At 39.1% G+C, this 288358-nt stretch overlaps 1 protein-coding gene and 1 pseudogene across 3 annotated transcripts; one reads left to right on the top strand and one right to left on the bottom strand.

Moving 5' to 3' along the window:
• Positions 1-57504: 57504 nt before the first annotated feature.
• On the bottom strand, positions 57505-256498 carry FAT4 (FAT atypical cadherin 4). Of its 3 annotated transcripts, none has more exons than XM_070415161.1 (17): positions 251149-256498; positions 184226-184357; positions 171462-171723; positions 169666-170016; positions 162748-163670; positions 161682-161856; positions 143795-143975; positions 141105-141355; positions 134835-139184; positions 129105-129209; positions 124506-124813; positions 122005-122090; positions 120954-121133; positions 118200-118324; positions 116148-116365; positions 110581-110842; positions 57505-57532 (listed from the first exon to the last, which is right to left on the bottom strand). In XM_070415161.1, exons 1-17 carry the CDS (start codon positions 256321-256323, stop codon positions 57519-57521), a joined length of 13098 nt encoding a protein of 4365 aa, XP_070271262.1. In that variant the 5' UTR covers positions 256324-256498; the 3' UTR covers positions 57505-57518. The 3 variants fall into 3 exon arrangements, with proteins under 3 accessions (XP_070271262.1, XP_070271260.1, XP_070271261.1); XM_070415159.1 differs by lacking the exon at positions 57505-57532 and adding an exon at positions 105460-108459; XM_070415160.1 differs by lacking the exon at positions 57505-57532 and adding an exon at positions 108487-108783.
• LOC139011344 (protein FAM200C-like) lies at positions 256380-268281 on the top strand (annotated as a pseudogene).
• The last annotated feature ends 20077 nt before the right edge of the window (positions 268282-288358 follow it).

Here is a 288358-nt window from a genome sequence, read left to right as displayed (position 1 = left end):
TGATCTAATATTTTATTTTTATTTACAACAAAAAGATAAGTTCCTCTGAGAAGCAATTACATTTTGAATAACACTGACTAATAATAGCATACAGTTTAATAAAATTAAGTTTAACATAGTGCGGAATCATTAATAACAACTTACAATAATTAACATTATAAATATGCCAGCTAAAATAGAATATTAAATCTGATAACTTTTTGTGACTACTTTACCTTTTTAAGTAGAATCATATCAATTTAAAATCTTACTTTGATTTTTATCTACACTAAGTTTGGTATCTCTTTTGTTTTTATTATTATACTAGCTGACACCTTAAGTACTATGTTGGATGAAATTGCAGGTGGTGGGCACACATATTTCTGATCTTATAGACAAAGCTTTTGATGTTTTGTCATGAAGTATTATATTTGCTTCAGGTTTTCAGTAATTATCCTTGTATAAGTTCAAGACATATCCCTTTTGTTTGTAGTTTTATATCAACTTTCTATGATAAATGGGTGTTGAAATTTATTTGTGCTTTTGCTGAGTCCATTGAAATAAGCATATTATTGTTTTCTCTTTAATATACTGACATGGAAATTGTATTAGTAATTAAAGAACTTGGTTGGTGTTAGGGTTTTACCAACTTGTTTAACAAATTTGAAAAGTATATAATTTCTTTCAGTTTCTTTTCTACCTCTTAATATTAGGCAGACTTCAAAATATTCTTAATATTTTAAAAGACTCAGACAGGCTATTTTATGTTTTCTTTTTGTTTTTCCTCCCATGGAAGAATTTTAAATGAATGGTTCAATCAATCTTTTTCCAGGTATATAAACAGCCAGGAAATCAATTTCTTCTTGTTTCAATTTCTAAGAATATATGTCTTATAAATTTTCAAATTTAATATTATAAATTTATTTGTGTCTTTTCTTATCTTTTCAAACTCTTCTATATTAAACCATGGGCATTTTTATTTTATGAGTTTTCTTCGCTTAGTTTTTCACTAAGGAGAAGCTGAGGCAAAATGTTTAGTCAGGTAGTTTATTTGAGATTTAAGCTCAAACAGCAGGAATGAAGACTCGGGGAGCCTGATACAGGGATGGCAGGAGTGTGCATGTAAGTGGAAATCACCCACATCACCATGTGGCTGTAGGGGCGAAACTGCAAAATATCCTGAGAACTATACTTACAATAAGAAAAGCCTAGAGGAAAGCTTGGGCAGGGGAGCCCCAAGCCACTTACTGCAAGTAAGGGACAGGTACAGAGATTCAGGAAGCGGTTTGGCATTTTATCATCTCACATCAGCATAAGAGGAAGGGGGAATGCAGTAAGATATTTTGAGAGAGAGAGAGAGAGACCATAGACACATAACTTTTATTATAGTATATTGTTATAATTATTCTATTATTAGTTATTGTTATTAATCTCTTACTGTGCCTAATTTATAAATTAAACTTTATCTAAGTGTGTACATATAGAAAAATCATAGTATATGCAGGGTATTATCTGTGGTTTCAGCCATCCATGGGGGTCTTGGAATGTATCCTCCAAGGATAAGGGGGGGGGGGGGGGGCGGGACTCACTACTGTATTGTTTTTATTATATCTGGAATCAATTTTTATTGAAAAATTTTCTGCCATTATTTTTGAAAATATTGTCCTCTCTTTCCTCCCCCGCCCCCCGCTTTCTCTCCTCTCCTCTCTGCTCTCTTTCCACCAGCCAAAGATATGTAGATAAAAGAAACCTATTTCTTCTACTCACAGCACTTCTGACACCAAATGTGTGGGACTTTCCCCCACACCAACCAATTCCCCAATTCTCTGCAGATCCCAATGGGGTATCCTACAATTTGATTCACATCTGACATTAACTTACAGGGAGTTAGAACAGACCCCGTAAGTTAGGGGCTCAGTCCCACAAGACTGCCTGCCCCCCACTGCAGAAGCCAGTTGGAAGTGATGGGTCCCAGGGTGCTCATACTTCTGTCCAACTTGGCTACAAAGCTGGAAGTTCACACAACCACTCCACCCGGTTGGATACTTTGCTGGAATGATTCACAAAATTCAGGAAAACAGGAACGTACATTTACTAGACTTTATAAAGGATGCAGATGAAGAGGTCCACAGGGTGAGATCTGAGAGGGTCCCAAGTCCAGGGGCTTCTTTTTCCCTGGAGTTGGGGTGCTCTGCCATCCAAGCAGGTGGATGTGTTTATCCACCAGAAGGCTCTCCCAGCCCCACAGTTTAGGGTCTCTATGGAGGTTTCATCTGTTGTAATGTACCCCTCGAATCACAGAAGGGCGCCTCAAGAAGTCGAATTAAGGAGTCATATTTATTGCAAATCCAGGACTATGAGGGGACATTTCGACCCTCCCAAATCTCATAGTAATAAGATGGTCGCAAAACCAGACTTATATAAGCAAAGATCACAAAGGTATTGATTACATCACAAGGTTTGGAATGAGGAACCTGGTTTGCAAAAAAGCAGTTTACAGAAGCAGAAGCAGCATGTTATCTAAATTACAGTTTGGGGTCTCTGGATCACTGAATCAACAGGGACACGTTAACTGGAGCCCTCTGACCTTGGGATAACTGTGCTGTCCTTCCCAGGTAAAGGAAAATGTGCTTTCTAAGACCAGTATGACCACAACCAATAGGATATTCACAGTACAATCAATAGGGTATTCAATCGAATGGGGTGATTTATGTAATTCAGAAAATCAAAATAACTTTTCTATGGTTAAACAAAGCAAATAAGTACAGAAGCCAAACAGCAGGGTTAAAGTTAAACTATAGTTTCTACCTGAGATGATTGCTACCATACTTCAATCACTGAGCCGTGATTGCCTAAGCCAGTGGTTCTCAACCTTCCTAGTGCCGTGACCTTTTAATACAGTTCCTCATGTTGTGGTGACCCCCAACCATAAAATTATTTTCGTTGCTACTTCATAACTGTAATTTTGCTACTGTTATGAATCATAATGTAAATATCTGATATGCACATGTATTTTCATTGTTACAAATTGAACATAATTAAAGCATAGTGATTAATCACGAAAACAATATTTAATTATGTATGGTTTTCCGGTGGTCTTAGGAGACCCCTGTGAAAGGGTCGTTCAATCCACAAAGGGGTCGCGACCCACAGGTTGAGAACCTCTGGCCTAAGCCATTACCTACTGGTGATTAACACAATCTACTGCCCCCTCCCTGCCTTGGAGGTCAGGGGTATGGAGGAAAGTTCCCATCTCTAATCACACGGTTGGCCTTTCTGGTGACTAGTCCCCTTCCTGAAGCTATCTAGGTGCCCCCAGCCACCAGTCATCTCATTTGCATTAAAAAAAACAGATATAACTCAAAGACTCCAAGGGTCTTAGAAGCCCTTTTGTCAGGAACCATAGATAAAAGCAAATGTTGTAACAAAAGATCTTCCTATCACTCAGAAAATTACAAAGGTTTTAGGAGCTCTATGCCAGGAACCAGGGATGAAGACTAAATAATATAGTTTTAATACATAACAATTATCACAGCAGACATGTCATTCTATATTCCATGTCTCAACATGTCTTTTATGGTTCATGTTTCTTTACCTTTCTGGACTATAATTTCCAGGTTGTTGATGCTCTCTTCAGCTGCATATCATCTGTCCTTTCTCCCATTCTTTGCAGGATATTTTTTTTTTTCAAAGAAGTTCTCTGACCAATTTTCCTTTGCTGGTCACTTTGGTTTTCCCTTTACCATGACATTGACTTTATCTTTTATCTCTTTAAACTGCTTTATATAGATCCACATTATATCCTGTATCTGATAATTCTATTTTCCCCCAAGGATGTTTAAGTGGATTTCTTCTTTTTTCTATTGATTTTCTCTCGTGATGACCTATTATTTTTTTTCCTTTATATAGTTTTTTGTTGTTTTTCATATGTAATTAAGGTAAATATTAACCACAAGTTAAGGAGAACTTAACTTGTGACAATCTCAAGGGGACACAGTTGAGCATGCGTTTCCTCAGGAATGTTTTCATTTGTTTCTTCCTAGCATCAAGGGGCATTGCTAACCTAGAAACAGTTCAGTATCATTTCTTCATCTGGGCTTCCCCAAGGGGTGATGGTGGTGGTGGTGGGTTGGATGAGTAACATAAATTAGATTTCCTGGTCCCTCTAAGAGAATGCCTATGGCAACAAGCTTTGGAGCATGGTGGTAAATGATGATGATGGTGGTGATAACAAAGTTCTCCACTCAGGGCACAACAGAGAAAGACAGGGCTTTCTTTTTGGTCTCACTTTGGCAACAGGTAGATATTTTCTAGCTCCCCTTTTACTGAGGGGTCACATTTTCAAGGATCCTAGCTTTACACCATTAGTTACTGATCAGCTTCTCTTTCCCCCACAAATTTAAGCCCTGGAATTCCAACATGCATTTAACTATTATTTTCTGGTCATAGTCCAATGTCCTTCATCATTTTCATACTCATTACATGTGAACATTACTACTTGTTTCTTAACTGGGCATCACCTGTAGCATCTCCTTTATCTACTTTGTCATTCATATGCTTTATATTTAACAAAAATAAATTGTTGCTGTGTGGTTAAAAACAGGAAAAATGTATTTTCAAATTGTCTACTACATTACTCTTTTAAAACAGAATTAAAAAGATAAAATTTTTTACCCAGCCATTGTGGCTCAGTGGTTGAGCGTTGATCTGGAGGTCATGGTTCAATTCTGGGTCAGGACACATGCCCAGGTTTTGGGTTTGATCCCCAACAGGGCACATACAGGAGGCAGCCGATTAATTATTCTCTATCATCACTGATGTTTCTATCTCCTTCTCTCTTCCTTTCTGAAAGCAATTTAAAAAATTTTTTTTAAGAAAAGAGAAAATTTTCAAAACATTAACAAGGATTAACTGATCTTCAAAAACCAACTGCCTATATAAAGAAGATTTTATATTTTCTGATACTTGCAAGAGACTCTTTCTATGTGGTTAGAAATATTACTAACATTCTTTTCAAGGAATAATTTTATTATGAAATATATTAACAAGCTTTACCAACACAAATCATTTTGAAAATAGTGCAAGCAAATTTCAAATATAATCTTTTTAGAAATGGTATTTGTCTTCAATAAAATATTTTTCCTCTTTTTAAAATAGTCCTCTGTTCTTTCATGACTATGTACTTCAGTACCTTTAAACAATTAATGAATTACCTCCCTTCCAAGGTAATTTTTTTAGAGGCATGATGTATGTGAATATAACTTTATCTGAAAAATTGCTTTTCTTGTCATCTTAAAAATAGTCTTAAAGTCTAAAGGCTTCCCATCATAATTTGTCTGTATATAATGATATAAGCAATAGTGACCTAGTCTTACAATAGTTTCTTCTAATGTTCTTTATATTAATCCTCTCCAATTTTTCTGTGAAGGAAAACCAGTGAAATTATATTCTTCGATGAATCACTTAGACACTACAAAATGAATTGTTATACGTAGGGATTAACTTGTCTCTATAAAAGTTTTTGTTTGCTTTACATTCTTAGAAGCAATGATTGTTATATGTTAGGTCACTATTAACTTCCTTGGGAAAACGTAATAGATTATTATTAGTTCCTTAAAATTAATCTATGTAAACTTGGATTGAAATATGTAGGGAGCTTTTTCATTCTTCTCTTTTTACTCCATCTATTTCTTTCTCTATTTGTTTCTCTTGATTTTTGAGGTCTTCAGGGGGGGGAAAAAGTAATTTCTTCTGCAGTATTTTGTGTTGACACTGAAAATTTGGCCAGAAACAATTCTGCTTTAAACATTGAAGAGTGTGTGTCTGTTTTCAATATGAACTGAAACGTTAGGGAAAACATTTTAGACTTGCACAGCCTTAAATGGGTGCCTGCCAGGAACTCCAAGCAGCTGCAGAACTCACTAATGAAAACTGGGACTGCTCTTTACAGAAACGGCTATCAAATATCTTTACACAGCAAATGGAGGTGCGCATAATTAACAAGCTAATGTACGTTTCTGTGACTTTCTCTCATTCTTTCCATCGACGCTGACAAAGAGAAAGTGAGTTAATTTTGCAGCCTTCAAAATGATGGGTGGCAGAGATTAGTCACCTCTCACTCATGTCACTCACGCGCAAACCGATTCCAGTTTCGATCTGGCAAGAGACTGGGGAGATTTTAGTCTGGATATCCAAAGCTGAGAAAGCAATTTTTTTCTTGGGATTACACAGAACTGATCAAAGAAGTGGGAAATTACACCACACTGCAGCGCTGTGCATTGAGGCTACAAAAGGGTTGGAGGTGAACATTTATTTGGCCTCCCACCCATATGTAGCTCTACTTCTGTGACTAGAAAAATGTGCTAACAAAGGACAATAATAATATTTCATCTTTCGGGGGAATTGTGTATCTGCATCAGAGTGGAGGCTGCAGGGCTGAGGTCACAATGAATGTAATAAAAATATAAAGGGGATGATATCCCATAATTCTCCCAGTTAGTGCCTTTCCACAGTGATCTAGTTCTTCAACTGCCTCACAGAATTGTTGGAGGCTAACCATGAGTTTGAGACCACGCTTACCTGATTTTGAATGTTTTTCGCAATGTTTATCTCATAGTACTTCAGCATAATATACTGTAGAGATGCTTGAAAGACAATTTGTGTTTTTCCAACCCCAAATATGAAAAAGTAAAAGCCAAATAATACAGGAAACATTTTCCGAGTTGGATAGTATGGTAAAATGGAGAAAGCAGATAAGACTTAAGCCAGAGTTAAATGACTTATCTCTAAGAAATGACTTGTTTCCAGCAATTTTGTCTAAAATCCACTTATCTAATCAATTTTTTTTTAAAAAGTATCCAACCAGATTTCTTCTTGCTGCTACCTCTATGGTGTGTCCCATGGCTTCCCACACTTGTTACTTCATATCACGAGAGGATCTTGTTAAAACTCAAATTCTGGTTCAGTCTCTCAGAGTCGGGCCCTGAGATTCTGCCTTCATGATAAATAAGCTCCCAGATGACCCTGAACTGCTGGCATTGCTAGATTCCGGATGAGAAAATCTTCAAATCCTTGAGTGACTTCATGTGGGATTGACAAGGAAAATATTAGGTAGATAGCAGACTTTGTGTTTATTTGTAAGATCAAATATGGATTTGTTTACATTCAAGGAAATAACTTATTTTGACTTTTCATAAAACAAATTAATGCATGTTTTTATATCTTTTGCATTAGGAGAAAAATGCCTCCTCCCAGCAGATAAAAATATGCAGTTGTATTTGTCATCTGGGTGTCTGTGTTGGAAGGAGCTATAAATATTTGCATCTCTATTGTGAATGGGTTCTCTGTTAGAACATTTACATGGCACTGGATCTGAGGATGTTTCTGAAGAAGGATTGGTTATATTATCTTCCTAAAACCAAGAACCCACAAAAGGCATTTCTTGGCTATTAAATGACAATTTTTAAAGTAGATAATCTTCCATAGTGACAGTCTGGGACTGTCCTGAAATATTATTAAAATAGAAACACAGTATTTTGTTAATTTTTGGCTGCTTATTTAGAATTTTGTTCCATGGAAACATTTTTTTTTTCTTACCATGGAAACAGTGCCACCAGCAACATTTTATAGATTCTGTTGCCATCTTTTTAAATAAAAATAAAGCTGCGGTTGTAATATTTACCTAAGACGATGGTGTTCCTTCCTTTCTCCAGGTCTCCCATCCAATACAAATTCAGCCCCTTTGGGAGCAGGCTTTCATCCCCTCCCATCTCCTGCTCAGCTGTAGTCATGTGCCCTCCTGTGCCCATGAAGGGCTATAACTGGGCAACAGACAGAGCGCCATTTCCAAACTTACCTGCACTAAAGGAGCAAGACTTATAGATATTCAATTTTCTATTTTTTATTTATAACTTTTAGACATTTAAGCAGTGTAAAGACTTATTTGTTTTGCCAAGAGGAAGGTAATAAGTTGAATTTTAGACCTATTATTGATGGCCATTTTCAAAATGAAAATGCCCACTGGTTAATTGAACACATCGGATAGCATCCCAAGGGTGGGATTAAAGCTAGAGACGTTAAACTGTGTATCAGAGCTGTGGGAACAGGTAGAGTGGCTGAGGTTGCTGATCAAGGGGCAGGGATTGAGATTAAGACTCCCAGTGAGAAGACCCTAGAGAGGGCAGAGATGAGGAAAACAAGAAACCTGCTCATACATTCATGTCTCTATTTCCCAAGTCCTGTTTCACTTAAAGTTATAAACTGTTCATCTTTGGATCAAGTGATATATTCCAAATGCTTGTGTCACATATTAGAATTTTTAAAAACATGCATCTAAAATATAATTTCAATTTTGGCAAGTACTACCTGAAAGTTAAAAACCTTATTTATTTGCAATTACTATTTAGAATGAAGTAATTGCTGATATTTTCCTAATGTCCTAAGCATTATATTTAATTAATATTTAAGTCTAATCATTTGTTTTAAGAATAGAGATTTAAAATATTGCTAATATTTATTAAACTTTTATAGATGCCCTATATTTAATGATAAAAAACACATTTCTAAGTAATTAATTTTTTTATTCTGATTGCTATAAAATATCCAAAACTAATTCTGTATAATTATCCAAAGTCTAATCAGTTAATTTACACAGCAAATGTTCCTCCAAAACTTTGCATTTTAATCAAAATCAACTATTAGTAAATGAGCATAGCAAGATTAAACTATTAAAATGATAACATATTGTGTAAGTTGTAAGAAATATCTAGTGTATGTATTAAAAACATAAATGATACCAGAATATAGAATTCTGCAGTTTTCTAAAATCATTTATTATTTTGTTTTTCCCCTTTTCTTTCCTTTTGCATCCATTCCTAAAATTCTGTTTGGCATTTTTTTTACCTCTGTGCAGGCACAAATACATCATTTTAGAAGAGAGGGGAACAATCATATACTTAGTTCAGCTTGAGCACGAATGGTCTAGTTGTCACCAAGGCTCTGATGTTTGATGACAAGGAAAATGATTTTCTGGTATCCATCTCAGGATAGAAAATGTGCTGTATCCATGTAAAACTAAACTGTTGGTAAATATAAGGTTGTTGATAGGATTGTCATGCAATCCAATATGGTCTTTTCTTCTTATGTTATCATTTCTAATGGTATCTATAGTCACCCAAGGCTAATTTATTAATAATTCAAATATCTCAAATCAGGTCTTTTCTTATTCTACCTTTATTCTGGATTTCAAGATCCACTTTAGCTAAAATAATATTTGGAAAAAGAGCAATATAGTTAATACAGAAATATTAGCAAATAAATAATATCTTCCATAAATTCATTTGGAGAAAATTCAGAAACCTAGCATTTTACCTTTGTAAATTCTGTGCCTTGTAAATTATGCCTTCAAAGATATGTCTATTTGCAAATATCATCTCCCATCTGGTTGGCTGCCTCTGTTTTGTTGTCAGTTTCTTTTGCTGTGCAGAAGTTTTTAGTTTGATACAATACCATTCATTTATTTTTGGCTTTACTTCCCTTGCATTTGGGGTCAAGTTCATAAAATGTTCTCTATAACCAAGATCCATAAGTTTGGTACATATATTTTCTTCTACATAACTTACTGTTTCTGGTCTTATATTTAGGTTTTTGATCTATTTTTAATTAATTTTTGTACATGGGGACAAACTGTAATCCAGTTTCATTCATTTGTGTGTGGCTTTTCAGCTTTCCCAGCACCATTTATTGAGGAGACTATAGTTACTTTGTGTGTTTCTGGCTCCTTTGTCAAAAATTATCTGTCCATATACATGTGGTTTTATAGCTGGGCTCTCTATTCTGTTCCATTGATCCCTGTGTCTGTATGTCATCCAATGTCTTGTTGTTTTGATTATCGTAGCACTGTAGTATAATTTGAAGCCAGGTAGCATGATACCTCTAGCTTTATTCATCTGACAAAGGCTTAATTTCCAAAATATATAAAGAACTCATAAAACTCAACACCAATAAAACAAACAACCCAATCAAAAAGTGGGCAGAGAACCCAAAAATACACCTCTCCCAAGAAGACATATGAACAGCCGATAAATATATGAAAAGATGTTCAATCTCACTGGCAATTAGGGAAATGCAAATCAAAACTACAGTGAGATACCACCTCACACCTGTTAGAATAACCATTATCAACACGACAAGTAATAATAAGTGTTGGAGAGGTGGAAAAAGGGAACCCTCATTCACTGCTGGTGGGAATGTAGACTGATACTATAAAAAGTAGTCTGGCAGTTCCTCAAAAAATTGAGAATAGAGCTGCCATGCAGCCCAGCAATCCTTCTTCTGGGTATAAAAATCATGTATTCACAAAGATATATGCTCATTGCAGCATTATTCACGGTGGCCAAGTCATGAAAACAACCAAAGCATCCTGGGATAGAGGACTAGATAAAGAAGATGTGGTACATATACACAATGGAATACTACTCGGCCATAAGAAAGGATAAAATAGTGCCATTTGCAACAACATGGATGGACCTTGAGAATATGCTAAATGAAATAAGTCAGTCAGAACAAGCTAAGAACCATATGATTTCACTCATCTATATATCTACACTAATAAAAGAGAAACATGGTAATTAGCGTATGACCGCTACCCTTCCCATTGGCTAATCAGCATATCCTTATGCAAATTAACTGTCAGCCAAGATGGCGGCCGGCAGCCATGCACTGAAGCGAACAGGGAGGCTTGCTTGCTTCAGTGATGGCGAACTCCAACGTTCCCCGCCTAACTTGCCAGCCTCTCAGCTGCAATTCTAAGCAACTGTGTTGCAAATATAGAAGCTAAACAAAACCCCAGAAACTGGCTTTCAGTCAGCCGGGCTTCAGCCAGCCTGACCGCAACATTGTATCAAAGTTTTCAGCAGCCGAGGCCTCAGAGCTAAAGCTGGCCCAGAATAAAAAAAAAGAAAAGAAAAGAAAAAAAAGAGCGGTTGGGAGCTTTAGTCACCCACCAGCCGGAAAACGGCCCTCAGCCCCTCAGCCAGCCTGGCCAGGCACCCCAGTGGGGACCCCCACCCTGATCCAGGACACCCTTCAGGGCAAACCAGCCAGCTCCCACCCGTGCACCAGGCTCCTATTCTATATAGTAAAAGGGTAATATGCCTCCCGGCACCAGGATAAGCGTGACAGGGGGCAGCGCCCAAACCCCCTGATCATCCTGCGGCTCTGTGTGTGACAGGGGAAGGCGCCCCAACCCCCTGATCAGCCCTGCAGCTCTGTGTGTGACAGGGGGCGGGGCCACAACCTCCCTGATCAGCCCTGCTCTGTGTGTGACAGGGTGCGGCACCCCAAGCCCCTGATCAGCCCTGCTCTGTGCCTGATAGGGGAGAGCTCCCCAATCCCCTGATCGCCCTGCGGCTCTGTGTTTGACAGGGTGCGACGCCCCAAGCCGCCCCCCCCCCCCCGGGCCCTACTCTGTGAGTGACGGGGGGAGCTCCTCAACCCCCTGATCGGCCCTGCTCTGTGCATGACAAGGGGGAGCTCCCCAACCCCCTGATGGGCCCTGCTCTGTGCATGACAGGGGGGAGCTCCTCAACCCCCTGATGGGCCCTGCTCTGTGCGTGACAGGGGGGAGCTCCTCAACCCCCTGATGGGCCCTGCTCTGTACGTGACAGGGGGGAGCTCCCCAACCCCCTGATTGGCCCTGCTCTGTGAGTGACAGAGTGCAGTGCCCCAACCTCCCAATCCGCCCTGCTCTGTGCATGACAGGGGGTGGCGCCCCAACTCCCCAATCGGCCCTGCTCTGAGCCTGACCAGGGGCTGCACCTAGGGATTGGGCCTGCCCTCTGCCACCCGGGAGCAGGCCTAAGCCAGCAGGTTGTTATCTCCCGAGGGGTCCCAGACTGTGAGAGAGCACAGGCCGGGCTGGGGGGGACCCCTCTCCCCCCCCCCGAGTGCACACATTTTTGTGCACCAGGCCTCTAGTATATATATAAAAGCCAAGTGACCAGAATGACAGGACTACTGGAATGACTAGAATGACTGGTCACTATGACACGCAGTGCAGTGGCTAACCAGCTGATTGGGACCCTGATTCCCCCCCCCCCCTGCCCCGCAACCTCCCACGTCCCCTCCCCCCAGCTGGCCCAGCCCCGATCGGCCCCCACCCATGCCCAAATTCGTGCACTGGGCCTCTAGTGTGGAATATAAAACTGAAACTCATGAACACAAACAGCAGTGTGCTGGTTGCCAGAGGGGCTTTGGGTGGTGAGATTTGGCTTTGGGTGGTGAGCACATGGTACAATATACAGATCTTGTAACATATAAACCCACACCTGAAACTGATATATTCATGGTGACCAATGTCACCCCAATAAATTTAATTAAAAAAATATGTCTCTAGTTTTCTTGTCTAATTTGAAGAAATGACTCAAATGTTAGGAATTTCAAGCTAATTTAAGGGAAAGTTAATCACATAAAGGAATAATGGAGAAAGAATTTTGTGGGAATGGCTGGTTTTAATTACCTCAGAATACAATATGATTGTCATTGCTGTTTTTAGACTAAAGTTTAGTATAATGATCAAGAACCTCAAAATTTCTGCTCCAAATGATAATTACACCTTTCACCTTTTCAAGTCTCGGAGAACGACTCTGCCACTGAATTTAAACTTGAGTAAACTCTATCTCTAATGATCAAAGTTGTCCTTAAGATAGATTCAGATTCTTTTTATCAGTTTCTTCCATTTTATTTTAAATTAGCAACTAGTATTCAAGTTCTGACATATTTAATTTCTCAATATCCTTTTCAGCAATCTCATTGTATTATTCTTTATGATGATTTTTTTCTCTTTCTGATAAAACATTCTTGAATGATCATCTATTTTCTTCCTGTCATATCATCTTACATTTTCTATTTCTCATCTCCACTTAAACTACTTTCACTGAAGTTACCAGTGTTCCTCTTTTACTCAAATCCAAAGGCTTCTTTTTAAATATTTTTCAGTTACTTTCCTGTCTTTTAGGCTCTTTATCATATTCTTTTTAGTGAAATTTTTGCCTGGTATTTATCTTATGATTCTTTGGACAAATGACTCATATATTTGTCTTAACTTTTAAAACTCATCTTCATTCTTCCTGAACTATGTGTTTCAAGATTTGCTATAACTTACTTTGGGTACTTTAATGGATGCAAAGCCATATTAAATATGGATCCTGTTTCCAGGACATTACAGTTTAGTTAGGAAAGTGCAAAACCATGTATACAAATATAAATATTAATACAAGACAGCAAATAAAGCCTCAGTGAGTGGGCCAGTTTTGTGGTACCAACATGTTTTTCTCCATTTTTTTTTAAATTAAAGAATTCTTTAGATGCAGTTTGCTGGCTTTATCCAATTTAAAAAAAAAAAAAAGTTCATTCTTTACATTTTTTTTTTTCTATCCTTAAATCTTTCCAGGGAGTCTTGTAAAAAAATAAATAAAAAGGCCTAACTGAAAATCCAGGTAAATTCAGCCTCAGAACAGCACTCACCCTGAAATTATGGAAGGATCAGCATGGTTCCTGGGACTGTGGGCACTCACCACCAAATACTGTGATCGAGGCATCTGCATGTGAGAGCTGAAACCATAAAGTCCCCAAAGTGTTACTCCAGCTCCCTGAATGCCATAGCACCAGCTTTCTTGCTGCTTTTCAAAAAATATTTCCCAGGGTGATCTAAGGCAGGACACACCCACAATTACTTGAGTGATAAATTGAGCTGCAGTAGCATATTTTTTATCCTATAAGGGAAAAGGTCTGCCAATTCTTCCTTAGAAATATTATTCCAAGAGGACACTCTCCTCCGGCACCACTCTGCTCCATAGGGTTTTAGAACTGGAACTCTCCAGAAAGATACTCCAATTGAAATACTATATACCGATAGCAAACTAAAAATAAGGAAATAAAACAGGGTATCTGAAAATATGACTGTGAAATATATCAGAGAAAAGACCGTTCTATAGAACAGACCTTGGGTGGTCACAGGCTGAGCTGTGGATGAGGAGAGGCGAAGGTCAGGCAGAAAATGGCAACCTAGAGAAGCCAGGTTTTGAACCAAGCACATGAATCAGATGGTGAGTGTGAGGCAGCGCTGCCAGTGTTCCGAGCACTTGACTTAGATGATGATGAGAGGAGCCCAAAAGTGAGTGAGTGTGAGTGTGTGTGTGTGTGTGTGTGTGTGTGTGTGTGTGTGTGTTCGCGCGCGGGGGGGAGGTGGGGAGGGTAGCCAAATAATTCTGGAATTTCTGGGTTAAAAAAATTGAACTGTGTTTCCTATCAGGACTTCTCAGAAACTTTAATGCTTGCTTGAAAATGTAAAGAAAAAATATATACCGTGTTGGTGATCATCACTCTTTTTTTTTTTTAAGCTGAATTAAAAACCTATTGCAGGGCAAAACACAGCTACAGAGAGGTTTTATTCATGACAGAATACAGGGTTTTTGGAAACATAGATACATTTTCCTTGGTGCCTCTCACATAGCCCTGCAAGCTGGTGGTCCCAAATGCCCTCTTCTCTCTGACTCCATAGTTCTCTGCCTCTATCCCAGGGCTGCTGCTGGCTTTATTTTTTCCTACTCTTCTCATCTTTTTCAATCATTTCTTGGGGCAAGCTCTGTCTTCTACAACCAAATTAATCAAATAGTCCATAGATGTTTTCAATGCTTTCTCTCAATCCCATTATTTCAAGATTCAGCAATTTTTAAAAAAGGCGGGCCATTTTTTCAGCTGATTAGGAAAAGACAAGAATTTAATTCATTTATTTACAAAGATAACCTATCTAGCTATCACCTATCTATCTATATCTGTCTATGTATCTATATATCTTCTATATACATAAAACATATATTTCAGAGCCTTGGGATTGCTAAAATCAATAAATAACAACTGCTGCTATTACTAATGAGAGATGCACAGCATGAAGGGTGGAGAGACTGTGCCAACCCATTTTGGGAAAAAGCCCAGAAGTTAATATTCTGTGTATGGAAATCTGAACTAAGCAATCCCTTAAAAACAAACATTTATTATTGAAAATGTATATAGACATAAGTAGAGAGAAAAATATAATCAATCCAATGTGCTCAGCATCCAGATTCAACAGTTATCAAATATGACTTATGTTGTTTGAGCTACACCAACACCCAATGGCTTATTTTAAAAGGATCTCAGGCTTTATATTTTTTTCATCAGTAAGTAATTCATTATGTATTTCTACGAGATATAGATATTTTATATAAAACTATGCTCTTCTTATATCTAGATGGTCATTTATTATTCATTAATACCATTAAATATCCTATGTGTATTTCAATTTCCCCCATTTCATAAATGTTTTTGGTAGATTTCATTTTATTATTATTACTTTGTAATTGAATACAGCAACAGCCATACAAATTTTAAAACAGAATCGAATTATTAGTACTCTCAGAGATCATTTTGATAATAATTCATACCCTGTCAACTGATCTGGCCTGATTAAAATGGGATTTAACATTTGTTTCTGGGTATGTGGAGAAGTTTTGGTTCACATAAAAAGTGTGCCATTTTTTCAATTATTTGATTTGGTTGAGTGGTTCCTTAAAAGCGATAAAGAAAAGAAAAATATTTTCAACGTGACACTCTTCTGTTCAAAAAACACCAGACCACCTCAACTGAACAAAACAATATGGTCCTCCAAATGATTCCCTACTACTTCCTAAAGGAACAAAAATAATGAATCATCTGCAATAACCTGGTCTTTTGAGGGCGACCTCTTTGTATTTCAACAGATTTTTTTCTTTTAAAATGAAAACTAAAAATTCCAAATCTACCGAGAAATTGTCAACACAGAACCCCGGGTCACTCACCTGGTGATGCCATATATTGCTTTCTCCGTACAATCATGGGCCACTGTAATGAAACTGCAATCTACAAACTGATACTGAAATCTACAAACCAAACAAAAAGAGCCTTGAAGACATATCATCTGCGTAGAATTTCAGTCCAGAAAACTGTGGACACTGAATTCCACAATTATATTTATCTGAAAGAAAACATTCCAAAGTCATTTGTCCTACTTGTTTTTATTACTATTTACTTGTTTTCGTTTGCTGTTTTAACTTGATTTCCAAGTTATAATTTTCAACTTCCCTTCATGCATTTAGAATCTGATGCTTATCTTTAGCTTTTTTTTTTTTTTTTTGCTGTTGTTAATCCTCACCCCAGGATATTTTTTTTTTTCCCATTGAGAGACAGAGAGAGAAACACAGATGTGAAAGAGACACGTGGATTGGTTGCCTCCCCATGTGGCCCAGGGGACAGAGAGAAAGCCTGAAACCGAGGTACCTGCCCTTGACTAGAATTGAACCTGAGACCCTTCACTCGCCGGCTAATGCTCTATCCACTGAGCCAAACCATCTAGGGCTTTAGCTTTATCGTAAAAAAAGTAAAATAAAATAAATAAAAAATTGTATCACCTGAGAGGGAACAATTAGATTAATTAAGTCTATCACATCAGGCCTTGGGAGGAAAACTTAATTGTGTTTTCCAAATAAGAATGAGTGAGATACAGTTTCCTTTTTCCTCTTGAAAGAGGGTGGGCAGGGCTTAGCTCCAGGAGGTCTGAGGATTTTGGACGGGGCGGGGGGTGGCGAGGGAGAGTTCAGTCAAGCTCATGGTGTCCAAGACACAGGCTCCTGATAAAGAGCTGGATTCTTGGGAGAGCTGCGTGGCCTGTTTGCAGAGGCCGCTGGAGTGCGGTGGCCACAGAACAGCCACCTCCCCGCGGTCCCCTGGATGGGAGGGAATGGCATGTGTGGTTGAGGTTCAGCTCTAGGAGCATTTGAGAGAAGCCACAGGTTTCAGTTGCGAAGACACCAGCAGCAGGACCCCACAAGCTGAGGGAGACCAGCATTGGTCTGTGGCAAAATCAGCCCTGAGATTCAAGACCAACTTCCTCCTATCCTTCCAGGAAAACCCCCGGGCGTCTTATCTGCTAAGGCGATGGAAGGGGCCACTTCCCAAGACCCACCAGAGAAGTACTTCCTCACCAACCCTGGCAGGTCAGGCTTAACTTGAAGAAGTATTTGAATCTGATGGAGCAAACTCAGATTTGCATAAATTATCCTTCAGCCAGGTGGGCAGTTTTTCAAGAACTGCTGAAATGTTCTGGTCTCTTATCTGTTCTTTCCATCTGGAAAAAAAAAAAAAAAAAAGCTGACATTTCAGCCTAGTATATATTTCCAAGTTTTCTTTCCTTGCTAAGAGGTCAGGTTTTATTTGCATCAATAATTAAGAAATTCTTTTTGGCTACTTCATTCCTTTGTGCTCTGCCTCCAATTTCTTGTGTTGCTTAAGTTTTATTTTGGAAATAGCTGTCATTCACCGAACATTTCTGAAGCTGTCTTTTTTCTTCATGTGTACTTTGGATAACATTCTAATTTGTTCTTCTGAATTTATTCTACTTGTTTTCTTGTGAAATCTCTTCCGAAGTATGTTGACATTAGTGATTCTAATCCTTGCTTGTGATTTATGGTTAGAAGTTAAAGGGCATATTTAAGTGTTCATGCATTCACATTCAAATACACAAAAGCAAGATGAGCTGATAATATGTTTTTCTGTCTCTAGATTATGACAGTCTCAAAGATAGGAACCCTCTCTTGGCCACCATGGTGTCCTTAATTACTAGCCCTTGACCTGGCAGATAACAAACACTGTGTGTAGAAACCTCCATTACATTGAGTGAGTGAATGAATGCATGAATGAATGAATGAAAAAGTGTACTTCAGCAAGTTCCAACTATTTATGAAGAAACCACCTTTGTGTAAGAAGATTCACTGAAAAACAAATTATTTAGACTTTGTTTCACATAATTTAATAAGCCAGAAAATTATTTTAATGTGTGTACTCATGCTAATTAGCCCAGGCAATAGATATAGGAAAACAAAAAGAAGCAGAATTGCCTTTATAAACATTAGGAAAACACTCCTTATAAATATTAAACAAAAATTATTTTCTAACAGCTTTAACTTTTTTTCCTTTTAACTCCATGTCTAAGAAACTACCACACCCCTTTCTTTTCTAAGTCTCTGTCAGAATATTCAATCTTTGGAAAGTATACAAGTGGACTAGTGGTTCACTCAATGCATTATACCACTCATGCCCTTTTCTAATTAGCAGATACTTAAACCAGAAGTTTTGCATCTTATTCCTCTGCAGGGTATAACCTATGAAATATTAGTTATGAGTTCATGGGCAATTTTTGGAAGGCTTCTCAATATATGTGAACCATCTGGACACATGGTAACAATGCTGTTTTTAAAAATGGCTTAAAAACTATTTCTTTGGCTATTGTAAAACCAAACTACCATGAAGTCACTTATGTCAGGGACAAAATGGAGAAGGTCAACACAGGCCCATTAAGGAAACTGAGCCTTGTAGGAATTTATTTATAGCTCTTCTCAGAAATCGGCAGAAGCTATCTGCCAATTCCCAAAGGCCAAGTCTGTTTACACCATCTCTGAACTTGTTCCCCTGACTCAACTCTCCTGATCCAAATAAGGAAGAGAACACTGGACAACCAACCAGCTGAAAAAGCCAAAGGACTTCTGCACTTACCCCATAAAACAAGCATTTTGAAGAATGTAAAAGCATTATTTATTCTTCATCATCATTTAGATTCATTTGTTCCTTCTGGTTTTTAAATATGTACATAAATACAGAAGTTCCCTTTATCTATTGTTATGCTTTCCATGGTTTCAGTTACCCACGGTCAGCCAATGTCTGAAAATATTAAATGAAAATTCCAGAAATAAATAATTCATAAGTTTTATATTGTGCATAGTTTTGAGTAGCATGATGAAATCCCATGGGTCCTGCTGCATCCCACCCAGGATGTGAATCATCCCTTTGTCCAGAGTCTCCATGTTGTACACGGTTCCCACCTGTTGATAACTCAGTAAGTCTCGATGATCAGATGGACTGTCGTCGTATCGCAGTGCTTGTGTTCAAGTGATCCTTATTTTACTTAGTACTGCCACGTCCACATTGTTTTTATTGTAGTATAGTGTTTTATAATTGTTCTATTTTGTTATTAGTCATTGTTGCTAATCTCTTACTCTGCCTAATTTGACAATAAATATATCATAGGCACATATTTATAAAAAACAACAACAACACAGTGAATATAGGGTTCAGTACTATCTGCTGTTTCAGGCACCCACAAGGAAACTGAAACATATTCCCAGTGTATAAGGGGCGAGGACTGTATTTTAATGTATAAATCTAATAAGTGATAGTATTGCATATACATATATGCACCTAGGCATCTATATATTAGCAGGTTCAAACCAAACCCTATATAATACCACACATTGTTCTATTATTTACACTTCTCTGCCATATTCTAAATGATTCTTTAAATATTATTTTGTTCCTCAATAAGAGGCCCCATTTGATGGAAATTGACTCTACTTATAATTTACTCAGAGTTTAGACATCTTGCACCTTGTTCCAGAGTTAAAACTCATAAAACCTTTTCCAACTCAAAACTCAAATCCATGGAGATTACGTACCTAATCAAAGAAATTACCAATGAATTTCATAAATATGCATTCTTCATCCCCATTTTGATAAAGGCACAATAACATTGAACCTTTTGATCAAAACACAGTCTCTTTGGTATGTAAGTCAGACCATGATCTAAAAGGTATCTTGGCCAAAAATGGGTAGACAAAGAAACCCCAAAGGAAAGAAAAGGATAAATCCCCAGAAAAGCAGCTAAGTGAAACAGAGGCATGCAATATGTCAGAAAAAGAATTCAGAATAAGGGTCCTAGAGTTCATAAACTGGATGGAGGAAAAAAATCAACAACTTATGTAAGAATCAAGAAGAAATGAAGAGGAGAGACCAAGATGGCGGCGTAGGTAAACACCGGAGACCGCTGCCGCAAACAACCATTTCAAAAATACAACTAAAAGACGGAACGGACATCACCCAGAACCACAGGAAAGCTGGCTGAAGAGAGACTCTACAACTAGAAGGAAAGAGAACAGCAAACCGAAGCTCAGAGGCGGCGCAGTGTGGAAAATACAAAGGTACCGAGGTGCGCGCGCAAAGCGGGCTGGTGGCTGAGGGCGCGGTTGTCGTTTTCGGTCGGGAGTGAGCCTCAGACTCTGGGCTCCAGATCCGGGCGAGTCTCTAGGGACCCAGACTCAAACGGGAGAAGCGGGATTATCCGGCATCAGTTGGAACCTGAGGGCAGCTTTCTCTCCGAGGTTTGCAGCGGCTGCCGGGGTTCTGAGAAGCAGAGCCTCTGGGAACAGGACTGAGAGCGGCCATAACTGCTCCCTCCGCCCGCCCTGTGGATCCCGTCCCGCCCAAACCCTGCGCACAGCCATTTGCCGATCGCCTCAGGCAAAGGCTGGATTAGCGCCTCCCCAGAAGGCAGACGTTTTCCACACAGCTGTTTACTGCAGCCAGTCGGCCTGGTGGTCAAAACCCTCTAGTGTTAACTACAACAATTAAGGCTTGGCTAGAACAAGACTGCGCACAAAGACCACAAGGGGGTGCACCAAGAAAGCATAAAAGATGCGGAGACAAAAAAACATGACAGAAATGGAGGATATGGAGCTAAGAATTGCAATTTTGAGGGCTTGCCATAAATTTGTGCAGAGCCTCACGAAAACTAATGAGACCCTCGATGCTACGATAAAGAAATTAGAAAGTAAGCATACACGGACTGAAATAAAGAATATTATACCCAATAGCAGACCAGAGGAGCACAAGAATCAAACCAAAGATTTGACAAAAAACACCCAACTGGAAAAGCAAAATGAAAAAAGAATCCGAAAGTGTGAAGATAGTGTAAGGAGCCTCTGGGACAGTTTCAAGCGTACCAACATCAGAATAATAGGGGTGACAGAAGATGAAAGACAGCAAGATATTGAAAACCTATTTCAAGAAATAATGACAGAAAACTTCCCCCACCTGGTGAAAGAAATAGACTTACAGGTCCAGGAAGCACAGAGAACCCCAAACAAAAGGAATCCAAAGAGGACCACACCAAGACACATCATCATTAAAATGCCAAGAGCAAAAGACAAAGAGAGAATCTTAAAAGCAGCAAGAGAAAGAGGCTCAATTACCTACAAGGGAATACCCATACGACTGTCAGCTGATTTCTCAACAGAAACTTTGCAGGCCAGAAGGGAATGGCAAGAAATATTCAAAGTGCTGAATACCAAGAACCTACAACCAAGATTACTTTATCCAGCAAAGCTATCATTCAGAACTGAAGGTCAGATAAAGAGCTTCACAGACAAGGAAAAGCTAAAGGAGTTCATCACCACTAAACCAGTATTATACGAAATACTGAAAGGTATCCTTTAAGAAAAGGAAGAAGAAGAAAAAGGTAAAGATACAAATTATGAACAACAAACATGCATCTATCAACAAGTGAATCTAAGAATCAAGTGAATAAATAACCTGATGTACAGAATGAACTGGTGATTATAATGAATCAGGGAATGGACTGACCATTTTTGGGGGGGTAAGGGGAATGGGAGATTCGGTAAGAGACTAGACAAAAATCGTGCACCTATGGATGAGGACAGTGGGTGGGGAGTGAGGGCGGAGGGTGGGGCGGGAACTGGAAGGAGGGGAGTTATGGGGGGGGGGGGAAGAGGAACAAATGTAATCTGAACAATAAAAATTTAATTAAAAAAAAAAAAAGAAATGAAGAGTGATATAGCTGCAATAAAAAACACCATGGAAAGTTTCAACAGTAGACTAGGAGAAGTGGAGGACTGAATTAGTGAATTAGAAGACAGGGAAGCAAAACACACCCAGACTGAACTGCAATTGGAGAAAAAAATTAAAAGACAGGAGGAGAGCCTAAGGGAGCTATGGGACAACATGAAACGAAGCAACATACGAATAATAGGGGTGCCAGAAAAACAGGAAGAGGAACAAGGCTTAGAAGACCTATTTGAAGAAATAATGTCAGAAAACTTCCCTGAGGTGGGGAAGAAAAAAGTCACATAAGCGCAGAGAGTCCCAAACAAGATGAACCTGAAAAGACCCACACCAAGACACATCATAATTACCATGGCAAATGTTCAGGACAAAGAGAGAATCTTAAAGGCTGCAAGAGAGAGACAGAAAGTTACATACAAGGGATCGCCCATTGGATTATCAAATGATTTCTCAACAGAAACACATCAGGCCAGAAAAGAATGGATGAAAATTATATCCCAAGAAACTAGAAACATCAATTAGAAAGGATATTGCACCCTTATGTTTATAGCAGCACAATTCACCATAACTAAGATTTTGAAACAGCCTAAGTGCCCATCAATAGATGAGTGGATTAAAAAACTGGTACATCTACACAATGGAATACTACACTGTGGTAAAAAAGAAGGAGTTCTTACCATTTGCAACAGCATAGATGGAACTAAAGAGCATTATGCTAAGTGAAATAAGTCAGTCAGAGAAAGATAAATATCACATGATCTCACTCATTTGAGGAATATAATGAACAACATAAACTGATGAACAAAAACAGATCCAGAGACAGAAAAGCATAAATCAGACCGTCAAACCTCAGAGGGAAGGTAGGGGAGGGTGGGGGTAAGGGGGAGAGATCAACCAAAGGACTTATATGCTAGCATATAGGCCTAACCAATGGACACAGACAACAGGGGTGAGAGCATGAGTGGGGGGGATGGGGGGTAATGTGGGGATAAGGACACATATGTAATAACTTAATAAAAAAAATTTTTTTAAATCAATAAAATGAAAAGACAAAAAAAAAAAAAAGAAACAATGACTAAGAATTTTCCTGAATTGTTTCTAAAACTTAACCTAGAGTGTGTTTCTTCAGCTCTCCTAATGAGTACGCAAACCATTTAAAACTCTGTAATTAATACTTCCTGGCAAAACTAACTAAAGAGGATTTTATTCTTTGTAACTGAATCCTGGCTAACATATTAATTCCCAGTAGAATGCAAAATAATACGTAGCTTTAAAATCAGCAGAAGAAAAGTTAATCTATCCGATAGGAGGCAGAAAGGTATAAAATAAATAAAAAAGAGAGAACACAGAATTAGGTGGGAGAAATGCAAAAAAAAAAATAATAATAATAAAATAAAAGGTATCTTGGTGTGTGCACACTGAAAATGTATATGTAGGCCTATCTCTTTCCAAAAGTAATGGCTGGGAGAGTGCACAAAGTTGTGCACACAATAGTTTAAAAGTGAAGAAAAGGGAGAAGAGATTTATCATTCAAATTCCTTCTGTTTCCTTATATTTGGGGAATCAGTGCACACAAACCATGCACACACACACACACACACCATGCACACACACACAATCACTTAACTTTAAAATGTAGACTTATACATTCAACAGAAACTGCACAAAGGCAGTAAGACCATCCTAAAGGGTTAGCATATTAGAGAACATACAGGCAGCAGCCCTTGGAAAATACAGGACAGGTTAGAATACGGAAGGTCCAAACAAAGCTGAAAACAAAGCATGCCGGCCAAATCCTCAACTCTGCCGTTTGAAAACCACTGGCCTTGATGTTGAAATTTATTCTTCTTCCTTCTCTTTATAGAACTTTTGTTATCGTCTACCTCCCTCTCTCTCTCTCTCTCTCTCTGTTTCTCTCTCTCTTTCTCTCTCTCTCTCCCCCTAGTACCATGTGTTAAAAAACATGAAAGGGAACAACTGTTCAGTTTGACCTCTGGAGTATGCTTCCAGAGCCCACATTCTTAGCCCCGCTGTATAACTACCTCGTGACTTTCACTTCTTTCCACCTATGGCTTCAAAGAGATAGAGCGTGGTTGTTTTTTATTTTCATGTTACATAGTGCTTTTAATTTCAACAAATGTGTGTGTACATTTTTTAATTTAAACACGTGTGTGTGTGTGTAATAGAACTTTATTCTTTATTAATTGTTGATTCCCTTAAAAGGAAATCTTAAAAATCCAATTTAAAATCTCTGTATTGCAATTTTGGGGAATCATGATCCTGTGCAATTTGCTGACTGTCCTTGGAGTGGATTGTGTCCACAGCAGCCACCACCCCAGGCTGCCCAGAGCTTCCCTGCTCAAGTTTCACCAGGTACCAGGCCGCCTCTTCCAGGAAGGTGGTGAGGAGAACAACACCCTGACCACTGGATTCCATGTACTGGAGGAGCCAGAAACCATTTCAACAGGCACAATCAAACAGTATGCCCGCTGGCAATAACTGTTATGAAGGTTACATAGTTCAGGCCAGAGGAAGAAAGTATTACCTAAAAGGAATATTATGTTATTTTCTAACCAGTCTCAAATTTATGTTAACTCCTTGGCTTAGAGATTTCCACCACATACAGATAATGTTAATTCAGATTTCATACTGCATGTGGTTCAGTAACACTGGAATTTTCATAGAAAATATTTACATTAAAATGTGTGTATCTATGCATATATGTTTCATTGTATGTATGCATTATAAGTACATATAATGCATATATACTTATAGATTCTACATATATAGACAGTCTATGTTTTTTCCCCTCCTAGGAATTGACTACTTTTTTCCATTCTCCTGGGATGGTGGCAGCCCCACCTTGTGCAGTAACCTCAGTTATGACTTTTAGAACCACGTGTCCTGTTCCAGAAGGGCACTACCATCTCAGGCCCTGGCGCTGAGGTCCCACCTGCTCTGATACCTCTATAGCCACCACTGTGTCACTTTAAGAGCACAATGCAAGCTGGTTGCAAGTTTATTGCTCTAATTTTTAAGTTTCCACTTCATCTTTGGCTTCTGGAGAATTCTGCGAATTGGTTTGTTAAAAATGCAAACTTTCTAGGTGTTTGTCCCGGAGACCAGCATTATATCAGCTCAGTCCATTACGCTGTTGGCTGCTGTGCTGTTAAAAGTCCCCAGAATTTCCTCAGTCATTTAATGCCGCTACCCATGGGTTCCTCCAAATTTCAGGGTTGTTTTTTTTGTTTTTTGTTTTTTTAATGATTGTAATGTTTTTCAGAATCCAATACTGAGGAGAGAATGTCTTTGTGGGCAGGCCACTAGCCCTTCTACACTTGGAGCAGAAACATTTAGTAAGGATGGAAAAATTACGGCCCCAATAATGCAGTGTGGTATGTATGCTATGGCTGTTACATTAAGGAAGGGTTGTTTTTTTTTCCCCTCTGGTATTTCTTTTCCCTGATCTTCTCTCCTCTTACACATTTAAAGGCTCGGCCATTTAGCACTCTTATTTAAAGAGGAGAGTAACACTAGCAAGGGGGCAGGAGGCTCTCTCCCCAACTCTGGAATCTAAAAGGTAAAGCTGTGAAGGGGAGACAGGGTCCTCGTGACCTGGACGGAGATTTGAAAGAAAGCCTCACGAATCTGAGCAAGGCCTCCCTGCCCCACCCTGCAAGGACAGACGCCCCACGGTGGGCTTGGTGGAGAAGCCCCAGTTGGAAGAGACATTTCGGTTATGTGGATAAAGGTGCCTCCCAAGGAGGGAGAGACCCTGCACTGAGGGCTTCAGTGAAGCCCTTGGGAAAGAGCCAAATGCACAGAGAGGTGTGGGGGGCCCAAGAAGAAGAGGGGATACTGAGGCGTTCTCACAGAAAGGTGTGCAAACAATGTATCTAGACAGAGACAACCTTGGTGGATAGTACACAGCGTTATGGAGAAACAGTCACTTCTGTGTTCCCACAAGGCCAGGAAAATAGTGGGTAGGACTGGGTAGACTCAGAAGCCATACAAGTGACAATGGGGACCTTGCTGACGCTTGGATCTAAGCAGATGCCAAGTAGGACAGATGCCGCTGGAGGGCTGTCTTATTACTTGATGCCTCTCGAATAGTAGATGTCTCTTGAGAAAGAGAGTTGATCCTACATTAATTGAGAAGTATTTCCAAAACCACAAAGACATGGAGGGCAGGGAAGGAAATTAAGTTTGGGCATAGAAACAACAAACTGGTTGGGTTACTTACACGATCTGAATTCAGACCTGTACCAGAAATAATGTTTTTCTCCATCCAAACTTCCCTTTCAAGTCTGTTTATTTATTTGATTAGAAATATTTCACCCTAAAACACCCAATGTTTTTCTTTTAATATCAAAAACATGTAATACGCCCTAGTCGGTTTGGCTCAGTAGATAGAACGTTGGCCCCGTGGACTGAAAAGCCCTTGGTTCAATTCCGGTCAAGGGCATGTATGTTGGTTGCAAGCTTGATCCTCAGCCCCAGTCAAGGCGGCATGCAGGAGGCAACCAATCAGAATATCTCTCTCACATTGATGTTTCTCTCTGTGTGTCTCTCCCCTCCCTTCTACTCTCTCTAAAAATCAATGGAAAAAAATATTCTCAGGTGAGAATTATCAAAAAAACACCAACCCAAAAACATGTACTACTTAGTATACATATTTTCTAAAGCACTGACAGCAAACATATCCAAAGCCAAACTCAAACACTTTCTCTTGTTCATCGCACAATGGGATGCTGGGGCCTGCTCAGACTTGCTCCCAAGAACCAATTGTACATATTTCCTCCCAGCCCCATGTTTGCTGATGTCTTTTTGCCATGTAGCTCAAAGTTGGTCATAACGGTAGTATTTACACCATAGGAAGCAGCAAATGCTATACATCAGGGCTTGCCTCCCCACTGAGAGCCATTGTTCAGTGTTTACCAACATACACTGATTCCATATTTTTAGCTCCAGAGAGACATTTTTAAATTCCACATTTCTGCTACAACTGAATTTATTTTTGGTTTTTGAGCAGCAAATACCAGTCACATATGACATTTTTTATGAATCCTAGGACTTCCAGGTTCCTGCTTTGGTCAAAGTTTCATGCTTTACAAAGCTTGAGAGACTGGATTTATGGAATGACTGCTATGGTGGGATCCAGTTGCGTGCTCCCAACCCCATAGTGCCAACCAGAATCCACAGAGATGGCACGTGGAGAGAGCCACAGCCGCAGCCTCAGAAGCATCAGTGACCCAAGGGTAGGCTTTATATTAGTCCTTTCCTGGAAAATAGTAGTAAGAACTCCCGCCGTGTGGATGTTCTGTGGGTAGATGCACTATCATAATGTTGTTTTTATTCTTTTTTTGAGTACTGACCAATGTCAGACTTGTAAAGAAATGAATGATGAGGAAATTAAAGGAAGGAAGTGAAATGTACAGAGACAGTATACTTAGTTTATCTAACCTTAGGGAATTCAGAGATAAAGGATGAAAGACTTGTTCCAGAAGCAAAGGGTGGGAGTTTCTTTTATCTATGAAATGAGTATAAGTGAATTAAAAGATCACTCGGAAATGATTTTGTTTATTATCCAGATCTCTTGTGTTTTATCTTTTATAGAAAATAATAATTTGTGAATGCTCTGCACAATGCCCCCATAGGACAAGGGGAGAAGCCATGGTGTGGGGAGTGAGGCTAAAGACGGCAAAACATAAAGTGAAGGCAAAATAGCCTGAGGGGTTGCCTGGAGGGGAGGAAAAGGGAGGAGAGCTAAGGCTTACAGAAAAGTGAGCACCTTCCAGACCCCACACACACTTCCTTCTACAATAGGGAAAAAGCCTCAGGATTTCATGAACCCAAAGATTTAGACAACATGATGTAGAAAAATGACTGCTGGCTCAGACACCACGCCAGTTCTCTGGCCTCTATAGTTTATAACAGTTATTACATTAGCCCCCGATGCCAAAAAAATTATGAACACTGGACATTTCCCTAAATCACAATCCATTTTCATTTGCAAAGTTTCTACCTTATAATATTTTCCTCTCAGACCTATATTTTTATACAGTGCTCAAAGCTACCCTCCAACAGTGTTAGATCAGTCCAGTAATACAAGAACCTTACACAAACATAAGTGAATGTTCAAAATAAAGTTAAAACTTTATCATTTTTATATATTCTATAACTTACTAAGTAATCTCTATGATTCTAGAAACCGCCTTTGCTGGACTTAAAATATATATATACAATTGATATGTACTGGCTGGAAATCTTTTAGTTGAAATATGTTAACTTTTTTTTAAAGAAAAATATGGAAAGCAATATTGTAGAAACATGCGCAAGAGTAAATTGTAGCAGTGCATGGGAAGTTGAGATTTGAGACCCTTCCCTTCAAGAATGAATAAAATAACTCAAATGTAACTTTATTAAGGAGAAATTCATATTAATAGTAATTCAAATTAAGAACAAATGCTATGAGCAGAGAATGAGGATTTGAAGGCAACAATATAATGGGGGGGTGGGGGTGGGAGGGAGAGTCCCAGGTGGTGAAGTCTCTTCCTTATACCCAGTTAAATGTGATAATTATTTCCAATTGAGGATTTTTTTTTTTCTACTTTCCACATCTATACCCCCTTCCTCCAAGTCCCTAAACCCCCACCACCAGCTCTTCACTACCCTATTATCTATGTCCATGGGCTATGCTTATTATTATTATTTTTTAATATTTTAATAATTTTTATTTCTTAAAGTATTACATAGAGTATTACATATGTCTCCTTTTTTCCCCCCCTTGACATTCCCCCCGCCCCTACCCCCCGCCCCCCCCCCCCCCGCCCCGTGTCTTGTGTCCATTGGTTAATCTTATATGCATGCATATAAGTCCTTCAGTTGGTCTCTTAATCCCCCCCCCCAACCCTCCCCAGGCTTCCCACTGTAGTTTAACATTCTGTTCAATGTAGCTCTGCTTCTGTATCTACCCCTGTTCATCAGTCCATACTGGTCCCCTTTATTTGTCCCAACCTCACTGGAGTAGTCTCAACCTCACCAGGGCCGTCTGAGCCTCACCAGGGCCGTTTCAACCTCACCGGGGTCGTCCCTACCTCTCGGGGGCTGTTTCAACCTCACCGGGGTCGTCCCGACCTCACCGGGGCCGTTTCAACCTGACCGGGGTTGTCCCTCCAATTGAGGATTTTATTCATTCATTCAACAAATATTCCTTGGGGCCTATGTGTCAAGCAGTCGGGGATACAGGAGGGAAAAACACACCAAAAAAAAAAAAAAGATGATATTAGACTATTTTCCTCAGTGTCTGACCTCCTAGGGAGAAGCTAAGGCCCCACAGAAAGCGGAGGTCCCCAACAGAAAGCAGAGGTCCCCAACTGTGTTGACAAAGTGCTGCCTTAACCTGTGGCTTGGCTCTCTTCTCTGTCCTTGCTGACAGTGTGGTTGAGAAAGGCCTGCTTCTGTATTCTCCCTGGATGCGCAGAGCAAAACCTTTTAAAAGCCCACAGTATGTTGTTAGGGGTGTCTTTCCTCTCTCCCTAAACCCATGAAGTTAGCTAATGGCTTCACATTTGCCTGTAAAGAAGTGTCATCAAAACTCTTAAGAGGAGGAAGTTGGGAAATTGCTTCCACTCTCTTTCATAAAGTTCCTTTTGAAGAATTCTACTTCTATCATCTTCCTTCAAAATTAGCTTAATCTTCCCACGTGGGCTAGGTACAAGCTCAGTGCATTAATTCTTGCATGCTTACCCATTTCTAATTGAGACTTGGGATATTGTCAACTCTTGAATTCTCCTGTGATTGCCTTAGAACAGCGGTTCTCAACCTGTGGGTCGCGACCCCTTTGGCGGTTGAACAACCTTTTCACAGGGGTTGCCTAAGATCATCCTGCATATCAGATATTTACATTACGATTCATAACTGTAGCAACATTACAGTTATGAAGTAGCAACGAAAATAATTTTATGGTGAGGTCACAACATGAGGAACTGTATTAAAAGGGCCAGAAGGTTGAGAACCACTGCCTTAGAATGTATCTAGTAGTTTATTTTAAGGGTTTTTAAAGCTTTTTTATTTTATCGGATTGAAATGAGACAAGACTAAGGCAGGAATTGTATGTTCTCTCCAGACTGGAGAGACTGGCTTCAACTCTGCTCGGGGCACCATGAAATGCCAACTGAAATGTATGTCCTGATTTTTTTAATGATCAAATCTGTTGCATTTGGAACTTTATAATAAAATCTATTTTCAGAGCTTTAGCCATCCTGGTCTCCCATTTTTGTCCCTCAATTATGTTTCTCTCAATCTTGCTACAAAGCCGTCCCGGTGCCCAGAGCATGTCTCCTCAACCCCAGCCTGCCTTTCCACCTAGTTAACTCCAATTCATCACGTTTTCTGTGAGCGTCACCATTCCCTTCAGCTTAGATTAGATTTGTTTTGTCATATATTCGAAGGGAAGCATGTGACTTTCCTGTCTAGCATTTAACAACATACAATTTTTAACGTTTTAATATAGAAACTTGTAGAGAGAATAATATGAATTCCCAGGTACCCATCACTTTCAGCTTCAACAACAACCGATGAACAATTTTTTTTTCTTAAAAATTTAGTCAGTTATAATATACATTTAATAATACTTAGTGATTTTGAATTTAAAAGTTGATTAATTTTGCCTAATGCATATAGTTTTGTAATCGTCACCGCATCATGATATGAATATACCCATCACCATACAATGTTCCTCTAGCCTGTTTAATGTCAATGTGATACCATCTTTCTGCCAAGTTGCTTTATGTCTTATTATTAACTTGTAAAAATCCTTTATACATCCTGGATTTAACTCCTTAGTCAGATTTATTTTACAGATATTATTTTCCCCAGACTGTGGCTTACTTCTTGCTTTTAAAACAGTAATTTTGGAAGGGCAAAAGGTTTTAATATTTATGAAGTCCAATTTATTAATTTTTTTCAAAATTTCTGATTTCTGTGTGCTGTCCAAAAAATCTATTGAGACAAAGATAAGGTCACAACAATTTTTTTCCAATAATTTCTTATAGAAGCTTTCTAATTTTAGGTATAATCTTTAGGTCTGTGATCAGTTTTCAGTTAATCTTTAGGTATAACATAAAGTAAGGGTCAAAGTTAATTCTGTATGAGGCTTTTCAATTGTTCCAGCATCATTGATGAAGAGAATTCTTTCCTTAGTCAAATATCTCCATCTTTGTGAAAAACCAGTTTACCAGATATATGTGGGTCTCTTTCTAGATGTGTTATTTTTTTCCTGTGATGCACAAATCTGTCTTTAACTCAATGTCACTCATGTTGGCTCAATTACTATAACTTTAGGAAGTTATATCCATTTCAATTACTATAGTAAGTCTTAGGTAGTATGTATTTTTCAACTTGAACCTTCCTTTTCAACACAATTTTCAAAATAGTTTTTGGCATTTTTATTTGAATATTAAAATTAGCTTCTTGATTTCTACCAAAAACGACAGCAACAAAAATTCCACTGAAATTTTGGGGTTGCCTTAAATCTTTTCAAATAAATTTTTATGAAATTGATATTTTAACAATACTGAATCTTCTAATCCATGGACATATATCTCTCTCCATTTACTTCGATTGTTTTTCATTTATCTCAGAAATGTTTCACAATTTTTGGTGTGTGGATCTTTCACATAGTTTCTTAAATTTATCATCCAGTGAACATTCACCATATGTCAGAACCTGTGGTAAGAATAAGGCTTTTATACAGCTCATCTCCCTTTGGTATTCATGTCACATCTATGAGGCAGTTACTGTGGTCATTATTTTACATGTGAAGTAGTTATTTGAAAGCCTGGGGAAAAGATCAATGACAATGAGTTAGTAAATGGATCAATGAAAATCAGATCTGGGCCACAGAGTGCCAGAAGCCATGCTCTTAATCATGATGCTGGCCTGACTTTCCCCTGGCCATCTACTGAGATGTGAATAAAAGGCCAAGTACAATCTTCCTCCTATATATATCTCTGCCCTGACAACCACAGGGTAGCATCCTCTTCACTAGACAATATACAGTCTTCCCAGGTCCTGAAACAGCAGGCTCTGCCCAACCTCAGGGTCTCCACACTTACTCTTTCCTTGGCCTGGGATACATTTCCCCTTGATCTCTCTGAAATGCAATTCTATTGGAATTTTCTGTTTTGCTCACTGATATTTCTCTGGTGTTTGGAAAAATGGTATGTACCTAGTAGATGCTACATAAATATGTGTCCAATAAACGAATGAGTATTTAGCTAGAAAATGACAGCTAGGATGCAAGATGGATTTTCTCACCCAGTGCTCCAGGTAATATTGTAGTTAGTTCTGTTTAGTATTGATAATATCACAAGTAAAATCATACTTTCATATTTATTTTATATAAAAGAAAAATATAGAATGTACTCTGGAGGTAGGCCCAAGTCTTTACAGATAGCTCAGTAACTTGAAATCTCACAACCTTAGGCAAGTTATAAATGTCTCAGTCAACTTCCTTGTATATAAAAATTGGAAAGATTATGGTCTGTCTACCATGCACAACTTTTTTCCTGTCTCACATCTTTTCTGTTATATAAATCTTAATTTTCCTTGATTCAATGCAGAAGACTAAGGAGTTGCAGAAAGATAGAAAAGCAAAAAGATGAATATTTTAAGATTTAATCTCATTGTGCATGTTTGTGTGCATGTGTGTGTGCGTGTGTGCACAACAAGTATGTTCTATGTTTATAAAAGGAGATTAGGGATCACTTGCAGTAAGTAGGCATTTAAAATGTCTATTAACCTTATTCACATTCACTTTCCTGGAAAGCTTTAAAATTATCCCTCTTCCAGAATTCCAGGGCCAAACCCCAGCAGGTTTTCAATTACATATATATGTTACACAATTCTCCCTAGTCAGTCACTGTCATTTAAGAATGCTCAGTGATTGAAGAAGGTTTAAGCAAAAATTATTTTTCTTAGTCCCTTTCTTATTGTATTACCATTTCTTTCTACCAACATATATTCTCACACATTTCCCAGTTTTCCCCTTGAACTGAAGTAAACCGTCATCCAAACCACAACAAAACAAATAAACAAAACACACACACAAAAGTAAATCTTCTTTGTTCTTTTCACTAGAAGTTGTTCATCTTCTAATCCCACCCCTACCCTTGCTAGCACTCATTTTCTCCAAAAGAACAGGGACTTCCAATATTTTTTTTTGTTGCTTATTATTTTTTTTTTATCACATTGACAGGACAGAGTAAGTAGAAAAGAAAGTTAATTACTATATATATATATATATATAAAATAGAGGCCCGGTGCATGAAATTCATGCACTTGTGGGGGGTCCCTCAGGCTGGCCTGCCCTCTCACAGTTCAGGAGCCCTTGGAGAATGTCCGACTGATAGCTTAGCCCAGTGATGGCGAACCTATGACACGCGTGTCAGAGGTGACATGCGAACTCATTTTTTTGGTTGATTTTTCTTTGTTAAATGGCATTTAAATATATAAAATAAATATCAAAAATATAAGTCTTTGTTTTACTATGGTTGCAAATATCAAAAAATTTCTGTATGTGACATGGCACCAGAGTTAAGTTAGGGTTTTTCAAAATGTTGACACGCCAAGCTCAAAAGGTTCGCCATCACTGGCTTAGCCACTCCTGCAGAGGCAAGAGAGGCTCCAGCCACAGCTGCTGCGCTTGCCAGCTGTGAGCCCTGCTTCTGACTGAGCAGCGCTGCCCCTGTGGGAGTGCACTGACCACCAGGGGGCAGCTCCTGCATTAAGCGTCTGCCTCCTGGTGGTCAGTGTGCATCATAGCGACTGGTCATTCCACCGTTCAGTCGATTCACATATTAGCCTTTTATTATATAGGATATGTGTGTGTGTGTGTGTGTGTGTGTGTGTACACATACTAGTATATATTGACTTCAGAGAGGAAGGGAGAGGGAGAGAGAGATGGAAACATCAATGATAAGAAAGAATCATCGACCAGCTGCCTCCTGCACGCCCCCACTGGGGATCAAGCCCACAACCTGAGCATATGCCTGAACTATGACCTCTTGGTTCCTTGGTTGATGCTCAACCACCGAGCTATGCTGGCTAGGCAGGAAGCTAATTACTTTTAAGGAAGTTTAAGACATATAACCTAGACATTTAAATAAGAACAGTCTAGCTTTTTAATTAAATATTAAATAGATGCTCCTCAGTTGTTAATAATTTACTTCAGTGTTTTCCTAAAATGTAACAATATAAAGTTTAGAATATCAATTGGTATAGCCAATTATTTCTCATTTTATTCAGGTATATCTTTTGTCAATAAGACTGGACAACCATTCAAGCTCCCATAAATTATTTGCTAATGAGTGATTACAAAACATTTTTTAAAACTATCAAGGTAGACCCTACAATCTGAGGTTCTCAATGCATTTGCAAGGATAGCTATCTTACAGTTTCTTCTGATCAAATTTCCATGTACTAGTAGACACATCTCAGTTGTGTAACTCAGAAATTTCATTGGATATCACTTGTGGGTCACTCATATCTTGCTACTAAAGTTATATGGCATGTGGCTGGATTAAAAAGTGGGATAAACACCTTGAACATGAGATCATTTGTTTTCGGTAAAACTAGGATTTTTGTAAACAAAGCCAAGGAAAAGGTTAGCTAAAAAAGACCTCTTAAATCTCTTTCTGACTCATGCCAGAGAAGGATTTTTTAGGCACTATGTTTTACAATATATATAAGGGTCAAAGACAGTGCAGACATTCATTTTTTGGAACTTGAGGTTATATGTTTTCAAGGTTGCCTTATTTCTAATAACATCAAGACCAGGAAACTCACCGGGACTGAGCAGTTTAGTTTCAAAGTTCCTAGTTGTTGGAAGATTGGGAGGAGGGTGAGACAAGGAGGACTTTCTTTCTAATTATTTATCAATATACTTTAATTCCCCATTATAGGAATAAGTGATCCCCAACAGAATATTTAGAATATCCAAAAAATGAAAAGAAAAATTACAAATAGATTTCTACACAGACATGTACTCTTGGTATTTGGGGCATTTCTTCCTGTGTTAAGTGTGGTTGTGTTTAAATAAAATAAGCAAAATAAATACTGATTTAAACTTCATATAAATGTAATTTGCTGGCATAATCATATTATTAAGTGCTAATTTACAAATATAACATATTTTATATTATTTTAACTTAGCTTTTGTAGATATAATTTATATCTACATCTATATCTTTATATAATTTTTTTTTCTGATTGAAGAAATAATACAAGATCTTTAATGGTCCAAAACTTCTAATTCTTCTTGAAATATAGCAAATTTTCTAGAAAGAATTTTTTAAAGGTATATAAGTAATATTTTCTTAGTTTCTTTGCATAACTAAGAATATGTGTATTTGCCAGCCATGAGCCTAGCTTCTGGCTGAGCAGTGCACCCCCTGTGGGAGCGCACTGACATTAAATAATTGATATGAAATACTTGATATGAAATTTTGCATATATTAAATACTTGATATGAAATTTTCAACACACTTTTTTTCTCATAACAATTTCTAGATGATAGTATATTGTATTCTGTTTTTATGATTTCTTTGTTCAAGTATGGAGTCCTGCAACGGAGTCTGGGCCTGTTATTCTCCTGGGAAGAAACCTTTATTTTTGCCAGGTTAATAAAAGCAGTAATTTTGAGTATGAAGCTTTCAAGTCTCCCTGGTGGCCTGAAAATGGACTGGCTAGGGTCAGAGGGCAACCTGAGTGTCCTGAAGGGCCTCTGAACTTCTCAGAGTGTGGTTTTCTTGAACCTTTGACCGTATTCAAAGAAGGAAATACGTTGTACCCGGTACATACACATATGTAAACTGAAATAAAAATATCCTAAAACCTTATTTAATTTTACCACAGGATGTACTTTTTTTTTAACACTTGATTCTATTGCATCAAATTATATCATTCACAAGCCATTAAATTGAGTATATTACCTCTAAGTAGCTGTGCCATCAATTACAAAAAGAAATAAAAATATCATTAGATTAGAGCTTGAGGTTCTCAGGACTTGCCCCACCCCATACTGACTTTTTAAAATCCCATTTGAAAATAATCAAAGGTGAGGCATGTATAAATGATATATAGGAGATTAAATCAGATTTCATAATACATAAACAGAAAATTGATCAATTGTAAAACATCTTTTTCCTCTACCAGTTCCTTCTACACCATTAAGCCTTCCAGAAAAAAAGCAAAATGTTGTCAATAAGAATAGAAAATGGCTTGACATGTTTCTTACTAAGAGAAACAAAGAAAAATTATTAAAAAGTAAGTAAGCCTTAATCAAAATATTTGGAAATTTTACTTGTATTTACTCTACACAGATTTATTTTCTACAACTGGTCCCATGAACTAGAATCTGAAAAGAAAGTTTGACCAAAACAAGGTTAGATTTATTCACTGACAGACCTTCTAGAGGCCTCTGAATTAGTGAACTCATGACAATGAAGTTTTTCCAAGTATTTATTCTTTCTACTTTTAATCTAAGAATAAATAATCATCTGCCATTAAATTACTGGTAACAGATAAAAGTAAAGGCAAAGAATAGTCAGACACTGAACATATCTGTTATTCCTGCTCTTGTTTTCTTTTATAGGCAAGCAAATTTTTATAGCTGAAAAATGGTATTTTCCTCTGTGCCATTACATGTCAGACTGATTTAAGATTTATATAAAGTCCTAAATTCAACTTTTGTTGCATGAAAAACAATGTAAGGCTTACTTTTTTTCCTTAATTTTATGAGCCAAATAATAGACATGTGTATTATTCTAGCTGCCTGTTATTTTCACCAGGATTTACCGTACCTGCCTAATGAGACAGCTAAAAGTACCATAAAGGAATGCTAAAGTGTCTCTAAGAAGTTTATTTAGCAAGCCTTTACTAGTTATTTAGCTTTGGGAAGTCTGCTGATATAAGGGTAGGGTATCATTTTTCAGGTTTAACATGGGCTCCTGGTCAAAAAAAGAGAGAGAGAGATTATTTCTTTGTCAAATTAAGTCATTTTTCAAGGATCCCAGGGGGAGAATACACTTACTGGCTTCATATAACAGAATTTGGTAAGGAGGTAAGGTCAAAAACATTGTTCTGAAAGTGAAGTGAGAACCAACAGCTGAGAAATGTATATTTAAAATGCAGGTTCACATGAAGTAGCAAAAGTTCAAAGTCTGTCTTTGTTTCCATTTCTATGTGTTCCGTATCTATTGCACTGAGAGGCAGTAGTTGAGTGTTTGGAGTAATTTGTACGCTCCATGTCAGGAAGGGTGGTGATTAAGAGAGCCTCTCTCCAGATACCGCCATGAAGTTGGCAATTATTTGCAACTTAATCGCTCGTTTTGCTCCTCTTGGCCGATCTATCTGCTTCTACACAAGCACATCCAGTCAAATGCATTTTACAGTTGAGTCTCATATGCTCTATGCTACAGGCAAACACTGTAGGATTTTTTATTTTATTTTAAATTTTATGTACATTTATGTTCCTTTTGGTCCAGGTAATTTCCTTCTATACCAGGGGTGGGGAACCTTTTTTCTGCCAAGGACCACTTGGATATCTATAACATCATTCGTGGGTCATACAAAATTATCAACTTAAAAATTAGCCTGCTGTATTTGATCAAACACTTAATTAACTCACCCCTAATTCCTTGGCAGGTCCAGACCAAATGATTGCAAGGGCCTTATATAGCCAGACACTCCCCACCCCTGTTCTATACTATAAAATTTGACAAGACCATTTGAGACATTTTTTTAGGGTTTTTTTCTGAGTAACTCAATCACACCGAATTTGACTATTTCTAGAATAAGAAAAATGCATACTTCAATACTATCAACATATTCTTAAAGAAATTGAAAATTAACCTGCATGAATATCTTTGAGGGAATAGAATTGAATTATTTTGGATTTTTCCTTCTATCTTAAAGGGGAGAAATGAGCATTATAGAAAAATAATTATTTGTCTTCATCTACTTTCCCCCTTTTGGGGGGTCAGCTAAACAATAATTTTTAAAAAATAAAACACTTTAGAATTACATTTTAAAAGAAAATGAAGAAAAAAATTTTTATGAATTATCACACATATCAGGTACTCTATTTTATTTTTTCATTTCTTCAGCCTCACTATTTCTTCAGCCTCACTATTCATTTTCTAATGTAATTTTTTAAGTCTATGTAGCAAGTCTTAGTGCTTCCTCAATATTTGTTCTCCCCTTTTCCACAGTAATAAAAGTTTTAACTGGGGACACGGTTGCCAAGCCAAAGGCGCTATCTCCAGCATCCTTTCTGATGAGTTACGGCCACTCAAATGCTGTGTGTCTCATGTTCTCATCTTTCAAGTCTTACAAAGTCTTAAACTCTACCGGGTACATGATAAGCACTATTTACATTTTAGGAAGAGGGAGAACATGCATGTGAAGGAAAACTCTACTTCTAGATCTTGCTATAAAACAAGCAGGCAACATTTCCCAAGGTTCTTACCCTTTTTTTCACTAACTTGGAGAGGCCAGAACTGAAGCAGCCATGTGAGCCCCATGTTAGCCATGGAAAGAGATTGGCAGAGCCACTTCCAGGTCCCTGGATGCCTGCCTACCATTGAACTGTTATATGAAGCAGAAATAAATCCCATCATGCATAACCCACTGAAATTTGGAATATCCAGGTAATATGGATTACTAGTAATTCTTCTTTTAGATATTTTTCTTAGAAAAATAAAACTAGATATTATTTTTAAAATTGAACTTACAGAGTTTTTTGGCAAAATTATTAAACACAACTTTGCAAACTAAGAAGCATTTTATATATATATATTCTATTTTAACAGACTAAAAAAAGTACCAAGACATTATATGTTAGTCAAATCTGAGTAGTTATGATTATGCTAACACATAAGAAAGATTCTCAACTTCAAATTCATTACTTCACAGGGAAATGTCAACAGTGTGGTGTTTATCTTATCCTTACAATTTCTGTTAGACACGCATTATGCAGCTGTTATGTAAAGCACTAACCAAAGCCAAAATAAAAAAGGACCCAGTAATTCATATACTTTGTGTGTGCACATGTGTATGAGTGTGTATTCAGAATAGCCTTCCAACAAAGCCTCCTGTCTTCAAATTCTTTCTTTTCCATACAAAATAATATTAAATGGGAACTATAATTGAAAAATTAAATTTGAAGTTTCAAAAAGAAATTCTTCCTTTTCCTATTCATGCCCCACAAAGTCACCAGAAATTGTAACCTTTATCCTTATTTTTCAAGGTAATTTGCTGTAATTCAGAACTCTAAGACTTCCCTGTATTGATTAAATTCTAATTTTGGGATGCATATTTGGAACTTTTCAAAATCAAGTGTCAACCCACTTTTCTGTCCTCTTGCCCTATCTTTCCCTATCTCATACTTTAGCCAAATAGACAGAATTAGTCATGAGTTTCCTTTTGTTTCCATAGCACAACTGATTTACATAATAGAACACTAATCACATTGTTTTGTGGTTACTTGCTTATCTGCCTCCTTAATTATACTATCAGTTTGTCACAGACCTGGGCCTCATATAATTTGCATATTATACTTTCCAGAATTTATTCCAACCATTTAGTATTGCCTTTTAATTTCAAAGTTGTTTCTTCTAAATATTGCCTGAAACCTTTAGAGGTAGGACTAGAGTCCTTTAGAAACCTAAAAAGAAAAGTTTCTTATATTATCCATTATGTATATTTGTGTATGTGTGCTTTTACATCAGATGTTTAGCCAATAAGCTACATCAAAAACAGATAACTTTTTAAAAAACATTATGCAAAACATTCACATATACAAAAATACACATAATACTACAATGACCATCTGTGTAGCCATCAGTTGGCTTCAACAATTATCAGTTCACTTCCAACCTGTTTCATTTCTACTCGCTCAATTCTCCCTGTATGAACTATTTGAAGCCAATCCCAGAAGTTATATCTTTTCAGCTGTAAATAATTTAATTTTGATTTCTAAAAGATGAGACCTCTTTTAAAAAATATAAACACCATGCCATTGCCACAAATAAAAACAGCAATGTTTAAGGTCATCAAATATTCAGTAGTGTTCAAATTTCCAATTTAAAAATAAATAAGGACACATATGCAATACCTTGATCAATAAAGAAAATTACTTAAAAAATAAATGAAGAAAATGTTTTCAACTTATAATGTATACCTTACCTATGATTGTCTTTTTATTTTTCTATTTGTCCTTTAGAGTTTGTCACTCTCTGTGACAATAATATAGCTGTAATAATATAGCATTTCTTCTCCCTATATTACCTTTATATTGGTATTTGGGTCTATCAGCTGGATCAGAATTGGGTGTTTTGTTAGTTTTCTTCCTCATAAGACTACTTTAGGATGATGTCACATTCTTCAATCTGGAGGCACAGCATAGCATTAAATGTGTCAGTCCAGCCTTGGAATATTGTACTTAAAAGTAATTCTTAGCTATTTGGATTCTGTTCTTACCAATAGGAATCTTTTGCCATAATTTAGGAACATAACATTCAAGCTTTAAAATAAGAGACCCAGCTGGGCCAGCGTGGTTCAGTGGCTGAGCGTGGACCTATGAACCAGGAGGTCACGGTTTGATTCCCGCCCGGTCAGGGCATATACCTGGGTTGCGGGCTTGATCCCAAGTAGGGGGTGTGTGCAGGAGGCAGCTGATCAATGTCTTCTCTCTCTTCTCTTCTCTTCTCTTCTCTTCTCTTCTCTTCTCTTCTCTTCTCTTCTCTTCTCTTCTCTTCCCTTCTTCTCCTTCTCCTTCTCCTTCTCCTTCTCCTTCTCCTTCTCCTTCTCCTTCTCCTTCTCCTTCTCCTTCTCCTTCTCCTTCTCCTTCTCCTTCTCCTTCTCCTTCTCCTTCTCCTTCTCCTTCTCCTTCTCCTTCTCCTTCTCTCTCTCTCTCTCTCTCTCTCTCTCTCTCTCTCTCTCTCTCTCTCTCTCATCTCTCCCTCTCCCTTCCTCTCTGAAATCAAAAAAATATAAAATTTTTTAAAAAGTCAGAGACCCAGCTCAACTTATGGTTTTTTTGTGTTTTGTTTTAAAGCTAAATGAGTCCATTTTGTCAGGAAAAAGACATTAAGTCAAATTTGGAAGAAATAAAAACTATAGCTAAAAAACATATATTTATTTGCAAGGTATTGTAAAAGGAGATTGAACCACAAGATTAAATGGTTAAACGAATCAAAGATGTCATAAAGAGAAATAGCATGTTAACTCACATATATATGGAATCTAAAGAACAAAATAAATTGATGAATAAAATAGGACCAGAGGCATGGATAGATGAAATAGACTAGCAGATCTCAGAGCAGAGGAGGGTGGGAAGGATAGAAGGGATCGACTAAAGAATATATATATATATATGCATATATGCATAACTCATGGACACAGACAATAACGTGGTGAAGGCCTAGGGGGAATGTGGGGGCATGAGAGAAGGAGGCAATGGTGGGGAAAATGGGGGACATCTGTAATAAAGTCAACAATAAAAACACAGAAAAGAGAAAAAGAAATAAAGTAAGGTTTACAATACATGTTCAAGCAAGTCTGTAAAGAGAGGTTATATATGGTTGGGATAACTTTTATGTAGAGTAAATATGTTTAGCTAAACATGTAGGACTTTGAGAAAATTTAAAAACAATCAAATATGATGATGAACAGTTTGGAGACTGTCATGCTTAGTTTGAAGAAGGCATGTCAGTATGTGTGTGTGTGTGTGTGTGTGTGTGTGTAGTGGGGAGGTCAGGGGGGTAGATTAAAAGTTATGGTAATCAATTTTAGGTGTGATAAAAAGAAAGTTTAAAATAGTTGAAAGGATATAATTTGGACTCATTATGACTAACACTAGAAGAGAGACCTAGAACTGGTGAATAGAGGCTGTAAGTAGATAGATTTGGCCTCAATAATATAAAGAAATTTCATCTATACTAAATTGAAATGAGTTAAATTTTGGCAGCTTCTTGATAACCTCTTTAGGATTGTTGTATATGTCATCTCTGCTTTATATCAAAAACCACAAGATCCTTTTAGGATGCTCTGGAGTGAAATCTAAAGCAATAAATTCTAAGTGAAATAGAAGCCACATCCTGGTTGAAACCTTCAGAAAGTAAACTTATTCCCATAGTATATTACTTAGCTAACATATTTCCTAAAACTTGTCCTGCCAAATCTTGTCACTAAGGATGTAATACATGGAGTGAGAAGTTGTATAAACAGTTTTATCTTCGAATAGCCTTCCAATACTAAGATTTTGTCGAGTTTGTTCTTTTAGTATTTGTCAACATCATCATCAATAACATTCTTCTATTAGCCTAAATCTTGGTGATCACAATTCAGCTAAAGTAGAGAGTATCAGGTTTCATGTTTTCAGGTCCCCAACATTATTGGAAGACAAGAATTTAGGACAGTTGAGAGGAATGTCTGACTTCCAGGTCCATTTGGGATTCTAGAGTATTTCTAGAGCTGGCTAGGAAGTGGAGGTAAAAAAAAAGTATAGAGGCAGACAGAGTAGATTTCTGGGACACACTAGCAAAAATCCCCTTATTATTTACTCCTAAGAACCTGGGCGTGCTGTTTGGTCCAGGCTACCAGTTTTGGGCTTGTTTTCTTTCTTTTTCTTTTTTTAATATATTTTTATGATTTCAGAGAGAAAAGGAGAGGAAGAGAGAGATAGAAACATCAATGATGAGAGAGAATCATAGATTAGCTGCCTTCTGCATGTCCCACACTGGGAATCAAGCCTGCAGCCATGACCTCCTGGTCCACAGATTGATGCTCAACCACTGAGCCAGGCAGGCTGGGCTTGGCTTGTGTTTTCAACAGGAACGTCTAAATCCTTTTGTCCTTGATTTTTCCATCTTATCCTTGGCTGTTTCTGGATGCCTCTACTAGTTGCCTGATGGCAGGATACCACCCTCCACCTGCCCGTCTTGAACTCAATGCACATGTAACCTATGCAGTACCACCTCCTCCCTTCCAGGTGCCCACATCTCCAGAGCATTTGGCCTCCTCTCCACTCACACTCCCATCCTTTTTTGCCTTTTCTCCGTTCATTCGGAATTTCCAGAATCCATCAAGGTCTACTTGTTTCAAACCCAATAGATCTAGACACAAGATTGATTATTCAGAAATTATAGTCACTATACTCCTTCCAGGATGTATACATGTGCATGGGAAAAGCAGGGGAGCATCTGTTATATCCAATGAATGATCCTAACCCTTTCCCAGTCCTCAGTGACCCTGGGATATGGCACCCTCCTCCCTCTCCTTGGTCATCCCATGGCTACTCCTGCATCTCTGCTCAGGCCATCACTCCATCAGCCCCCAGAAGCAATTAATACCCCTTTATACTACTTCACCATGCTGCATACTTGCCTATATGTTAAAAGTATATGTAAATAGTTTTAAAATTATTAAAACTAAATATAAGTTAAAGATGCTATGGGGAAAAATAAAACTACAGCATTAATTACCTGCCATATCTAGGCTTTTCATATTGCACAAACAAAAAACACACAGGTATGTGTGAACTGATTATTTTGCACAAAATACTTATTCACAAAAATATTCACACTATGGCAGTTATTTATTTCACTATTAATCTATTATTTGAATAAAAATTAAATAGGTCTGTTTTAAGAAGATAACATTTGAAATATTGGGAAAATGATTTTATATCTGCTCAAATTCAATTATTTTTATTCTATGGAAATATATTTTTAAATTACATATCTTCCTGTGAAAATCATTAAAATTGTATATTCCCTGACTGGAGTAATAAGTAATTGTATTTTTATTTAATGTACAGTCCCAGAAAGTCAACAATTGAAAATGGGGGACAAAAAGTATATATATGTATATACACACACACATACATGTATTTTATATGTATGTACACACACAAACATGTGCACATATATACATACCCACTCGTGAAGAGAGATAGACTGAGACAAGACAGAGGGGTAAAAGAGGGAGAGAATATGAACACTTACTAAGGCATCATGTAATAATCATTAGGGCTCAATATCAAAAGCAATTTTTTAAACTTGGAAAATTGTTGGATGATTTCTTATGAGAGTAAGTTGTTCATGCTAAGCTTTAGACAATTAACTCATTTTTAGTTAATCATTAAGTTAAAAAGTACCCTGAACAAACAATTGAGGATTTCTTTTAGTGTGTTTTATATAGACATAAAAAGTTGTCTAACACTGCTCATCAGTCTTTTTTTTTAAGAGCTTTAAAATACTCTAAATTCTTAGTAAGTTTTTTTTCCATGTCCTCTACTCCTTTCATTTAATCTGTCTAAACAGTGTAAATTTTAGTGATTGGAAATGTATTAGGATACACAAATGCTGACCCATAGGTAGGTGCATGATGAAATAGAAGTAGATACATTTACATGTCATGGCTCATGAGCTTGAAAACTCATTACTCTCTTTCTTCATACATTTTTATCTACTAATATTTAACATACTATTTATATTCTACAAATGGAAAGAAGAAAGCTTTTGGTTTTCTTTAAGTAGTTTACATTAAAATCATAATAGTGATTTCTATGCACAAGTGTGCAAAACATTCTGATTCGATAACCTGATATTTTAACAGGTAGTGATCACAGGAGAAAACAAATGAAGGACAGTCTTATTAATCTTTTATTTCCTTACTGGGATTTCAAGGGCCAACCCAGGTGAACCCCACCCCTAAACCCTCACTCCCCTACTCTACACCCCCACACATACTGCTCTAAATCACCAAGCAGGTCATTGCGTAATCCCACTATGAATCTCTGACCTCTATCTGTCTGACCTTTTCAAATCAGCTTTTACTCACCTACTAATTCACTCAGGACTGTCACCACAGTATGGGCCCATCACAGCCTAACATGTGGAGTCCAGCAGGTATCTGTCACTCATTAGCCTTCACTTCAGAATCAGGTCATTTGTGCTGCTGCTGCTGCTGCTGCTGTGATTGGGGCACAAATCATCCACGAAGTCCCGTGTTTTGAGGCTCGGACCCAGCCCATACTATTTAGATTTAGTGAAGGGTTCCTGCCCTTGAAGCCATGGATTGTGGTCATGACAACACGAAGAGAAGAGCAATAATCATTCCCACTCCCCAACGTCCCAAATTCTGTCTCAAGACAAATTCGGGGAGCTGTCTCATAAGAGCAGTAAAAGAAACAGAGTACATCTTGCCATGTTTTACAGAGATACTGCACTTGAGTTCAGAGAATATAGGGATGCTGGAGATCATGAATATAAGGAAAGTAATGAGTCAGAACGTGAGAGTGAGTGAATTCTAAGAGAACAAGAAAAATTATTATAGGAGAAAGTCTAAATTAAGTCAAAGGACTTGTGAAAATTACATATGTGGAGTATATATTGCTTGCATCTGTGTAGCAAGTAGTATTTGCCTACAAACAACCTGTGCTGGGCAGGGTTCCTCTCTGCCACGAGCAACTCTGGCAGCCACCACATATGCCCTGCAAACACCATTGTCATTGCCAGGTAGGCCATGGAGAGAAAGAGATGGTGAGAGCACATGTGTCATTGCAAACACCTCTAGTTCACTTCGTTATCAATATGGCAACACCATGGTTTTGTCCAATGGGCATTCCCCTTTCCACTAACTGAATTTTCCAAGCAATATATTATTTGCAAATGAGAAATTAAAAAACAAGACTTTGTAATACGTTATATGAAGTATCTTTGTGCCCTCCAAAGCCCAGAGGCATGCATTATATTGCTACCAATAAATTTCAGATTTTCATTATTATGAAACGACAGAGCACAACTATCTAATTTATGAGGCTGGAACTTTTATGTCCCAGTTCCATCACGTTTTAAGATTTCTTCCGATTAAAGCATGTGGCGTTACTAAGAGGAAGGGCACTTTTCAAGAACTTCACAGTTACTACTGCAACATGTTAAGCAGGATTTAATTAATCTAGAATAGACTGTCTCCAAAGCAATTGAACCAGCTACGTCATACCCAATATATCTCTCTGTCATATTCCATAGGATGGCAAATTTGTTTCACAAAGATATGTAGTAAGTTAAGTAGATGCAGAAGTTACATATCAAAGGAATCTGGTTCTCTTAGGTAAAATTGAAAACTTGTGAAAGATGTGAACCCTTTGATAAATCACTTGAAATTATGTTTACTGTCAATTTTTAAAAAAAGGATAAGCACTGTATTTGTCTCATTAAGGGAAAAAATAAACAAATGCTGTGAACTGATCCACCAATACCATAATATGTTTGGCACCAGAGCTGAGTGCAATCCAAGAGATGCAGTAAAACCAGAAGTTGACATTGTAACAAAGGAAGAAGAAATGCTATATTGCTTTATAGGGAAAAGTCTGTTCTTTTGAAATGAAATAAAAGCACCTGTTACCGTAAGAGAATATAAATGCCAAAGGGAATAGTTCTGCTCATAAAATTTTCTACTTAGAACTGCAAAATTCAACTCAGTAAATCAAAATTGTATGCAATAAAAGAAAAGCCAAGGCCTAGTTTTATTGTGAAAATGGTGTTTTAAAGGCTCACTAGACCATCAATTCTGTCACAATATTGAAAAAAGAAAACTACAGTTCACTATCCAATTGGCCCCTTCTTCCAGAACAAATTTTAAATTGGATTCAAACATCATTTATGTATAATATCCAACTGATGTTGACATCTGGCATATAAACTTTCTGCTTGCTCCTCAGAAGTTCATTGTATGCCTTGAGTCTCCATTTGTTCCTTTTTCTCTAACCCCTTTCTTTCTATTAAACATATATTGAACACCAACTATGTGTGTGATACTCCAATAGGTCTGGGGGGGGGGGGGGAATAAATGAAGCCTGGGCCAGGGTAAGAGCAGCGGGGACCCCAGTGTTCTCGATGCACCAGGCCCAAGCTGGAGCCCCCATTTCATGAGTAGGGTTTGGACAAAAGAAGGGTGCCATCCTCTCTCAACCACTTGCCAGGGCTGAGCCTGAGCAGCAGCAGCTGGGGAAGGAGGAGAAATGCTGAAGTCATGCTCTTCCCAGGACCAGAGCCCTTTGACTGGGGCTTCAGTGGCAGGAAGCTGGTGTCCCTGGCCGCAGCCCTCTGAGATGAAGCTCACCTTGCGGAGCTGGGGCTGGGGAAGTAGAGTGGTCTTAGTTCAAATATCACAGGTTCTTGTCTTTCTCGCCAAATTTTCGTAGATTTTCTTGGCTAGATTTTTCTTTATTTGCTGTTTGCTCTTAAGACTGTTTCCACGTGCTGTAAGTAACTGGGTTTTTCAGCTAAGTTTCACTGTTTTCTCTGGTGAGTGGGTCAGTGGAGGGTCCCAGGTTGCCTTCTGGAAGTCAGTCTCCGCCCTCATCATTCTAAATTGAACAGTTGTCGTCAGTACTTGAAATAGAGAACTTTCTGAGCAGCCGTCCATATCCTTTGTTTTTCAGATAGGTTATTAACCTTTCTCTAATGACTTGTTAGAGTCCTGAAATGAAAGGAAGTTGCTATTTTATTTTGAATTTTACTTCTTTCCATTTTCCTTTTATCCTTGCTTCATTGTAATTTTTCATATGTTTGCCTCACTTGATTCTAAATGATGCCTAATCGATAATCCTTTTTCGTTTATTGATTCTGAATATCAAAATAGTGTCTCTTTTAGTTTATTATTTATTTCACTATGAATGTTTATCAAACCCCTGCATTTTCTGTTATAACTCTGTCAACATGTTTGTCATGATGCTCTCTACAAATCAGTGCTCTGCTTAACTACTGAGCTCAAAACCACTATGGTTGGTTTCACCGGTGACAGCAACCTTTTTGGTAAGCCAGTATTTCCAGCTAATCAATCATGGAGAGAATGACCTCTGAAAAGTCACACTTCTGTGGGCCACAGATGTTACTTTATTCCACAGCTCCCTCTGTTAGGGTGGCACCAATGTGTGCAGCATTACTCGATGTCCCCTCCTGCTCCTAGCCTGCCTCTGAGAGCAAGGACTCTCTTTCAACCCCATCTCCCCTCCATGTAAATCTTCTCAGGATGAGGGTGACAGTCATGGGCTCTTCTCTTTGGTTTAAACATCTCATTCTTGGTATCTGATGACTTCAAATTGCCAGCACAATTCTTCCCACCTGACCTCTAGCTGTCATACAAATGACATCCTTCTTGCCAGTCTTCCTATTTTATGGTTCCCAAAGAACCCTTGCTGTAAATGTACTGACTTCAAACAATCTTTGCTTCATTTTGTAGTCACTCGATGTTTTTCAGAAAAATAAACAGAAGAAGAAGGAGAGAGAGAGAGAGAGAGAGAGAGGAGGGAAGGGAAACATAAAACTTACTGAACAATAAATTAGAGTGTACAGGTACTTTTGCTATGCACACTAAGCTATATCTTGGGTAAATTAATGTATAATATATATTTTATATAGTTTTGTCATATATTAAAAATGATGTACATTAATTATTTATTTTACTTAAATATTCTGAACTCTGTGCCTCCTGAAAGTTGCTATGACCCAAGAGCCTAATATCCTGTGTGATATTTAAGTTGATGTCCCCAGTAGTTACCAGGCACCCAATACATGCTTAATGAATATTTTTTAATATATTTTTAAATGAATGAATAACTTCATTATGGCTACCACATACTTTGAGCAAATTTTGTTGGCTTGGTACTACTTACACTAAATAACAAAATCTAGGCGCAAAATTGAGGAAGTAAACTTTTAGGAAAAAAAAAATTTAATCTCAGAAGTGTTCGGTTAATGCTAATTAACAGCTATCAATGTAATTGAACTCTTTTCTACAATTTGCTATTATTGGTCACCATCTGGTCTAATTAATAATAGCTCTTCTTCACTAGTTCTGATCATCAGCCAAATTTCATTTTCCCCAATCTGGCTTGATTAAAAAATATTGTGACTCCATCTGTAATAGCCTTACTTTTCTAATAAGCCAGAAACATGGCTGCTGATTGTATCAATAAAGCTAGGTTCTCGCATATCTAGTCAGGCCCCATCTTGCCATTCATTCAGAAGGTATGTAAGAGGCTGAAACTCCTTGAAAGGACCCTTTCAGAAACAAGATCTCAATATAACATAAACATTATTTTAGAGGAGTGATGGCGAACCTTTTGAGCTCAGCGTGTCAGCATTTTGAAAAACTCTAACTTAACTCTGGTGCCATGTCACATATATAAATTTTTTTATATTTGCAACCATAGTAAAACAAAGACTTATATTTTTGATATTTATTGTATATATTTAAATGCCATTTAACAAAGAAAAATCAACCAAAAAAATGAGTTCGCGCGTCACTTCTGACACGTGTGTCAGAGGTTCGCCATCACTGTTTTAGAGGTTTAGAATTGAAGTGTGTACTTCGGAAGTCAGTGATACTGTGCAAACATGCATCAATTAAGCATAGAAATTATAAATAATCAATAGTCACAATACTATCAAGTAAATTATGTATTTTAGGTTTTAGAGGCTAGGGCATCCTTTTTATAAGGACAAATAACTTTTATTTTATACATATATTCACAAGAATGAGAACAAATAACCCTTATTTTATACGTGTATTCTTGTAAAGAATTTCCAATAATACAGGGTGTTTTTTTTTTCAGAATCAGAAAGATTTATATTATAGTAATTTAATGCCTGATACAAAATATAGGTGGTATTCAGCTATAGATATTTTTCTATTATCTATTCAGTCTGAACTTATACTTATAGCTAGGTTGACTATTTGTGGATTGCATAACCATCCTAGCCCTTGCCTGTTGTCCCCCAATATTAGTGCCTTCTTTGAGTACCAAGAATCAGTTATGACAATAAATTATATAATCACCTTACCTATAGCAATTATTATGTTGGCATGTATCCCCCATAGATAAGGAAGGACTACTGTATTTCTTTTTTTACATTTTTTAGTTGTTAACCTAGAGTTCACAATATACATTTACAACTAGTCCAAGTTTATGTTCAAACTAGCGGCCCAGTGCATGAAATTCATGCACATGGGGCCTACACCCTCTCCAATCTGGGACCCCTTGGGGGATGTCCTAAACTGGCAGTCAGACATCTCTCTCACAATCCGGGACTGCTGGCTCCTAACTGCTCACATGCCTGTCTGCCTGATTGCCCCTAACCACTCTGCCTGCCAGCCTGCTCACCCCCACTGCCCCCCCACTGGCCTGATCACCCCCAACTGCCCCCCTGCCAGCCTGCTTGTCCCCAACTGCCCCCCCCCCCCGCTGGCCTGATCACCCCCAACTGCATCCCCCTGCTGGCCTGATTGCCCCCAACTGCCCACCCCTGCTAGCCAGCTCACCACCTACTGACCCCCCGCCAGCCTGCTTGTCCTCATCTGGCCCCCCCTGCTGACCTGCTTGCCCCCAACTTCCCTCCCCTCCTGGCCTGATCACCCCTAACTGCCTCTGCCTCAGCCCTGTCACTATCACTTTGTCTGGGTGGCAGCCACGGAGCCAGCTGGGGTGACCAAGGAAGTCAACCCTCCGTCTCCCGCCTGCTCTCCGGCCGGCTTGGCTTCCTTGGTTGCTGGGGCCAAGCCTCCTGCCTGCTCCGGCCAGCTCCGTGGCTCCGGCCGACACTGCCATCTTTGTCACATCAATTTGCATATTCCCTCCTTACTGGCTGTGGGTGCCTCCATCTTTATCGTGAAGTGATGGTTAATTTGCAAATTACTCTTTTATTAGATAGGAAGGATAACACTAGTAACACTTCACTAATAGTGTGAGTACCTTTTAATAATAAAATAATATTTATTCTCTCTCCCATCCCTTGCATCATGGTCATCCATTCCATCTATAATAATAAAAGCTTAATATGCTAATTAGACCAGACATCCTTCCAGATGACCTTCCGGACAAAGCCAGGGCTGCAAGGGCTGAGGCAAGCCACAGCAGCTGTGAGGGCCGAGCCCCTTGCACAAATTTCATGCATCAGGCCTCTAGTAGACATATAAATAAGTCACTCCATCATGGCTACTGCATACTTGTTTTAGAGCTGAATGGTGACTTTAAATTTCTTTATGTGCAGAACCAAACCAGAAGTCATGATTTTGAGGACATGTATTTCTTATGACTTAATGCTTTGAAAGACAGTAAAAGTTATGGCAAACAAATTTCTTCACTTTTTTATACCTATGATCTATCTATATCTATCATTTATCTATCTACTAGAAACCCATTGCAGGAGGATTCCTGCAAGAATAGGGCTTCCACGGGCCGATCACACCAAGCCCCTCCATCCAGAGCCGCAGACGGGGGTCCCACCCACCCAGGGCTGCACATGGGGGTCCCGGCTGGGGGCGGGGCTTAGGCAGCACATGGGGGTTCAGATGGTGGCTTGCACTGGCCTGCCCTGCCTGCAGTATGCAAATTAGCCGCCATCTTTGTTGGCGGTTAATTTGCATATCACACTGATTAGCCAATGGGAGGCGTAGCAAAGGTATGGTCAATTACCATGTTTGTCTATTATTAGATTAGATAATAGAAATAAAGTCATAATAATATGGCTTTTTTTCATGTTTTATGCCTCTTCACAAATGCCATTACCAAAAAATAGCCTTTGCTAATCATCTTACCTGAAAAAATACATCCCCTTGCCGAAACCGGTTTGGCTCAGTGGATAGAGCGTCAGCCTGCGGACTGAAAGGTCCCAGGTTCGATTCCGGTCAAGGGCATGTACCTGGGTTGCGGGCACATCCCCAGTAGGAGATGTGCAGGAGGCAGCTGATCGATGTTTCTCTCTCATCGATGTTTCTAACTCTCTATCTCTCTCCCTTCCTCTCTGTAAAAAATCAATAAAATATATTTAAAAAAAAAAAATACATCCCTTGCCTTGCAGTTTCTCTCTACCCCTCACTGAACTCTATTCTCCTAGCAAATATAACTGACATTATAATTCTTTATTTACCTACTTATTTATTTACTTATTATCTGTCTAGTTACTTATTATCTGTCTCACTGACAATATATACAGTAACATAAAAGCAGGAAATTTCTCTGTCTTATTCATCACCATATCCTAACATCTGAATAGACCATTCTCAATAATTATCAATCAATAAATATTTTTACATAAATGAAAGATGAAACTAATATATTCCAAGAAAACAGCTATCTTATTTAACTTGTCTGGTCCTCTTTTTCTTGTATTACTTCTTGTCTTTCATGTTATTATTATTGATGTAAGTTTATGCACCAGCAACAGGACCTTATTATTATGTTGATTAGCTGGCTTTATCAGCATTTTATATTTTTTAACTAATCAAAATAAAAATACTGGCATTTACTATGTAGCTCAATCAAGTTTTTGACATAATGTGGTTAAAATAACTTAGGAACGTTTGGTAATTAGGGAGAAATTTTGTTTTTACCCACTACCCATTGGATAGGAGTGCAAAACAAAGATGACATTTGTTATCCTATATAATAAAAGCCCAGTGACCATAACGGCATCATGACCGCTTGACCAATCACCATACGGTGCACTAACCATCTCTTGGTTCCTTTCCCCAGCCAGCAGGCTCCAATCACCAATGGCGAATGGGGAACGGGGGTGGGTGGTGGTAAGGGTTGGGACTGACAAGCGGGAGGAACAGCCAACCTCTTGGTCCCTCCCCCCCGGCCTGCAGGCTCCGATTGCCGATGGCAAATGGGAACCAAAATGGATGGCAGGGATGTGGGAGGCACCAGGCCAAGGCCCCTCCCCACCGGTCACCCCACACACAGAAGGTGACCTGCGGCAGGGGTGGGGCCAGCAAGCAGGCAGCAACAGCTGACCTCTCAGTCCCTCCCCCGACCATCAGGCTCCCATCACCAGATGGCAAACGGGGAACCGGCGGGGGATGGTGGTGGTGGGGGGGTGGGTAGCAAGATGGCCCTGATCACAGGCTAGGCCTAGGGACCATACTGCACATGATTTCATGTGCTGGGCCTCTAGTGGGAAATAAGGAAGCTAAATTTTCTTTTGCACACCAGAATGAAATATTTTACTTCAAGTTCCTACAGAGATACCAAAGATAAACTCAGACTACTCCAATAAGTTATTTAGATCCTTAAATGGTTTCTTTTTTTGGTAAATATTCAGTCTTTTAAATCTTCTCTCCTCTTTTGTGCTCCTCTGGATTGAGTACACATGTCTACTTCACCTTATCTATCTAGGAAGAATTAGGTCCTCAGATCTGTTTATATATATATATATATATATAGAGAGAGAGAGAGAGAGAGAGAGAGAGAGACTGGATCCTTTGAACTTCATGGAAAGATCTCTTACATACCTATTAGCTTTGTCTCTTATTGGCATCAAAGGATATGTAGTTACTAATAACAAAGGGGAAACATACATTGGGACCCTTACTTTCCTACTCAACCCAAACTCTCCCAGAAGCATGTTCCTGTCAACAGTCTTGCCCAGGTGCTTGTGCCAAAAACGTTGGAGTCATATTAATGTCTATCTTTCTCTCACATATCCCATCCCATCTGTCAGCAAATTCTATTGGATTCACTATTAAATTTTATCAAATCTCTGACAGCTGCCCACCAACTCTCCCCCTACAAATGTGGTCCAAACCACCATCATCTTTATCCTCATAATTGCAACATGACCACTCTCTCTTATGTCCAGTGTCACCACAGTTATTCACACAGAACACTCCTGGCAGTTGTTTTACAGTGAGTATCAAACTCTGCCATCTGCTGACTTGAATCACACAAAAGCTTTCCATCTTACCCACAGTATAAGCCACACAGTCTGGCCCCTTCTATGTCCTTCAATTCAATTCTTGTTTTTTGTTTGTTTTGTTGTTGTTGTTGTTGTTTTTTGTTGTTGCTCACCTGCAATCAACCATGCTGAACATCTGGGACCCCTGTAATCCACCACCATGAACACCTGGGGACTCCCCTGTAATCTAACATGCTGAACATCTTGGGCCAACCTTGTAATCCACCACACAGAACACCTGGGACCTCCCCTATAATCCACCATGCTGATTAGATGGACCTATGCTCTAATTCAGCATCCTGAACACCTGGGGCCCCCCTGTGATCCACTATGTTAAATACCTGAGACCTCCCCTCTAATCCACCATGCTGAACACCTGGCCCCACCATGTAATTCCCCAACCCTGATCACCCTGGGCCCCCCTGTAATCTACCACACTGAACACCTGGGGCCCCCCTGTAATCCACTAGGCTGAACACCTGGTGCCCCAATGTAATCCACCACCCTGACCACCTAAGGCCCACTTGTAATCAAGTATGCTGAACACTTGGGGACCCTCTCTCTTTTACCAACCCTGAATACCTGGGGGCTCCCCTGGAATCCAATACCCTTGTCTTAGATTCTTACTACTAATTTTCACTTGCCCCCTCTCATCTCTTAACATAGTCCTCAAACAGGACAGGGCCTCTTTTTCTTAAGAGATTTATTTTTTTCCTCTACTTGGAAAAATAATTGTGGCTTTCTTACCTCCTACAAGCCTACTTTCAAATGAACTATTATTGCAGAAATTGAAAGCTCCACTCCTATCTTGACTTAAAAAAATTACTATCACTTCATACAGACAAAAAAAATAGTATTATAAAATTATGTTTTCAACCACTGAAATGGAAGTTCCATGGTTTGGGAAGCCTGATTTGTTTACTGCTATGTCAATCATTTTTAGAACTATGAGTGTTCTATGGTAGGTAACCAATGGATAATTACTGAATGAATTTATCTTCATGGTCAGATCAGTTGGAATTCGGTAGTTTAAATTCCAATCCTTTGCAAACTTGAAAATAAACTAATATTTATTTAGTGCATCTTTTATTTCAGTAAATTTTAGACATGGTATACAATGCCTAATGAAATGTTCTCATGATAGAATGGGATCCTTCAGACTTTGATATTGTTTTGATTCTTCTTGCTGCATTACTAAGCAACTTCTAAATCCAATCATTTTTGTTTCTATCTCTTAACCACTGACCTACTCATACTCCCTAGGTGAACTTCATCAGAGGAGGAAGCATTTACAATTCCCTAATATTTTCTTCCTTCCCCCACCTTCTGAAACTTGCTGTCTTTATTCATCTTCTTCATTTTTAGTCAAAGGAAGAAATGTCCTTCTTTCTCGAGTTAATCCTTGCAGTGGAGCTCTGGGTCCATCTCTCATCTCTTCTAGCATGGTCCCCTCTCTTTTCTCCTCTCTCTTTACTCTCTCTTTTCTGACATTGTACACCCATCTTTGACTGGACTATTTAGCCGTGACCTTATTCCCATCACTCTCCACTTGAGTGGACTACATCTTCATGACATTATTCCTTCTTTCTCTGAATTTTCACTGACCTCCACATCAAAAGATCTCAACGATCCCTGATTGTCTACAGCTGAACCATCCACTGGCTTCTTAGACTCATGCTGATGCTTCTGCTCCATTTATTTACAGACTCAGCGCTGGTGCACTGGTCCTTCAGCGCTGTGTAACAAAACCACGTGCAGAACTAATGAAGGCCAGCCTCTTCCAACAGCTCAGGGCCAGGGCTTCAGTATTGGTGTAAGTCCCCCAGATGACTCGAAGACACATCAAGAGTTTGAGAAACATTGCTCTAATGATTTTTAAGATCACTTCTTAGTCTCCAAAAGTATGTGTTTTTTTTTTCCATTCCACCTCTCAGAACTGTCTTTCTCCTTGTTTCTATAACAGAGGGCCCCCCCGGACCTGACTCCACTTGATCAGTCTTCCCCCCAGTAGACTCTCAGGAAATGTTTGTTGAAGGGAACTGTGTAAACAGAGTCTTTATGAAAAGTCAGGCCTTTAGTCTGCTTTGCTTTAACTCAAGTTTAATTTCCTTTAGAAATTAGCCTACGGTTATTACATTTTCAGAATAACAACACAGGCTTTGCTCTACAGTTCTATGGGCAATTCATTTACGATAAAACTCCAGATACTAATACTACACTTCTTTTCCTTACTAGGCCATGTTCATATTGGATTTAGAGACAGCAACCTCAACAATGACAAATTTGCCTAAGGGAAAATAGATTTTATATAATTTTGTAATGCTTTATTGCTACTTTGCTAGTGAATTGATGGAGAAGACAGCATGTGGCTCTGATTCACAAATTATGTTTCTAATTCAGGGGCATATTCAACCAATGAAATACAGTTTTTAGTTTAAATTTCAGAACATATTGAAATATTTGATAGAAAATTGAGTTTTGGGGGCCTATGGCTCTGTTCCCCTCAGAGGATCCTAATTGAAGCCAAATTCTAATGAAGCTAATAAAAATTTAGTAGATTGACATTTGATTGCAGGAATGCATTTGTTGCCAACTTACTAAAATTAATCTACTCCATATGTAAAAACAGCTTAGGAGGCTATTCTTCTTCTCTTCGACTCATGTTATTTTAGCTTTAATACCTGCCTCAGGATCCAAGCACCCTTACAGGACTATCTTCCCTGCAATTGCTGGTGATAATCCACACATGATTTCCATGGCTGTGCGGTGCTGCGTGTGCATATTACGCCTCCTGTATATGTGAGCACAAGCCTATGTATTCACACACAATTCCTAGTAACAGATCACATGCATGTAAGTAACAAAATTTTATCAGTGTTAAGCCCACATAAATCAAGACATTCAGAAGTTGGGTTCTCACAGCAACTTGAAGCTAGCAGTGGTGTTCTGTGCTGTGACAGGGTTTTTCCATTACACAATCAGATAACCCTGTAACATGACATAAATATTTGGCAGATCTTCACTTTGCAAACATACATTTACTGTGTCATGTTGTATAAAAAGCTTCTGCAATGTGGATGATACAGAGAAAGAAAGTTCTTGGTTCTATACATTATATGTAAATATTTTGCTTATGGGACACGCATTAATTTTGAAAGCATAACACTAGAGAGGATTGCTCTCTAGCAGACAGAATTTTGTTTAACAATGTATATTTAATGTCAACAGAAAGAACAAATGTTGGAAGATTAATTAATAATCAGAAATGGTAAATGAGGGATATTTGCTAAACATAAGACAGACAATATCCCTTTGCTCATAAAAAGAGTTTGTTTTTAGTTTATAATCTTACAGAAAGTTAGGTACTTGGGAATACAATAAGCCTACGGAAAAGATTTTAAGTGTGGGGAATGAAAATGAATGTGAAGTCTTAAACATAAACTATTAAGATCCTTATTCTTTACATGTCATAATGCATATTTGAAATGAATGGCAGACATGTTTTATTGTTGTTTCATAGATATTTTATAGTGAAAAATATAAATATTTACCAAAAATAAGAAATACTGATTGAGTGCAACTTCTTAAATGTCTTCTAGATCGTCATCAGATTGCATAAGAAAAAAGTAGCACTGAAATGCAGTTATTTGCATTTTGGATTGTTTGCAGTCTTAACAAGACTAAGTCAAAACATAGAAAATTACTCTTAAATTTCTACCCCTTAATTTAAATTAATTTAATTCAATATAATACCAATTACATATCAAACAATATACAATACTGGCTCCAGAGTCCCAGCAGGGAAAAGGTAGCTCTGTATTAATCATGCAGTCTCCTCATGCTCTGACCTGTTTGGACTTTAAACCATTCATTGACTTAGTTGATGGCGCTTTGAGTTCTCTGTGCCAAGCACTGTGCCAGCCCAGGGATCCGGGGATGACTTGCATAGACATGGGCACTTCTCTCTCAGCATTTTTCATCTGCAAGGAAGACAGACATTCAGAATATCTCTTTACAGAACTGTCCCCACCTGGAATAGTCACTAAGGTATATAAAATACAATTTTTACATGAAGAACAATAATTATGTTTTCTAAATGTGAATGTTTAAATTTGTTTTCTATAAGAACTGAAAACTAATTTTTTGTACTAATACTAATAGTACATGATCATCAACCTTCAGATTCATCTTAGTTGATTTAAGTTCAAAAATAATAAACTATAAGGAAATATTTATTTCTGAGGTATTAACTGTTATAAAATATTACACAAGAAAATCATTTAAAAATTTAATTCCCCACAACAGATTTCCTTCATATGGGTCAACTACTCTTGATTATTCAACTCTATGTTTCACTGCAAAAATAATATAAATTATTATAACATGAAAAATTACAGACTTCTATTTTTTTCTGTTGCCTGCATACCATGTAAATGAAAGTGCAAAGTATAAATCAATATTTTTTAAAGATTTTAAATTGATTTTTAGAGAGAGAGAGGGAGAGGGAGAGAGAGAAAGAACATTGATGTGAGAGGGAAACAAGAGGCTGCCTCCTGCATGCCCCCTACCAGGGATCAAGCCTGCAGCTGGGCTGACTGGGACTTGAACCAGCAACCTTTTGGTGCATGGCCAACCAACTGAGCCACACAGGCCAGGGCTATAAATCGATATTTTTATTCTTGAAAGGCTTTGGTCAAAAATAAAGAAGGATAATACCTAAAGGGTTTTGTACACCTGTTGTATAACCAAGTTAATATAAAACCGTGAGTAGAAAGATCTTTTACATGGATGGACAATTATCTACAATATGTGAAATAAAAAATAAACTTAAATAAGAACTTGTCTTGATATATACTCCTCAAATATCTTCCACACTTGTATACTAGAACTTGTTTTATTTAAGATTTTTATAAGTAATCTGGAAGAAAGAGCCATCCAGAAAATCTCCATATCTGTAGACAGTGCCTTTCCAGGTAGTTAAATACATGCCAACGTAAAGAAATGTGATGAAAATATGACAATAGATTTAATATTTATTCAATATTATTGGTAACAATTATTAAATAATATTTATCAACTCTTTATTATGTGCAACATATTATTCTACATTATGTTAAGATAAGAAATTACAAAACATTAAGACACAGTCTTTACCTTGAAGGAGTATATGGCCTAAGTAGAGAATATTATGCTAGTAGAGAATGGGCCATCATGTTAAAATGAATAGTGTTACAACTTTAAAACTTCAGAGGAAATGCCTTGGGGGCTGATGTGAAAGAGAAGATACTATAAGGAAACTATCCCTACTTCAACCCAAATAATCCAGTAGTTAAATGAAAAACAATGTAATACTTTGAAGTTTAACTCAAAACTGGAAGGAGGTTTTGAATCCTACAGTTGTGTTGTTAGAATTCTAATCTATAATAAAAGGGGGTTTTGTGAGAATACTACGATGACTGCTACCACTAGTACTAAAACTACCACCACACTACTACAGTCAGCCCTCAGTATCCCAGGTTTTTCCCATCCATCCAACTTCACATCCAAAACAGTATTGTTGACCCAAGGATGCAGAAGGCCACCAGTCCACATTGTTCCATGCCATTTTATGTAAGGAACTTCGGCATCTGGGGCTTTTGGTATGCGCAGGGGGTCCTGAAACTGGTCCCCAAGGATTACAAGAGATGACTGTACTACTATATGATACTACTACTACTACTAATAATAATAAAAGTGTAACCAAATGCTCCAGTAGTCCTGACTCTATTACAACAGGAAAATAAGTAGGAGCTTCTTGAATGTCAGGGTTTGTGCTTAAATCAATTGACTTGGCCACTTAAGAAAAGATTAAGCTAAAAGATTTGAGTAACAAATAAAAATTGGGGGGAAAGGGAGACGGACTAGATAGGCATGTCTTGCAATGAATAATCATATACTAGTATATCTGACATTGTGGACAGTCACAATAAGGCAGATGTAATATACATGAGAAACACTGGAATTAACATCTGTACCATCTGACAGTGAATTCTATGTGGGAATCAGAAAGCAAAGTTAGGCCAGACCGGTTTGGCTCAGTGGATAGAGCGTCAGCCTGCCGACTGAGGGGTCCCAGGTTCGATTCCGGTCAAGGGCATGTGCCTTGGTTGCGGGCATATCCCCAGAAGGACGTGTGCAGGAGGCAGCTGGTCGATGTTTCTCTCTCATCGATGTTTCTAACTCTCTATCCCTCTCCCTTCCTCTCTGTAAAAAATCAATAAAATATATTAAAAAAAAAAAAAAAAAAGAAAGCAAAGTTAGGATTCCTTGGTTACTCTGAGTTTTCTTGCTGGAGAAGTAGATGAGATGGAGTCAGGATAGGGCTGATTCTGGTGGGAACATGCTTCCTTTAGATTTGCTTTGGGAAACTAAAACCTCAGTAGTGCCTGAAGCCATCTCAGCAGAGGGTTCCACGCAGGGGATAATTTAGATAGGGAACGCGAGGGAGGAGGAAAATTTGACCAATGCCCAGCTTCATGGTCTAAGAGAGAAATGAAAGCCAAGTGCTGTGGAGAGCAGATGAGTGTTCTGAATTGAGCCAAGAAAGTTTCTGACTTTTCAAAGAGCAACTTCATTTGCCAGAGGGAAAAGTCATTATAAGGCAGTAGAAATAATGATATACTTTCCCCAAGCAGTCAGGAATGCCTGTATTCTGTGCAGCCCAAACTGCTTGAATATTTTAGGACTTCATTATCTGGACTTAAAAATACACATCTGTACTTATCTCCAATTAGTCTCAAGTATTACACAAGCACAACTGCTTTAAATTCCTAAAACTCTCTTTCAATAACCTACCAGTGAAATATCTTTGCTCGACATCTTGTCATGTCTTTAAAAGCTCACTTATACAACCCCCAAATAGTCTCTATTTTATCTTTTTTCCCCCCTATTTAACTTTCTTCTAATTACACCATTAATAAATGAATAGTGTTATCATATCATTTCAATCATAAATATATATTTAATGGATATAATATTTTAAAGATTATCTCAACCACCAAAATTTAAAATAGTCTTTTAATATCATTGTATAGCTATTCTGTTATTTTTCCACAATTGTCTCAAAAATACTTTTTTACAGTAATATTTTTGCATTGCCATCTCAATAAGTTCTATTTTGCAATTGATGGGTGTATATCTATTTTAAGGTTTTTTGGTTTGGGGTTTTGTGGGGGTTTTTTTTATAATTGTGTCATTTGTTCTGGAAAATTTTGATATTCTGCATTTTTATTTGGCTGAATATGTCCCCATGGTGTCATTTAATATATTTTCCCATCACCTGTATTTCCTGCACATTGGTAGTTAACTCTAAAATCATGACCATTTTTAAGTCTTTCTTTCTTTCTTTCTCTCTTTCTTTCTCTCTCTCTTTCTTTCTTTCTTTCTTTCTTTCTTTCTTTCTCCCTTCCTTCCTTCCTTTATTTATTTATTTATTTATTTATTTATTTATTTATTTTTGGCAAGACTATTCCAAAGGCAGTGCTGTGTATTTCCTATAGTATTTCTATAAGGAAAAATATTGTCTGTTTGAGTCACTTCAACTCACCTTTTGAGGCCAACTCTTCATATTGCTCCCCAGAATACTTTTCTGAATTCTCATACTGCTCCTCTGAACACACGTGGCCCTTGTCAATAGTACTTTCTACCAAAAACTAAAACTGTTTTTGTGTGTGCTTATTCTGATGTTCTTGATTGTAAATTTATCCATTTAGGGACCATGTGTTCCCCAGCTTTGTATCTTCCATATCTAATGTTGCACATGATGTACCACAGGGCCCGACTTATTTGGGGTGAAAAAATTGTGTTATATCCATATAATGCTTCACACAACTATGCAGTCAACCAGTGCTTAACAATTGCATGCCGATTGCATTATACGTGCTATGCAAGTTGTTTACTATGCACCATCCACCTTTCCAATATGGTTCAGGCTACAGCTCTTTGCCCAAAAAGGAATCTTTGTCACTAAGGAATCTCTTGTCACATTGGAAAAGGCAGTGGGGTTAGCTGCTCCTTTGTATTAGCCCTTAGCCCGCTGCAGAGCCGCTTCCTGTGTGGCTCCAGCAGCACAGCTCCTTCTCAAACAGCTGCCCGTCTCCCTGGCAGTGGGAGGTTCAGTAGCTGGAAGCCAAGCCCACTGTGCTCTCCCTCAAGCACTCTATTCTGAGCTGCACTGTTTATAATGACTAAGTCTTTACCAGGTATTTTTCCTTCTTTATCTTATCTGTTTGTTTTTATCTATATTACTATCAAAAGTTCAACTCTAACTCTTCTTTCTCCCTTATTTTTACTACTAGTGGCCCGGTGCATGAAATTCGTGCACATTAAAAGGGAATTAATTAGAGGAAATATTTTAATATTGCTATTTACCCTTTCTCTATAATAGAAGTGTCAGAGATGAAAGAAAATTAGTAAAATGTATGAAAATCTTCTTCCTGTCAGAGTCTGGGGGGGGCGCCGTAGGACCCAGAGTCAAGTCCCCGCCAACCCGTGCAGACCCAGACCCGGCCGGCCCTACCACCATTGGGCGAGATCCAGACCTGGCTGGCTCCACCCCCATCAAGCCCCACTAGGCGGGGGGTGAGGGGGGGGGCGCAGCCTCAGGTCCCCCAGCCTGGCGCCAGGGCTGGGTGCATGGTCTGAGGTCCTCCGGCCTGGCCCGGGGCAGGGGGCACACCTTGAGGTCCCCGTCAAGCCCTGCTGGGTGGGGGGCGCGGCCTGAGGTCCCCTATCTAGCCCCGCATGTCAGGGCACACAGCCTCAGGTCCCCCAGCCTGATGCCGAGGCGGGGAGCCCAGCCTGATGTCCCCCAGCCTGCGCTGGGGTGGGGGTGTGCCTTGAGGTACCCTGTCAAGCCCCGTGGGCAGGTGGCATGGCCTGAGGTCCCCCATCAAGTCTTGCAGGTGGGGGGCATGACCTGAGGTCCCCTGTCAAGCCGGGCATGGTGGGGGTGTGGCCTCAGGTCCCCCGGCCTGGCACCAGGGCAGGGGGCATGGCCTGAGGTCCCCCGTTAAGCCCTGCCAAGCTGGTGATGCAGCCTGAGGTCCCCTGTCAAGCCCCGCCAGGTGGGGGGTGCAGCCTAAGGTCCCCTACCCCGGCCCAGCACCACGCAGCCTCAGGTCCCTGCTGAATGCTTGTTAAGGCTCGTTACGGGGAACTTGGCCTCCACTGTGGGCGTGGCCATCTTGTTATGGCATGATAGTCAATTTGCATATTCCCTCTTTATTAGATAGGATTCCTTTTCCCTACTCCCTATCCTCTTCCAGAAGTGAGGAGTCATTTTCTCTGACTGTCTCCCTGGCCTCCATTCCCTGCCTCTAGTGGGAGTGAGTCGTCAGGTGCTCCAAAAGAATGAAAGTGATCCTGGGAGCAGAGAAATAGCAAGACCAGGGCTGGGATTTTGCAGATGTGGTGCTTTTCACAAATGCATACATAGCTCTCTTTCAACATCAGAGGTCTCCTTGGTTTCCTTAAGAAGAAATATACACATATCAAATGGAACATGCATATTCTTAATTATGTGATAATAGTTCTTATAAAATTAGCACAATATATCCATTTGTTGATTTCAAATGAGATCTCCTTATGGGTTGGGTATTTAAGGGGGAAATATAAGAAAAGCCACATGCTATTTAAAGATTTCCTGGTCATTCAATTATAGTGACTTTGATTGAAGCTAAAATGAAAGCAATTAACCTCAGTGATGAGAGTTTTGGAGAATTAACCACAAAGACCTAACCCTCCCATATGTTCCTTACCTCTCAGCTCACAGAAGCCATAAAGGTAACTTAAATTTTGATGAAGACCATTCTTCCGAGTACAAAATGGTAAAATAATGAATTAATATTTCATGTTAGCTCTACGCTTTAGCCGACTCATGTAAGTAGTAAAACACCTATGTTCCCAGGTTTGTGCTACATCTATAAACTGTATGTAAGCCAGTTTATATATTAACATATATTCACATAGAGATGATGAATCATTCAAATTAAGATGGAAAATTCTGGAATGGAGAAAGAGAATCTTTGTTTAAAATTTAAGCATCATTTACACCTTCCTTAGGCAGCAGTAAAGTATGTGTACACATTAGGTCTGTACAAAGCTCTAGGCACTTTACAAATGGATTACAATTATATAATTGCTTTATCAACAAAACACTTCCATGAAATAGATCTTATAATTAGCACCATTTTTTAAAGAAGAAAACCGAGGCACAGAAAAGCTAAATAACTTGCCCAACTTTATAAATCCAGAATACAGTAGCCTGAGATATTAAATATAGAGAATTTGACCCCAAAGACTAAAACGAACCATGATGTTCTGCATATGTTCTCCAGGCTGTATGTGCCATTCACCCCCCCACACACATGAACATTTACACACACTCACATACACATACACACTCACACACACACACACATTTTTAATAATGTTTGCCACTGTACTCACTAGTATACCTTGTATATGCATTGCATTTTTATTTTCCAGTAACATTGTAAAATAGGTATTATTTATTCTTTTAAATATGTCTTTATTGTTGAAAGCATTACAGACGTCCCCCTTGTATCCTCATTGACCCCCTCCACCTCACCCCTGCAATAGGTATTATTTTTATTCTTACTTTATAATTGAGAAAACTAAGATGTAGAGGGATTAATTAATTCTTCTAAGATCACTGAGTAAATACACAGTCAGGATTTGAATCCAGCCCTTTTTCCTGGATATCACAGCCTGATTCCTGAACAGACCCGGATATGTCTCTCGATATTTTTTAAATGAAAATCTATGCAGGACTCCACTAAGGATTTCAAAAACTGGTATGCCAAAGTATAATTCGATAATTCTAACCCATTCTATTATAGTTGTACTAGAGGCTTGGTTCATGAAAATTGTGCACTCAGCAGGGGGGTCCCCCAGCCTGGCCTGTGTCCTCTCACAGTGTGGGAGCCCTGCCATCGATTGCCCCAAAGAGGTAGGCCAGAGCCATGGGCCCTGCCTCCGCACCATGCAGAGCCGTGGGACCCCCAGGCCTCACCGCACAGAGCTGCTGGGCCCCACCTCTTCTGCGCTGTGCACGCAGCGTCAAGTCCCCGCCCACCCGCACGCGCCTGCTGTGCACGCAGCCTCCTGGTGATGGATTGTGATATTGTGAGGGCATCATGGCATGTAGGCATGACAACCACCTAGGCTTTTATTAATATAGATAATTCATACCAGTCTCTAGAGGCTGATATAATAAGTTGCCATAAACATTGTATCTTAAAACAACAGAAATTTATCCTCTCATAGTTTTGGGGATCCCGGGGCCAAAATCCCGGTGTTGGCCGGGCTTCACTCCCCACAGAGGCTCTGGAGAAACTTTTCCTTGACATTTCCAGCTTCTGGTGATTGTCAGCATTCCTTGGCTTGTAGCCTCATCTCTCCAATTGTCAAGATCACTCTCTTCACATCTCTATTCTGTCTTTACATTGCCTGCTCCTCTGTATAGAGTAAAATCTCCTTCTGGCTCCAGTTTGGATGGATCATGTGCAGGCCCACTTGTATAATCCAGGTAATCTCCTTAAGCTCACTTCGAAATCCTTAATTTAACCACAGCTGCCAAGACTCTGTTTTGTCATATGAAGTAACATTCACAGAATCCAGAGATTAGGAAATGGATAAATTTTTCAACCTATAAAGTACTCCAAATTGATTAATATTTTAGTCATAATTATCACATTCTTTTGGACCCCAGGAAAAGAGCAAGCTTATTTCTTTGCCAAATGAATCCTAGCGCCTTGTACTAGAGATCCCATTCCCGCTGGTTTCATGCCAGGACTTTATCCCATAAAGTTATCCCCTTACTCTTATTTCTTCATCTCCCATATAGGCACCTTCACTAACACCTCAAAGCAAGTATAATTCTGTCTTGCCATTAAAAACAAACAAAAAGTAAAAGCTGTCCACCTTCATTCATATTTACCTTTCCATCAAGATTCTGCTCCATTTCTCTTTCTTTTCACCATCAAATTTCTTAATTACATCAGCATTTCTAATTCTTGGACAATAAGATATCTGATACTCCTCCATAGCTTTCAGGATTAAAGTTCAAGTTCTTTTTCATGACATTCAAGATTGCTGTAATTCTGATTTCCACTGCTGTCCTAATCTCATCTCCTACTCACTATATACTCCTATGACCTCATTTTCCAAATGTGCATATGATGGATTAAATAGGAGTGCTAAATAAATCCTTTACAAATACTCCTCCAGCCCCAACCCCCCCTGCCCCCCCCCCCCCCACACACACATCTTTAATCTGGATAGGCCTCGTGCCTATTTCCATCATTGAAAAATGATGAGATGACACTGTCTCCAGGCTCAGGCCATAGCAGATTGGCAGCTTCCGTATCAGCCTCCTGGAACTTTCTTCTCCAGCAACCCAACCATCCTGACAACCATCCTGGAAGGCCGGGCGTTGTCACTATGATTAATAAACAGTCTAAGCTGAGTCTCCCTCCCCTGCCACCTTTGACAAGGCATCAGGCACATGAGTGAAGCTGCTCTGGTCCCTCTAGACTAGCCCATCCACCAGCTGGAGACTATTGAGGGGCCTCAATCAATTCCACATGGAGCACAAGATTTGGACTGCTTGAATTTCTGACTCACAAAATCATGAGATAAAATAAAACCCGTATGGCTTTAAACCTCTCATTTTAGAGGTAATTTGTCGTGCAATAAGATGGAATTTGGAATCCGGAATCATCACTGACTTTTGGACCATGTGGCAAGCAAAGTTGGATGAGCCTAGAGGAGATTCTGGAAGGTTCTCGATGAGATTATTGGTGAGAGCTGCAAGGACAGAGAGGAATTTGTAGTTGGTGGTTAGAGAAAATGATATCCCTGTAATGTGTGGCAGAAAACTTGGCAATACTGTAGAAAATAGAAAGGATACCTAATTAACCTGTGGGTCTGGCTCTGAAGATTTCCAAGCAGAAGGTAGAAAGTGCCAACTCATTTCTCTTCAATGCCTACAGGGGGAAAAAAAAAAAAAAAGGAAAGGCAGCTATGAACTTAAACAGGAACGACTCAGCTTTTGAGTACAATATACAGACACTATAAATGAGCAAGGTCTCCTTGGGTTGGAAAATCAACCTGCTTCTCTCCATATTCTCTACCAGCAAAAGATTCTCAAAGTAGGAAATGGCTTTAGGATAGATGCGAAATCCAGACTAGAGCTGAAACCGCTGTTAAGACCTCAGGAAGATCTGCGGCAATGCCACACTTACTGTTTGAGTGAGCCCAAAGCCAAAGGGATTGCTGTCCTCATCTATATTATAAAAAGCCAGTGGCCCCAACGCCTAAGGACCAAACGACTGGTCACCATGCATGCATGGAGTACCTCTCAGTCTCTCCCCCGCGACCCACTGGCTCCGATTGGAGCAAGGCTGGTTGCCAGCAGGCGCAGCGAGGTGGGTGTGGCGAGGCGCGCACGGGTGGGTGAAGCTGAGCGATTTTGCACGCTGGGCCTCTAGTCTTCCATAACAGTGCTCCATTGCCTCAAGAAGCCTCACAAAGCAGCGCCTTTCACAAGGTAGAGACGAGTCTATCTAATTGAGTGATCTAAAAATACTCCTTCAAAACCCATAACACTTTTTGGAGAATGATATTCTCAGAAACAATAACAACTTGGGCTAAAATGGACAGAGATAGTACAAAATGAAAAGACCTCCCACCCCCATTGTCTTCCAATCAGGCATAGAAGGCCATGTGGTTGCAAACATGGGCCAAGAAGGATAGTGCAGAGGACAGAACTGAGGGCCCAGGAGACAGAGCTGAGAGCCAGAGAAAGTATTCACAGGACACAGGGCTCAGCCCTAATCAGGGACTGGTGACATCTTCCAGGCTGAGCTGCAGGGTTGCTATGAAACAGTGACTTCCATACGCCTCAGAATTTCCTTCTCTTTGATTAGAAATGTCTGTTGTGGTTATCCCACCTCAGTTTTATCATTCTGCCGTGGTTTTGGGGTGGGGAGGAGGGGTACAGCAAACTAAATTAGTTCACACACTTAGCATGAGAAGCCCCATCCTTAAGAAATGACCCTAACACCTGCATCTGACTGACGTGATAAGATCCAGAACTTTGAGCTAATGCTGTTATTGGGATGAAATTCTAAAGGCCTTGGAATGTAGTGAATGTGTTTTTTTTCGGGGCAGAAGACCAGCATATAAATAATATGTGACCAGAGGGAGAACTACGGTATACTAAAGATGATCAAATATTCTTTAAAACTTTTCCCATCAAGAGGTGGGGCCTGCTTTCTCTCCCTCAACTATGGGAGGACTCTCACTCCTTTGACCAGCAGAATAAGACTGAAGGGAGACTGCTAGATTTTTGTCTCCGTCCTTAGGACAATGGCAGTACATCTGTCCTATCCTTTGAAAGACTCGCTTTTAGACTCCAGTTGCCATGTTGTGAGAAGCGAAAGCCACAGAAAAGTGCCACATGCAGGCACTCAAGGAGACGGCCCTGAGTTCCCAAAGGGCAGCCAGGATCAGCCGCCAGCCCCCTGAGGGCGTCCTTGTGGATATTTAGCCCCGTTGAATTTTCGGATGACTTCATCCCCACCCCCTAATGGACTGTAACCATGAAAGATTCCAAGTAAGAAGGACCCATCTGCTCCTAGATCAACCTCAGTACCATGGGAGATAATTGCAAATTCTAGTTTTAAGCCACTATGTCTGGTGGGAGAATATTACACAATAAGCAAATGGAAAAATGAACTACCTGATTTTGTTGCCATCGAACAATTTCCATAGTGTCTCCAAAATTGCATGTAATTTTTGCTCGGAGTAGTTGGGCAGCCATGGGCTATCTTTTGCAGACCTTCTTATATGCAGGGGTGTCCATGAGATGATTTTAACCAATTGAAAGTGAACAGAAATGAATTGCCTTACCTAGTCCACCATGTCTCTGCACCAAATTTAATTCCTGCTTGGAATAGTTCTTTTTTTTTAATCTAGAAACTCATTCAGTATTTTTTTTTAGGTCAATTGAAATCTCACTTTCTTCTACACAACTGCTTGTCACATTTCTGCCACATTGGAATAGTACCTCTCTCTCCGTTCTCCCAGCCCAATTTAGTATCGTTATTTTTGTGTACTTCATTATAAGTAGTTGAATAAATCTCCCCATTATTGTTTCAGTCTGTTGGGGCTGCTGCAACCAAATGCAATGATTGGGTGGCTTATACATAATAGAAATTCATTCCTCACAGTTCTGGAGGCTGGAAGTCCAAGATCAGGGTGCCAATATGCTCAGATGACAGCTCCAATTTGTATGCTCAGATCGCCAAATGGGATAAGGAGCTTTATGAGCTCTCTTTCATAAAAACGCTAATCCATGAGTGAGGGTGGAGCCTCCAAAAGGCCCCACCTACTAATTCCATTGCCTTTGAGGGTTAGGTTTTCAACATGTTTGGAGAGGGTGGGAGAGATAAACTTTCATACTATAGCAAATATGTTCACATCTTGACATCCAGGAATCAAATTTTAATTACTACTTACTACTCCAAGGCCAGATACATAGTACATATTTTAACCATGTTGAATAGAAGATGAGCACATTAATTAGTTACAGTCTTTCAATTCTTTAGATATATTGAGTTAAATTTTAAAAGCCAAATTTTAGATATCACATTTTATATCCTTTATAGACCAAACTAGAGGCCTGGTGCATGAAATTCATGCAAGAGTAGGCCTTCCTTCCCCCAGCTGCCGGCACCGGCTTCCCTCTGTCACCCGGGACCTGGCTTCCCTCCAGCTTCCAGCAGGCACCTGGAACCTGGGCTTTCCTTGCAGTCTCGGCTTTGTCTGGAAGGTCATCTGGAAGGATGTCTGGTCTAATTAGCATATTACGCTTTTATTATTATAGATAGGTAATACTTTTTTAAGAGATTCCTTGATGGCTTCTTCTGTAAAATGAGATCTGAAACAAATTTTTACATCATTTTTTTGGTAACTACAAGTGAAGGGATGAAGAAACATATTGAGAAATTTACTTAAAAATAAATTCACTTCAATTATCTTCCTCCAAAAAAGACTTTCACCGAAGTTGGAAAACATTTGAAATTGTACCAAGTAAACTGATAAATTATTACATTTGAACATATATTGTTAAATCAACCATGCTGCTGTAAGTTTTAGGATGTAGAAGCTATTAAGATTATAACACTAACTCTTAGCAAAGAGTATCTCCCTCTTTCTATAGGAACTTCCGGCTGAATAATCTTCACTTCTTTAGAGCGAGTTAGAGTATTCTCTTTCAGATACTTTGAGAATGCCAGTACAATTTTAGAGAGAAAACAGAGAAAGAAAATTCCAAGCTTGAAGTAGATTATTTATTTTATATTTATCATAGAGTAACATTTATCAGTTCAATCTGTACTGGCATGTGTCCTTAAAACTTTCCTAACAGAAAACATACCCTAATTCAAAATGCTGTTTCTTCCTTAAATCCATGCATGCAGAGCATATGTTTGGAAAAAATTCAGTGTTGTTAAGATAACTTCCGATGAGAGACAAAATGTGTTGTCTCTTTGGTGCCTTATGATGCTAACTATGTCACTGCACCATGGAATGCTGATCCAGATTATCTTTCTTTTGCAGGGAAGTGGACTGCTGGAGTCTCAGACCTTTCCATTTGAGTGGTAACCCTGTGTCATTTCAAGCCAACACTTGGGACCAAGGCAAGGAAGGAAGATCTTGTCAGCACTGTGAACTTGCCGTTAGATGAGGGAAAACAGTCTCAACACACTCTTTTTGCATTTTTCCTTTCCAAAGTTTCTTTGCATTTCAACATTTTTATGTTTGGGGAAAACAATATGCTCTGTGACCTATAAAGTATAAAATATCACTCCTTTGACTACCAACAGAGCAATGGTTTTTAAAACATAATGTTAAAAGAAGCCTGTGGTATTATTCTCAAGCATGAAGTGCATGTGAGCATATACCTAATAATTTTTCTGCTAGAACGTGTAAGATGCATAGGTATATGAAGGGATTACATACTAATGTGCTGAGAGCTAGAATTGATACTTTTGTACTTCTAATTTTCTGACATTCCTGGTAGATATGACTAATTCTATTTATTGGAAATTCTACTTTTCTTAAGACTGTCTAGTTTGGCACTTTACTTGTCTACAAAGGTAAATAATCTAAACCCACTTTCTTGCACTTTATCCCAATGGAACATATTTTTTTTAATTTTCTTTTTTCTCATCAAGTCTTAACTTGTTATTAATGTGTGATTCTATTCTTGTTATTTTTATACATGCACACATATACATTCATTTCTTTGAAAGTAAAGGAGAAATATTTTCAGTTTAAGAAATCTTTCCCTACTTAGAATTCATGAAAATATTCTTGTCCCTTTTTAATTTTTAGGATCTGATTGTTACACCATCTGTGTTTATCTCTGTAATCCAGTAAACATGGTTTTGAGTACAGTGTCAAAGACGTGACCAAATTTTATTTATTTTTATAACTATACCCTTCATTCTGGGAGTATTTATGAAAATATAATCCTTCTCACTGCTTTACAGTACAAGTGTTGTAAAAATCAAGTATTCAAATATGAATGGGTCAGTTTTTTTACTCTACTGTGATCTATGAATCTATCATCATGTCAATGCCACAGTCATCATTCATGTTGCTTTATGAAAAGATGTACACCATACAGGAAGTGCTCCTACTTCGCATCTCATAAAAAGCCTTTTCCAATTTGACCCTCTGACTTTCTATATGCAACTTAGAATTAATTAATCTTACGAGTAGTTTGAGAACTACTCTTAAACTTCACTAATTGGAAAGAGTAGTTTCCACACTGAGCCAGACTCTACAAGGAAGAATTGGTGTTTCTTCAAAAATACTCTTACATTTTCTTTCTACTAATAAAGACAAGGAAGCCTATGAACAATGACTGCTGTATTTATACACCATGTGCTAGGTACCCATTGCTACAAAAGAAAAGGATATTTCCATGACATTTTATAATTGTTTTTTTTTTTAAATGTGCTTTGAGTAGAAAGATAATACATTCAAATGTAGATCATTTCTACATCTCCGGTTTCAAAGAAAAAGGATAATATGCATACAGTTGTTACTTTGGAAACATATCAAGTTTTACATTCTTGCTAATTCTGTGTAGAACTGTGGAACAGTGCCCAGAACCTCAAGTAAAAACAAAATAAAACAAAAAACTAATTTAATTATAAAGATAGTTCTTAAATACTGATATTGTTTTAGGGTTTAACAGTAGTTTGATAAATTATCTATGATGCTTTTTGCTGAAAAAAAAAGATTCAAGTTGTATAAAATTTTTAAATATAAATTGAATACAGGATGTTTATTAGTCTCCTAAGCAAATGATTAGGGTTTAGTATTTTTAAACATTAAGTGGAATAATCTTTACCTAGTTGAAAGGTTCAGTTGAAAAAATGTCAGGTTTTATCCAACTTTAAAATCCAAGTGTTCTTTATTATATACTGAGAGATAATCTAGTTTGAAACAATTATTCCCCACAGTGTAATGTTGAATCATCAGGCCTTGATTACTTACACAGTAGGATGCTTTTGAATTGGGTAAATCAAATAACTGTCATGTTGGACAATTCATGGAGGACTAATGAAGTGGATGGAAACTGGGAAAAAGCCAAAATAGACTTTTGAAAAGGAAAAACAATGACCATGAAAATTATATATCATTCAGTAGGTGGGGCCTTGGCAAAGTGCATATTCCAGCGGTTCTCAACCTGTGGGTTGCTACCCCTTTGGGGATCGAACGACCCTTTCACAGGGGTCACCTAAGACCATCGGAAAACACATATATAATTACATATTGTTTTTGTGATTAATCGCTATGCTTTAATTATGTTCAATTTCTAACAATGAAATTGGGGGTCACCACAACATGAGGAACTGTATTAAAGGGTCGCAACATTAGGAAGGTTGAGAACCAGTGCTCTAATCAATTTAAGACATTATTTAGGTTCCAGTGAGAAAAGAATTGTTGAGGAAGATCTTCAAAAATAAGGAGGAAACCAGCAATTGAGAGCAAATTTCAATAATGACCAAGAGGAGGAATGAGGGCCAGAACAAAGAGAATGGAAGTAGAAACAAAGGGAGGAAACCATTGTAGAGACATACATCAGCCTTGGCTACTGGCTGAAGATGAGAAGCAGCAAAGGGAAGAATTTCCTGAGAAATTGCAATTAATGTCCATTCTTGAGAGTATGACTGGACAATAATGGAAATATTAATAAATAGATTATACTTATGCCCTGGTATGAACACAGAGAGAGAACTAGAGATACAGATAGAAATTGAGAAAACCTACATTTTCTTTGTAAACTCTTGAACTTGAACTTAAGCTTGAAGTCATAAGAATAGAACTTCTCTAAAATAAATAAATAAATAATAAAAAGAATAGAACTTCTCAACCAGAAATACCATATAGACTGGATTTGAAACTAAAGGAATGATACCAGTACTGTAGAAAGACGTTCCAATTATTGATAAGACCCACAAAGGCGTGCAATGTGGGTCTTATCAATAATCAAGTTTCTTTATAGTATAAGTAGAAAGAGAACACAAAAAGAGTAAAATGATTCTTCTTGGAGGCAATTGTGTTTAATTAGCTCTTTACAAGTGGTGTAATAATTGGCAGCATTCAAATTGCTGACAGCTTCTCTTTCTCACTTCTTTCTTTTACTCCCTCCTTTTTTCTCCTAGTTTCTTTTAAAAGAAAATCAAAGCTGTATAGCTGAGTGAATGCTAATGGTGCATACATTTATTTGAAACGCTCTAAGCCCTTGAAAATCTGTACGTAAGATTTTTTTATTCCCAAATGTCTGCCTGTAAGTGTATTTGATACTTTGAGAGGAATTATCTCTACTTTTTTCCCCCTGTCCTTTTCAAGAAACAAACAAAAAAGAAAACAATACAAGTCTACTTTAACACTTTGAGAAAGTTGTTTAAAATGAGAGTTCCAGAACCTTTTTTGACTCCCTACAATAGAGATACTTTGAACCACACACTTGCCATGGAGTTAATGAGTCTCTTCCTCATGCACATGAACTTGCTGCTACATTGTATGCAGGGTGGGAGGGGCCTGTGAGCTTGGGAAAATGATTAAACCTCTTGTTGGCGTATATATAACTCTGACAGGTGGGAGGTATTGCTGTTGCAGCTTGTAAAGAAAGAATGGAATATTTCAATTGAACAAAAACTTTGCCCGGATTCTTGAAAGAACAAAATGCCTTTCCACTCTTCTCAAAATAATAAGAGCTACCCATGGCAACTTTGCAATACTGGCCCGGAGTTCTTTGGGAAAATGAGAGCTGAGAAATACTAGTGCTGATAGGATGGTTTGCAGCGGTTCTCAACCTTCCTAATGCCACAACCCTTTAATACAGTTCCTCATGTTGTGGTGACCCCCAATTTCATTGTTAGAAATTGAACATAATTAAAGCATAGCGATTAATCACAAAAACAATATGTAATTATATATGTGTTTTCCGATGGTCTTAGGTGACCCCTGTGAAAGGGTCGTTTGATCCCCAAAGGGGTCTCGACCCACAGGTTGAGAACCGCTGGTTTAGAGGAATTAATTTTCTGAAGCATTGGCTGAAATTTGTAGTGTTTGATTTTGGGGTTTCACTCTCTGGATATACAATGTAATGGAACATTTGGTGTTGTTGAGTGCTGTGCTTGGCCAAATTTCAGGGTGTACTATGTGTACCTGGACAGTTTGAGACAGAGAAAGCCTTACTTTACTAGTTGTTTTTGTTACTTTTGTTAAGAAAGGAGGAAGAGGGGGAAGGAAAGAGGGGGAGGAAATAGAAGATTTAAAATACTACAACATTCAGTGACCTGAAGAAGCTGTATTCATTTTCCTGGTAGCATCTCCCATTTTCTGGTAACATTACAGTCAAGAATGGCTGCTTTGTGTTAAAATGACACTCTACTAATTAGAAAACACAAACAGGAGTGAGTATGACTGACCTGAACACTCCAGAATTTCAAAAACGCGGGGAGGGAAACCAGTATCTGGAGTTGGTGCGAAGAAGATGGCCCTCCAACACGCCCATTTATACGGTGGAGTACCGGAAGGGAACACTTTCAGCGAAGACTCCCGCAGGTCACACACCAGCAGCTTCCAAATTCCCAAATGAGGTTAGTAACAGCCTGTGCAGGGCACACCGAGGCAGGCGCACCTCCTTTTTGTCTCTGGCTCTTAATGCCTTCCCCTTAGAGCAGCGGTTCTCAACCTGTGGGTCACGACCCTTTTGGTGGTCGAACAACCCTTTCACAGGGGTTGCCTAAGACCATCCTGCATATCAGATATTTACATTACGATTCATAACAGTAGCAACATTACAGTTATGAAGTAGCAACGAAAATAATTTTATGGTTGGGTCACAACATGAGGAACTGTATTTAAAGGGCCGGAAAGTTGAGAACCACTGCCTTAGAGTATTACAGAGGGTAGAGCAGAGGGGCCTGAGTGGAGGGAACTGGAGTATTTCTTTACAGTAAGATTGTCGTTCACCTTAGACACCCACTGATCCACCACCAAAGGCAGCAGAGACCAGGAGAGATTCCTTTTAAAGGGGGTGCAGAATTTTCACAATTTTACAGCACTAAACATGTTAACATAATAAAAGTATATTATAAATTGAAATCCAGGAAAAAATATCTCAATTGTATTTAAAAAAGATGGGCCAGAATTATCCCAGAGTGGCTCAGCTGGTATGGCTCAGTGGTTGAATGTTGACCTGTGAACCAGGAGGTCACGATTCGATTCCCAGTCAGGGTACATGCCGAGTTGTGGGCTCAATCCCCGGTAGGGGGCGTGCAAGAGGCAGCTGATCAATGATTCTCTCTCATCATTGATGTTTCTAGCTCCCTCTCCCTTCCTCTTTGAAATCAATAAAAATTAAAAAAAGGTAATTATCCCAGAGAAAATGGCTATTGTAGGAGCAATCATTAGAGAAGAAAGCATCTAAGCATCTTTTCTGATTATCCCCAGTGAGTCCTACTTAGTCAATGTACCGATTATACTCTATTTGAAGGGCCAATGTTTGCTTCATAGCTAAACTTGCAGAACCCTTCAGATGTTCATATCTCCTTCGTGACCATTTTCTGGCAAAATTAAATCCAATTCAGGAATTTAAACAGGGGTGTCTCGTCCTCACTTCTGTCCTTGTTAGCCCCGTTTGTTATTTAATACGCGGCTATCTCTATGGGTCTCTATGGTAACAAAGAAGTGTTTTGGCAGTGACTGGAGGGGTTCGGATGATTGAAAGGGTGATAAGAATTATTATTTCTAAAAATTCCAGGCCTCCTGCCAGTATTTTAGAAACCTGCCCCTCTCCAGGCTTATGAAATTATTTAACTGAACGTTTTTACAAAGGAAGAGCTTCCTCAGAGGAAAAGGCTGCTTCGTTGGGAGGGCCATTCTGAAGCTCTTTGTAATGTGCTGGCGAACAAAGAATGCTAAGGTGTTTATTCTCTTGTTAAGCCCAGATTGAGAACTGATTGTAAAAAGTAGAATAACGAATTCTTAGTAAGTACTCTGAGCTTTTTACGTGAATTACTTCATTGAACCCTCGGAGCTATGATGAACAGTAGGTTCCATTATCATTAACACCCTCTTTACTTAATTGAGGGAACTAGAGGGTAAGAAGTACAAAAAATTCCTCAAGGTCAGACAGAATTAAGATTGTATGTAATCTGACTGGAAGCCCCATGTTCTTAATCAGTTTGCTGTCCTATGGATCTCGCTCTTCTATGTCCCAAACAGAGCTCGGTTGGCGCGTCTGGGAATTCTAATAAAATAAGCGTGTACTTGTTCTGTGAATTCGTGCATGTGTGGTATGTGTTTGTGTTTTTCATAAATGCTACAGTAATCTATGTATCTAACCTAGTCCTTCCTGTCAAGACCATATAGGGTCAATTTTCTTCATGTGTTTATCCAAAGCAAAAGTACCAACTCAAACACCGATTTTTAAAAATATATATGTTTTTATTGATTTCAAAGAGAGGAAGGGAGAGGGAGAGAGAGATAGAAACATCAATGATGAAGGAGAATCATGGATTGGCCCCCTCCTGCACACCCCACACTGGGGATCAAGCCGGCAACCCTGGGCATGTGCCCTGACAGGGAATCAAACCGTGACTTCCCCATTCTTAGGTCGACGCTCAACCACTGAACCACACTGGCTGGGCCCTCAAACACCGATCTCTTAAACATGAACTTTATTACTTTTATGTAGCAGGATAATAATCACAGAGGTATATATATATATAAAAGCCTAAGTGTCCAAACAACCATTGGACCATTGGATCATTGGACCATTCCACCGATAGCTATGACGTGCGATGACCAACAGGGGGCAGACACTCAATGCAGGAGTGGAAACCACAGGCATAGAAACATGGAAAAGACTGATGAATCTCAGAGGGAAGGGGACAGGGGGAGCGTGGGAAGAGATTAACCAAAGATCTTATATGCATACTAGAGGCCCGGTGCATGGATTTGTGCACCAGTGGGGTCCCTCGGCCTGGCCTGTGGGGATCAGACTGAATCCATGCATCAGGCCTCCAACATCCTCCAAGGGGTCCCAGATTGTGAGAGGGTGCAGGCCCGGCCAAGGGACCCCACCAGTGCACAAATCCATGCACCAGGCCTCCAGCTTCCATATAATAAGATCAAGTCCCAGCTTGCACTGTCACGGAAGATGGGGAGTTGTTTGATCTCATTTCTTTTCTGCTGTGGCTTCACTGTCTCCCATCCTCCTCTGGCCTCTGGAGTCCAGTCAAGCACATCTGCTGACGGACGTGATACCCAGGTCTGGGTGCTCAAGGCCAGGCTGGGTCTGCTGTTTGCTCCGAGGCTCCTCCTCTCACTCAGAGGCACAGCATGTAGGGTGGGGCAAGGGCACCTTCTCCTGGCTAACCCAATGACCTGATTGATGACACAAGGCTTTCCTTTCTTCCAGGTCTGCCACCGTCCTGTGCAGCACCTTTGTATGCATTAGAAAAGGGTCCTCCTCACTCCTGCATTGGGGAACGCAGGTCAGATTTCATCGCCAGGTAGGTGTCCTTGTGCAGCAAACACCCTGCACCAACATATGCAGCAGCTACGTGTGCAGACTAAAAACTGTGCAGCTCCGAAAAAATGGGCCCTCCTGCCTCAGGTGCTTTATATTTCTGGTTAACAACAATACTCAACAGTAGTATCTCATAGTTAGAAGAACCGTAAGTGGAAGATATGAAGCCTGGCTGATTGATTTAAATATTTGGGAAAACAGAGAATTTGCTTCCTCTTATTCCTCCTGCTCGTTTTGAGCAAGGGCATTCCACTCTTAGAAGTTTTTTGTTTAATATGCTTTTATTGATTTAAGGCGAGAGGAAGGGAGAGGGATACCCTGCACTGGAGATTAAGCCCCCAGCCCAGGCATGTGCCCTGACCAGGAATCGACCCTTGACCTTCTGGTTCATAGGTCGACGCTTGACCACCAAGCCATGCCAGTCCGGCCACTGTTGGGGTTTTTATTCTTCCTCTGGCTTAATGGTTCTCAGTTCTGGCTGGATATTAGGATCACCTGGAGAACTTGGAAAACAATTCCCCCTCAGGTGCAACTTCAAACCAGTTAGATCGGTGATTCCAATGGGCAAAGTTGAGAATCAGAGCTATGTATAGTATAATGATAAAACTATGCATAAGGATAAAACTTTGCAATTGGTTCCCTTCCTCAGACCATTTAATGAGTCTCTGTGACTTACCTTACTTATAACAGAAAAGATCCATTTTATTATTTCAAAATTCTTAAGTATAGAATTCAACTCAAGTCAATTAATGATCTTTCTTCAACAAGATTATCGAAATGGCTACCTCCACGATGTTGCCAATAAATTAAACAATGTATTGTAGGCACTAATAATTTTCTTTCTAGAAAGTTCTAGTGGATTAGCAGCAAATGAACATTATCTGGGTATAAAGATGCAGTTTCTGCAACATAAATAATCCTGAAGGAATTATTTATACTAGAATAGTCTTTCTTTAACTTTTAACTATAAGAATTACCAAAAAAAAGTTTAGCACCAAACAGATAGTTCCCTTTAAGAATAACTGTTTAAATAATCCAGAAGATATAACAGTATCAATAACAGCACCATCACTAGTCCTGGTGCTATCGTAGCATGTCGCACACCACAGTTAACAGAACAAATATTTTTGGCTGTGGAGAGGTAGCTCTCCAAACACAAATTAATCTCCTTAATGGATTTTCCTTACCTTCATGAAAAATGCATTATGGTCTCTTAAGTCACACTCAACACATTGTTAGGGTTTTATATGATGTGGGGTTGGCACAAAGATGGTTTTTCTTTCACACTGTGGGTAAGAAAAACAATGAGCTGGGTGGGTCGGAGCCAGGCCATTTAATCACTAGGTAAAGACTGGTTACCAAGAGGAGCGGCTTTATTCCTCAGATCCCTCTTCCTGCAAGAGCCTCTTCCAGTTTGTGGAGAGGTGAAAAGGAATTGCATTAATGGGCCTAACACTTGTTGAATTTTGAAAGCATCAAAAAATGTGTCCCAGTCGACCTTTTTATGAATTGTTCTGATTTTCTTAAAAGCTGACTAAAGGAAAATGGTCCTGTCCTAACTACAGTCGCTTCTGTCATGCCCAGCCTTTCTTTTATAAGTATGACTATTCCTAGGTTACCATTTCCTAGGCATGTGTTTCCCGACATAGATGTATATGCAGAGGGACATCCATTCAGGGCTGATGGAGCCACATGAACCAGGTCCCAGGCATTAAGTAACCAAGTGTATGCTGCCTCGGATGGCCCAACGTGGGCAACAGGGCTTCGTTGCCACGATCCTAAGAGTGTTTGACCAGAGGCGCAGCCAGCCGTGGCCTTTGGTAAGAACTATGAGAGGACAGAGGAGCGGCACTCGTGGGCTTCGGGACACACTTGAGTTTTATGGCAGAACTTGCCTTGTCTTTCCTGCAGCTTTCTCTGTTTCAATTGTGTAAAACTGTGTTTAAACCACTGAGTTTTCTTTTAAGAAGAGACCGACAATCAGCCTTCACGTGGTTCAAATTAGTCAACATAGTTCAAAGGTCAGTTGTGGCCATAGCTTGTGCTGGGAGAAAGCACCTGCGGCAGAGCCACAAGGTGAGAGAACCATGACAGCTGGGGAGCCTTCCTCCTTCAAAGGACAGGACCACATCTGGTTGGCAATACAGTGTCTCTCCGTAGCTGCTACTGCCGCCCGCCCTTAGAGGATCTGGATTTGAGAATTGGCCAGAACAATGTCGAGGATTCATAGCAACCCTGAGTTTCAGGCACAGTGTTTTCCAAACACATCCCACACATAAATCAGTGACCTAGATACTTGGCTTTGTCAACCTGAGAACCATATTTCATCACAAACCAAATGAGGAATTGTTCGTAGGGCATTACAACATTTTATGAGTGTGGACGAAGTAATGGAGCTGGAGCCATCGCATTTAAATCCTGGTGAGAGCTATCGCTGTGATTATTGTGTCTTAGATTAATTGTTCTCCGTTACATAATGCTGGAACTATTTTTTTTCCAATTAACCATGTGCAGCAAACCATACATTTTCTGAGAGTTTACTGCTGACCTCTAAACTCATGTAAAATCGAATGTGTTGTATGACTTTAATTTCCCAAATTTTACAGTTAATGACTTTTCTCACATAGAGGCTAAAAATCAATGCTTCTTGCTAGAGTGAACTAAGCTAGTAAAAGAAAGAATTTTATCTCACAAACACCAGCCCAATTGTTAATTTTATTTTCCAAAGGAACATATGAAAATATAGAAAACAAGTCTTTATTTTTACTCTCACTCGACTCCAACCATTGTTCACAGGACAGGTGAGATAAAGTAGGTCATGTAATTTTCTTGCTTGGAAAAAAAAATCCACTTCACAGATTCTTTTTGGTGTGAATAATAAATTCAAACTGAGTAAAGGAGCATAAACAACTTGGAAAAACTGATCCCAGCCTCACTCGTCGACCTCTGCTTGTACTACTGTTTGCCCCTCAATCTCAGATCATTGGTCACTGCAGGAGGTTCAGTAGTGGTTCCCCAAAATGTCCACATCCTAATTCCTGTATGTTACCTGACATGTAAAAGTAACTGAGAATGTGATCAAGTTAAGGATCTTGAAATAGAAGATTATCCCGAATGATCCAGTTGGGTCCAATATAATCACATATGTCCTTCGACCAGTAGGCAGGAGGATTAGAGGCAGGGAGAGAAGTAAAAATGGAAGCAGAAATCAAAGAAGAGAGAGTTTGTGATGCTGCCTGGGAACATGAAGGAAGAGGCCACAAGCCAAGGAACGCAGGAGCCCTCCAGAAGCTGGAAAAAGTGAGGAATTCTCCCTCAGATTCTCTAGAGTCTAGAAGGAAGCCGACATCCTGATCTTTATTGTAGCCTGTTAGGTAGGAAACTGGACTTGAGCGGCTGGGGTGGGGCCTGCCCTGAGGCCCTGATAGGGCAGGACCAATATTGCCTTCAGACAGCCTCTCTCTGGACTGCCCGGCAGTCAGCAGTTCCTGAATCAGACCACCAGGGGGCAGGTTCTGAGCTAGCCATTTCTTGGTGAAAGCTCCTAGGAAAATGACATGACCTCAGTGTGACCTTACTAGGGCCCCTCATCTATAATAATAAAAGAGTAATATGCTACTTAGACCGAGAGACCTTCTGGGAGACCTTCCAGACGTCCTTCCAGACAAAGCCATGGTGGTGGGGCTGAGGCAGAGGTGGTTAGGGGTGATCAGGCTGGTGGAAGGGGGAGTTGGGGGCGTGCAGGCTGGCAGGGGGGCAGTTGGGGGCGAACAGGCTGGCAGGGGGGGCAGTTGGGGGTGATCAGGCCGCTTTGCAGAGTGATTAGGGGTGATCAGGCAGGCAGGCAGGTGAGCAGTTAGGAGCCAGTGGTCCCGGATTGTGAACGGGATGTCCGACTGCCGGTTTAGGCCTGATCGAGGGGTCCCAGATTGGAGAGGGTGCAGGCCTAGCTGAGGGACACCCTCCCTCCCTGCACAAATTCCATGCACCGGGTCACTAGTTAATTATAATAAAATTTGCATTGTGGTTTTGACCACCCCCACCATGGGGTTTTCTGTATGCATTATGGGTAAGCGCATGTGCTGAAGAAATACAGTTATATAACCCTTTTCTGTAAATCATTCCTGAATGCAAAAGAAAGTCACCCAGAAAATCCCTCATTTAAACCAAATAACCCATGGAGTTCAGGGCCATTGTCTCTCTTGACTGGCCGGCTCCTCACTTAGAGTGAATTTTTGGTAAATCCCACTTTGCTTTACTTTTGTTTTCCATGGCCTTAAAGTCTTTTCTGCACCAACGAGAAGAATCAAGGTCCTGGCTGGTAACCCCAGTCAGTCACAAGCCCACTCAAACTGGCTTTGGATTTCTGACCTCCAGAAATGTGTGATGATTAACTGATGGTGCTTTGAGCCCCTGCAGTCGTGTCACTTGCTAGAGCAGCAGTAGGAAACCAGTGCAGCCGCATGGTAGCCTTTCCTTTTCTAACATACACGGAACTCTTCCCCCACTCAGAGGCGGGCAGGTCTCCAGACTCCAGGGTGGATGAAGGAGAGTCCCTACCTCTTCTTCCTCCTTGGCTCCTTCCTAGGGAGGCGCTGAATAGAAATTTGTTAAGTGAGTGCTTGATTGGATAAGCACACCTAAAAGTAAATGCGTTTACCTGGGAACTACCTCAGGGGAGTGATTTTCCTTGTTCCAACAGGATCATTAGAAAAGTGTAAACAGGAAACTACAAGTACCAGGTGTATCTGATTCTCTGGACAGTTTCTCATCCCTCATTCTCCCAGCTCTATTTCCACACAGGATGCCCTTTAGGTAAGGCCCTAGAAAGGAACCCATGAGAGCAATGGGATATGAATCACTCATCTTCCTTCGAAAGTGCTAACCGAGTCCCTGATTACTGCAAACACACGCTATCACTCATACTGTGAACTATGATATCACCAGGTGCTGTGTTCTCCGACGGAGAGTGGTTGTTTTCCAACAGACACACCTTCCATCGGGAAAATATTGTAAAGAGCTATTACTTAGTGATTTCAGAAATGCTGCTAATTGATTGGTTGTATGACCTGCTGATCAACTTGTGTCAAAAGTCTTCTTCTGTACCAACTCCTACAATCTATATATATAAAACCCTAATATGTAAATAGACAGAATGGCAGAACAACCTAACAACCAGTCACTGATGTGCACTGACCACCCTGGGAGCATGTGCGGAACATGGCGTCCATTGGCAGCAGGTGGCAGAGTGCAGAACATGGTGGGCATCGGCTGTGGTGGGATGGTGGAGCAGGTGAGAGGGGGCGCCAGACCAAGGCGGGGCACGGTCACTGTCATCGGGGTGAGCCTCTGGTGGTTACTGAAAATTCTTTGCTCCCACATGCCACAGTCCTGCCTGGCGCTTGCACCTGCTGCCGGTGCCTGTCCCGATCGCTTGGTGCTGTCAGTGGGTGCGAGCGGCAGCTGCTGTCCCCAGTAGCCCCTGAGGGCTTCTTCACCTCCCTCTGCTCTTGAGGGGTGATCAGGGCATCAGCCACCGCTCGCACCCACTGATAGCGCCTGCCCCACTTGCACCCACTGCTGGCACCGGCTCCAATCGCTCTGAGCTGTCAGCTTGTGGGAACAGTGGGAGCGGGTCTGCCGGCAGACAGGGGACCGGGGGCCGTGGTAGGAGGGGCCAGGCAGGGGCGAGGAGGATGGCCTGAGAGCTGCCCTGTGCCCACTGCAGTCTCGTGGCCCACATTTCCTTTCAAAGTGCATGAATTCATGCTCTGGGCCCCTAGTCTTATTATATCTGACCTAATAGCTTTCTATTGTTCAATTGGTTCCAGCAGAAAAAAACATTTGCCTTCTTTATTAATTTTTAATACATTTTAATGTCTGTAGAGACATTCTAACATATACTATCATTGACAGAAGGTGATGGATTTGAGCTTGTTTTACAAACCATATTTTAACGTATCCAAGTATTAGCATCCATGCTATTAGGAAAAGCCAAATTTTGGGATCTTGAGTATTTGTTATTAAATATCTTGACATGTAATTTATATTTGCTGTTGGTTTTTAAAACTGTGATTTTAAAGACTCTAATGGTTTTTTAAAAAATGTGAACCACACTTTATATGTGCAAAGAAACAATTTTAATCTCTCTCTCTCTCTCTCTCTCTATATATATATATATATATATATATATATATTGAGTAATGTGTGAATATAGTGAAATCACATTATTTTATTTGATTAGTAATACTTACGCCAGGTTTGAAAGTGTAGGATTGTTTCTCTTTCACATTGATTTATGAAACTATGTACTCTTTAGAAAGGAATGCTTATATTAAATTTTTACCAAAAAAATACTTTTATCTGACGTTCAAATCTTTTATATTTATTAAAGTCATATAGTATTTCTTACTAATGAACTAAAAGCTAGGAATCATTTTCTTCTGGATCATTTATGGAAACTGTTGTGAAATCAGTATGAAACTCTAGAACCTCTTTTTGTTAGATCTGGGTTTACAAAAATACAGTTTACAGAAATTTCCTACCTAAAATTAAGGTAGCATAATCTGTTAAATATATTCTATTAATAGTTCAGGGGAACTTATATTGACTTTTTTTTCTTAAAATTTTATTTATTGATTTTAGAGAGATAAGAGAAGAAAGAAAAACAATGATTTGTTGTTCCACTTATTTATGCACTCTTTGTTGATTCTTATGTATGTCCCCTGACCAGGATAGAATCCAAAAACTTGGGTATCAGGGCTGGTCATGAGATTTAGACCCCATGACCTTTCCTCCATAGAGATAACATCTAGGGCAGTGGTTCTCAACCTTGGCTGCACATTAGAATCACCTGGGAATCTTTTTAAAATCCTGATTTCTGGGCCTCATCCTCTGGAAATTCTGTTTCTTTGTTATGGGGTGGGGCCCCAGAAACCAGGATTTTAAAAAGATTCCCAGGTGATTCTAATGTGCAGCCAAGGTTGAGAACCACTGATCTAGGGGCCCAGAGAAGCCTCGGTTACCTTAAGCTGGTTACCTTAAGACCAGCTGCATTGGATAATAACCCCCTGCCCTGGCAAACCAATCAATCCATGTAGACCTACACCCAGAAAGGACACACCTGGAAAGCTGCTGAATATTCTATTGAGATCTTCCCCTGTAACCACCCCTAAAAACTCCTCCCTTAAAACCCTTAGGGCCAGGGACCCAGTGTGCTCTCCCTCCCAGGAGCACGCCGCCTTTCCCCTCCTCTTCCTTCCCCCCTCCCCCCAGGCGCCTCACTTAATCTTCCTCACTTCTCCATTTCCTAAGCCCATTTCTTGAATAACTTCTACCTCTGGGATTTTGTAAATAAATGTCCTCTTATGGTTTGAGTCTTGGCTCTGAATTCTTTCCTCACCAGAACTAAGTACCAAGGTTCCTAAACCCAGGTCAGTCTGACCTCACTGGCCTTACCCCACCACCGCCAACAGGGCTTCTTGATAAGGGAAAATGACTATAAAGCAAAAAACAAATATAATAAACACACACAAACACACACACACACAACAACAACAAAAACTTCAGATCCAAACTTTTCTACCTGGGGAGGGTAATGATAAAGCAGCGGTTTTCAACCTGTGGGTTGCGACCCCTTTGGGGGTCGAACGACCCTTTCACAGGGGTCGCCTAAGACCATCGGAAAACACATATATAATTACATATTGTTTTTGTGATTAATCACTATGCTTTAATTATGTTCAATTTGTAAAAATGAAAATACATCCTGCATATCAGATATTTACATTACAGTTCATAACAGTAGCAAAATTACAGTTATGAAGTAGCAACAAAAATAATTTTATGGTTGGGGGTCACCACAACATGAGGAACTGTATTAAAGGGTCACGGCATTAGGAAGGTTGAGAACCACTGTGATAAAAGATGAACAAGTGCTTTCTTTGAATAGCTTAATGAGGAACACAGAGAACCATATTACTGTTAAAACAAAATAGTCATCCCCAAAAAACTGTAATGGAAAAACTTCTGCTGAGCATCTAAGACTAGCGATGGTTGTCCCCTGGGAAACAGAACATTTAATGATTTTCAGTTCTGTCCTAATCTTATTTTCTGTGCTTCATCAGTGTTAAGCAAAAGGTCAGGTTTTTTTTGTTGTTTTTTTATTTTTTATTTTTTTAGCTTTCTTTTCTTTTTCCTTAGAAACTCTTGGACTTTGTAAATTGTTTAAAGAAAGAAAAGATTACATCTTTCTACAAGAAGTCCACTTTAGTTAAAGAGACTAGAATCCAAAACCTGCAAAGATTATATCAAATGTACAACTATGCATTAAAAAATTATCTGCTTTGCTACCAAGCTACACAACTTCAGCTGATTCAAATTATGTCCATGCCTTGGAAATAAGATAGTCAGGAGATTAATTTGCCACTGGAGGGGAAAAAAGATCAGCTGGCACCAGGATTAAACTTCCCTTATGTTCCAAGTACTCCCTTTTTTTAAAAGTTAGGCCAGACACTAGTAAATCAAAAATCTTGAAGTAATTCTTTTGGGAAGTTTTCTTTTGTGCCTTTTAATTTTGATATCTTAGTGTCCCAGACTTTTTAAATAACAAAATTAATTAGCAATTTCATTTTATCTTTAAAGTTTGTTTTTGTTAATCCTCAACCCAGGATATTTTTTAAATTGATTTTTAGAGAAAGTGGAAGAGAGGAAGAGTGGGGAGAGAGAGAGAAATATCAGTGTAAGAGAGTACCATCGATTGCCTCCCACATGCACCCTGACTGGGGCCAGAGATAGAACCTGCAACCCAGGTACGTGCCCTTGACCAGGAATCAAACCTGAGACCCTTCCATGCACAGGCGGATGCTCTAACCACTGAACTCACTGGCCAGGGCAATTAGTAACTTTAAGTTCCATTCTGGAGCCTTGCTGATTGCTCTGCCCTTCAGTGAGCGCCACTGGGGATATTTATATCGCAACACATGAAAATTCTGGAGTTTTGATTGTTATTGATTAGAACCATGGTCGGCAAACAGCGGCTCGAGAGCCACAAGAGGCTCTTTGGCCCCTTGAGTGTGGCTCTTCCTAAGCCTTAGGAGTACCCTAATTAAGTTAATAACAATGTACCTACCTATATCATTTAAGTTTAAAAAATTTGGCTCTCAGAAATTTCAATCGTTGTACTGTTGATATTAGGCTCTGTTGACTAATGAGTTTGCCGACCACTGGATTAGAAGACTGGGCAGCATGGGAGCTGGGAGAAAAGAGAAGTGAGGGACTGGAAGCCACTGGGCTTGTCGGATTTAACTGTTAACATCAGACAGCCCGCTTGTTTTGCTCCAGCCCAAGTTTACTTACGAAACTTAGAAGTGGTTTCAAGCATTATTACTTACATTTACAACATAGACAGCTAATTGCCCTCTGTTGAATATTTTAATGCATTCCTCTGTAATACCATTTTTAATGATAGAGAATAAATTAAACTTCTATGGCAGGAAGAAGGAGAATCTACAAGCTGGTGCCTCTTAATTGTTACCAAAGGAAAAGTAACGAGGACACAGGGCTGCGGGGAGGGTGTTAATAATTCAATCAGCAGATGGCTAAGTGTACCTTCGCAAAACACAGACAAATTAATTCCCATTTGCTCTCAACAGTTGGAGGATGAAAGTAGAATTATGACTCTCTATCTTAATATAGTTGCATTATTTATATGTCAAGATATTTCCGGGAAATAATCTGCTGTGAGTAAGAAAAGACTCTGAAGGGTTATTCTGTGAGTTCCACACCACGTATCTTCATTGCAATTTAGTTCTAAGAACATCTTCTATGATTAAACTTGAAGCTCAGAGCTATTGAAGTCTTAGTTTCATGGGCTTTTGATGGGCTCTGCCACAGTAACAAATCCCCCATCTTTCCCTGGCTGACAAGAAAGATTTCTTTCTCCCTGGCAGTCAAGTTCCTTGGCGCCCAGGCTTCCAGTTCCCTGCTGGGAGCCGCAGCCTCTGCCTCCTGTAGGCTGTTCTCCTGGCAGAGGGAAAAGAGCGAGTGTGTACCGAGAGGATGCTTTCAAACTGTGAAGCACTGTCCCACATAAGACTTATTAGACATGACAGAAAAGTGAGGAGATAATACAACTCACTATAAAATATGTTGCCACATATTTGCAAGTTTCCTAGATTGGCTGAAAGTCAGAAGAACCTGCTCTGATGATCACTCAAATATCTTCCGAAGGAGGACAGAGACTTTTGTTAATTAAACTATCATTCTGCTTGTAGGTCTGGCCAAAGACTTACATGGCCATATCGAAAGCCCTTAATTAGAATCAGTTCACTTCCTATTCTGAGTTTTTAATCAGTAGCATGCACACATAACTAATACATTGATGTATCATGTATTACTGGGGTGAAAATTTTTAGAAATAGGAAGTCATACGGATGCCCTGTTGTTGCAAATAGAGAGATGGTGATAAGAAATCTCTCTATTAAACCCATATTTTAATCCTAGGAGTAGGCTCCTTTATAATCATTGGCAATATTTTAAGAACAGCTCACAGTTTACTAAATACCAGAGCAATGTCAGAGCAGAAAGATGCTTCTCCAACTATGAAGTCATCCGCAGAGCCTACAAATTCATCACCCGGAGCAATCAAGTTGAGCTCCGAGCCAGAGAAATGGGGCTGGCAGCGAACTTGCTGAAGGCAGGATGCGGCCCCAGGAGCTCACTCCCGTTGCCTGAGAGAAGTGTCTCGTCTTTAAACTCACAAGAAGAATAAGATTTATTAGTGTTTTAATTGATATCACATCATGAACCTCAAAGATATTTTAATACCCCAGTAAATCTTGGTCTCCATACTATATATCTCCATCTGCTTTATTTCTTGTCTGAGAACCCTAATCATATATGTTCCTTAGCCAAAAACAGAAAGGAAAAAATATGTAACTATACCTCCAAATGTCTTCTTATTCTTGTATTTAGGGATCAGATAGTATGTAACTTGAAAGTATAATTCACTCAGAATTATATCAAACATTTTCTATGTTAACCTTCATTCTCCACATACACACAAATCCAAAATAGAAAAATATAGCTTACAACTTTGAAGCCAATTCTAATTAGGTGTCTTAAATTATTCTCTTTTCCGCTGAGACATGATTTATCCAGTCTTCAGAAAGTCTTAGAAGAAGGCTTCACTGGTACAAGAATAGGGCGCTTCATGCACATTTTCAATATATTTGCATTTTGCATTGCAGTCTACATTTGTTTTCATATTGTTGTAGATAAGCTGCCAGGCAGTGCGGGAGAATTAATCAGCCGGGCACTCAAGACGATATTTTCAGAAAAGTAGCCTTTATTGCAGATTGCACTAGTGCCATGACTCAGGGGAATCAGTCTCCAAATCCTGAGTGATGAATATGAACGAAGCTTTCCCTTTATACTCTTAGTTCCTTTGTTCCCCAAATATGGGTCAACCCTTTGCAGCCTCTGCCCCCATGAGTTGGGATGGGGGAAGTGAGACCACACCCAGGGGCCTGCCAGCACTGGCACCAGCCCCTCCAAGGATTGTATATGGTTCATGGTTTATGGTCTCCATAAGATGGGAGTATTCCTGGAAACAGGTTCTGCAAGGCAGGACAGGCATCACAGATAAGAAGGGAGTTTGATAAGAATGGAGTTTATCAGCGAGCAAGGGTGTACGTCAGAAGGCAGGTTACCGGCACAGATTCAGATAGCTAGCCCCCCAAATGTCTTATTTTCCCCCTTCAATATCTTCTACTTAATTGAGCCTCTTGATCATTGGGAGCAACTTGACAATTGAGCAACTCGATCAGCGCACTTCAAGTTGAGGGTGTGCTCACAGCCCCACCCCTAGGAGGTTGTGTTCAATAGGCCCAGTCAGGGGAGCACCCTCAGCCTCCTACTACAGGGGACATCCAGGCCTCAGTAGGAGGGGCTCTGGCATTCTTTGTTAATGTGTTTTATCTATTATGCTTCAAATAGTGCTTTCCTCTTTCTTCCCCACGGGTGGGCTTTTCAGGTGTAGGTGTAATCATTGTGAAGCATCATTTCACTAAACTACGCTCAGGAGGAAATTAGAACAAAATAAATCAACACAGTGAGTATACGTGTAATTAAATAAAGGGAGAGAGAATCTGGAACAACATTTTAATAGAATTATAAGAATTCAAAGATAAGTGATGCTTTGTATTTGAAAACTTCAGTTTCCAGTAATGTTATATAGTTACATTTTTTAATATGTTTTTATGGATTTTAGAGAGATAGGAAGGGAGAGGGGGAGAGAGAGAGAGGGAGAGAGAGAGAGAGAGAGAAGAGAGAGAGAGAGAAACATGGCCAGCTGCCTCCCACATGCCCTCTACTGGGAATCAAGCCTACAAACGCAGGCATGTGCCCTGACCAGGAATTGAACCTAAGACTGCTCGGTGCATGGGACAGCTGATCCACATTTGTTGGGGCATATGGTGACATTTTTAATTCATAAATATTGGGCATAAGAAAACTCAGGATTTTATAACAGTAGTTTCCTAAATAAGTATGTCCTATAATAAATGAAGCTCTTTCTATTTGTATCTAGGCCACAGTTATTTTCACTATGACGTCCTATGACCCTTAAGAGAAAGTAAATCATGTCCAGCCCCTGTGGCTCAGTGGTTGAGTGTCAAACCAGAAGGTCACCGCTTGGATTCCTAGTCAGGGCACATGCCCAGGTTGCAGGCTCCATCTCCAGTAGGGGGCATGCAGCAGGCAGCTAATCAATGTTTCTCTCTCATCGATATTTCTATCTCTCTTTCCCTCTCTGCCGCAGTCTTTTCGCAGCAAGGGTTCAGGAATGGAGAAGGGCTACACATAAATGAAGAGAGACTAGACAAGAAATATAAATTTTTGAAGGCATGGGGGAAAGCCAGGTGGACACCAGCTCTCTAGTGGAGTGGCTCCCCAAATATCCAGACCCATGGCTTTTTATTCAAACATTCTGCCCTTTAGTAGAGCAGATATACATGTCAAAGGTAAGGTTTGGTAAACAATAAAGGATTATCAGGTTGGGGGAATTGCCCTCAGCTGTGTGGCAGCAGGTAATACCATGCAGGTCTTCAGCCCTGCTGACATGTCCATCAGTATTCTGAGGAACTTCTCCCATTTATTATGCTAACTACTGTTCTTAGCCTCAAGCATATCCCCCTTTTTTGATTTAATAAATTTAAGAAGAATGTATGCCATTTGCAGAGCTCGGGTCCTTTTAAGATTTTTAAATTCAATGGAAAGGATTGAGTTCTCTCATGTCCTTTTAAATTGCTGCCAGGCATTGAAGGGATTGGTCTGCAGTAAGCTCCTTTCTGGGCCGACAGTTCCCAATCACTGTCCGACAGTTTTTTATGGGTTCCCTTCCCAATCACTGTCCGACAGTTTTTTATGGGCTCCCTTCCCAATCACTGTCCGACAGTTTTTTATGGGTTCCCTTCCCAATCACTGTCCGACAGTTTTTTATGGGTTCCCTTCCCAATCACTGTCCGACAGTTTTTTATGGGCTCCCTTCCCAATCACTGTCCGACAGTTTTTTATGGGCTCCCTTCCCAATCACTGTCCGACAGTTTTTTATGGGTTCCCTTCCCAATCACTGTCCGACAGTTTTTTATGGGTTCCCTTCCCAATCACTGTTTCCTGTGACATGAGAGCAATGATATTCTGGTTCAGGATGGTGAGCAATGGCAATGCAGGTCTGACCTTCTTTGGCTTGGTCCCAGGCAACCTGCGCCGATGCACAGCTGATGCCTGCTAGCATGGCAAGGTGTTTTTACCATCCCCCATCTCTGGACTGCTTTTCCTTTGTCTTGTCAGCATGTTGCTTGGGGCCACCGCCATCTGTGGCTGGAGTAGTCTGGTTAGCTCCCTTCTTGGATCCATTGTGGCAGGAATCCACATGGGCTTGGAGGAGTTTTCTGGAAATATATAAGCATATCCTCGACCAAAGGTTAATAAAGGAATCCTTTCTATAAACTAGACTCAGGATCTTTTCATTTTTCCAAACCATTTTCCTTTGGCTTATTCTGATACCATGTGTGTCTTGCCATCATAATTAAAAGTGAAAAAATTTCGAAGTGAAAAAATTTAAAGTAATTAAGGCTTGATGTAATTTATTTACAGGAGATTATTCTACTATCCCCCCATTTATTTTGTTTGTTTTAAATTGCAAGGAGGACATTTTTTGCTTGCTGTACAATATTTTGGCTTTTGAAAATCCAGCAATGTAGCCTTGATAGCTTTTAATTCAATTTTAGTACAGAAGTATGACTGCTCTGAATTCATTGTATGGTAAACAGCTTTACTATGAGATGAACCATCAGTAAAAAATTAGTTAATGCTCCAGGAATAGGTTTCTGCCTAGTACAACTAAGTTCCCCTGAATATTTACTTATTTCAATTTGCCAATTTAAACCAGTGAAATAAGGCTTATTTTCTAACTTTATTTGTCCTTGGGTGTGGACAGTAAATGACATTACATATCCCCCCAAGCACATCAATTTCACCTTCCTCAATTCTAAGCTCCAAGGGCCCTTTTTAAAAAAAAAAAAAAAATAAATCTTTATTGTTCAGATTATTACAGTTGTTCCCCCCTTTTTCCCCCCATAGCTCCCCTCCACCCAGTTCCCACCCCACCCTCTGCCCTTCCCTCCCCCCCCCCACTGTCCTCATCCATAGGTGTACGCTTTTTGTCGCCGGGTCAAAGGTCATACACATGGAAAATGTAGCTATTTTCATCCGCAACGTGTCCCTGTGCTCAGAAAGGTCTCTCACGACTTGTTCACCCTCTACGCAGAAAGGGTACGTTGCCACGTAACGGCTTTTTAAAATAATGTGTCCTCTTATGTTTAAAATAAGGATTTCGCTACCAAAAGTGAGGAGAAAGCAACACTACAGCTGCTCTCACCCCTCTTGCCCTTCGGGTGATAGTTGTGTGTGGGGCTGCAAGCTGGTACGCAGGCCATCAACGGAGCCGTCTGGGTGGCTCGCGCGGTTCCACAGGCTTCCCAGGGGCCTTCGCTGCCTCGCAGGGGCCGTCACAGCCTCACGCAGCCTCACAGGGGCTGTTGCAGCCTTGCAGGGGCCATCGCAGCCTCGCAGGGGGCGCCACATCCCACGTTGGGGGTGAAGGTGTGAGACAGAAGCTCCTCTCGCTGTCTCTCCTGCTGCTCCCTTGCGTATTGCCGATGCTGTAAGTTTCTGAGAGCAGTCTGCAGGTGCTGGCCATCATACTTTAACTTGTCAACATGAAGTTTGGCATTCTGTCTTTTGTTGGGAGGCTCCTTGCTGGACAAAATCTCCAGGTGTTCTAGCTAGCTGAATATCTGGTATGCTTGCTTGGATTTCGTTTTCTACTAAGTGCACAGACTGCTTGTCTGCTGTCTCCCGGCGTCCCATGTGAGACTGGATCTGGTGGACCTGCCTGTGCGTTTGCTGGTACAGCAGTTCCATGTTGCTGGCCCAGCTGGGTCCGGCTCCGGCTTCCTCCGAACCCGATTCTGCTTCTTGAGTGTGTCCCTTATGGATGCGAGGAGTTGAAATCTGCAGTTTGTTGGGTTGGGCTGTGAAAGCGCAGGTGGTTCCTTTTGTGCCACTGGCACAGCTTGGGTGAGGATGTAAATTGAGCAGGGCAGGGTCCCAGGGAATCACCAGGGTGGAGCAAACAGCAATGGTGTCTCCGTGACTCCTCGCCTCCCTGCGACTCCACGTCTCCGCGTCCTGAGTGCTGGCGAGCAGCTCCATGAGAAAGCCACCCTCACTCTCCGACCCGCTGCAAGGCCATCCCACCTCTCCCCGTAGGGGTCTGGGACTTCAGAATCCCGCCCCAAACAAGCTCAGTGGATTGGAGAGCTTGTATCCCCTTCCGATTGAAAAAAACCTCGCACCCAGTTGCAGCCTGCCTGGCGCGCGACTCCGTACCTCTGTTCTTGGTGCCTCTGCACCTCCTACTCAGTCTCAATGCGCTTCTTTCTTTCCTTCCAGTTGTAGAACTTCCACTGGGCCAGCTTTCCCATGGTTCTGAATGATAGCTGTTTGCCTTATAGTTGGTAGTTTCAATGCTGTTGTGGGAGGCAGCACACACAGGTCTATACCTCATGCCGCCATCTTGGTTCTCCTCCAAGGGCCCTTTCTTTACCTCGATAACTTGTTTCCAGAGTCCATTTCTTTTGAAAATTACTTCTACCTCAATGATTTTCCAAATAAATGTTCTCTTATAGTTTGAGGCTTGGCTCTGAATATTTTCTTAGCCAGGCTTAAGTACCAAAGTTGCTGAACCCAGGTCAGTCTGACCCCACGGGACTAACACCTGGTGCCCTTCTCGCTGCCCCCAACACCTTCTCTTTGTTCAGCACATTTCTATTCTTTAGAACTTATTTGTCAAATACAAAATGTTGAATGAAGAAAACCATTTTTGAAAATTAAAATGACCTTTTCTCGGGCATTGTTACTTAAGAATTGTAAAGAACTTCAGGGGTACTTTCTTGCCTGGAGAGTGCCATTACCTTGTTGTTACAACGTTTCATAAATCAGAACTCTTTGGTTTTAAAGGTTAAATTAACAGCTACATTTTTGAGAGATGACCAGGGTCTACATAAATTACTTGAAGGAAAAGATGAATTATTTATACATTTATGATTAGTTTATTCTTTAATAATTTTTATCTAGGAAAGGCTTATAAACCATTTGAGGCTTTTTATTTCAGCAAAGATTCATTTGTAGGTTTTCCAGTATCATGTCATTTCTTTTTTCTCCAGTATTACCGAGATATAATTGACACATAACATTGTATTTGTTTAAGGTGCACAAACGTAATGATTTGATATATGTATGTATTGCAAAATGACTACCACAATGTTTAGTTAGCATCCGTCTCCTCAGATAGTTACAGATATTTTTTTTTTCTTGTGAGGTGACCTTTCAAGATCTCTCCTAGCAAATTTCAAATAAGTACAGCATCGTTAGCTACAGTCAGCATGCTGCATATTACATCTCCATTACATGCTGGCAGCTACCAATCTGTTCTCGGTTTCTATGAGTTTGTGTGTGTGTTTTTATTCGATGATAAGTGCAATCATACAGTATTTGTCTTACTCTGACATTTCACTTAAAGCTTCTTTTTGAGTACTCTATTATTTCACAATAAAAATTGATGAGCAATATTATTAAACACGCAGTTTCCCTTCACAAGAGCACTGATTTTCCCTGAGACCACATGACGATTTGTAATGCTGGTACTGGAGAAAGATGCTGAACTGGCTGCTCTCAAAATCCTTACTTAACTGAACCAGCTTCCATTTCTGCCTGGGCTGCAAACTTCTCTGGCTGAGAACTGCAAGGGAAAACAATTTCATCTCAACAGAGGAGAAACCTTAACTTTGGGAGCATAAACCAATGCAGGAAAAAAAAAATGGCTTTCTGAAAAGAATATACTTTTGACAAGAAATATATAAAAATCTGAACTCATGACCTCAAATTTAATAAAGCATACTGACTTCAAGATACATCACAGTCACTCACTTCTAGTCTAGATACAAACCTCTAAGCTCGTCAACTGAGAACCTTAATAGCAAATGCTTTAGAACAGTGGTTCTCAACCTTCCTAATACAGTTCCTCATGTTGTGGTGACCCCAACCATAAAATTATTTTCGTTGCTACTTCATAACTGTAATTTTGCTACTGTAAACAATATGTAATTATATATGTGTTTTCCAATGGTCTTAGGCGACCCCTGTGAAAGTGTCGTTCGACCCCCAAAGGGGTCACGACCCACAGGTTGAGAACCGCTGCTTTAGAGGGTTGAAATAATATCAGAAAGATCTTCCAAATTTGTTTTCCTTCTCTGTGGAGTACAAAGCACATATTTTAAAACCTGGAATATTAGAAGACTCGTTTAGTATCTTTCTGTTCCTTTGGCTAGAGGCGAGATCAGATTCTACTGGTCTGATGACAGCAAGCCCCGCCTCAGGATTAAATCTCTGAAAAGGAGCTTCATCCTTCTCATGGCCAATGAGTGCTGATTACCTGTGAGGCACTCACGGTCTGCACACTTGGCCTTAATTAATCCACTTAATCCTCACACCGCCGTCACGTGAGTGGGTATTGTTATCACTCTCATTACGCACAGAGAGGAACAGCAAAGAGGAAGTAATGGAAGAAGCACAGTGGAGCAGGGGCGGCCTGTTACATAAAAAGAAAACAGGGGAATGAGCCAGCTGTGTAAGCCATGCTGTGGGAAACCATGTAAGGACACAGCATGCGAGGAACTGTGGGCAAAAGCCAGGGCATGGTGACCAGCAGAGAACCTTGACTAACTCTAAAGTTACTGCGATTCTTAGTAATAAAGTTGACTTTGAACTCAGAAAGACCTGGGTTTACATCCCAGTTTTACCCTTAGTTCAGTTATATAACTTTGAACAAGGCCCTAATCCTCAATTTCTTCATATGCAAGTCAGAGAATAAAATTACTACTGCTTTTTAATTTTAATTGTATTTTTCAATTACTGTTTACATTCAATATTGTTTTGTATTAGTTTCAGGTGTATAGTATAGTGGTTAGGCAATTCCATACTAAGTGTTCCCTCCCCCTTATATTTCCAGTACCCACCTGGCACCTTACATAATTATTACAATATTACTGGCTATATTCCCTATGCTATACTTTATATACCAGTGATTATTTTGTAACTACCAATCTGTACTTCTCAATCCCTTCACCCCTTTCACCACCACCCCCCCATCCCCTCCCCTCTGGCAACCATGAGACTGTGTTCTGTATCTGTGAGTCTGTTTCAATGTTGTTTGTTTGTTTATTTTGTTCTTCATATTCCATCTATAAGTGAAATCATATGGTATTTGTCTTTGTCTGACTTATTTCACTGGGCATAATACCCTCTAGGTCAGTGGTTCTCAACCTTGGCTGCACATTAGAATCACCTGGGAATCTTTCTAAAATCCTGATTTCTGGGCCTCATCCTCCGGAAATTCTGTTTCTTTGTTACTAATGTTGTGGCCCCACCCCATAACAAAGAAATTTTGTCTGTTAAATCCGAATTCCATTAAATCGAGGTCTGCAAAATCGAGGGTTTACTGTACTTTGAAACTGTGGTCGATTACCAAGACTGAAGAAGTTATTGATGATATATTGTCCAGATACTGCATATGGCCACACATGACTACAAATATAATTTTCTTTGGAAATAGTGGGGTAATTCTCTGAAAACAGAGCTGTGCAAATTTTGTATTTTGGAGAAGAATTCTAGTCGCTAAAAATTGCAAGCTCCACCCTGGCCAGTGTGGCTCAGTTGGTTGGGCATTATCCTGGGCACCAAGGAGTTACAGGGTCCAATTCCCAGTCAGGGCAGGTGTCTGGGTTTCCGGCTCAATCAATCCAGGAGGCAGGGGATCATGTATCCTTTTCAGATCGATGTTTCTCTCTCTCTGTCCTTCTCCCTTCCTCTCTCTTTAAAAATCAATAACATCTTTTAAAATTGCAAGCTCCTTGAAGGCAAGATTCAGCTTTGTGCACCTGATTTGCCCCAGTGCCAGGCACACTGTGTGGAACAAATTAAAACATGAGTGAAGGCATCACCAAGACCCCCTTACAGGCCGACTTGTAGGGAATAGTTATGCTCTAATTTGATGTCCCACAAACATGTTTAAAAGTGGCCGTTCAAATGCAGAGTGGCCAGGAATTGTGCTTTAATTTGGATAGTAAGCTCTCTATAAATTAGAGATAATTGACTTTGCCACTTTAAATTCCATTGAGCATTTCTTGGACTCCTTCTGTTCCTGACATGAAGCTGTGTAAATTAAGACCATTTCAAATGCAAATGCCCTTCTTTTCTATCTCACAGGGCTGGCGGCCCAAACTGTCCTCTTTCAGGGAACACTATCCTATGCTCACTGTCCATAAAGCTTAACAGAAACAGAAATGCTGGTTTTGATTTGCTTCCCAGATCCATGTATGTGTGTGCAGCACATGCTACCTTCAGCTCTGTGCCTGGGTTAGAAGAAATATTTTTTAGACATGAGTGGTTTCCTGTTAAATAGGAGATGATTGCCAACTCGAGTTTCTCGATGACAGTTCCGCCAACGTGAAAGAGGGCAGCCCTCTTTCCATTTTCTATTTATCTGAAGCCCTTCCCCAAATTTACGTTCCCCGTCGAGCCCATCTCCTCCTCGGGATGTCCCACTCGCATGACCCCAGATTCAGCACAGGGTAGCTTTCTCCTCCCTCAGACTCGCAGCTGTAAAAGAATCAACATATTGTTGGAGTCGGTTATGCTGCACTCAGTTGTCTTAACCTGGCTGTTTCTCTAAAGGAACATTTCTCTGGAATTCTAGAACGTTTCACTTCTTGACTTCGCAGTCAAGTATCAGTAACTGTTTTCAGCAGCCTGCAGGCCCGAGGCTGTGCACAGGGTCAGAAATGGATGACTTGAGTGAGGAGACTGCTCTGGCAAAATGGAATCTGATTTTGATCAGCATCTGGACGGCAGACAGTGTGGTTTTAATCTGAAATGGGGAACGCAGTGACATTGCCAGAGAACTTTGTCCATTGTTAGTTATTTTATTTGGGCTAGCATGGTACCCAGATTGCGGTTTCAACTTTTTGCCAGAAAACCCTGAGGACTACACTTTGTACTTAGCAACCTGGTTTGGGAGTTTGGCAAATTGATCCATAAATTAACGAAATTGGAAGTATCCAAATGGGTCCTCTGGAAGTTATCTGCCTTTAAGTAGCATGCGTTAAATGCTCTGTGGGTCTTTCCATTTTAATAATATATCTTCAGATATGGAGACTCACTCACAAATGGTTTCAGTATAGCTCCCTTGAATATATCACAGGTTACATAAGAATTTGATGAGTCTGTCATTCCTCAGCATATTCCTTTAATAAGTTCAAAGGATTCTTAGGTTACCTGTGTGATGTCAATTACACATTTTTCCAAATTGTCTATGTGAATTCTAACATAATTATGAGCCTGACATATGCACATTATCTATAATAATAAAAGCATAATATGCTAATTAGACCAGACAGCTGAACGACCTTCCGGACATCATACTGGACATCCCTCTGGATGAAGCCAAAGCGGCAGGGGCCAAGGCAGAGGCAGTTTGGGGCAATCAGGCAGGCAGGCGAGCAGTTAGGGGTGATCAGGCAGAGGGGTTAGGGCAGTGGTTCTCAACCTTCCTAATGCTGTGACCCTTTAATACAGTTCCTCATGTTGTGGTGACCCCCAACCATAAAATTATTTTCGTTGCTACTTCATAACTGTAATTTTGCTACTGTTATGAATCATAATGTAAATATATGATATGCAGGATATATTTTATTGTTACAAATTGAACATAATTAAAGCATAGTGATTAATCACAAAAACAATATGTAATTATATGTGTTTTCTGATGGTCTTAGGCAACCCCTGTGAAAGGGTCATTCGACCCCCAAAGGGGTCACAACCCACAGGTTGAGAACTGCTGGGTTAGGGGCAATCAGGCAGGCAGGCAGAGGGGTTAGGGGCAATCAGGCAGACAGGCAGAGGTGTTAGGGGCAATCAGGCAGGCAGGCAGGTAAGTGGTTAGGAGCCAGCAGTCCTGGGTTGTGAGAGGGATGTCCAACTTCTGGTTTAGGTCTGATCCCACAGGGATTTCTGAGGGATTGGGCCTAAACCGGCAGTCAGAAATCCCCCAAGCGATCCTGGATTGTGAGAGGATGCAAGCTGGGCTGAGGGACCTCCCCCCATGCACGAATTTCATGCACCAGGCCTCTAGTCTACATATATAAAAGCCCAGCGACTGGAACAGCAGAACGACCAGAATGACCAGAGCAACCTGTGGCTATGACACACACTGTGGCAGCCAACTAGCCTGATCTGGTCCCCAACACCCCAATTGGGAAACCTCCCATGACCCCCGCCCCCTCTGGCTTGGCCCAATGGGCCCCCATTGGGGCGGGCCGGCCGGATTCCACCAGTGCACAAATTCATGCACCAGGCCTCCAGTATAGTACATAAAAGACTTCCTCAGGAGTTTTCATGGTAAATGCCAGAAGTATGTCTGTAGCTTAATGCTTAATTCATGACACCGGACTTGAATCCTTGCTGAAATTTGAATACACTTTGACCAAGGCTTATTAGTGATGCAAAAATGAAAGTTAACTACATTCATTATGAACAAACCAACAAAAACTCATTAAAATTTATTTGGACAGGTGTTAGTTGCCTTGAATTCAGGCATAGATATATCCTTGTTTCTTACAGATGCATTTGCCATAATTTCCTCCCACCAATATAAATCTATCTCCTTCCATTCAAAAATTTTTCCTTTATTTTTAATAAGTCAAATTTTTAAAATGAAAATTTCTATAATCACCTAATCAGGAGATATCTCATACTTTGGATGTATAAATGTCTCAGCAATAAGGAAATAGACTGTCTTCTGGTCATCTATCTTTCTATTAATATGCCTACAGGTTTGGCTTGGTCCTTGGGAACAGGATGACTCTACTGGTGTTAGCACAGACATTCATCTCCATTACACACGCCTCTATGTTCATCTCCTGGACTGTAGACATTAGTGCATGGTGAGTGTATATCTACATTCTCAGGAGTTACTGTGCATTTGGAAATGCTTTTATTTTGCAAGATAATACACATAAATAAAGATTTGCTTCAACAATAATTCTGTTTCTGCATCTGCTCTGAATTATCATTCTTACTCTATCTTCACATTCATTCATCCCCAAGGTTTTTGTGGTGCAGTATTTGCTGATGTATTGGCAATGATCCGGCTTATTGACTCTCTTGCTCTTCCTCTAACATGGAGTGTTTTCCCACTCCATGCCTCCCCATGCGTCCCCATGCCACTGCCCTTTGCCTGCCCCCGTGTCACCCATGTGTGTCCATGGCTCCCTCTCTTGCCTTATTCAGCATTCGGCTCAAATGTCATCTCTTCAGAGAGGTCTGCCCAAATCACCATCTCTCCCTTACTCTGCTTCAGTTGTCTCCACGAGATACTATGGTACACAATTATTGCTGTATTTATTGGCTGATTGCCTATCTCCTCTATTGCATTGTAAGTTTCATGGAGGAAGGTACTTTGTTTTCTTCAGTATTTTATCCCTTGATCTAGATGAGTGAGTGGCATGGAAAATGTACAAATTATTGTTTGTGATTAAGTGGATTTACCCAGGACACTGAACTTCTTTATATCAGTTTATTTCTCTGTTGAAGGATATTATTGTACTTCATGGTCATTAGTCAAGAATATATTTGTTTGCAATGATATCACAGATGCACAGGTTATGTGAGGATTTACTCATTAATATTTACATGTATGCACCAAAATTTACAGGAACTGTGTGCCTTTCCCCTTAATAATAATAAATGAAACTATTGGATTCCTTATAACACTGACCTATAACTCCTTGACTGATAAACCATGAGTACTACCAGCTGGCTAAGTAGTGGTAACCATGTAAATTATTAATCATGTGGCATTTCACTCAAAATATCTTTAAGAAATATACAAAGTAAGAGGTATCACAATACCGAATAACAAATTATACCTCAAAGCCATTGTAATCAAAACAGCCTGATGCTGGCACAAGAACAGGTATATAGATCAATGGAACGGAACAGAGAACCCAGAAATCAACCCAAGCCATTACACTCAATTAATATTTGACAAAGCAGTCAAGAGCATACAATGGAGTCCAGACAGCCTCTTCAATAAGTAGTGTTGGGAAAATTGGACAGGTACATGCAAAAAAATGAAGCTAGACCACTAACTTACATCATACACAAGAATAAACTCGAAATGGATAAAAGACTTAAATGTAAATCATGGAGCCATAAACATCCTAGAAGAAACCATAGGCAGCAAAATCTCAGACATCACTCTTAGAAATATGTTTGCCAATACATCTCCTAGGGCAGTGGTCGGCAAACTGTGGCTCGTGAACCACATGTGGCTCTTTGGCCCCTTGAGTGTGGCTCTTCCACAAAATACCAGGTGTGGGCACGCATGTACAGTGCAATTGAAACTTCGTGGCCCATGAGCAGAAGTCGGTATTTTGTGGAAGAGCCACACTCAAGGGGCCAAAGAGCCGCATGTGGCTCGCGAGCTGCAGTTTGCCGACCACTGTCCCAGGGCAAAGAAAACTGAGGGAAAAATAAACGGAACTACATCAAAATAAAAAGCTTCTGCACAGCAAAAGAAACCATCAACAAAATGAAAAGGGATTTAACTGTATGGGAAAACACATTTGCCAATGATCCATCTGATATATAAATTTCCAAAATATATAAAAAAACTCATACAACTTAACAAAAGGAAGATAAACAATCCAATTTAAAAATGGGCAGAAGACTTAAATAGACACTTCTCTAAAGAGGACGTAGAGATGGCCAAGAGACACATGAAAAAAATGTTCGAAGTCACTAATCATCAGAGAGATGAAAATTAAAACGACTAAGAGGTATCACCTCACACCTGTCAGAATAGCTACCATCAACAAATGACAAGTACCGGTGAGGATGTGGAGAAAAGGGAACCCTAGTACACTGCTGGTGGGAATGCAGACTAGCACAGCCACTACGGAAAACAGTATGGAGTTTCCTCAAAAAATTAAAAGTGGAACTCCTATTTGACCCAGTGATCCCACTTCTAGGAATATATCCTAAGACAAAACACCAATCAGAAAGAATATATGTACCCCTACGTTCATAGTAGCACTATTTACAATAGCTAAGAATTGGAAACAGCCCAAGTGCCCATCAGTAGATGAGTGGATAAAAATGCTGTGGTACATTTACACAATGGAATACAATGCAACTATAAAAAAGAAGGATTTCTTACCCTTTGAGACAACATGGAAGGACCTGGAGAATATTACGCTAAGTGAAATAAGTCCATCAGAAAAAGACAAGTATCATATGATCTTACTTATACGTGGAATATAATGAACAAAGTAAACTTCCAAACAAAATAGATCCAGAGACATGGAAGCATGAAACAGACTGACCAATCTCAGAGGGAAGGGGAGCAGAGGAAGAGATTAACCAAAGAACTTAAATGCATATGTGCATAACCCATGGACATAGACAGTAGTGCAGTGAAGGCCTAGGAGTGGGGGGTGAGGGTGGGCACTGGATGGGGGGAGTCAAGGGGGCGGGGCAAAGAGGGACATCAGTAATAGTTTCAACAATAAAGATAATTTTTTAAAAAGTGAATAAAACTTCCAGCACAGAGAGATTAAAATAAAACATACTAGATTTATCATATACTTTGATATTTTATTTCACACTAAAAGCTCTAATAGTGTATACTGTAACACATTATATTTTAGGCTTATTTTTTCTAGGGAATGCAAATTTAATCATCTAGAAATGTTAGTCCTTTAAAATTAGATCTATAACATAAATTGGGAAAAGAAAAAGCACATTGCTGAATTATTGATTTAAAATTTAAGAATTATTTCCACCTTTTACAGACTAATTTTACCAGGATGTTGAATTTAAGTAAGTAAAAATGCATTTTCATGAAAACAGTGACTTGTTCTTAGATGGAGTGTCTGGAAGTAATAAAATCACATGGTTATATATTTGATTTTCCTTCATAAAAAATGTTTATAAAGGACATAGCTTTCAATAGTTTGTCAGTTACATTTCTCATCAACCGTGGTGTTGGTAAACATTTTCATAGCAACATGTAAGGGAGAAGCATTCCAAGCCCTTCTGATGGTTCCATATCTTAAAATAATTTTAATTGATCTGAATAAGATATCGATGAAATCAGCTAATTTAGAAAATTCCAGAAACAATCTTGAAAGCAGCAGCAATGTGCTCCTTAAGAAGTGAGTGAGCGAGTCCTGTGCCAGGTCACCAGTCCAGGCCTAGAGATCTGAGGCCGAGTACCTGCCTCTCCTGGCCACATGGCCACTGAGGTGTTTGCAGTGTGTGCCTGAAAGAAAAGAACATTTTCACAATCCAGGCACAGAAGCCCCAAAGAATGACTGCATTCCAGGTGGCCCAGTAAACCATTACAAGGGCTGGATTAAAATTCCGAGGTCATGATTTTGGGTGTGAACATATAGGCCACTATTAGCCATATATTTGAGGGAATTGCTATCTTGTCGATTTGACCATAATCTCCGGTAACCATAATACATGCTGCATCACTTCCCTATTTCAGTAAGTGAAGTATTAATCTCCACTGTAAGTGAGACTTTTGTCCCATACATTTCTGATTTGTTTTGCTCTAAGTATGGTTTTTGCTTCAGTGAAAAAGATTTCCAAGAAAAACCAGACAAGAAATTGTCCTAGAAAATCCTGATTCCTAAACTGGGATTGATTAATGAAGGAAACGGCAATTCTCTATCTCACAAAGAATTTGAAGAACTGGAACACAGTCTTGGCGTCAGGTTCTTTCCCCTTAACCCTTCCTGTAATTGTGTTTATCAATTTACTTTTGCTCTGTTCTCAATTATGGAGTTTATATCCTTGAAGACATTGAGATGCTTCAGCGTTTCTGGAGAAAAAACTGTATTCTGTTTTGAGTTATACCACGCAATCAACATGTTCCCACATTTGGCTCACAAATTCATAATACCAGCATTCATAGGGAAATACTACAACATGTTTGCTCCTCACAGGTGACGAAAAAATTTAGTGTCTTACACTCAGGCTAAACCACATTATAGGACTGTTCTAATTTAGATGAAACCCACATTTGATTTTCTCTTCTGAAACCGAAAATGCAGTCCCAACGTTATTAAATGACCAAATAATTCTGGCCTAAATTTCAGTTTGTTGGTACTGATTTAAAACTATTTTATTTACTAAAAACTTATACATATTGTTCAAACCCTATTCAGTGTAGGCCAGTCAGTGGTGCAGTTGGAAAATAATGTTCTCAGCAAATGTTAGGTCTGGGGCAGATGTTTAATAACAAGTTCTGAGACTGTGTGGTGACATGCAGAAGTCCTGTTTTTCAGATGTGACTATTTATGCACAGATGGATCCTGTCCTGGGCTGGGCTCCTTTCCTGAATTGTTTCCCTCCTGGGTAACTACCTGCAGATAGAAGTTTGTCTTGGCTAAGGTCGGCAGGATTTGTTTCGAGTTTATGCAGCGGAGTGATCAAGGACTCAGACGGGCATGAGGAGGTGAGCTTTCACTGCCATTCTTTCTGTACCACTGGACTTAAAGGAAAATTTGGGAGAAAATGAAACCCAGACATTTTCCCATAATTAGCTTTAATTCATTGCTGCTCCTATAACTATAAGCCTGGTCCAAAGCTGGCCTTCGGTGAACATACTCTACTGGGAAGTTCCGAACATTTATTGCCAGAATGCTTACACCAAGTTCACAACCAAGTTAGTCCCCTAAGACCCAGGCTAGTCGAGACTCATTATGCTCTTGGGAAGTGCAAGAACTCTGACAGGTAGGAATGCACTAACTCAACCTTAAAATATCTGTCCTGGCAATTATCCACACTCAGGTTTTTTTGAAAGAAAATGAGGTTACCCATGTATATGGTTCAACTTGCCACGCCCTACTGACAAGGAGAAACTATTTTCCATCAGGGGAAGAAAATAATGTTGAGAGATGAAAATGTAACATCACGCTCTGAATGCAACATATTTTAAATAAATATTTTAATTCTATTGTTGGCATTTACAAGTAGAAAGCATACAGTATGTTACAAATATCAAAATGTGAAAAATATGAACGTTACATAAGTAACAAATGTAAAAAAAGTATTTTCTTACCTTCCCGGAAAGTAAGAAAACTATTCAGCATAAGAAAATATCAGTATCAAAAACACAGCTTAGGTGTAAAAACAAAACCCAAAACACGTTTTCGCAAGGTATTAAAAAAATGATCTACAAAATGACAGAAAGTAAGCAGTGATGAAATTTGACTTTATATAAATTATAAAAGCTGGGTACTTAGGGTACATGCTGAATGGTTGGGAGTATGTCCAATCATAGGCTTTGCTTAGGTCAATTCTTTAAAAATTTAAAAGCGTAGAACATTTTTCAATAAATAACTTTCAACAGTGTCTCTGAGAGGCCGGCTGGGCCTTCCCCCACGGCAGCAGGCGGCAGTGTTCTGGGACAAGATGCAATCACTCTGTTCCTTAGTGGGAAGCCTGATGCAAATGAGACCATCGCTGTTTACACAGAAAAGAGTCAGAAGTCTTAACACAATTTCGTAAGAAAGTTCTAAAGTGCTGAACACAATGACTTAACTTCAGTACCCAAGGTCATGTACAAGGCATTCAAACCTTCAGACATTTCCGATAAACACCGAATATGGAGGCTACGATTCTGAGAAGCGTTAATACTTAGTCTTTCGTTCAAGGGCAGGAGGGCTCTTTTCTACACTTTACAAGGGATTGGATAAACCCTCAAGGGTCTTGCAAAGCAAAACGTTAACAATAGTAACACAACGGCAACAATACACAGCCCCGCCGTGACAGCCACAAGTTCATTTCTGCAACGGCGATGCTATTCCTGCTCAAAGTCACCACGCGGGCCTTGGCCAAGTAAGAAAAACCTTTCTGAACGCTGCGCCCAGGTCACCGGTCGCACCGTAGGAAGCATGCAGGACAACAAAGGCAACGGAGCGCTTTCAAATGACAGAGCTGTTCTGCGCCGGTTTCAGCAGCATCGTGGCTATTATTTTTGAGTTTCCCTCCAGCACCAGCCCTGACTGGCCGGTTTTGCAAACACGACCCGCCCTGGTGGGTGGCCTGCGGGCCGCGGGGGCGTCCCTTGTGTTCCTGTCTCCGTCGCGCCAGCACACGGTGCTCACACATACTGTTCGGCTTCCCCCTCTTTGGGGACCGGCTGACTGGTCCCACTTTTGCCATCTTCGTTGGCTGCTGCTTTTTCTGGGAGAGATGCCAAATCCTTAAAAACATCCACATAGTGGCCAAAGCCGGGGCCCCAGTTCAAGAGGTTGTCCCAGTTGAAATTCCCCGCTTGCTGCCCGAGCTTCAGGGGCAGCGTGCTGTCGGCCACGCCGGGCACCTGCGAGCCCCCGGGCGCCCCCTCCGCCCTGCGGCCGTGGTATCTTCGGGGCTTCAGTCTGGCGCCGTAATTATCTTCGTCGTCTGCATCCGATTCGTTCACTTGCGAGAGCTTGGGCATCCTGGAAGTGTAAACCATGGGCTTCTCCCGGTCGTACTCCATTTCCGAGCAGGTGAAAGACTCGTGCGAGTCGCTGTCGGAAGAAGATTCGGGAGCGGGGATGCCGTCGGCGGGGTTCCTGGTCCTGGACAGCGGCCGCCGGCAGTCCTCCTCCGAGGAAGACCGGCCGTGGTCCGCGCTGCAGATGCTCGGGTTCCTCGGGCGAGGGGTGTTGAGCCTCTCCACCTCTTCGATGGACAGTCCCACGGGCGGCGAGGATTCCAGAGGGATCTGCCCCATGGGCTGCTTCAAGCGGCTCCCGGGTCGAGAGCCGTGCGGGGCCAGGGCCTGGGGGCTCTTGCTCCTCCTGCCCAGCCTCGTGGGGTAGTTGAAGATGCCCGGCTGGCAGGCGTCCCCGTGCATGTCCGCCACGTTGCCGTCCCGCACCGGGAGGTGCAGCTCCCGCGCCGGGCTGTTCCGGTAGAAGGTGGAGGCCTTGGAGAATGGCGCGGGGCTGTGCCGGGACAGGGGGTTGGGCGTCGGGCAAGCGGAGTGGCTCAGGGAGCTGGTTCGCAGGCCCTGGCCGTAGGAAGGCTGGTAGGTCAGGCTGCTGGCCCCCAGGGGCATGGGGGACTGGCGCGCGAAGCCCAGGGGGCTGTGCCGCTGGATGGAGAACTTGGGGGTGTGGCTGCGGAACTGCTTGTAGTGCTGGATGATATCTGCGTCCGAAGGGGCGATGCTGCTAGCGTTGTCGATGTCGTAGTGCTCGATCTCCTGCTCCGGGGAGGCCAGGGGGGCGCTGGGGATGGTCTCCGAGTTGTGGGGGATATCGGTCTCGTCGTAGATGAGGTAGGGGTTCTCCCTCTCAATGATATCTGGCTTGGGGTTCCCCTCAGGCTGCTTCCGCACCGTCATGTCGTCCCCGTAGGGGGGGATGTTGTCTGGGTCATCGAAGGCCACGTTCTCACTCCCCTTTTTCTTCTTCTCCTTCGGTTTCTTCTCCTCCTTGGGGTTTTTGGTCTTCTTGCCCCGGCACTGGTTGCAAAGAATCAGGCTGAGGACCAGAAGGGCCAGGACTGTGGCGCAGCTACCCACGATGGCGGGCACGGCCCACAGAGGCAGGGAGATCTCTTCGGGGCCCTGACTCAGAACACAGACATGCCCTCCGGGGCTTCCGGCTTTGCACACCCTCCCCTGAGGACAGACGACACCGAGGCAGGCCACCACCGTCTCACAGGTGCTCCCTGTGTGCGACTCCGGGCAGCTACAGGTGAAGCCGGAGTGCAGGCCTGGCTCGCAGCTGCCCCCGTTCTGGCAGGGATGGGAGGCGCAGTCCCCAGGGGGCACGCACTTGTAGGCGTACCACTGGTTGATGCACAGTAAGTCGCCCCAGCAGGGGTTGCTGGCACAAATGTTGGGCCCACGACAGCCGATCTTCACGGAGGGATCCGTCTTGGAGATGGAGGCCAAGCTGTGCTTCCCGCTGAAAGGCAGGCTTTCTCCACCGTACAGCATCGAGGCGATGCAGCCATCGAACCCTGCGGGGAGAAGGAGCCGTGGGGCGATTTAGAGAAAACCAGAGGCTGTGATGGAATCTGGTCAAGAGAAGCTTCACAATCATGTCACAGGCGCTTAGAGACAACCGTCTAGGAGCCATCATCCAGCTCCAGGGCAATAGATCTGTGCATCTGACACGCTAACTTCTTAGCAAGACTTCCACAAGGAAATTGGGGAGGATCGCTCAGATCCCACTCTTCCCGAACATTTATGGATGACCCAGATGGGCTGGATTTGCTTTTTCTACTTCTTTTTATTTATTTGGTCATCTATTTGTTTCATTTTTGTAGTCTCTATACCAAGAACTGCATACGTAGAAATAAAATTTATTTTAACAAATACTTATAAAGAACACAAAATAGGCCAATGGATTCCATCATTAGATCGTACATTCTCAATGGAGGTGATATTGCTCCCAAGGAGTTGAGCAAAAAAAAGGAAGCAAGAGAAATGCCTTAGCTATTATAGTGGTTTGTGGATCTTAAAAGGGCAGATTTAGAGTATAACTCTATATCTCATGAGGTGGGGATATTGGGAGTTAGAAAAAAGATCTACAATGGCTCCTTAGAAGGTAAAAATTATTTTTTAAAGAAGTTGAGAAAACGTTGCTAGACTAGAGTGTGCTAATCTTGCTAATGTTCCTATTAGCCCAAGACTCTATTTTGTCACTAACAAAATGCCTGATTTACATTGATTTGTTTTTCTAAAGCACCCCAAAGGATGAACATTCCTATTCTCAAATAAGCTAAGTATAAATGACTTATGGCCTGGACTTGGACGTTGATGCCCTAACTCCATTACTCTCTCATGCATTTTTCAATTTTCCTCTTACTGAGGCAACATTCCATCCCAGTGACCTTTCCGTCCCTCATCCATTCTTTTTCCATGAACTGAGACATCTCCTGCATTTGCTCCTACTCTCTCCATTTTCCTTTTAGGCTCCTTTCTTTCTCATTCAATCATATCCATGCTCAGTACTCAATTACCTGCTTGACACGGATAACTCCTAATGGATTTTCAGGGGAAGTCCACTCCTCATTCTAGCCCATCTACCAAAATGTGCCCTACCAAATCTTGATATTTCCCGTAGACCTGCTTCTTTTTGTACTCTTCTGCACTTGCCTTTCTCAGCGGAACTAGCCTTCTTCTAGTGGAAAAGTCAGAAACTTCCTTGAATTTTACCAAAATCACCAAGTTTGGTTGACTTAAATTTTTAAAAATACTTTTTCCCTATCCATTTCTTTACAACTCCTCTCTACCACACTGGTCAAAGCTCACATCACTGCAATGTTTTCCCAGGTAATTTATGCAAGTTCACTGGTGTTCTCCTCCAACGCATTCTCCATGGCGGAGCCTGAAAGATCTTTAACATCATGGGACACTTTTAAGACTAACTTTTTAGTAACTTCCCACTGTTCTGAGAATAAGACCAAAACTATATCATGTTTTAGAAGGACCTACTTCATCCTTTACCTGTGACATCAGCCCCCAAGGTGCTGAATTACTCTTGAATTACTCTACTTTTTTTTTTTTTAGTTCCTATTAAAATAATTCAATCTTTCATATTCTCCCATTTTTAACCTCCTTAATTCAGATTTAAGTACAAATGCCAATTTTCCAGGAAAGCTTCCCTTTTCCCTCTTTTGGGAAATCTCTTATAATTCTATATTCTCCCTTCACATCATTTGTTATAGCTTAAAATAATATATTTACTTGTATAATGATTTGATTAATGTTTGTCTCCCTTATTGGGCCTTGTGTTCTATGAGGAAAGTGGCTATTTATTAAGTCCACCATTGCACTCCCAGTAGCCAGCATAGGGTTCAGAATTATCTGTTGTGTGAATGAACAAATGAATGAATAAAATGTATAAATAAATGCTTGGTGGACAAAGAAACATCAAAACACCATGGGCTGAACTATGACTTGGTAGAACAAATGCAAATGTCTAAGGTAAGTGATGGCCTATAATTCATTATAAACTTTCCAAGGATAGTGATGACATTCTTAGAATACTCATAATGGTATTACCAGAAATCCGATTACTTTTAGAGAAACAGCTTTACCTTTCCTTTGTGATTGTACTCAGCATGAGCATTTACCTGTTTGAGTATCTCGATGAGCTTGATTGGGTGGAATTCCTCCAAGGGATATAGTGAGCACGTCGAGGCCACCAAAATTCTGAGTAGGGTGGGCGATATCTCTGTTGTATATCCTGTCGATGGACAGTACTGTGGCTGTTCCATTTTTTCCGATTAGAAAGGTATGCCAGTGGCCATCAGCAACATACACCTCAGGAATATTTCTCTCCACTTTCCCAGCAATTCCTGCATCTGATGTAAAATGTACTTTGCCATTCTTAATCTATAAACATATTAAAGACAATGTACAATTAAACTCTAACATACTTGAATAAAAACAAAGTAAAACCTTAAAATATTGGTCAGTTCAAAGCAGCTAGAATAGATGAAGAGACTGAATATATTAGAGTATACTTACCTATCAAGCTCTATGATTTTAGTTAGCATATACCTTCACATTCAATAGTTTCAATTGTTTTCAAGGTATTATTATATTTGTACTTAATTATTCAAGATGCAGGGAATTATCTTCCAGAGCACAATTGAGATAGTAATGAGATGAATGGCCCTTTTAAGATAAGTAAATTAATTTTTTAATGATTTCCTATAATTTTTCAAAAAATATGTTTTTATTGATTTTAGAGAGAGAAAGCGAAAGGGAGAGAGAGGAAGAGAAACATCAATGTGGGGGAGAAATATCAATCGGTTGCCTCCTGCACATGCCCTGACCAGGGATTGAACCAGAAACCCGAGTATGTGCCTAACAGGGTGACCTTCTTGTGCTTGGACGATGCTCAATCAATTGAGCCATACTGGCAGAGCATGCTTTCCTATAATTTAATGGCAATGGTGAGTGTAAATAAAATAGGTCAGTTTAGTACATGGCCAATAATGATAAAAATATTAAAACTACTTGCAAAATAAGTCAATTCTTAGATAAAAATGAAGAATAGTTGGAAAAATAAAGACAAAAATAAATTGTTTCACCTGTCATATATGACACACTGAAATCTTAGAAAGAGATCATGTCTAGTATTTACATCAGTTATTGAGATTAAAAAGAACTATGATGAATAAATGTTGAGTTCTTAATAATGAGGTGTCTGGGCAAGTCTTCACTTTGGCTCTCTTCCAATTTATCTAAGGGATATTCGGTTTCTGTTACTTCGCCCAGTAGAACATTGGGTAACAGAATGCTCCTACTCCCATTTCCAACCAAGTTTCCAGTATTCCGCGTAGACACTTTAGGAAATAAAATAATTTATGAGGCAGATGAACATTTGGTTCAGAGAGCATCATCCCATCAAACTCCCAGACAGAGCTGGTGCCGGCAGGAGGATGAAGTGACACCATGTCTCAAATGACAGGCATGAAAGGATGGATCAGTTTATGTTGTCACTCAGATCAAATGCCATTTCTCCATGCAACAAACACATCTGGTAGAACTAAAAGTCAGTACATCTGTACTGTGGAAAATACGCCTAACACATTTACATATGTTATTCATATTGTAATATTTTATTAAAGCAGTCTCTCTAGATAATAATATATTTCAGTACCAAACTCAGATAGAAAAAAAAGAGAGTTGTGGTTAAATGACAATAACATTTCATCAAATGGGCAACGTCTCATGACATGCGGTAAAAACAGCAACTCGTCTTTGGTTGTAGCCAGAGTCCTTTTTGGAAACAGGCCTTGGGAAGAGCCTTCTCGCAGCTCTGTGTTTCTCGCCTGATGGATCACAACTCATCCTCTTATCTGAAGAGGGGTCTTTGGGATATACCACAGAGTGGATTCAATAAGAACATGACAACATTCTTCATGTTTTCTTTTTCCCTAATAATACTCTACCAAACTTCTGTATTCTTTTTAACTTTCCAAACATCCTGCTAATGTTTTGCTTTGTTCATTTATTTATTTTTTAATCAACAGACCTCTGAATCCCTCATCCCAAGTCTGTACAATATACCTAGCCTCACTTAGAAACAAAACAAACCAGAAAGCTCTGCACCAAACCACAGAATTGATTTGGAGTAGTAAGTCCATCATCTGTTATTACAGAACTCCAACATGGAGAGACACAATACGCCACGACAGACGGGAGGTTTGGGGAACACTTTATAGTGTCAACACACTATACACAAGCGGACTTTGCCTTTGCTTTTCTGGCTGAGATGTCCTTACCCTCATTTCTTTTTTATCCGGACAGATTCTATTGATATATTCGCATCTCTTCTCGCATTGCTATTGCTACTCACCACTGACCCTCTCTTCCACAACCGTTTATAACCCCGTCCTTTTTCATTTTCACAGAATGTGTGTGTAAGTGTGTGTTTGCAGTGTGTGTGTGTGTGTGTGTGTGTGTGTGTGTGAGAGAGAGAGAGAGAGAGAGAGAGAGAGAGAGAAGCTGATTTATAGTATGCAAAAAGGAAGAAAGAAACTGTCAGAAAGAGAGTCAAAGGAAAGAAAGAAGAAAACCAGGGGCTGTGGCCACTGATAAGCTGGCTGATAAGTAAGTCATTTGAACTGGCTCCCAGGCTGCACAAGCACATCGTATTCCTGTCATCCAAATGGCGTGCCTGCTCCCAACAGTCACCCTCTTCCTGTCTACTGACTTCTCCTGATTCACTGGTTTTGGTTGTTGTTGTTTTTAATCTACTTACTTCACCTGCCAAGCCCCTTTCATCTCTGAAAAGATGCTTTTCAAAATTTCATACAAAAGAAATGTGCCTGTTGGTCTCTTTAGTCATTATTTTTATTCGTTTGCACTGACTTTGCCCTTCTCTCTGAAAGCACTTGCTACCCAGGGCACACAATCTGGAGAAGCAGCCTGCTGCCGGGCTGCGGGAAATGCAAGATTTTATGGTGACAAAAATGGATCCTGACATTCAGCCTCTTCCTCAAGGAAGAGGAAAGTCTGCCCCTGGTGTCTCCAACCACATTGCATTTTGCATGTCTTGGCTTAAGGAGATGCTGTACAGAAAGTTTTCACATGTCATTTCAATGGAACAAGGACTTGGAAGCAGCTTAACGGATAATGCGCAGACCTCCATGTCAGCGCCTCTGAACGCATATAGAACATTTCCTATAGACATGCAGGTCTACTTCTCTCTCTGCTTCTTTGTTTTCTAGGCTTTTAATACACTTTCCAATGAAAATGATAAACACCAACTAATAACATTATACGATGACTCGCATGCTTTGTTTTGTAGTTGCTCCGTTAATTCGGGAACTGGCTCTTTGTTTCCGTAGTGGAGGTAGAGTTACAGGCTGAAGACGTTCCTTAGGCCTGGGTTAGGGCAGTCTCTTACTCTGGCACCAATGACATTTTGAATTGAATGATTCTTTTTTTGTGGATTGCTGTGTTGTGCACTGTAGGATGTTTAGAGATATACCATCCCCCCAAACCAGGACAATAAAAATTGTCTCCAGACATCGCCAAGTGTCCATCCAAAGTAACATCACCCCCAGATGGGAATGACTAGACTAGGGGATTATAATATGACTAGAGGCCCAGTGTATAAAAATTCATGCACTGGAGGGGGGTCCCTCAGCCCGGCCTGCCCCCTCTCACAGTCCGGTAGCCCTCAGGGGAAGGAGGCGAGCCAGTGATCAGGGGAAAGCGATGCCCCCAGCACACCTCTGCTGCTGCCACTGTCGGCAGCACAAGCCTCAGCTGGCCCTGGTCACCTGAGCCTCAGATGGTCCTAGGCGTCTGGGCAGCCGCCATCCAAGGCTTGCCTGCACCTCAGGCATTGGCTGGGCAGCTGACATCCGAGGCTTGCCCACATCTCGGGCAGGCCCTAGGCGGCTGGGGGACTGAGGGCAGGTCCGGCCGCACCACCCGCCTACTGCCCACCCCTGGCTGGGCTGAAAGGACTGTGGGATTCCCGGCAGGCACAAGGAGTGACCGAACCCGCCTGGCCGCACCACGTGCCTGCCACCTCCCCAGCGGGCTGGAAGGACTGGGGGAATCCGGTGGGGCTGAGGGGACTGGGCACTGCCATCTTGTGGCTATGGGTGCCGCCATCTTTGTGACAGAGTGATGGTCAATTTGTATATTCCTTCTTTATTAGGTAGGATAATTTTTAAAAGATTGGTATTTTCTACTTCTTATTAAAGATGTGTACATGAAACATACCAACCAGAGTTGGCTTGGATAAAGAGAAATTTTGAGAATAAAGAGGCTGAAGTTTAAAGGTGAACATGTTTTTATTTTTAGTATTATATGTGAATTAAACCTAGCACTTTACTATGCATTTTGCTTTTGGCTTTATTAGCTAAGCTTCTAGTAATTTTCAAAATATTGCTTTATAGGTGGAAAAAATTCAGGAAATTTGGGTTTGTTTTCTTAAAGAATTTACCAAAACTCATATAAAATTATGAGTAGAATTATAATATACAAAGTAATGTAGAAAGCAATCAATATAACTAAACTGAAGAAAATGATTATCTAAGAGATGTCTTTTTTGTGGGATAGAAAGCAGAATGATCGTTTTAGGAATAAAGAATTCTGAGTTGATGGAAAATGCATGTCTAATGAAATTATTCACCAGTGCAGTGCCTCATTTACAGTCAAGAAAAAAATAAGAAATGATGTAAAAGCTTAATGATAAATCAATCCACTGTTTTCATGAAATATGATGTTTAAAAATATTTATTTAGAGATTTGGAGAATTTAGCTATAATTTTACTTATAATAATTCTAAAGATACTTAATTTCACAAGGTTTACCAGGAGGTAAGTTGAAAATATGCTCCAGAGTAAAGCCAGATAGTTTCAAATGTTTGCCCTTATTGCAGTCCTGCCCTTAAATGTACAGGGTGGGGCAAACATAGGTTTAGAGTTGTGAGTACATGAAACAGAGTATATTCTTTTTTTTTTTTAAAATATATTTTATTGATTTTCTACAGAGAGGAAGGGAGAGAGACAGAGAGTTAGAAACATCGATGAGGGAGAAACATCGATCAGCTGCCTCTTGCACATCTCCCACTGGGGATGTGCCCGCAACCCAGGCACATGCCCCTGACCGGAATCGAACCTGGGACCCTTCAGTCCACAGGCTGACGCTCTATCCACTGAGCCAAACTGGTCTTGGCCAGAGTTTATTCTTAAATTATTACTTATTAATCATTGTATTATTTTCCATAAGAACAACTGTAAACCTACTTTTGCCTCACCCTGTACATATACCATTGTTTGAAATAATTCTTGGAGAAAAGTATTTTTCCTTTTCAAAGACACATTATCCTTTTGTTTTACTTTGTTTAAAAGTAGGGGGAAAAGCAATATAAATTTTTATCAGACAACATAGATCACAACAAATTCTTTCCCTGCTGGCCTACCTAGCAGTGCTCTCTACTCTAAACCAAGACAAAAGTGTTTAGAAACCAAAGCATGCAGATCTTTGTTACTCTGGCCAATGCCTTGGAAATAGCTAAGATAGACGATATTGGACTAGTGCCCAGCATCAGTCGGAACTCTAATGGGCTGTAAGAGCAGAGGACAGAAATTGTGGGAGAAGTGATTTAAACCATGACACAGCAGGCGGTCTAATCAAATGAAGTCACCATTAGCTTTTATCTTACCTTCACAGTAGTATAATTGCTGCTTTCTTGGATATGGATTAAAATGCCATTCTCGCTTCTTGTCCTGAACTTTACTTCCAGACTGTTCACACCAAAAGGCTCCATCGTGGCCCCCCGTATGCTCTGTCTTAACAGATATTCCCGCTTCTCATTCTGACTCATGTGGTAGTCCAAGCGCCCTTTGCCTTCCAATGACAAGGCAGTGTCAGGAGTAATAGCTGCAAGCCAACAAAGAAAGGGACAAATAAATGCACCCATTATTTCCTAAAGAGTGTCAATAAGTGACAAAACATTATAAAAAGGGACAATAAAAATATTGTGTTTAGAATTAATGTCTCCCAATTCTCCTATTGAAAAAAGAATTGCCACATGTGAATTATTGTAGGAGTTGATTTCAAATGCTTAAATCCATTTCAGAACCATGAAATGTAAAACATTTTATGACACACATTAATCATTTGGGAAATATTCAATAAATACTTGACACTTGATATAAATTATGAATATCTGAAGAGATTGCCACCTGTTAAAATTTGGGGGAAACACAGTGAATCATTATTTATTTATAATGGTTTACTGTGTTTCCAAAATTCATAAATGAATATATATTTTCATAGTTAAAGTGATTTGCAATCTTTAAAGTCTCTAGCAATTAGAAACTTGAAGAAAAAATAATCACATATTTATATTTGTAACTGACTTTATGATTAGTAATAATCATACAGAATTTAATTTATCATTATTTATAATTATGACTTATCATAATTTGATAATGTTTTCACACTACTAAAGTGTGGCAGTTTGTTATAGCACCATAACTAAAGAAAAAGCATCAAATTAGCATAAAAGGGCTTCAACATTCAATGGTACATGTCAAAAAGGTAAATTTTATAGTATGTAAATTACATTTTTTTCAAAGCAAGATATTTCTAAAGCCAATGACACATTTCATATTCAGATATAATTTGGCTCCTACTTATTAAATACTCATTACTTTAAAAAATATGTGTCAAAGTCCTTTTGCTATGTTGTGATTTTAACCTAAATAATTAAACACAATTATACCTCTTCTACTAACATATTTTTTATTATAGTGTCCTTAATTTAATCATGAATTTCTATTTATTCTCATATTATAATAGAACCAAATGACTCTTTTAAAAAGTAGTCAGTTAAATGCAGTGATTTCAGTACTAACCTCTTATTAGAAAATGAAGCAATTTTTATAAAAGAGAGCTCATTAGGGTTGGATAGTTAGTGGATGTACAGCTTGAAATTAGAAAAAGCCACGGTCTAATGATGGCTTGAACATCATTAATACCTTATTAACATTAGGGTTTAGAAACAAATCACTAATAAAAGGATTTAAAACCAATTTTAATAATTGAAAGTTAAAATTCAAGTATCATTTTAATTGTAATAGATTATAATGCATTGTATGATGTTTTGAGTCCTGTGTTCGGTGATTTATCATTTACATTTTTCTACCAAATATAAAATATTCACCAGAGAAATATTGCCAAAAGGCAGATAATATGAAGCCCCTGGCCTTGTAGATTGCCTAGCTTTCCTAAAGGTAAACCAAACATAAGTGATATAATTTTAAAATGGAGCCCTAGCAGGTTTTGCTCAGTGGATAGAGCGTCGACCTGCAGACTGATGGGTCCCAGGTTCGATTCTGGTCAGGGCATATGCCCAGGTTGTGGGCTCAGTTCCCAGTGTGGGGCTTACTGGAGGCAGCCCATTAATGATTCTCTCTCATCATTGATGTTTCTATCTCTCTCTCCCTCTCCCTTCCTCTCTGAAATCAATGAAAAAAAATATATATATATATTAAAAAGGAAACGAATGATGTATTTAGTAAATAATTTTAAATGGCTGTCACTCTTCCTCAAGTTAAAAATATAAAATGTCACTATATTCACCGATGATTGCCCATTTAATATTTTCAATATTTAGAATGAAAACATAATTTAATCCCTTATTTAGGAGCATATATCTATATTGTCATAGTTACTATAATTTCCAGTGAAAGGTGAGACGCTTGCATACATTTTTCACAGTATTTGCCAGTCAGCCCCTCTTTGCAGTGACACTGCTGCCATGACCAGTAATCCGTGCACGTGCCGCCGTGCTGGCAGGGGCTGCGAGTACACGCGCCTTCCAGTCTGGGGCATCTGAAAGCAAGTCACAACAAAGACTCAGAAAACACAAGACCAGGTGGGAGAAATGTGTTAAAATTAAACACAAATGTTTATTAACCTGCTCTGTTTCGTGCATTCAATTCTTTGAAGCTCAAGTGACAACATTTATAGCATCTAATCAAACTGACAAATGACCTGCCTCATTCATAAAGGCGAAGATTAAACAGAGTAACACCTTACACAGTAAAGAAAAAGAGGTGATAATTTTTTTGTTTAAATTAATTTTAAATAGAGCAAGTCATCTTGGCCCAATAACCACTGTAGTTAATGTGATCTCTGGGCTACATATTTATTTGAAGGCACATCTCCTCCACCAGACAACTCATGCAACTAATGTTTATCAAATGTCTTCTGTATAGCAAGCACTATGCCAAGCATGGAGATAACGTGATGAAAAAACCCCATGTGTTCATGGAATATTTGTTTTTCCTCTGGGGGAAATGGGCAAAAAACAAATTTAGACAAATGTTCAAAGATGGAAGTTCTATGGAAATGGTGAGACAGAGAATGGGTATTGGGGGTTTTAGGGGTTGCTGGGTCTCTAGATCAGGCAGTGAAGGAAGGACCCATCACTGTTATAAAGACCTAAACAAAGTAAATCTGGTAGAAGATGGTTCTGGGCAGAGGAAACAGTCAGTGAGAAAGCCCTGTCATGTGTGAGGAACACCAAGGGACCCAACATGGTTAGAGCACAGAGACAAGAAGAAGTGTAAGAGTGTAAGTCGATGTAGTGAGGAGTTAAGGGGGAGGCCTGACCATGAAGGACTGGTACGTCAGGGTAGGAACTATGTTGTTTTTAAAATATCATTCTGGTTGCTGGTAGATTAGATGTGACATGTGTCAGAAAGAGAGGGGCCAAAGGTAAGTCAAAGTTTTGGCTGAGCCGGTGGGTAGATTGAGCTATTACTACCTGAGAGAGGAAATCTATGGAAGGAGGAGGTTGGGAGGAGTCAGGAAGGAGGGCCCAAAGTTCAGTTTTAAACTTAAGTTTGTGATATTTGTTAGAAAATCACACATGGAAAGTTGAGTAGGGTGTTGGATATGAAGTTCAGAGGACAGGCCAAGTTGATGAGAACTATTTAAGGGTCACTGGCTTTAGAGATAGTAGTTAAATCCAAGGACTATATAAAAAGTAACTTCAAGAATGAAAATAGATACAAACTAGAGGAGATTAAGGAGAAAGGAAGAATTACAGTAGGAAACCAGGAGTATGCCATGTGCACAAACTGATCAATTACTTTTAGGGAGAGAGAGTGATGGACTGTTCCTAATATTGCTGACATTCAAATATGGTGAGAATTGACCACTGATTTTAGCAAAAGAAGTGAATAATCACTTTGATAAAGATAGAACAATTTTTCAAAGACAGAGAATTAAGGTGGTAGAAAAAAGGAGAATGGGATTAATAAAGGTGTTTGTTTTTTTTAAATAAAATGGGTGAAATAACAGCATGAAGTGAGATGAGAAAAAAAACAGTTGAGTGCTGGAGCACTGTTTTTAGAAGGTTTGTGGGATGCAGGCTATTGCTTGGTCTTTGTGGGAGTAGGAAGAGTTCATTCATAACAGGTTACAAGGTATGCTATAGGACACATGGGCAGACGTGGAGGAATGAGCTTTGGGGAGTTTTCATTCAACTGTAAAATTTTCTGAACTTTGGAAGCAAATTCGTTAGCTGAGAAAAAGAGGCAGGGGATGTTTGAGGTCTGTGGAAAGAGGAGGCATGATCTAGTCATGAAGAGAGTGTGAAAATTATTAAGCTAGGGGAATACAATAAACTGCCAGGCAATATTATGTCCACACTAGAGGTTAGTAAACGTGAATTTAAACAGACTACAAACTCCTCAGGAGCTCCAGGCCAGGTGCCCACCTCATGATTTAACTCACTAGCTGGTTGACTTGGGGCAAGATTTTACAAGTCTAAGTAGCTCAGTTACTTCATCTGTGAAATGAAAGTATATCTACCTCACAAAATGATTGTCAAGGTTAAAAGAACTGATAGTGTAAAATGCTAAGAATACTGCTGGTGCATATAAGATATCAATAAATGTTGATCTTTGTAGACACCAGATAAATCTGAAATTTAAAAAATAAAAGTGAATTCTCAAATTTGGGAGCTTTGACATAATTAGTCTTTAAGTCTCTTTATTCAAACATATTAAAAGAGAATGACATCCATCATATCAAAATAAGATATGTTTAGAAATAAAACTCAACTTATTAAATGTAAAATAAAATAATATTTCCAGTGAAGCTCCAGTCTTAAATTTTAGAAACTTTCATAACAGAGTGATGAAAATTAGACAAAAATTCTCATTGAAAGAGAATTCAATTTCAATTGACAAATTTTTTGAAGAGTCATAAAATATATAATTCACATGAAGCACGATTTGAGGGAAAGTCACTATTAGACTATTCCTTATAAAAATACATATATCAAGGCAACAAATTACGTACATATACTACCACTCTAACCTTTGATCATGCAGATACAGAAGAATGCATACTTTTAGGGCTTTGGACACAGCAATTTCATAATTTGATGGTCAATTATCATACACTTTTTGCATTTTCTTTAAAAGGGTAAGAAATAAAATTGCCATACTGGTCTAGGATGCCTTGAGCAGCCAGAGCTTGGCTGGGTTCCAAAGGCCTTCCATTCACTGCAAACTCCATGATGCACCCGATGAAATCATGGCTTTCCACGTGTCCTCTCCTCTGAAGAACTGGGTCTAGCGATCTGATACCTCCAACTGTGACTCGATTTGGCTGAACGTCAAGAGTCCTTCATAAGAAAGAAAAGTATGTTAGTATCGACATGATAGATTTTAGCAGGTTTCATTTAAAAAAAGTGTGAAGATAACTTTTCCTGGCAGGTGTTATAGGATGGTAAATTTGAGTGGAAGACATTACCGATGTGTAGGTAATGTCCACCAGACAGATACCTACAGGGTTATTTAAGGTCTGAATAATAATAAAACTTATAGAAATGGTATTTGCAGATAGTCAAGTGGGATGTATATAACTATGTTGAATTAGCAAGGAGCACACTATCAGAAAGAGTATAAAATGCATTAGGAGTAGGGACAACTCTAATGTTAATGTCAGATTACGCTTTCCCTTCACTACAGAGATGATAAGGAATGTCAATAAATTGATTACCGCAATGGATTATGTGACACTGTTTATTTTTCTGTTTGTTACTATTTCTACTAAAGTTACTTATGTTTTAGATAGGGTCATGATGTGTTCCACTTTGAAGTGCTATTGATAAATATCTGTCAGTACTTGTCACATACAACGTTCAGAGACTGTGAGAGATTGTGTCTAAAAGGGGTGGAGCCCTTATCCTAGCCTTGCAGGACCCAAGTCACATGCAACTATTTCACCAGGATCCTTAGAGTCTAGGCTATGTGCATCTTTCCTTTCTGCAGCTGTATTCTCATCCTGGCCACTTCATTTCACACCTTCTTTTTAAAAACAAATTTTGTACACTACTTATTAACTTTTTATTTTGCAGCACAACAATCTCTTTGGAGAGGATGAAATACCTTAAATTTTGATGTAATACTTTGCATAATAAAATTACTTTCAATTGTGTAATTTCCTTTTTAATGTCAAGTAATGGTAAAGATCAAACTAACAGTTGTACGTACCAATCATCTGAGATGGCCACGTTACTGACAGTGCAGTATCCTGGTTCTTGGTTCTCAGAACAAGAGTCCACAGTTAAGGAAGCTGCCTGTACAGCAAGAGAAGGAAGCGTTCAGCCGGGTGCTACTGCCCCCAGTGTCCTTTCCAGCCAACACTGCCCGGGGCCGGTTTCGATGTGGACATGATTTTAAAATTGTGATAACATATTGTTTCAGCATAATAAATACAATACAATAGTAAGTTATAGACACATATTTCTTTGATATGCCTAAAACTAAATTGTGAAGGAATTAATATAAGGGGTGGGAAGGTGCTTTAAAAAACCTTCTCCAGGCTCCTTTTTTATAGATGAAAGAATCAAAATGCCATAAACATCTCTTAGATATTGTACAGTGGGTCTGAGACAGCTTCCTGGAGTTACAATAGTGATAAGCCTGTTTATTCTACTAGCCAACTAGTCTAGCAAATGAGAAACACACACATTATATTTCTGACTTTTTAAAGTCTTCTTCCAATAATATTTCATGCATATGTACAAAAAGATTTTGAAAGTACAATGTACATACTATTATAGCAACCTAAGAATATTGTAATACATGCATTAAAGTTAAATTTTTGAGATAATGTAAAGAAATAAATTAGATGCTTTTTTCAATTATAAGAATCATTATTTATAAAGAGTATGAGGTTGAAAATCTGCATATAACTGTTGACTTCCTAAAACTTAAGTTGTCCCTCTTTAACTGTTAATTCAGGACCCCCTGTGGATACCAAGATAGGTGTATGCTCCCTAGAAAAAGTGGCAAAGACCAATGAGTGCTGTCAGCCCTCTACCTCCTGATCCTGGATCAAACAGTACAGGTATTTACTGCAAGAAATCCACATATAAGTGGATGCACACAATTCAAACCCATGTTGTTCAAGGTTCAACTGTCTATGCAAATATTAATTTATAAGAATGGTTATCATTTGAGTTTAATTTTAACAGCAGAGCAAGTGTAAGAAGCAACACATGGAGGTCCAGCAAGTTGACCAACATTGCTCTTACATGCAAAAGTATCTATCTGGTTTTCAGTCTTCCCGAATCAAGTCACTTTCATTATGTATAGAAATTATTCATTTCCTTAATATCCCATTTTTATTAATATTACATATGATTTTGAGGAATTGTCCATAAAATGTGTACTTAGATGAGAGACTTGTAAAGGCATATCTTAAATACCTTACATTTCAGAAACAATGAATGGGGTCAATGTATAGTTTATTGTGCATCAAATATCACTAAAGTATTTTAAATTATTTCTATCAGTTAATTGTTGTAACTTATTATAAGCTCCATACAATGAACTCTCACAAGCCATGTAAGTTTTTTTCTTGCCACTTTTTCAAGGAAATCATAATAAATACTAACATTATAGGAAACATTTACACTTCCAATTCTATGTCAAGACTTTTTTTTAATGTCCCATTTAGCTAACTCTTTCAATAATTAATAATTTTCCAATGTTCTATAAAATTGAGTGATATTAATCTCAAAGGCAGTATTAGGTTTTCATGATACAATTTATGTTGCTTATGTAGACTATTTCATTTATTTCTAAAAAACAAAAACAAACAAGAAAAACAAAAAACACAACAAAACATTAACACATCTCTCTCTGCATATACAATGCAAAGTATCCAACAATTCCAGAGATCCCTAAAGCAATAATAAATTCAGGGGTATCACTGGATATTTATGAATGCCTCAACTAAAAAAAAACAACTTAGATAATTAATGGTATCATATTTTAGTCAGAGTTAATATTTAATATATTTTTTTTTATTTTCTAAAAGTTTGGTGATACAACTCTAAGAGAAAATACCTGAGGGAAAGTTTTATTTGAATAGTAGCTCATGCGATTTAATCTTCATAGTTAATGCACCTTCTTTATTACTGAATTTTTCTACCAGTACTGCTATAAATTGAGAAGTTTCTGTCCTGTCAATGAAATGATTCAAGCTGAGAAGTTAATGATTTTGCCAGTTTCCAACAGAGTCCTTCTAAACTGTAGAAAACAGATACAAAATCCAGCAGGGGCCTTATTTTGGATGTTTTCTGAAATAGGGAGACATTTTTCCGCTGACCGGAGTCACAATGACGAGTGTCTTTTCTCCACATTTAGTATTATTCAAACCCTGATGACTATGGCTACATATTACAAACAGACTGAAAGAATCCTTTTGCTCTCCCTTCCCTTTGGGCATACCTCATAGTACCTTTTTCCTTTTTTTTTTCTCTCTCTCTTGCTCCCAAGCCCTTGTGTGATACAATCAAAGTTCATGAAGTTTAAAGGGACCTTGGAGGTCAAGAGGCAAAATCATCCATTCCACATAAGAGTCCATTTGACAACACCTTAGCTACAGAGTTATCGTACCTATGTCCTGAGAATTGGGATGAGGGTGCTACCTACTATCCCCTATTAGAGTGACTGTTCATATCAGGAAATCACCAGCGCCTTACCATTCCTGCTCTCCTGGCAATCACAGTGTGAAAATGTCCGTCTGACACCTTCTTCATGGTGGTGAGTTTATATGTACCGCTGCCTAAATTGTAAGAGAATCTTAGTCTCTCTTCAGCAATTTCGAGGGCCAAAAATTCAGCCCGGTCCCCCGTCTGGTTGTCATAGTTGTAAAGCAATAGAGCATGACTTTTAATCGTTGCAAATTTGACATAAATATAGTTGTTATTGGGGTCCAAGCTGGGAAATTCCATGTAAGATAACTCCTCAAATCCATAACTATTCAACTCGCAGTGTTTTCCAAAGACACCTGTAGACAGAAAAAAAATTGAAAAATCGACACATCAAATTCCAGTGAATTTTATTAAAAAGCTTTGATTAAAATACAAAAATTAGTCATACTTACAACATTTTTTCTTATTCTCCAAAGAATACTATCTAAACTAAATTGAAATAGAATGAATCCATGATCTTTAAAACATATAATAGATGATAAAGTGGTTTAAATGCTTTTCTTTGGCCAATTAGGGAACATTTAAGTATGCACATTTCTAAGAATTAGGATTAGTGGGATGAAGTATGTCTGAAAAGATTCTTTCCTGGAAAGCTTTCAAAATTAGTTGGTCAATCTTTTGAAAGTTTCATATGCTGCAATTTTCAAACAAGTTACTTTCTTCATAATATATAATTCTTTCTTTCTCCTATCTCATAAATTCTTAAAAACAATTTTAATTCAATTGAGCATGGTAAATTTTGTTTTGACTAAAAAAAAAATCAGTCCCTGTACCTGTGGTATTTTTAAGGGTCACAAATTACAGAAGAGAACCACTGCTTTTAGGAAAATAACTGTCTTAGTTTTTATTTCTTTCTTGTTTCATACCCACTCTGGGCATGATTTATACCAGGCTCCTTGGAAATAGTTTTCTGTTTTTTCCAAAATCAAGCATTCCCATTTGTTTGTGCTGGTTCTTTTTCAAACTTGAAAAATGAGTTTTATTGATGTTACAAAGCTATGCCAAAATTCTTTTCCCACAAATATTAGTAGACTGTAGCAAATGATTGGAAAATTAACCCATGCCAATACACCATGACTCTTATTAACTTGCAGAGGTTTCATTCCTTCATTTTGGCTGCACATCTCTTATAAATGTGTTACATTGAGAGTCAGGGAATTGTTCAACCAGAAGGAACCAATGCCATCATTTTACAGAATATTTAAAAATTGCCCAAGGCCACAGAACCATGGGAGTCAGAGCCAACACTGAAGGCCAGATCTCCTGATTGTCTAGTTGTTTAGCTGTACCTCATTTTTTATCCAAATGTTCTTTAAATCAAAACAGCCTAGTAGCTGCTATAAAAGCAAGTGTCTACTATCTTTTCTTTTTCTGTAATCACATTCATTGTAAATGAGTAGAAATAGAAACAATTTATTTTTATTGTTAACTGAAGTTTAAAAAAAGGAAAGAAATATTTGAGTTGCGTATTATAAATCACATATTATATATGGTATACATTTATTTATATTATAATTATATCATTCTATCATATAGTATTTATATTTTATGTTGTATCTATAATTTATACTCACATACAATAAGATTTTACAATTTATTTATATTAAACATTTATTATATTACATATACCTTAAAATGCAGAAGGAGTAGCCAAAGTTAAAGAAAGAGTAAAGATAAAGCATACAAATTAAATAGATTATTGCAGAAATCTTCACTATGTATTTATTTCCTCAGGGCTCTTCTGATTAAATTTTAATAAATCTATGAAAATGTGCTTAAATTGTATATTCACATTTGTAGAAAGTATACAGATCCCAGAAACATGTTCTACATTTTAACTGAAATCAATACTGTATATTCAAATATAAAAATATTTCTTCATGGAATATATTTTTTTCTTTTTAAGGAGTTTTGATATAGTTTCTAGAAAAAAGTAAATTTCTATTTTGAAAATATAAACGCTGAAAAGTTGAGGATTTAAAAATTGCCTTCGATCTGAAATGCCACAAAATAAACACATAAAAGTCAAGAGTATTAAAATTACTCTAATATGGGATTTTTTGTGTGTGTGTATGAAGTTATACATATACAATTATACAGGCTCTCTTTATAAAAGTCTTAAGCATTTTTTAAAAATATATTTCTTTATTTACTTCAGAGAGGAAGGGAGAGGGAGAGAGAGATAGAAACATCAATGATAAGGGAGAATCACTGATTGCCTGCCTCCTGCATGCTCCACACTGGGGATCGAGCTTGCAACCTGGGCATATGCCCTTGGCCAGAACCGAGCCTGGGACCCTTCAGTCCGCGGGCCGATGCTCTATCTACTGAGCCAAACTGGCTAGGGCAAATCTTAAGCATTTTATGTTTTTTTTTCCTAAAATCTAAATCTAAAATAATCTAAATTTAAAAAAAAATGAAATCCAAACAAATCTTTCACTGTTGAGAAGGTAAACAGTGCAGATTTTTTTCCAACTTCGAAATTATGGTCAAGATATTGTTTTATAGGATGCATGTGCAATGATCTCCAGCTATTTGTTTGAGGCATTCCATCTGCCATTTTTATTTGTATGTTTCACCCACATTCAATTTGAAAAGGGAAATACTTTTCCTTTCAATTCTCTCGGTCTGTAATCATGTATTACTGCTTCAAGGTTTTGTTGTTTTGTTTTGTAAGTGCTTCTGTTGTTGTCTGGCGATATTTAAGTTTAAATAATTTTTTGTTTTGTTTGCCACTGTTAGGAACAGGGAGAGAAATTTGTACTGCCAGCCACATATGATCCGTCTCTATTTTAACTTAGCGGTTGTACTAGTCCCCTTTCCCTGGGTGAGGGCCCCAAAATCCTTCCACCCAATAGGCAGTGACTGTTGTATCAGCTACACTGCAGCAACAGTTTATTCCCATTTAGTATCAATTACCTTAAATCCTCATATTTGTGATTGGAATGCAAAGGATTCTCTAAAAATGTAAACAACCTTTGTTCAGTCATTTGAAATCATTTTTCGACTTTCCTCTCCAATCCCCTTATCTTTTATTCCAAAACTTAAGTTAAACCATGAAACCTGAATGCGGTTATGAGCAGAAGCAACACCCTCTAAGGATAATAAAACATCACTGAAAGAAATAAGTTGTAGATCTGAAGTTGTGGTTATTTTGACCTTGATCTACCATTCCGTGTACCATGAACATTGTTTGTGAGAATCTCACATACATTTTAAAAAGGAGGGATACTGTGAATGTCATGCCGGATTGAAAATAAAATTTTCTAGTCTCCATATCATTTTGGAGTAATTTTGTTTTGATTTTGTTTTTTGACCTTAGACAAAACCCTCAATGTCTGGGACTCAGAACCGTTGCTAAAATGCATGGCTCACAATAAGGTATTTTTATATCTTGTTTTTCTTTGTCATTCTATTGATGTGCTGTATAAAAACTAGATGGAGTCGTGGACTTATTTGAAAACCAATTAGCAGTATATTTCACTGGCTACTAGAAACCTCGGTTTATTTTTAAGTTCTATTCTGTACTATACATTAGAATTCACTTTTTAGGTCCACAGTAATATGTTCAAGGAAAACCAGAAAATATCCTTCTCCTCTTTTGCTTATGGAGGGTCTCTAACTACTGCAGGACATCTGGAGATGAATACTATAGTGTGAGTTAAGTCAGCCTTTAAACTGATGGAATGGCCCAGCTGGTGTGGCTCAGTGGTTGAGCGTCGACCCATAAACCAAGAGGTCACTGGTTTGATTCCTGGTCAGGACACATGCCCGGGTTGCAGACTTGATCCCCAGTAGGGGGCGTGCAGGAAGCAGCTGATCAATGTTTCTTTCTCATCGGTGTTTCTATCTCTCTATCCCTTTCCCTTCCCATCTCTCTAAAAATCAATAATTTTTTTTTTAAATGGATGTAATGATCACAAACCAAGCTCAAATGAAAGCTTCCTCCAAAGCTTTTCTCATAGTCCTTGGCTGTCTCAGTGCCTGGCAACATTTGAGTGACACCTGGAAGGAATCTTTTCATTCATGTCACTGTGGTGAATATACAGGTACGTGTACAAAAAAAACTGTAACAACTTTCTTCCTCAAAAGAACACATTAGCCTGAATTTTTATTAGTTATGTTGATACTATCTACAAAATGCCTATAAATCCTTCTCATACAACTGTTTGAATTAATGTAAATATCAAAAGCAAAACAAAACAAAAATCATTTTGAAGGATTATTTTTAAAGATTTGAAATAGAGAATGATGTCAAATAGTGCCTGAAAGATTTTTTACATGATAGGTTCTAGGCTGAAAAGAAGACAGCTATAAGTATTGAGGGGAAATGTCCTGAGAACACAACATCAAATTCAATTATCTTCAGTTGATTATTTTTCTAGTAATGATCAAAGCAATATATTCAATGGGATTTCCATAATTAACTTTTAAGAATATTAAACCTTTGAGATTTTATTTTGCCAAAATCTCCTGTGTAAAACATTTCATATCGTCTTAATCACTCAGGGCCACAATAAAACAAAATTGCTAAACTGTGAGCCAAAATAGATTGACATTTTATATGGCCAGCAGAGCTATACTCACCAAATGGACAGTGGCAATAGTAGGACTCCACACCACTTTGGCAGGAACCACCATTAAAGCAGGGGTTGCATTCACAGTAGTTGACTGAAGATTCACACATTTTCCCTGAAAAACATCAAGCTCATTTAAAAAATCTTACGCATAAATATATTAACACCACCACTGCATAACCATATATAGAAATCTCTCCTGAGAGATTATATCTTAAAGAAAAGAAATATGAGACCATTCTACTTGACTTGGGGAAATTGAAATATTATCTGAGAGTTCAAAATCTTATTTAATCATCCTATTGTAAAGATATGCATTATAATATTTAGGAAATAATTACACATACATCTTGAAATAAATAGTGTTTTTTAGGTATTTAGGAAATCATAAATGGTGAAGAAATTTAGATGTTTCCCCTAATTTTTTTTTTCCAATGTTGCTACATTTTTCGCATTTTATAACTGAAGAGGTGAAACTTTTACAGGATAAGTTTCACTGTGGAGATGTCCTTGGCTCAGATTTGTTCAAAGTAATCAATCCCATTTAGCTTCTTTATTGAGCTACCATCTGTTCACTCTCAAGAAATATCCCTTAACTTTATGCACGCCTACCTGATGTACAGCAGAATGAGACCTAAGAAAACACACCAAATACAATTTCAAATACTTATCAATATTTATTCTGGACCATGGATTATGAATACTTTGACTTTTTTCAAAACCAATAATATCTAACCGGCACATTTTTCAGTCTACAGAGACTATTCTCATTTATCATCTTGTCAAGCTGAATCCACTAATTTTGACTGAGTGCCTATTATGAACCAGACATGCCAGAGGATGCAGGTATTGCAGTCAAGAAAACAGACAAGGGTCTTAACACAGTGTTTCTATTTTAATGGGGGAGATGATGCACTCAACAGCAAACATTGACATTCACAGGTGAAGGAGAAGAGTTCTTTGGAGGCTAATATCCACCAAAGAAATGATAAAACTACAGCCCAGACCAGTGTAGGTCAGCTCTCAGATCCAGGCTTCACAAGTTATAATTGAATAGTTGATCACTTTATCGGCAAAATTTAGGGTACAAGCCCTGTCCCACTTGTTTTTGTTGTGGTATTCTTTTCCTATGTAAACTTAAATGTGTTTTAATACCACCAACTTACACTCTGATCAATTACATGTTATTAATAGATGTATTTCATGTATAATAGAAGAGTTTCTAGTTTTCTGGTTCTAAGAAACAATGTGATGTTATCAATTTCTTAATTTCCATTCATTGACAGGAAGGTTTCACTATTTATCTAATTAAATAGAGTTTGTTTCTGTAAAGCATGACTGCACTAATGCTTTTATTAACTGTCTCATGGAGACATGTAAGTTTTATGTGCACAATTACACTTAATGTTGAGCACCGATAATCCACTTCATCATAATAACTGCTTAAAACACAGTCAAAGTTTCTGTTTAATTTACTTATGTTTTTGTGGCTTGGGTATGTAGCCACAATCGGCCTGGTTTGAAATGACAAGTGTGAGTCAGACCTCATGACACTGCTAACAGAAATGTTCCCCTACTTCATGGGGTCATAAACACAACATTTTTGCTTTTATAAATAACATTGGGAACCTCCTTACAAGGCAAAACACTCACAATTTCAGGATACCTTCCTATTCTAAGGGGAAGTAATGAGCATAAACAAGTTGCCAACATAGAAGCACAGAAATTATGCTTTAAGTATTGTAGTAACATGTTACAGGCAGGACATTGTTACCCAAGCCTGTCCAAACATCACACCAGAGACATGCTGTGTCACAGAGAACTCTCTCCTATGGTGTTTTCCAGCTGGATGTGAGACAGATTATTCTAAATAAGGGGATTCTTTTTCTTAATGAAGCATCAGTATTGCCCCATAGAGAATAAATAAGACTTACTGGCTAGCCTTTTGATTATTTATTTGCCATGAGGAAAGTCACAACTTCTACCACTTTTCCCCACTATAAGAGCATCTGTAACTGTCCCATGTGTTGCTGGACTCAGTAAGGTTTCATGTCCTTTTTTTGAAAATCCTTTTAGAGTTGCATTACAAGTAGCATGTATTGAATACGTAGATTAATATATTTTATAGATGTGGTCAGTACCACCTTTATTTTGTGAAAACATGCGTGGCTTACAAAATTACAGACTTCCCTTTGTGAAGACTGGAAATGTGGGGACAAAGGGGAACCAAAAGAGTGGTTTGAGAATGAAGTTAAAATAAATTCTCAACAGAATCTGACTTTATTTTTGCAGATATAACAATATAAATAGACATTATAAGAGAAAAAAGTTCAACTTTTAACTTAAAAGTGTTTTATTTTCTTATTTTTCCTTGGTAGATAATTATAAAAAATGTGAGAAATGACTTTGGGAGGAGTCCAATAAATGAATTAATAGTTAAGTTTGGGGAAAAATAGTCTTATTTGTAGAGTGTCAGAGTATGTAAATTATTTACCATTCAAAAATTTCATTTGAGTACTCCATTTAATCTGCAAACTGTTTTACAAATTGCTATACAATTAGTAAATTTGAAAGTGATTGCCATACTAGAAATGGAGATTTGAAAATACAATTTGAAAACTCCACTTAAATTATTCAAAATAGCCTTTTTTTTTTAAATGTGAGGGAAAGATGTTATAATTTTACTTCAAATCAAAAGAAATCTCATAAATGCCTACGTCTCAGGTTTGGAAGATTCATGCATGCTTACTCACCCAACTAAAGTCAGCAGTACAATCCGTATTATTTTGCATCTACTTCAGTTCTAGTGTTAATGGCATGGTGATTATCAGGGAATGCAGCAGTTTGAATTACACTAACACATTTCTGGCAAAAATAACTTGATGTGTTGAAGCACCATGAAACACAATCTTGGATCATTAACTTAATTACTGCTGCAAGCCAGTTAACAATATTTGTCAGTGCCTTGAGGCTTGGAAGAGACTGACGAGCTTGCACAAAGAAAGACATCCATGTCTTTGGAACTCAAGGAGCTTTTCCTATTCACATTCATTAACTGTCATATGTTAACTGTTAGCTGCTTAGAAGAATAAACTGATCTCACTGCTTGGATGTCCATCAGTTAACTGTGTTGATATACATTATTTCTCACAGGTAGAAGGAATAGTGCTTCTGGAAGTGTAAGCTCTAAGCACCTGAGAATGGGAATTGTGGACGATGGAAATGAATGCATAACAACAGGCTAGGGAGGGCATGCACGGAATTTCCAAGGTTACAGTGAGCTTACTGAAGAAATTTAGCAAATGTGTTCATGTCAGAGGTAGGTGTGATGAACTGCTAAACTCAAATTGAATCTATGGTGGTCACCTATGGTCTTTACAACAGGATGCATATTGGAGTTTCACTTGTGCTGATAGTACATTTGAATGTTAGATTATGTAGAGCTGAGCTACATTTATTCTCACCTGTTGAATTCGGCCAACCTATGAGGGTAGGATGATTCTTGATATCCTATAGCTCATGTATGCTTTAATATCATATACACATATATGAAATACATGTATATATTAGATCACCACAAGAATTTTTGCATTTCATATTTACAGAGAAGGGAGATTATGTGCAACTATCAAAGCCTATTTATGTCTAAATTAATTTTGTTAAAAATATAATTCCATAATACATATATGCTATTTATTCTGAATATTTATGCTTATAAGCTTTTAATTATTTTAGCAGAAAGTAGCTGTTTTTTGCACACTATGTAAATGTTTCCTCTTAGTGTAAAATGCACTAGGAAGACAATTAATCTAAATATTCTGATCAAGCAGCAGTATGTCTTTTATATCAAAACAATGCAAAAACATCATGTATAATAAGGGCTGCTACTGAGAAAAGCAAAGAGGAAAAAAACTGTTTGCCTTTATATACATATTTTTATTTTTATTGATTTCAGAGAGGAAGGGAGAGAGAAATGGAAGCATCAATGATGAGAAAGAATCATTGATTGGCTGCCTCCTGCATGCCCTATACTGGGGATTGGGCCTGCAACCCAGCATGTGCTCTGACCAGGAATCGAACTGTGAATGAACTCCTGGTTCATAGGTCCATGCTCAACTGCTGAGCCACACCGGCTGGGCTGCCTTTGTATTTTAAAGCACATACAAAGACAATCTCAGTGAGGCTGCAGGCGATCGTGTATAATGACATACGTAATCTCCATGAGAAGCTTACACATACATGCTTATTTTCTGCAGAAATAAGAAGCATTTAAGCTACTAGAAACCTGTTTTTAACACTGTAATAGGGTAATGTATCACTTAAGGTAAACTGTCTAATTCCCCTCTGGGAAATAAAATCAAAATAAGAATCGAGGCTTTTACCTTCTCTTGTTCATATGAACCACTTACTCCTCAGTATCTCAGAAAATTTCACTCATATCACAGTGGTTTCCTGGTCTCGTGGTCACTGACAACTTAATATACGACTGCTGTGATTTTAAGAGAGTGACTCTTAGTTATCACCCCCATTGTCATGAATGCAAACGTTTGCCAAGTTTCATAATAAAATGACTGTGCACAAGCAGTATCTCACTTTATAGATCTGGAAAAATATCCTATTTAGACTGTCAAATAACATAAGAGTGATGAATGGACAATCTCCTCCTCCCTGAAATGTCAGGGCTGGCTTACACCACAGCTAAAATGCCTCCAGATGTGTGAAAGCGAGCGGGAAAGGTTAAAGGGGCTATGAACTAATTCTGTTTACCTGCTGAGTTTTATAACACCATCCCTCCCTGTGAAGCAACCTAGAGAGAAGCAATGGGAAAGGGCTAGCTCCACGACCAATCACGAAGTCAGCCCCATTTATGCTGAAATCCGCATATGGTGCCCTGGCTCACGCCCATGGGACTTTCCCTGATCCCTGTCACCTATCAAATGCATTCACACTTTCTCCATGTTCAGGCTATGTGTAAACTCACTCTAAATCTAAGTGTGAAGGAGTCTGTTACACTAAAATGGGAAGTAACAATCTTTATTGTTAAATTCCCAGTAGAAGAAGCAACTTTTGTGAGATGGGGTGAGGGGGGAGATTAGAGGGGTGAGGGTAAAGGAGGAGTGGAGGAGTGTAGTTTTTTTTTTTTTTTCTTTAGAAATCCTGAACTCATAACATGTATATAGCCCTATTATTCATGGTCCTAAGACTACAACTCTGGTAAGACTCACACTTACCTTGTGCCACTGAGGTTTCTTGTCTTCTTAGTGATTCTGTGGCTCACCTCTCTTACCACCACTATTACACTAACACCTCTACGAATACTATTTATTGTCATTGCTACTTACTGAGTGGATCCGGGGCTAGGTGTTTTACAAACATTATTTTAGCTTATTACAACAACCCTAAGAGATAAGTAAGCATGATTATTCCCATTTTACAGATGGGGAAATTGAAGGTCAGCTGAAAGTCTGGAAAGACTTAGCTTCTCTCTACTTCAGTCTTCTCGTCCATAAAAAAATAATTATCCCTACTGCATAGGTTTCTTATCAGAAGTAAATAAAATAAGTACAGATCAAAGGCTTAGAACAGTATCTGGCCAATGGGAAATGCTGAAAGCATTTTCAATGCTTATACCCATTGTTAGGTAAAAAAATCACTTAAAAATGAAAAACATTCATTACTTTCTATCATATCTTACCTGATATGGCTAACGTCTTAGTGCAAAGAGCCAAACATTACATACCTGTGTATCCAGTTTTGCAGAGACAGTGGAAGCTTCCTGGGAAGTTCTGGCAGACGGCACCGTTCTTACAAGGACTGGGCAGGCACTCATTGATATCCCGCTCACAGGCCCTCCCTGTGAAGCCGTCTGGGCAGCTGCATGAAAATCCTCCCACCAAATTGTGGCAGGTCCCGCCATTGTGGCAAGGAGAGGGAAGACACTCATCTATGTCGACTTCACACCAGCTCCCAGCATAACCCGGCAGGCACTGGCACAGGAACGGCTGCAACGGCTCGTTGGCCACGATGATCACTGGAAGGCTCTCGTGGCTCTTGACCGCGGGGCTCACCGCCAGTCTTCGGAGGCAGCTCCCTCCGTTCTGGCACGGCCCGTGGGCACACGAGTCGTGATCCACAGATTCCACCTTCACCCCGCTCTGCCGGAGAAGGATCTCTTTGATGCTTTCGAAGAAGGTGGCCACACCGCTGGGATTCACGTACTGATTATGGCCCCGCTTCACGGCTGCGAAGAGAAATGTCCTGTTGTTCTCTTCATAGGCCCCATAGAGCTGCACTGCGGTGCCCAGGCCCGTGAGCTGAGAACCGGCGATGCGCAGGAAGTGAAGGTAGTGGTTGGTCAAGAAGTCCTTCACGGTTGGGACACTGAGCCGCAGGAGGATGCTGCTGTCTATCGTAGCGTTGGAAAAGCCAGCGAAGAAAACACGGATGTTGCTGGTGACTGTGCTGTGAACCCCGTCGCTGCTGAGGACGGTCAGATCGAACGTGCCATCGGTGGACCGTGGCTGGGAATGCAGATCACAAGTGCCCCTGGGAACACTGAAGAGGCTCGTCACCCCTGAGGTCAGGGAGCAGTGGAAGGTGTCCAGCACGTCCGGATCCTGTGGCTTCACGGAGCCCAACAGCCCACCAGGAAACACGTTGCCATAATAATTAACAAATATCTCCACCGTCCGAGACTGGGAAGGATTGTCATTTTGGTCTAGCACCGTGATGTGCACAGTCCCTGTGGAAGACATCTGAGGCACACCAGAATCCCGAGTGACCACTGACAGATAGAAGTCTGCAATCTGCTCTCGGTCGATCTCTCTGGTGGTGCTCAGCACTCCAGCGGTGTTCAGACTGAAATAGTTGGTGGCAGGACCCGTGCTCAGCAAGTAATAGGTAAAGGGGCCTTGATTGGGAGGGAGGTCAGGATCGGTGGACTGAAGGGTCATCACCAGAGTGCCTGGGCGTTTGTTTTCCATAACTTCTCCTTCGCTGATGGTCAGCATTGGCCCGTTGTCGTTTATGTCTTCCAGGGTGACTAACAGAGAGGCACTTCCTGTAGCGGAGGGTGTCCCCGAATCAACAGCCAACACGGTCAGATTATAGATGGGGAGGGTTTCTCGATCCAATTCTGCAGTTACAGTGATCTGTCCTGTCTGCGGGTTGATGGAAAAGGCACCATTTTCATTCCCTGACCCGATAAAGTAAGAAAACCTGCTCCAGCTGGGGACCGAGTCTGAGTCAAAAGCACTGACAAAGGTCACATGAGTTCCTGTCGGGACCCCTTCGCTGATCTGAACACTATAGATGTTTAGACTGAAAATGGGTGGGTCATTGGCATCGAGCACAGTGATATTTACAGTGACCTCATCTATGTCTGCACCCCTAATGCTGCCAAAATTCTTGGCCAATACCTTCAAAGATACCCTTTCTTCTTTTTCTCTGTCAAGAGGACCAGAAACATAAATCTGTCCAGTCTTCTTATTGATCTGGAAACCCTTCTTCCTACTGTTTCCAAAAATCAAATAATGTACCTCCCCATCCACGCCCAAATCCCGGTCACTGGCAAACACCTCTCCAACAATCGTACCTCTAGGAGCTGCTTCTGAGATTTCAAAATAGTAGAGTTTGGAAACAAAACGAGGCACATATTCATTTGTCCCTTTCAATTGTACATTAACTGTGGCAAAACTGCACCTTTCTTCATCGGGGACATTGAAAGCTTTCACAGTAAGGTGGTAGCTCTGCTTGGTTTCAAAATCCAAGAAGCCTTGAGTGGTGAGGATGCCTGTGTTGGGGTCAATGACAAAGAGGTCGCTGTCAGATGACTGTACAGTGTATGCAATCACAGCGTTGGTGCCAGAGTCCGCATCGGTTGCATTTAGGTGGATAACGGTGGTCCCGCTTGGGGCATTTTCCAAAACAGTGGGGAAATATTCCTCAGGGAGGAACACTGGAGAATTGTCATTCACATCGAGCACATTGACAGTCACACTGCAGTATCCCGTCCTTGCAACCCACCCACCATCAGTAGCACTAATAGTCATTTCATGTTTCTGGCATAGCTCGTAATCAAGAGCTTTGGCGAGTGTCAATACACCGGTGGAAGAATTGATGGCAAAAATGCCCTCTTCATTTCCAGAAGAAATGCTGTACCTAATCAGGCCATTCATCGCTGCGTCTCTGTCTCTTGCAGAAACCGTTCTGACAACAGCCCCGACACTGTGGCTTTCCGGGATGGTGGCGCTCATGTGGCTTTGAGAGAATTCCGGAGTGTGGTAGTTTTCCTCAGTGACAATGATTTGAACCGTGGCTTGGGATGAAAGTGGAGGGTTTCCTTTATCCTTTGCAGTGACAGTGATCAAAAAGTTTTGATTCAAGTCAGAGATGAGGGAAGATGCTACTGAAATCCACCCTGTATTGTTGTCCAACTTAAATTTCCCCAAGTGATTTTCACTGGAAACGAAATACTCCACTTCAGAATTCAATCCGAAATCTTTATCGTCTACTGCAGTAACTTTGATTAACTTTGTACCAACTTTCACGTTTTTGGTGACCGGAGTAAAATATTTACTTTTAAGAAATTGGGGTGCATTGTCATTACTGTCCACTATGTTGATGGTAACGGTTGTCTCACTGAGTAGGGAAGGATTGCCTCGATCTGAAGATGTCACTATAAAACTGTGTCTGTTGATGTTCACGTTACTGAAGCCACTGATGTTTTGGTATTTTAAGATCTGTTTATTGAAAATCTCTCCTGTGGTGGCATTAATCCTGAAGTACTCTGACTGAGATTTTATAAAATAAACCACTTGTCCATTTGAACCCTCGTCAGGATCGGTTGCAGACACCTGAGTCACTTTGGAGCCGATTTCAGCAAGTTCGGGGCAATCTAAATAATAGGAGGGCCTGCTGAATCTCGGAGCATTGTCATTGACATCTGTCACAAATATCGTGACGTCTGTACTTACAGTCCACCCGGAATCATGTGCAGAAACGCGGATTCTGTAACGGTCTGTATCTTCTCTATTTAAAGGTCTACTGATGACAATATCCCCTGTGCTGGGATTAATGGTAAATGGAAGGCTTGTGTCCATGATAGAATATCTACTGATTGCATTGACACCAGTGTCTTCATCAGAAGTCGTGACACGTGTAACCGTGTACCCTAAGGGGGAGTTTTCAGAAACATGGGCACTAAAGATCTGAGAAAACCTCGGGGCATTATCATTTTCATCTAAAATGTGAATGATGACTTTTACTGAGCTGCTCTGAGAAGGGGAGCCTTTGTCTGAGGACTTTATGGTGAGCACATACTGAGATACCTTTTCCCTGTCTAGAGGCCGAATGCTTCTAATTTCGCCAGTGGCATGATCGATGCTGAAACTGTGTTCTTTGTTGCCATTAACAATATCATAATCTAACTGTCCATTGGGTCCACTGTCCTTGTCCGTTGCTGAGACAGTAAGTATTTTTCGAGGAGAAAGATTTTCCAATATCTCAGATACAAATGGATCTTCCTTAAAAATCGGGGCATTGTCGTTGACATCTAATACAGCTATGTCGAGTTTCTCATAAGAGGAGAACGGAGGGAACCCTCCATCTCTGGCCTCTATCCACACAACATATTTTTGCATCTTTTCAAAATCCAGCGGCCGACTAATGGACACCTGCCCGGTTAACTGATCAATCTGGAATGTGCTGCCAAGATTCCCACTTGCGATATAATAGGACAAAGGTTCCCCTCTCAGGGAGGATCCCGTAACAGTGGTGACCTGAGTGCCAACTGGCTGGTTCTCAGGAAACATGAAAGTTTGTTCTTTGGCTCTGACTTTGGGGAAATCGGCCTTGTTCACGAACCTAACAGTCACTGTTGTAGAATCTGTCTTTGGAAACGAGCCACCGTCTTTCACATGGACAGAGAATGTCACTTCTGAAGCTCCATTCAATGGCCCGGCTGCCATGATAGCTCCCCGCAGCGGGTCAATGTGAAATTTCTCAGAGTTTCTACCCGACAGAGAGTAATTCAGTTCAGAATTGGGTCCAATATCAGCATCTGTGACTGTGACCGCAAAGACGAAGGCACCTATGAATGAGGGAGCGTGCAGTTAGAATCCCAGGGAACCCAAACAGAACATTCGGTAGTAGGTTAATGCATATAAAATACTATATTTCTATCTGATGTAATTTTATTTCTCACAATTACTAGGGGAGGATGATACCTCCTCTATTGTCCCAGAAGTTGCAAAATCAAATCTACTTAACAATAGTCTTCAGGGACTGACCTGCCATTTCCTAAGGCCTATGTGGCCTAAAGGATTTAATATTCTGCAGTATGCCTTTGAGAGGAGCATAGAGAAGAGCAATGGCTAATCATTCCGAATTATAGTTCGTGGGAGATAAATCTGCACATCATACAACTTCCAGCCCACATGATTGTAACATGCACTGTGCTAACAGTTGTGCTGCTACCCCATGTAAAAGATAATTGCTCTTTTATGTCTTAAAACATTCCTCAATTACCATATATGTAATGATATCCACAAAAATAATATGCTTAAAAAAATCACTGTTGATTCCTTATACCTACTGTTTCACAGTAAAATTCTTTTACCTGTGAGCTATTATGCCATGGAGACAAAACATAAGCATAAATATACATATAAATCTGTAAGTCAACTCAAACAATTATAAAGGAGTAAGAAATAAGAACTGATAAAGAATGGATGCAATGTGGATTCCAAAAGTCAGTGCTTGGGATGAGTGCCAACAAAACAGATTGTAGGAGAAATATGCAGGGGAGCTGCCAGAAGGACATGTTTTTGATATTCTCATTCAGAAACCTTTCCCAAAACTGCACTCCCAGCCCTACCAAAGAGTTTGTGACAAAACTGAAAAGTCTTTTATAAAAAAAAAAAAGGCCAGTGATCCTGATTAATTATGTCTAATGAGGAAAAGATGCTGGCGTGTCCCTCTCTTCGCGTAGGAGATGCAACGTTGCATCACCGAATACTGGATGTGATTAGAGTCATGTCTGCCAGCATCATTTCAGCTAAAGGCTTTCAGCAGGGACCTATGACTTTGATATCAACGTTTCCCTTTGATAGAAAGTTGGCAAAATTTTATGGATATTATATCTTCAATTGCTATTAATTAGATATTCTTGAGTGCATAGAAGATCAAAGATCCCTGAGAGGATGAATCCTGGGTCCATTTATTTATTTTCCTCTAATTAAAAATATTTTAAAGCAAGGAAGATTAAGTGAATCGTGGTCTTTAGTTGTGTTTATTCCCGTTTTAAAACTCATCTCAGAAACTGCAGATGGCAGATGATTTGTGCGGTTCTGAAGAGAGTGTGCCGTTCTTTGCAAAAAAAGCAAAGGCAACCAAACTAAATTTGAAAGAGATGCAGAATAATAAATGCATGCTGTCAGCATGAAAGTGGCTCATTAATGGCTCCATAAACTTACTAACAAATAAACCTGCACCCCTCAAAACTGGAATAAAATGATATTAATGATAAGAATTAATTAGAATTATTCATTCATTAAACATATTTTTAAAAATCTACCTATGAAACATTGAAGTAAAATATTCATTTTCTAACCATGAATATAGCTGAATTTCTATCAATTCCAAATACTGTTTCAGGCACTGGGATATGGCATGAAGAAAAGAGAGATCTGTCCCTCCTCTCAAGGAACTTATAAATTACATCTCCAGGCAGAACCCTACCTGACTGCAAGTCCTATTTATTTTAATCACCTAACAATATTCAAGTCATATTAAGAAACAGTACTAGGAAAGATGTGGCAATTATAAAATCTCAAACACAATTGGTTGATGAAGAAAGAATTAATTTGTGAGATTCAATGTTCCTTTAGTTTTGTTAGGCAAAACAAGTCGAATTTCAGAGGATTTGCAAGCACAGGCCATATCAAAGCTATACATGTAAAAATGAAAGAAGTGTGTTTTATAGAACATGTCCAATGCATCATGTGATTACCTGGAGGAGTAGGCGATGGGATGTGTGTGACATATGGGTGATGTTGAAATCTTGGTGGATTGTCGTTGACATCAGTCACGGTGACCAGCACGCTGGCAGAACTGGAAAGAGGCCCTGGGGACCCAGCATCACTGGAAACCACCACTAATGTGTAATTTTCTCTTGTCTCCCTGTCCAGCAGCGCACTGGTGATGATCTGTCCTGTGGAGGGGTTGATGGTGAACTGAGAGTTTCCACCGATGATCCTGTAGCTAAAGCAGAGAGCAGAGATGGCAGGTTTCTTCTAGGTACAATATTGTAGCACCTGTTTACTGTAATTTAAAAACTGAGGCAGAAATGTAACCCAAGACATTACAAGTCAGATCACACAGCAATGAAAAAAATACAGCTGGAAGACAAATCTTTCAAATGTTATGTGAATATCACACTGACATTCTTTATTGTGAGATGTCCAATGACCTCAAGCAGGTCGTTGCAAGCTTTGTGGGCTTCTTAAATCACGCAAGACCCCAAAATGTACCCAGAAGACCAGTGTGTTTTAAATAGACGAGCCAGAAAGCATAAATCAGGGCATTGCTCTAATAGTGTGGTTAATGGCCAGGACCACAGACGAACATCTGTTAAATGAATCTAAACATTATTTTTCTGCTGTGTGCCATAATGTCCCAGGGAAGAGCAGTTGAAGGCTGCTCTTTCAAGACGAAAACACTGTATTTGATACACATTGACTACCCAGAACAACTAGAGAACTGATTATTTACACAGAGACATTCCTAGCTACTAATTCTCTCATTTTTCATTCCTCACATGGCCATGCTGCTCTGCTCGCTTGTTGTCAGGAGAGGTGGGCCATCTCCATGGATATTTTGATGCTAACCAGATTGGTTAACAGACAGGATTTTCCACTGAGAATAGCTTCTCTCTTCTTTCTGGAGAGGAAAGCTATCTGCATATATTCCTGAGAGATCCGCTAGGGAAGAAGTTCCTAAGCTTGAAGGTTCAGAAATTGGCTGGGGTCCATCCTTTCTAAGGTTGGAGGTAGCAAAGAAATAGATGTCTTTAAAAGCTTTCTCTTTTTGACCAACGAAGAAATGCCCTTGCTGGAATTAGGCACGTGTTTCTGTAGTTTGGTTTGCGTTCATAAAAACATAGCAACAGCATGTGTCTCACAGAAAACAGCAGGAAAAACCCACACTGCAGCCAGCAGAGTGCACTCAGAGAAAGTCACTTATGATGCTTTTGGTAAATTTCAAGAGGTGCTCTTGGTAAATTTCAGTAGAATCTTCAGATAACATCTTTTTTTGGTAAAGCAATGGAGAAAAATCAGATTGAAAGATTTTCAGGAAAATATGGCTGAAAAAAATGTGAGGTTGTGATCTACCCTCTCAAAAACATCAGGGAACAGACATTCAAACCTCAGGAAGGCAGGGGAGGGTGGAAAGTGGGGGTAAGAGATCAACCAAAGGACTTGTATGCATGCACATAAGCACAGACAGTAAGGGGGTGAGGGCATGTGCTGGGGGGTGGGACCGGATGGGGAGAGGTCAATGGGGGGAAAAGAAGACATGTAATACTTTAAACAATAAAGAATTTAAATTTTAAAAAACATGGGAAAAATTGAGTAGAAGCAGAAGTTCTAAAAAAATATTAGAATCATTCTTCAATTCATTTCAGTGCCATTCACTATTACGTTGCAGACATTGTGCAAAGAAGACGATATTAAGAATGAAATAGCCCTGTCTGGTGTGGCTCGGTTGAGTGTCCTCCCATGTACTAGAAGGTCCCATGCACTGGAAGGTTGCCAGCTGGTTCCAGGTTCCATTCCTTGTCAAGGCACATACCCAGGTATGGGCTAGATCCCCATTTTGTTGGAATCCCTATGTTACTTAGCACCTAAATGGTCTCACTGGTTTCTCTCTAAATCTTCTTTCTGCAATCCTACCTCCTCCAATCCAATCCAAATACAAATCAGTGTATGTTGCTCCCTAATTAGAATCCATCAATAGTTTCCCACTTAAAAATACAATTTAAAATCCCAATTCTTTACCATGACCTAAAGGTCCTTTTGTAGTCTACATGATGTGGCCCCTGCCTCCCTCCCTGACCCTTTCCTCACTCTGGTCCAGACTTACAAACCTCCCTAAACACACCAGGCTGACTTCTAGCCAACAGCCCCGGATGTCCAGGCCTTCCACAATACTCACACCTTAAAGTCCCTTGTCACTCTCCGGTGCATCATCCCGTTTTATTTTTAAGGCTGTCCTCCCTATATGAAGTAATCTTACCTATTTTACATTTACTTGTACATCTGTCTAAAACAATGCAGGCTCAAAGAAAATGGAAACTTTGTCTTGTTCATCACTGTTATTCATACTAGCGACTCAATGTTTGTTTAATAAAAAATACATTGAGGCCTCCTAGCTAACTCAGTCATCTCTGTCAGGGGGAACAGACTAATTACTGCCAGTTTCCCAAAGTGAGTTTTTAAATAGGAAATTAATAACAAACAAAATAAACCATTAACCGAATCATCGCTAGGCACAGATGGCTATTCAACAACAGATAACCACAATTGGGTACGTGTTAATATGATGACATTTTTGGCAAAATTGAGCACCATATTCATTTAATGCAAAGACTAATGTTTAATGAGAAAAATAACCAAAATTTACAGAGGAAAAGGTGCTGACCTAATGACGGCGTTGGTTGAAGTGTCCGCGTCTGAGGCATTGACCAATAGGACATCTGTTCCCGTCGGTGCATCTTCGGGAATCGTAGTGAAATACAATTTACTGGCAAAAGTGGGGACATTGTCATTGACATCATCTACTATGACATTGATTGTTCCAGTTCCAGTCAGGGCAGGGGACCCTAGAGGGGGGAAAAACAAAGTCTCAGATGTTTATAAATAACATTAATAATAGTGACTTTAATACCTAGCTGTAGACAACACTACTAGAGAGAATTTAGAAACAGCTCCATGTTAAATTTCTGAACAGAGATAAGTATTCATTTTAAATTTTGTGACAAAAAATATGTTAATTTATGATCTGGTATTTCAGTTCTTGCCTAGTGATACTGTAGAAACAGAGTTTCAACTTCTTCTATTTTGAAGGTGCTGATTCAACAGTATAGAACACAACAATATCATTAAAACACCACAAAAGAGGCATGGCGGGCTTCTCTGAAATCACATTAAAATAAGCCAAACCAGATTTGGAGAACACCCTTGGGCACGGAATCGCTGGCCCTCTTAGTGTAAATAAAGGCAGCGTTAAGAACTGTAGTCCTAGCTGTAACTATCAATGTTAATGTTAAAATTTTCAACTGGGTGCCCGAGGCCTTTCAATCCCCGTTACTGTACTAACTGATATTTGTTTATGGGGAGGGGAGAAGGCTTCCGGTTATATTTCAAAACTGTAATCTCTCACTTTCTGGAAATAACATTATGTCAGTGAGCTGACTTGGAATCATTTTTATGCATTTACTTAATATTTAACATAAATGTGAAGCAATTCACGTTTATTTCCTGTTTCAGCTCTGATATCAACACATAGTGAAACCCCGACATTGACCAGAACCTTGGATACGCTGTCCGTATTACACACAGTTGGCAGACTCTTATGGTGAAGGTCAGATGTCCTGTTTGGTGAGATTCTGTTATTTGTCCCCCAACTCAAAGGCAAATCATCTGCCGTTAGTTATGTTTTTAAGATAATTTTCAAACTTTCATCTGTGCTGGGCTCTGGACAACGGGAACCCAGAGCACAGCACCCGGCACATGCTGCAGGAACTGCAGGCACCCAGCTATTTGCAGTTGGAAGTTTGTGGGTCAACTGAAGACAATACTCTTGTCACAGATTTTGAATTTCTAACAAGGGACATGTTAAAGCTAAAATAAACATCTTCAGGGGTATTATTGATGGCCAGTGTTTGGCCTAAATCTCTTAAATGTGTGTTTAATTATATACAACATGGCAAAATGGAAATTAATGATCTGAATAATGTCAGTGTTTCTCCCACTGATTGAATTAGAAAAAAAAGTTAACCAAAGGATACCTGTGCATTTGTGTGGGCAAAAGGGAATGTCATGGGAAGGATAATTACACACGGTGAACTGAGAGAGGGGATAACTAAATCAAGGCCCCAAGGTGAGGGATGGGAGGAGATGTAGAGCTCTTTTAACTCTTTTACTGACACTGTGTTCTACTCACTGAATCTCAGTCTCCTCATCTGCAAAATAGGAATAATGAGAATAGAACCTACCCCAGAGAAGTACTAAGGGAATGTTACATGCTTAGGATAATGTCGACACAGAGTTAAAATATATTATATGTTACTCGTTGTTCTTGTAGTTGTTGTAAAAACAATAAAAATGAAAAATTGCCATATCAAAGGTCCATTTTTAATCTAACAAATGTCTGTGTCATAGTTCTCAGGATGTTTGCTGCCCACGAAACTTTTGACTTGATGCTTTAATACTATTATTCAAGAAAACATTTTGAATAATCCCTTGCTCCTAATGATTGTGTTGTAGTGTAAACACATGAATATTTAGCTCTCGAAAATTTCACAGTTTTGTGCATTTTATAAAGTGCACAATTTTTAAATTTACACAGGGAGTTTAAAGAAGACTTGAATATTTCTGATATGCACACTGCTCTCTAATTGACGATGCTTTAACTTGTTAGGAAATAACCTAGTAACTGCTAAGCAGAGGTTTTCTCTTGGTACACTAAAGTGTCTGATGACACATATATGGAAAACCACATAAAATGGTGACTAACTCCTTTGGTTAGGAACATGTGATTTCTTTCTTTGTCTATAAACTATATAAATATTGTTGGTGATGTGTTTTCTGAATTAGTAAGCAGTAAGAAAATTGTTTACCCAGGAAAATATTCAGCAAATTCAATCTCACTGTCTTCATACCAGAGGATATCACATTTTTCCGAAAGGTTTTAAAAGCACACTAGTGACAGCAGATGATTCTGGCTGGAGAAGCTGCCCGACAGGTGATCCCCTATCCACATGGGGCCTCCTCTCAAGCACAGAACAACCCCCAGAGTCCCCTTCCTCCCCTTATTAGCTGCCACAACCCACTCCAAAAGCTCATGGGTTCTTCACTTCCTGTTCTCCTCCCACTTCAAGAATGGATAACTCTAGAGGTGCAATCTTGCCCACGGCCTCACTTCCTTGTCACCCGAGGAGATGTGCATGATGCTCTTTTTTCTCTTTTTTCACTTTTGTAAGAAAAACCTTACAAAGACATTGTTCTAAATTTCTGTCTTTTACTAAGATTTACCTAATCTCTCATTTGAATTCTGCCTGCAAGATTTTTCAATTTTATTAATGGGGACAGAGCCAACCCGCCCTTACCCCACCCCAACCCCAGCCTCCTACTTGTCTACTGACAGCATGAGCTTGAAGGCACTGCCTCTCAGCTTGAGTCAGGAAGACGAGGCTAAGGGAGAAAACGGGGAGGCCCCCGCTTCCTAGCGAGTAAGTCTCATTTCTGCAGCACTGTTCCCAGATGAAGGGCTGCCTCTTCTCTGAGGTTGAGTGATGAAAACGTCCATTGTGGTTTTTGTTTGTTTGCCTCTTTTTGAACCTTTCCTCTTCACTGTGTGAAGAAATGGTCTAAGACGCTTATGTTCCTGGTTCCCAACATATTTTTGGTTATATTCCATTTGAAATGCTGCATCATATTTACTATTACTCTATCTGCACTCCAGTACTTTCCGCTGGCTCAAAACTGATATATCCAAGTGACTATTTGTTGTCTCCTCTCGCAAGTTACCAAAGGGCCCAGCATTTGTATGCTAAAAACTGAAATCACAATGTTCATAATTAAACTTAGTCCATCCTATCTAATAAAAGAGAAACATGGTAATTAGCATACAACCGCTACCCTTCCCATTGGCTAATCAGGGCAATATGCAAATTAACTGCCAGCCAAGATGGCGGCCCACAGCCAGGAAGCTGGAAGCGAACATGAGGCTTGCTTGCTTCAGTGACAGAGGACTCCAACGTTCCCCACCTGCCGCTGCCTGCCTCTGAGCTGGCAGTTTGAAACATTGTAACAAATATAGAAGCTAAACAAAACCCCAGAAACCAGCTTTCAGCCAGCCGGGATCTCAGAGCTGGAGTTATACATTGTTTCGATTATGGAACCCAAACAAACCAGATACCTGCTTTCAGCAGCGGAAGCCTCAGAACTAGAGCCAGAGCTAAAGCTGACCCAGAATAAAAAATAAAAAAAAAAAGAAGAAAAGGAGCGGTTGGGAGCTTCAGTCAACTGCCAGCATGAAAGCAGCCCTCAGCCCCTCACCCAGACTGGCCAGGCACCCCAGTGGGGACCCCCACCCTGAAGGGTTTGTGACCAGCTGCAAACAGCCATCATCCCCTCATCCAGGCTGGCCAGGCACCCCAGTGGGGACCCCCACCCTGATCCAGGACACCCTTCAGGACAAACCAGCCGGCCCCCAGGCCTCTATCCTATATAGTAAAAGGGTAATATGCCTCCCAGCACCGGGATCAGCGGAGCCGCATGGCCTCCTGGCACCGGATCAGCGTGACAAGGGGCAGCACCCAAACCCCCTGATGGCCCTTCGGCTCTGTGTGTGACAGGGTGCGGCATCCCAACCCCCTGATTGGCCCTGCTCTATGTATGACAGGGTGCGGCACCCCAACCCCCTGATCCGCCCTGCTCTGTGTGTGACAGGGGGCGGTGCCCCAACTCCCCTAACGGCCCTACTCTGTGCGTGACAGGGGGGAGCTCCTCAACCCCCGATTGGCCCTGCTCTGTGCATGACAGGGGGGAGCTCCCCAACCCCCTGATGGGCCCTGCTCTGTGCGTGACAGGAGGGAGCTCCTGAACCCCCTGATTGGCCCTGCTCTGTGTGTGACAGGGTACAGAGCCCCAACCCCCCTGATGGGCCCTGCTCTGTGAGTGACAGGAGGCAGCGCCCCAACCCCCTTATTGGCTCTGCTCTATGCATGACAGGGGGTGGCGCCGCAACCTCCCCATAGACCCTGCCTTGAGTGTGACAGGGGGCGGTGCCCCAACCCCCCAATCGCCCTACCCTGAGCGTGACTGAGGGTGGCATCGCAACCTCCCAATCCGCCCTGCTCTGTGCATGACAGGAGGCAGTGCCCCAACTCCCCAATCAGCCCTGCTAGGTGCACTCCCACAGGAGGAGCTCTGCTCAGCCACAGCCAGGTTGACAGCTGCCAGCACAGCAGTGGTGGCGGGAGCCTCTCCCGCCTCCTCAGCAGCGCTGAGGATGTCCGACTGCAGCTTAGGCCTGTTCCCCACTGGCAAGTGGACATCCCCCGAGGGCTCCTGGGCTGCCAGAGGGATGTCTGACTGCCAGCTTAGGCCTGATTCCCTGAGGAGCAGGCCTAAGCCAGCAGGTGTATATCCCCCGACTGGTCTCAGACTGCGAGAGGGCACAGGCCGGGCTGAGGGACACCCCCTCCCCCTTAGTGCACAAATTTTTGTGCACCGGGCCTCTAATTATATATATTTGAACACTTATATGATATCATGTGTATTTTTATATAGGTGTTACTCATTTAATATGCACAGCCTATGAAGTAGGTATTATTATTTAATTTTTAAAATGAAGAACTGAGACAACGAATTTAATAAATTTATTTGCATTCAGACAGAGTGGACAGTGAGAGAGCCAATTCTGAACTGAAAAAAAATACATTCTCTGTTCATTAGACCCCAATAACACTATGCCACTCATTGCAGGTGTTTTACTTATTATTATTACTATTATTATTATTATTATTATTCCAATGTAATTCTGCTATAGTCCCTATTAGGTTATAAGTTTATTGAGAGCAGGGATAATTCTGTTTAATTCATCTCTCTATAAACCCACAATGCATTCCATTAGGCCCTGTCCTTTATCTATATTAACTTTTCTTTGATTCTATATATATGGGAATCTGGTCTTATAACTACATGGCTCAAAGTTCAAAGAGCTGAACACTTCTGGAAATACACATCTGGGAATATAGCCCTTAGCCTAAGCCTAAAGTCAAAGAACAAAACTGGAGACAAAGGTCAACATTTTGGAGATAGTTGACTACTTATAAACAGAGGGTCCCAATTAATCCTGAATCCCATGAGAAGAATCTGAATGCTAGGGGCCAATGTTGAGCTTGGATAGAGCTGATAATGATGAATTATATAGGTAGTGGCGTAACAGGGAGAGATTGTTCAGTTTCATCTGGGACTATTTATGAGAACCAGATGCAGTCAGAAAAAAAGAGGCAGGATGCAAACACAGACTCCTGGTAGAGGATAGTGAGCCAATAAAAAGAGTAGGATATACAAATGAAATAACAGATCAAGGTCTCAGAACTGTAGATATGTATGCAGTGGACATTCAAAATACAATTAAAGTTAGAAGATAAAATACATTTAAAATTTCAATTTATAAAATTATATGTATTGTATGTATACATATACTTATGTGTGTAATATATACATATACTATATATAAATATAAAATAAACATGGGTAAAAAGGAACCTTCAGAAATTTTTAGAGCAAATAGAAAAGAATAAGTATGATTCTAAAGAGCATTTTCTTAAGTGTTCAAAAACAAATCGAGCCCGCAATCTGGGCATGTACCCTGACTGGGAATTGAACCATGACTTCCTGGTTCATGAGTCTATACTCAACTACTGAGCCACACCAGCCGGGCTCCAATTTCGTTCTTGACATGAAACATTTGGCAAATAGGTCCCCTCGCTGGTTGTGTTTGCTGTAATAAAATATTACCTTCTTGCCCCCCCAGGTGTGGCTAAGTTGGTTGGGTGTCGTCCTATGCACCTAAAGGTTGCTGGTTTGATACCTGGTCAGGGCACAAGCCCAGGTTGCAGGCTAGATCCCCTGTTGGGGCATTCAGGAGACAGCTGATTGATGCTTTTCTCTCTCTCTCTCTCTTTCTCTCTCTCTCTCTCTCGCCCCCCTTCCTCTCTCTCAAAAAAATCAATAAAAAATATATTTTTAAAAGTATTAATTTCTTTTTTTCCCCATGAAGTAAACATGTTTTTTTCACAGTAAGTATTTAAATTTAGCCACTTTATATTAATATTAAAGATTATGTGATTATATTTTAATTTGAAACCAGAAAATGTACAAAGCAAACAAGTATGAAATATTTTCAATATAACGCAACAGCTTTGTATTTTAAAAATTATACTTTATAATATAGTAGTTTATTACTATTAATTAGTTCTGTAAATATCTTTATATGAATTAGATATATACACATTTAAGTAACACTTGATTGTTTATTTCTAAAAGAATCTTAAAAAAAAACACTGTATGTCCTTAATATAAATCCTTAAGTAAAATAGAGGTGATAAGGGAAACTACAGAAACTATTTAGTGATGTTATGAAAGCGATACTGAAAAGTTGTACAACAATGTGAACTGGACACTTAAAATGGTTAAAATGGTACATTTTATGTTATGTATATTTTACCACAATTTTTAAAAGTTTATAAAGCAAAACATAATGTTAACTAAATATTTTATTCCCACAAAAAAGTCACAAGGAATTACCCTGTAGAGGACATTAAAAAATAAAAACACCTTGAAACTCTGAAACCCGAGAGGCACATTCTAAACACAACCTGCCTCCTGCCTGTTTAGTGGAAATATCAAATTATATATGTATGGAATCTTTATCAAAATAGGCTACAAAAATAACAAAGTTTTAACAGGATAAAATTATAGGACTTTATGAGGTCAAGTTATTTTCTATAATATTTAATGTTTATCTTTTAGGTAATATAAATTTCTTTTAAACTGCAAATTGGTTATTTGCATTTCAAAGTTGGATTTCCTTGGTGTACTCAGATTTATAGCTTATATGAAGGACATGAAAAGTAAAATGAAATTATTTTGTCAACTTTTAATTCTATGAAACAATGATAATTCTAGCTCTTATTTAGTAAAATTTTGGAAAGTAAATCTTTTATTGTATTTTTATCTGAATATATAAATAAAATGTTATGTAGAAAAATGTATCTTACTGTAGAGTAGCTGATTAAAGACTATATATATATATATATATATATATATATATATACTTAAATTATCTTTATTGTTGAAAGAATTACAGACATCCCCTTTTTCCCCCCATTGTCTCCTTCCTCCTCACTCTTGCCCCCTCCCCATGCCTTCACTGCTCTATTGTCTGTGTCTATGGATTATGCATATATGCATAAAAATTCTTTGGTTAACCTCCCCCGGCCCCCACCCTAGTCTGAGAATCCTCAGTCTGTTGCATGCGTCCATGTCTCTAGATCTAAAAACAATCATTAGGACCTAATATGAGGTGACAGGAGATTTGACTTTGGGTGATGGGCATATGGTCCTATATACAGATTTTATAAATTAGTAATCCACACATGTAACCTATATGTTCATGTAGACTAATGTCACCCCAATAAAATTTAAAATAATAAAAAATAAATAAATAAGAAAAACAATCTCTAAATAAATGATTTATAATACTTATATCACTAATAGATATGGTACAAATTCTTACTGGAAATAAGAGAAAGTAAAAAATCACCAGTTATCAACCTTGGAAACACAATTTTCATCTAAGACAAAATTCTCTATTAAACTAACCAGATTAGGGCCATCATGGAGTTGCTCAGGCAGAGCCCCATGTCAGAAAACCAGAACCTAACAAATCTATCCTCAGTTCTCCCAGGAAAGGAAGCCCAGGTCTTGCAATGGACACTTGCTTCCTCAGCACAAGTTACCTGACCTGCTCCAGCCTTCCCTTTGCTGCACATAGGAAAGTGGCCCTGCTTTCATCGATTAGCAAGTGCCCAATATCACTTCCTGTTCCTGCTCACTTTGGTCTATAAGAATCTCTTGCCTGTACAGCTCTTCAAAACTCCTTTTTATCGGCTAGATTGGATGCTGCCTGAATCATGAATCACTGAATAAAAAGCCTACTGCATCAGTAAATTGTGGGGAAAAGTGTTTATAACTTATTTCCACTGGAAACAAGCAAAACTTCCTCAGACACAAATACAGAAGCAAGTTAAATGCATTTAACTTTCAGCAATTGAAGATAACCCTAACAGTATTTGACTTATGGAATCATTGGTGCCTATGAAAAGTTTTCAAGCAATATTTCTTAATAAATATGTCAATCAAAATAGACAAGGCAAACTCTTAGGTAATATTTTCCCACAAATAATAGTGACAAATGCAATCTTAGTGACAAAAAACAACTGTCTTCAGATGCAAAATGTCATATTCCACACTCCTTTTGACCTCTCTTTTGATTATAGAACTATTTATAGTGCAATGACTTTCTTGGCTAAGCGATGTGACAGATAGCATTCATTCAACATGTCATCATATACTCACCAAAAAATAAAGCATGATGGTTCACCCTTTTAGCTTTTAGACTTAACTTTTGCAAAAGCATCATGTTTCCCCTCCATTAAAAAGTAATTTCCAATCCCTGCATAAGAATGAAGTTTATTCTGTCTTTCAGTCAGATGATGAATACCTTTAATTAGAAATGCTAATAACTGAGCTTTTCCCCTCAAACCAATTAATTATGCTGACACATAGACACTTCATAACTAAACCTTTTGGCAAAATCTATAGTCAGAATATCTCTATATTCCTTTAGCATATTAGATTGAGAACAGATAAAGAATAATGTGTTTAATATGTGCACAAATGAATCTCCCATCCCCAAATTAAATGCAAACACACACACACACACAGCTCAACTGACTCACTGTATGTGCATGTGTCAGTATATTATTCATATTGATTGCACATTTTAGTATAATATTTAACATTTGCTTTGTACTCTATGCTTTCTAAATCCCTTGGATATGCATTTTCATTTCCTGACCCAATGAGGAGAGCAATCCTTTGCTTTCAAATTTATGCATATTCTTCTTTTATGAGCTATTTTAATGGTAGCAAAGTCCAAGGTGTTTGTTTTGCTTCACAAATCAGTGCTCTTTTTAAAATAAAAATAATATTTAATCCAAAGAGAAGAAAGTGTTATAAATGTGGTCTATAAAAACCACAGCCTGGTGGACTAGCTCATAGGTGGGAAGCAGGGAGCAGCGGTTGACTGGCTTCACATCCCGTTTTCACTGATAAACAGCTGCCTGCCTGTCAGGTTGCTTACTTTGCCTAACACTCGGTTTTGGTTTTGGTTTTCTTATACTCTATACAATTAGAATAATAGTATCTATCTCATTTACAGGGTTGCTGTGAGATTAAGTATGATAACATAGAACACATTCTGGCACATACAAGCACTCCGTGTTCACAGAATAAATATAATCTAGAGGTTATGACTTTCCAAGTTGTATGTCTACTCCACATGTCTTCCCTGGAAACTAAACTTTCATATCTAACTGTCCCCCTGACAGCTCCTCTGAATGTCTCATGTCTAAAATATAACAGAGCCAAAAGGTAATTATTGATAACCTGCCCTAAAAAATTTTCTCTTGCCATCTCCAAATTTCTCAGGCTGAAAACCTAAGACTCATGCTGATTCATCTCATTTCCTAACTTCCCCTTCCTCCAGTGCTACCATCAAGTCCAATGGGCTCAGCCTTCAAATGGACAAAATGTGTAACTACTCCACACCCCTCCTCCTGATTTCACACTAGCATCTCTCAAGGACTGCTGGAGCAGCCTTCCAATTCTCAACTCTGTGTCTACCCTTGTTCTCCTCAACTGCCCCAAACAGATCTGTCCAAAATCTCCTGTCACTCCCCTGTTCAAAGCCCCCACAAGGCTTCTCCTCACTCTCAGATAAAATTAAAGCTCCTGACCGTGGCTTTGAAGGCCACTGGTCTAGCCTCCATCTGCCTCTCTTCCTGCCTCCTCCTCTCGCTTACTCTCATCCTCCTTGCTGGTCTCTGGATGTGACAAACTCGTTCCTACCACAGGCCATTTCATGTGCAATACTCTACCCTGAGCTTCACTGTTCACTTTCTTAACTCTAGTGCTATCGAAACTAACACCCCCACTCCCCACTCTCTAGGGGAATACCCAGAAGGGACTGCTCTGTAAATATCCTCAATACATAACTTGTTATGTATTAATACAGCCCATAGAGGCACAGGGTCTGACAGACTATAAGAAACTTCATATATAGGGTCTATTCAATTGGCATCATAATATGATTTTAATAAATGCAGAATGACACCTGGCAGTGACAACTGCCACTACTACCATCTTCCACCTGTAAAGCCTAATGGATTTTCAATGTCTCTCCCTACTTAGCATTCCAGCTGAACAATGGCTAAACTTAAGCTGATGTACAAAAGGTCAACACTGAAATTACTGACTCCAATTAATTTGGTGTTCCTTAAAAATATTTTGAAACGTTTATTTATTCATTTGAGGAAAGAAAAATAACTTGAATGTTTTATTCATTAAAGCACAAGAAAAAGGGTCTCTTGAAACTGTGCTTTTAGAAATGTGCTCTATGCAGACAGTCAGCAGACCCCGGCGTATAACACAGCACAGGGAAGTGAGAACAGCCGGGAGGCAGAACTCCTGGACACCGTTCTGCCTCTGCCGCTCTCCAGGTCTGCGAACTCTGGCTAACGGCCTAATTGTTCCAGGCCTCCATTCCCTTATCTGCAAAATAAAGGAAATGAACTGGCTTAACGCCAAGAAGTCTTCTGGTTATAAAATCATCATTTTAAGTCAGATTTCTCTAACTTGTAATTTTTTTCATATGTACTTCTCTTTAAAAATGGCTCCATGTTACGCCCTGGATTATAACTGTAACATCCTCCATTGTCCTATCAGCTTGCTTACTGCTTTCTGCCATAGTCGTTCAGTTCCCTGAAGGAACAGTGGCAGATATTAATGGCTCACAGATTTTGAATTTACTGGTGAGGGCATAATAATCTTAAGTTAAAAACAAAACAAAACAAAAAAACAACAACATCTTTTTCCCAAGAGACCAAGAAGAATTACTTGTATAGATGTCTATGTATTGAAATAGTTTCTTAGATGCCAAATTTGCATAACAAAAATCAAAACAAGTAAAACTTTTCATATTGTGCTTATGTAAAGAGTCTTGGGCCCTATCTGTAAGCTATGTGAAGCCAAAAGCACAGAGAGGGCATATTTTGGATAGCTAAATGGGGCTTGGGTATTTGGTAGATGTGGGAGGGAAGCAGCACAACACAGAATGGAGACAAGATTTACCTAGAAATGTCTAGTAGAGAATAGAATTGAGTAAGAGCCAAAGGTGCAGGGGAGAGTCATGAGAATATAGCCCAAACAGTACTTGAAGCACTTGAAACGGAATTAAAGCCATAAAACGCTTCAATGGGTCCTTACATATGACTGCAATTTATCACATCGTACTAACCACCGCAGAGCCTTAAACACTTGAGCTGCTTTTCAAAGCAGAGGTCAGTTTGGATGACCACAACCAATGTAGCAAAAACTTGTGGTATTTGGGCAGCGAATTTAAAAGGATTGGCATTTTTCCTTTTGGTAGGTCCTGTCCTTTGAAAAATCTGCCAGCGATGACTATATAACCATAAACTAAATATAAGTATGGTAAATGAATATGAAATAAAAGTTGCCTGTAGAAATAACAGGATGATGATTAATTGATAAATAATTATCATAATTTTGCACGCATTGAACCATTCACTCATTCAGCAAATGTTTATTAAGCACCTGCTATAGTGCAGGTTCTCTTTTGGGTGTTTCTGGAAATTCAGTTTTGAACAAGACAGGAGGTTCACATTCTATCGGAAGGTTGCTAAATATTGGTGGGGTAAACAAATTATACATATACTATATCCTATTGTATATAAGCATACATCTTAGGTAGCAATTAGTGTTAGGAGGAAATCACAAGGTAAAGTGATGGAAAGAGACACTAGAGAGAGAGGGACCATTAGAGTGATAGTAGATAAGTCCTCTCTGAGGAGAAGATATTTTACTTCGCTATAATGACAAATAACCAAGTCATGAAAGTCTCCCCTTAAAATAACAAGACAGCTGGCCATAGAGTAAAGCACACAACTACAGGTGCAAAGGGCCACAGGCAGGAAAGGTTGGCATTTCTAAAGAGGCCAGAGGAGTGCACAGAAGCCAGGTCATTTAGTGCCCTGTGGTCACTGGCAAGAAATTTAGATTTTATTCTTGGAAACCACCTAAGGGTTTTTAAGCAAGTCATGGGGGATGATAATCTAATTTATAGTTTCAAAGCTCTGGAACTGCTTGCTGGTGAAGGTATGGGGGTGGGTGCAGTTCGGAGGTTATCACATTAGCCCTGGCTTAGACTCCAGTGGTGGTGGTAGAAAGGAAAAGCAGATACGCTCAGGAATCCTTTTATATGCTTGGAAGCACAGTCTACTTGTAAAAGGACTTGCTGAATGTAGGGTACAGAGAAAGAGGAATGAATATGATAACAAGGTTTGCCTTTAGCAACTGTGAAATCGTAGACAGAGGTTATTTGTGGAGGTTAGGGAGGTGGATAGAAGTCCAAAAGTTTTACTTGGCTTTAATAAGTTTCACTCAGCCAGCAGACATATTGACTAATATTAATAACTGCAAGTAGGAATTGGTATTTCCATTCTATAGATATGAACATGAAGGGAACTTGTCCAAGGTCACGTAGCTAGAAATGGCAGAGGTAGGATTTGAAACCTATTTTTTTTAAAACTATAATCCTATGTATTTACTTCTAGAATACTCTTCCATTTTGTAAATTAATTCTCTAAAGTAAACGGCTCTGGGTTCCCTGATTATTCCTTGCAACTTACTCTATTAGAAACACTATCTTACTTATTGCACATATGAGAACATGATGAGAAACAGCCTTGTGAAGAGGCTTCTTGGGAACAGAATGCCAAACCACTAGTGATTAGTACCAGCTTCCCTGACAAGGACCCGAGAGCTGGGTCATCTGCAGTACCTGCCTTAGTGTACCAGGTTGAAGCTTTAGCCTCCTAGGAATTTCTACTTGGTACCATCCATATTTCTAGAAGAAATACAGTAAGTCATATAGAATAATGGCAGACTATCTATACTTTAAACTATAGTTAAACAAAATAGCTTTAATTGAGCTGTAGTCTCAACTCATTAAGTTGCTGCTTAGTAATTTAATCCTACATGGAAAAAAATGGTAGAATTATGCTCCATTCTGGCTTGGTTATTTAGCAAGACAACATTCAGTGCCACACACATAGGATAGTGTGGTCGTAGCTCATTGGAAGCTGTAGTCAGGAGTAGCTAGAGAGTTTCCAGATGTGCTACTCTGGAGCCACGGAGTCAGTAAATAATAATATGATGATAGTGCAACGCTAATATTTTCTCTAAAAAATATTCAAAGATTTAGAGGTTTGCTGATAAAAAATAAAAGAAGCTCCTGCTTCAGTTTCTGCCGTATCAGCAAAGCTGAGCCATCTCTGGCCTGACACCAGGCAAGAATTTGAAAAGAGCAAAGGAAAAGTGATTTGTGAGCTAAGGAATAAAACTGCCAAACATTTTTGTTTAGAGCACTTTGATATGTGCCTGGTTCTTAGAACACTGCAAATTTGAGAATAATGTGGCATCTGGAATCTAAAAGCTGCTATATTTTGTCTGAATTTTCTCATGTCATCTGCCAATTTGACTTTTAAATCATAGCAGTGAATATGTATTTTACATCCTGTGTCAGAGACTTCGTTTCTGGAATATAAGATGAAACTGCAGATTCTGAAGCCTGATATCTGAAACTCTCACGGCATCCCATAAAGTGGTTATTTATGCTACCAAAGGTATGCAACGGAATTGAACATAAGACCATGGTCACATAGGAGTTTTCAGGACTTTAAGATCATCTAGTCCAACTCCCCTCATAATTTCTGGTTGCTTTCTACATGATCCATATTCAATGATCTTCAGATATTTAATTAAATATTTCACCCTAGTGGCCTCAGAAACACCAGTCCATTTCAGGGCAACTTGGAATAAAAGAAAAAAAAAGAAGCACTAATAAAAATCTGTGCTTTGAGACAAAGTTCAACAATGCTCTAGTATCCAGGACTGCCAAAATACTGTGACCTAACCAGTGCCACAGACTCTCGCTCATGCTCCTTGGCACCATATCTAAGTGTGACAAACATTTAATACCTTCGTTTTGTTATCATCTGAATTGTCACTATCCATAACTCATAACTCTCCTATCTCAATACTGGGCAGAATCTGTACACACTTGGTCTTCACATTAATGGCGATGGTCCTTCACAGAAGTTAGAGCTGTACTCCCATTACTTGTCCTTCTATTAAAACGTCCCCGGTTTTCCTCAGGACCAAGGCTGATGCGATGGCCGCAGGAAGCTCGTTTGCTCCCCGGAGCAGGACTGGGCTCTCGCACAGTCTGCACGTTTAGACCGATGCTTTGTGGACTCTCCTTGTGAACTTTCTCCTAACAGACTGACCCAGCCCTGTCTATCACAAGAGAATACTTCTGGCTCTAGGACTTCCAGTTTTCTTCCTTTTGTCTTCCTTTTCCTAATGAAATGTCCCTTTTGTGTTGTCATTTTGATGGAGAAACAGAATTATAAGTGCTGGTTAAGTGTACTGCTAGCCGGCAAAATCCTCCTTACCCATAATTGGGCTGACCTACAATTTTCAAAATCTACCGTACCAAGTGTTTTTAAATAATAACACTTACTATGCAATATGTTCTTTGGAAATGTGAAAAGAAATATCTGACACATAAAAGAAATTCCTAATATCGTAACATATAAGATGAAACTTAAACTGCAATTTTTAAACATGTTTTTTAAACCAATCGGTAATCTTTGAACAAGAATACTTATGTAGTAAGGAACAGGGCAAATATTTCTAAGACTTTTTAAATAGTTCAAGTGCATCAGTCACAATTCTTACTAAAATCATTGTATGTACTATGAGAGAGGCATATTTAACCTTATAATAACCTGCTTTGTAATTACTGTTATCCCCACATTACCGGAGGAAGACACTGAAGTTGACAGAGATGGTACCTCTGGTCTGAATCACAAAGACAATTATGACAGAACCAGAATTCAAATCAAGGGTAATTCAAATTCAAATCTTTCATCATATTATACAGCCTATTATTGTGTTTGCTTTCCAAATAAAATAATTTTGGAAATAAGCATTTTTTTCAAATTTTACTTTACCTACACACTAAAACGTCCCGTATTCCCTGAACTTGGAGTCTGGCATGCTAGGGTCTGAAGCCTACTCTGTCGCTTATTAGCTGTGTGATCCTGGGCAAAGGACTTGACTGCTCTGAGCTTGGGTTTACTGCAAGTGAAGTGGAACTAAAAATACCTAAGTCTTTGAGATGATGAAGAAATGTAACGCGTAGAAGTGGGTTAGTTAGTGCCTGTAAAACCTGGCGCACTGCATGACACAGATGGCCGTATAGCAGAAAAACAACCAATCCCATGTATTTCACAATATCCCCCTTTGGCTGCATGGGCACACAAAAGATTTTTAAAATCTCAGAATTATTTTGTTGAAAACAGGCACTCTTGTCTACGTGGTTACATCCTTTCTCCGTCATGGCCTTGACTTAGAATGTCCTAGAGGACAAGGCCTAGGACGGAGAACTTCTGTGGGCTGTGCCCTGCCCATCCTGGTCACGCCACTCTGCACCCCTGTCTTCCAAAATCACATCCTGCTGCCACCCTGGGATGACCTCACGTGACACACCCTCTGGGCAGCAAGTTTTATCCTTGCTGATGCCTTAGTGAACTCGATTCCTGGTCCTGGTTTCTCCTCCCCCACCTCACCTCCACAAAGCTTCTGGTATTGACCACGCGTTTCCAGTTGTAACTGGAGAGCAAAGCTGAGATTGAGAAGCTTTAGAAATAAAACCTGGATTTTAACGATCTGAATCTCTACCACTTTCTACTCATTTTCATCCCCTGTTCTCCCCAGGTGACTGTTGAAACACTGGATTGATGTGAGCCATGTGGCAGTGACTGCATTTTTCATGAGAAGGCTGGCCCTTTGTGCCTACCAACCGGGAGGCACATGCTGACTACACACATAGTGAACCACCTTTCAGGTCAACGTGGTTTAGGTTTCATGTGGTTACCAGACTACATTCTGTTCATCATTCTTCAGCATTTTATTGTTTGCCTAAACTGCAGTGTGGTCATTCACATACATTACAAAATATACAGAGAATATTGCTTTCTTTCATAAACCAATAATCTCAGAAAATCAAACTCCCAAAAGTAAATGCAAATGATAGAGACAGCTGCCTCAGTTAATGATCAGTGGCACTATCATTTGAACGCTTAACATAAATCTATCATTACTCATAATCTCAAAATCTCCTCCTCTTTTATGAGAAGTGGTGAAATTAAACAATATTATATTCTGAAATTGATCACATATAACAAAAATATTAATTCATTATATTTATAAAAACATTGCAACAACAGTAAAAACATCCCATTTGAAAATTCAAAATTATTGTCCTATATTGGCATCCACACATCAACCTGAGCATGGAACTATACATATATATATCTAGATATATATCTAGATATGTAATTTAATTATATGATATAATTATATATATATGATTTCAGTCATTTGACATTCCAACAAATTTGCCATGTCTTAAAAACAATTTAAACACAATTTAAAAAAATATGTCAATATTATTAAATTTTTAAATATTAAGTTGTGACCATTTTATAAATAAATGTTACATAAGAATAATATTCCATAATGTATTAATATTTTGGAAATCAATGATTCATTCATTTAATTATTCATTTATTCAACAAATATTTAAGCAATACTTACTTTCTTTAAGGCATAAAAATTCTTTGAAACGTTTTAATTGTTTCAGTTTTGATTTAGAAGTGAGTGATATTTATGAACAGAATCAATATATGCAACACAAAATGGTAAACAATAATATTACTTTTTAAGAATAGATTATGTTTTATGCTACTTGCTCTACAACTTTATGTAATCCCTACTTCCCACACGAAAGCTAACATACCACTTTACTCTGCTGACTTTACGAGAACCTGGGCTCTCACTGATACTCTTTGGAGCTCTGTGGGGCTTCATCACATGCCTATTTCAGCTACTTGGAGTTGTGTGAACCTAAGGACCAATTAAGTAGAACTCTGCACCCACTGTCTTATCTCCATAACCAGTTAGAACCATGTGGATGCTTTCAAAGCTCAAGTACTTGAAATGCCTCATGGCTCAAATGGCAGAGTATCCGGGCACCCCCAGCGGCACTCGGGTGGCTGACTGAGCAAGAACACATTTTGTCTTTCAGGAACAGAGCTTTGTTTGTGATATGCTTAAGCCCTTGCTACTTACATTTAATTTCAAAAAGTGATAAATGTGCTATAGATTGTATAGCTGCAATTGGAGTTCCAAGCATTTGTAAATTTCAACAAATATGTAACATAATGCTAGACACAAATACTTTCTTTTACTCATATTATGAAAAAATTCTTTACACCCGATCAAGGTCAAAACAGACTTACCTGAATCTGTAGCTGTGACAATCAACACAAAGTGCTCCTTGGTCTCACGGTCCAAACTCTGTGTCACTCGAAGTTCCCCACTATCTGAGAGAGTGAAAGCACTGTCTTCATTTCCACCAAACAGGACGTAGGAGAGTTTGCTGTTAGAACCTTGGTCATCATCTCTTGCCACCACCTGGAGGAGAGCATAACACATGCCATGAATGTCAGTAAATCTAACACAATGCACACCACCAAATAAAATGTAGCATTGAAAATAATGAGACAGAATCATAGTTACTAGCAACTTTTAACCTTTTTCATCTCATGGCACACATAAACCAATTACTAAAATTCTGTGGCACACCAAAAAATAGTTTTTTGTTGATCTGACAAAAAAACATAGGTATAATTTATATTCATTCACATCGGATGGCTATTGCTGTGTTGGCTGTTGTCATTTTTTTTTTATTTGACAATCTAAGGGAAATGAGGTCGGTGCCCCTGACTAAATAGTCAGGTACTTCATGTTTTAAAAATTCTTGCCACGGCACACCGGTTGAAAATGGCTGACACATACCAATAATAAAAGGTTTCAAAGATAAAGTTTTAAGTTTCAAGTAAAAAATTCAAATGATACAGAGTAGTATGTATTATTGGTGTAAAAACAGGCACAAAATCAATTCATAGCATTTTTGGAAGGCTTTTCAAAAAATTTTAACAGCAGCTTCATCTCGGTAGTTGGATTTGTAAAGAGGAAAGGGAGAACCATGTTTGCAACCAAGTTTTCAAACTTTCACATCATTGCATTTTCTTACTATGTGCAGATATTCCTGTTATAGTGAAAATTCAAAGATGTACAAATACCCAAATGTGTACAACATGAATAGAAGAATGGGATTGAAATGTAATATTCAATCTACAAGGTCAATAGGTATAATTTTCATAAACCTTTCAACCTTTCAAGATTTGCTATATCTGCAATTAAGCACTTATGGGTGAGAACGAGGAAGAGGGAGGGGTTGTATGAATGTTATAATGAAATTAGATGTCTTATAGAGAAGAGTATTTGTTTAAATATACTGACCTGAAGGATTGTTCTGGGTAGTGCCCCTAAATTCTCAGGGACATGCACGGAATATGGAGATAGCTCAAATATGGGGACAAAATCATTACTATCCAACAGCACAATGCTGACCGTGGAGGTGTCAGTTCTGGGGGTACTGCCCCGATCTGTTGCCTGAACAGTTAAAGAGTAAGTAGGGGTCTTTTCTCTATCCAGTGGCTTAGCCACAGTGATGGCACCTGTGACAGAGTCAATCCGAAATTCCTGATTGGCATTCCCATCAACGATGCCATAGCGAACCTGTCCGTTTGTGCCTTCATCTCCATCTGCTGCGTACACTTGTATTATATCTGTTCCTGTGAGCGTGTTTTCATTCATCTCCACTTGATACAAAGCCTGGGCAAAAACAGGGTTGTTATCATTGATGTCAAGCACCATCACCATGACCTCTGTAGACGAGGAGAGAGACGGGTGACCCTTGTCTGTGGCCACCACGGTTAGAGTATAATTAGACACTTCTTCTCTGTCCAGTTCTCCAGTGAGCCTCACTTCCCCATCGATGGTCCCAATGCTGAACTTGTTTCCCAAGGGGTTCAGCAGGGTGTACTCAATATAGCTGTTTGGGCCGCTGTCCGGGTCCGTTGCTTGAGCTTTGAAAACAATGGTATCAATGGGCGTGTTTTCTGGAATGTATGTCAGTTTAGGGGAAAGAAATGCTGGTGGGTTGTCATTCACATCCAGCAAAATAATGGAGACTTGAGCAGTGCTGGTGAACCTGGAGGCCGGAAGCGGTGGCAGGTCATGCACCTGAACAACCAGGTTGTAAAAGGACTGACTTTCCCGATCCAGAGCTTTTAGGACGGTCAGCACACCATTCTTGTCAACTGTAAACTGCCCGAGGCTGTCACCTGAAGCAATGCTATAAGCCAACTGGGAGTTGATGCCTGAAATGAAAGGGGAAAAAAAGAAATTTTCTTCCATGTGTGCTGATTGCCAACTGAGCTGCCGCAAATTTTTTACACTATGAAATTGCATATTTGATATATGATGCCTCCAACCACACCTTATGGATGATTTAGCTGCAGTTAATTTTCTCTGTCAGTAACACATATTGCATAATTCTTTTCCTGTTAACATTTGATCTAAAAAGATGTTTACAACCTGGCGAACAAATGATATATATACTGTTTGCTATTTACTACGGTGTTGAAATGTTAAATTACACAAGTAAAGAGGAAAAAATATTCCAGAGAGTGTATATTTTTTCTACACATTTCCTTATTTCTGTCACATAATTCCTGAAGGTTGAACATTAATGGTGCCACACTCTATATTATTAGCCCAAAATTTATAACTTCAGTAATTTATGGAGGCCGACACCAATTTTCAGAGGAGGGTAATAAAATTTTCTAATGTATGGCATTAGTCATGGATGCTTTGAGTCTACTTTTACATTTCTTGTCAGACCAATAAATACTTTTTAATTCCTATTAGGCACCTGGCTAATGGCCTTTGTGAAAATAATTCTCTTTCAAATTTTATTATGTACAATTAATGTGTTTTAAAAATATTATTTAAAGGAAATGTCAGCAGTAAAATTATACATGAAAGGCTACACATATAAATGCTCACACTATTATTGGGCTGTATTTACATAGTATTTTATCTATTTTTCCTAGAAACACATGTTACTTTTTAATTAAAAAATGATAAATACTTTTAACAATAAAGATAAATTTTAAAAAATTGATATATAAATCCTCATTTCAGAAACTGATTGTAGACATTCTTCTCAAAAAGATGATGTGGAGAATGGACCAAGCTCTTGTTTTAGTAAGTCATTTACAGGAAAATAACAGGTAAGCAGTGAAAACAAAGAAATACAAGATTTCCTGACCCACAGTAGTGTTTTCTTCACTGACCCAGCATGCCTTTTACATTTTCATATTTTATCATAAAGATATTGGGATATTATAGGGTATTAAAAGACTTGCTAAGAAATATATGGTGTAGCTAGATAACCCATCCTTAATAAAGATTTTATATTCTGGGATTTTAAACCAGGGAAATTTTATTGAGTTAATAAATTGCTTACAAATAGCTCCTATATTTCTGAAATTAATTTCAAATATTCAGGTGTCAGAAATGATATTCACTGTTTGCCAAGAGTCTTCTAGAACAATTTGATCATCCTTTTTCTCTCCTTTGAAAAATACTTTCTCAGGATTCTATGAATACTTGAGTGACCTTTTTGCCTTTTCTTAAAACTCATCAAGTTCCTCACAAAGGCAAGTTTAGTTGAATAGTATTTTTTTTTTCTACCCGGGAGGGCCTGCCTGTTCTTTGGTAAAAAATGCTAAAATTACTCTTTTCCGGTGATTTCATGGTCTCTACCTAATGTGCTTTGTCTATATATTGATGCAGAGAACAAATATTTATGAAGAAACTTTCAGGCACTGGCTTATTCACAAAAATGTCTAAGATAAACAAGGGTTGAGTAGATCTTTGAAAAGGTAGGTTTTCCTCCTCACTGTGAGTTGTGGCTTTTAATCTTTATAGTTTATGACTACTCACAAGTGAACAAAGCAGAGGTTATAAAGTTCAAAACACTTAAAACTCTGAGGACCAGGAAAAATATGAATAAATAAAGCTAATGGAGGCCAGTCAATTCAACAGCAGGAGATAAAGAAAATTTTAAGATCTGAGTAGAACAAGGTCAATAGCTACTTCAACTCCTCGACTTAGAATTCCACAGGTGTGGGGGGAGAAAAGCACCATGATAGAGAGTCCTGCAGGAAGCCACCGCTTTCCAATACTGTCAGGAGAGTGCAACAATGAATGCAGAAAGCCCATGGACCTTGGGCATTAGCAGGGCTGACACTAAGCATTGAGTGTTGAGATAGTGGTGGCTCAAGGCAATTCCCTAACCTGATAATCCTTTTACTGTTTACCAAACTTTACCTTTGATATGTCTGTATGCATTTATTTACTTGTATATTCAAGTAAATACAATGTGGACTGGACCAGAGGTCAGTGTGCTCTTCACAAAAGAGACACTCCCTGACCCCTAATGCCTTCTAAATTCATATTTCTTGTATAGCATTTTCATTTGTGCATCAGCCCCTCCTTCAGATCCTGAACCCTGCCATGCAGATCACAGCAGGGTCCCCCCAAATTACTTTCTAAGGAGATATATATATATATATATATATATATATATATATATTTAAAATTAATTTGCTTTAATATTAATATATATGTATATATTTAATATATATTTTAAATCCAATTACTCTCTAAGGAATTTTTTTCCATTTTCTATAGCTAAATCTATCAGTGAATACTGAATTCTTATTCTTTGAGGCACAATTATATCAAGAGAAAGTTGTGAAAACATCTGGATAAAAATAATACCAACAAGCAGAGTTATAAAATTTAGTTCTATGCAAGCCTATAAAATCTTTCATGCCCAAGGTCAAAATGAAAAATACCAACAAAATGACACATGGCCACCAAGTGATGGTCTAGCATGTCTACATGAAATAAATCAACTGGAATGTCCATGTGTATGCTGCTTCCTTGAGTAAACAACTAAATCACAGGGGCAACCAGAGAACCTGATACTGAGATTATATAGCCAAGCAGCAAACAGCAGAACAACCTCTTTTTTAGGGAAAGAGTTTGGTGGGGGAGGTTGATGGAGTAAGTTTAACTTTAAATAGAATTATGAAAAAGAAAAATTTGATTACATAGTGAAATTCATCATGACAAATACATTAGGCAATACTATTAAAAATAAACTGAGGATCATTATCTTTGAGAAAATAAACAGAACAATATAACTACTGCTGCACAGATATGGCAGCACCATCTAAGAAGCAGGTCTCAGCTCCGGGACTGGACCCTCACTGCCTCCATCAGGCCAGGGAAGCCTCTACATTGACTTTGCTGAAAAGAAAAGGCCTTTCCACTCCTGACAAGTCTAAGTGATGCTGGGCATGTGCTCTCCATCCACAAAATTCACGTGGACATATGGAAACTCAAAACTCTCCCTGAACATTTGTAGCATCCGAAAAAGAGCTCAGGCCATTTCTCTCTCTCTGCTCTTTGCATCAAATATTAGAATCATGAAACAGTAAATACATTATTTTAAATTCTATAATTTATCCAAAGCACTGAGACTTGAATCTAGTGGGCTTTCACAGCCCACCAGATCCTCAAATTTAAAACAGTCCAAATTCCTAACATTTGTGTTCAATATTCTGAAAATGGTTTGGTTACATGATTCTTTCTGGCAGTTTTATTGTGTATGTGTGGTTGTATTGCGTTTTGGGGGATTTTTATTTTTTATTTCAGTCTCACGAATAACTTAGTTCCAGAAAACGTAGCACGTAACTACAGATATATAGTTCTGTTATAAAATGTGTACACTTATTCACAATATGAAAACCATTCACAGGTCAAATGACCTCCGCTGTGCAGCATACATATAGATGTGAATTTATGAGGCAATAATTACAATCATTTTATTCTCAAAATAGCCTATGACTCCCCAAGATTTTGAAGACTATAAGGTTTATTCCTAAAGTAATAAATAATTATCAAAGCCATCATATTTCCATAAAGCTTCAATTTATAATAGTTTAACTCAAAATAGTACTTTTTAAACTGTGTGCATGGAAGCCTTGAGATCAGTACATAATCTACTTACCTTGTGAAAACAATAAAATATTTGCTTTATTTTTATTAAATGATCATGTAACCTAAAATCTTAAGTTAACCTCTTGGAGAATTTAGATAATGATAACAAAATATTTTATATTTATGATCATATAAAACGTATTCATCTAAGAAGATGACAATATTACCTCCTCAGGAACATTTTGACAGGGAGTAAAATGAATGTATTAATTTTAGAAAGTCTACACAATACTGTTTGCAAAATACTTTGAGAACTATTTAATGTAACTGAGTTGGCAATTTTACGCAAACAAGGTTACCCGTGTACAGTCTTATCATTATCTTTGAAATTCAGAGAGAATAGGAACTGTGTCCTATATTTTAGGTCAAGGTACAGGAAATTACACTGATAAAAGTATTCAAAACTAAAACAATGGGGAAATGTAGCTTGATTTTTTTTTAATCCAACACAATTAAAGGGGGAGGTGGGGGGAATCTATGAAAAGCAACTTGAAGTCAATGGTTAATGGATGTCTATGTGTACATGTGCATGGCCTATCCCAGCATATTTTCACAAAGAAAGTTTCTTATTTGTTATTTTCCCAGTTTCCTACATTTTTAGGCATGAGGATAAATGAACTGTATCTCAGAAGAGCACCACAATCCTATGAAACAATGGGCCCTCCCTAACCCGTAAGAAATAAATCACAAAGAAACCTGGCACAAAATTCTTCATTACAGAACAGAATGGACCAATCAGTCACAAGGACAAATAAGAAAATATTCCTATCCAGGGAGCAGGTAAACTAATTAAGGCTATAATAGAGAGATCAACTTCTAAAATAGAGACTAACCTCACTTGTTTATAAATGTCTATTTGGAGCCGATCCACAGAGTGGGGCTGATGTACATACAGGAAAGAAGCAGTCTGCAGCGTTCCTAGGCCAGGACCGTGCCAACTTAACACTGCACTCGACGAACGTTGGTTAATGTTCGTATGACTAGTAATAGCAGTGGTACTAGTATTACAGCCACTTCTATCATTTCTTTTTCCTTTTTTTTTTTTTTTTTACTTTCTATTTTTTGTTTTCTATCTTAGATGTAATCATGAGTCCAATATTAATTGTGCTTGAATAAGAGGAGAAAACTTTAAAAAGGACTTCAAACAAATTTTAAAGAAATCATTTCCAATTTTGTGGATTGAAACATATAAAATACTGATACTTTTTGCCCCCCGCCCTCCATCTCTGTAAAGGACATTTCTAGACACTCCTGACAGGGAACTAAGTATAGAGCAGAAGGTTGAAACACAGTGATATTCTGCAATTACATAAATCAAGTTAGGGAGAGTCAGGAAATTCTAAATTAAGATTGATATGCCTGTGTCACTAGGCATATCCTCGGGCTAGGGACCTATTTCCTCTTCAAAGGACTGTCCCTTGTTTTCCCTACTGACTGGACATTTAGCTGCATCCAATGCAGGGAAAACAAGGTAACGACTTTCCCAACAGTTTAGTTAATGACTGATAACCTGCACAATGTTATCACTAACAATAAGTTATCGGACATATGTCCTTACAAAGCAGGTTTTAGAAGGAAGGCCAGGGGAGTCATATTTTGTTTTGTTTTGTTTTGTTTTGTTTTTTAAAAAAAGCTTATCAAATGCTTTTGTAATGAATAAAAATCAAATACATGGAAAGTCTAGATTTAGCGAAAAATCTCAATTTGATTTTATAGCCTAAGAGCTCTGAGACTGTCCTTCGAGTCAAAGCCTGAAAGCTTGCCAAAATATTATTAGCAGGTTTCAGGTAGAAATACAAAACTAAACATACATTCCTAAGTATTTTTTGAAGACTTTGGTTTTACTTTTGCTTCCAAATTTTATTCTTTTTACATTAACATAATATATGTAAGTAACTATTTTTATTTACCTGACAAAAACCTACCAAAATGTTGTTTTATGATTTCTATGTTACAAAACTGCAATACTGCCACACTTCTTTGGGGGGCGGGGAAGATAAAGATGATAAAGTTTATAAAACAATAACAATGCATGCTGCCTGTCATAAATAAGAATTTAACTGAAAAATTATTTAACTTGTTTCACCCTCTATAGCTAAACTATAGATCTATTTCTTAACTTTGAACCTATATTCACAAAATGCAATTTTGTGACAGCTGAACAATGTAAATAAATATAACATAAACCCAATAATATTTTTAGTAAAGTTTTTTAAGTATATAAAACAAAGTACATACCGTCATCTGCATCGGTAACATTAAACACAAGAACAGTAGATCCTAGAGGTAGATTCTCCATTAAAGATGTGCTATATGAACTCGAGCTGAAAATAGGTGGGTTGTCATTTACATCTAGTATATTGAAATAAACCCTGATGGTAGTAAATTGTCCCCCACCGTCTTCAGCTCGAACAGTGAGGATATAATATTGCTGTACTTCATAATCTAATATTCGAGTCAAATTAAAGACTCCAGTAACTGGATTCAGGAAAAATATGCCATCTTCGTCATCTTCATTCACACTATATGTAATTTCTCCATTCACACCAGAGTCATCATCTGTAGCTAAAATAGCTGCTACCAAAGAACCTATCAAAAAGAATAAATCAACAGTCCACATTAATGGGGCATGGATATTACTAAGAAAATACACACACAAAACCAAAAAATTATTTGTACAATGGAATATTTTAACTAGAGAATCACTATGAAAATATAATGAACACAACACTCAGCTGATTTCTATGTTAACACTGATACCAACATTCCCAAATATTAACATATAGCATAGTCAATATCCAGTAGATCTTACGTTGCAGTGTAAATATTCTGGGTATGCATGGACACAGACAGTAGTGTACTGAAGGCCTGGAAAGGGCGGGTGTAGGATGGAGGGAGTCAATGGGAAAAAACAAACAAAGCTGGCATCTGTAATACTTTCAATAAAAAGATAAATTTAAAAAATATTCTGGTACTAATACCACTTCTGACATTATTTTGCTATCTGGCACTACCAATTCATGACCACATATTGATGAATTTAGGGGACATGAAGGAGGGTCATTGCTAGTGTCAGGATTGGGCATTCCAAGAAATAGTACAGACGTATGCCAAGGAGGTACCACTTGACAGCTCAGATGGCCACTGCTATAATTAAGCAAGGGAATAAATGTGATGGGAGTTTCATGAAGAACAGGCTCACCTTGGCGAGTGAGGGGAAAACTGCCGTGAGGAAGTGAAGAGTCTTCTATAAATGCTTCTTTCCTTGTCAAATGAGTTTCCAAAAATATGCCTTACTAGGCAAACACACTCCAAATGTGACTCAGAATAAAATTTCAATTTTAGGTAAGAATTTCCAATAATGGGGATGAAGCGAACACATAGATACTGCATACTCAAACTCAATAATCACAGCATCATATGTTCCAAGAGGCAAGACAATAATTCAGGATTCTTATCTACTCTCTTTATTGAGCACCTGCTCCTTTTCAAGCCCCACTTTAGTGAACTCAAATACACATTCTAAATGAACCTTCACCCTAAATCTAATGGGAGTTACTGTTTCCATTTTACAGCAGGAGGAATGGAAGCTTAGAGAAATGAATTAACTTGTCCTTAGTCACATAACTAGTGAGGGTTAGAACCACCTTTCACAGGTTTCCTTATGCTTTTTCTTTGCTCTTTCTATACACAGCAGCATAATCACAATTGACATTTCTAAAGTGGAAAAACAAAATCGAAAGTGCGGCTGCCCAAAAAATTAACAACCCATGTCACAAGTACTTTTAGAAACAGAAATATCAGTAACTAGTAATCAGATGAAGGACTAACCTCATTTGCTCTGAAAAGTCTAGCAATTTGCTTAGGAATTATAGCAAAGATAGCTAATAAAAAACTTGAAAATCCAGCATATATATTTTTATACCTAGTAGCAGATGATAAAAACTAGTCACTAATGAAGGGCAGTTAAAACATAGTCCATAACTGGAGTCAAATGTGATCCTTGCAAAATACACCTAAGGGCGCGCCCCTACCTGGGGTTGTGTCTTCTGGGATGTCGAAAGAGTACACAGGCCTGGAGAACTTGGGCGAGTGGTCATTCACATCACTGACAGTGATGTTGATTCTCATATCAGAGGACTGGAGACCGTCATCTGCGCGGACCAGCAAGGAGTATTTGGAACGGCGTTCTCTGTCCAACCTCTTGGTCGCTATCAGATCTCCGGATTCAGGGTCAATGCGGAAACTATCATCAGCTCCACTAATGATGGTGTATGTGACGAGAGCATTTGCACCCTAAGAAAGAAAGACCAGCATCTGAACTGTCAGAAGTGGAACAGTTAGGGCACCGCTCCTTAGGCTGAGTATGTGGTTGACAGTGAGAGGCTCTGGACTTAATTTCATACGATGCTATAAGGTTTCAAAAGGTACAGGCTAGTGTAGTAGGTTACCTAGCCAGTCTTTCACCATTCACTCATTAAATAATATAGAAAATCTCAATCTTCAGGATTAGTTATATTTTTTAATTTATAAAATATACATATGGAAAGGAGTAAAGCTGTCACTGCAGATGGTGTGCTAAAGGCTTGCCCTTTGCCAGGCCCTGTTACAACACTATGAGATATGAGTTCTCAAAGGAAGACGCGGGGTTCTGAGACACTAGCTAACTTACACATTGTCACACATAAGTGCCAGTGAGGATTTCAAACCCAAGTCTTCCTGACTGAGCTCTGTGTTCCTTCTCATTCAGCAGGAAAAGGTACCTAAACGGGGCAAGGGCTAAATGGAAGAGGTTCGCAAAAAAGCACCGTAAGAACCAAGGAGAAGAGAGATTATTTTGAGTTGATTTATTAGGAAAGATATAATGGAGAATGTGCAGAGTTGGACTGGATTTTGAAGAATTTTTTTTAAAGCAAAGAACATGAGAAAATGTTTGAGTATGAGCAAAAGTGAAAGGGAAGAATGACATGCTTGGCTTACTCACCGTTGAGCAGGTTAGTTGTATGGAAAACATTAAACAAAAGAAGAAAGTCAAGCTAAAATACGAGGTTATGGGTCTATGTTGGAGAATCACAATCATAGCACACATTAGCTTGAATTCTATGGCCAAGAAACCACTGAACTTGTTTGAGTTGGAAACAGTCTTTTAAGGCTATTGATAGAGCAGAATGGACAAGAGTTGGGGGAGGACAAGAAGAGAGATGGTGAGGAGTTTGAGCCCTAAAGACTGGAGCTTCATTTCCTCAAGGCAAAATGTTTGCACTCTGTATTCTTTGCAGGTTCCAAGTCCCCTTTCTATAAAATGAAAGCAGAGATGATTTCTTGGGTTCTCCCAAGTTTTTGAACCATGGCCCTCAGAAACTTTAAAGTATGAACTAGGAAGTTGGCAGAAGGAATGGAAAGTTGAGAAAAAGAGCACATTCATTAAGTGTTTATTACGTGCTAAGCACTGCTCTGAGCATATCACTTCATGGGCACTAAATGACTTAATCCTTAAAGGCAATCCCCTTAGATACGAACTACTACTATCCCCATTTTGATGATAAAGAGTCTGAGACAGGAATTGAAACCCTGGCCTCTTTCTCCAGAACTTAGTCTCTAAATCATCACGTGGCATAATACACAGGACAAATCAGTGATATCTGATAGGTTATTGGATATAGAAATAACAGTAACAATACTCTCATTTGTTCAGCATTCCCATAGTCTCATGTCCTTCTTTTAACAAGATCATGTGACGGGTAAAAGTGAAAGAAAAGAAAAATAATTAATTTCAAATTACTTTAGCTAGGAATTAAAATACTACTCTTGCTAAGGATAAGATCTGTTTTGGTGCAGGAGAAACTATGCAGTGATATATGGCATGTTAAGAGACTGAAAAATAAAATCATAGAAATGTGGCAATCAAAGAGTTGAGAAAAGGTTTGCAAAAATATCTGCAGGTCAATATGCATACATGACAGTGAAAATCACAGATCTGTTGAGAATTTAATTAGATTAGATAAAGGAACAGCAGTGTAAGGACTAAATATAAACAGCTGTGTAAGGTCGTTTTAAGAGTGGAAAGAAGGAACAGACATATATGTATATAAAACACATAGACACAGAAAACAGTGTGGTGATAACCAGAGGGAAAGAGGGAGGGGAGGAGAAGGAGGGCAAAGGGGGGATAAGTGGGGACAGGAAGAGATTTTACTTTGGGCGATGGGCAGCCAATGCAGAGTTCAGATGTTTTGTTGAGTTGTACACTTGAACCTGTATAACAGGTTAACCTGTTTAACCTATTAAACAATGTCATCCCAATAAACTCAATTAGAAAACAAAACAAAAAAAAGTGGGAAGGAGAAGCAGCAAGGTTGAGGAAGGAGGGAGGGACCTAGGAGGAAACCCAGAGGAACAGCCTGCCACAGAGGTTAAAGGAAGGTTTCAAGAAAGAGTAGGTTTTAACAAAGTCAAAATAAAGAAATTAAGGAGGATTGAAGTTAAAGCACCCACCTAGATTTGATGATAGAAGATGCTAACTCCACAGCATTTTAAAATCTGTTTTAAACTTATCTGTATTTTGTTGAAATTATAAACAGGTTGACTTAGATCTTTTAAATCATGGGTGATGTAATTGAAACACTGAGTTAAATAGCCTACAGTGTACTGGTTGAGATGTGATGCTCTGGAGCTGGTTTTCGGGTGCAATCTCTGCTCCACTACGTACCAGTTGTGTGTCATTGGGCCATGACTTAACCTCTATGAGCCCATTTCTTTGCCTGAACTATCGGGATGATAATATTCCTCACCACACCCCATAGGGCTGTTGTGAGGACTGAGTTAATACATGTGAAGAACAGAGCATAATCTCTGAGAAACAGCTAAGAATATGACAATGTTAATTATATTTATTCCTATTTTTAATATTTTCTTTTAAGTAAATATAGTGTGTCAAGTATATTTGATGACTAAAATGTCTGCAAATGAGTAAATCAAACTACATTTAGGGTTGCTATATATCCCAAGGAAAACGTGTTTCCTGATTTTCTATTCTACATAAATATTAAGTCTTGACATTGAGGTATAAGTAATGTTAAAACTGTTGACTTCAAAAATTACACTTTGATTTAAATATACTCACCTGAGACAAATATATCCTTTACTGTTGTTAACCTCTAGAAATTTAGTTATTATATAGGCAGCTAAAAACTCTTGAGAAAGATGTTAGGAAGAACACACATTCAGGGTGTGTAGGAATAGAGAGGGCTGATGTGACAAGAAATGACAACAATCACAGTTCCTATACATTTGTTCCATCAGAATTAAATATGTTTTATCCTTCCCAGTCAGCAGATACACAAGACGACAATGTCTAACAGTTGCGGGCAAAAAACACTCTTCCAAAATGTATGTTTAGTGGCATTTGCTATATTTAGTACTGCATTCCCCAAGCCAACCTTAACATTTTGTAAATTGAATGCCTAAAAGCACATTTTAATTTAGAAACTGCTGAGTTTAACATATTGCCTACATTTATCTTGTGTATTCAGGTGTACATGGAGTACCTAACGTATTTATTGTAATTGTACCGTCTAACAGAAACATTCTATAAGAATTTGAGTCTTCTAATCTGACCACATCCGGTTCTATATTTCACAAGGAGTTCCGTTATTCTCAGACAGCAATCCAGGTAGGAAAAGAGCTATTTTCAGTTCTCACTTCTTGAGATGGTATTTGGAAATTAAGGGAAAGCAAAGAGACAAAAATACATTAAAAGCTATTACACACATGGTCTAAAATTTAGAAATGTTCTGTCTCCTAAAGTATGATAATTCTTCTGAACTGAAGCAAAGGTATCAGGCTCTATTGATGAAACAAACTTTTTTTCCTACTCAAAATCAGATGATGTGGTGAATTAATCGTTCAAGTGAGTATCTGAAAATGTCTGGCCAAGAGGCATGATTTAATTAGGTCTTTTGAAAAGCCTATTTATTTACTTAATATCCCAAATATGCGGTATCGGCAATACCACAAGAAACAAATATCGTATTTCAGCTACAGCATAGTGGAAATAATGCTGTTTAAAAATATTTTACTCTCCTGAGGAACCTCAGAGACAAAAGCACGTGAAAGGAATTCTGAAAGTAAATAGCTATAAATTGCAAATGCATTTCACATCCTCAAGTAGTTTCAAAAACAAGTATGGCACCATGAAACAAAGCTTGAGTATCCTGGCCCATTACAGGCAATAATAATTCTGTTTATGGAAAGAAACAGGAGACTCAAAAAGTCACGTGCTTCTGAAAGATGTATATCTTGAGCCAGCACATGTTTCAGATGATATTTAAATTAAGTTTAACATGTACATGTTGCTTTCTAAAACTGAATCCCTGGCCCAAGCATTATTCTCCAGTGCCCGACTAGAGTGTCTCTAACATACTAATACAGTACTTTTCTGTTTGGTTTCATTATTAAGAAAAAATGTACAAATAATAAAAAAAAATATATCAACACAATTTGCTGATGACCTACATAATCTTAGCGTTTTAAAGAATTCCATTAATCTCTCAAAATCAATCCACCATCTGGGTAGCTGTGTAACAATTTAATGCTGATGTGAAAAAGGCTATAAATGGAGCCATTTCTAAAGGGTGTCGGAGCTGCCATCCCGGAAAAACTGCCTTTCGGGTCTTAAACTGGGAATATTTGGGATGTTTGAACCGGGCAAAGTAACCTGTGGATGGGCCAAACCAACTCTGTCTTACAAACTGTTACAAAGTGACCGGGATAGCAGCCCGCCTTGCCCACAAGGACCGATGTTCTGGATGTTCTTTACACTCCATCACCAGCCATGCATAGCTAATGGGTAACCTAGCCTGTTAACAACAACAGAAATTCCTCTCTTCTATTCAGGTAATTATTTCCTTTTCTTTTCTCATTAAAACTCCTTGCCTTCACACCATGATCAGAACATCGTTTGGGTTTCTGCCCGCATCTGTGCTCCCGGATTGCTTTTTTTTTTTTTTTTTTTTTTTAATCTCAAAGGCTTGTAGCATCTCACTTTGGCTTTTAATTTTCAGGTTAACACTGACCCCAGACTCCAACCCCCACTAATACTCCTGCAGATATACAATTCATGGGGAGCTTTTACTTGCAAGTCCTTACAGAAATGGGAAGGTTTAACTGGAAGTGGTATCAACTAACGATGTCTAAAATGGAGCTCTTTTGACACCTAAATTAAATTTTTTTTTTGCATGCACCATAGAGGAAATAAATGCTAGCTCTAAAATCAAACCAAATGAATGAGAGGCTTACCTCAATTGGTAAGTAGAAGCCCTTGAAATGGAGCACAGAGAGACTTTCTTCTGCCCAGAAGTTAGTAAGCACATTTTAGAGACTGTCTCTGAACCTAAGTAGGTTTCTGAAGCTCAATGTCCATACCCCATTTTTACCTCTTTCTCCAACGGCCTGCGGCACCCTTTACTTCCTTGTCCAGACTAATTCTCCTTTCTTCCTCCTTCTCTCTCTCTCTCTCTCTCTCTCTCTCTCGCTCTCTTTCTCTCTCTCTCTTTCCTACACCATAGCTCCTTACTGACCTACGGGACGCTCAGAATAGAAAACCAGACCAAGATAGACTAAGAAAAACAAACACAGATTCTGGCAGCTGCCTTTGGGGAAAAGCCAGTCTTAGGCAAAGGGGAGCCAGCGAATGTGTCCGTCCCTTGGACTAGAACAGAATTAAGGAATCTACCTACAGATTTCCTTGACCCTCTCTCCAGCATCCTGATGGGTTTGCAAAGGAATTTAACTATTGGAGGACATATGATCCTGGCTATTCCAACCTATTCCAGTGAATACACCTACTGGTTTCTGAGGGGTTTCTAAGGTTCACTGGGAAACTCCTACAGAGAACTTTTTAAAACAGAGAGAGAAAGACCAGGAAAATGCAGGGAATTAGCCCATAAGCTTTACCAAGTCATACCTGAGATTTTTCCCCGGAAAATGGACTGGACCAAGATCCATCAATTTATGTTTCTTTAAATGTTTCAAAAAACCTTTCAAACCTCACCCAGTCTGTCTCCAGATAGTTTTAAGGATCATCTAAAAGATCCCTTATGAAATTTGGCATTTTGGGAAGGATTAAACGAAGAGCTTATAACTCTGATTAAACAACATAAATTAAACTGGCCGACCATGTGTACTATGAACTGGCGATTCTGGCTAATCAACTAAAATTATTCAAAAAAGAGAAAAAGACGAAGCTGCCAAATCATGAACTTACAGCTCAGCATAAGCAATGAGGTCAGACCTCCCCAAGGTCTCTTAGACAAGGGAAGAGAGAAGTCTGTTCTCACTTTAAAAAGTCAAGTCACCTTAAGAAGGAGATTTGAGAGACTGAAATGGGATTTAGAAAAAGAAAAGAAACAGAAGCAAGCACAGGGCTGCTCCAAGGACAATGAGAGGGAATTTCCCCTTCTCCTTATTAATACTTTAAGAGAAACTAAAGTTACCATAAAAGGGGGAATCACTAAGGCCCTGGCACATACTGGAGCTACTTCATCTATTCTTAACCACACCCCACTAAGTTGGCCTCTCCCTCAGAGTAAAGCTCTGTACAAATGGTAGAGATATCTAATCTACCAATGTCTGTTTTGTTGTTGTTGTTTTAATCCTCACCCGAGGAAAAGATCGATTTTTAGAGAGAGTGGAAGAGAGAGGCTAAAGACAGAAAGAAATATCGATGTGAGGAAAACACATCGATTGGTTGCCTCCTGCATGAGCCTGACCTGGGCCCAGGCCAGGGAGGAGCCCTGCAATTGAGGAATCAAACCGGGACCCTTTGGTGCACAGGCCAATGCTCTATCCACTGAGCAAACTGGCTAGGGCAACCAATGTCGGTTTTTTAATCGGAACCTGTTTTCTGCTAACTAGGGAATGATATGGGCATATGGGCAACATATATTTTTACTAGTTCAATCTTCCCCAATTCACTAGATAGGATGAGACTTTCTTGAAACCACTGATGCTCACATATCCTTCTCCCTGAAGGGTGAAATGTATTTAGAGTTAAATGAATCAGATTCTAAAGCAGTTTGGAAAATAATAATTTTCAAAGGAACCTCCACAAGAGAAAACTAATCTTGAGACTGACTGAATGTTTGTTGCAGGATGTTACAATCCAACTTGGGACCTTTTCCGGTACAGATATTGGCAAAACTAATTCAGTCACTACAGTATTTCGCTTCTACCTAATATTCACCAATATCCTTTAAGACCTAATGCACAAGCTGGAACTAAGCCCATTCGATAAGGTTACTTTAAAGGGGGGGCTTATAATTCCATACAGGAGCACCTAGAATTCTCTTGTCCTCCCCGTAAAGAAACCCAATAGGAAATGATGGAGATTTGCACAGAATCTCAGAGCTATAAATAAAACAGTTATTCAGAGAAACCCCATGGCTCCAAATCCACTGTACCCTATTATCAGCTATCCCGTAGACTGCTAATATTTTTCAGTGATAGATTTATGTAGTGCCTTTTTCAGTATTCCTGGTTTTTTATTTATTTTTTATTTTTATTTTTTTAAAAAAGGCAGTAACTACCTCTTTGTTTTCACCTGGGAAGAAGGGAGTTTACTGGGACAGTTATGCCGAGGGATATATGAGATTCCCACTTATTTCTCTTAGATATTAAAGGTTGATTTGGATGATATTGAATTTCCCAGAAATTCCACTCTAACACAATATGTGGATGATTTACTTTTATTCCCTAGGACATATTAGACTCCCAAGAGGATGAAATTTACCTTTTACAACAGCTAGCCATAAAAGGAATATAGGGTCTCAAAGGACAAACTTCGATTCTGTTTACCTCAAGTAAATACCTTGGTTATCTAATATCTAAAAATGGGCTACAAATTAACCCTGAGAAACTCAGAGTAATATCCTTTCCTCTTCTAAAAACAAACAAACAAACAAAAAACAGCTTATTCTGTATTAGACTAGACAGTGTCACAATTAGATTCCAAATTTTTCATTAATAGCTCAACCTCTATATGTCTGATTAAAACCAGATTGACCTGATCCATCCAAGTAAAAGCTCCAAAGAAAGAATTATTTAAAGATCCTGCTCTGGGATACCATATTTATAATACCTCTTAATACATGAAAATAAAGGAAATGCTTTGGCAGTTTTAACTCAAAAACAGAGATCATCTGTCAGAGGAGAGGGGGGTTGCATGAAAAAGGTGAAGGGATTAAGCAAGAAAACCCAAAAACCTTATAGACACAGACATCAGTATGGTGATTACCAGAGGGAAAGGAGGTGAGAGGAGGTAGAAGAAGACAGAGGGGGTATAAATGACGATGGAAGGAGACTTGACTTGGGGTGGTGAACACAGAATACAATATACAGATGATGTGTTATAGAACTGTAGCCCTGAGACTTATATAATTTTATTAACCAATGTCACCCCGATAAATTCAATAAAAAATGAAAAAGGACCTATAAGATATTAGAGTCAGTAGCCAAGGGGTTCCCACCCTGCATGGGGCTACCTCTGCTACTGACGTGTTATGCAAACAGAGGCGATAGTTATGGACTCTCCTTTATTTATATTCCTCATTCTGCTGCATCTGCACTGAACACTCATCACACTCCACATTCCTGTCAGTGGACTGGGTTCCTATGAAGTACTCTTGCTTTCTGTGCCTAACGTTACCTTAATTCGATATAGCAGCCTTAACCCAGCAACATTTCTACCTTCTCTGCGGGTTGAAGGCATCCACGATTGTGTTTTACTAACTGAGCACCTTCTTGTTCCCAGGAATGATTTATTGGAAACTCCTATTGATCATGCTGACTTAATTTGGTTTACAGATGGAACTTATCTGAAAGATGAACAGGGACATTACCGAGCTGGATATGCAATAACATTCATGGTGGACATAATTGAAGGTTCTTATTTACTTGCATAAGATCTTCCCAGTGAGCTGAATTAATTGCTCTAACTTGAGCTTGTCAATTGGCCAAAGATCAAATAGCCAATATTGACACTGATGGTAGCTATGTTTTGGGTGCAGCTCATGACTTTGGAATGTTGTGGAAGCAGCAAGGCTTCTTAACCTCTTCAGGGCAGCCCATAAAGCAGAGGTGGGGAACATTTGGCCCGTGGGCCATATAAGGCCCGAGATATCATTTGCTCTGACCCCGCCAAGGCATTAGGGGTGAGTTAATTAAATGTTTGACCTAATATAGCAGGCTAAGTTTTAAATTGATAATTTTGTATGGCCCTCGAATGATGTTATAAATATCCTAATGGCCCTTGGCAGAAAAAAGGTTCCCCACCCCTGCCAAAAAGAATGGAAAACAAGTTGCAGAATTATTAGATGAGTTATAGTAACTGAAACAATTGGCAATCATCAAAATTCCAGGACATTCTAATGCTGCCACCATGGAAACAAAAGGAAATCATTTAGCTTTTGCTTAAGCAATCATTTACCCCGACCTGGGAATACTCCTTGCTCCCTATGAAGTCAATAAAAGACTCTCTTTCACAGTTCCAATGGACAGTGACAGAAGAAGAGAAGAGGATATGGCAATAGAAAGTGGGACCCTTTGACCCAGACAAACTGATATATTTTGGACCCAATCAAAAGCAATCTTACTTATAGGGACTCAATGACCTATACTTCAACATGTACATGAGCTAACATGTTTATGATTTCATGGAGCAAACAACATTACTGGAAACCTTCTCCTACTGTAGCTCAGAGTGTATAGCAAATGTTCTATCTGTCCAAAATGTAACCCTGGAAAATCACTCCGTGGCTCCCACGGTCATGTCTCACTTCCGTTAGGTTCATTTGAGATCGGTAATTGGATTGTATCTAAATATCACCATCTCAAGGATATATATATATATATATATATATATATATATATATATATATTAGTTACTATTTGTAAGTTTTCTCACAAGGGATTACAGGAAAGCAACTGTCTTGTTGATAAATGGTTATTGGAAAAAAAATTCCTGATTGGGGAATTCCAGTTACATAGCGACCAAGGTAAGATAGGCAGTTATATAGACATGAGCAGAGCAAAGACAATGGGTCATCAGGGTGGAAAGCCCTGGCACCAAGCAAAGGACAATTGTAGGGTGGGACCTCACCCTGAGAGATCGTTCCTTCCTTAGCATATCACTGGTCCTGTGGTTTGGACCCCCGGACCTTTCCTTCTTAGAGGTAACATCTAGGCCTCATTTGTATTTCAGTTCCAGGCCCAAAAAAGCAGCAAAACCAGAAAAGCAACACCAAGGCTGATGTCAGGACCAGCTTCACTGAATAATGACCCCCTGCCCTGGCGCCCACCAATTAATCCATGGAGATCTAGACCCTGAAAGGACACACCTGGAAAGCTGCTGAATATTCTATTGAGATCTTCTCCTCGGACCTCTCCTAAGCTTCCCACCCTTAAAACCCTTAGGACCAAGGACCCAGCACGCTCTCCCTGCCAGGAGCACGCCTGAACCTTTCTCTTCCCTTACCCTTTCCCTTCCAGGTTCATTACTATTAGCTTCTTCAATCCCAAACTCCAAGGGCCCTTCCTTTACCTCTATAACTTGTTTCCTAAGCCCATTTCTTCTAGGAATTAATTTTTCTACCTCTGTGATTTACCAAATAAATGTTCTCTTATATTTTGGGTCTTGGCTCTGAATTCTTTCCTAGCTAGAACTCAAGTACTGAGGTTGCTGAACCGAAGTCCAGTCTGACCCCACTGGTCTAACACATGAAGCCATTCCTGCTACAACACGGGGACTCATTTCACTGGGCAAATGGTGCAATCCATCTGTAACGTTTGGCCTATTCTACAGCATTTTCACTGTGCTTGTCACCCTAGTCCTCTGGATTGTACAAACTCAAATAGGTAAACTTTTAGAAGCTTTGAATCACCCTTGGTCACAAGCTCTCTCTTTAGTGTTCCTCACCTGAGAACTGCACCTTTTGGTAAACACAGCCTTTCTCCTCATCAAATAGTCACTGGTCACTCTATGTATCAATATTCTATTGATCCTCCACAAGACCTCCCCTAATGCCCAGCCTTTAAACCCCCTGAAAACAAAGGTTCCCAGCATCTTCTCTCTCCAGGGAGCATGCCCATGCCATTCCCCCCTCCCACCATCTCCTTCTCCATCCCCCATAGGCACACTTCTCCTAAGTCCAAGGGACCACACAAGACTTGCAACCAAGGGAATAATGGGCAGCTTCGGATCCCCCCCCCCATGGGCAGCTGCGGCTCCCCCCCCCCCGCCGCCCCCCCCGAGCTAACCTGTCTCCAGGCCCCATTTTCTCTGACTTCCAGTGAGCCAAAGCAGCCCAGCCTAGGTTCCCCTGGTGCTTCTTCTATGCCCTTCCTTGTTTCACTATCCTAAGTGTATTTTTGCTTCAGTCAATAAATTCTTCAGTTGATAAAATCAAGTTTTCCAATACTTCTGAAGTTTAGCTTAAGGTAAGAAGGTTACATTCTCGGATGTGTGTTGGGCTTAGTTTAAGGAGAAAGGGGATGTTAGTGTCTGGACAGGTGATTCCTCTTTCTCAAACACCATAACATGAATTAACCCTTTTACCTAGCAAGGAGGAGAAAACAGGCCATGGACTTCCTTCATGGGGAAAAATATAAATTACAAATTATATAAGTTTCTATGACATTTGGAGCATGATGATTACATAGCTAAACTTAAGATATAAATATAGAAGATATTAATCTAAGTTATGCCCCCACATTTCACATTCACCACTAGGCAAGAAGTTTCTGTTTATTAACAAAATTGAAAAAGTCATTAGATTGACTAGATAATTTCCTTAATATATAAGGCTATTACTGAATTATATATTTTGTTTTACAAATATGTACATTAAATAAAAATTATAAAATAACCTTAACATTTTTAAATTTGAAATAATTTGCTTTGTTTTAAATCCTCATCCAAGGACATGTTTTTATTGATTCTGGGTATCTAATCTGAAACCTAGATATGTGCCCTGACCAGGAATGGAATCTGCAACCTTTTGGTGTATAAGACAACACTCCAACTAACTGAACCACCTGGCCATTTTTTTATCTATAATAATAAAAGCATAATATGCAAATCAACTGAACCACGGAACAGCAGAACGACTGTCCAGATGACCATCCAGAAGACCATGCTATGACACACACTGGTGCCAGGCCTACCAAGGCGGGTGTGATGTAGTTGGTTGGAGGGGCTCCGCCATCACCCCACCATCACCCCTGCAGAGAGAGGCCCAGGCCACCTGGCCAGTGGTGCTGCAGTGGGTGGGTGGGGCCTCCCTCTGCAAGAGCAATTGATTGCGAGGCTCCCAGACTGCGAGAAGGCACAGGCCAGGCTGAGGGACTCCTACCCCCGGACCCCCGAGTGCACAAATTTTGTGCACTGGGTCTCTAGTATTACAAATAAAAACCAATCCTTAGCTGCTATAAGATAGCAAATCTAAATAATAAAAGCATAACATGGGGATATTTTTATTACTAAGAATTAAAATAATTTGGCTAAGAAATCTAAAATGCAACTAGAAATGAAGTTGTGAATTGCTGATCCAAGGAAAATTACCTCTCCATAATCTCTAGATTCACATTCTTACAACACATTTCAACAATTAATGTCCTCTTTGAAAAAGAACACACACTGCTTAGCCTTAGTTATTGGGTAATAAAAGTTGTTAACATGTAGCTGAAATTGGATAGATCAGTGGAATACTAGGTTTCAAAAATTCAGACACAGGCTCCGAGGTACCTCGTCAGCATCCATGGCTGTGAGCTGCATAATCTTAGAGCCATCTCCGATGTTCTCCTCCACCGTGAGATCCAGCATGTCCGTTGGAAACACGGGTGGATTGTCATTGATATCCTGAAGTGTTATTTCTACCTACAAGGAGAGAAAGGAACAATGTGTGAATGATCTACATGTCTGCAAGATACAAATGCAAATGTAGACGAGAGACAATCAGGCCTTCCAGAAAGGAACCAGGACCTTCATAAACAACGTCCAAACAACAGAAAATAGCCCAGAGGCAGTGTGAACTCTTTACAGAGTAAATAATAAATCCAAGTAAAAATTATTTGACTTGTTGATAGTAACTGATTGTAAATGGTCGCCTTGGTGTTTATACAAAAAAGGTTCACTGATCAACTGTCATTTTAATCCCCAGATTTGTGCACCAGTGTGTCTGTCACCCAACCAGTAAATGTCACTTGTCACACAGATGAAGTGGTGTACAATTTCCTCTTCAAATGTTTACAGATTGGCAACTGATGTCTGGGGGAAATAAAGAAGTTCCCATTTCGTTTTAAGAAACACTCAGCATTTTGCCTTTTAAAGTCATCCTTCAACCTGTAGGGGAAGGAAAAATACAAGCATCTTCTTTTCTATTTTCACTCCTATCAGCACTTCTTAATGTGATGAAAGCTAAGCAAGCATTCCTTTCAGGTGTCCTGTTTATATAGATTGCAAATATTACAGCTCTCTTTGAAAGATCTTAGGCAGTCATTTGTTTGTTTCCCTACCTAAGAAAAATTGTTTGGAAGGATTTGTGAAGTCCATATAATAACTTCAAACCATGTGTTTCCTCTTCTGAGCTATGTGCTAAAAGCTGAATATCTGATAAGAAAAGAGAAGACAGCTGCTAATAAAAGTGAAAGTTTTCCCAGTTGGGTCACAAAATTAAGCCATGATGAAAAATCCACCCATCCATTTAGCTGGGATATAACCAAGACATTTTTCTCAAAGGATGAAATGTCATCTTTTATAGTTATATTGTAAAAACTCCACCAGGTCCAAGAATGATGAGGATGAATTTGAGCAAAGAGGAAAGAGCAAAAGGATTCTGATTTCTCCTTTCCCCAGAGGAGGGTAGGGCCAGGGATGGGGGGATGGGGGGATGAAGGAAGAAGCAACAGCTAAGATTCTCATTATTTTGTGTCAAGGAATGAGTGGGAAATACAGGAGAGCAAGACATGTAAATGGATGAGCAACTGAAAAAAAAACACACCCAGAAAACAGTATACAAAGTTAAGTACTAAATAATTATTATAACTTTAGATCCACCTTTAAATAGGAGGGTTTGGATCATAACCAACGACTCAGATTAGTCTAGGGCAGTGATGGCAAACCTTTTGAGCTCGGCGTGTCAGCATTTTGAAAAACCCTAACTTAACTCTGGTACCGTGTCACATATAGAAATTTTTTATCTTTGCAACCATGGTAAGACAAAGACTTATATTTTTGATGTTTATTTTATATATTTAAATGCCATTTAACAAAGAAAAATCAACCAAAAAAATGAGTTCGCCTGTCACCTCTGACACACGTGTCATAGGTTCGCCATCACTGCTCTAGGGGATGATTACACAGGAAGTCTCAGCAGTTAGGCACCTGTCTGTCTGGTTTTGGCTAGCACCATCTTCTACCACTTCCTTTAAGGAAAGGTCCAGGATGGCCACCACTAAAGCTTATAAGGAGAGTGTCCAGCTTCTTTGCACGGTTGTAAATATATTTAGCAGGAGGTTTTGCTGGTTCTGCGACTTACAGTATTAGCTGGGTAAACTTGAGCACTTAATTTCTTTCTTTTTTTAAAAATACGTTTTTATTTATTTCAGAGAGAGGAAGGGAGAGGGAGAAAGCAATAGAAACATAAATGAGAGAGAAGCATTGATTGGCTGCCTCTTGTGTGCCCCCTGCTGGGAATTGAGCCCACAATCCAGGCATGTAACCTGACTGGGAATTGAACTGTGACCTCCTGCTTCATAGTACGATGCTCAACCACTGAGTCACACTGGCCAGGGGAGCACTTAATTTCTTAACCTCATTCTCTTCTTAATATTGGGGTAATAAGAGCACTTTATGAAGACTAGATTTTGGTGATGTCAGAAAAATGCTTATCACAGAGGGAAGTGTTTGAGGATTTTCTATGCATATATGGGTCCCCCACACATTGGCTAATCTTTGAACTGCCTTACATCTTGCCCTTGGCAATTACCAGCCTGATAATTCTAGGTCTTAACATGTGCTTGGCCCACTCTTAGGTCTATCCATTACAGTGCTCTCTTTGAACTAAGACTGGTATGATTTATTTTGAAATGTTATCATATAAAACACAGGAATCAAACGCTGTAAGTTTAAAGAAGGTATATAGAAACAAAAATTAAGACATCATTTTTAAAAACTCCTTTCTTTCTGTACAAATGAGATCACCTTAAATAATATAGACACTGGCTATTATTGATTTATTTTAAAATGCCAAAATTTTAGGGGGCTCTTTCCCCCTCCCCACATGGGATTCTGTGCTCATTTCTCAATAAATTTCCACCTTTTGCTATAAAAATAAATAAATAAATAAACAAATAAAGCCAAAATTTTAAACTATTCTAAAATATTATTCCTACACACTATATATATATATATATATATATAGAAAAATACACTCCATTCTTTTAAAATACAAACCAAAAATCATTGCTTAGCTTTCAATGCTAGCATTGCTCCTTTAGTGTGTAATATTTATCTTTACATTTGTTTAGACCTGAAATAAGTAAAATAATTGCATTTAAATTTTCATTTTGGAAAAAAAAATCACATATTGAATTCAGAAGCTCCCCTTCACAAATGGTTGTATTTAAGTAAAACAAATAAAAGCTGCCAACGGCTTCCATAATTTAAGTGCAGAGGGAATTTTCAAAGTATCAATTCTGAAAGTTTGTGAAAATTGACCCTCCAAACTGGAAGAAACCTTATACCAGGAAGATAAGGCGCGTGCATATTTCATGCCTGCCTATCAAACGCTGACCTTGTGCCCTTCAGGAGGAACATATGTGGTTTCACCAGCTACAATTACACTGGCAGTTGGTAGCTTTGTGGTTGACTTATTCATAACAAAAACATCAATTGTAGCTAACGGTTGAGCCACAGGCATTGCCCATGGCCATCACCTCTGTCACCATTTAGGGACCTTCAGAATAATGTCTTTCTTGGCTGAGACAACTGATCTCTAGGAAATGAAACCCTGGTGAATGAAGAATCATATTTAGGGACACAAATATGGTTGAAATTAAGGGGACTAATGAGCAATTAATTTAAAAATTGTCTATGAGGAAGAACCAAAATGGTGGCATAGGCAAATGCCTGTACTTGCTGCCTCCCACAACCACATCAAAATTACAACTAAAATACAGAACAACCATCATCTAGAACTACCAGAAAGCTGGCTGAATGGAAGTACTGCAACTAGAGAAGTAAAGAAGGCAGCATACTGAGACTGGTAGGAGGTAGGAGGGGAGCAATGGGCAGGTCCAGCACCTGAGTGTGCCGCTTTCTTAATCAGGGGGGAGATCGTCTCTGTGGAGGCCGCCCAGAGGAGCAAGGGTCCCAACCCCACACCAGACGCCCAGCCCAGGGTCCCAGAGCTAGAAAAAGAAGTCATTTCCTACAGTAAGAATTATGGGCTGTAAAAACCACTGGGGATTGGAGTTCAGGGACACAGAGGCTACTGGAGACCCAGCTGTTCCTCTTACAAGGCCGGCACAAAAACTGAACTTACAAGTTCCCACTGCCTCTGAGCTCCAATGCCGGGCAAGGCTATGAGGGACTCAGACACATATGAGGAGAAACTGGACTGTTTGGCATGAAGCAGAAACTCGAGGGCAGCTTTCTTCCAGATGAAGGTGCTCTCAGAGATCTTTGTTCCTATGCTGGGACCTCCTCGGTTACAGGGCTGACTGGCAGCCATTTCTGTTTGCTCAGGTGATTCCCTGAGACCCCACCCATCCAATTTACAACCCCACCCAAAGCTGTGAGCAGCAGCTTTTGCATATGAATGACCTGTCCTTATTCAGGTGGAAACCTGTCAAACGAGCTGCAGCTGGGTCAAGAAGCCCCAAACCTATCAATAAAAGGCCCCAGACCCAGCACCAACATCAGCCTGCCTTGCTTCACAGCTGGGCCTCATCTGGGAACTTCCAAACCCAATACAAAGAGGAGGAATCTGCAGATCTCTCTGTAGCTCCTGCTGTGTTGCTCCAGACAGTGGCTGACTTTGCACCTCCCTGGAGACCCAAAAGCCGGTGTACCCAGTGGTCAGTATCAGACCATACTAGATTACAACTCTTCACATCCATAAGTGACACACTCAAGGGGCAGACTCAGTGAGCACCAAAGCCCCACTGAAGCAAGTCCTGCCCCATATGGGTTTGTCCTGCACAGCAGCTCTCCCACTGTAGTCGCAGCTGGTCCTCACAGTCAATTGGCCTGCAGGTCAATTCCTCCCAGTGACACCAACAGCAATCAAGGCTCAACTACAGCAAGACTGTGCACACAGCCCACAAAGGGGTACATGTAGAGTGTCCACCTCAGGTGATTAGGGAAGCTGAGCCACTGGGCTCTATAGAACATCTACTACACAATGCCAACTTAAGGAAACTTAGCAGCTTTACCAAATACATAGAAACAAACACAGGGAAGCAGCCAAAATGTGGAGACAAAGAAACATGTCATAAATGAAAGAAATGTAAGAAAGCAAACTACTGGATATAGAGCTCAAAACCACAGTTATAAGGTTACTCAAGAACCTTCTAGAAACCTCCAAGGGGACTTAGTGAGACTTTCAAGGATCTTAGTGAGAATGCCAAAAAAATGGAAGAGGACCAGTCAGAAATTAAGCATACACTGACTGAAATAAAGAATAATATACAGAGATTCAACAGCAGACTAGACTGCAGTGGTCACCAACCTTTCAGACCTCATGGACCACCGGTTGGCCACTGCTGGACTAGAGGATACCGAGAATCAAATCAACAGTTTGAAATATGAGGAAACAAAAAACACCCAACCACAAGAGCAAAAAGAAAAAAAACAAGAATCCAAAAATATGGAGATAGTGTAAGGAGCCTCTGGGAAGACTTCAAGTGTACCAACATCCAAATTATGGGTGCCAGAAAAAGAGAGAGAGCAAGATATTAAATACCTATTTGAAGAAATAATGACAGAAAACTTCCCCTATCTGGTGAAAGAAATAGACTTACAAGTTCAGGAAGCACAGAGGACCCCAAACAAGAGGAACCCAAAGAGGACTACACCAAGATACATCATAATTAAAATGCCAAGGGCAAAAGACAAAGAGAGAATCTTAAAAGCAAAAAGAAAAAAGTAGTTAGTTACCTACAAGAGAATGCCTATATGATTGTCAGCTGATTTCTCAACAGTAATTATTCAGGCCAGAAGGGAGTGGCAAGAAATATTCAAAGTTATGAATAGCAAGGCCCTAGAACTAAGATTACTCCATCCAGCAAAGCTATTTAGAATTGAAGGTCAGATAAAGAGCTTCACAGACAAGAAAAAGCTAAAGGAGTTCATCACCATCAAACCAGTATTATATGAAATGCTGAAGGGTATTCATTAAGAAGAGGAAGAAGAAGAAAAAGGTAAAGATAAAAATTATGAACAACAAAGTGGCAACAAATATATATCTATCAACAATTGAATCTAAAAATCAAACAAATAAAAATCAGATGAACAGAATAAACTGGTGAATGGAATAGAATCAGGGGCATGGAAATGGAACAGACTGATGATTCTCAGAGGATAGGGGGTGTGGGGGGTTGGAAGAGAGTAGACAAAGATCTTATATGCATGTATGCATTACCTATGGACACAGACAGCAGGGTGGCGAGGGCCTGGGGCGGGGCAGTAACCGGGTGGGGGGAAATGGAGGGACATCTGTAATAATCTCAACAATAAAGATTGAAAAGAGAGAGAGAGATTAAAAATAAAAATAATAAAAATTGTCTTTTGGTAATTTAAAAAAGGTGAAAGTTAAATTGAAAATATGGCTTTAAATATTGTCCCCAAATTTCTTTATTCTGAAGGAAGAGAGTCCTTGATATTCACCTGGCTGAATAGTTACACAGGTGTTTAAAACCCCAAAATCTTATTGTGCAAATAGTTGCTATGAAAAGAGTACAATGCTTTCCTCTTTTAAATATCACTCCTAGCCAAGGCCGGTTTGGCTCAGTGGATAGAGCGTCGGCCTGCGGACTGAAAGGTCCCAGGTTCGATTCCGGTCAAGGGCATGTACCTTGGTTGCGGGCATATCCCCAGTAGGAGATGTGCAGGAGGCAGCTGATCGATGTTTCTCTCTCATCGATGTTTCTAACTCTCTATCTCTCTCCCTTCCTCTCTGTAAAAAATCAATAAAATATATTTAAAAAAAAAAAATATATCACTCCTAATATACAAACTATATTTTTATCCTGCACTGCATCAAGAATGGTATCACATCTTAGAGATTTAATTTGAATTTTTTAACTAAATAAATCAGAATACAACTACATAATCAATGAGCAATTGTAAATTAAAAACAGCAATTATCAAATCATTATATACATGTAGATATAACTATAAAACCAATTTAAATTGATATTATGAAAGTAACTAGAGACCCGGTACACAAAATTTGTGCACTGGGCGGGGGTCGGGGGGGTGTTGTCCCTCAGCGCAGCCTGAACCCTCTCCAATCTTGGACCCCTCAGGGGATGTCCAACTACTGGTTTAGGCCTGATTGAACATCCCTCTCACAATCCGGGACTGCTGGCTCCCAAATGCTCACCTGCCAGCCTGATTGCTCCTAACCCCTTCTGCCTGCCAACCTGATCACCCCCTAACTACTCCCCTCCAGCCTGATTGACACCTAACTGCTCCCCTGCCGGCCTATCGCCCCCAACTGCCCTCCCCTGCTGGCCTGGTCACCCCCAACTGCCCTCTTCTGCCTGCCTGTTTGCCCCTAAATGCCCTCCCCTGCTGGACTGTTCATCCCTAGCTGCCCTCCCCTGCAGGCCTGGTTGCCCCCAACTATCCTCCCCTGCAGGCCTGGTCCCCTCTAACTGCCCTCCCCTGCCAACCTGGTTGCCCCTAACTGCCCTCCCTTGCAGGCCTGGTCCCCCCCAACTGCCCTCCCCTGCCAGCCTGGTCACCCCTAACTGCCCTCCCCTGCCAACCTGGTCTTCCCCAACTGCCCTCCCCTGTTGGTCATCTTGTGGTGGCCATATTGTGACCACATGGGGGCAGCCATCTTGTAACCACATGGTGGCGGCTATCTTGCGCCAGGGTGTTATGGTCAATTTGCATATTACTTCTTTATTATATAGGATATGTTACAGTCAAACTAAGGAATTGACTAAAATAGAAAAGTCCAGCCTGGCTGGTGTGGATCAGTGGTTGAACATCGACCCATGGGATCAGGATTCAATTTCTAGTTAGGGCACATACTGAGATTGTGGGTTCAATCCCCAGCAGGGCATGTGCAAGAAGCAGCCAATCATTGATCAATGATTCTCATCATTGATGTTTCTATCCCTCTCTCCCTCTCCCTTCTTCTCTCTAAATTTTTTTAAAAAAGGGGGAGGGAGAGAAAAGTCCATTATAAGCCTGCTCTTAAGTTAATAAACTGGTAATTGCATTGTGGTCACTATCTCAACCACAATTAAAAACATACTCTTAAACTCATAACCTCTCTACAACCTAAGTGGTTCTTAGTGAATCAGAATGAAAAAAAAAAAATCTAAACATACTTTTAAGTCATTACTTTCCTGAAACCTACATAAAGGTTCTAATAAATAAGAATGAAAAACAATCTACTTTTTTTTTTCCTTTTGGGAAATTGCAGAATTCATATACACCAAAAGTTTATAAATCCATTTATTTTAAAGTAGATGTATTAAAATTTTTAGAAGGAATTTTAAATATCATCAAGTCCAGCTCCTTTATGATATAGAGCAGTGATGGCGAACCTATGACACGCGTGTCAGAGGTGACATGTGAACTCATTTTTTTGGTTGATTTTTTTTTTGCTAAATGGCATTTAAACATATAAAATAAATATCAAAAATATAAGTCTTTGTTTTACTATGGTTGCAAATATAAAAATATTTCTATATATGACATGGCACCAGAGTTAAGTTAGGGTTTTTTCAAAATGCTGACATGCCGAGCTCAAAAGGTTTGCCATCACTGTTATAGAGAATCAAAAGCAAGGCATCAAAATGTCAAGTGATTTATTTAAGAAAAATAACACTTGACTGCCTAGTGCACTGTTTGTGGGAATATAAACTGGTATTGCCATTGTGGGAAACAGTAGGGAGATTCCTTGAAAAAATAAAAATACAACTACCACAGGTCCCAACAATGCCACTTCTGGGCACTTTTCTGAAGAAAACAAAAACAGTAATATGAATAGACTTATGCACCCCTATGTTCTTTGCAGAATTACAGTGTTTACAACAGTCAAGATATGGAAGCAACCTAAGTAGATCCTTTCTAATAATAGATTAACATGGTAATTGACCATACCTTTGCTACGCCTCCCATGGGCTAATCAGTGTGATATGCAAATTAACTGCCAACAAAGATGGTGGCTAATTTGCATACTGCAGGCAGGGGGGGCCAGCGTGAGCCGCCATCCGGGCCCCTGTGTGCCACCTAAGCCCTGCCCCCAGCCGGGACCCCCGTGTGCAGCTCTGGGCTGGCGGGACCCCCGTCTGCGGCCCTGGGGCAGCGGGACTTGGCGGAGTGAATGCTCGGCCTAAGCCCCGCCCCCAGCCGGGACCCCTGTGTGCAGCCCTGGGCGGAGGGGCTTGGCGGCGCGATTGGCCCGAGGCAGCCCTATTCTTGCAGGAATACCCCTGCAACAGGCTTCTAGTTGATAGATAAATGGATAAAGAAGACATAATATACCATATATCATGAAATATTAGCTACATAAAAGAGTGAAATCTTGCCATTTATGACAACATGGATGGACCTGGAGGGTATTATGCTAAGTGAAAGTAGTCATAGAAAAACAAATACTGTATAATTTTGCTTCTATGTGAAATCTAAAAAACAAACAACACAAAACAGAAACAGACTAAGTGGGAAAAATAGGTCAAGATTATTAAGGCTACACACTTCCAGTTTAGAATGAGTCACAAATAGCATAGATACTATAAACTGCAGTAACTTTGTATGGTGGCAGAAAGTAACTAGACAGTGTGGTGATCACTCATAACGTATATAAATATAGAATCACCATGTTGTACACCGGCAATGAAATGAAACTACCATAACACTGTAAGTCTACTATATGCCAATGAAAAAAAATTTCAATACAATAAAATGAAGATGAGAACTCCTCTCTCAAGTTGGTTGCAAAGCAAAAAATGAATGAGAAGAATGTTTCTAACAGATACAGTTTTCTACTTAAAAAGTAGTAAGTAAATCAAATTTCCCATTAAAAAAACTGTAAAATACAAACCTTTGTTTAAAAGAAACTATGGGAAGTGCAAATAAATCACGGGTAAAAATGAGTAGGAAAAAAAAAGAAAGCCGGGTTATTTGTACATGTTTATTTTTATTTTTTTATAAGAACATTCACTTATAAAATCAAAGAGGTAGAAGTAATTTGTAGAAAAAGTATGCTTAGGAAACAAGTTATAGAGGTGTAGGAAGGGCCGTTGGAGCTTGGGAGTGAGGAAGCTAAATGGTAACATGCCTGGGGTGGTGAGGGGAAAGGAAGGGGAAAGAAAAGGGAAGTGCTAGATTCACATGTTTAGCAAATAAAATAGATACTGGTCTATAACAAATGCATTACTCAAAGTTGTCCTATATTATAATGACATTTAGAAACAAGTCAGTCCTACTGATTTCCTAGTTCATGTGTGCCCATCATGCCATCATGTAATAATTTTGTGATGTGAAATCATAGTTGGTGATCATTCAATAACTTTATACTCCGAATGATGACTTCAAATAAAGGGCTTCAGAAAAAACCTCTCACTTTGGAGACTGGAACAGAAGAGTCAAAGTAATGCCCATCACTGCTTCAGAAGCAGTTACACTGAACACCAGGAGAGTCACGCACACGAGGAAACCTGGAAAAATAACTGAGCTTGTTCAAATGGGCATTGCCCTTCTCGGGTCATTATGATGCCACTCCAATAGCGCTTTGCTAAATGATGCCCCAGTTTATATTGCGTAGGTGCTCCTGAAATTCGGTGAGAAAAAACATCTAATCTTACACTCAAAACAATTTTTATTCCATCAGAGTGAAACGAGATGCTGAGACTGACCCTTACATTTCTGTATGGAGGCTCAAGTGAGGAGTTGAAACGGAAAGGAAATGAACCCAATTGAAATCCGCACCAGGATCTGTGCAGCCACTGCGCCCCCGTGGGTCACTTCCTTTGACCCTGGAAAGGAAAACTCCACCTTTCCTGCCGGGTGGGGGGGGGTCTGTGTGGAGCTGGCTGAGCCCATGGCTGGCAGAGGCGGCTGGTGCTGAGGGACACCTGGAAACCCGTCTCAGAGTGGAGCGCGCAGGGGACGCTCTGTGACTTGACATTAAACGTGGGAATCAAGAGCAACATTGACTAAACGAAGACAGCAGGATAGAAATATTAAAACCATGGCTCAAGGAAACAATCACATTTGTACTTAAAATGTTTGGCGATAGCTTTGCATGCTCTCTTCAAATGAAGCCAGATACTACAGGATTCGGTTAATTCAATTGGGATTGACACATTTTACATACTTTTAGGCTTCCAATCACAAGTCTTTATTTAGTAAATTTATGTCAAAGTCGGTATATACTGAGATTCCATAGCAGCAGGTCCAACTAAATGATAAATTTCAGCAGAAAGTTTGATATTCTACATTAGGTGTGTGTGTGTGTGTGTGTGTGTGTGTGTGTAGAACTAACCATATAATTTCACTTGGTAGAATACATGACTGATGCCTTTTTAAAATTTAAAGTTTCAGGTTAAATTTAGCCATCAGGAAAAAGAAAATTCAATGGCTACTTGTACTGTCAGTTATGGGTTTACACTCTAAGCACTTGCATTTCTAACCACAGGAGTAAGGAGCCCTATTGCCACGAAAGGAGGGTGCCAGGGATTGCATAGCTCCTTTAACTTTCCTCTTCATTTCTTTCCCTATTTGGGGTGACCACTGGGGATACTCCGCTGCCATGAGTCTGGGTGAAATGTTTCACTCCATCCAGAACACTTCATCATGCTGGACAGCCAGAATCTATTATGGTTTACAAGTGACTCATATTTTAGTTATGGGAAGGCCCTAGCAAAGAGCAGTCTACATTTAAAAGTCCTAAATGTCAGGAATGCAATATTTGGATTACATAGGCGTGCGAGGTCTGATCGTATGCATTGAACAATGCTTTTAGGTATTTGTTTATGATGTACAGCCGACTGAATGCAAAAGAGTCTGTGGTGGCTATCCCATGTTGATGGTATTTCTGAACTTTGAAACTGAAATCTTAAAGAAAATGAGAGACACCAAACTTGGGAGAAAAGGCCTGTAATACCATACTAGGAAAGCCTGGCAGGGGCTAGGTGTGACCTATTAGGAAAAACCAACAGCCACCGTGGCACGAAAGAGGGAACCAGGAATGCTTGGGCACACTGGTCTGTTATAGGACTAAACCCTACTAAGTCCAGGGTTCATTACAAAGCAAGTCTATGCATTTAGCTAAAGTTTTGGACTTTTTTTTTTTTTTTAGAATGACAAAATTTTTGAAAAATCATTGCATTTTACTAGAAGATGAGCAATTAAATATCTTCTATATGAAAAAACACTTAGTAAAAGGAACATGATGCAATGATAATATTTGAGGAAGCAACATTTAACTTTGAGATAGGAATATTCTTCTTGGAGTTCTAGGCTAATCAGTATTTTGGCATTTCAAACTTTATATCTTAAATTTAAAGTATGTAATGTGTAAATTTAGATATCTGTGCATGTATCTCACACAAATTTGTACCGTTTTTATTCCAAGTATTCTGGAATATGAGGAAAGAAGAAAACATACACATTTTAGACTCTTCTTAATTTTTAAAAGCAAAGTAAATATAAACATAATGAGTTTTAAAACAGAACATATTTCCATATAAACTACATGTATGCAATTGCGACCAATTATATTTCTCAAACAGAAGCAATTACATGCATCTCTCACAGCTGAAATTCTCCTAGCAGTCAGCAGAGCATGTTCCTAGGTTTTCGATGCATTATTCTTACTCGGAAACAAACATGCATGAGTAACAGGCAGGCTTGGAAAGCAGCCAGAAATGGCTGGAAGTGTGGACAAGACATAGTTAACTCCATTCTTGAAACAAAATGCTTTCCATAACTCACTAAATGTGTGGTGACATAATAAAAAGCTAGTTTTGTTGTGCTTTCAATATTGTTCAAATTAGAACCAAATAAGGATTTCTTTTAAGGCAAAGGCAATCATGTGTAACCACTTCAACTTTTCCTGAAATCAATACTGCATAATTTCTGCATTTTAACAGATTCTTAAGGACTCCCAAAAGTAAATGCAGAAGAAAAGATCAAGTTAAAATATGTGTGGTTGCATATGAAACTTAGGGGAATTTTTATACTATTCTTCAAAACAAACACTGCAAAGGCAGCCTGTGGTATACTTTTCAGTAGATGTGAATCTGGACATGGTAGACACACTCAATAGGGAAGTGTAATATAAAACAAACAAAAATAGCCTACCATTTTTTATCCACTTTTTCTTTTGCCCAATAGATACTGAATTTTATAAAATACATAAGGCTTCTATTAAGACTGATTAAAAAATAGAAAAGTAGTTTGATTCACATTAAGGATACAAGCAGTGGTGGATTGAATCACTGACCCCAATTCTTTACTCCCTGCCTCAAGCAAACTCACAGTCCCTTCTATTAAAGATGGAGTTTCTTTCTCTGCCTTTTGAGTTTGGGCTCATCTGTGATAATTATTTTGGTCAGTGGGATATTTACAAATATAACACAAGTAAAGACTTGAAATGTATTTGCTATGTCTCTTGTACCTCTGTCATAGTCAGTAGAACAACATTCTTGCTAGTCCATTAGCACCAGAAGGAAGATAACAGGTATTGAGGAGGTAGTCCCAGCTGACTCAGAGACTGGTTGAGCCCAGCCTAGATCAGTCCAACTCTAACCTGCCCACGGATATATGAGTGTATCATTCTAAGTATATGAGATTTTGTGGCTATTTCTCTGCAACAACATTGTTAACAGATACACAAGTTAAGACAATGGATTCATCAGTTGAATATTTTACTTAATTTTCATGTTCTAAATAATGGATTACTGTTCTGTTTAAAATAAGAGGCAAAAACAAAAAGAAGAAAGCTTATGTATACTGCTATCTGTGATATACACTGTGCTGTGAGATAAGTTTTTTTAAAAAAACATGTGTATTGATTTATTTTTTAGATGGAAGGAGAGAGAGAGAGAGAGAGAGAGAAGAGCCAAACATCGATCCACCACCCAGGACATGGGCCCTAAGAATTGAAACTACAACCTTTCAATGCATGAGAGATGATGTCCAACCAACTGAGCCACACTGGCCAGGGAGGGACAAGTTTTATTACTATGAACCTATTAATAAATTTTCCTATCCTGTATAACTTCCCATTCTCACTTAACATGCCAGACCCCTATTTTTTTATAAGGGCAACTTAAAATAAGACATAACTTCAAGTTCCCCTTGTCCCTCCCACAAACCAAAGATTAGGGAAAGGGGGTAGGAGCACCTGAACCAAGAGGAGAAACTCATCCTGGGTTGAGTCAATCAGATTGTCTTAAGAGTAGAAAATTATGGAAAACTGGTATGCTACAAGAGAATAATAATGTCACACCATAAGAGAGGATGCAGCCCCTGAATATGTAGTCAACTCTTCTGTAGCTTGTTAGTACCCATATGAGGCTTGGCTAGACTTCTTTATGGAATTACTACAATGCCAAAGTAATCCCTCAGCCCCATCTCACCTCTGCACATTAGTCTTCACCTTGGAAGAAATTTCTATTACTTGATACAAAAATCCAAGTTTTGACTTATAGCTATTCTATTTTATTTTAGTTGTTTATTAGTATAATACTTATATTTCCATATATATTTTAAACAACAACCCTTACCTGTAAGGTCAAAGTCCCATTTTAGGGTTTTGTGGATTTTTCTAAAGAGAAAACCATGTTTCATTCATAGCATTTTGGCTATCTGTGCTGCTCAGTGCCACACATAATTTTTTTTTAACCTCAAAACTATAACAATTCTCATTTCTATAAAACAGAATTGGCTCATTAATAAATAAAAATATAGTTTTGATCTGATGTTAAATGTAAAATATTTCTTCTGAAAGTCTTGATCTCTCAAAATAAAATACTTCATAGTGCACTGTACTTTAATACTTATTTAATCATTATTTAGACATCCTATTTCAATGAACTCAGAAAGACTGCCTCTCTTCTAAGCATCAGTGGAACATTTAGTGTCTACCATACAGGAGGCAATTTATATATATTTATTCAATGACTTAAAAACCAACATGCTCATTGTAGGAGCACATTTTGTTACATACACTCAAATGAAGAGAATGGTGTTTTATATGCAAAATTAAGAGCACAGGACACAATTAGTGAACCATCAACTATTATAATAACATCGAGTAAGAAGGTCCTAATAGTGATGCCTTGATGATAATCAAAGTATAACTAATTAATTGGAGAAAGAAATTTTAAATGTCAAACAATAAAGAAATAAATGACAAAACAAATTTTTTTTAAAAAGATGTTTTAGTGTGGAAGGCTGTTCGACTACTCTTTCTCATCATCAAAGCCAAAGTACCAAAGTTTTTGAGTGAAATAACAGTATCAAAAGAAACAACCAATTAAAAAATATAACTCAATATATATCTGAACTGCTACATAAAGGTATTTTCCCAGCCCAGCCAGTGTGGCTCAGTGGTTGAGCATCAACTTATGAACTAGGATGTCACGGTTTGATTCCTGGTCAGGGCACATACCGGGTTGCAGGCTTCATCCCCAGTGTGGGGCCATGTAGGAGACGGACAATCAATGATTCTCTCTGATTATTGATGTTTCTATCTCTTTCTCCCTCTCCCTTTCTCTGAAATCAATAAAAAATATTTAATAAAAATAAATATTTTTCTTTTCCCAATAGAAAGAAAAAAATTGTGCAAAATATGACAAAATATCTGCATACTTATGAAATTTATGAGATAAGACTCAAGAATATTTAAAAAGACATGTCCCTTATAACTTACTCACTACACCCACCATCTCCATAAAACAGAAAATATCATGGTTGTATTATTTAGTCCATTACATTCACAGTCCTCAATTTGTGACTATATAACTATGAGTGGAATGATATCAATTTAATGGATGCTTTGATTTTATTTTTCAAAGATAGATTCTCTTCACTGAAATGAAAAAGAAAGTGTTTCGTGTAACCTATTTCTCATTAGTTTTTTCTGCACCCCTATTTTTAAAAGTATAGCATTTTTAAAGCACCTAATAAGTATGCAAAATTAAACTGTTGCTGAGTAGGGAATTCATGGAAACCAGAAATACAAGCACTTCAAATCTGTCAAAATTAATAAGGAAGACAAAAGAACACTGCAGTTCTCCTGTCTGGACTAATACAATTCTCACAGGCTGCATATGTTAATAAATGTTACAGGAAATCTATCCCTTTCCTCTTGTGGTTATATTTAGATATTAGAGACCGTGATTGTTTGTGCAGTTAATCAGAGAATAGATTTTAATATGAGAATAAACTACAGTTTTAATAGTCTTCATTAACTTTTTAATTAATATTTAAAAGTGATTAAGCATTATCAACTTATTTTTATTGGCAATTTTTAATATTCTAATATTATTTATGAAAAGACACTATGCAAATTTTCATGTGAAATTCCACCCAAGGTACCAAAAGTTTGTTCATTACAGTGTATTGGTCCTTATTTTTTAAAATATTTTCTAAAAAGAAAACAAAAACAAAAACTCAACATAGACTTCATGTGATAAAACGGACTTGACTTTGCAGATTAATATTATTATTTCATTGTATTAATAAGTTTCAAAGCAACCAAAGTTTAGCTCTTTTAATTTATGTATTTTTAGTAGATAACCATCTTCACCCACCTAATTTCCCTAAGAATAAACTTCATAAAAGCATCAAAAGTACACGTTAGAAATTTAGTTCTTTAAAACATAGCAGTACAAAATAAGTTCAAACTTTGAAGAGAAAGATTAAATGCAAACAATTTATTTACTAGAAAATATCAATGTGTTTCTTTTAGAGTTCTACAACCTATTACTTTCACTCTTCAAAAGTTAGCTTAGCACATTAATGTTTTTCATTCTCTTTAAAAACATGGTTTTAATTATGTCAATAAAAAAATTTGTTCTATTTTTTAAAGCATATTCTTTAGCAAAGCTAAAGCTTTATGCTTCCACACAACTGAAAATTAAAATAAATGGAATGAGCCTCTAATCTAACCAATTTTTATACTTTGTTTAATCAAGGGTTTCCTGTTGACCATTGTGTAAACATATTTCTTGTTCACAAGATGCATCATTTTTTGTATAGAATGAACTTTCAATACAACCAATGAGGTTGCAAATCAAGTAATGTTCATAAACATTTTACAACAAAGGATACAGTCCTTAATTACTCCATAATGAAACTCTCCTTTAGAAAAACTTAATATTAGTTTATTGCACTTTTACATTTTAAATTTTCATAATATCAATTGAGAAAGTAATTTAAGTTATATCACAATGGTGAATACTGAACATGAAAATTTTCTCTTGGTTTATCGGATAGTGTTTTGAATGTTGTTAAATTTAGAGGATATGATCATATCTATTTAAGAAGTTGAATTGCACATTTGGGACACAGGAATAACAATAAATATTTATTTAGTCATATGAAAAAATAAGTTTGCCCTGCTAGCATTGCTCAGTGGTTGAGCATCAACCTATGAACCAGGAGGTCATGGTTTGATTCCCAGTCAGGGCATATGCCTGGGTTCAATCCCCAGTCTGGGGCATGCAGGAGGCAGCTGGTCAATGATTCTCTCTCATCATTGATGCTTCTACCTCTCTCTCCATCTCCCCTCCTCTCTGAAATAAATAAAAAATATATATTTAAAATATCTTTAAAAATACATTTGCAAAACCAAAGACTAGAAGATAGGTATACAATTCTTAGAGGCCAGAATCTATAGTTTAAACACTATAGTCCATAATGCATTGGTCTATTGTCCAACTTATTCCAATATATGCAACCAGTAATGCAACTAGCTTTTGTTACAAGTCTTGTGAGACAGAGTTGGCATAGTTTTAATCTGGTAATATCTCTGCTATGTCTATAAAATTTTCTAAATTATAAGAGTTTGAGTAGAACAGTGATGATGTCTTGTTTTCCAAGTCTCAATAAGTTATTACAACTCTGCGTATACCTGCAAAATTCTTTCAGGTTTTCTGCTTGAGCAAACTGTTTATGAAAGGAACCAACAACATATAATTTTCACTCAGGTACTAGAAAGAATAGTTATGTGAATAAATGAACAAGGTTTTCTCTACTTTTTTAAAAAATATTTTTTATTTATTTCAGAGAGGAAGGAGAGGGAGAGAAAGAGAGATAGAAACATCAATGATGAGAGAGAATCATTGATCAGCTTCCTCCTGCACACTGGGGATTGAGATTACAACCCAGGCATGTGCCCTGACCTGGAATTGAACTCTGACCTACTGGTTCATAGGTCAACACTCAACCACTGAGCATGCTGGCCGGGCAAGTTTTCTCTACTTTTAATGAATATTTTGAAAACATTTAAATTCTTATTTTATATTTGTTAAGATAATACCAAAATCAATTAAAATGTCTTAGTTTTGCTTTGGTTTGTGAGAGTTTGCTAACATCTTCAAATCTGTTCGTTCATGATTAGAGTAGATTTTAATTCTTAGAAGTTCAATGCTCTAAACTTCTGTAGATAAAGCAAATGTTATCTATAAAAATCCAAAATTTAAAAGTTTAATTGGGTTAATAGCTTGTCTTTTAAGGTGTGTTTGATTTCTCAGAACATATGTTACAAAAGAATAAATAACCACTCAAGTGTATACTTGTTAAAATGAATAAAATAATATATTTAAGAGTTTCTAGAACTTGTATTTAAGAAAATCTTAGAAAAACTAAAATTAACTTGTTTTAGGTCTAGTTTTAGAAATAATATTAATTGTAAAGCAGAAAAATATAAAGGTGAGGAAGCAGCATAATCTGGAGTGGAAACAATATATGCTGAAATATGTAAAAATATAAACTTGGTAAACATTTTGTAAGTGTAAGTTCTTATATAAATGATAAAGCAATAACAGTTTGCATATTAAATGCAAACCCAATACAATTCAAATTAATAGCAATAATTGGATATGACAGAGGATGTTTTGCTATAAATAAGTCCTGTATTAGCACACAGGTGCCTACCTACCTCTATGTGACCTGAGTTCGAGTCATGCTGTCATTATCCAATCATCTATCACCTTTTCTAAGCCACCACCTCTTCATCTATAAAATGGGGCTCCCAAATGCAAAAAGGATGCAGCTTTGCATAATGTCAGGCAAAGATACAGTGATCAGAAAGACAGGCTTTGTATTAATGTAGTGCAGGTAGTTGTAAATCTAAGTAATTACTTATTGAAATGAAATGTTAACTACAAATCATCACACTCTGAAATGTTTGTTATAAAAACTTGTAATTGGCTAAAAATTGTAATTAAGTTGTTTCTTAAAATGTTTTTCTGGATGGCATCAGAAGTCAGGAAAATCTTTTGAGCCAAGTTACAAAGACATCTATTGGAAAATGAAAACCACTGAACCCAGAGCAGAGATCTAAAAGAGTTTCCTTACTTCTAGTGCCACGGTTTTATACTAACTTACAAATTAGAATCACACATTTGCAGGGCAACCTCACTCATTAGGGCACCCAAGTGGGTTGCCAAGGTCTGAGCAGCTACATAAAAATGGTCATTCAGTGAGATGAACACAAGAAAAGCCTCATTAGAGTTACAGGCCAAACAGGGTACGAAATAAAATCTTCATTATTTTTGTCTTTTCCACAGTAGTAACTGCCTCAATCAAATATATGCATGAGAAATAATTTAGCTGCTTTGCTAAATGTGTTGTGTCATTAAATTTTAAGACAAAGGATATTGCCAGTGAAAACATTCTCCCTATACTTTCAACATAGAATCACCAAGAAGGATCTTAAAATAATGATTAAACTTTCTTTCCCTTTTTGCCTGTGGCTACTGTACTGTTTTATTTTCAAGATACCTGCTTGATATTGTACATGTATTGCAAATCATTATGCCGTACACCTTAAACTTTTACAGTGCTGTATGTTGACATTGCTCAGTAAAATCGGGGAAAAATGAGCTAGACATACAATATCAAACATATAATTTGATCAAGCTTTCTCTTTGTCAGTTTTATTAGTTATTAAATCACTAAGGCCCATAGGAAAATTTCAAACTTTGTCACTGAATGTTATGATTCTACCTTTTCCCAAGTGGTAATCTATTTTAAAAATTTATCTTAAAACTCCTGAATGTTAATTTATTTTGTTTGAAGATGACAAGATGTCTCTGACTTTAAATCACACATAAAGTTTAACCCAAGATATAGACAAATGTCATAACTGACAGCTTACCTGTTGCCAACAAGCCTACATTGTTTTCGTAGGTGCTAATATTACAAATAACTGTGTTCTTTTAACCATCTATTTGCATGCTATTGGGAGTCTATATCTGAATACTTAATCATCCCTTGTGTTTTTACAAGTGATTTCAATTGGGGTTAGCCAGGAGTCCCTGGATGCCATTTCTCTACCCCGTAAGTGGTTTATGCAGCAAATTGACGGGATGCTAGTTCTGGTGCTACTGAGATAGATGCTCCTGACAGGTGGATCTGGACAGTTCTATACATTTACTAAAAACCACCGAATTGTACCCTTTAAAACAGCGAACGTTATGGTATGTAAGTTATATCTTGCTAAAGCTCTTAACAAATAGGTAAGAGGCCTTTTGAAATCAGTACGTCTGTGGACTAAGGAAGTGATGCTTACTGCATGTCCTGTATTTGTACCGAAGCTAGCGTGGCTTCTTCAAATAGCACCTCCATTGCTGATTTTTCCCAAAGAATGTTTTTGGTAATTTGTTATGAAAGACTGTCAAGCTCACCAGTTTACACTGATGTTTCATCACTTTGAAAACAGGGGCTTGTCACTAAACTTCTTAAATACTGCAAGAACTTCGAAGATAAGCAAATGTGATCATAAGTTTACATTCTTGCAGGACACTCATTGTTACTTTCACAAGGAAAGGTGCAATTGAAACACAGAGAGGACTGAAGCCACCACTACGCTGTAGGACTAACGGACCATCAAGTGTAATATAGTCGGTGATAAACAGAATTTTTCAATTGGTAAAGATCATCTCGTCTGATTCCTTTGAATAAAAAATATGAGGCCAAAGAGTGAGCACTGTGTGAGGGCTAGCAGGGGTCTGTGCCTGGAACTGAGATTTTCCCTAAAATGTCACCCTTTAGCAAATACCCCATTTACTTTTAAGTGGAAATTACAGTCTAAAATCAAATGTCTGTAGTTTCTATTCTTTTCCAATATATTTATTATCTTCATCTGGATGGTGTCTGAAATTAGATATTAAACAAGGATTGTTCCTTGCCCTCAATTAATTTCTAAAGGAAGGCATGGGGTGCTATAGCCCTATTAGTGGGTTTAAACCCTGTGTTGTCATTTTCAGCCCACAGGATTCTGGAAAATCATTTAACCTGCACGGGCCCCTGTTTCTTTATCAATAACTGGAGATAATAAAAGGACCTCGCACATAGGTTGTTGTTGTGTGTTTGGGGGGGGGGGGGGTAGAGGGATTGAACAAAAACAAAAAGAAAAAAGAAAAAACTCATACACACGGACAACAGTGTGGTGATTGCTGGGGGGAGGTCTCAAGGGGGGATAAGTGGTGATGGACAGACTTGACTGGGGTGGTGAACACACCATACAGTGTACACCTGAAACCTGTATAATTTTCCAGTGTCACCCCAATAAATTCAATAAAAAGAATATCCTATATAATAGGCTAATTAGACCGAACAGCAGAACAACCGTCCAGACGACCTTCTGGATGAAGCCTGGGATGCGAGGGCCAAGGCAGCTGAGACTGAGAGGGCTAAGCCCCTTGCATGAATTTTGTTCATGGGGCCTCTAGTCATAATAATAAATAGCAAAAATAAAAAGCACTGTCATGCTGTGCTTTGTTATCAGTATCATTACTATTGATATCACTTTTGTTGACCCATCATTCTTCTTTTTTCCTTATTAACACAGTATTTATTTATCTCCCCTCTGTCAAACCCTGAGCCTACCACTTTCCCCAGCTGCCTGGGGAGCTGCAGGAAAGGAAGGCAGAGAGCAGGCGAGGCGGAAGGAGCTGTGAGAACAGGAGATGACTCCTTCACATGGAGAAGACCTGCTCTCTGCCGCTCTACTTCTCTCTCCTCACATTCAACAAATATTTAGTGCGAGGCACCATGGACACACGAGCCAACAAGGAAAATATGATTCTGACCGGATTAAGTAGACTAGTGGCAAGATTACCATCTATGACGTTCCCTTCTTGGGGAGGCATTGCCTAAAGGACCCTATAAAGGGGAGTCTCCATATACCTCCCTCATTGTCCATCACAACACTACAGTTCATTTTATTCATAAAATATTTCACCATCCTTAACGATCCAAGGTGTACATTTGCCTAATTCTCTTTCATCTCTCCCCACAATTGATCCTCCCGAAGAGAGACATTGTTCATCTTATTCACTTGTGTCCCCAGTCCCTTTTTGAAGGATCATCTAATAATAAAAATCAATGCAAAAAGATGGAAGCAACCTAAGTGTCCATCAGTGGGTGAATGGATTTTAAAAAAGGTGCTAATACATACCATGAAATATTATTCAGCCTTAAAATAGGAAGGAAATTCTGACAACATGGATGGACATTGAAGACGTTATGCTAAGTGAAAGAAGCCAGTCACAAAAAGAAAACTCTTGTATGATTCTGCTTATATCAGGTGCCTAATGCAGTCAGATTCATAGAGACAGAGAGCAGAATGGTGCTGCCAGGGGCTAGGGCAAGGGGAAATGGAGAGTTAGTGTTTAATGGCTAAAGAGTGTCAGTTCTGGAGATAGATGGTGGTGACAGACCTGTACGCTTAAAAAAATAACACTAAACATTTTCACTATATTAAACAACAGACTGAATTAATGAATAGAGGAGATGGTAATCTCCCAAATTGTTGCAGGAAAGTTAGGCATTTTCTTCTTGGTCCTTTCTGACTGTATGTAGACAGTTGTTCCCTCTCTCTTAAAAACTTATGTTGCGCATCCACCCATGAACCAAGAAGTCACAGGTTGGATTACGGGAGACTGCATATGCCCAGATTGTGGGCTCGGTCCCCCATAGGGGGTGTGTAGGAGGCAGCCCATGACATTTCCTTCTCATCAATGTTTCTCTCTCTATCCCTCTCCCTTCATCTCTCTGTAAAATCAGTGAAAACATTTAAAAAAAACCTATGTTGCCCTGACTGGTTTGGCTCAGTGGATAGAGTGTCGGCTTGCGGACTCAAGGGTCCCGGGTTCGATTCCAGTCAGGGGCATGTGCCTTGGTTGTGGGCACATACGCACATACCCAGTGGGGAGTGTGCAGGAGGCAGCTGATCGATCTTTCTCTCTCATCAATGTTTCTAATTCTCTATCCCTCTCCATTCCTCTCTGTAAAAAATCAATAAAATATATTAAAAAAAAAACCTATGTTGATAAGATTTAAGACATTAAGTTTAGATGAGAGAGCTGCTGATTTTACATTATCTACCTGATAAACTCACCTACACCCTTCAACCATAGCTTATGTATATCAGGTATCTGATGTGTATTTACCTTAATAAAAAAAGCAAAAAACTGCTATAGGTTTGTCTAACATAAGGAGATATACATATCACACATGAAAAAAATAACTCAAGCTATATAATATGGTTCTCTTGGCATATTTGTTCTTAAAGTATTCTGGGATTGTGTAGTGCCAAACACAATGTATTCTTTTGTCATCTCGCCAACGTGAAACTTGACCACTGAAGTCTTCAGGATACACAACAACAAGCCACAAACAGATGAGGCTTTACATTCACTCGAGTAACATTTGGGCCCATGTAAGCATGGAGAATACGATTACCTTCAAAAGCACAGTTTCCAGAAATTCTCAGAAGAATTCCTCAGCAGGCATTTGGCTAGAATCCAACTTTCCTCTTTTCTAAAAAAAAAGTTTTGGATATTTTCCTATCTTGACATTTTAGAGAGATCCAAGGCATTGCCAAATGTCACGTGTGCATGTTTAATCATACTTTTAAAAACTCTTAATTAGCATTCAGTTTGAGTTTCAGAATCAGGAAAGTCTCAAATTCAATGGAAAGAGTTAACATTTTTTTTTTAATCGAATACCATATATATCCTAACTAGAGAAATATCACAGACATCCTGGCTTCCCTCCAAAGACTCTACCAGTCGGGCTCATTGGCTCAATTCCCATTCTACTCTAAAACGTCTTTTTAGTTTGCTTTTCTTTGTCTTTATCATATTTTAACTGCATAAATTGTTTACTACTAAAGCTATGGCACTTCCCTCCAAGCGATTCAGATGAAAAAAACACAGCTATTTAATAATCACGAAGTCATACTGGAAAAAGTGATTTTTTTTTCATCTTACACTTAACTTCCACAAACCCACACTTACTCTCTCCAAATCTGGATTTGCACTTGAATCTGTCCAGGCTCTTCTGCCACAGTGAAAGGCCATTTCGAGATTCTCTATAGTCTTTGCCAAAGTTCCTGTCTATAAATACTTAACACCTCATACTGGCTCCAGAAAAAATAATCTCCAAACTAGTAACAAATACTAAATTGACTATTTAGGTCGTATAAAACGTAAAACAGAAGGGGGGAAAAGCTGGACTGGCAGATTTAGAGAGTTCCACACCATCAGGTAGGAAATTGCCTTTTCCCTTTTGTTCATAATATCCACCTACCTGAGACAGTGTGGAATTTCCACACACACATACGGAGGCACCGACCTGATTTTTTTAAAAAATATATTTTACTGATTTTTTACAGAGAGGAAGGGAGAGGGATAGAGAGTTAGGAACATCGATGAGAGAGAAACATCGATCAGCTGCCTCCTGCACACTCCCCACTGGGGATGTGCCCGCAACCAAGGTACATGCCCTTGACCAGAATCGAACCTGGGACCCTTGAGTCCGCAGGCCAACGTTCTATCCGCTGAGCCAAACTGGTTAGGGCCCGACCTGATTTTTTTATGTACTAGTTAGCAGTAGCTCTGTATGTAGTACCTTAAGGAAACATGAATGTTGTAGATGTCTGATTATAGATGGTAATGGTCACCCTCAAATATATTCCACAATAAAACCAAACAAACACCTTTTTCATTTCAACCATCTCTCATTGAACTTGACTCACTTTGTATTTCTAGTGTCTCCCTTACTAGTTTTAATCAAATATTCATTTTCCATTCCCACTTCCCATAGCCTATATTGAAGTTTACCTATTTTCCTCCATCCCCACAGCTACTACCTTTGTTCAAATGACAGTCATATCTCTCCTAGCTTACAGCTATAGTCTACGAATCTCCTGGCACCCACTCTGCTGCCCTCAAATCTGTAATAGTTCTGGTGAGAAATAAAAAAGAACCTAATTAAACTATTGGAAATAGAAATATGGTATAAACAAAGAAAGAAAATAGAAACTAAACTGGCAAGTCTTAATGAATGATTTACACCCAAGGAGCAGGAAAGAAAGAGGGAGAGGGGTCAAAGGTACAGGTGAGGTTTCCAGCTGCAGAGATGGCATTTCCCATCAAAAGAGAGCACACTTTGGATTTCCGTCCACTCGCATGCCTACTTTCCTGCTGCTGAACTTCAGATCTAAATTCTAACCTGGACCACACTGTCGTGCTCCGGATGCAAATATCAACGGCCTGATACGTCTGCTGGGTGTCTCGGAGTATCCTCACATGGAACAGGCCCCAAGCACATTCCCTGCCTCCCTGTGACTGCCCCTCCTTCACTGCTCCCTGACTCACCACCCACTTAGCCTTTCGAGGCAGAAACCGAGCCAGCATCTTGCTACTCCCATCAGCCTCCACACTCACATTCAATTCACTAAGAAACACCAGTACCACCTCGCCAAGGCATCTGAAATCAGTGCCCAGTCCCCGACCTCACTGCCACCCCCTCATCCCGGCTCCATGTTCCCCGTGTGAACTATTCGGCCCGCGATTCCTCCAATGTCTAATGGGTCTCTTTGCATTCACTCAGGGTTGTAGTCAGCTCAAAGGCTTTTTATAAAAACATAAAGATGATCAGATCAATAATTTGATGAAAAGTCTTCAATGACTAATCCTTTTGGTATGAGAAATACCAAACACTGCCGCTCACTCTGGGGTTCCTCACACACGCACCCGGCTATGTCTCCAGAGTCCTGGCTCACTTCTCTCCTTTCAACACTCAAGTGCTAACTCCATAAACTTTTTTCCGGTTACTCAGAGTCAGACACCCCCACCTCGAGGCATTTTTGTAAGCTATTCTTTCTGCTTGGAGCACTGGCTCCTGACCGCTGAACTTTGCCTAATTAATTTCAACTGATCCTTCAACCTGCAGTTTAAATATCACTTCCATAGTGACACCTTTAGTGACCCATGGTCTAATTTTGGTTTCCTTCCAATATAGTCTTAAAGTGCCTGTTGTTTTCCTTCTCATACACTCACCATATTTATTGAAACATCTAGCTAATAACTTTTTTTTTCAATGGACAGGGTGGACTTGAACAGGTTTGTCGGCTAAATAACCAGGTAGAAATTCCCAGAAAATAGTTGGAAAGTGATGCTGAAGAAAAAAAAAACCCACAAAAGTGCTCCACATAAATACATAAATGTGACAGTTGCCACCATGAGACTGCTAAGGAGACACTGTAGAGCAGTGATGGTGAACCTATGACACGCGTGTCAGAGGTGACACGCAAACTCATTTTTTTGGATGATTTTTCTTTGTTAAATGGCATTTAAATATATAAAATAAATATCAAAAATATAAGTCTTTGTTTTACTATGGTTGCAAATATCAAAAAATTTCTATATGTGACATGGCACCAGAGTTAAGTTAGGGTTTTTCAAAATGCTGACACGCCGAGCTCTAAAGGTTCGCCATCACTGCTGTAGAGAGAGGAGAGGGAGTCCAGAAAAAGGTCATTGAGAAGACCTCCATTAACTTGTAGCAGGAAGGAGGCTAGGAGAGAGAGAGAGAGAGAGAGAGAGAGAGAGAGAGAGAGAGAAAGAGAGAGAGAGAATTGGAATCTTGGTACAAGGGGGAGTGAGAACAAGGAAAGATCTCTGTGGTATTGTGAGGAAGTCATGAATCCAAAGCCATGAACAACCCAGATAACAGCAATGGCCACTGGGTATCGGAAAACTGCAGAGGTCCTTCAGCGAGAAGGTCTGGTCCCAAATCCACCAGAAAAATAACAAAACGTAAAACACAGAGTAAACAGGGTAACAGATATTCCCCCCAAGCAGTCGAAGTCTTATGTGAACCTAAGAGTCCTTTTCTCTCACGGCTCATGGGAGCCCCTGTGCTTCATGGGTGATGAAGTTCATCCTAGACAGTCTGGACTTGTATGTGAGGATGAATGAATGGAGCTCATGACTAATGTAGGACACAGAAGGACAGGGGCTCAGCAGCCATTACAAGAGAAAATGATCACCTTTCTATACTGATGTTCTCAACTGCCCACATCCTAATTTTACTTCCCCGGTCTCTATTGCAAACAATGCCTTCCCAGTCCAATCCTGTTCTACCAATAGCGTGAATAAGCCCTTCTCTAGGAGGCTTTTGTAGCTTATGATATTCCAAAGTTTGCAATATCACAATTTTAAAATCAACCGTTTAGCTGTTTGTCCTCCTTATTAGGGCAAAGTTCACGTGTTTTTCTATCATCCAACACAGGGCAGGTTTCCAATGAACATTTGTTAGGTCACCTCCCAGCATTACCGCCTGCCTGCACATTATCCTAAGTTTAAAACAAAGACAATGACTTCATATTACCCAAACCTCTCATGGGCACGCAGGCCCCTACTCCTCATTAAATGCTGAAAGTGCAACCTCCTTTGTTTACTCTGCCACATGCCATCTCCCTCGGGATGTCTTCCCTGTCACCACAGTTTGATGGATCTCACTCCCTTTACTCCCACTGTACCTTGTTCTATCTATTGCATCCTACATGTGATACTGAGCTGTTTTTTGTGTGTAACAGCTTCATGTGCTTCGCTAATAATTGACTGAACTCCCAAAGAACACAGACACTTTTTTTTTTATTATTTTTGAATTCCTTCCAACATCTATCACAGTACCTCTCTGAGAGAGTTGAGGTCTAATACATATTCATTGCAACTAATTGAATTAAACTTTGCCCCATGGGGGGAAAATGCAATGTTCAGCCTATCCAGTATCCAGCAATTTGACACTGACTTTAATAAAAAGTATGTGAAACAATACACATTAGTGTACTCATATCCACAAATATTTATCCCAGAATTAAGCAAAACCATATTTTACATGTTTATAATCCTTACTTCAGTAAATTGAAGTTTTAATGAAGTAAAGATGACAGTACCTCTCAGATTATATCTGAAATCCATCCCCCTACCCCAAAGGTATGTTGAGTTTTGCAAGTACTGGCAGGGGGTGGCGGTGACCACAATTAAGTGCATATGTATTGTTTTTTCAATGCAAATGGTACAATTGCATTAAATTATCTCTCAGCTGGTCAGCCACCCCTACTAGACTGTGAGCAACCTGAGGACAGTAACTGTTTCCTCGGGTCCTTGGACATAGAGGTTTGATTTAAAAGTTCCTGAATTTGTTAACTGAATGAGAAATGATGACCTAATAGTGTGGTTGTACTGAGCGAGCAAAAATAACAGCTAACATGTGATCTCTGTCAGGCTCTCTGCTCAGAATGCTGTATTTATGAGCTGATTCTATCCTCCTTAGAAGCCTAAGAGGGAAGTGCTATTATCCAAGTTTTCAAGGTGGAGAAATGGAAGCTCAATGAAGTTCAGTGGCTTGTTAAGGACACAAGCCAGTGAATTGCGAAAGTGGGATGTGAAGGCAGACATCATGCCTCCAGATCTCTCACTGATTAGGGAAGGGAAGGAGGTGATAATTCCCTACGATGGAAGGGCTGGTGCTGGTACTGTGTGCACGAGAAACACTGGGAAGGGCTTTTGCACTGTGCGAGGGTTAAGAGAAAAGCATAAAAAATAAGCTAACAGAGTGGAGAAACTGATAAAAAGGTGACAGGCGGAGGGACAGAAAGAGAGGACTTTAGGACACCTAAATTTAGGGCATTGCACAATATTGTGTGAAGATCCACCTAGGGAATGTGGGTGGGTCAACTCCAAGAGTCAATAAGTAATGTTGGTTTTGAGAATAAGGTCAGGAGTATATATTTTGGAATTATTTCTCCCCAGAGGTCCAGGCTAGGGCCTATGTGTAACAGAAAGATAAGCAAACAAGGAAACAAAACAAAACAAAAAAAACCCCATGAAACTCAAAACATTCATTTCCTGAGTGTTGGTATCACAGTCATATTACAACTAGAGGGCCGATGCACGAATTCATGCATGGGTGGGATCCCTCTGGGTGGCCTGCAAGGATTGGGCCAAAACCCGCAGTTCAATGTCACCTGCAGCTCCTACCTGCTGCTCTCACTCATCATGGCCCCACTGTGCCTGCCGTGGGCTCATGCCCAATCAGTCCTGATTGGGAGAGGCTCGCGCTGCCACAGCAGCGCTCACCAGCCATGATCCCTGCATCTGGCACCCTCCCAAGGGGAGTGGCCTGTGGGATTGGGCTGAAACCAGCTCTCCAACATCTTCCAGATTGCGAGAGGGTGCAGGCCAGGCTGAGGGACCCCACCGGTGCATGATCGGGGCTAGGGAGGGACGTGAGAGGTTGGCCAGCTGGGGAGGGACCGGGGAAGGGCTCCAGAACATGTCCAGCTCATCTCGCTCAGTCCCAATCAGCCGGACCCCAGCAGCAAGCTAACCTACCAGTATGAGCATCTGACCCCTGGTGGTCAGTGCACATCATAGTGAGCAGTTGAGCAGTCTTAGCATATCATCAGCATATTACGCTTTGATTGGCTATTTGGTTGTTCTGCCATTCAGTCTATTTGCATATTACCTTTTTATTATATAGTATATGCAAGTATGGTTTTCCTCTGATGGTTACTCTCCACTATTTCAGTTTTTCCTTGGAAACTTCTAATTTTCTTTTGGATCACTATACCAATACCAACAAGAAGGTACATTTGTTTTATTTAAAAGAAAAATTAGACAATAATAGATTATAAATAATGATCACATAGTTGTTTTTAAGACTCATACATTTTATACTGCTCATCAGTCAATTTCTTGAGTATAACATTGAGACAGGTCATAGTGAAAAAGTTTATTTGCATTTGAATATGTAGGTACAGTGTTGTCTAAAAATGTCCCATTTAGCGAAGATATATGAACACAGTATGTTTTTGGAATATATTGGCCTTTAGCATGTATTGTCAGTTTAGCATTCTAATACAGATAACTCACTTACTAGGAAAATAATTATATCCCCAAAACCAAGGGTACTTAACAAAAAACCAAATCCACCACAGTAAGAAGATTTTTCATTTGGCCTTATTGCTATTGAATGGGTTACCTTCACCTGTCTATGACACATTCTCATCAGGAAAATGGAGACAGCAGCGGGACCTGCCTCCCAGGACTGTTGGGGGCATGAAAAGTGCCACCATATGTCAAGGTGCTAAAGCAGAACCCACCCAGCTATATAGATGTTCCTGCTGCTGTTTCTATTATTTGCTCAACATTCAGCTACTAAGTCTGATCATAAGTCAACATAGGCCAATCAGCAATGGTGATGTGATTTAACCCATGCACAATTAGCTTCTTCCTTCATAAAGGTAAAATAATTGTGTTTGTATAGAGAATAAGTTTGTATGGTTTATATAAAAGGTGGATTCTAATGAAAGTACAATGTAAGTGGTCATACTTTCCACTTCTAATTGCCTTCTTTCTTCTAAAAGATACAATCTGGGGCTCCTAAACACTTGCCTTTTGCAACAGCATGGATGGAACTGGAGAGCATTATGTTAAGTGAAATAAGCCAGTCAGAGAAAGATAAAGACCACATGATCTCACTCATTTGTGGATTATAGAGAACAACATAGTCTGATAAACAGGGACAGATCCAAAGACAGAGAAACAGCGATCAGACTATCAATCCCCAGAGGGAAAGTAGGGGAGGGAGTGGGTAAGCAGAAGAGATCAACCAAAGGACTTGTATGCGTGCACATAAGCCAAACCAATGGACATGGACAACAGGGGGATGAGAACATGAGTGTGTGTGTGGGGGGGGGGGGGTGTTAATGGGGGGGGGAGTAAGAACATATTTGTGATACCTTAACTAATAAAGATTTTTTTTAAAAAAGTAAAAAAAAACACAACAATTTGGGGCTCCTAAATCCTCACCAAAGACAGAATATGTGGAATAGAAACAATAATAGCAAAATCATATATATCATAACAAGTGACTTGTCTGTCTATATGACCCAATTAGTTCAAAATATAGAGGCAAAAGTTTTCTTTTAACAACAACAACAACAAAAGGCTAATTAATATCAGTCAACTGAGAACCCTGCTTGGATTTATGTAATTCAGGATTAAATAACTATAAAAGAAACTGATACCAAAGGGCAAAAGGAATGAACCTTACAGCTCCATGCAGTGGTGAGCTATTCCTTTCATAAGTGAAGGGGAAGAATTGGCCCAGTTCATTAACCGATAGGATGTGACCATGGAGAGGTGCTCTGATGCCATTTCCTACAAAGCATCTCTGGTCAATGACAGCCCCCAGGGGAGGGTCTGAGCTCTTTGTCAAGTGCCTGGACTCAAACCTCAGTAGCGCACATGCCAGCCGTGTTCAACAACTTAGGCTTTCGTTGTTACACTATAAATCAGGACTGCATTGCGGAGATAAAATAGTTTGTTTCTCTTTAGTGAAAGGAGTAAAATCCATAAGACTGAGCAGTAAAATAACATCTCCTATGTCTTTGTGTGAAAACCTCAAGTTATCAAATACAATTGGAATGTTAAATATATTTCATTTAGCTAAGTGCTAGCGGGCATATTAGCAAAATAATTTCTATTAAAATTCCATTTCATGCTTTTGATTTGTGATCACTACTTAAAGGTCCAAAATTGTCTGGGTTAAAATGTAAATCTACCCCGGATCTTGTTTTGTAGGTCTTTGGGGCAGTGTAGGGAATTGTATCAAATAAGCAAATGACAATTTTTTAAAACTATTTTTTTTTATTGATTTCAGAGAGGAAGGGAGAGGGAGAGATAGAAACATCAATGATGAGAGAGAATCATTGATCAGCTGCCTCCTGAATGGCCCCTACTGAGGATCGAGCCTGCAACCCAAGTGGCATGTGCCCTTGACTGGAATCGAACCCGGGACCCTTCAGTCCGCAGGCAGATACTCTAAGCACTGAGACAAACCAACTAGAGCACAAATGACAATTCTTATTACAGATCAGGGGATTGTAGGTCTGCCTAAATTCATCATAAAAACTGGAATTAATAATATCTTATTCAGACATATTTAACTGCTAGGAACAAATGTAGCATTTTACTCTACAATTGCCTGCGATACCTGAGGATTTAATGCTTCTTTTTATGTACAGATGCTCAGATCCCCGATTTTTCGAATTGAGCACACTGATGATCAATTATCCCAGCCATTTAAAAAGCGCTTTACATTGCATTTTATATAGCACACAATATGCTGTATTCACTTTTGATTTTATTAATTCATTACTGCCAAGTGCTGTGTATGACAGTCGGCATCAGAGAGGTTGGGGGGTTATGGTGAGATTAAAAAGGAGAAGAAGTGCAAAGACACAGTCACATGATCAGGGAACTTAATTTTCTTATTTTTAAATTCATGATTGTTCATCGCAGAAATACCGGGGATTCAAAGCAGAGTCCCACCATCTAGCTATTGGTGAATGACTCTTGTTATGTGCATTGTATTAGGCTAAATCTTATAAAACATTCTCTAGTTTAACTATATCCTATTTACATTATCACTTGTATTATATAGTCACTTTTGAAAATAACTATCACATAGGATATTTTCAAATATGTAAGCATGGCTCACGACCTATAAAATTGCAAAAAAAAAATAGGTGTACAATTTTAGAGCAGAATATTGTTATGATGATGATCTGCACATGTAGAAAACTTTTTTCCTCTTTTCCTATCCCTTTAACCAATTTTTTTAAAAAAAATCTGATTGCTTGTGTAAGTACCAATCTGTTACATATTAGTTCAAGAATCTGTATAAGATAAATATTTATTTAGATCTGCAATAAATCCATAAACAGCACTTCTGTACTTTTACTTTGAAGACAAATTACCCTGGGAGGTAACGATGTCCTTTCCTTTATCACGGATCCAATTTTAAGACATGTCAGGGAATAAAAATGTATGACTCTTGGGCGCCTTTGCACTTCCCAAGCTGGGGAATGCGAGCCAGGGTGTACTATTATTGTTAGACTACAAAGATGGGACCACCCCGCGTGGCTCCTGTGAACACTGTCACAGCTGCTTCTTTTTCTCTTTGAAATCATTCAAAGTGATGCATGGAGATGAGCTGCTTTTATTAGCCTCCCACTCGGGGTCTGTTCAGCCCACTGAGGAAAATACTTGTGATACACTGCTGACAGAAAACAAAACATGATCCAAGCAGCGGGCTGCTACTCTTAGGATATTAGTGTGTCAATCAAGGCTGCAGCTGGAATAGAGAAGACGCTCTAACACAAACATATTGGGGCGCGGGGAAGAGACTATTCGTGCTTCTATACTTCTATACTTCAGTTAGGCCAAGTGTCAATGGCCCTGCTAGAGGATCTGGAAATCGCCTTCCTCATCATCACTGAAATTATCTGATGTTTTTTCCTCTCCTACAAAGCCCTACCCATTCCAATTCACTTGAGTCCATTGATTAGCAGAGGTGGGAAACATGAACCATCCTCTCCAGATCACCAGAAACCAATGAGATAAAGATGTAATACATTTTACCTGTATCATTAAAGGCACCATTTATGTGCAATACATCAGTTACATCCCTTCATCTTTACAAAACTCTACATGTGGTTTCCCCATTGCATTGATAAGAAAAGCGAAGGAACTTGATCAGAAGCATAATGCTGGTAAAAAAGAGCAGAGATTCAAATCACACATGTGACAACTCTTCCATCATATCAACACCAGGATCAATTTTTTCCTTCCCATTTACCTAAACGCATTGGGAATCAGACCTGGAATGCATTCTGTAATGAGGTGGATCAAAGGGATTTCTATTTTCACTATCTTTTTATGTTAAAATATGGGGAGGCTATGGATTTACTGAGAGTACTCTGCAAACATTCTGTTATACTAGTAGCTAACCAACTCTAATAGACATCATAGAAGCTATTTAATTTTATTGTAGGAAGTACATATGTTTCAGGGTTAGAAAAGTAATAAGTGCATTTATAAATAATTTGCTCAGAAATTAATATTTCTTTTAAAAGGTCTTTAACCCTCTTATCAGTATCAGTATACCATGGGAAGCTCCTCTAAACCTACATAAGATAAAAATATAAATTGTTGATGATATGCAGGGAATTATTTGGAAAAAGTGAATTATAGAAATTAATAAGTAGAGGCTGTACTAAATTTCTTTCTATGCCTATCAAAATGAAAAAAAAATCTGTGGATTTTAGGAAAGGCAGCCATGATATAAATATAGAGTTAGAGCTAAACAATTTGATTTTCTCCCACTTTCCTGAATCCCAAGATTCAGAAAGTCTCAGAAACCACTCTAAGAGAACTGCTGTGAGCAGTTCATTTAAGATGCCGGGTTTGATCCAGGGCTCTGGTCAAGTTAAAACCTAAACTTTAGATTTGTTTTCCCTCTTACCTAATTGTTCCCATTAGTTCCCTCGTTACTCTCCCATCGCCCAATCTTTTCTTCACCCTGAAGTCCACATTTTCCTGTGGGATTTGAGGCTTCACACTAATTTCCCAGCTGCAGCCTCTGACCCTCTAGACTGCGGTTTAATTTCTCTCCTTAACTGGCCTCAGGGGACTGAGAGGGGGAACTCCCTCCCTGTTTCTATGGCCCCGAGACTCTCTTCCCTTACTTGGCACACACGATTCCTCTACATTGGATAAGAAAAAGAAGTGATAATTTGCTCAATATTCCATCAGCAAAGACCTAATCACAATTCACTTGGACAACGAGAATAAGAGAGCCCATGTGTTTAATTTTGAACCTTGATTCTATTTACATATAACATCAACACTTCTTAGTTATTTCTTTCTGCACAAACTGTATCTAAAAGAAGATAAAATATATGTTGAGTGCTACAAGTAGAAAATGTTCATTAATAAAAAGTCCCTCAAAAATAAAAATTCTGTTAATTTTAACTTCAGCTGATTAGAGAGAATTATTGTTTATTTGCTCATTTATTCCCCAAGGATATCTAGGGCAACTTATAAGTTACAATTTTAAAAGATCTGCTGAGTAACAGCATAGACATCTATTTGCCTATGATGATTAAAATTGAATTCAATCTGAAAAAAGGATGACTGATTATCTAACATTTTTGAGACCTCTGGGTCAAATCTATAATGATTGCTTTGCAAATTCTCAAGTGCCACAGTTCATCCAAAGGATAAATTACTTATCATTCTTCTGAATCTTTTCAGTCATTAAATATTTTTTTCAAATTTTTATTTATTGACTTGAAAGAGAGAGAGAGAGAAATTTGTTCCACTTACTTATGCATTCAGTGGTTGTTTCTTTTTAAAAAAAAACATATTTTTATTGATTTTTTACAGAGAGGAAGGGGAAGGGATAGAGAGTTAGAAACATCGATGAGAGAGAAACATCGATCAGCTGCCTCCTGCATATGCCCCACTGGGGATGTGCCCGCAACCAAGGTACATGCCCTTGACTGGAATTGAACCTGGGACCTTTCAGTCCATAGGCCGACGCTCTATACACTGAGCCAAACCAGTTAGGGCCAGTGGTTGATTCTTGTATGTGTGCTGACCTGGTATTGAATTCATAACCGTGGCATATCAGGGCAATGGTCTAACCAACTGAGCTACTTGGCCAAGGCTCAATCATTAAATATTTTATCCTAAAGATTAAAATGTAACAGATGTTCATTTATAAGTAAAGATACATGTACATCATATTACAGAAACAACAGGTCTCCTTTATAATACTAAACCATCCCTGAGACTTTCTAATATATAACAAAGTAAAGTGATCCCATCACCAGTTACCCATCTGGGGAAGTGATCTGAAGAACCACCCTTTGAAGTCAGGGACTTTTTCAAAATATTATACACACACACACATACACATATATATGTATTAGAGGCCCAATGCACAAAATTCGTGCAAGAGTAGGCTTTCGCAGCTGCGGCGGCTCCTGGATATTCATACCCATGGTCCTTCCAAATATGTGTAGCTAAAACCTCTGTTACAGCATTATTTTATTCTAAAGACAAATATTACATTCCAATTTTAAAACCATTATCAAGTCTTAGACCAACTAACAGAGCAACAAAAAAAAAGTATAAACATAATATGAAAAGGCTTTATTTTCACACATATTTATCACATTTCTGGGCCAAATCCAATGGAGCCAAATACTATTTTAAATGAAAAAGAAAACAATAAATTTTTAATTTACATCATATTCTACAACAATATAAAAGTGGACAAGTCAATAGTGGACAGATGTTGAGAAGATGCCGAACAGGCAATGAATAGTTTCATTGTTTGTGATGAAGTAATGTTTTCGTGAAACTTCTGTAGACTATCATCGCTAAATGCTGGCTGGTTTTCATTTTCAAATTATTGTAGAACTGCTTGAATAAAGAAGTCATTCTAACTGAATGCCAAACTTTCTATAGAACTGGACACTTCTTGAAAAATGAGATCTGGTTTGGGTCATTTAAAATCTTTATTAGCTGTTAAGAATGCACCTTTTGCTTCCTTCTAAACTTTGCCAACTTCTAAAATTTCAGAAGGATTTAAAACGTCTTCAAATTAGAGTGGAATCATATTTTAACATGAGGATACCAAAGAGGGCTAATTATGAATTAAAAACACATTCCTCAAGGGCCTAATCTGTGCAAAGCACTCTGCTAGGGAGGGACAGGGCAATACGGAAATGGTTCATGTTTCTAATACCACCACTGCATCCTCAGAATTTAATATAGTCTTATGGCCTATACAGTTGATGCTAGCTTTTTTCCCTCTAGCGCCAGGTCGCAGTGTGTTGGAGAAGCATAAGAAAGCCCCAGCTCATCGCACAGAGGGACAACTGACATATATCGAACATTCAAAGGAGACTGGCCACCCCCAGTGGATAGAGACTCATCACTGGCTACTCATCTAGGGAAGCATTCCGAAGAACCGCTCTTTGAAATCAGGGACTTTTCAAAATCCCACTTTAAAAATATCCTTGCTGTAACATGCGCCAATGGAATACTTGCAAATACTGATAGGTAGGCTTACAAAGCAACAATTGAAAAAGCACTCTTTATTCAAGGAGGAATAGTCAAGCATAACAGATGTATTTCCCAAATCTGTTGGCAACCTGCATGCTGGTACCTTTTCAAACAAAACACTCAGTGATTACCTATTCTGTTGAAACTTCTTCTTAGTCATGAAAAATGAATTATGATATTAAAAACAAATGGCAGGTGGAAGAAAACATGTGAAACATTTCCACTTGGAACTGCTCTGGTTGAAATAGTGAGACAAGTCCAGGAGACGGTTTCCCCAGGCCCCGAGGCCAATTCACCTCTAGCTTGGAAATCACTGCATTGGGTGGTCAAAGATGCTTCCAAGATATTTTAATTGCCCATCATGTAATCACGTAGAGTTAAACTACAGATGAGCACATCAATTCAATGCATGATAGTAATTACTGCTGTATCTGTTATAGCAATGATGAAAATTAAAGTAACACCTGTTTGCAACAATCTGAATTCCGCTATAAAATAAGTGTTGGAGAAAACGGGAGTTATAATAAAGCTAAAAGCCTAATAGATCAACTGTTTGTTAAAAACTGCCATACAAAATGCTGCAAAAGGAAGTATTTTCCTTTCTGGAGTGATTTGGATTCCTGCAGTACATCTTGTACCTAAAGTGAGGGGCCCCCTCAAAACCCAGTTTATCCTGAGAGGGGAAGAGTCTAGAATTCTGTAGGAAGAGGGGGTATTGTGAAGAATTCTGAAGACTCCATATTGCTCGGAATGAGGACTATCTCACAGTTGGAAGAATCGTGAATACATGATCAAGAGGAAACTTATACAAATATTTCTGATGTTCACTGACAAATTGGGAAAAAAAACTTAATAAAATGATGCCTCTTGCTGATTATGTATTTGCTTCCTGACTTCAGAGGTGGTTCAGCTGTATGTGTGAGCACAATCAAACTGTTCTCACTCAAACAGTGTATCTGTGGCGTGGACTGAAGCTCTTGCACATACAATGAAATTTAACTCATTCTGATAAAAAAGAGAAACATGAAGAATCATAGGATTACAGACAGGCTGGTAAAAGTAATATGAGTAGACTAGAATAGTATCTTCCATTTGTTTGTTTTTAAATGTATCTTTATTGTTGAAAATATTATAAATGTCCCCCTTTTTCCTCCCATTGACCCCCTCCACCTCACTCCTGCCACCCTAGGCCTACCACACTATTGTCTGTGTTCACAGGTCATGCATGTGTGCATATAAATTCTTTGGTTAATCTCTTCCCACTCCTACCCCTCCTTCTTTCTGAGATTCATGAGTCTGTTCCATGCTTCCATGTCTCTGGAACTATTTTGTTTGTCAGTTTATTTTGTTCATTATATTCCACATATAGGTGAGATCATGTGATACTTGTCTTTCTCTGATGGTCTTATTTCACTCAGCATAAAACTCTGCAGGTCTCTCTATGCTGTCTCAAAGGGTAAGAAATCCTTCTTTTTACAGCTGCATAGTATTCCATCGTGTAAGGATAAACTCAAAATAAACAAAAGACTTAAATGTAAGCCATGAAACCATAAAAATCCTAGAAGAAACCATAGGCAGCAAAGATTCAGACATCTCTTGTAGCAATATGTTTGCCAATACAACTCCGAGAGCAAGGGAAGCAAAGGAAAAAATAAACAAATGGGACGACATTAAAAAAAAAAGCTTCTGCACAGCAAATATGGGAAAACATATTTGCCAATGATACATCTGATAAGGGGTTAATTTCCAAGATATATAAAGAATGCATACAACTTAACAAAAGAAAGACAAACAATCCAATTAAAAATGGACAAAGGACCTAAATAGACACTTCTGCCAAGAGGCACCTGAAAAACTGCTCGAAGTCACTGATCATCAGAGAGCAGCAAATTAAAAAGACAATGAGATTTCACCCCACACTTGGCAGAATGTCTACCTTCAATAAATCAACTAATTACAAATGCTGGCGAGGATGTGGAGGAAAGGGGACCCTAATACACTGCAGGTGGGAATGCAGCCCCTATGGAAACAGTATGGAGTTTCCTCAAAAAATAAAAAATGGAACTGCCATTACACCCAGTGATCTCACTTCTAGGAATATATATCCTAAGTATCCTGAAACACCAATCAAAAAGAATACATGCAGTGCTATTTACATTGGCTAATATTTGGAGACAGCCCAAGTGCCCATCAGTAGATGAATGGACAAGAACAGTTTTTTAACAAGAGAGCAGAGGATAGAAAACAAAAGAAAAATGCATGACATTATTTCTAGTTTCTCTAAAATCTGAAAGTCTGTTCTGATCATTTACTTATGTCTCATAGTGCTGGGGCCAGAGGTTATAAAAATAAATGTTAAAAAAAAGCACCCTGGCCAAAATCAACATGAAAATGAAACATTTTAAAATAGTCACTGTATGAGCAATGGTCTTGTGTTCCATCCATACATTTTAATTCCAAATTGGTGGCACCAAGCTTATGTTCATAAAATATCCAATCCTAAAATTACCCATTCACATGATTCATTGTCCTTAAATATAAGTTCATTAAATAAAGATGGAGTCAAACAGGATTTTGAAAACAAGGTTTACTCCAATCTGACCAATATGACCATCCAGCTCTCTCACTGGCTCCTGAATGATTCCTGAGAAACCTATCACTATGCCCATGCCTCTAATCCAATAATAATGATAATGATAATAATAATAATAATAATAATGATTTAAGGGTCTTTTCATTCCAACTTGTCAGAATGGGAAGTATCACGAACCAGCCTGCCTTAAGGATCAGGCATTCTTCTTCAAATGGAATGGCCAGATGAATAGATACCTCAGAAGTTTTTCTGCTTAGCATCTGTCCCCAGTGACATTAAGTGGCTCACTGCAGAGCCCGCGGGGAGAGAACTTTCCAGGGAATCAGCGGGAGCTCTGTTTTCCTGTGGATGCCAGCCAGTGCCCATTTCTCCAAACTTATACCGATCCAAGCCTTCCTGGAGGCCGGCTCTGGGGACAAAGGTGCTCCTCCAGAGCTGTTGCAGATGGGCACATTCGGGCTGAATGGGAAACACAGTGCACAAAAGTGAAAACCACCAACTCGAAACTCTGGCTGTACAACACATCCTTCCTAGTCTTTCACTCCTCACAAAGACCAAGCTGGGTCCTTTCTGTGGTCCACAGAAACTAAGTCACTGACATAGATTTTTTAAAAAATCAGCATTAAGGAACAGGACTTTGAAAGAGCGTCCAAAGAAAGTAGAATGAAGTTTTGATTTTTGTCCTTGGAAAATAAAGATATTTACAGTGATTATAGGGCTATGGTTTTCTCATGGTCTTTGAATTTACACGAGCACGTAGAGAAAAAGCTTCAAATCTCTCATCGTGTCGAGGGGAAAGAAAGAGAACACTAACTGTGACCAAAGATAAACACCACCAAGTTACTTCAGCATTCAACTGGCTCTAAAGCATGTGAAATGCTGGAATCAAAATGGACTGTTCCTTTGTGTTCCTTCAGTGTACTGTCCTACCCAAGAGAAGTCCTACTATAAGTGATTCACTCATGCGAAATGTGCATTTTTATGAAGTACCAGATAATCAGGCTCCACCAGATAGAAATTACATTTAAAAATTCAATTCATAAAAACCCGAGCATAGTTACAAAATAAAGTTAATGTAATCAGTAAGTATCCGTTCAATATGCATGTCTGAAATTTCCCATTGAGTTTGGGGCCCTCAGAAAACACTGAATTGTAGTAAGCCAGATTTTAAGCAGTTTTTATTGTCTTTCATCTTTGTAAAAATTAATGACAGTTATGTATTGCTTTTTTCTGAACTGAGCCTTTGTGCTTCTTTGTAGTATGTGAATCTAGTTTATGTGACATATAAACGTCAAACAAAATGACAATATTCTAAATGAATTTATTATTATGTTCCAAAATGCACTGTTGGCATATGTGAAAGTTTAAAAGTGGACATATATGTTCAATCATGCCATGGCATGTATTATAGATATAATTCTGTTTGTGTTATTTGCCTGCTGAAGTCCCTGCCAATCTCTCTGGGTGTGAAATTAACCTAGAATGCAAGAACTTCAGTGCAGTAGGCCCAATATACCATCTCTGACTGTGGGAGCACAAGACCATTTGTGGAAGGGTGTGCAAGCCATTCCCAAAGTAATTTAAACCTCTTTTAAAACTATCGTGCAACACATTTTACCTCTTGTGTTATTGATGTAATTTAATCTGTAACATGTGTTAATATATAATAGAATGTTATAGAATATTACTTTTCTTAAATACATCTCTTTTAAGCTGCAAGTGTTAGCCATTACCTTTAATATACTGGGGAATTGTGGGGGGCGAGGGGGAATTGCCAGTATATGCAACACTTGAAATCATTTTATACACTTTACCAAAAAGTGCCTCTTTCATTTTTCTTCTCTTGAGTCCTAACTTTTATATTTTCATTATACTCTTCTAAACTCCTCTGGATAATTTATGTTCCTTTCTCAGTATCACTGCATCTTTCTCAATTAAAGCAACCAAAGTTATATACAATATCTCTGATGCAGAGATTCATGATTACTTATATGATGACTTATTTCATTTCTAATATTTTTTTTGGAATTTTGGAAAATAACTATTTTCAGAAAATTATCTATAGAACAACCAGATTCTACCCTGTTTTTTAGCATCATAAAACATGTCTGCAGTTTTCACATAGATGTGATAATTTTGAGGTAAATTATCCTTATTTTTATAATAAATGTAGTACAGTCTTTTAATGCCTTACTTCAATACAAGTAAAATATAGCATTGCCAACATGATTTTGGCTGAGTTTCTGCAGGTAGATAGCATTGTATGGTTCTAAGTTTGAATATTTACTTAGATCATCTGTACATATTCTGATTATTACTTCATGGACCCACACAATAGAAAAACAGCCCTTCCAGTTGTAACTAGCTTAAGAATATAATTTTCACATTAATTAATTTTCTCCCACTCCAGTCTTGTGATGTTTATTCACTTCCTCAATAAATCATTATTGATTCTCTCTAGCTGTTGGGCACTGGACTTAGCTCAGGGCATACAGTGATATGCAGAACAAACGAGTACAGAAAGAACCCTCATCTTTCCAAAGTGTGCTCCCGAGACAGAGAGCTTCGTTCTACTGCAGATATGGGTACTTGACATTTTGTTGTGATGTTCTTTGGACTTTGATGTTATGTAATTATTGGGCCATTTTATAGTAGCAAAGAATATGCCCCAATTTATGTGATAAACAATTATTTCCTTAAGTGTGTTGTGTACAATTTAGAAACCACTATATTAGATGTCCTGCTATCTTAACTAAATAAGGGTAAACCCTAAATAGATGAGGTAGGTATTAACATAATTATTTTAGGGATAAAGAAAAGGAAGGTCAGAAATATTTAACAACTTTCTTAAAGTCATAGAGCTAGTTCAGGAGCTGAGAGATGTAAACTTTGAATCCTGATTCCACAAACTCCAAAATTTATGATCTTTCTACATCATTGAACATGGTTGTGTTATAATTCTCAACTCTAAAATTTCCAAGTATTAGGTGCAAAGGTTATTGTGCATCAGTATATAATTATGATAAAATTGCCAACTCTTAACAGATGGCAAACCCAATTAAAATGGCTAAATTAATTTGTTAAATACCCAAATCCAAAAGTCAATAAATTTTCAGTCATATGCCCACAGGTTCAATGATTATAAAGTTTGGGGTCTTTTCAAAATTTGAAGAAGTTTGTATTAAAATCAACTCAGCATTTTAAGTAAGCTATTTATTTGAGAAAAATAAATGTGATTATTACTTCAGTCAGGTGAACAATGGATTCAAACCCCAATGAAAATATAGCAAAGTGAGTATTCTTACAAATTGTACTTATTAATAGTATTTACTCATGTTTTATATTAATGCTATATATTTCAATACATATGTTCAAATTATATATCACATATATTTTCAAACATATAAATTAATTTCTCTTTTCCAAAATAAATGTTTTTGGCTTGGTGTGAGCAGCTATGTCTTTAAATATCAAAAAACTGAAGAGTTACTGGTAAAATAGAGGTAATTCTAGAAAATTGATTTTTTTCCACTGGAAGTGTAATTGACATTTACTTTTACTGTAGATGTTACTATACTGGCTTTTATCTTTCTTTTTTTACCTTTTTTGTGTCATTTTAAATTAGTACCATTACTTAGCTGGTCTTTCTATCTGTATGTTTCTGTCTTTACATATAAAGTAGTTAGGTCACATGTTTGAAATATATATATATAGAGAGAGAGAGAGATAACATATATCATGTATATTATGTATCTGTGTGATATAAGCTATATTTAGTTGGTAATATAAATCTATGGTTAATGTTCATTAATGCTTAACCAAAGGTAAAGCATTCCTCATCAGCTATTCTCACAAAATATCAGTTAAAAGCCCCTTTATTCTTTTATCAGTTTTTAGAAGACTACTTCATTAAAAAATATATATTCTTTTCATCATGGCACAATATACATTATTACTCATTAAAAATGCAATAAATATCTATATTCACTGTCAGCCACTTGTTTCTCCATTACCTTGTCATAATTTATTGATGTTCTCACTTGTTAAACAATAGCGCTTATTAAGTCCCCAGTGGATATATTGATATTTTTGGTGTCAGATCCTGCCTACATAATAGCATTTCTGTTAGTTTTACCTACAATTAATTCATAGAAAATATCCACAGATTATATTTTTAAAAAATACTGCCTTCTAAAACTCACCAAGCAATAACTAAATGCCAAACCATAGTTTCTTATATAATTGAATATATAATAAAAATACACAAAATTATTGCTATTAAGATTTTTTAAAAAACACATGAAAGGCTACAAATCCATTTTGTTTGTTGGTGTTTTTGCTATGCCGCGACTAACCGTGAGGCACCTCTCAGGCTCCTGCTTTCTTAGGGCATTTGCAACTAATCGCTCTCACCTTATTTTCTTCAGAGTCTAAGTGCTTCTACTCATGAGAGCCACTGAATTATTACTTAAATATTTCTCTTAGCACAGCACAGACTTGATTTAGAGGAAAGGGTAACACTTTCATAAGCACTACAGAGGAGAAGTCAGTCAGCTTCAAAACACAAGGACCACTGTTCCTATTCACAGCTTTGTTTTAAATCTTCCCTTGTTTTTCCCCATCAAACCATGGCACAATGCTGCTCCCCTCCCAAACTCGCCTGTCAATACAAGGTTGTTGGGCCGCTGAATATGCGAGCAGGCTCAAGTCAGGCTTCCCATGAAAATCAAGTCAATGACCTGCCTCCTTGGCTTCTTGTGAACCAAAAGACAACCATAATTTTTCAACCTTCCCATTCTCACGTGTTGTAAATGTTCACTCAAGTCCACAATCTAATACAAAATGCATTAATTCCTTCAAAGTGAGTTCACCGTGCATGATTTAATTATAGTCAATTGGACATACTTACCCTTTACTTAAAAAAAATCAATGATATAGTTCTAAGAAATTTTTCATTCAATAGTTTTGCAATATTCTTATTATCTAATCATAGGGAAGAAAATTAGGTTTTGTTCTACTGGTTTGTTTAAAAAAAATATATAGCCATAAAAGTTTTATCCGCCAGCTTTTATCCTCAAAGATCCAAGTTTAGTCAAGTGGCTTCCTATTTCCCAACACTCACTCACTGTACCCCAACCTGAGAAACAAAAAAAGAAGGAAAACACTGCTACCACTTTTATCTTAATCCCTCACATTTGCAGTCTGCATTAAGTCAGATTTACAAAATTACACACAGTTTTCCAAGATTTGCATTTAAAAGATTGTATACAAGCTTCAATACAGGTTGCTTTTCCGTGACCATAGAAACATCAGAAAAGTTGGAAAATTCAGTCCACTGAACTTCAAATGACTTTATTAAAGTGTCACTAATCAGAGTTAAAAGACACAAGGTTTTAGTGTTTGGGCTAACAAAGTGAATAACTCTCAAAGTCTAATGACCTACTAACAGCATTACTTAAAATTAAAAAAAAAAAAAAAGTCTGGTTGAAAGCAAATTAAATAAGAAAACCTCAATTGCTTTCCCCAGAAGATTGATCTCATCCAGATAAGGGCGGCTCAGCTGACCTGTGACACTGAATACTGCGCTCTCTGGCTAGGCCGCTGGGAAAATCTGCCTGGTTAACATTTAAAGCACTATGTGTATAGAGTTGCTTAAAATACAGATGTTGGTAATTCTTTAAGGATGAATCTATAACTCCATTTATAGCTAGCAATGTAAGTTATATACTAGTAAACTACAATCCCTCTATAACTCTGAGTGTACTCTAATTTGATTGTAAGCCAAAAAGAAATTCCAACATGCAAATGCCAGTCAAAGCTCATTAATAATGCATGCCAGAACAACAGGAGAAAGAAAAATCATTAAGTGCTACTAAAAGTCTAGCTATAGGTTTGAGAGATAAGAATTTTTTTAAAGGTATGCTTTCTCCTACTAATAGGAAAGTGAAGGAAAAAAAAAATAACACATGCATTATGTATTACTTTTCTTTTTTGTGGTAGCCAAGGTAATCTTTAAGATGAGCTTTATTTCAATGGTTATAATAAAAACATTAACAAAATACCAGAAAAAAATTAAAGGAAAATAATAACTTAGTAAAATGAAAACAATATGTATTCCTATCACCACTTTTCCCTTTCCCTCCCAATGCCTCTTAAGAGTTCCTTAGACATTTCTCATTAAGCAGAAGGGTACCCGGGGAAGAACCTAAAATGTAGCCCAACAATTCCCTCCAGTGAATTCATTCTCTCAGAATTTACTGATCGCTGCCATGTGTGGACACCACTACAGACACTGAAGACGCAGGACAGGTGAGAAATGGACCAGGCACAACGAAGTCAGAATCAGGTGGGCAAGACTGTTGGAAATGCAAGTAGTGTAAGTCCTTGTGGGAAGTTTACATTGGTGCTGTGAAGAAAATATTAAGATATTGAGGAGAAGGGGATAATTAATTCCACCAGGAAGACATCTGAGGATTGTTTTTCCCATAGGGTTGTTCTTAACCTAAAGGTGAGACCACCCATCAGCTGGACCATACAAAGAGCAACAGTAGCAAGTAGATATTCCCAAACTGGGACTGGGGTTTAGGGTTTGATCTGGAAATTTCTGAAGATGAAAACTCTAATGGAGTGTCTCCACATCAAGTTTTAAGTGCTAGCCATTAAATTAGACAAATAACTTCAGAAATTTTTTAATATTCAAAGGAATAGTCAGAGTAAATAAGTAAATATATATATATGCATATATTTACCCATTTTTAAAGTTAATGAATATGTGAATATGTGTTTGTGTGTGTGTGTGTGTGTGAGAGAGAGAGAGAGAGAGAGAGAGAGAGAGAAAGGACAATTTGACTAACAAATCTTGGACACTGCCCTTGTTACTGGTAGTAGCAGCCTAAAATAAACTTCCTAAGAAAAGAAATATTTTGCAAGTGTAATGAGATGATTTATAACACAGATAAAAATGTGTTGCCTGATACAAGAAGCAGAAAACCAAAAAATGATACTACAGCCATCATTCAATAATAACATCTAATGGTCACAGATGAAACGTAACAACCTAAAGCATAATAGAAGCCATAAAATGTAAAAATACAAAAACCTGATATTTTAGTATGAAAAAAACTAAGAGAAACTTTTCACAGATTAAATTAAAATTGGTGTATGACAAACTGTTCTAAATATATATAACATACCTCACACTCTTGATATTAAAAATACAATTTTAGTTTGTTTTTAAAAATGTAGATATATTTACATTAAAACTCAAAGCACACTATAAAATTACATAAAATATATCATATAACTATTTAATAAAATACTTAAATATTTTAATTAGGAGCCTATTCTTAGTCAATGCATTTACTATAGGTAAAAACAAATAAAACATAAAAGTATATTTTGCATTGTTTAAATTGTATTTGCTAATTTTTCTACCAAATCAATCTGTTTCTCATACAAACATAATTAAAGTAACTCAGAAATTCTCATATCACTTTGTTTTAGAATGATTAACCAACTAACTATAAAATCTCACTACAATTATAATTATTGGTTAACTTAATGGATACTCTTCATAAGATAAACTACCTATTAATTATTGTAGACACCATACAATAGGTTTTATGAACAAATATCATGGCATTTTAAAAATATGTGGTTTTACTCTTTTATTCAGAATATATGTGTCAGTCAATGAAAGGGAGCTCAGATAAGCCAATAAAGATCCAAATAATTAAATTCATTCACTTTCTAGCAGATTTTCAGGGTTTTGCTTATAATTCTAAAATTGTTTTTTCCTGTTTTTGTTGGTGTGACAATTTTGCCCAGCCCTGTGTATATAAAACCATCTAATTTAGTTGATTGTGGAGATTTGCATGTGTCCTGGACAAGACATAACAAAAATCTATACCTCTGGTGACCATGGTTTTTATTTTGACTGTAAATAATAAATTTATAAATTTATTTATAAAGGACAATTTTATATTTCATAGCATAAAAGCTGTTTTTTTAATCACTTGAATGGTAAGATTTAGTATTGTTGAGCTTAATAAAAATTTTATTCTCAAAAATACCTTTATATAAATTACTTCATATTGGTAAGACCAGATCTGTTTGATGCTTTAAGTTTATCAACACCAATCACCATGTTGAAATTTTAGAAGTCTATAGACCAAAAGCAAGAATTATCTTACAGTACTCTATAATGTGTTTCATAAAATCACTCATGTAATATTCATTCATTCATCATTCTTTTAACAACTTTCAATAATGCCAAGATCAATTCTTACTATAGGAAAATTTATATTTTGTATCATTTGCGGAATTAGTGAAGCACGCTTTGCAGTATTTCCTGTCACCTTTGTTCATAGAACCTCAAAGATGTCATTTTGCTTAACTGTATGTATTCATTTTATAAAACGAAGGAATGAATGGACATTTAGGGAATCATTAATCTTCCGTATATGAGGGAAAGCCACACATAGTCTCAATAAATCAATGTCTTTGGAAGACACAAAAGCTTTCTGGTTTAATTCAAAATCCTTTATTTAAAATGCCAAATGTCTTTATATCATGCAGACGTGCTCCAGATGGCTAGGCACATGTTTCAATTAGGCTGAATTATAATTTTTTGAAGGGTTCTCTCACTTTGCTACATAGAGACTCTGCTATCCACAGCTACTGACTGTCTCTTGGGTGCTGCAGGTAACACTCCTTGGCTTTCTAAATCTCTAAAGACACCGTAGTAACATTAAGTCAGAACTTTAAAATGATATTGAACACCTGAGGGACCCATAATTTTTTAAAGTTCTATTAATTACTAATCAATTTTCTTGTATGTGATATTGGTATACCTCCCAAGATTTTACTTCTCAGAAGACTACAGAAATAAGAAACACTTTGGGACTCTAGACTAATATTAATTCCACAGTTATAGAACTACAGTAAGAAAACTAAGAGGCCTTACTCAAATCAATGAAATCCGTAATATATCATATACTATTAAATACAAATCTCTAATATTAGCATAAATTCATATATATCTACTGCCTCAGGTCACCTCATTTACTCTTAAAAAACACACCAACCCATACATTCTGTTCTAAGCAAAATATCCTTATTTTAGTTCCTTTGCAATATACTCTCCTAGGAATGGCTCATAGAGCCACTTCTTGTACTTGAACACCACACAGTTTTTTCATGTTGTCTTTTTCCCCCTCTGTATTTCTCAGAAACATTGCTTTTCCTAAGAAGAGTTAAACACTTGAAGTTTGACTTATACCAACAAAAATCTATTGTTTTCCTCTTCTTTCTAAATATAAAATACATGTAAAAATAAAGTTATCCTGTGAGATGTAATTTCTGGGAATACAGTGAGGGGTTCTGAAGGCTAGATAGCTATGTATAATACACTAATATGATCAATTAATCAATACACAGGGTAGAATATATTTTTATTTATTTCTACTTATATTTCATTATTTCACTAGCTACTACATATACTAGTACTTGTCATAGTTGGTCAACTATTACCAAAGTATCCCAGTATTTTTGAGTAGCCATCAAATTAGAAAAAGTAACTGTCCATTTGGGCTCCATGCATTGGTCCTGATGCTATTGCTACCACTGCTATTACTTTAAAGAAAGGACTACACATTTGCAAACATGTGATTAATCTCTTATTTATATAAAACCTAGCTTAGTAAAGAATGGTTTCTTGTAGTGAGGTCTGTGAGCCATTTGCATGAGAATCCTTGATGGACCTGCTAAAATGACAGGTTTCAAGGGCCTTCCTTGAATCTTCTGAAAAATAATCTGCATTTTAAATAAGCTTTAACACAAGGAATTCTCACATGTGTTAAGTTTTGAGAACTAATCAAACTATAATATGTCACCATATAAAAACTGAATATTTTTAAAAGTTTAAATTCTGCTTAAATTAAATATCTACAAAATAGGAACAATAAATATTGTTTTCAAACATTCTCATATTTTGTGTGGGTCAGTGATATTTTAAAACATATTTTTTCCCGATTCATCATTTGGTTAAAATCCTGCTTTTTAAATTCAAACTATTTTTTATAACTCATCCTCAAAAGGACTTAAATTGATATCCTTAAAACTGTCTATGCTATTATACATAAAATTATACCAATGCTATATCATGCACAGTGAAAATAACAATTACTTCATTTAAAGTTCCCAAACTGACATCTTTATTAGAAACTTTAACCAGAATGTGCTATTGGTGGGCATGAGATTTGGAGTTAGGCCTGGGCCCCAATCTCAGCTTTATGCTTTGCTAATTGTATGACCCAAAGGGAGCAAATTTATCATCCCTAAGCCCGAGTTTTCTCACCTGTAAAATAGCAATTTCACAGCATCATTTTGAGATTTGAATTATAAAGAATAAATAGCCATCTGTTCCTCATAAATAGATCCTATTGTGTTAGGGGTAATTGCTATTATTGTTTAAAAAGTATTTAAGAACCATGCTGTTACTGCTCAGTAACTATTACCAGGGATTGAAATAATGTTGAAGACATCAATAAATCTATTTCCTGACCAATATGTACAAATACCTCATCCAATGGAAACATGCACGGAGGGCAAGGGTAGCTTTCAGGGAGGAACGCATAGTGGGACTATGACGCAGCCTCAGAGCAGGTGTACTAGCTTGTCTCTGGAATGAGCCCAAGGTGGGCATACATACATGATATCACTTAGCTACATAGTGATAGCTCATATCCAAGATTCTGAAATGAATGAGACAATACAGGAAGAGGTATTGTTTTACAGATGTTTTTTTCAGAATATACACCAAGAAAATTATTTCACTTAAAATCATTTAAAATATGCAGATAGCCCAGTGGTTGAGCATCCATCTATTAACCAGGAGGTCACAGTTCAATTCCTGGTCAGGGCACATGCCCAGGTTTTGGATTCAATCCCTCATGTGGGGCTTGCAGAAAGCAGCTTATCAATGATTCTCTCTCATCATTGATGTTTCTATCTCTCTCTCCCTCTTCCCTTCCTCTCTAAAATCAATAAAAATATTAAATAAATAAATAAATAAATAAATAAATAAATAAATAAATAAATAAAATATCCAGACAACCCCTTGGTAAGTACAAAGCTTGAAGCTTGAGTGGGATAAATAATCTCAATGGTGTAAAACTGGTTACTATGACCAACTGGTAAAGTTATCATCATAGCAATCTTTTACATTTTCTGATAAATGATTTATGTGATGTCCTCTTAGACTATCTCCTGAAGGCATGAATCTGGAAAATGCAAATTTGCATTCCAACTACTAACGCCAGGTCTAGCACATTGAATACTGGGATGAAAGCAGAGGATATAAAGTCAATACAAAGGTAAGTAAATTGTTCACAATAAAAAATAAGAACAAGGTCCTAGTACTTATCTTTCCTAATTTAGAAGTTCTTGGTTACTGCCTAAGTGACAACATGCAGAAACAAGATTTTAGCAAGGGGAACATACATATCTGGGCAAATGGCCATGGAAAAGATTAACAACATCTCTCTGCTCTACGTTCATCTTCTGTCTCAGAAGAAAACTGGAAATCCTAGGGAGGCTGAATTCTCTACTGGGAGACAGAAATCTCTCAAACGTTTTCTCATTGAAAGGCAGTTCTGAAAAGATGGGGTGTCATTTATGCAGCTCTCAGTGTTGTAGCCTTGCTATCTTGCCTGATCAAAGGCACCATCTATGCCAATGAAAAAGGCAAGAGAAAAGTGAACTAATACTTTGCGTAAATTCACAATGTTGCCAATGACATTAAAGGTCTGTCTGTGCTAAATGTTTCTAATATGATATTGAACTGAAATAAAGATCTTTTATTTTTTTATTTTGTTTTATTGCTTAAAGTATTACAAAGAGTATTACACATGTCTCCTCCCCCCCCCCCCTTGACATTCCCCCGGCCTCCTCTACCCCCCCCCCCAGTGTCTTATGTCCATTGGTTATGCTTATATGCATGCATACAAGTCCTTCGGTTGATCTCTTACCCCCCCCCCCACCCCCCAAACCCTCCCCAGCCTTCCCGCTGTAGTTTGACAGTCTGTTCGATGCTGCTCTGCCTCTGTATCTATTTTTGTTCATCAGTTTATAATGGTCTTTATTATCCATAAATGAGTGAGATCATGTGGTATTTTTCTTTCATTGACTGGCTTATTTCACTTAGCATAATGTTCAATGTTGAAGTCAATTTCTGACATACTTATTAACAAATACTCACCCTATCTTTCAATAAAGTTTTTCTTTTTATCGTTTGCTCTAGATAAACTGCCTATATTTTAAATGACTTCAGTGTTTGATACTCTTATCAGGACATAGTCTACAAATTGCATAATACTTATCTGGCTTTGCATTATACTAAGATTCAAAATAGAATCCTGCAATTTAGTTAAATCATGTGTAAAAATTGGTATGTTGAAAATTGCATCCATTTCCCAGTCTTAGTTATGTGTTTTGGCCCACTAGTCACTGTCATTTAAAAATTATTTTTCTACCTGACACCACATAATGAGGAAAATTACCACAGAGGCATTTTGTTAATGTGTTTCCTCAGTAATTTCTTTAAAATCAGGAAATAGAATTTGTAAGTGGTTTTGTTTCCCATCTACATGGTATTATTAGAAATGTCATCACAATTTCTGCATGAACAGTAGCTATTTACATGCCCGGTAACTGTTTACATTTTTTTAAATCATTGCCTTCTGGACCACACATGGAGTAACTGAATGCAGCATCAATAAAAGTAAACCAAACAGCCTTTTCAGAAAACGTGCAGTGCTATGCGTACAGAACATTTTCAGCACGACACTTACTCAGTGGTTGGAATTCTCTCCCTGGAATAGATGAAGGCACTGGAGTTCAGAGAAGTTTAGCTTATGCTTGAAGGTCACACAGTGTGAAAGGGTAGAGCCAGGATTTGAACACAATTATTCTGACTTCACAATTTCTGTTTATTTCAGTATTTATGCATTGCACAACTGCACTCAACATTATGAACACAGAGCTCCTTCAGAAAGTGAATACACGTTAAATCCTATCATTGAGGTGGGAGAAAAATTGCATTTAGGATAAATTAAGTTTATGAAAATAAAATTTAAATTATAGTTTCACTTCTTCATATGTATACTCTGTGCATTATAACATATTATTGACTAATGTAATGCATTTACTTAGGCCATTTTTTTCCAAATAGTATTTGAAGTAGGAAGTAGAGACAAGCTAAGAAGTAAATATACAATGAGATTTGTTCAGTTTTAAACACATATAACTAACACTTCTCTCCTGGAAAATCCCCTCTACTAATACCAGCACTGCCCAATAGCAACCCTGACCCACCCTCCACTCTCTAGTATCTATGACCAATTAATTTTTTTAAACAAAAATAAATTCTCTGAATGGTTGCTAAGCAACAAAAATTCTTCATCCAAGAGTAAACATACTCATGCACAGACAGAAAAGTGCTGAGAAGAAAATACAATAATCGACAGCTCCATGTGCTACGGCCAACTGTGTTCAGTCTGACCCAAAATTTTGGTAATCCTGTACTGTCCCTCCCATCACAAACTACCTTGTCCTGTAAAGAAAAGCTCTACTCCCACTTCCTTCATTTTCCAGCAAATCAGGGGTCATGTGATGCTCTAACTCTGCCAGGTCCTGGACTTGAAGTACTAAGGATTCATTACTAACTCATAACTGGTTACAACCTCAATGGACAGATAACTTTTCCTATTTTATTATGCAAAGTCATAAAATATTAAGATGGTTTGCATCACAGGCAGTTTTTCCCACTTAGTCATACTTGTGAATTAGGATTTTAATCTTTTTAGTAGAGAATTTACCATCTTTAAAAAAACAGACTATGAGTCAAATTTTGCTAGCAATTGAAGGACTGCCATGCCATTACTGGGGAGGGGAAAATGCCACAATAAAAGCAATATAATCAATTTAAGTAACATTTAGGAACTCCAAATTACGTTTCTAAGAAATGGTCACAATCTAAGACACAGATTGCTAGATTTGAGTCAAATGTTTTAGCCAATTGCCCTAAATTAACCAATTTTGCCTCTAAAAAAATTCAAGTAAGGTCTCCTCATGGATTAAGCTAAAATTTTACTGAAAACCCCCTATAGTCTGGTTTCCCTGTGATGTGCTGCAGATATGCTAATGTGAAAACCTCAACAGGATTGTTCTTTGTGTGGTTATAAAATATTAACCCACCACATAAAATAAAACCAAGCGTGAGCACTTTACCATGGGGAGTCTCTTTTGATCCATAAATAAATTATTTGCTAGAATTGCAGTTTTACAATTTGTCATAAACCCACACTGAAAGACAAAGATGTCACAAGAAAAAGATGTTAACAATCTGTCATTATACTAGTGAGGGTACCAATGAAAGAATCATCACTTAAGAATACATCTCTTTTTGAGCATCTGTGAGACAAATTCCTCTTAGGTCCCTTGGGTTTAGAAAATCTGTATTTTTTTCATTAACTCACTTATGCATAGATGTGTTTGTTTAGTCTTAGGACACCATGACTTACATACCTGCTCTGACTTTCTCTGTTTGATTTGGTCTTTAGAAAGCCAAATATAAAACTCCGAGGGCTGCTTAAGCCATACATTTATGTACACCAATATTATATATCCAGGATTATTTTATAGCTACACTTATTTTTACTTCCTAGAGATTCATTTAACTATTTTATCCTTTCAAGGTATATATACTCTTGTAACCTGTTTCACATCTACTGTAGAATGAAATGGATGTATATATAATATCAATGGTAAGCATTTCGACTAAAGAACAAAGTGTTACAGACTATAGAACACTATAGCAAGCAGAAGGAAAGCCCATCCCCTGTGCATATTTGGTTATTATGAAATTTTCAGTAAGTAATAAAAACTTTTTGGGAAAGGTTTTAATGATGAACTATAAAGCTCTCACTGAAGAAGTTACCGGAATTTATGTGTTTTGTAAAAAAACAGAGTCCTTTGGAAGAAAACATAGTTTTACCTTAATTTCACTAAGCCAATTTGACTTCAATTATAAGAAGTGCATTAAGTAGTGAATAATACAAAAAAATATTTTCAAAATAGGTTCACGGGTAAACACACAACTTCGAGGGAGTCAATATTACATTATTATCAGTGGAAATTGAGAGACAACATTCCCCATGTAAATCAGAGGTAAGGTTTCAACATTAAACACCTAAAAATCCTAATATTTGAATATTTCGTAAGCAACTAAGCTTTCAACAAAGTAGTTTCTGGATTCATAAGTTACTTTCCTTAAGGAACTATAAGTATTATTGAATTATCTCAACAATAAAATGGTGCAAAATGATGGGTAAATAGCATCAACTTAATCATAGAATGGGCATGGGTTTAATGTCAAGTATGCTGACCCAGAAAAACTTAGATGTTGGTCTAGATGTGTGACCACACATAAATCATGAAATTCTCTGATGCCTTTTTCTTAAAAGGAAGAGAAAAACATCCAACTTACCTCCTTACAGATTCAGGGAAATGAAGAAGGAGGAGGAGGAGGGGATGGAGGAAGAGGAGGTAGAGGAGGAGAAGATGATGAGGATGAGAGGAAGAAGAAGAGGAGGAGGAGGAGATGATGAGGAAGATGAGAGGAAGAAGAAGAGGAGGAGGAGCAGATGATGAGGAGGAGAGGAAGAAGGGGAGGAGGAGGAGATGCTGATGATGAGGAGGAGAGGAAGAAGGGGAGGGGGAGGAGGAGGAGGAGGAAGAGGAGGAGGAGGAGGGAGTTCTAAAATACTTTGGAAATAGAAAGTGTTTTTCATGATAATAGTTCTATGCATGTCTGCACTTTGGAGAAAACAGAAGGAAACTAACAAACTTCACTGAGTACCTTTTCTTTCTTTTTCCCCTCTCAATTAGTTATGAAATTGGTACTGTCATTCCCATTTTACAGACAAGGAGACTGAGATTCTGCAAATAGCTGCAATATGTTTGAATCGAGCTTCTTCCAAACCAAAGCATACACTCTTTCAACTGAACTTTAGTCAGGATGAATTTTTAAGCAATATTTTCTTTCCTGCATTTTATTAATCAAGTTTACTACTATTAGTGATGTTAAATGTTGAGCCAAGATAGTAAATTTGAAAAAAGAAATGACAGTACTTCAATTTATCAATCTTGAAAGTAGTAATTTTTTTAAGTGTCTATGTTTTCTCCTTTTTGCTAAAGAGAAACATGGTTTACAAGAGGTTGAGATTTGCTCTCTAAAGCAAAATTAGGTGGGCTCTAACAAAATAAGACAGGGTCACGGTGTAACATGCATTATTATATACACTCTGAATGGTCTACTTTACCAAGATAGCTCTATAGTAAGCATTAGCGACAACACTGAAGATTTCTGGAGACTGGATTACAAGGCTGCTAGCCAGTGTAGGCACGCAGCCACCGTCATTTTATCCAGGAAAATCAGCCTTTGCCACTTAACTAGCTTCAAGAATTTCAGAGGAAGCTCCACAGCTTGCCTTGAGAAATGACAAATGACTCTTTTCCTTCAGTATGTATCACTGCCTGAGCTCCTGGCCCCTCGGCAGCGTATCAGCAGCGTGTCCAACGGTGGCTCCTTAGCTTATCAAACATAAGCTTACTGAGGGTGGGCACTGAGCCAGCCCTATCGTAGGTGCTGGGAATACAGCAGTAATACACAGATGGAAACCTCTCCCCTCATGAAACATATATTTCAGAGGGAAGATGGACCATAAACAAAATAAAGGAGTGACACGTGTGTTATGTTGGGTGATGATAGAGAGTAAAGAGAAGCAAAAAGAAAGAGGAAAAGGACGATTGAGGGAGGGGCTTTGCAAGGTGACTTTGAGAAAAGGTGAGGGAAGCAAGAAGGGGGCAGACCAGGCCAAGAGCCCAGCCAGCATGGACACCTGAGGCAGGAGCCCTCCCTGGGTTATGATCAGGTAAGGGACAGCCAGGAGGAAAGGAAAGTAACTGACAAGAGAGATCACGGTGGGCCTTACAGGTCAATGTAAAGATCTGGCTTTTTCCATGAGAGAAATGGAAAGCCATGGGCAAATGAGTGAAATAATCTGACTCTAGCTGCTGGACTAGACGGAAGGGGTCAGGATAGAAGCAGGGAAGTCACTTCATTCATTCATGCATGCATGCAATCGATCATTCAACAAAAATGTATTCTCTGCCTACTATGTTCCAAGTAATCTTCTAGGCTCTTGAGGTACATCAGTGAACAAGGCAGATAAATCTACCTGCCCTGGTGAATTCCATTCTAGTGGGAGGAAGACAGAAAACATAATCAGAATTATAGATCGGTAAATTATATTATACATACTAATATATATCTAATGTGTATCTATTATTTAAAGTGATGAGATTGGTTGAGCTCCTCGGTGGAATAGTGTAAATAAGAAAGAGAAGAATTTCAAAAACTGATTTCCTGGGCATTCCAGCATTTAAAATTTGGGGAGATGAGAACCTAAAGGAGGCCAGTAAACATTACCCTGGAGAAATATGAAAAACTGAAACAGGGAAATGGAGATTGGGCAGGATGAGGGCATGGGTACAGTAATAAGTTAGTAAAGGAAGAGTGATTCTCACTTAGAATATGAAATATAAATAAACACTTGAAGCACAAGAGGAAATTATCCCAATAGATGTCTGAAGGAAAATGTTTTATGCTAGGGAAAAGCCAGGAACAAGAGCTCTGAGGCAGATGTGTGCCTAGAAAGTTCTGGAAAAAGTAAGAGGCCAGTGTGGGTAAAGCCAATAAACAAAAAAGGAGAACAGTAGGAAAGGATGTTAGAATCAATATGAAGATGTCTTCAATAATCCGAGGGAAAGATGATGGTGTCTTAGACCAAGGAAGTAACAGTGGAAATGATGAGAAATTGTCATTTTCTGGATATATTTTTAATAAAGAGCCAAGATTCACTGACAGATTGTACAAAGGTGTGAAAGTGAGGAGTCAAAGAGGACTCCAAGTTTTTTGGCCTGTGCAATTTGGAGACTGCGATTGTCATCAAGTGAGAAGGAGATGGCTGAGGTGGGGTAGGTTTTTATTGGGGAAGATATCAGAAGCTCAGATTTTGGAATGTTAATGCAAAACATCTATGAAGGAGCTAATTAAACATAATGAGTAAGTGGTTAGTTATAAGAATATGGAATACAGGAGAGATAGATGGGCCAGAGACAAAATTTTAGTCATCAGTATATATGTTGTTTAAAACCATGAGATTGATTGAGATCCTCCAGGAATTAAGTATAGGTTAAAAAAAGAGTTTCAAGAACTGATTCCAGGAACAGTCTAACATTTCGAATTTGAGAAGATGTAGAGAATCTGGTAAAGAAGACTGAGAAGAAATTGGTCCAAGAAATAAGATAAATATTTTGAGTATGATGACGTGAAAGCATTACAGAGTATGATGACTTAGAAGTGTGTGTCCATGGGCACTAAGAACTGACCCTGGATATAGAAACTTGGCTGTCAGGGTGATCTTGACAAGAGCAATTTCATTGGGGCTACAGAAACCAAGCCTGATGGGGGTGGAGTTAAGAGATAATGAAAAGAAAGAAGGCAGGAATAGGCAACTCTTTCAAGAAATTTTGCTGAAAAGGGAAGAAAATAAATGAGGCAGTAACTAGAAGACTGGAAATATATTTCTTCTTCAAGTTTAAGAAATTAAAGTAAAGAACTGACTGATTATAGATCTACTTGTTTAAGCCTAACCTAACTAAAGGTTCGGGAAGCCACCCACTGCCGATACTATCATGAGAGAGCACCAAGGAATGCGGAAGGCCAATGGACCTTGGGTGTTAGCAGGGCTAACACTGAGCACCATTGTTCCTTTTGAGATAGCAGTGGCTCGACACAATTTCCTGACCTGATAGCCTCAAATGTTTACTGGACCTTACTGATCTTTACTGATCTTTATTGACCATAGAGACGGCCTGTCTGCTACCTGTTTGCTGTGCTTTACTGAGGGCAAGATGTGTATTTAAAACTGAATAAAAAGCAGAGAAGGCCAGGTTTCAGTGAGCCTCTCCAAGAGAGAGGTCTCCACCTGGCCCCACATGCCTTCTAAATTCATATTTCTTGTATAGTATTTTCATTTGTGCATCAGCCCCTCCTTCAGATCCTGAACGAAGATTGTGGCATAAAGGCTGATAGGGACCTAAAGTAATCCTACCACTGGGTCATTATCTAAATTTTACTTGACACTATATTACTTTAGTCACCATTATGAAGGAACATAGAAATACAAAATCAACATTTTACACAGTAAAAATTGTATGCCTGTGAGAGTACAGAAAATATCAACCATCCTTATCACATGTAGTGTTACTCAGTGCTGTGTTGGGATCCAATGTACATAATCTAGAGACAAACTACTGGGTTCCTATCCTGCGTCCTCCCTAAACCAGCTCCACAAACTTAACCTCCATTAGTCTCAATATTCTCATTTGTCAAAGGATGTGAGGTCATATGTCATCCAGGATTATTGTGAAGGCAAGTCAATGCCAGGTGCTTACCAGTGTTTGACATAATGTAAGTACTTTAAATATGTCAGGATCCATAAATGATAAAAAAAACATTTCAGAAAAGTGTCAAATAATCTGAAAGAAATGATTAGTAACAATTAGATTGATTCCCAACTGCCAGTCGTCAAGTGTGGCTTGTAAATGTCTTTCAACATTTCTTCAATATCTAAAGAGTTAGGTTTTGCTCCCTGATCATTTCTTAAATGCATGTCTGGAAACTAAAGAAGCTGTATCCCTAGAGACAAATCTTGATTAATACATATAAAGTATCTTCAAATTAGGTTATATTTCATGTTCATAACTTTTTCTCAAAATATTAACACCAGGGATAATCTAGCAGTCTTTGTATAATGGTTGCACACATGTTAATATATGATATTATATATCAATAGTATATATTAACATAATATAGTACATGTATTTTATAAAGAATATTTGTCTAATAGGATTTTTTTTCACTTGTCTGAATTCCTCATACTCTCTGCTCATTATTTAATGTGCAACTGCAATTGGTCTCTGTTGTCACAGATTACTTGAAGCCTGAAAGTACTAGAAAATATTGAACATATTCTGTATTTAGGACACTTTAAGGAACTTTTTAATTCATCTTGGCCCATATAATTTGCCAATTATTCTTTTCTTATTTCCACTCACAAGCTCTAATTCAGAATACTTTCAGGGTATCATAAAGAGCTGAGCCCTAGATTTATTAATTCTTGGAACAGAAGATTCACCTCAGGGCCTGTGGAATTCTTTATAGTCGCTAACTCAACAGTCCTCACTACTAATGAGGTCCGTGGGCAGTTTTTCACTGTAATGATGACAAAGTGCAAGATGCAGACAATGAGATGAAAAATTGATTCCACAAAATGCTAAGTACATAAATATTTTCAAAACTAGTTGCCTCAACATTTAATGGAATAATATAGGATTAAAATGATTAGGGCTTTAACAAAGGCAAAAAAAACAAACCAATAACTTCATCGGAAGATAAATTATGTCTATGAAATCAATTACCAAACTGAGAGACCAAATCAAACATCCTGAGCCATTTTACAAAGTATGCAGCATGAGCTTAATTGGCCATCAATATTCCTGTTTGTAGTATCCACTTGTACATGTCTTGAAAACTTACAGAGCCCTTTGAGTCCTTTTAAGTATTTTGTTTAATGAATTTAAAAACATACCAATAGGAAGAAAATATCAGAAATAATCACAGGTTATTTTTTAAAAGTTCTATTCTGGAGATCTAGAAGGGAAGCAATAAAATGTTTTCTCCTTTTAATATAATCTCCACACTCCATCCACTCCAACTTCACCATTATTTCTTAAAAGAGTAAGGTTTATCATCTGAAAATCCAAAATTGCATTCTCCCCCTTCATAAATTACAGCTTCCAAATTGCACAGCATCATGGAGCAGGAGAAGCCGGCAAACCTGTGCTCTTCATATGCTTCTCGTTCCCCGCTTCATGGTCTCACCCTCTTCCCTGCTCCAGAACCACACCCAGAGCCACTCTGCCATGGGGATGGTCACTGCCACCACCAACTGACCCATAAATGTGTACAGCATCTGCCAATGGCCTTGACTGAGGCAGGCAACACTCATGTGTCCCTTAGTTCAGACAATACATAATACTACTTGTCAAAGACTTTTCAACAGCCAACAAGGGTGTGCAAACAAGATTGGTAAAAGCATACATATATGCTCATATCAACATACTCAAGAGTCCTGCTTGTAATAAAACCACAGATGGCCCTGGGTTTTTTTAGTAGTAGCTGGGAGTACAAATAATGGACTTATATAAGTCTGAGCATTGTTTTCCTTTCTATCTATCCAAACTTAAGCAAGTAATTTTTTAATTCCATTAAATTTATTATCTATCTATATATAAAAAGCCAGTGACCAGAACGCCATAATGACTGGAACAACTGGTCGCTATGACGCCCACTGCGGCCAGCGAACTGGCCCGATCAGGGGTGGGGCCAGCCCACCAACCTCCTCCGGCCCCTCCACCCAGCCAGCCCCGCCCCCAGTGATCCCCTACCACCCCGATTGGCCAAAGCCCCTCCCCCCAGCTGGCCCCATCACCGATCACCCCCCTACCCCAATAGGGGGCGGGACTGGATGGCCAACCTCCTGCAGCCCCTACCTCCGGCTGGCCCCACCCCAGATCAGCCTCCCCACCCTGATTAGAGGCAGGGCTGGCCAGCCAACTGCCTGTGGCCCCTCCCCTTGGCTGGGCCTGCCTCCAAATGGACCCCCCCACCCCAATCAGCCCATGGCCCCTTCCCCCAGCCAGTTCCACCCCCAATTGGTCCCCCATACTTTGATCAGGGGCAAGGCCAGCAGCTACCACCTGCGTCCCCTCCCCCTTGATTAACCCCCCCACACACACCAATCAGGGGCAGTGTCGGTCAGCCAACCTCCCATGGCCCCTCCCCCCAGCCGCTGACCCCCAATCAGCCCCCCAACCCATTTGGGGGCAGGGATGGCTGACCCACCACCCACAGTCCCTCCCCATGGCCAGCACCACCCCCAATTGCCCCCCCCCACCCCAATCTGCAGTGGGGCCCCCTGGATGGCCTGGCCCTGATGGCCCCGATCGGGCCAGGCTGGACAGCCAACCTCCCGCCGTCTCCTCCTCCCAACAGGCCCGGACGCCACCCATGCATGAACCTGTGCACTGGGCCTTTAGCTAGTTAATGAAATTATATAGGTTTCAAGTGTACATTTCTATAATACATCATCTGTATATTGCATTGGGTGCCCACCACCCAAAGTCAAATCTTCTGTCACTATATATTTGACCCCCTGTAGCCTTTAACTTTTCTGAGACTGTTTCCACAGCTATGATGTGGGAATGATTATTACTAGTGTTGTCATGAGGCTCAAATAATAAAACCCCTATAAAAGCACTTCGCAATACTCGATACATTTTATTATTTTATTATTATTTTATTATTATTATCATATTAGTATATATTCAGTTCTGTTGCTTATATTTTACCTGTGATACACAAGATACACAGACATTTAATCTAAGATGCACTAACTCTGATTCTAAACCCTCTGGGAGAAAATCATTTCCAAATTTGGTAGTCAGCACTGATCTCACAAAAGTCTCCATCACTTCTCTTAGAAATCTTGATGTTTTCATTGTGAAAATAAGTTATGATCCTATTGTTAAAACTCATTTCTGATCTTTAATGAATTCTGTTCCACTCACACTAGAATATTTCTACTAGTGTGGTTTTCATTTGTTTTTTACTGGATTGCAATGCACTGTATAACATGGGCTCCATTCTAGAGTGCCATTAAAGAGAACTGGGGAATCGAAACTGTCTTCATCATAATGGAAAACACTGTCTGTCTTGTTCACTGTGCTGACACTTACATCAGAGGTGCAAACGCCGTGGTGGGTAAGACTGTTGCCTGAGCACAAATCAAAACAGCAGTTCCCAAGTACCCAGCAATAATTGTATTCTGCACTGCTAGGCACTCACAGTAAAAATAATGTGCCAGTTCCACTTAAACACTGGAGAAAACTCCTCGAAAAAAATAGTAAAATTATGAATTTTATTAACGCTGGACCCTTAAATCTCTAGGTCTTTTCACTATTCTTATGACAAACACTGAAATGTGCACAGAGAACCAGTGATCTATCCCTAAGCACTGCCGCTGTCTCACAGCAAAGCAAATGGGCAGCTGTTTGAGTTTCGAGCTGAACTAGCTGCTTTATTTATGGAATGTGATTTTTACTTGAAAGGACAACAGACAGGGAAACTACGTTTTTTTAGACTTAGTATCTGGCCAACAGTTTTTTTGCTGGGTTTGTTTGAAAATGAACAAAGGGAACCTGGCACTTCAAGGAAAGCAACTAACAATATATGTTACTAATGATAAAACTTGCACTGTCAAGTGAAAATTCAAATTCCGGAAACCTTCTAACCATCACTCTGAGGTTGAGAGCCAATACACTTAAAGACACTTATGTTAATATCCTTATCACATATACCAATATTTTCCAAATAACCAATGCCTGATATTTCCAAGTTATGCATAGGTAAATGTCCATTCAGAATACAAGTAGATCGACATATTTTTTTGTAACAAATCATGAATAGTTCACTGACAGGGTTTCAGACTCCACATTGCAAGTAAGTTTTTAAAAAAATGTCACTTGTGGAGTTCTGGTGTGTATCAAAAGAAAGTTGACAGTTCTCTAAAAAAGATATCAAAGTATCTCTCCCTTATCCAACTGCATATCTCTGATTCAGGATTGGTTCTTTTCACATGCTTCAACCAAAACAACATTTTCTGCAATAGGCTGAAGGAGATTTGAGAATCTAGCTGTCTTCTCTTAAGCCAGATATTAAAGAGATCTATGAAAATGTAAAATAATGTCTCTTTTTTTCATTATTCTTCATTTTGGCAAAATACAGTTTTATTCAATACAATAAAATTAAAATGTTATAGGTTTAATGTGATTTTTACATGAATTAATACTTTAACTTTTTCTCAATTTTAATGTTCTAATGGTCACTATCAATAAATAAGACATACCTAAGCAAATGCTCTTTTGGGGATCCTTGGGGGACTGAGACCAACAAATTTGAGAACTGGGACCTGGACACAGACAATATTTCCTTCCATTTAAACCCTAAGTTCCATGTGAGATCACCCACTTAAGTTCCTCTTTTCCTTTCTGAGTTTTCTGACAATTCTCAATACACTTGTAGAACAGAGATAATTGGTGTGCCCTGGTCCTTAGTGCAGTTAATGATCAAGATCAAATTTATTGACTTCCTCCACTCCCCCAGCTTACCTCGGTTAATTTATTTCTGAGGCACAAGAACACACGTTCTGGACTCAGTTCTTCTACCATCTCATTCAGCAAACATGTGCGGAGCACCTACTATACACCAGGCGTCAGACTAGGCTCTGAGATCAAAACGGTCAATGAAACTAAGCTTCTGACCTCGAAGAGGTCCAACCCAGCCCCTCAGCTGCATGTTCCCTTGCAACACATATTAAAAGAGAAATGCTTATTGATGTACTACACATCTCCATTGTTTGTTGAACCTAGAAAAATGATTGAAAATTTATATGAGCTATTTTAACCTCATCTAGACTCTTCTGAGAATGTAAAGGCACAAAATAAAAAGATAATAAACCTTATGTCGGCAATCCAAAGTCATCCTTCAGAGACACTCTTTTTCAGGCCAAAATGTTAGCTATGCGAGTAGGGTAAATGAAGGCACACAACTGGACAGATCTTTGGAATGAGCAAAATCAGAGCCACAGTCCCCATCCCTGCTCCACACGCATCAGAGCTGGACAAAGAATGCAGATGAAATCATTTCTCTTTTACCCACTGACCCTCTGCTTGCCCATGGAATGTGGTCAGCCATGACTCTAGCCAGAAACCTGAGTAAGCAAGCCAGATGCCTATCAGTGTACATGAGTAAATGTTTTAAAATACATTGGAATGAAGTTTGCACTTGGAAACAAACAACTGAAAAATCACCTCTGACAACCAGAAGTAATTTATAACTTTTCTTTGCAGAATCATGGTAAATTAATTGTTTCAGCAGAAGGAAAAAGTATTTTGTTGCATATACTTAAAAGATACAACCAATAATAATATGAAATTCTAGCTCCCAACTACTGCTTTCAATATTCTTTGGGGAAGCACATTTGCTTTTAATTTTAGGAGTGGTTGGACCTTGGGAACTCAAACTTGGTTTACAATTTCAGCACTTTCGTTCACAGAAGACACCCTGACAAACAATTTTTCTTCTTATAAAACAATCAGCATAAGGACTTCTCCTAGATTTTTTAATAAATAGGGTACAGTAAATATTAATAACTTTTCATATAGGTGTTACTGGGGTTTAAAAAAGCAACAAACATATTATTCCCTATTACTAACAAAATGATTTCTAATTATTTTTTAATATGCAGACCTATTACAGAGACAGCACTACTTAATAAATTTAATCTAAAATAATCTTTATATATCCAATGAGTAAATAATAAAGCAAACCTTCTAATGATAACCATGGACATTTATTCTCATTCTCCATATTCTCTAATAAGTGTAATATACTGAACCAACAAACAACAACCAATAATATCATTTGTCTTATAGTTTAACAAGTTCATCTAAAGTCTATCTTTAATAACTATTTCAGTCTTCAAACTAATACAATCTCTTCATCTAGTAGTGATTCCAGAGAAGGAAGGAAGAGACAGGGAGAGGGTTTAGGGGAGGAATATACCAAATCAAAATAAAATTACATAAATCAAGGCCCGAGTCAAATCAAATAGCTCAACATATAAGACCTATGTTAAGATCTTTAAAAAACCAATTAGGTAAAAGAGGACATTTGGGTTAGAAGTCCCTTCAGGGCTATGTGTAAAAGAAAAAAAAAACTGAATTCCACTTAGGATTATATCTCTGAGAATTATATCTCTATTAAGAAATATACCTCTAATTATATCTCTCATATCCTCTAGGCCATGAATTTGCTGCTCCACCCATTGAACAGACATAGCTACCTATTATGAAAAAAAAATCACACAGGATTCAAAAAGACGATAATAATAAATGAGCATTTTAAATGAAGAAAACCCCTCACCTTCCCCAAATAGAAAAGAAAGCAAGAAAACAAATACATGAGCCTCAGTCTCACAAGCATGTTATGTCTGGTTTACGGCCAAATATCACAAACCGCATTTGATATTTTGTGTTTTTGGCTGAGTGGCATCAGAATGACTTTGAGGGGAGTAAGGAGGGACAGAAAGAACTTAGAAAATGGCAAACAGGAGCTTTCCAGAGCACAGCTATATCATTTCTGGTAGATATCAAGACAACATTGGCAGTAGTTCAATTTAAAAAAAAACAAGTCAATGATACACGGAGGTAGTATCCTAAAATATAACCCAGGGGAGGCCAAGCTTGGAATTCTCTTGGCTTATACTGTGAAACTAACTTCTCACCTGTCAGCAGACAGAACAATGTGTACCTAAACCAGGGTATTGAACAACACAGTCTTGTCTCAAGAAACAGCCTCTAATCTCTGATCATTCACAGCACATTACATGTTTTAGGTTAAGAAGGTAAAGAAAGGATTGCCCTAAGTCAAAAGACAGTGCCTAAAATGTGAAGGCAGATGAAATCAGGAATCTCCTTGAACTTGGCTTGGCACATTGAAATTAGTCACTGTCTATAAAGAAACTACTAAGGCTGCTGAGGATGTGAAAGTTAATACTGCCCTCCAAGGCCACGCCCCCTAGACAGCTAGGCTGTAATGCTGATTTCTACCAAAGTTCTTAATTTTGGAACAGAAAATTCTTAAGTCTGAAATCACCCATTCTCTGGTAGGCTTCCTTACTGAGAGGTGTTTAGTTTAGTGCTGGGATTCAGCTTATGTAATTGAATGTGGGATGGTTGTTTTTTGTCTTGTTTTGTTTGGGGTGGGGGGCACTTCAGAAATGGCCAAAAATTTCTCCCTAGCCTATATATATACATATGACTTCTATGAGGTGAACTATAAAGTAAAAAACTGTGCATTGTTTAGTTTTGACCAGGATTAAAGCTAGATTTTATTTAATTCTTGTTAGTCTTTGTGCCAGAACATTTTTATATACTCCTGTCAGTAAAACCAATGATCAACAATACAGGTAAATAATTATGGAAAGTCATATAAAGAAGAGTGATCTTTCTGGAAAGCATAGCAACAAATAAGTCAGAAAGGATGACAAAATCATTACCTCTGCTCTCTGTGTTCTGGGAAAAGCAGTTGATTTTTCTATGGCATAAACCTCCACCAGGTAAAGGCAAGCTCCTTGCTCCCGGTCCAGAATGGCTGCTGTCTGAATCATGCCAGTTTGTCGTCCAATAGTAAAGAGGCGCCCAACGGTTTTTTCTTCACAACGAACTGAAACAATATAATACTCCACTGGGGCTTCCGATCCTCTAGGGCTAGCCGCTTCTATTGATATTACATTGGTACCAATGGGTTCCCCTTCCTTCAAAATAGTTATATATTTGGGTTGAGTAAAGACAGGTCCATCGAGGCCCTGAAGAATGACGGTCAGTTCAGTGGTAGATTTCCTCCTTTCCGGGCCAAGGTCTGTTGCTGAAACGATGAGATTATAGATCAGCTGTGAAGGCACCAGCGCGGAGGCCACTCTCAAGTCTCCACTGAAACGGTCCACCACGAAGGTGTCTGTGTCCCCATTGATGATCTCGTACTCCACCTCTCCATTGGCACCTTCATCCGGGTCAGCAGCCATGACTGTTGTCAGCACAGAACCAATCACCGCCGAAGGGTCTGCAGCAAGGGCGTTTTGCGATATGAACACTGGGACGTTGTCATTGAGGTCTGTAACCAAAATGGTCACATTTTTCAGAGCATACCTTCTAGTTTCTATAGGCACAGCTTGGTCGTTGGCTTTCACGGTTAACTCGAAGAGATTAGCAAATTCCCGATCTATTTCAGCGTTGGTATATATAGTGCCTTTGACTTCATCTATGCCAAAGTGGTTGCCCCTTGGCATCTGTTGGATGATCGTGTAGGCTAGCTGCCCATTAATGTCTGCATCAGGGTCATGGGCAGTCACTGAAATGACAGACGTACCAATGGGAATGTTCTCAACAATAGACTTGAAAATATCCCCAGGAGGAAAGCTAGGAGGGTTGTCATTGAAATCCCTCACCTGGATAACCACTGACATTGTAGATGAACGAGGAGGCCTTCCTTGGTCTTTTGCCGTTATATTTAATTTGTACAAAGACTGTGTTTCAAAGTCCAATTTCTTGGCAAGAAAAATACTCCCAGTGTTTGGGCTAATGCTGAAAGTTCCATGGTTGTTAGTCCCAGTAATGCTGTAGTGCAAATCAGCATTGTCACCGGAATCTGAATCCGTGGCAGTAACGGAGGACACGAGTTCACCGATTCTCATGTTTTCCAAAACATCAACAAAGAGTGTTGATTTGGGGAAAGAGGGGGTATTGTCATTTTCATCTAAAATATCAATATTTAAGGTACAGGTTGAATTGAGGGAGACTGCCCCTGAATCCACTGCTTGAATTACAAGGGAATAGGCGGGTGTGGCTTCATAGTCTAATTTGCCAATTAGTGTCACCTGGCCAGAGATACTATCTATAGCAAACTGTCTTTCTTCATTTCCTTTTATTACAGAATAATGAATAAGTCCATTATTACCTTCATCAACATCTGAGGCAGATACTCTTAAAACCTGTGTCAGGTTGGCTGCAGACTCTGATATTGTAGCTTGATAAAAGTCTTTTACAAATTTGGGAGCGTTATCGTTTATATCCTTCATGTAAACATGGACAGTGGCCTGATCCTTGAGAGGCTGTGGGAGCCCCTGGTCTGTTGCAATGACTGTAAAGCTAAACACTGCAGTCCCCCTGCGTCTCATAAGAGACTCCCTGTCAAACTGATGAGTATTTGTAATTTCTCCACTAAGAGCATGCAACTCGAAATCTGGCTGCACCATTTCAAATGAATACCTTACTTCTCCATTTGGCCCAAAGTCTTTATCTACAGCACTTACTTTGCCCACAAATGACCCAGCTTTCTGCTCCTCTTCAAAATAAAATGAGTAATTGGTACTGTTAAAAAGAGGTCTGTTATCATTTACATCTTCTAAAATTACAGTAACATTCACAGTAGCACTAAGGGGTTCCACAGCTCTGTCAGAAGCAACAACCAGTAAAACATATCTGTCTTGAAGTTCACGGTCCAGTTCACTTTTTATATACAATTGACCATCTGGGAATATGCCAAAAGCATCCCCTATATTTCCTTCAGCAATGCTGTATGCAATTTCACCATTGGCTCCTGAATCCTTATCAAAAGCTTGTACTTTAAAGAATCGAGAATTCACAGGTTCTGACTCAGAAAGGGTGACCTCATAGGAGAGCTGGTCAAATACTGGTGGGTTGTCATTTACGTCATGGACATAAACCGTTAAGATGACACTAGAGGAGAGCTGTGGAACGCCCATATCAGATGCCAAGATCTCTAACTGGTAGGAACCAGCATGGACATCCAGGGGCCCTAGCAGACTAACATGACCATCCTTCTCATTGATAGTAAAGAGATTCTTGGGGTTCTGCTTCAGGGTATAGAGCACCATGCCATTAACACCTTCATCAGGGTCCACAGCTTTCGCTTGAAAAATGCTGTGACCAGCCTGCCAATTCTCCACCACATTCACACTCTCTACTGCCTGAAGGAAATGGGGAGAGTTGTCATTCAAATCCTTCACTGTTATGTTAACCATAGTGTCTCCAGTCACCGTGCCCCCGCTGGCCACTACTTTCAGCTGATAAAAGGACTGGTCTTCTCTGTCAATCACACTCCCTGTGGTAAGCTGCCCAGTGAACTGGTTGATAGCAAACATACCTTTCTGATCCCCAGTAGTAATGAGATAACTGATGTTGGCATTGAGATCCATGGTGGAAGCAGACACACTGCCCACATGATATCCCAGAGCCACATTCTCAAAGACCACGAAGCTGTAGGCAGCCTGACTGAATACAGGTGGGTTGTCTTGAGTGTCCAATACAGTGATGGTTACTACTGCCTGGTTGGGAGACTGCAAATTGCCACCATCAGTAGCCACTACTTGGAGTTGGTAAGCTGTTTTTTCTTCTCTGTCTAGGGCCATTCTTGTCGAAATAACCCCACTCTGAGCATTAACCTGAAACCGAGACCTGTCCCCGGCTGATATGCTATATTTGATAGTTCCGTTGAGACCCAAGTCAGGGTCAGTGGCAGACACTGTGGTGATGTAGCTACCTCCGGGCTCATTCTCCTGAATATGAGCAAAGTACTGGACTGGGTAGAACACGGGACTGTTGTCATTCATATCCAGGAGACTCACATTTATGCGAGCCACTGAGGACTGGGGAGGGGAGCCCAGATCTGTGGCCAAAACCAACAGGGAGTAGAAAGATTGCTCCTCTCTGTCCAAGGAGGAGATAGTACTCAACCTCCCAGACACAGGATCCAGACGGAAAGACCTCTGGTCAGTCTCAGCCTCTTGTAAGGAGAAACGCACCGTCCCATTGTCACCCAGGTCCCCATCAGTTGCCCTGAGCACCAGCAGTTCTGTCCCTGTTGGGGCGTTCTCAACCACAGACACATCATACCCTTGTGGCTGGCTAAATACTGGCTTTTCATCATTCACATCCAGGAGAGTTACTACAAGCTGGGCGTAGGAGACCTTGGGGTGAACGCCCTGGTCCCGAGCACTAATATTCAGTACAATTTGGGAAGCAACTTCACGGTCCAAGCCCCCAGCAGGCCCGGTGGTCACCAGGCCGCTATGTTCACTGATATGGAACCAACCTAGTCCATTGCCAGAGACAATGCTGTAACGCAAATTGGCATTGAGACCAGAGTCGCCATCCGTGGCAGACACTCCACTCACGTAGCTTCCCGGAGGCGCCTCCTCGCTCAGGTTCACTCTGTACACTTGCTGCGCAAAGACCGGAGGGTGGTCATTGATGTCATTGACAAAAATCACCAGGCTGGCCACAGAAGAGCGCGCCCGGACCGCGGCGGCAGGGGGCGCCCCGTAGTTATCCGAGACAGACACGGTTAGGTTGTAAGAAGGAATGCGCTCGCGGTCCAGGGCGCTGGCCACTTTGATGAGGCTCAGGTTCGGCACTTTGCTGCTCTGCACCTCAAAGTGGCGCTGCTCGTTGCCGGCAAGAATTTGCACCGATATGTTCCCGTTGGCCGCGGGGGAGTCCGCGTCCGTCACGGTGAGCAGAGCCACCACAGTGCCCACCTGAGCGTTCTCGTCCACCGAGGCGTAGCGCGAGGTGGCGGGGAAGTAGCGGAATTTCACCACCGGGTCATTGTCGTTGACGTCCAGGAGCTGAATGAGCGCCTCGGCGCGCCCGGTGAGGGAAGGCACGCCCCGGTCCAGCGCCTGCACCGTCAAGGAGTACTGGCGCCGGGCCTCGAAGTCCAGGGGCTCCCTCACCGTGATGAGCCCCGTTTCGGGGTCAATCTGGAAGGGGGTCCCCTCGTCCTGCAGCCGATAGCGGATGTCCGCGTTGGTGCCCTCGTCCGCGTCCGCCGCCGCCACCTGGAGGACGCTGGAGCCCACGGCCGCGTCCTCAGGCACCCCCGCCTGGTAGTGGGAACTGCCAAACACCGGGGGGTTGTCATTAATGTCCTGCACAGTCACGTTTACCTGAAGGTAGCCCCGCCGCTTGGGCTCGCCCTTGTCCTTCACTTCCACCAGCAGCTGGTACTGCGGCGTGACCTCGCGGTCCAGCCCGCCCTCGGACACCAGGTGCAGGAAGGCGCCCTCGCCGCTCGGGTTCAGGGTGATGTCCAGGCGGAAGCGACCCTCCTCGTTGCCCTGGACGATGCGGTAGGAGTGGTGGTCCACGCCATTGGAGCCGATGTCTGCGTCGGTCGCCGTGTCCAAGATGACTTGGCGCCCACTGCTGCTGTCCTCCTTAAAAGTGACTATGATGGAGGGGTCCGGGAAGACAGGGGCGTTGTCATTGAGGTCCCACACCAGCACTCGCACCTCGGTGGGGTAGGTGGGCGAGCTGGAAAGGACCACCAGGTTGATCACGTCGCTGGGCAGGCTCTCGCGGTCGATGGTGGCCGTGGTGTACAGGGTCCCCGTGCTGCTGTTTATGGCAAACAGGGCGTGGCTTTCGCTGAGCCGGTAGGTGAAGCCGGGGCGCGTCTGGATGGTGCCCACCAGCGTGCCTGGGGGCTGCTCCTCCAGGACTTGGAACACCTGGCGCTGCTCGGCCCCGCCAACCTGGGTCGGCCCGGAGAGCAGGGACAGCAGCCCGAAGAGGCGCAGGAGCTTGAGTATCGAGGGGGTGGGCAGCGGGAGCCAGGCGCGGCCAACAGTCCAGCGTGCGGCCAAGTCCATGATCCCGGCTCCCTGGAAAGGCGCGATCAATAGGAGGAATAGATGAGGCAAAAAGAATGCAAGGGCCGGGATTAAGTATCCTGGCAAATGTAACTGATGGTCCCGAGAGTTCTGTTATTTCAAGGAACCGCCAGCCCAGCAGAAGCAAGTCGCCTCAGCTAAAGGCTCTGTCCAGGTAGCCATTTAGACGCGTCGTGCCAGAGGGAAGCGGGTGCGAGAGGCGGCCGAGCATTCCGCGGGGCGCTCCTGGGCGCTGGTGAGTTCCAGGAAAGTTTCTCAAACCTCAGTATTTCCCCCCCTTCACGTTGGTTCTGAATCTGGAGACTCTGAGCGTTTTCCCCGAGTGGCCGAGAGCTGCGAGAGGTGGCCAGTGTTTAAGGTGTACGAGCGATCGTTGCAAACACTCTTCAGAAACTTTGGAACTTGCCCGCGGCCAAGCAACTGAGGAGGGGAGGACCGACGCGGGTGGCGCCGCGGGCAGAGGACGACTGCGCGCAGGGAGGGGCGGGAGGGAGCCGGGAGGTGCGCGAATTCCTCCCCTAAAGGCTGGAGACCCGGGGTCTCCGGGTCTCCGCGAGTCCCCACCCGTCAGGAACTGGCTGTGGCGCCCCTCCACGGGGCTGCCCGAGTGGCTGCGAGGCCCAGGCGGGGCGGCAGCGCGCGGGCGGCTGGCAAACAGCGCTCCCGGCGCGGGCGCTAGGGCTTCGGTGCCCGCGAGCGCTCCGCCGCATCCTCCTCCTCCTGCAGCCGCGGCCGCCGCCCCTGCTGCCGGCGCAGGCAACGTCCAGCGCTCCTCGGCATGGTTTTATTTTACTTCCGCCGGGGCGCCTGCCGACCCGTTATTTGTACATCCACAGCGAGCGCAGGTCCCCCGTTCTTCTCGGCCTCGCGGGGGTCAGGCGGCAGCGGCGTGCGGTCCCCGCGTCCCCTCCCCTCAGCATGCCGAGGGGACCGTGGTCGGGCGGCCCCGGCAGAGCCCCACTCTATTGCGCCTCGCCCCTGCCCCGGTGCTCTTGGTTTTTATGGTCCCGGGTCAGTTTCACTTTGTAATCCACAAGGCTTTGGGTTTGGGGGCGCTTGGACCCCTTTCTCCTGTGCCGTCGGCGGGGAGGCGGGGACGCGGCGCCGAGCAGTGGCGGCGCCCGCGGCAGCTCGGGACGGCGCCTGTCAGCGCTCTGCTGCTCGCCCGCCGGGCTGGAGGTTGTGCGGCGGTGCAGCCGGAGCTCGGGAGCCCCTCTCCGCGCCCCCGAGTCCTCCCTCTCCCCGCCCCTTGTCCGCCGCGCGCGCGCGCACTCGTGCCGCGCGCCGCCGCTGCCGCCACACAAACAGGGGGGCGGGCAGACCGCGGGGCGAGCCGGACTCCGAAACTTTGCTCGCCACTCATTGATCCGCTCTGGGTTCGCGACGACTCCCCCTGGCTCCCAGCCTGTCACCCACGGCCCCGCCCCCGCCCAGCCCATTGGGCCCGGCGCCGCCCCGCCCGCGCGCGCGGGGTGCCCGGGCTGCCGACTGGCTGTTCCCGACGCTAATCACTCCCGTGGCCTCCCGGGGACTGTGGGCGTTCCGGGGTGGGACCCCCGCGAGTCGGAGGCGCTGAGAAGGGGGCGATATTTTTCTCCCCCCCCTCACCCTTTTGGTCAAGTCTTGGCCGGCGTCAGAGCAATAACAGCAAAAAGCTGCCGCTGAATTGATGGGGGTTAGGTCAGGTTTGCAGATAAATAACTTTAGTGGCGGGGTCCGGGAGAAGCCGTTCGGTTGTTATGGTAGTAATAACTCAGGGGTAAGGGGGTCGAGAGAAAGAAAAGAAAGGCGGGGGGCGAGGGTCTGGTAGAGCGGGGAGGAAGGATTAAGCAAAGCCTGTCTGGGAATGCACAGCGCAGATTGGCTTTAACCGTTTCCTGCCTCTTCTCTTTCTATGGATCCGACCAAATGCAAACCGACTCTTCCCCGGTCCTCCTCGGTCTACAGAGCGTGCTCCCTGCACTCCTGGGCTGGCTCCACCCTAAACCTGCACCCAGCTCCCCTCCCCAGCTCCCAGGTGACTAAGGGCACCGCCGCCTCCGTACCCACTGCACTCTGGACTTCCTATAGGAAGAGCTAGGGAAACTCGGTGTTTGTTTTGTTTCCCTTCCCAACTGGATCCCAGGTGCCAGTAGCCAAACCTTAGAGCACAACAATAACAATGGTAGCCCTTGGGAAAGACGGAGCCCTTTTCCTGTTGCAAAGTTTGGAATTTTCATCTCTGTTGGAATATTTCCCTCTTGACATTCTGTAGCCAAAGGAATGCTGACAAAATTTGGGGGTTTTTGTTTCTTTTTCTTCTCTCTCTCTCTCTCTCTCTGGTCTGGGGAAAATAGATATGAAAAAATATAAACAGGATGAAATTTAAATTTGAAGAATGCTCACGTGCCAAGTACTGCACTCAAATTAATTCCCCTGCTATTTACAGTAGTTGATTTTTGTTGTCGCATGCATCGCTTCTTTAAAAGAAAAGAAAAAAGTGACTAGGAATCAAGTCAGTATTCCTTTCCCTTTAAGAGAAACCAGTTTGAAAATAAGAATTTAAACCAAGCAACGCAAATACAATATAGGGCATATGGCATGCATTTTTGCCACAGTGACCCCATCCAAATTTAAAACTTGACTGAGCCCTGGGATATTTCAGCGACGGGTAAATGCTGCCCTCTGCTGTTCGTCAATCTTAAGGTCTTTGGTCGCTTAGTTTCTGCCTTAAAATTAAATGCAGAGACTAGAAGGATCAGATTGCAAGGCTAATTCCTCCTTCTTGCCTGGGGATAGTGGCAAAGAAAAAAGATCTTTAGGAATCTCCTACTGCCTTTCTTTATTTAAGGTAAAAAAAAATTAAGAGCAATAGAGCAGACAGCAAGTTCAAGTTCTCTGATGTCGACAGCCTGTAACCCGAAGTATCTATGGAAACCTGAATACTAAAAATGCTACCACGAGCTTCTTTGTTTAGGTTAGGACGTTCACTTCTGCATGTTCCTCTACTATACGTGCCATTAGGTACATACAGTATGTACATATGGCAGTATATATACAGTATATACATATTGAGTGAATTGGAAACAGACAAGAAAGTTAAATTTTACCATTTCTGTATTTTTTAGGACTTGAAAACTTTTTAAAGCATTGGAAGCTGTTCTTTTAAAAGAAAGACATCTTTAAGCCTTTCTCAAAACTTCCTCTGCCAAAAAAGGTACAATTTTAATACCCCTATTTTGAAGTAAGTTAGCCAAAAAAAAAATTGTAGGTTAAAATAGAACCAATTTTTTAAAAAAAAATACGTTTTATTGCTTTTTTACAGAGAGGAAGGGAGAGAGATAGAGAGTTAAACATCGATCAGCTGCCTCCTGCACATCCCCCACTGGGGATGTGCCCACAACCCAGGTACATGCCCTTGACCTGAATCGAACCCGGGACCCTTCAGTCCGCAGGCCGACGCTCTATCCGCTGAGCCAAACCAGTCTCGGCTAGAACCAAAATTTTTTATAGACCATGGCTATGATGTGTGATTTTAAGAGAATAATAGGGTTTTTTCTTTTGGTTGTTGTTTGCTAATGCTCCATTCAAGTACGAAGAAGTAGAAAAAAAACATTTAGGTACTTGTTGTAGGAGATCAAATTCTTTGGAGAGCCTGTGAGATACCTTTGTATTTAGTATAAATACTGTTATATTTATCATTTATGAGTGGATTTAATTTGGGGGAACAAGTGAAAATCATTCATTCTGTGGAATGGGAAGTGTATATTTTGTGTAATTCATATTTTATAGTATACATATTTATTTTAAAAAACAAGATATGGCAAAATTAAGTAATACAGAGAACGGGTATTATTCAGTACATAAAATAACTTTTGAACAATTCTGAAAGAGGATTATAAAAATGATTTAGATAATGGTACAGTTATTTGAATAAATGGAAGCTCTCCATGATAATTACTTTAAAATAACACATTCATTTGTAGCTAAAACCTACACATAGAATTACAACTTATGTATGCCAGGTACATAATGTAAAATATTGTATGGATAGTGGTTTTACTGAAAGACCAGGAATGAGGCATTCATTTTATTTTATTTTTCTCCCTTGGGTTTCAAAAATTGTGGTACTATAATACATGATAAAAAGTAAGGGTGGTCCTCTTAGTAAATAAAAAAATTAAGTAAAGATGCTTCCCAAAATATAAATGAAAGAAAATGAAGATATAGAGAAATTATATGCATGAATAAATGAGGTTTAAGTTATTTTTGCTCTTCCACTAACAGTTTAATTATTTTAAAAGGATTACTTAGTGAAAGCTTTCACTAAATATGAAATTAGATACTTCTAAAATTGAAGATATTCAGCAGTTTTAATAGACTATAGGGAAAATTATATTTTTATGTTCAGTCATGAAAGAAACTAGAGACTATAGCTCATTTGAACTTTAGGGCATACATCAAAACAAATAGCTTTTATAACAATTCTTTATCCTGATCTTTACACATTTGTCCTCATTACTTTATGAAATGCCCAATTTTTTTTTTTCATCTTTTAGACCCCAGGTGAAGATGTTTGGGCTAATCATACTCACTTTATTCTATCTCACTTTCATGTCCTTGTCATTCTTCATTCCCTATATAGGTCCCCCAGAGGCAAACATTCTTTTTTCTTTTTTAAATATATTTTTATTGATTTCAGAGAGGAAGGGGAGAGAGAGAGAGAGAGAGAGAGAGAGAGAGAGAGAGAGAATGAAAAACATCAATAATGAGAGAGAATCATTGATCAGCTGCCTCCTGCATACCCCACACTGAGGATCAAGCCCACAACCTGGGAATGTGCCCTGACTGGGAATTGAACCATGACCTCCTGGTTCATAGGTCAATGCTCAACCACCCAGCCAAGCAGGCTGGGCCAGAGGCAAACATTCTAATGAGCCGGTTCACATCTTCTGGGCGTTATATGGTAATTCCTAACTATCATATCATGTCAGCTCTTGATCTTTTGAGAAAATATTTTAAAATGAAATAATTTTAGTGGCTTTTAGTGATAATAATAGCCCGGCATATTACCAGAGTAAGAACCCTGTCTCCAAATATTTTCCTCTTTCCATTTTTTTTTTCCTTTTTGAGAAATTTTATTATTTTGTACTTATTCATAAGCTGGATCAATTTAGTTTTTCTTGCTTTCCTCTGGAAAATTCCACAGTCTGATATTTCAATTCACTCATTCATTTGTTCAGGTATATCCAATCTACCATTGATAAATCTTTTATTCTCTTCATGCCAACTCATATTTTTTTCATACTTAATATTTCTATTTCATTTTTAAATAAATTTTAATTCTGCTTTCTATTGACAATACCTATCCATCAATCATCTATCTTTAACACACATTTTAGATTCTTGTTCCATCTGTTAAAATTCTCTCCTTATTATGGGTTGCCTATGTTGTTCAGTTTGTCTTACCCTGAGGTCTTGTTTTGGTGGGTGTCAGCTGCGCTGGTAACGTGTGCCGAGGATGGATCTTTAAAGTACAGGCAACCTCAGTCTGTGAGTTTAGAGCAGGGGGTCCTCAAACTATGGCCCGCGGGCCACATGCAAATACAAATATTGTATTTGTTACCATTTTGTTTTTTTACTTCAAAATAAAATATGTGCAGTGTGCATAGGAATTTGTTCAGTTTTTTTTTTTAAACTATAGTCCGGCCCTCCAACAGTCTGAGGGACAGTGAACTGGCCCCCTGTTTAAAAAGTTTGAGGACCCCTGGTTTAGAGCAAGGTTTGGCAATTTTTTCTTATATAAAAAGCAAGATAGGAAATATTTTAGGATTTGAGGGCCAGACAGTCTCTGTCACACTAATACTTAACCTTGTCCTTATAATGTGACAGCAGCTATAGCTAACATAGAAATTATTGGGAATGTATGGCTGTGTTCCAGTAAAACTTTATTTACAAAAACAAGAAGCAGATCCAATTTGGTCATTTGCTGACCTCTGTTTTACAGCATAAGAGATAGCCTTATACTGAAAACTCTACCAGGATACTGTTGTTGATAATTTCCATTTGTAATTTTTTTTTACAGATGTATATGAATATGTGTGTGTATATACAAAATCAATAAAGTCAATATTTTGAATAAGTCAAAATTTCTATTTCTGTTTTACATTGGTTGCGTCTTTTTCTTTTGGCCTTTTGATCTTTTGTAACCTTGAATTTTGAACTGGGCAGTGTGGTATGATTAGGAAGTGACAGCCTCCCTAAATTTTAATCCACAGCCCTGGGGATTTACAGAGAGTTGGATGGGACATTCAATGCCTAAGGCAGTGATGGCGAACCTACGACACGTGTGCGTGTCAAAGGTGACACGCGAACTCATTTTTTGGTTGATTTTTCTTTGTAAAATGGCATTTAAATGTATAAAATAAATATCAAAAATATAAGTCTTTGTTTTACTATGGTTGCAAATGTCAAAAAATTTCTATATGTGACACCGCACCAGAGTTAAGTTAGGGTTTTTCAAAAAGCTGACACGCTGAGCTCAAAAGGTTCGCCATCACTGGCCTAAGGGCAACTGGTCACTTATTTCATGAGGACACTGATGTCTTGGCTGCTGTTGTCAATTTCTGCAGAGAAACAGGCAATAATTGCCTCAAGGCAACACGGGGGAGAGGCAAAAAAGCTAGTTTTTTTCTAAACAGTTACCGTTTCTAGTCTTTTATGAGAAGTTTCTGACCTTTATCATTTGGTACTTAGCTTCTCCTTCCATAAGCATATATTTAATCTTTCTTTTCTGACCAGTGTTCAATTTACAAAGGTTAATGTGGAAACACCAGTGTATGTAAATAAAGCTGAAACTACAAGATGGAAACGAAAATCATATTTTTTAACATCACACTTATGGGAGAAACAAAATAAAGGGTTAGGGTTTCAGTCCTTCATAATATAGTACATGTGAGTTTGTGAGCAAAGCCACTGGAATGGAAATTGCTTACACTAAATGTGAGGCTAGGTCTCTTGGTATTGTGGCATTTGCCACAAACTAGTAATTACCTACCATAATTTGGAGAAACTGCCCAGTCCAACAACTGTTTGTGACAATCTACCCTTTTGTTGAAATATATACTATGTGAATAGTTGGTCATATTTTAATCTTTATTAAGTATAAGTATCCAATTTATCTAAGACTAAAAGTATATTAATATGGATAATAGTTAAAGACTGCATTAACATTAAAATGAAACTGACATTGAATTTCATGCTAGAATATAAAAAGAATAAAGAAAGTAGATGCTTTTAATTTATATGTAATATATATGTATGTAATATCAGAAAGTGTTAAGAAGAATGATATATTCAGTCTAGGTTTACTACTTTTTAAAACATTCAAAAGTGCAGAACAATTTGAACTGTTATTTTTGTCATCTATAGTGAGTGGAGAATTAAGAGAATCCTACCAATGTTGATTCTAAAAACACAAATAAACTTGACCCACAGCCAATATTTTATCATATATTTTATTTTAAATTTGTTTGAGACAATGAAGTATAGATTACAATAAGACTACTTGATATTGTATTAGTGTTTAATGAGTATTCACTTGCTATTAAATAATTTTACATAAATGTTTTATTGGCTAAATATTTTGTCATATGAATTGCCCAATTTTCAAAATTGTTCCTTTAATGTTGACATTCAGGATTTTTCTAGATTATATTGCTATGAAAATTCATGCTTTTATTATTATCATTGATGATAACAATTTATTGGAAAGTAACTATTTATACTTTTATTATTATCATCGTGATAACAATTTATTGGAAAGTAACTATGTCAGGTACTTGTGTGTGTATGTGTGTGTGTGTGTGTGTGTGTGAGAGAGAGAGAGAGAGAGAGAGAGAGGTGCTTTAAAAGCTACAGAGGACACAGTGGCAAACAAAACAGACATGTCTTCTGCCATGTTTAGTCAAATTACAGAAATTTTTAAAAAGAATTTTAACTTTTAATGATCCTTATTGGTTACTGCCAGGTTGCTTTCCAGAAATTATATCCCTATTAATAAGCCAAACCAAAGCATTTCCTTCCAGCAAAACAAAGAAACATATATATTTGAATACAGCACATCTTAAATACTGGCCCATTTAAAAAGGATAAAAAGGGTGTCTTCTTTTAACATAAATTTTTATTATATTTTTTACATATTAGCTATTGTTTTGCTTTTAAAAAAATAAATATTCATGTTTGTTGCCAATTTAATCAATTGGTGTCTCAGACAATTTTTTGTTTTGCTATTGTTGTTAAATCTATTTGTTTTCCTCTATAAACACTCGTCTGTCTTTTTAAATGTATAATCTCTTTCTTTTATCCAGCAATTAAATAAGTATTCATAAAACTCTAACTCTAGTTTCTTCTTTCTGTTCTTCCTTTTACTTCTTTGTTTTAATTGTGTTGTATCAATTAGCAGATTCTGCCAGGGGAGGCAAGCTAAATAACTGGTCTTCTCTGAATCTAACGCAATGCCTAATAGTTCCTTCAACTGGGCCTTGACTAATACAATCACAGGCCATAAAAAATTATACCATTTGAATATCTTTCAAATAATAAAGGAGCAATTCTAGATTGGTATCAGAATATCTACTTCCTATTTAACATGGCATATCTTCCTTTCGAACAGAGAGTGATCTAAGTGAATAGTCATATATGACAAACATAATTCATTAAGATTTGATTAACAGAACACTGTTTAAACACAAATAGATTCTCTTTAACAAAGAAGATTAAAATCAAATATGAGTCAGAAGTAGTGAACACAGTATACATTGCAATACAGAAGAAACTCAGAACTTGGCTTATATTAGAAGACAAAAGACAAATAACAGAGGCCCTCGGTAGTGCTTTAGAATTTGATATTTTACGGTACTTAAAGCCCTTATTAAAAGAAAGAGTGTATTATCTGTACTGTTTGGTTAGAATATTCCAGATGTCTCTAGTCTTTATAAACATATCACAACATCTTAATTCTTTGTTTATTTGAATTGCTCCGTAGTCATGTCTCTTTTTCATTCCATTCTTAATCACTGAGTCTGTGATTAAAAATGGCAAACATGTGTTTTGAGAAGAAACTAAGCTATGATTTTGGTTGTGGGTAGTAATTTTGGAGTGGCAGAATATATTAACCCCTTCCTTTACATCCTATTCATGAACTCATAACAGACACAAGGAAACAGTAAACACAAAACAAGCAAACAAAGCATCAAAAGTAAAAGACTTTTAGTTCAAGTACTTGTATATGGTTATACTAAGGAGATGTTTCTGGAGAAACAAATTAATAAAAAGTGACAGTTTAATATTTAAAGACAATGTTAATTTAAAATAATGTAGGCAATCATATTTTTGTGGCTAAGACTCTTAATTTTTTTCTCTTAAATATAGATCAGTTTTAGAATCAAACAATCATTGAATCTGATCTAGATTCTGCTTCCTATTCTGTATAGCAGCAGTTCTCACCCTGTGGGTCGCAACCCCTTTGGGGGTCAAACGACCCTTTCACAGGGGTCGCCTAAGACCATCGGAAAACACATATTTTTGATGGTCTTAGGAACTGAGACACCGCTCCTCTATCTTTCTCCAGGCAGGTTCGCCTACATGCAGATACACCCACATATGAGTATCCAGCATGATGACATAATTTACAGGTGTATATGACAGGGTTGGTGCCATAATGTACTTATGTGGACCAGTCACACATGTGTAGAGAGCAGCTACTGTGTAGAAAGCAGCTGCTGTGTTGAAAGCAGCTACTCTGTTAAAAGCAGCTACTGTGTTGAAAGCAGCAGTATTGGAGGTAAAATGACACTTCATGAATTATAATTACTGGGTAAATGTAAAATCATCAACTACTGCAAAAAAAAAATATATCTGTACCATGGAAACTTAATCTGGATGCTGATCGGTCTTTTTATATTCAGCTGTGGTTGATGTGAATACTGCCCCCTTGTGATAGTAACAGGTATGTAAAAAACAACAACACAGAGAATGGTAAATCATAGGACACTTTAATGAACTGTATTGACCGAACTACGCCATGTATCATCTTTTGTATTATTAAAGCTATTGTTATATATTATTTTCATTAGCAAACCATCCCATGACAATGGATCATGTAGAGAAGAACGTTAAGAAAAGAAAATATAGTGAGGATTTTTTTACAGTATGGTTTTACCTCAATAATTAGAGCAGGAATTGAGAAACCGCAATGTGTTATTTGTTGTGAAGTTCTATCAGCCAAATCTATGAAGCCGAACAAACTAAAACGCCATTTTGATGGCAAGCATCCAAGCTTTGCCAGCAAGGATACCAACTATTTTAGAAGCAAAGCTGATAGACTCAAGAAAGACAGACTTGACACTGGTGGCAAGTACCACAAACAAAACGTAGCAGCCGTTGAAGCTTCATATTTGGTGGCACTCAGAATAACCAAAGCTATGAAACCTCACACCATTGCTGAGGATTTACTGTTGCCAGCGGCCAAAGACATTGTTCGAGTTATGATCAGAGATGAATTTGTTACGAAATTGAGTGCAATTTCCTTATCTAATGACACTGTCTGCAGAAGAATAGATGACATGTCTGCTGATATTCTTAAACAGGTAACCCAGGAAATTAAATCTGCTCCACTTCCAATATTTAGTATCCAGCTTGATGAATCTACAGACATTGCAAACTGTTCACAGTTACTGGTTTACGTGAGGTATATTAATGATGGCCACTTTAAAGATGAGTTTCTTTTTTGCAAACCTCTTGAAACGACAACTACTGCACGTGATGTATTTAACACAGTTGGTTCATTTCTGAAAGAGCATAAGATCTCTTGGGAAAATGTTTGTGGTGTTTGCACAGATGGTGCTCCAGCTATGCTAGGATGTCAATCTGGATTTCAACGTTTGGTACTGAATGAGTCACCAAAAGTCATCGGTACTCAATGTATGATTCATCGGTAAATATTAGCAATGAAGACACTGCCACAAGAGTTACAAGAAGTAATGAAAAGCATCATAAGTTGTGTCAATTTTGTAAAGGTGAGCACTTTAAACAGTCGACTGTTTTCGCAACTGTGCAACGAGTTGGATGCACCAAATAATGCTGTGCTATTTCACACTGAAGTGAGATGGTTGTCAAGAGGAAAAATTTTAAAACATGTTTTTGAGCTTCGTGATGAAATAAAAACATTTTTTAATCAGAAAGCAAGACCGCAGTTCGAAGCACTTTTCAGCGATAAAAGTGAACTGCATAAAATAGCTTACTTGGTTGCCATCTTTGCCATCTTGAATGAGTTAAATTTATCACTGCAAGGACCAAATGCAACATGCCTCGATTTGTCTGAAAAGATCCAATCATTTCAAATGAAACTTCAGCTTTGGCAAAAATAAATTGGATGAAAATAAAATTTACATGTTGCTTACCTTATCTGCTTTCTTTGAGGAACATGACATTGAACCAGACAAAAGGATTACAATGATAATTTCTGTGGAAGAACACTTGCACATGCTTGCAGATGAAATTTCATCGTACTTTCCAAATCTACCTGACATCCCATTTGCACTTGCCAGAAGCCCATTCACAGTCAAAGTTGAAGATGTTCCTGAGACAGCACAAGAGGAGTTCATTGAACTTATTAACAATGATGCAGCGAGAACTGATTTCTCTACAATGCCAATTACAAAATTCTGGTTCAAATGGTTGCAGTCATATCCTGTTCTGTCTGAGACTGTGTTGCGCCTTCTTCTTCCATTTCCAACAACATATCTTTGTGAAATAGGGTTTTTCAGCTTGTTGGTTATCAAGTCTAAATACAGAAGTAGACTTGTTGAGGAAGATGATCTTCATTGTGCTCTTGCAAAGATTGCCCCAAGAATTTCTGATCTGGTGAGAAAGAAGCAATCTCAACCTTTGCACTGACATTGGTTTTTTACGCATACTATCGCAAAATGTAGCAATGTAGTTTACTGTTGTTATATTAAGACTGTTACCCATACTACACTATGCTTCAAGACAGAATTTCATTTATTTGTAATTAGAAATAAATATTTCACAATATATAATTACATATTGTTTTTGTGATTAATCACTATGCTTTAATTATGTTCAATTTGTAACAATAAAAATACATCCTGCATATCAGATATTTACATTACGATTCATAACAGTAGCAAAATTACAGTTATGAAGTAGCAACGAAAATAATTTTATGTTTGGGGGTCACCACAACATGAGGAACTGTATTAAAGGGTCACAGCATTAGGAAGGTTGAGAACCACTGTTCTATAGGGTCAAGTGTTAGTTGTTTCAACATCCCATAATTGAATTCTCCACATGTAAAAATGAGAGAAATCAGATTACATGCTAACTGTAACTTCATGACTGTCAGAGTATGATATATACTTCAATTTATGAGAAAGTCCTAGATAAAAATTAAGTACTGATCATTGTATCTTTATTGGGAAATTTTGAAAATATAATTACAATTTTTATGGAAGGGAAATTGTTTTATTTATTTAAAAACAGCCCTGTATAGCTACATAGGTAGAATTTCAAGATTTATAGTAAATTTCTACAAAACTTGGAGCAAAACAAGAAAATTTATATAAATACATTGAAATATTTATGGGTAAGTAAAGTCAAATACCATAATCTGATTGTGTGAAAGGAAATACTAATAGTGTATTTATTTTAAAATAAATTTGAATAAATTCCAATGGGGTAGGTTCAGATAGGACAATGTATCAATTAAATTTAGTTCAAAGAAAACAATAAACCATATAAAATTGAACCAAAGCCTATGTAGTTAGTCAAAATAAGCCTATGTAAGTAGTCATACACTAATATTTCAGAAGAGATAAAATTTTTATTGACTCCAAATTTTAAAAAATATGATTGAAGAAATTCTAATGTCATGTTAATATGTCACTGAATATTACTATTATTGCAAGTAACCAAAATACTACTGTATAGTCCTATCATCAGGTTCTCTTGGAAATCTACATATTAAATGGAAGCATATTTTATGAAAAATATTTTGTTGCTTTGGAGTCAGGGAATTGGTAGTAATAACTTTATATCAAACATGTTAAATGGGTTTTCCAAACTCCTTCTGATCTCTAGTGGGTCTGACACATTATTTTTTCTTTTTTAAGCATTTCCTTTAAAATAACATTATGCTCTTTGCTTTGATAAATTTACTGTTTGCAAATGGTAAATCTGTTTCTCTCTCTTTTTTTATCACTTTTAATGACTACATTTATCATATTCTATCTAATAAAGGGGTAATATGCAAATTAACCATCACTCTGTCACAAAGATGGCAGCGCCCAGTCCCCTCAGCCCTGCTGCTGGAGTGTCTGGTCTTGTCAGCCCCGCTCTCTGGGATCCACCTCCACCTGACATGTTCAGGGGAGGCATCTGGGAGCAGACAGATCCTGGGCTCGGGGAGTAGAAAGTAGGGTAGGGAGCAAGCGGGAGGAGAGGAGGTCAGAGCAATTCATTCCAATGGAGCTCACTCCAAGGCTTCATTCAAATGCAGAAAGCTCTCTGGTGATGTCAGAGCCTCGGACCTCGCCTCGGGCTTCTCTGACTCCCCCACCCTTAGGCCGCAGCTCTCCAACTTCAGGGAGGGAGGGTGTTTGAGAAACTGGCCTGTCTGGGTAGAGAAGAGTGCGGGAGCATCCCGCTGTTCACTTCTGTCTGTTTTCTCTTTGTAAACCCCATTTCTGGTTTTCTACACTCTTTCTAAGGGTGACCTGGCTTTTGACAGCAAAAAGAAACTCCTCTACAGTTTCACAGCAGAGCTCATAGACTGATTCTGTTTCCTCGCCCTCAGAAACCAGCAGGTGCATACGTCGTGTTCATGTAAAAACATTCAAACCTGTAGAGAACTTTCATGAGTTTACTTGAGCCAAACTGTCCACACTTGCTGGGAAGCAGAATCTCAAGGGATTGGGACAATGATCTGGAGAATGGCTGTTTTTCGCTTTATTTTATTCATTCTTCATTTTTTAAAAAACTTAATATATTTTCATTGATTTCCAAGAGGGAGGGAGTGGGAGAGAGACGAAACATCATTGGTGAGAGAGAATCACACCGGTCAGCTGTCTCCTGCACGCCCCCAACTGGGGATCAAGCCCACAAAGAGACAAGTGTCCCACCCAGCCACGGAGAGCCTCTGGGCCATGGAGAGCCTCTGGACAGCGGGCATGGAGCGGCCAGGCCCTGCAGAGAGCAGAGAACCATGCAGAGTGGGCCTAAGCCATCAGGCTCCCAGATTGGAGAGGGCTCCCCTAAGGGCTCCCAGATTGGAGAGGGTGCAGGTCAGACTGAGGGACCCCCCCCCACCTTGCATGAATTTCATGCACCGGGCCTCTTGTTATTATATAATTCAAGACATTTGATGCTATCAAGAAGGTTGAATGAGATGATGTAAAAGTCATACTGATTCAAGACAATCATTTGTATCTTTAATAATTTTGCCAAATCTGTGATAATTTTGCTTATTCTCAATGTTCTGTATTATTAACGATGTTCTGTATTATTTGTGCCCAGTAAGTTCTGATCCTCATTGTCCACCAGATATCTCTTAGAATTAAGTATTTTCTTTCCTACCTGTACAGGAAATAACATTGTGATTTTTCAGATTGATTGATTGATTTAATGATGATGTTGGGGAGGTTTATCTCCATGCTGAAAAATAGAGTCAATAAGATAAAAGGAAGAGTTCAATAAATGTTAGCTATTTTTCCCATTCATGTGGCATAATTCAACAGGAATGCTCATTTAGAGCAAATGACTGAAATCATCTATAGGAGTTAATCTCAGTCTTTAAAAAGAATGTTGTAAAATTTAGTGTATTAGTTATCTATTCCTGCTTAAGGATAGTATTACAAAGTTAGTGGCTTACACAACAGCACACATTTACTACTGGCCAATTTTCTCTGGGTCAGGAGTCTGAGCCCAGCTTTGGGCTCTGCTTTGGGGTCTCACAAATCTACAGTCAAGGTGTCAGCCAAGTGGCATCTCATCTGAGGCTCGACTGGGGAGGAATCAGCTTCCCAGCTCACAGTGTTGTTGGCAGAATTCAGGCCCATTCAGTTTGCCAGATTGAGAGCCTCCGTTTCCTGGTGACTCTGAGCCAGAGGCCACCCTCAGCTCCTGGCCACATGTCCTTGTCCACATGGCAGCTCACAAATGGCAGCTTGCTTCTTCAAATTCAGCAAAAGAGAGAGAGTCTCCTAGCAAGACTGGCCACCATCTTTTGTAATATATACACAGAAAATCTAGTGCATCATGTCACCTTTGCCATATTCTGTTGGTTGGAAGCAATCCAAAAGTCCCACCCAGGCTTGAGGGGAGAGTGTCACAAAAAACTTGAATATCAGGGTACATAGGTAGGGGGGGGCACCCTAGAGTCTGTTGACCACACTCCATAAGAACAAAAATCGTAAAACAGAAGCTGTATTTTATTATTTAAGTTCATTAACATCCTTCTTGGTGCCCTTGCACCAATATAATAGAAGATAATATTTTATAATTAAAACACAAAGAATAAAAGCTCTACTGTAATTTTTTGAGCCTTAAAGCACTGGCAGGAGACAGTATCTTGGGTCTGCAAATCACTTTAGAGTCCACAATGTATTAATATTCAGGAACATTATTCCTTCAGACAAGAAAATGGAGGGCGGAGATAATACCAATTTTAGGCTCCACGTGAAGACATAATTTAGCACCCTGTTGTATATTTGTCGATGAACTCAATATATGCCCCCAACTTTGACTATACTTTTAAATAACTTTTTAAATTAAAAATAATTCATATTGGATGGAATGGTGAGTAGGGGACTTGCACTGTGTCCAGATAAGTGTTGGACCAGGATAGTCAAGAACCCAGGGCACCGAGAAGAGGTGTGCCACTGATGAACTGGAAAAATCTATGCTATGAATGAATGAAATTGGTGACACAGATCATTTCATTTCTTTGTTTGAAATGCATGCCTTGAACCATTTTCTGGAGCATGTTTATAAGCTCTATGTGCAAAAAATCTGGTGATCAAAAGAATATTTTAACAAGGGACACAAAAACCAGAACTCCATGCAGAGCTCCAGAAATACAGCTGCCGTCTATTCTCAAAATTGATTTGTCTCTCCTGCCCCAGCAGTAAACAAATAGCACAATATTTTGACAGACCCTTCTATCTGGAATACTATCTTCTTACAGTATTTACCTTGGTTGTGAAGCAGAGCCTGGTGTCTCTTTGTCAGATACAACAAATGCCAGATATTATGGCATTTCATTCGTAAGAATTCAACACATACCAAACTCTTAAAGGCTATTTATTTTTACACTAGAGGCCCATTGCATGACATTTGTGCACTGGGGGTGGGGAGTGGGGGCTCCCTCAGCCTGGCCTGAGCCCTCTTGCAGTCCGGGACCCCTAGGGGATGTTAGCCTGCCAGCAAGCCCAGCTTCTGGCTGAGCAGCGCGCCCCCTATGGGAGTGCACTGACCACCAGGGGCAGCTCCTGAGTTGAGCGTCTGCCCCTGGTTGTGGGAGCATGTCATAGCAACTGGTCGTTCTGCCATTCGGTTGATTTGCATATTAGCCTTTTATTATATAGGATATCCAGCATGCTATTAGCACACCTAAAATTAAAATAACTCTTTACTATCTTAAAACACTCAGCACCTAATGGCCCAGTGCTGTTCATGTACTTACTTTATGCCAGACCACTTTACTTAGATCGCCTCGTTTACTCCTTACATGAGATTTATGGAATACAGATACTCTCATTTTATTAATGAGAATATCAAGAGACTACATCTGAGAGTTTAACCTTCATACACTCATAACTCATGGGTTTGTCTGCTTCTAAAAGCCATCCTTCCTTCTATTAATTCTTCTGTCCTCTTAGGCTACTTGTCTCCAGATTGTGAAGTCCTTGAGGGAGCCACCTAGCAATATTTATTGAGTGGCTATTCAGTAAATATTATTTTGATGAATATTCACTGGGATATACAGGGGCCAACAGGTTCTTGATGCCCACTGCCAAACGTCTCTGAGAATGGATATCAGATAAAAGGAATATTAGAGCTTATGTGTCCAATTCTATACCCTCCACAACACCGAGTATGGACCAACTTCATCAGGATTCCTGGAACGCTTTGCTAAAATACATATTTCTGCACCTCACAGAACCAGGAACTAAGAAGCAGAAACCCAAATCCTCACTTTTAGCAGGTGCAGCTTATCGAAGGGGATCCACAGGGCAGCAGCTCTGGCTTCAGATAGAATCCTGGACCTACCACTTCAGTGTCAGAATGACTGAATCTAAACTGCATTTTTACATAATGCTTTGTACATTCAAGACTGAGAAAAACTTTAGAAGTACTTTGAAATCTACTAGTCTACATCAGTATTAATAAGTGATAGTCCATCGTTCAATACCAAATTTCTTAAAACAATTGGCCAAGTGACCAGTGGAACAAAAAAAAGCCAACAAACAAACAAACGAAAATTGCAGATCAGCCAACCGGTGCCCTTCTCACTTCTTTGATCTGATTACCCTGCATTTGTTTGCTTGTTTGTTGTTTGTTTTCTCCCTCTCCAAGTTGGGTCCTTTTCCTGGACCTTTTAACTATTTCTCTCTGGCTCAATGCTCTTCTCTCAGGTGTCCGTATGGCTCGCTATTTCTTTATCATGTGAACCTCTGGCCAGATGTGTCCATCTCAGAAGTCACTTATCTAATTAATGTTGCCTCCGAACAGCACTCACTCTTAGAGTGTTTTGCTTAATTTCCTTTATTGCACTTGTCACCACCTGAAGTTATGTCAATAATGTTTACTTGTTGACTATCTGTCCGCTCCACTAAAATATAAGCTTCATGTGGGTGGGAGCCTGGACTTACTGAAGTTCTATCCTTGGCATTTAATAACAAAAACTATCGGAAAGTAAATATGTAACCCACATGCCAAGTGGATAAATACGAGGCATATTATTACTAGTCAAATCCTCCCCATCTGAATTGCCTAAAGCTTTCTTTTCCTGCAGCACAATAGGCTGCCTGTCAAGATTATTTCCCTATGACACCTGCAGACAGGAATAGACAACGGTAGTATAAGCTGCATGTAAGCAGAGGTGCAATAATGATGTGTGTTTTTTAAGTATAGAAAGTGAGGGTAATGTATCGCTCCAGTGCCAAACCAACTTAAAACCCAAGTACAGCAAATGCTAACAGCATTGTACCTTAACTCTTTGAGAGCATATTTTAGTCCAGGGATGGGAACCATTTTTCTGACAAGGGCCATTTGGATATTTATAACATAACTCGCTTAATATATTTCACTTAATATACATTTATAGTGCTATGAGAAAAGCGACTAGACTTATTGAATTTCGAGGCCCACCTGTGGTTGCCTTGGCAGGGCCAGAACAAATGATTTCGAGGGTCCTCAGGCCGGACATTCCAGACCTCGGTTTTAGGCTTTAAAGAATTGGAGAATAATCAAATCAGAGCAGTAAGTCTCAAACTGGTGATTTTTTGTTATGATTTGTGAAAAAATAAAATGTATTCAAATTTATCAGATTTTTCCTGGAGATCTAGTCTACAGTTCTTGCCAATATATATATATATATATATATATATATATATATATATATATATATATATTTGCAGGGGGTTATGGGGGGTTGGCGGGGAGGATAACAAGAAGACTCAACCTTATTTTAAAAGTTTGGGAGTTTCCTCAACCTATAATTTTTAGGAGGGAGTGAAAGACAGTGGTTAGTCTTTTTCTCTTCCTTTCTGACATAACTTTATAAAGAAGAAAGCATCCTGGCTGGTTTCGTTCAGTGGATAGAGCAGGGGTCCTCAAACTTTTTAAACAGGGGGCCAGTTCACTGGCCCTCAGACCGTTGGAGGGCCGGACTATAGTTTAAAAAAAAACTATGAACAAATTCCTATGCACACTGCACATATCTTATTTTGAAGTAAAAAAACAAAACGGGAACAAATACAATATTTGTATTTGCATGTGGCCCGTGGACCGTAGTTTGAGGACCCCTGGGATAGAGCATCGGCCTGGGTACCGAAGGGTCCCGGGTTCGATTCCAGTCAAGGGCACATGCCTGGGGTGCTGGGCTCGATCCCCAGTAGGGGTGTGCAGGAGGCAGCTGATCAATGATTCTCATCATTGATGTTTCAATCTCTCTCTCCCTCTCCCTTCTTCTCTGAATCAATAAAAATATATATAATAAAATAAAAATAAATAAAGAAGAAAGAAAAACATTTGGAATAGTAAGTTATCTTTTGCTTGCATGATACATTACCTAAATTATAAATTTGAAAAAATTTTATAATGAAAGTAAGCATATATGATTATCTCTTATAGAAATAGATTCTTTTATGCAATTCATTATGCCATTCATTATGTGATTCTATGAAAGAAAGAACCATTGGGTCCATGGTATGAATAACTCTGAGGATAAGAAATAGGCAACCTCACCTTATATAATTTGTTTTGGGATCCAAAACATAAATTTTAACAATCCTATATAATAAAAGCCTAATATGCTGTGTCTGGTTACTGATCGGCCATTCAACCAGTGAAAGCGTAATATGCTAATGATATGCTAAGGTGGCTCAACTGCTTGCACTGACTACCAGGGGACAGACGCTCCAACCAATAGGTTAGCTGGCTGCTGGTGTCTGGCCAATCAGGACTGAGTGAGACAGGCCAGATACTCCCTGGAGCCCACCCGCTGTCGCTCCCCAGCTGGCCAACCTCCCACGTCCCTCCGCACTTCAATCGTGCACTAGTGGGATCCCTCGGCCTGGCCTGCGCTCTCTCACATTTGGCCTGACAATGGAACAACCAGTCACTATGACATGCACTGACCTTCAGGGGGCAGATGCTCAACACAGGAGCTGCCCCCTGGTGGTCAGTGCACTCACATAGGGAGAGTGCCGCTCAGCCAGAGCCGGGCTCATGGCTGGCGAGCACAGCGGCAGCGTCAGGAGCCTCTCCCACCTCTGCAGCAGTGCTAAGAATGTCCAACTGACAGCTCCTGGGGACCAGGCCTACGCCATCAGTGGGACATCCTCCGAGGGCTCCCAGACCGTGAGAGGGCACAGGCCAGGCTGAGGGATTCTGCCCCCACCCGGTGTGCACAAATTTTGTGCACCAGGCCTTTAGTTTATAATAATCCTTAATCTAAGTACATTACATAATATTAGTAATACTTCTTTACACTGTGTTAATTTTTTACCTAATTTCAGTAGCAAGTTCATGAAACAAGCACATAATATGTATTTATTGGTACCACATCAATAGTGGGCTTTATTTTAATTTTTTGTGAGGTTTGTTTGGTATAATGTGAAAAAACCTTTGAAATCCTTATGTACTAATTGCTAATAAGATGATATTTACTTGTCCTTACACTTAATATATGCTATACTATTACTTGGACCATTATTAATGTTATGTCAAACTTGCACAGTAAAGCTCAGATATTTTGGTTACTCGACAAATATAGCTAATATACTAAAAAAATAGATAGAGACTTCAAGGCATGAGGAAAAAAGCTTAGATCTTGATAAATCTAGTTTCAGCTGAAAGTGGGTAAAAATCCAACTACCACATAGCAGTCCTATGATGCTGTAGTGATACAGCTCATCGATGTTAGAGACCAATCTAGAGTCTATGGCTTCCTGTCCGTAAGGGCATGAAAGAAATAATACTTGCAAACCATCAAGGTGTCAGTTGTATCTACCTCAAAGGCTGGTAGTGAGAAATAAATAAATAATTCATATGGAATGTGTTGCAGAATAATACCATTACCAGAAATAGGCCCTCCTAATTGATTGGATTAGGTTAACAATGATGGAAGCTCAGGACCTTACTGTGCACCCTGCTGTCTTCCCTTCTATATCTAAAAGCTTAAGAAAAATCACTTCAAACATGTTGTTTTTCAAAATAGCCACATGGTGGCAGACTTTAACCAGAAAGAAACAGTTTCCAAGAAATCATTTCTAAAATTTTCTTTTCCTTTACATTTGTAAAAGCACAAAGTTTAAAAAATTACACCTAGGACAGGCACATATCTTACTCATCTTTATGTCTAGACACCTAGAAATAGGATTTCATGTATTAAAGAGAGTTCTGTTTGGTATCAGATGGCTCCTTCTTTCTCCTGCCCCTGAACCTCTTGTTTTGACCAGGTGGAGACAGGTTCTGACTAATAGGAAACACCTATTGTGTTATGAGACTGTAAAAACATGAATACTGGGGTCAAAATCACAAATGTTAACCAGGTTCTTATTCTGACTTTACTACTTACATTTGTGAGTGACCTTGGACAGTTTCTTAAAGTTCCCTGTCTCAATTGTCTTACCTGTAAAGTGGAAATAATAAAACCATTTGCCTCGAAGGTTCCTTGTGAGAACTGAATGTGTGTGCTGGACACTTGAGCGAGGCTGTTGTAATTGTTACTATTAGTTACATAAACAAAGGGAAGGGAAGGAAGTCGATGAAGCTTATCATCCACATAGAAAAATTAGGAAGCTATCACAGGCTGAATTTGATTTGCAGATTTTGGGGGGATAGCTCAGAGGTTGGAAACCTTCCACCAGCACACTTGCCATCTCCTCCCGGGGACCTTTCTGCTCCTCCATTCGTTGTCTACAGCACCCCTGCAGTAGTTTCCCTGTGAACACCCTGACCCAAATGCACTCACCTCAGCAGAAATACCAGTAATATAGGGAGTCTTACATCTGAAAGCATCAAAGAGTGAGAACCCTTTGGTGATAATCTAAAAACAAAGACAGTTGTGCTACTGATGTAATTAGGTAATCATGATTATTAACAATAGAAAAGGAACAAAGGGAATGCCCTACATTATGAGCATGGTCATCTGGGCAGCTTCATCAGGAAGCTGCAGTGTCACACTCCCCATGGACACAGGGTTCCATTCCCTGAAAGTCACTGGGGGAGGGAGAGATGGGTATACGCACAGTGAAATCAGGGTGACATAGCAAAGGTGCTTGCCACTGCAAGCTCACAGAGTCTTAGAAGGTTAAAATCCCCAGACAAAGGGATTCTCTCTCTCTTGTTCCTCTGGCTTCGCTCCTGCTTGCTTGCACTCACCCAATGGCCACTGAGGAACAGAGAGCGCAGTTAAAGTTATATATTCACTTCAAATTTTCTTTCCAATCCTGAGAGGGATACGTACTCAGCCTTTTTGTTCCGTTCTAATCTTCAACTCATTTGGCTGAGATGGATCCTCACCAGGGAGGAGGACTTTCTGTTTTATTCATTCTACCAATTCAAATGCTGTTCTCCTTCAGAAATACCCTCACGGACACAGCTGGAGTCAAGTTTAACCAAATGTCAGGTTCCCCATGGCCCAGTCAAGTTGACACATAAAATTAACCACCACAAGTATTATTCCTTATGGATATTTCTATATCTAAACTATTATTTAGAAGAAATGAGTATGTACTAATATTGTCATTTCATAATTTATGGATAAGGTATTCTATTTTTCATGCACCTGATTAAGAATTAAGTATCACTCTGGCTGGTGTGGCTCAGCTGGTTGGAGTGCTGGCATACTGGAAGGTCACTGGTTCGATTCCGGGTCAGGGCACATATCTAGGCGTGGGTTCAGTCCCCTGTTGGGGCATGTAAGAAGGCAACCAATCCATGTATCTCTCTCACATCGGTGTTTCTCTCTCCCTTCCTCCCTCTCTTTAATCAATGAAAATAAAATATTATTTTAAAAAAGAATTATGTACCAATTCTCCTGAAAATTTTACCTGAATTCTAAAATTTATGACTCTACTGACACCACTTAAAAGATCTAAGCAAGTCCACCTTTGCTTTGTTGTTATAGGACGGCATTTCTTTTCTTTCCTAACCTATTCACTCTACTAAAGAAGCCTCCCAATATTTATTATGGAGAAACTGGTCAGCATTCTTCAGAGCTTCATAAGCAACAGACTAAGACAACAGAGCTTCGAGATGCTGTTAGTGAAATGACACGTTCGCTATGTGCTCACCCCTGAATCTTGTGACCAGAAGTGCATTGTTACCTCAAAGGAACACACTTTAAAACACCTGAACATAGTTAATTACCCTGACTTTTTAGATCGATGGAATTATATTTAATAATTACAGTTACTGATTTTTTAATTAAAAAATTACCTCTGGTCTAAAAATTATTTTTGCATGTTAAAATATAATAAATTTAATTAAAATAATGTTATTTGTACTTTTTATTTCATTTGTTTTTTTCCCCTGTTTAATGAACACCTCTGAAACATGTTGGCACTGGCATTTATATTTCTGCTTTAAAATGAGCTTCATCATCTCTGGTGTTATTGAGTTGTATTTCCAAAGGGCACTAGAGCCAGCCTGCACAGGCTCCCAAGAGCAATTACGCACAGCTCAGTGCAACCGTGTTCCGGGGTGGTGTGTTGGGAAAGCTTGAAATCAACCACAATAGGAGTCTTGGGGCTACAGAAATGGACAAATGCAATATATCTGGCTTCCCTCCTCTTCTCCTTCCTCCCTCCTGCCCTGCAAACTGGCTGTTAAACATTGCTATTTATCACTTGTATTTATGGATATTTTGTATGGAGATATATATATATATATAAAGAAAAATTTACTGCATTTTAAATATCAAATCTCTTTTCAAATTAGCTTAAATTAATTAACCATTTAAAATTTTATGCCATCAAATGAAAATTTCTGCCACTTTTTAGGTCCTATGCTTTTTAGTCATCTTTAAACGATTCAGAAGGTAAAATGTGTATTCAATTAAATGTGAATAATAACAGCACCTATTCCAAAAAGTTGTATTGGATATGAAATAATCAATGCAAATGCTTATTTTAGTGTCTCCCTTATAGTAAGTGCTTTTAAAATGTTTTTGCTAACAGTAGCAGAATTAGAAATAATTATATTCATAATAAAAGAATATTATATAACTGCCTCCTACCACATGAACTCCACCCCCCCGCACACACACATTATCCAACTATTCAAGGAAACTGTATATACTTGCATTTGGAGACATTGATTTATATCAAACAATATAAAATAGAATATATAATAGAATACCATATTTCTAGTCATCTCTCTGTTTATGCTTATATTTAAACAAATATACACACACACATATATATACACACATATATATTTATATTCAATGGGATTATGTCATATTTTTAAAACCTCAAATATCATTGCCGTCTTTCCAGGCCAGTACATAGATGCAACTTAGCATATATTTATAGGTCCACACTTCCCTACGTGAAACCTTGGGACTAGATGGATTTTGAAATTCAGATTTTTTTAAATTTTGGAAACATAATACACATACTGTGTATTATTATAGCATTTCCAGTTATGGGTGGCACCGCATAATCAAACACATTAATATTTCTACAGGGACCTGAATGCACAGTCACACTTAATACGATAAATACAGTTTATGAGTAACCTCATGTCAAGTTGGGATAGGTTTTTACCTCCAAATAAGTTCATGTTAGATTTGCAGAAGAGATTATGAATATTTATAATTCTGTGAATCTTTAAAAGGTTGTTAACTAGCAATATATCTAAAAATACACTGAGAAACGATGGTCTGGATGAAGCAGAGAGGAAATCAGTTCAAAAGGCCAGAGAGTTCTCTGGAAACCAGTGATCTCAGCAGTGGCGTGACACTCCAGGCGAGTGAGAGGTCTGCAGAATGATGGCTTTGCCCAGTGTCTTTGTGAGTCTAAAATGCAAACCGGGCATTGAGCCATATTCAGATTCTTGATCAAATCCCGACATGTATGCACCACAGACATGCAGCACTCTGGGAAGGGGCTGGTGTGGCGGGAGCATTACTGATGAGCTGAAAGATTTACTGACTCATCTGCAGAAAGCCAGCGTGGGAAAATTCTGTCCTGCCACACAGGGGAGAAGCAAGAAGGAACCACAGGCTAATGGATGTGTTCCCACATGTAGAAACAGGCACAGTGATGTCTGTTGGTCCCACACTTTGAGGAATATTGTGAAATAAGAAGAGGTTGTATCCTTGGATTGATTTTGACGTCTTTGAAAGAATTCAAAGAACTGCTTATAATTCATATGTACTAGGTGTGAAAATAAAGCAGTATTCCTTTGCAATCTCATGCTGCATACTATAAAGTGTGTCATTAGATACACAGAAGCAGACTAACACTGAAGGCATCACCTTCTGGCAGAGGGCTCTGCCACTGCCTTTGATGTCCAGTGAAGATGGCTGTAAGTCAAGAAAAGTGGATTTCAGAATGCACGCTCACATTCATACATTTATCTGCTTACACATTTTAAGTAATACTTTTAAGTGTTTCACAGTCTATTTAGTATTCCAGCATGATTTTATATTTTTACAATGTGTTTAAGCTACAATATGACAAAAAAAATCAATGTGTACTTTTAAAATTTTTATTATTTAAAATTTAAGAATCATTAGTATACAATATTATATTAGTTTCAGGTATATCATACAGGGATTTGACATTTATATACCTTGCCATATGAGCAAACGAACAGACAAAACCAATCCAAGACAATGTGTACTGTATAAAAGTGACTGAAATAAAAGGGTCATCAGTTAAAATGCACACAATGAAATCAACACAGATATAGATGTAAAAGCAGAAAACTTGATTTTATTCCTGATTCTGACATATTTGAGTCTCATTCCTCTTTTCAAGCTGCTTAACTTCTTTGAAACCATTCTGCCTTTATCAAAGAATTATTGTGATTGTGTTTTAACATTGGATGATGACTGTGAAATGTTTTATAGAAGTTTAAAGCACTGTTGTTTACCACTCAAGAACTTATCAAACATTTCTTGAGTCCCTTACATGCCAAGCATTGCTAGCTCCTGGAGTACATAGGATGTAGAATGGGCATTTTGAGAAGGCAGATGGTGAGGGGAAGGCGAGGTATATGGAATATTCCAGAAGCGTGTATGGGACACATTCTGTAACAATGTGTGTGAGACAGGGAGAAGAGTCTAGATAAATAAATATGGGATTATTAGCTTGATACCACAGTGAGTGGAAATGCTCATGTAGGGAGAATTTTGGGGAAGCAAACAGAGATGGCCAAGAGTTCAGGTGAACCAGGGAGACCCATCTCCAAATGCAACTGGGTGAGAAGTAGGAAGGAGGAGGGGAACAACATATTAACATGGGTTGTTATTCCATCTTACAGTTAACAAACAGCGTAAAAAGGATGGTGATTCAGGGTATAGATAAATGAAATGAGGTAGCAAATAGATGTTGCAAATGATTAAAAGAAAGCTCTTTGTAATGTAACTACTGAAACAAGTGACCTCTCATTCTTTGCACATCTTGAGCTGCCTCTTTCAAATAGCCTGCTGGGTGCCAGGTTTACTGGCGAAATGCTGTGCACGGTAATCCTACTGTGGCAGGTTCACCTTGGGAAATATCAGTATAAACATGAAGGTAGTCTATGCAGTTACATACAAAGTTTGTCAATAAACTTCGCTGGTGGAATCATGAGAAATAGAGACATGTTAACATATACTTGGTAGAAGTATCAATTAAAGCATTTCTTTTAAAAATATGCTTTCATTGATTTCAGAGAGAGGAAGCGAGAAGGAGTGAAAGATAGAAACATCAATGATGAGAGAGAATCATTGATTGGCTGCCTCCTGCATGCCCCCTACTGGGGATGGAGCCCACAACCAGGGCATGAGCCCTGACCTGGAATGGAACCTTGACCTCCTGGTTCAAGCACTGAGCCACACCGGCTGGGCTGAATTAAAACATTTCTGAAGCAATTTAAAAATGAGGAAGTGTATATTCTATGATCCAATTTCACTTCTAGAAACCTACTTTATAAAAATGGAAATCCCAGTTTTTTAATTGTATCGGTAAAAGGGTGCCTGTGGCAGCATTTTTTATTTAATGAAACTCTTGCACCAGATATGTTTCGGAATTTTAATGTTTGAAACTTTTATAACAATAATATGAAACATATCAATATAAATAACACTAAGGAGCTTGGAGAAGCACCTCAATCAAACGCATTCATACTTTTTGCAGCAAAATATATGAATACTGAAATTAACTAAGCTAAAGAAAGATTACAAATAGCCTAATATTGCTTCAGGTCAGATTTCCCAACAAATAAACTGGAGAAAATTTTTAATTTTGAAATTGCAAATAAGTTATTGTGGACCTATAATTAAATTAATTTTTAAAGAGGAATAATTTGAATGTCCACAGAAAATGTTATGCTTCTATTTAAAATATCAAGTTAGATTTGTACGTATTGACCTGGAAAAATGACTACAATAAATTGTGTATGGGAAATAATAATTTTTCAGATTAACATGAATAACAATTTCATTTCTGTAAAAAAAATCACCTGTGTATTTACATTTGTAATTTTTATAAGCATGGGAAGAAGTATAGAAGTATGTTTTCACAGAAAGTGGCCATGTAATATAATTTTTAAACATGACAATCTATTAGAAAAATTAAAAAGTTAAACAGGACTCATTAAGTATATCATGAGCCTTGATCTCACATGCTTGTCTTGCAGCCACATGGCTATTTATAGACAGTTTGCAGCCAAAAGTATGAAGTGTTACCTCAAATTCTCTGGTAAGGCAAGCAATTCAACAATGTATGATTAACATTTAGGTGTAAGAATGTATTAACTCAATTAACATGGTAAAGAAAGCAATTAAAATGTACAGGAGAATGCATCTATTTTTCCTGACCATGAAGATCATTATCTTTAATTAAATGTAGAAATGATATTTAGATCAAGGGAATTGTGGCCTATAAATAATCAATCCTCTATCTAAAAATCATAAAGATCATGATATATAATGAATGTATTAAAATTCTCAAATATTTAATCATATATATGATTATATATATAATAGCATATGGCATAATAAACTAATGAAAATAAATAGTAAATAGTTATTTATATAAATAAAAGCCTAAGCTACTGTCCGACGGACTGACCATCCAACCGACCGACCATCCAACCGTCCGACCAGTAGCTGTGATGTACAATGACCACCAGGGGCAGAAGCTCTGACCAGTAGCTATGACATGCACTGACCAGCAGGGGGCAGAAGCTCAATGCAGGAGCTGCCAAGCTGCGGTGACTTGGCGGCTGCAGTTCTCAGGTGACGCACCCAGAACCAGAGAGGAGAGAGCCTGATTCCAGGGTGCATCACCCGAGAACCTCCCTCTTGCAATCTGGAACCCCTCAGGGGATGTTGGAGAGCCAGTTTTGGCCCTATCCCCACAGACCAGGCCAAGGGACCCCACCAGTACACAAATCTGTGCACTGGGCTTCTAGTTTAATATAATATTCCAATTCTGTTGTGATTGATGAATTTTAAAAATTGGTGACTTGCTAAATGCCCTGCCTCTGTTATGATTTTTTGAAACATATATGGGACATTTGAACTTCTATATGTTTCAAAATTGTTTTGAAATTTTGATTGTATGTAATGGACTGAGGTGGACTCTATATTATAAGGCCCTACTAGAAAACAATTTTAATAAGTGTCACAAAGTCAGGCTCCAGTCTCTTTTGCTTGGGAGACCATGCACTCTACTTGTTCCGTTCAGCCACGTTGGGCTGGGTGCACTCATTGGCATGGGCTTGGCTCTATGAGGCAACTAAGACTGTTATTGTTGGTTAGGGCTTGGGACTTGCTCTTCATTAAATGTTTATTGAATATTCTTTACTAAGAATCTTGTAAAATAATATTTCTTCCAAAGAGTTATTAGAATTAAAGAAAGTTTAGATTGTTGTAGTAGCTTTCAAACTCATCTTTCTGATTACACCATTGCCATTATATAGTCTCCTCTCAAAGAGAATACAGAGTAATTCAGTTTAAGAGAAGTCATGTTATATTTTACTTCTGCTCAGAATCCTTTCTCACACTGTAAAAACTAAAGTCTTTGCAATAACCTGCAAGTCTCTACTTGATCTGGCTCTAAGCTAATGTATTACTCTTACTTCCTCATGCACCCAATGCTCTAGGCATACTGTCTTCCTTGCTGTTTCAGGAATACATATGACCCACTCTTGACTGACAATGTTTGCACTTATTATTTCTTCTGACTGGAATTTTCTTCCCCAAAATATCCATATGACTCAATCCTTCACACCTTTCAAGTCTTTGCTCAGTTGTTACCTACTTGGTGAAACCTTAAAAACACACCCGTATCGCTCTTTATCCGCACCCTTGTTCATTTTTCTCCATACCATTACTAACAGTACAAAGTAGTTTATAGTTTACATTTTAATTGTGTTTACTGTCTGACTTCCCCACTAGTATATAGGCTCCATGAAAACAGGATATTTTGTCTAACGTGTTCACTATTGTAGCTTCAGAACATGGGAGAATGCATAGATAGCATTTAGTAGGCTTGCAGTGCAAATATTTATTGAATGAGAGACATACAAAGAGAGGAGTCAAAGATAATGTTAAAGTTTTGACTGAGCAACGTGAAGAAGTGAATTGACTTCGGATGAAATGGAAAGGCTAACAGAGGAGTAGCTCTTGAAGGGAGGAAGAATCAGCAGCTAACTTGTTATATGTGGCAAGCCTATCTAAGTGAAAATGTGAGTGAGAGGTTGGACACATGGGTCTGGAGTTCAGGGGGTAGCTTTACACAAAAGAAATAGAGTAGGGAGTCATTTGCATATGTAGAGAGAATTAGATTGAAAAGGGATAAGTGTACATAGAAGATAGTAAGAGCCTAAGTCATGGACTTTCTTGGTGAGACCTTCCATGGTATACTATTTAAAATTTCAAACTGCACCCATACCACATTCTATCCTTATTTTCCTCTATACCACTAGTAACGTAACATTTCAACATTAACAGGCTAAGGAGACAAGTTATTCAGTGAGGAAGAGAATACACACAGCCAGCAAAATATTATAAAGTTCCTGAGTGGGTTGTGTCCAAGAGAAGAAAACATTTCAAAAGAGGAAGGAGTGACCAACTATATCAAATACTGCTGACAGATCAAGCAAGATGGGGACTGAAAATTGACCACTGGCTTGGCAAAGTGGAGGTCACTTATGGCTTCCACAAGTACAAATATCATCTATAACTCCTCTCTTTGTATTTCCCTTATTCAATAAGTATTTGTACTGGTGAAAGCCTGATTCAGATGTTTCAAGAAAGAAGGGAAAGCGAGGAACTGGAAAGTGAACATAGCCACTGGTTTCCAAGAATTTTATTAGAAGGAATGAGAGAATTGAAGTAGTAGTTGGAGAGACAAATGAAATGGAAAGATTTTTTTTCTTGTTTAGTTTTCTTCTTTTAAAGATAGAAGAAATAATGGTATATTATGGAGACAGTTAAGAGAGAAGATAAAAACCATGATGCAGGATAATGTCCTTGAATAGTGAGTTAGCAGAATAAGTATGCATGAGGAGATTTTGCTGTAACTTGGAACACCAATAATTCATATATAGCAACAAGAGAGATATCAAGTGTAGGTGGCTAGGTGTAGGAAGGTGAAGAGACCTGATAAGAGTAATTGATTTCTGAGGCTTCTTAAAGTTTCAACAAAACAGAAAGCATGATCATTAGGTGGTGAACACACATTACAGTGACATGTTGTGGAATTGTGCACCTGAAACTTATATAATTTGTTAACTAGTGTCACCCCAATAAATTCAATAAAAAGGGAGGGGGAGATTAAGTGAAAGTGTGAGAGGGGAAGTAACTATGAAATGTTTGTTAAGGAAAAAAGAAAGGTGAGTGGACTAGAAGAACTTAATTGCGCACATTTCTGAATTAGTGATCATACATTGGAAGTGGGTCAGGTCACCATGCTCATGTTTGTGTGTGTGCATGTGTGTATGTATTTTTCCTTTATCCCGTACACTATAGATGCAGGCATGAAGTAAATAAAGCATTGAATTTGTGGTATAAGATAATGATTGTAATGCTTAATCATGCGACTTAAAAGGACAAATGAGAACAGGAAAGGAATGAGAAACAGTGAAAGATGACAGTGTCAAAGCCCCACAGGGGTTAAAAATTATTGGAGTCACAATACTGTGGGAAATGAGTTGATGGTGGGGGTTGAAGTTGAGGATGCTTGAAATCATAGCTATGGAGAGGTTGTAGCTACTATAAATGACAAGGTCTTGGTTATGACTAAGAGAATATATGGCTGAGGTGGGGAAGAGGAAATCATTAGTGGAGAGAGGGCAGAAGATCTAGCATCAAAGGGATTACTTACTGAATTATGACTGTAGATAGGACAAGAAAAAAAATTAAATCTTTCAGGAAAGAGAAACATGGAACAGGAGTTGGTAAATAACTGCAACAACGAGGATAGTTGTGTGGTATTAATTCTGTATTATAAAATTCTCAGCTGAGAGTTCTCAGCAAAGAATAGAGGAGAAGGGTCTGGAAACAATAAGGGAACCAAGCAGACTGCCTTCAGCATCATACCAGAGGAAGAGCATTAGGTCTGAAATGGCCACTACTAGAGAGAACTGGAAACCTATACTTCCTGGTGGCAGTTAGGTCAAGAAGGGGGTAGGAACTGTCAGAGAAAGATTTGAGGGCACTTTTCAAATAATTGATCTTTGTTAATTGAGAAGGTACCAGGGGAGGGAGGTGTGGGAAATGAGGCCAGAAATTGGATTTATAGAGCGTTATGAGTAGCAAGATCATATCATTTATTACCAAAACCCTCAAAAAGGCCCCAATAATAATTACGTCAAGATAAGAAGTGTTACCTGGGACTGTCCCAGGCAAAGCTGGATAAGTGGTCACCCTAACCATGAAGAGGAGGCTTGTGAAATAGGAGCTTATCTGGAACAGCAACAACAGGAGAAAAGAGAGTGAAGATACTGGTCTTGATGGCCCCAAGCCAGATTGTCCCAAAGCCAAGAGTTGTTGAAGCAGTGGTAG

This window comes from Myotis yumanensis, unplaced genomic scaffold, assembly GCF_028538775.1.
Source record: "Myotis yumanensis isolate MYYU_CA2020_CCGP unplaced genomic scaffold, mMyoYum1.0.hap1 SCAF_5, whole genome shotgun sequence".
Lineage (NCBI taxonomy): Eukaryota > Metazoa > Chordata > Mammalia > Chiroptera > Vespertilionidae > Myotis > Myotis yumanensis.
Note: the sequence above shows the minus strand (reverse complement) of the source record. Positions and strands in the feature narration are given on the sequence as shown.

Bases quoted from the DNA above. Each gene is read 5' to 3' on its own strand.
- FAT4 (XM_070415159.1), bottom strand. From the start codon at position 256,323: ATGGACTTGGCCGCACGCTGGACTGTTGGCCGCGCCTGGCTCCCGCTG. The intron at 184,358-251,148 runs GTAATGATTTTG...CTCTCCTTGTAG, and splicing joins CCAGAACACAGAGAGCAGAG to GTAGAAATAACACTTCAGGA. The intron at 110,843-116,147 runs GTAAGATAAAAG...ATATGTTTATAG, and splicing joins GCAATTATACTACTGTGAAG to ATTAAGAATGGCAAAGTACA.